The 237,636-nt window shown below is 58.0% G+C and overlaps 7 protein-coding genes across 24 annotated transcripts in view; 5 read left to right on the top strand and 2 right to left on the bottom strand.

The window, feature by feature from the left end:
• The first annotated feature begins 22,469 nt into the window (after positions 1–22,469).
• On the top strand, positions 22,470–101,023 carry MEF2D (myocyte enhancer factor 2D). Of its 10 annotated transcripts, none has more exons than XM_074809733.1 (12): positions 22,470–22,645; positions 48,452–48,521; positions 66,674–66,981; positions 72,627–72,830; positions 79,577–79,714; positions 83,277–83,487; positions 86,187–86,243; positions 89,974–90,164; positions 91,506–91,526; positions 94,819–94,948; positions 98,415–98,655; positions 100,592–101,017. In XM_074809733.1, exons 3-12 carry the CDS (start codon positions 66,928–66,930, stop codon positions 100,920–100,922), a joined length of 1,578 nt encoding a protein of 525 aa, XP_074665834.1. In that variant the 5' UTR covers positions 22,470–22,645; positions 48,452–48,521; positions 66,674–66,927; the 3' UTR covers positions 100,923–101,017. The 10 variants fall into 10 exon arrangements, with proteins under 10 accessions (XP_074665834.1, XP_074665841.1, XP_074665843.1 ...); XM_074809740.1 differs by having other exon boundaries at positions 94,822–94,948; positions 100,592–101,016; XM_074809743.1 differs by lacking the exons at positions 22,470–22,645; positions 91,506–91,526 and adding exons at positions 23,026–23,157; positions 79,859–79,993 and having other exon boundaries at positions 94,822–94,948; positions 100,592–101,023.
• A 19,268-nt stretch (positions 101,024–120,291) lies between these two features.
• Positions 120,292–150,394, top strand: LOC141916686 (uncharacterized). 5 transcript variants are annotated; one of them, XR_012621176.1, is made up of 5 exons: positions 120,292–120,306; positions 136,104–136,151; positions 141,459–141,562; positions 141,974–142,351; positions 150,018–150,394. XR_012621176.1 is itself a non-coding variant. In XM_074809428.1 (5 exons), exons 1-4 carry the CDS (start codon positions 133,362–133,364, stop codon positions 142,192–142,194), a joined length of 792 nt encoding a protein of 263 aa, XP_074665529.1. In that variant the 5' UTR covers positions 133,102–133,361; the 3' UTR covers positions 142,195–142,351; positions 150,018–150,394. The 5 variants fall into 5 exon arrangements, 1 of the variants encoding a protein (XP_074665529.1); XR_012621175.1 differs by lacking the exon at positions 120,292–120,306 and adding an exon at positions 126,156–126,501 and having other exon boundaries at positions 136,107–136,151; XR_012621174.1 differs by lacking the exon at positions 120,292–120,306 and adding an exon at positions 126,156–126,501.
• A 39,620-nt stretch (positions 150,395–190,014) lies between these two features.
• Positions 190,015–195,179, bottom strand: RHBG (Rh family B glycoprotein). Its single transcript, XM_074809423.1, has 10 exons — positions 194,999–195,179; positions 193,469–193,655; positions 192,895–193,045; positions 192,607–192,754; positions 192,149–192,315; positions 191,808–191,945; positions 191,503–191,636; positions 191,199–191,320; positions 190,752–190,825; positions 190,015–190,645 (listed from the first exon to the last, which is right to left on the bottom strand). The coding sequence occupies exons 1-10, from the start codon at positions 195,177–195,179 to the stop codon at positions 190,238–190,240; spliced, it is 1,710 nt and encodes a 569-aa protein (XP_074665524.1). The 3' UTR covers positions 190,015–190,237.
• A 2,245-nt stretch (positions 195,180–197,424) lies between these two features.
• HAPLN2 (hyaluronan and proteoglycan link protein 2) lies at positions 197,425–200,356 on the top strand. 3 transcript variants are annotated; one of them, XM_074809426.1, is made up of 7 exons: positions 197,425–197,754; positions 198,163–198,276; positions 198,517–198,867; positions 199,079–199,195; positions 199,305–199,490; positions 199,632–199,932; positions 200,252–200,356. In XM_074809426.1, the coding sequence occupies exons 2-6, from the start codon at positions 198,189–198,191 to the stop codon at positions 199,913–199,915; spliced, it is 1,026 nt and encodes a 341-aa protein (XP_074665527.1). In that variant the 5' UTR covers positions 197,425–197,754; positions 198,163–198,188; the 3' UTR covers positions 199,916–199,932; positions 200,252–200,356. The 3 variants fall into 3 exon arrangements, with proteins under 3 accessions (XP_074665527.1, XP_074665525.1, XP_074665526.1); XM_074809424.1 differs by having other exon boundaries at positions 199,632–200,356; XM_074809425.1 differs by having other exon boundaries at positions 197,425–197,784; positions 199,632–200,356.
• Positions 200,357–200,897: 541 nt separating this feature from the next.
• Positions 200,898–218,521, bottom strand: BCAN (brevican). 3 transcript variants are annotated; one of them, XR_012621171.1, is made up of 16 exons: positions 218,202–218,521; positions 212,668–212,760; positions 212,164–212,556; positions 211,546–211,720; positions 211,321–211,448; positions 210,004–210,297; positions 208,191–208,448; positions 207,276–207,407; positions 206,670–207,104; positions 204,481–204,588; positions 204,174–204,332; positions 202,918–203,000; positions 202,405–202,549; positions 201,998–202,180; positions 201,320–201,433; positions 200,898–201,226 (listed from the first exon to the last, which is right to left on the bottom strand). XR_012621171.1 is itself a non-coding variant. In XM_074809422.1 (15 exons), the coding sequence occupies exons 2-15, from the start codon at positions 212,750–212,752 to the stop codon at positions 201,408–201,410; spliced, it is 2,604 nt and encodes an 867-aa protein (XP_074665523.1). In that variant the 5' UTR covers positions 212,753–212,760; positions 218,202–218,499; the 3' UTR covers positions 200,898–201,407. The 3 variants fall into 3 exon arrangements, 2 of the variants coding, with proteins under 2 accessions (XP_074665523.1, XP_074665522.1); XM_074809422.1 differs by having other exon boundaries at positions 200,898–201,433; positions 218,202–218,499; XM_074809421.1 differs by lacking the exon at positions 208,191–208,448 and having other exon boundaries at positions 200,898–201,433; positions 218,202–218,520.
• A 4,340-nt stretch (positions 218,522–222,861) lies between these two features.
• NES (nestin) lies at positions 222,862–230,352 on the top strand. Its single transcript, XM_074809558.1, is given in 7 exon segments — positions 222,862–223,761; positions 224,681–224,805; positions 225,363–225,436; positions 226,014–228,949; positions 228,952–229,399; positions 229,402–229,487; positions 229,489–230,352. Coding segments are annotated over 7 exon segments (4,842 nt in total). The 5' UTR covers positions 222,862–222,948; the 3' UTR covers positions 229,849–230,352.
• A 6,465-nt stretch (positions 230,353–236,817) lies between these two features.
• The window catches only part of PEAR1 (platelet endothelial aggregation receptor 1), a 15,601-nt gene continuing 14,782 nt past the window's right edge, over positions 236,818–237,636 (top strand). Inside the window, 1 exon segment of the mRNA XM_074809508.1 lies at positions 236,818–236,901. The gene's annotated coding sequence lies outside the window, so the exon portion shown is untranslated.

Raw genomic sequence — 237,636 nt, 5'->3', positions numbered from 1 at the left:
CTCCTCTCCTCTAGAGCACCCCCAAGCCCCTGTCTCAGCCAGGACGGTGTCTCCGTCCCCTGTTAATTAAAGTGTGGCATAATGAACAAGTTTGGCCATGTCTGCTTTTAAAGCACTTTCTCTTCCATGAAACTCCTTCACCAGTCCCTTCCAAGTGATGGGAAAGGAGTTATAACGGTCCCAAGCCTCCTCCCAGCCCTGTCTCCCTCAGGCACAGGAGCAGCAGCTCTCAAACCTGCTCTGCAAAGGAGGTTTTGGGGGGAATCTGAATCGGAATCTCCGTCGCTGCTTCAGTAACTGCCTTAGCACCTTGAGGTGGCTCAATGGTACCCTGATATATCAGCATTTAGGGCATCTGTCTTGTTGGAAAGTGATGTTTGTGAGGTTTTTATGTATTTTTTTCTTCCCTTCTGTCATATAAAAGCTGCAAACAGCCCTCACCCCTCCACTGTGTGTGTGCTGCATCCCAGCTGTGCTGCCTTTGCTCATTAAATAAATATGTATAATAAAATACAGAATTGCTCTGGATCATTGTTCCTCCTTCAAGCGGCTCCGTGGTCCTCACCTGCCTCTCCTCTCTCTCACTGCGTGCTTTCAGGTTTGTGCCTGTTTTCTGCAGCACCCCCTCCCCAAAGCAAGGTGCCCCCTGGGCTTACGGCAAGGGGAAGGGTGGCCACGTTAGCCAGGAACCGGCTCCCTTGAAGCAGCGCTGAGTCAGACGCTGAGGCATCGACTCAGCTCTTGCACGGGGAATTTAGGCCACTTTCAGACACACTTAGTTCTTAAATAAATACTATGATTACATCTCATAAAGACTATGATTATATCTCTAAAGGAATGAATCGGGATCGAGCTGCAGCACTCTTCCAGTTTTAAAATAGGACCCGGCTGTGGTTAACCTGTTGGGTGCTGCACCCTCAGCAGGGACACGATCCCTGGGAGTTGCTGGTGCGTGGAACCTATTACCACTTTTTTTTTTTTTTTCTTCTGGTTACCATATTTTTATTTTTTTCTTCCTTGCCTTTAAAGGAAGAAGAACTGGTGCTTCTCTGGCTGTGGCTCAGCGTGGTTTGCTTGCCACCAGCCACCTCTTACAGCAGCCGCTGGCTTTGCAGAAACAGCATTTCACACCCTGAAACCATTTATTGGTGATGTTTTGGGCGTGGAGGGGGAGTCTGCAGAATGATAATAATCCTCAGCTCTTCGTTAAGCACATGCCTTGTATCAGCCTCAGCACAGGCTCGAGGGGACTCAGCGTCGCTGTGGAAAAGGTGATTTTTTTGGCTCCCAGAAAGCTGCGCGGTGGCCAGCCACCACTCGGAAATGGGGTGCTGGCTCTTGCCACCTGCCCCCGCGTTTTGAAGAGGTGGTTGGAAAGGAAAATTCAGCCCTGGAAATGCCGGAGGAGGCCTGTGGTCTGGCTCGGGCTGAGCCATTTCCCGAGGCAGCTCCACTAGATGTCATTACAAGCCGGGGGAAAGCGCCGTGGCCGGTGGGAGCCCAGGCACCGGCTGTGGGTGCCGCAGACGATGGGTGCTCCGAGCACCCTGTAGCACCGCGGCCACCGGCAGCCTCCCGCCGCGGGGTCCTGGCTGTGACCGCGCGTGGTGCAGCCCCGGCGGGAGCGATGGATGGGTCACACCGATCCCAGGGCTTGCGGTCCAAATCTGGGCTGCAGCCAGCCTGAAGCACGCAGGGAAAGGGGTCCTGGCCTCGAATGCACAGCCCTGGGCTTCTCCTCTGCCCTGGGGGCTTCCTCCTTCCTCTGGGGTGCTGGGCTCGCTGGGGGTTGCGCGGTGCTTGCCCAGGCTGGGACAGGAAAGGAGACAGGGAGGAAAGTCAGGTCCTGCCCCAACCTGTTGTTAAAACCATCCTGAAAAGTGAAGATGGGGAGAAAGGGAGAGATTTGGGGTCCCCCTGAGGCTCATATTTCCCCTAGTCCAGCTCCAGCGGGTCCCGGGCAGTGCCTTGCACCCCTGCGCTGCGCGGTGCCTGGGGCCACGTGCCGATACCCAAAAGCCAAGTTGAAGAAACTCTCTAAGACTCCCTGAGTGGTCACACGCATCGTGCCTGCAGTGAGTCCCCTCGCTGACCTCCCAGGTCTGCACCCTCGCACCTGGCCACGATCCGGCATCCCCGGCTCCACAGGGGAGCTGGCGGCTGTGCCCCGCTGCGCTGGAGGGTGCTGGTGAAGGTGTCACCTCCCCAGTTGCTGTGCAGACCCTTAGCAACACCACAGAATCCCAGAATCATCTGGGTTGGAAAAGCCCTTGAAGCTCCTCCAGCCCAACCATGAACCTCACCCTGACCGTTCCCAACTCCACCACATCCCTCAGCGCTGGCTCAACCCGACTCTTCAACCCCTCCAGGGATGGGGACTCCCCCCCTGCCCTGGGCAGCCCATTCCAACGCCCAACAACCCCTTCTGCAAAGAAATCCTTCCTAAGAGCCAGTCTGACCCTGCCCTGGCGCAGCTTGAGGCCATTCCCTCTTGGCCTGCCGCTGGGTCCTTGGCTCAAGAGACTCCTCCCCCCTCTCTGCACCCTCCTTTCAGGGAGTTGCAGAGGGCCAGGAGGTCTCCCCTCAGCCTCCTCTTCTCCACACTAAACCCCCCCAGTTCCCTCAGCCGCTCCCCATCAGACCTGTGCTCCAGACCCTGCACCAGCTCCAGACCCTTCACCCACCCTGCTTCCTCCAGCCCCGCTCCCTCTCCCTCGTTACTTATTGCCATAATTGCCTCCAGGAGCATAAACGACCTGCCAGATGGGTGGGTTTTCAAAAAAAAAGAGGAAAAAAGGGCACGAGAGAGGGTTAACAGAAGTATGCATATAAGTACATCCATGTGTATACACGTGCATGTGAGAGGGAGAGTAGAATGGTGTGGGATATGTGTTAAGTATTTCACATCTGATCAGGCTGGTGCTCAGGGCATCAGGTACAACCCCTGCAGCCCCTGGCAGTTCGTGTTTGCAGGAGTTAAGGAGATTGGAGGCAGCTGCCAAATGTAATCAGTGGGGAGAGGAGCCACCAGACCCACCCTGGGGCTGCTGCCTTGCTCCGGGCTGGGAAAGGGGCTGCTGGGTCTGGGATTTCCCAGATTTGGGGAGGGAGAGGTGGGAGAGGACGGGGGAGAGCAGGCAGGTTCATGGCTGAGAGCTCGCTGTCCTGCGAGCATCCTCTACCTACTCTAGTACACTTACAGGAACCCACAAACCCCAAAAAAGATGAAAAGTTGTTAAATTGACCTCAGAAAGCTGCTGCTGAGAGTCCTGATCCTGCCAGCTTGGGGACTGCCCGGCCCGGTGGAACGGGTGCTGGGGGTGTTTGGTGCTGGCTCGAAGGCAGCGCTCCCGGGGAGCCGCTCTCTCCCCGCGTCACGTGCCGCAGCGATACTAATCCTGTTTTGAAAGCCCGTGCCCCGCGCTGCGCCCGCTAATCCCCCTCGACTGCAGGGCTTGGGCTGTGCCGCTGCCTCGGCGAGCCCTGGGGTGTCCGAGCAACCCGGGGGGACCCCTCCGCAGGAGCCGTGTCCGCGTCCTCTGCTTCAGCCTTGAGGATGCTCATGTGCTCCCTGTCCTGTGCAAAAGGGTGCTGAGTTCTTGACCCCCCCCAAAACACGCTGTGGGATAGAGGCTGGTGTAAAAGTCAGCAGGGCTGGGCCGTACTGGGTGTATCCCAGCCCCGAGGTCAGGACATCCCAACAGCCCGGGAAAACACCGCGGCTGCCCGGGAGGAGGGATTCACCTTACTTGGCCAACCTGGCTTCGGCACATCCCGGATTACTCAGCGCTCAAAGACCTCGCCTGCAGCACCGAGGAGGTAGGTGAGCGCTGGAGCCTGCCCGTGTCCGACTTGGGGTTCAGGATGGGTTTGTGGGGCTCCTCCCCAGAAGCAGTCGCCTTCCCAGCAGCGCCGGGGGCTTTGCAAGGCGGCTCCTGCTGGGATGGCGCAGGCTTCGCGCGCTGAAGAATAATATTGTTGTTCCCTTCCGATGGTAGCAGCTTCCTCGTGGGAGAGGGGAAAAAGCACAAACCGAACTGGGGAGAAAATAAGAGGGGAATGTTTGCCGACTGTCTGCTGTGTGTTGTTGCTGTTTGTTGTGTTTCTGCCGTTGCTTTGGCAACCCTGGGAAGACATGCCAGGCTGTAGCATCGCGGGTACCAGCGCTCCGCAGCGAGGAGCCGAGGCTCAGCTTGGCAGGGCGAAGCTGCCGGCCCAGTAGCGGCCCCCAGATGGGGTGGGGGGCTTTGGGGCAGGGGGATTTATGGGGTGATGTTTGTGTCACTCCATCTGGGTGAGCCTGGACTGGGCGCTCGCTTTGCACCCCTGGGCCGTGGCATCCTGGATGAGCTGTGGGGGGATGTGGGGTAGGGGAGAACTTTGTAGAGTCGGGCTGAGGGTTGGACTCGCTGATCCCGAGGGGCTTCTCCAACCTGAATGATTCTGTGATCCTCCGAGGGCAACCTGGATCTGAGATGAGCAAAGAAACGTGGCTTAAAGGTCTGGTGGGTTGTCCTCACCCATGGGGGAAAGCAGCCAGCCCAGCTGTTCCCTGGGGTACCTCATCTGGGCTCATCCCCTTCCTTCTCGTCCAGAAGAAAGGGAGAAAATCAGCAGTTTTGTGGCGGGGCGGCTGCTGCTGTGCAGCACCGTGCGCGCTCGCAGGAGGGGCTGCGAGAGCGTCGGGTAACGCACCCGTGTCCGTCCAGGACAGGGGTCGTCCCTCTTACACCCGCGCACCAAAGCGTGGCCCCTGCAGGCAGGGTTAAACCGCTTTCCAGCTCCTGTAGCTCCGTTTGGCAGCGGGGTGGAGGTGGCCGCTGCCTGCGCGGGCAGCGAAGGATGGAGCCAGGCTCCCGAGGGGCAGGTTGGGGCTGGGGGTGACCGAGGTAGAGGAGCGTGGCCAAGGAGGGGAGAGAGGCCAAGAGCAGGCTCGGGGAGGATGACGATGCTCCCAGAGTCCCTCGCTGCCTCCCGCAGCGCCCGGAGCTGTGCGAGCGGCTGACATCCGTCAGAGCGGAGCCGTGTGTGCCCTGCGGCATCCCCAGGGCAGAGCAATCAGGGGGTGGGTGAAGACTTGGCCCTTGGGGACCAGGAACATTCTGTGCAGCCCAGAGATGCGTGTTAACTCTTCGGGGGCTGCGGCGGGAGAACTGAGCTCCTCGGGGATGTGGGCACGGTCCTCCCCGAGCCTGCAGACCCCAGGGCTTCGGGAGTTATCTCTGCAAGCCAACGGTTTGGGGGCTCTGCTGCTTTCCATCCCGCTTCGCACAAGAAGTCTCGGCCTGGAAAGGTTGCAGCCTGTCGCTGGTTAGACGTGCCAATTTAATTAAATGATTTAATTGCTGCATCTCCAAATGGCGCTTGTTTTAACTGAAAGGAGAGGCCTGATGAGGAATCCTGCCCTGAACTGGAAGCTGACTCATTCGCCTCCCAGTCCTGGGGTCAGCGCTGGATTGCAAATAAACACACCAAATTCCCACTGCTCGGTTCTGGGAACGTGCTCCCGGCCTGCGCGGAGGGCAGGGACCCGGGAAGGGGCTGGGCATCCGCCTGCCTCCCCCCGCCCAGGAGCAGGGGGGCTTTGGTGGCACCTGGAGCTGTATTGGTGGGGCAGAATAAAAACTCCGGGAGCTGTGGCAGGGGGGGAAACGCCCTGATGAGGGTCTGAAAAATCCCGAAGAGCAGAGATTCACCACCCTGTTCCTTCTTCCAAATGGAGAGAGCAAGGATCAGGCCTCAGCTCTCTTGCATCCTTGCTGTAGCTGCTGGGTGAGACCCAATTCCCATTTCCTTTGGTTCCAGCCCCGCGGAGCCCCATCCCCTCCTCGGTGTACAGTTTCCATCACAGCACCTCTGGGTGCAGCTTCAGCCCAAACCCAGGTCCCAGAAGCGAGGAAAACTGAAACAATAAAGAGGACGGAGCTGGGACTTGAAGCCACATCCGAATCCCAGGATGGGGGGCAGCTCCTTCCGCCCAAAAAACTCCCCGCGTGGGGCTGAGCCAACCGTGAGTCACCCCATGGGGCTCCCACTGAGGGCGAGGCGAGAGCGACCTTGTGCCGCTGAGCCGGCGTGGGCCGGGGGCCGTGGCCCCGCCAGCCATGGGAAGGGGAAGCTTTTGCTCAGCACGGGTGTTCCAGGGGAAAGAATGAGCTCTGGGGCTGAAACCGCCGGCCGGAGGGTACTGGAGCAACAGGCACGAGGTCAGGGAAGGTCTGGGGGTTCTGCCCCGTCTCTGAGGGGGGAGCGATTTGGGCACTGCCCGACCCGCTGGGCTGTGTGCCCCGGGGCTCAGCCACCCGCTGTGAGCCACCCCGGGACAGGACTCCCTCTCCTTCTGTGAAAGTCGGGGCGGGGGGGAAAACAAACAAATCTCCCCTTTGCTCTGTTCCTGCCACCCTGTCCTCAGCCTTGGGATCCTTCCAGGCTGGCGCTCATGAATGTTTTCCCCCCCGTCAACTTCTTTTGCTTGAATCAGCGGACGTGACTCACCGGGAGGAAAGAAAGCGTTTGGGCGAGCTGTGCTCGAGCCTGCGAAGGCGACATCGGGTCCCTTTGGGTACAAAAGGCCGATGCAGCCGAACGCCACGAGAGCAAGGAGGCAAATTGTGGGCTGCCGTTCATCTCCGTCCCATCGCTGTCCCCTCCCCACGCCCAGCCCAGTGGGTGCAGCAGAGTGGGAACTGGTTGAGCCGGTGCACCCCGTCCCGGCGGAGAGGGGAGATTCCTCTGGTGGGGGGTGACTCTTGAGGGGGGGGGGGGCTGCAAGACACGCCTGCGCCTTCATCACTGGGGTGGCCATTGCACCCCAAGGGTGCTGGGGACGTGCGTCGCCCTCCCCAGGGGACCATCGGAGGGGAGGAGCAGGCAAAAACCCACCCACGGCAGGTTTGTGCTTTGCTGCGGAGGGGGGGAGATGGAGAAAATCACTCCGTGGTGGGTTTGCTCCTCCCGGCGCTGGGTTAGGGGAGCAGCCAAGCAAGGGTGCCAAATCTTGGCTGGATTAGTTAAAGAGATCAAGCAGCCAAGGGATTAGGGAGTCAAGAGAGCCGAGCCACCTGGGGGGGGTGCAGAAAAAAACCTATGGAGGAGGATATGCCGTAGCTCGGGAGAGAGGTGTGCGAGGCCTGGGCTTTGGAGCGATTAGATAAGTGAATCGGGGCCTCGGAACGATTAGAGAAAGAAATCAGGTTTTACACCAATTAGGTAAAGTCCCCAAGTGATTAGATACAGTGGTGGCTGCAAAGAAAGGTCTCCCAGCGGTCCTTGGTACAGATAGGGCTGAGAATTGATTAAAGGAGCATCAGAGGCTGAGAGCAATTTGATAAGAAAACAAAACAGTGGATCAATTAGCCTGGGAAAGAGGACGAGGCTGGGCGATAACGAGAAAGGGGGAGCGGGGCTGGTAAAACCGACCCCTACGGCCCCTACGATGGGGCTGGTGGAGCTGCAGGGAAGGGCTGGGAGGGGAGGAAAACGGTCCCAGCTGGATCCCCCAAGGGCTGTGGGGACCTGGGGCTATTTCAGCTTGGCCTACAGATGAGTTCGTTGTTGGCTGTGGCTAGTGTGAGCCCCGTGCAACTCATCGTGGGATGTGGTGAAGCATCTCCAGCTGCTGCTCCTCTGACCAAGCAGGTCTTGCTCCTCCGACCGAGAGAAGCAGCAAGTTTCTCATTTCAGAGAATTTCTTTTTTTTTTAAGAAGCAGGTTTTGCTCAGGGCTCACACTGTCGCACACCTGAGGCAAGTTTATTCACTGGAAACACACAGTTATACCCAGGTCCTGAGTCCCATCCAGATGCTCTGGGAGCTTTCAGATACGGGTGCCAGACGAGCAAGCAATTAAGTAACTCAACGGAGCCTTGAAATAATTAGACCAAGGAACACAGCTCGGCAGATGAGTTTAGTGAAGAAATGGGAGTGTTGGAGAGACAGAGATGAGAAGGGTGATCAGGTCTCGACACAATTATCTAGAGAAAGTCTGCTCCAGACTGATTAGTGGAAGGGAAAAGAGCTTTCCAGGCAATTAGGTGAGGGAAATCAACTCTGGGCAGGAAGAAAATAGACTATGGAAGAGATTGGGATGGGAGATAGTGAGTTATCTCTGCTCCCGAGTTAGACAAGGGAGCTCGATAAGGGCTTTCTGATGCGGAGGCAGAAATGAGGATTAGGGGGGATTAGGGAGCAGAGGTGGGTGTGCAGCGGGCGGCGCTGGCAGGGAGAGCTGGGTGCTGGGCAAGGGGGAGTGGGGAGGGGGGTGGCAGGTTCTCCCTGGGATCAAACAGCAGAAACCAAGCCCGACACCTGGGGAACGGGGGGAGCGAAGTCCTGGGATCAGGGCTAACACAGTAAAATGGGGGTGGCCGTGGGTCGGCGCGGGGAAGGGAGTCGGGTGCTGGTTCCAACCCGTCACGTGGCAAAATGCTTCTTTAATCTGTGCGGCAGGATTAGCCCCTCGTGCCCCGAGATGGTAAGAGCCGGCAGGTCCTTTCTGCGTGAGCGACTCTGACTTTAGGGCAGGGGAACCAGCAGGAAGGGAGCGTGGCCAGGGGAGAGCACGGGCCCAGCACCCCCCCGGGATGTGCCCCGTGGCACCCGATGGGAGCACGCAGACGGTCGTGCAGAACGGGGTACCCCCAGCAGAAGCTTTACCCCGGGTTTTGGGGTGCTGAGCCACCGTGAGAGAGGTAACAACGGTCGGCTGCAGCCCAAGGTCGCGTCGCAGGTCAGCGGCAGCTGCAGCTCCAAAGTGCCGAATCCTTTGGGAACGGATGCATTTGCTATTTAATTAGCCTTGACTGCTGCTAGAGCAGATTTTGCTGGTCTTTTCCTCTCTGAAGCTGGCCCTGGCTTGAATTTGCAGTGAGCCAGGCTCCTTACGCTTTTTTTTTTTTTTTTCCTTGCTTGCCTTTTTTTTTTTTTTTTAAATTCTTGCACATAAAAAAGGAAAGCGGAGGGAGGGAGCACAGCATCACCCGAGGCACATGATGCTGACTCTGGTGCTGCTGGAAGGGGAAGCTGTGGTTTGGCTGCCGGGTTATATTTTGGCCTCTGGAAATGACCCTTTTGGAAAGATAAGCGCCGTCTTGCCAAGCTGGGTCAGGGGACTCACACAGCCCCCCCTGGGAGAGGCGTTGGTGGCTGGAGCGGGAGCAAGGGACTCGTGAGCAGTGACCCAGGGCGACGCTCAGCCCCCGGGTGCTGCTGCACCGCATCCTCGCAGCGACGGGGCTCAGCCCCAGCCGCTCAACTCACGCCGGGGCTGCGGGGAAAGCAGCTGCCGCCCTGTTCCCCATCACAAACCATCCGGCCTCGACGGCAACACGCTGGAAAACAAGCCCCAAGTTAACCCAAGCACCCGTAAAGGTCATGGCGGGGTTTTTTTTTTTAAATTTTAAAATGAATTTATTTCTTTTTAAACATCTTTAATTTACATTTTGTTTTCCTGCTGATTTGCACTTGTGAGGTTTGGCTGCAGCTCCCGGCGGCTGATTGCCAGTGATGGAGAGCAGAGCCAGGGCCAGTTGGGGAAGGTCTCCTGGACACTTGTCCCTCCTGGGCGTCACAGTCCTGCTTTTAACAGCAGGAGGGAGGCTCTGACATATCTCTGTCACCCTTTGGCCTCTCTGCTGAGCTCGCCGGGACGAGCCTGGTTTCTGTGGGGTGACAGCATTATCTGGGACACAAGTAGAGCCAGGCTCCGCTCCGGTCCCTGTTTCTTCGCAGGAGCTGGATATCCTCAGGAGATAGCGAGGCAAATCGTGCCCCTGGGACCCCACATCCTTCCCCTCCCATCAATGGGATGGAAACAGGGCTTTATGGTGCCCTACAACCCAGCAAAACCCCGAGAGAGGCGTGAGGATCCGTCCCTCGGGGGGCCTGAGGGTGCGTCCTCCTCCCAGTTACAAGATGCTGCTTTTGTTCAAACCCGAACGTGTTTTCCTTATTTTTTAAATTTTTTTTCTTCCCCCTTTCCAATTCCAACGCAAAAAGTACTTGGGGAAAATAGAAATATTTAGACATTTCCCTGACAGGCGGTAGAGCTGGAAGGGTTCAGCATCGTGCTCGTGCGCTCTTATGAAACCTCAGCACAAAGAGTCGGGCTCGGGGGTGCGCGTGTCCTCGGCTGCCGTGCTCCGACCCACATCGGGACCCCCAAAGGGTGGGGTGTTGGTGCTCACCCGTGATGGGTCTTTCCTCCTTCCAGCAGATGGGCACAAAGTTGCCTTCAAAAGCTACGTAAGAAAATGGGTTTGAGCTGGTTTTGGGGTGGTTTTTGCAAAATATAGATATATACGGATAAAAAACCCCTACAAATGTCATATATATAAATAAAATATATATAAAACCCATATTTCTCATATATATAAAAAATATATTTCACTTTACATTGTGCATCTGTCAGTTCTGGAAAGGGAGTTGGTGTTTGTGGTTCATACCAGCCACCCATTTTCCCACGTGCAGGGCTCGGCGGGGTGTCTGGGTGCAGAGTTTGGGCCGTTTGAACCTTGAAAGGGCCGGGGAAAAAGCCCATCTGCAGCCCCGTGACGCTGCAGGGACCTCGGGGATGTCAGTGAGGGCTGCTGGGGACAAAGCCACCCTCCTCCGTGCCGATAGCCCTGGGATGAGCCCAGACCTCCCTTCCCAGAAGGCAGAGAAATCACCAGCCCTGAAACTTGCCTTCCCCACCCCATTTTTCTCCCGCTCACACCCTCCGGTTTTGGTCTCGGGGAGATGTTAGCTGCGGAGAAGGGCTGGTCGTCTTGCCCCGAGCGGCGGGTGGCCGCCGCACCCTGCGCTGGGGAGGGGACCGGTTCCCATCCTGCACCCCGCTCCCTTCGTCCCAGCCGCTCAGGCTTCCCCCCATCGCTCTGCCTAATTCCGTGGGGCAGAGACACCCTCCCAGCAGCCCGGTGGGGTTTTGCCTTCCCTGTCCCACCGCTGTCCCCTGCGGGCTGTGTCCCCGCTGCGTGGGGTCCCCGGACACGGGTGCCACGTGTGTGGTGGCATCTGCGCAGCACCAGGTGCCTGGGGCGGCTGAGCCGCATCCTGGGGGGGGGTGAGAGGGGCTGGAGGTGCTTTTCCTTGGGACTATGAAAGAGGAATTCAAAGCCCACGTGCCTGGAGACCTTGCGAGGGCAATTTTCCTGCTCTGAATTTCAGCGAGGATTTTTGCAGAGGTGTTCAGTTGCCCCCTCCCTCCCCACCCTTTCGTAGCGCGTTGCTGGGCCGGGGGAAATAAATGCATTTAAAGAGTTTTGTGGCTGCAGAATCTCCGCTGCTCGGGATGATGCGGAGCCGCCGATCTACCCGGGTGGGGAGATGCCGGAGCAGGGCTGCGGCAGTGGGACGAGGCATCCCGGTCCCTGCCCCGGCCCCTGCCTGGTGGGAAGAGCGAGGCAGAGTGAGCTGTTCCCAAACCGCCCCGTTGCCCTCCTGTCCCTTCCAGAGGGGACCCAGAGGGGTGGTTTTGCCCCACGGCCATGTCTGCTCTGCCTCGGCCACCCTCAGCATCTGGGTGGACCCCTTGGTGGGGTGGGGGGGGGGGCAGAGACCGTGGGGGCCGGGAAGGATGGAAAGGGGAGGTGGCGTGACCGTGGGACGGGGTCTGCGAGTCGGGCACCCACCGCGGGCTGGCGGGAGCTCTGGGGCTCGCTGCCCCTTCCCGCAGCCCCCACATGCATCCCGGCTCCATCGTTAGCCTGACCCCTGATTACACTCCACAGGCTCTGCATCGCTGCCGTTACCCCGGCAACGTGTCGTCGCCACAGCAACCGTGACAACCTTATGTTCATTAATTTAAAAAGGTTCACAGTGTAACAAATGAAATAGTTATAAGCTTGTCAGGGTGTTAAGGAGCAGGAGCTGACAACTCACCCCCCCGCTGGAGCAGCCCAGCCTGGCTCCAGCCCCGGGAGCAGCTCTGCCTCCAGATGCCATCCCAGACCCTCCAGCCCAGCTTCACCACACCACCCTTAATTGCTGCAATTACTTTGGGCCACTTTTTGGAGCATCCTGGCAGTGTGGCATCGCTCGGTGACCTCCCTGGGGAGAGGCAGACCCGGTTTGTGACCAGGAGCTGGATGCAGGTGGCGGGGGGGATCTGTGGCAGAGGGGGTTTTGTGGGGTTTGGGCTCAAGGTGCTCCCTGTGTTGGGGCGTCCAACCTGCGGCGTGGCTGGTGCCGAGTACAGCTCGGCCCCTCGATGAGTGGGTTCGGTTTTGGGCCCCTCACCCCAAAAAGGCCCTTGAATGACTTGAGCGTGTCCAGAGAAGGGCAACGGAGCTGGTGCAGGGTCTGGAGCACAGGTCTGATGGGGAGCGGCTGAGGGAACTGGGGGGGTTTAGTGTGGAGAAGAGGAGGCTGAGGGGAGACCTCCTGGCCCTCTGCAACTCCCTGAAAGGAGGGTGCAGAGAGGGGGGAGGAGTCTCTTGAGCCAAGGACCCAGCGGCAGGCCAAGAGGGAATGGCCTCAAGCTGCGCCAGGGCAGGGTCAGACTGGCTCTTAGGAAGGATTTCTTTGCAGAAGGGGCTGTTGGGCGTTGGAATGGGCTGCCCAGGGCAGGGGGGGAGTCCCCATCCCTGGAGGGGTCGAAGAGTCGGGTTGACCCAGCGCTGAGGGATCTGGTGGAGTTGGGAACGGTCAGGGTGAGGTTCATGGTTGGGCTGGAGGAGCTTCAAGGGCTTTTCCAACCCAGATGAGTCTGGGATTCTGTGGGGTTACGCCGCCATCCTGCCCCAGAGGGAGCATGGGGTCTCATAGAGGATAATTATTTTCATGCAACCTTTAGTATCTGTGTTATTACAATTAATATCTTTACCTTTGCAGTCAATATGGCTGAGAGAGGGAGAATAAACAGACTAAATACATGACTATATATATATAGCTTGTTTCCTTAGAAAACATGGACAGCATCAGAGATACCCTGGACAGGCCACATCCTCAGCTGGTGGAAGATAATCCTGGCTGGCTGAGCCCAGCAGCTGGGGTAAATCAGTGTTTTCCTTGAAGTTCCAGGGCCAGGTTGCTGGCAGGTACAAGTAGGTGTTGCAAAAATGAAGATAATAAAGCCCTGGCAGTTGATGCCAGTTGAGTATCTGGCTCTTACTTCATTATGTATTATTTTGCTGAAATCTCAGCAGACTTCAAGTTGACCATAACCCTTTAATCTCAAATAAAGGCCATCCTCTGTTTGGCTTTTTGTAAGTAGAAACATGAAAGGAACCGGTTTAAAAAAAAAATCTCCTGCCATCGCGATTCCACTCGGCGAGCTGAGAATAAGGTCACTTTTCAGCAAGAGAAGTGGCTGGTTTAGTTAAAAATAAAAATGGTGAGTTCTAGGCCACATCCTTTCCTGGTGGAAGCCGGTGCTGGTTTGCACTGGTTTTTGCTAGCTGGGACCCAGCGTTTCCCAGCTCCGACAGCTCACACACATGGTCTCTTGTGCTGGCAAAGTGTCGTTCCGGGGAGCAGATTTTGCCCTCGTTTCAGCCCCTGAGGCGCTTTCCTGTCGGGCAGGAGGTGGTTATCACAGCAGGGGGGTTCCTCACCCACCAGCCCCGCTCTCCCCGTCCCCATGGCCATCCCCGCAGGCAGACGAAGCCCAGGCGGGAGCCGGTGGCGGAGGATTTGTGTGGCAAAGGGGGACGGCAGCCGCTTGCGTCCCCGCTCTCTGCCCGGCGCTTCAGGGCTGAGCAGCCTCCGCAGGCAGCAGCGGGAAGAGAAATCTGGTGAGCACCCGCGGGTGCTCGTCTCCTTGCCTTCAAGAGATCCTTCAAAATCTTTCTCAATAATTAAACAAGCAAGGCCTAAAAATAGCACCGAGATCTACTATATGTGGCAGGATAATTTAAGGGGAGAGCAGGGAACAAAATGTCCTCTGTGTCCCAACCTTCCCCCCGATGACTCGGTGGGCACCGGCTGGGCGCGGGGGTGCTGCTGGGTTGCAGGAGCAAGGGTGTGGTGGTGGGTGGTGGGGATGCTCCCCCCCCCCAAGCAGCTGGGCTTGGGGACCTTTTGGTCGCTGAAAGAGGCTCTTTGGCAGCTTTTTATGTCATGGGTGAGTTTTGGAAGGGCGTGGCAGCCTCGGCTGGGGGTCCCAGGCTGCAGTGAGGAAGGCACCCATTTGGGCACCCCATTGCAGCTCCTCCTCCACTCCAGGCACTGGCAGCAGGGACCCCAGATCTACCCCAAAATAAGCGGGTGGCATGGTCGACCACCCAGCCCGTGGCTCAGATGCTGCCGTGTATGGCAGCCCAGGAATAGCATCCCCAGACGCGGCAGCCTGAGCCTTAAATACCCTCTCTCCCAAGTCCTTGCTTATCTTCAAAGCTCTCCAGCATGAAAGCAGGTCTGCGGTGGAGCAGATAAGCCCCTCGCCTGGAAGGTGAAGGCGCTGCTCGAGCCTCTGCTCGCGGGAGAGGGCTGCAAGGGGGGCCCTGGGCTGGGGAGGGCTCAGCCCCTTGGGGTGCGGGGACTCGGGCCCATGCCACATCGTCCCTTTGAGGGGGGGCTTGTGCTTCTCTGTCCCGTGGGGAGAAGCAAAATGGGACTGGGTGCCAGCAGTCCCAGGGCACGGTGATGTGAAACGGGGCTGCAACCTCCACTCAGATTGTGATTAATTATTCCGGCTGTGAGATGACAGGGTTGCCGGGATGCTGCGCCAGGCGTGCCGCGAGCTTGCAGCGAGATCGTCTTGCGGTGTGGAGGAGCCCATGGGGAAAGGGAGCCGGGCTGGAGCCCGTGGGGGCACTGGGATGCCTGGAAAGAGGAGAAGGAGATGGGATTAGGAATGGATAGCAGCCCCAGGGGCAGGGCGAGGGAGGGAGCCAGCGTTGTTGCCTCTTGGTCCCTGTTTGGGGCACCCCAGGACCTGCCCGCTCCCCATACGGGGCTCCCGGCCCGGCCTCCCAAAACTCCCTCGCAGAGAAAGGCAAACAGCTCAGCCGCGTGTTGCATAACCGGGGAAAAAAAAGGCGTCCTCCGGAGCCGAGTGGCTGCCGGCCAACGTTTGGCATTAAAGTGGAGCAGAGGATACCGGGAGGGGAGCGCGGATTAGGCGGGGAGGAGACGGGATCAAGTGAGCAGCAGCGAGGGCAGCCTGGCCGCTGCCTTGCAGGGGGTCACGCTCCCAAAAGCCACGGCCAGGAGGGTTCAGGCTGGTTTTCGTGGTGCAAAACACGGCGTCACGCAGCCGAACCCACGGTGCAGAGCCCCCGGGGCACCTCCCAGCTGCATCGAGGCTCAGCAGTGCTGAGATGGGTCCGACCCACGGCTGGGAGGCTGCGTTGACTCACGGGTGATAAGGACCTCACCCAGGAGAGGGTTTTGTGTGTGTGTGTGTGTGTGTGTGTGTGTGCTGGGCTCACTTTGTGCAGGTTTAACAGGCTGGGCGATGGGGAAGGTGCTGGGCCCTTTCATTAGGGCCAGGCATGCGTGCAGGATTTGAGAGAGCGTCTCAAGGAGGGTTGCGGGGCGGGGAACGGAGATCGTTATGTACAGCAAAGAGGTCCTGGCTGCAGAAACCCAGATCTTTGCTTTCTCCAGGCATGGAGCTGCTCTGGATCTCGCGCTCTGATTCAGCAAGATGTTAAGGCTTGTAACTTTTGGGAGTTCCTTGAAATTGGGCTGCTCCCAATCAGCAGCTACTCCTACACACGCAGGATATGCACTTGCTCGGGGAGCCTGCGGAAGCTCTACCCTGCCGGCTGCTGCAGCCACCGCGTGCACCAGAAAAGGGAGAGCGTAGCTGCAGTCGCTTTGGGAGAAAAAGGAGAGATCTAGTTAATTTGAAATTGCAAGATGCTCCGTGGTGTTTTTCTTCCGAGGTAGACGTTTTCACAGCCTCGGTTAGCTGATAAGCTGCGTGCTGGGCTTAACCCTCCGGGGTGCTAAAAGACACCTCCCTTGCTGATAAAACCCCAGCAGCGGGAGCCGGGGGATGCTCTGCTGTGCCTGCTCTGCCCTGGGTACTGCTGCTGTCCTGGCTGGAAACCTCCAGCGCAGCCCAACAAAGTTGCTGCCAGTTGGGCTGAGCTAAGCCCAGGCTGGGTTTGCTGCCTGGAGAAGCTTTTGGATGTTCGCCATCAGGGTTTGGCCCCGGCGGTTACCCCAAGGAGCGTAAGCCGTGGTGTGCAGAGCCCACGCCGTGCCATACAGCGGAGGGGGGGAGGCAGCAGCGTGCTGGGGGTGTCAGCAAACGGTCCTGACCCGTGGCTGGGATGTTCAGTGTGAGGAGGAGAAGGGGAGGGGAGACCTCATCACTCTCTGCAGCTCCCTGAAAGGACGTTGTGGAGAGGTTGGTGCTGGTCTCTGCTCCCAGGGAATTAGTGACAGAACGAGAGGGAACGGCTTGAAACTGCAACAGGGGAGGGTCAGGCTGGACAGGAGGGAAAAATGTTTCCCAGCAAGAGTGGTCAGAGAGTGGAATAGGCTGCCCAGGGAGGGGGTGGAGTCCCCACCCCTGGGGGTGTTTAAGGGCCGTTTGGATGAGCTGTGGGGGGATGTGGGGTAGGGGAGAGCTTTGTAGAGTCGGGCTGAGGGTTGGACTCGCTGATCCCGAGGGGCTTTTCCAACCTGAATGATCCTGTGATTCTGTAAAGCTCAGCCCATGCTTTGGGACAGCAGTGGGGTCCTACCTGCCCCCAGTTTATCAAGGCTGGTGGCCCAGTGCTCTCCAGGCTGGTCCAAGCCTCCAGCCAGCCCCGGTAGCCCAGCTCAGAGTCACCCTCCCTTTTGCCTCACGGCGGGTCCGCGCTGGCCTCGGGGCCCCCCACACCAGGCTGCCCCTGCCCGGTCCCTGCGAAGGGGTGGCCCTGACTCAGTTCCTCTCTCGGCCGCAGACGGTCTGTGGGACTTTGGGCAGGACGCTGAGGGTGGCTGCCTTCTGCAACTTGCTTTTTTATTTTTTTTTTTTACATTTTTTTTTTCCCCTTCTCTGGTGGTGGCTCCTGTTTGAGGGCTCGCCGCGATGGTTCCCACTCGCCCATCTGTCTGCCTTCGAACGCAGGGCTGGCTGCTAGCGCGGCCGGCGGCACCGAGCTGGGGCTGAGGATGCTCAGAGGGGAGGAGGTTTGGGGCTGCGAGTCTGTGCCCTGGGGAAGTGCCTGGGGAGCTGAAGGGCAGCACTTCTGCACTCAGCTTTGCATCCAAATCAGGATCAGAGCCAGGAATCTCTGTCCCCCAAGAGCCTTGTGGTGCCAGCGCTGGTGGCACGCTGCCCAGGCTTCCCGGCCTTGGGTCGAGGATCAGGGCGAATCCTGTTTTAAGGCAAAAGGTTATGGGCGGGAAGGAAGCAATCATAAAGCAAACACCCCAGCGTTCTCCAACCACACATGGCTTTGGCACAATAAATAGAAGGGAAGGGACAAAAATAGCCCCCGGGGTTGCAGTGTGGACACAGAGAGGAAGTAGGGCTGTTTCGGGGCTGGGGGGTTGCTCTCCCAACCCACCCCGAAGCCCTGAGTCACGGGTGAGTTGATGTCCCGCAGGGCTGCAGCTCTAAGACAATATCCAGGAGCTGAAATTATGAGCGAGCTTCAGGGAAGGCACCTGAGCCCTCGCAAAACTCGCTGCACCCCACACCTGAGCCCTCGCAAAACTCGCTGCACCCCACACCTGAGCCCTCGCAAAACTCGCTCCGCCCCACACTTGAGCCCTCGCAAAACTCACTGCGCCCCACACCTGAGCCGTCGCAAAACTCGCTGCGCCCCACACCTGAGCCCTCGCAAAACTCACTGCGCCCCACACCTGAGCCCTCGCAAAACTCGCTGCGCCCCACACCCTTGCAGAGATCTGGCGCTTTCGCCGCGTGCAAACCCTGTTTTCAGCTCTTCGGCCCCAGCCGAGCTGCACCTTAATTTAGGCACCGGCAAAGCCCAGATGTAAAGGCACAAGGACTGGCCCAGGGCCTGGCAGCCGGGAAAAACCCCTGGGAGTCTGGCTTTGGGTTTTGGAGCCGGGTCTGTGAGCTTGCACGTCTAATGCGAGCTGCCTTCCCTGGCCGCCAGCGCTTCTGGGCCACATTTGGGGTGGGTTTGGAGAGCGGCGGGGAGGAAGGGAGGATGCAGGCACGGACCTGGAAGCAAAATGTTTTCACGCTCCCGTGCAAGCCTCGCGACGGGAGAGAAAAAGCTTCGTCTCAGCCCAACCTGCGCCGTTTCCCCCCCTGCTTCCTCCTGGGGTGACACCGGGAAACCCCTCCTGGCTGCCCCACACCCTTGGAGGGGGGGTAAAGAGGGGTTTGGGGGGGCAGCGGGGCTCCTGTGCCCCCCGCCCCACGCGGCCCCGCTGCTGGGGTGCGCAGCTGGAGCCCTCGCAGGGCTGTGCCGCTTTAAACCTGCCTCTCCCACGTGCTGTCTGGTTGTGCTGGAGACGGTGACGCAGGCAGGACGTCAATGGACGCTGTGGGAGAATTTAGACTTGGAGAGGAAGGGGGGGGGCAGGGAGGAAGGGACTGTTTGCAGGGAGCGGGGGGCCGTGGGGCTGGGGGGGGTGCACGGCTGGGGTACAGGGACCCGGCACCCAGCCTCGCAGGGTCCCCTGGGAGCATCGCCGGTGGCTTCGCTCCACGAAACGATCCCCCCACCCCAACATACCCCCCCCACCAGCAAACACTGGGGCCTCCGCCAGCTGCGAGGGCAAATAATCCGCCTCCAGCACACCCGTGCCCGGGTGGGCGGCGTGGGGGGGCCACGTGAAGGCGACGCTTCCTCCCCCCCACCCCCCCACCTTGTCACCGCAGATGTGCCACCCTTGTCCCCTCCGTGGGTGGGGTGTGCAGTGAGTGTGCCAGCCTCTGCGCTGCACCGTGCCCTGGGCGGGTGACACAGGCTGGCAGGGATCTGGGGGGGTCATTGGGGCTGCCCCGTGGCTTGGGGGCATCATTGGGGCTGTCCCTTGATTCGAGGGGGTCACTGGGGCTGTCCCTTGACTTGGGGGGTCACCGGGGCTGCCTGTTGGCTCAGGGGGTCACTGGGGCTGTCCCTTGACTCGGGAGGATCACTGGGGCTGTCCCTTGACTTGGGGGGTCACCAGGGCTGCCCCTTGGCTTGGGGGGTCACTGGGGCTGTCCCTTCAGTCAGGGGGTCACCGGGGCTGTCCCTCGCCTTGGGGCTGGAGAGATTGACCCTGTGAGTGCATCTCGCTGCACAGCTCCAGCTCCTCTCCCCGGTCGGTGTTTGCTCCCCTGTCCCCAAAATCAGGCCAGGCCACCGCCGAGGGCATCGCCACCCCCTGCCAGGGTCAGGATCCAGCCGATGTGGGGCTGGCAGGAGACCCACATCCATCCCCCCTCCTCGCTTCAAGCTCTGCAGCATCCCAAGGGCGCCGGCATTGCCGGGTGATGAGCTGGCGGCGGCTCTTCCACGCCAGCGAGTGATGAGATGAGCCACAGACTTTGCTTCCTCGCCACATCTGACTCCTATCTTTTTAAAAGCCAAACCGGTCTCCCCAAAAGCAGCGTGGGAGCTCTGCGCCCACTCGGCTCGGCGGGAGGAACGGCGGCAGAGAGAGACCAAAAGCTGCGGCGAGAGGGTAGAGATGCTGCTCCACGGTGCTCTCGGCCTCTTGGCTTTAAAACCAGCCCTCAACCGGCTCCTCTCCCACCCGCCCTGCGCTCTGTGCACGAAAGGAGCAAATGTTTTTCCCACTTTAGGTTTTTGGGTGTTTTTTTTTTTTTTTTTTAATAGCCTGAGGGTGTAGGTGGCTGCATATCTTGGAAGACCCAGGAGTCCTGCCTCCTACCCGTTGGCATAGGGCAAGGGAAAGCAATTTCCACTGTCAAGAGGCTGCGTACCAGCTGTACGAAGCCATCAGCCTGGTGTGGGAAGGGAGTTACTCAGCATTTGGTTCCCAAGAGAAAAAAAAAAAAAAAAATTACAGCTCAAACTGACTTTCCAAAATACTTTGAGGTTCATAGTAATGTTCTCGTCTTCGTCTCATAAATATCCTGGGTTGGATCCTTCCCTTGTTTCCACCCCATAGCTCAAGGAGAGGCACCGGAGCTCGGCTGCTGCACATTATTACGACTATTTTTATTTTTTATTTCTTTGGATACATGATCTCAGTTGATTGGAAAACAAACGCCAGAGAATCCTTGAGGAGAGACTGCAAACAGCTCTTGGTGAGATGACTAATCCCATCTCTATCTAAACCAACAGGGTGCTAAAAATAGCCCTATTTCTAACAATAAATATAATAAAATAACTTAACTGACAACAAACAGCCCCAAAAAGCCAAACACGCTGAAAAGTCCACTAGAAATATGTATCATGATGGGGGAAGGAGCCAGCAGGAAACTGTGTCACTGAGTCAGAGGGGTGACGACGGCGGGGGTGCCCGTGCCACCGGCGATGCTCGGGTCGGACCCGGCCTCTCCGTCGAGCGCATCGCACCTCTTGCCCTAACAGAGATATTTGTGTCTTGTACTTAGTTTGCCCCAGATTAATGTGGGGAAAGGTGCAGAGGCCACACTCGGCGGGGGGGGGCACGCACCAGACCCTGAGAAAGCCCATCACGGGGCTCCCGGCTGTGGTCCCGCCACCCTCCTGTCCCCGAGCACCCGCTGTCCCCCGAGGAGCCCCGGAGCAGGACCCTGATCCCCAGCCCCGGGCTGCGGGTCCACTCGCCCCCCGCCTTTCCCTGCGGCGTTTGCTCCCTGCCCGCGAGCCTCCGCGAGCCGCGCGCTCACCTCACACCTCGGATAATTTGCCGCCTACTTTCCACGCACCAGGAGCCTCCTCCCACACCCGGCATGTTGCAAAACGTCCCCCCCCTTGGCTGAGTCACCGGCATCGGGAACCTCTTCCTGCCCTCCCGGCCCGGGATGGGGCTCGAGGAAGAGCCGGCCATGATGAACAGCCCCAGCCAGAGCGCACACCCCAACCTCATCCTCCCACACCACCCCTTTGGGGACATAACTGGGTTTTTTGGGTTTGTGCAGCACTTTGTGCCGTGGAAGAGCCAGCGCAGGGCGACTGTGTGCCGCTGCAAGATGGGTGATGGTTAATGGTCACGGGCAGGGTTTTGGTAAAAAGCAATGGCTGGCTCTGCTCCCCCACCCCGGCAACTCCGCTGCGGCTGGTTTTGTGCTCCAGGGCCACCGGGAGCGCCCGTATTCTCAGTGCTCCAGCTGGATGCGACCCAACAGGGCTGGGACGTCACCAGTCCCCAACCCCCTCATCCTGGGACAATGGCCTCGTGCGTGACGCAGTCACCCCTCAGCATCCCTGTCTTCGGGGGCATCAGACTGTTGCCGGATTCGTGCCAGCTCCACGCTGCCTGTACGGGAAGGCGGGCTGCGCGCCTGCCGCTTGGGGGGAACCATGAAACGCCTCTGACCCCCGGCACAAACATGCTTTTGCCAGGCGCAGTCCCGCGCCAGCTTGATTTTTATTTTTCCTGCTTTCTGTGGCGCGTGGGAGCCGTGCGGCACTTCTCCGGCCAGCGCTCATCCAGTGGGAGAAACCGGCACGGCCGTGCCCCTCGGCACTGACCCTTCCAGTCACCAGCCCCAGCCCCAGCCCCGACGCCGCCGGCACCCGCCGCCCCAACGCTGCGGCCCCCGCCAAGGCGGAGAGACGGGGACGGCGCCACGTCCCCAACCCCCTAAAAATCAGCGTCTTGCCCCAATCCACAGCCCCAAACAGTCCCGGCACGGAGCGAGCGCTGCGGTGGGAGTCATTGTTCAACAGGTTGGATTTCTTGAGGGTAACCACAGAGCAATTTATCCGGGTTGATGCTACAGGAGGAGCTGGAAGAGAGGGAGCGTAATGCCCCGGCTTGGAGCTGGGCCCGGGTGCTGTGGCCCTGCAGCGCCGAGCGCAGGAAGCCCTTGGCCGTGGCCAGTCGGGGCCGTGGCGTGTGCTCGGCCGCGTGTTCCCAGCCCCGAGGATTCGGTCCTGCGGGGAAGGGCCATGGCATCGCCCCGATGTCCCGCGGGAGCCCCGCGCCTTGGAGATGCAGGAGGGGAGGGTGGCACGGGGTGGCCCATATCAGGACCCCCCCCCCCGAGGGTTCTGCGCTGGGGCTGGACACTGAACCGGGACCTTCGGCCGCCTCCGAGCGCCGGATCCAGCACCCCAACGGCAGAACCGACCCTCTCCCCGGGGCGAGGGGGGGCCAACGCGCCCCAGCGTGGCTGTGAGGGACAGAGGCCAAGCCCGACCGCGGGGTTCCGGGCTGGGATGACCCCCCTCGAACCCCACCGGCCCCACTCCCCGGAGCCCCAGCAGCTCCAGGCAAACCCCCTTCCCCCACCACCCCCCCGGGGCGGCTGCGGGCTGCACACAGGGGCTGCGGGACCCCAACACCCCCCCCCCCCCCCCCGCACCCCGCGGTGCGTGAAGCACCGACACGAGTGGGGTTGAGCTGGGGGTGGGGGGGGGGGGGCGCCGCTCTTCCCCCCCCAACTCCCCCAACCCCTGGCTCTCCCCTCGGCTCCCCCCTCGCCACCACCCCCCCGGTCCCCGGCTCTGCCCCCCCCGGCCCCGCTCCGCTTCCTCCGCGCCGCCGCGGCCATTGGCTGCCCGCGCCCTGCGCCGCGCCGCGTCCTGACGCTGGGCTGGGCCGGCCCCGGCGATGGTCGCTCCCCGCCGGCTCCGCCGCAGCCCCGGGAGGCGGCTGGGCTCCGCGCCCCGCTAAAGGTGGGTCCCCGTCCTTCTCTCGCGCTTTCCTTTCTATGTTTTAACGTTGGGTCGCTTTGATTATTTTTTTCTATTTTTTTTTTTTGGCTTTTTTCCCCTTATTTTTTTTTATATTTTTTTCTGCGATTCTGGCGTTACTTCCGAGAACGGCGGCTCCCTCTTTCCCCCCCCCCCCCTTCCCCCCCGCTCCGGGCCGCGCCGCTCGCGTTTGGGAGGGCGAAGAGCTCCGTTTGTGTGTGTTTTTGGTGCTCCCCCCCCCGCCCCCCTCCACCTCCTCTCCCTCCACGCCCCCCCCCTCGCCCCTCGGTGCCGCCCCGAGGCGGCGGGGATGGGCGGCGGAGCGCGGCCGGAGCGCGGAGCCGGCGGAGGCGGAGAGCACATCCTTCCCCCCGCCACCCCCCCCCCCCGCCGCCGCTTCAAAACAAACCGTCACCAAAATGGTGCAGAGGTGAAGGAGGGAGAGGGAGGAAGGGGAAGAAGTGTCGCCTCGGCCTGGGCGCTGCGGGGGACAGGTGAGAGGGGGCGAGATGGGGAGGGGGACACGGGCGGGGTGTGGGATGCGGGTGCAGGGTGCGAGGGAAGAGGAGGGGTCCCTCTGCCCGCTGGGTGCTGCTGATGGGGTGGGGGCAGGCGCTGTGGGGGGGTGCTCACCCCGCTCTGGGGCAGTGCCGGAGGGGTTGCACCCCCACGGGACCCCCGCCCCCGGGTGACAACCCCTGAGCCCCGCCGGAGTGGCCTTGCAGGACCGAGGGGGACGTGGGGCCCAGCAGCATTTTGGGGAGGGGGGGGGGATGCCCTCCCCGGGTGGGGCACGGGGTGATGCTAAGGGTGCTGTGGGGGAAGCTGCCGGTGGCGGGGGCCGCTGGTGAGGCTCGGGGTGCTGGTGGGGGGGGGCTGTGGTTTTTGATTGGCAAGAGCAGCTTTCGGAGAGCCGGCGGTAAATCGAGTCCTGGAGCTTCGATGACTTGGCCGGGTGCCGGCTCTGGAGCTGACAGCTGTGATTGTTTGTTCCTCGGGGCCGGTGGCAGCGGTGGGGGCCCAGCGCCGCGGCTGCCGGCCGACAGCGGCCGGAGCGAGGTGCCGTGGTGGGGGGAAAAGCCCCCGGTAACGCCGCCGCGGCCTCCCCGGGACGTCGAGCGTTTCCTCGCTGGAGGCGACGAGGGGCCGCGCGATGCGGGGGGAGGATGTGGTGGACAGGGCGTCCCGGCATCTGTAACGCCTGTTTGCCAGCGGCTTATCTCCTTCCCAACAGCTCGCCCCCTTGGCTTTATTCTTGGCTTTTATTATTTATTTTATCCCCCCCCCCCACCCCACCCCGCCTCGCGCACGAGAGCGGCACACACCCAGCGAGACACACGCGTGTGCGCACACGCACGGCTCTTCCCTCCGCGCCCCGGGAGCCCCGTGACACCCCACAGCCACGAGCTGGGGTGTCCCCCCCACCCTTCGTTCCTCATCCTCCCAGGCTATTGGGAGCCACCACGCATTTTTGACCGGTGACCCCCCCCCCCCCACCTGCAGGCAGGGGTCTGGGCAGGGAGGCAGATGCTGGTAAGTGGAGCACAGCTGGTGCGAATTCCCCCCGCGCCTCCTCCCAGGGCAGCGCTTCAGCACAACGCCTCTGCCTGCCCCCCCCCGCCCCCCCGCGCCGGGGAAGGCCTAATCCTGCCCCTCCAAAGCCTTTTCTCCTGCAGCGTGTGGCCCCACGTGGATTTTTTGTTGCTCCGCCAAGGTGGGGGCTCTTAAACCGCCGTCCCAGGACAGCCAGCCCGAAACCTTGCTGCCGGCGGGGCTGCGTGGGTGACAGGCTGTGGATTTTGGGTGTAGGTAAGGTTTATTCTGGGTGTTTTCTTTCCTTCCCTGGGCCGATTCGGTGCTGGTAGCCCCGGCGTGGGGAGCGCTGGGGCTGCCCGTGTCCCTTGGGAGCTCAAAGTGAGCTGCCTGCCCTGCCCTCAGGATTGTTGCCTGTGGGCTCCTGAAGGTCACGGACCTCTGGCCAGGCCTCGTGGCTTCTCCATTCCTCCCCCCCCACCTTGCCCTTCAGCTCCTATAGTTGTTGTGGCTTTGCCAGGCTGAGGCATCCGCACTTGTGCTGGGCTTGGAGCAGGTGGCCGGTGTCCCCGGAGCGGCGGGGGCCACCGCTCGGGTTTCGCTGGTGCTGCCAGCGCGGTGGAAAAGCCACGGCAGGGGTTTCACCGGCTCGTGTGGAAGGATCTGGTGGCTCCTGCGGCTGGTGGCTCAGCGCTCCCACTCCTGCCCCAGCTCCCTGCCCCCCCACCTCCCAGCACAAACCAGCTCGGGGGCTCCTCGTGCCGGGTGGTCACGTCCCCGCCTGTGCTTGGTCCTGCTGGGGGGCTCCAGGGACCTTGGGAAGTGCCGGCTTTGTCAGCGGGTGACCTTGGGCAAGTCCCTTTGCTTCCCCACGCTTCGGTGTTGCTCTCAGGAGGGGGGGGGGTGTTTTTCATGTGTTTATCCCCCCCCTCCTCGCTGGTGTGGGGCTTGGGAAGTGCAACCACGGAGCTGGAAAGGGCTTGTTGCTATTTTATCCTGTCCCCGAGCGGGCAGGGTGGAGGCACCGATGGTGCTGGAGTCACCCGGGGTGGATTTTTCCCAGGCTGCCAAGTGAAACAAGTGGGGTCTGATTCTCATTTAACGCCGCAGCCCTTTACTGTGACTCTGGCAACGTAAAGGAGCCTAAATATGGTCATAAACCACATCCACTTCGAGGTCTGTCCGTGCTGCCAGGGCAGCCTGACGGCGGCTTTGTGCGGAGGAGAACAAAGCCCAAAGTGTCGGATGAAAAGTCCGGGAGCGGGACCCAGCTGCCGCGGTGCCGGTGCGGGCCGGGAGCTGCCGCTGGCGGCTGCCTGGCAGGGAGGTGTCGATGCTGGTGCAGGCCCTGGCTCACGGAGGAAGGATGAAGGCGAGGGTGGGGGGTGATGCCTCCCGGCTCATCCTGAAGGACCAGGAGGGGCTCAGTTATGGGCTCTGCCACTGTGACCCTGGGCGAGTCATTTAAACTTAAAAACGCATCAGTGGTGAGGGGCAAAAATTGCTTTTCCTTCTTTTTTTGTCAAGCCAGAGCGTTCCCGGGGTCAGGTTGGCATCGCTCGGAGCGTGCTGGGAGGGTCCCGCTGCGGGACGCTGTGTGGCATCCCCCCGCCGCGATGGCTCGCGGGGCCACGGCCGTTTTCCGGTGGCTTCTTTGGGATCGGAAGCGAAAGAGGCAGAGGGCTGCGTGTCGCTGGCATGGCCCCCGCTTTGCCGGACCACTGCCGCCTCACCGGGTGCCCCCGGTAGCCCGAGATGCCGTGCAGAGCCGCGGTGGTGCCCGAGGCCTGGGAGCATCCCGTTAAATCCCGTTAATACCCGGGAGCACGCGTGGAGGTGGCCCAAGCGGGGCCGTGGCGAGCCGTGGCGGGGGCTGTCGTGGAGATGCCGTGTTGGACTTCCCCATCTGCAACCAGAGCTAAAAATATCCCCTCTGCCTCGCCCCGTAGCCGTCCCATCTGTTCGGAGGGCGAGCTCCTCGGGCCAGGGACTCTTTCTTATTTTTATAGTTATTTTGGCAGTTCCTAGAGGCTGAGCCGGCCGGAGTTCAGAGGTGACTCTATTGCAAATGACAGTCCTGCCCCTGGGAAGGTTCGGCTCTGCCGCCGCGGCGAGCAAAAACCAAGTGAGTCAGAGCAGGGGCAGGGAGGAGGAGGAGGAGGGTTGGGGAGGAAGGCGTTGAAACCCGCGGCCGTGCCGGGTGCCGTGGGGTGGGAGCTGGGTGCCCCCGGCCGCGCTCGCCCTCCCCGCGACAGCAGGACTATGGGATGCATCACCCCCTCGCCGGTAGTTACTTTCCCATCCAATGCGCCTCTCAGGCTTTTTTTTTTTTTTTTTAAATTTTTCTTTCCTTTTTTTCCTCTAATTAGAGAAGCTTTCAATAAAAAGCTGGAATTTGTTAATCATTTTGTTTGATCAGAGCTTAGGCAGTGCCGGAAGACCTCTAGGTTTTTCCCTCTGCCTTGTTTGAGCAGCAGTTTGCTTTTGCTTTCAAGATGGATCTAGCCGTCTGCCTGCCAGCAGCTCTACCTCCACAGATCTGTCGCTTTTCATCTCGCACTCCAGTTTGGTTTGCTTGTGCTTTTTCTTTAATTTTTCCTTTCGCCTCGCTCCTGGTGTCTCCCTGCTGTAGCTCCCCACCGCTTGAAAAACGGACAAGAGCTTGCATCCTTTAAAAAATTGGGAAAAAAAAAAAAAAAAAAAAGTGCCCACGTGGAGCGAGGACTTGTTAAAAACATGGGGAATCATTTCGGAGAGGTTTATTTGTGGGGGGGGGGTGTGGGGGCTGTACATTTGCTTTCTCTTAAATGGTGGATAAAAAGATGAGGGGAGTGGGGCCTCTGAGCTGCACGCGGAGAGGTTTTTGGGGAGGCTCGGCCCCGGTTCACGCCGAGGCTGGGGGGACACGGCAGCAGCTCCCCAGTTCCGCGGCCGCTCTCTCCTGAGCTATAGGTGAACCTCCTCCCCTATATAAAAGTGGGGTGGCAGGGGTGGATGAGACGAGGTGGTGTTGGGGCTCCTCTGGTCGCGGTGAGCTGCCCCAGCTGTGGTGGAGCGCTGGGATGCCGGAGCACGCCGGGGCCCATCCCCGATGGCCGCGTGCTGCCGTGACACCCCGTGAGGTTTTTAACACCCGCAGCCTGCCAAAAGCAAAGCCAGAATCAGCAGGAGAAGTGCCGGGGTAGGTGCCTTGGCGTGTGCGGTGAGGACGAGCTGGTAGGGCAGGATGATGCCCACGCTGGATGTGTCAGGCTCCGGCCGCCACCCAGGAGCCATCGCGGTGTCCCATCGCGAAGCAGCCGGACCGGACCGCGCCGCAGCCGCACGTTTCGCTCGGTGCAGAGCAGGACACGTATTATTTCACAACGTGCAATTAGCTGTTGGTTTTCCTGGAGCCGGCGCGCGGCCGTGCCCGGTGGCTGCGCGTGGAGGAGCTCAGCAGCACCCGCGTCCCCGACCCTCCTTGCTTTAATTGATCAGCGCTAATTGAAATCCAGAAGCGGGGAGCTGAGTCCTGCCGTCGGCGCTGACGTTGCCCCAACGCCCGGGTCCTGCCAGTGCGACCGTCTCAAGGTCAAAGCCGTGCCACGGTGGCTTTGGGCATGAGCCGGCGAGGGGTTGAAGCGCTCCCACCTCCTGCCTTGAGTCAGTGTTGTTTTGGGGTTGGAAAGGTGGTAATTAAATGACCTATTTCTGGGCAGGGAGGAAGAGGAGGAGGAGGAATCGTTTCTCTTTCCAGAACTTCAAACAGCTTCCAGCAAGCGTCCGGCGCAAACCCAAAACCGCTTCCAGGAGGAGGCGCCTCCAAGCGACCCCCAGCTGGGACGCTCGGGGTGCGGGTGGGGGGCCGGGTGCCGTGGGGAAGGGTGACCTCCCACTGCAGCGTTGCTGCCGCATCGGCCTTTTTTTGGAAGGAGGCAGGGCAAAACCACAGCTCCTCATTTTTTATTTTTTTTTAATTTTTCTTTTATTTTTTTTTTCCCAGCCCAAAAAAATCAGTAAAGAGATTCAGGAGGCAGCGCCCACTCGCAGGGCTGGGTCCCTGACCCGAGCCCACCGCGGGGCTGCAAAGGGGTCACCTCTTGTAGGCTCATCTGGCAGCAAAGGGATTCCTCCTCCTCCTCCTCCTGCAGCAGTGGGGGATATTTGCATCGCCTGCGAGGCCAGATCCTGCACCCCGCAGCGGGGTGCTGGGGGCTGTCAGGAGGGTGTTACCTGCCCAGGAGGATGCAGTGGAGCTTGTGGGGTGGAAGGTGTTATTGATGGATATAAGCTGTGGTTATAAATAGCCTTGGTTGAAAGTTTTCATCTTCCTTTTTAAATGAAAGTGCCTTTTGGAACAATGTGACTTTTCTCCATCCTTTTGGAAAGGACCTTTTTTTTTTTTTTTCTGATTTTGAAGATAAAACTTTTTTTTTTTTTTAAAAAAAAGAGATTTTTTCCTTTCCAATTATTGGAAGACTTCAGGGAAAAATCACTAAGCGCCACAGAAATACCCAGGAACACATCCCATGTCGTGCAGGTGGGGAAAATATGTGGGGTCAGATTTGTTTGCTTTGGTTTTCCTCAAAAAAGAAATTGAGGATGGAAAATGTTCACGGCGTCAGTTAGAGTTTTCTATCAAAGCGGTCAAAAATTTTAGGGGCTGAAAAACCGGGGTTTGCTTAAAACCTGGTGCATCAAGCTTAAAAAAAAATAAATAAATTGGATGAAGGACTTCTGTTTAGTAAAAAAACTGGCAATGTTTCTGGGTTTCTGTCTGGAATTTTTCGGTTGTAAAACCTGAAATCCTCCCCCACCCCAAGCAGTAACCTTGAGACACGGAGCCGTAGCAGGAGTTTCCACTCACAGGGAAGAAAAAAGTTTTTTAAAAAATGTGAACGAGTTATTTGGACCAACCAGACTTTTTTTTTTTTTTCACGCGTGCAGTCACCGAGACCGTCCTGTCCCACAGCCCCAGGCCGCGGTGGTCTGCACTGAGAGCATCTTCTCCTGCAAAAATTTTAGCTTTTTCTCCTAAAACAGTGTGATTAGGGGCTGCGGCGGGGATCGGGCCCCGGGTGTGGGTGCTCCTGCTCCGTGGTGGCATCCATGGGCGAGGACCTTCCGCAAAGCTCGGGCCTACGAAGAAACGAGCGGGTTTTTACCAATCTTGAGGCAGTACGGAGGCAGAGAAGGGCTGTGTGTTTGCGTAACCATAGGTGGGGTCTGAGCTGTCATGCGTTTTCTAAATATCGTGATAAATGTCCCCGTGGAGCTGGTACTGGCGTGCGAGCCAGCTTTCAGCTTTGGGAGGAACAACCCGCCTTGTCCGAGCGCAAGCGGGGCCGTCCCCGGGGTGCGGTGTCCTGCAGCACCCGCGGCATCTCCGCGTCACTTTGGGAGGGGACCCTGGTGCCACTGGGGTTGGAGTGGCTGAAAAACCTGCAGCTGGTTAAAAATTTACTCTTCGCAATTCTGCCAAAGGGGGCTTTGACTTTGGCTCTGCCGTTGGGTGCCCGTCCGGTTGAGAACTTGCTGGAAAAACCGTGGGGGGAAGCAAAGCGTTTGTGTGTGACATCGAGCGTCTCCGCCGGTGCTGGCAGCACCCGGGAGGTCGTGGCGGAGGCGAAGGGGTGCGGCCGGACACGGTTATCCTGGGGGATAAATCTCCCTGGAGATGTGTCTCTGCCCCTCTGCGACAGCAGCAAATTCATTTCGATGGAGTTGGGTGGCAGAGTTGGGTGAAGGCAGGGTTTGCTTGGGCGTGAGCTCGGGGCGGTTTTCCGTGGTATTCCGGTGAGGAGCGGCCCTTGGGATCACACGGACAGCGTGAGGGTGCCGGGCTCTCCTCCGAGTGCGTGGACCAGTGTGGGGCGCTTGGGGGCTCCCGGGAAGGGCTCAGGGCTGCGACGTTGGGGCGCAGCAGAAGCCAGGCTGCTCTCCAGCCTCTCCTCTTGGGTGACGCTTCCCTGGAGAGCTCGATGGACACCTCGCTCTGCGCCGTTTAGGAGGACTCCGTGCCCCATCTCCTGGGTTTTGAGCCCAGGGATCAATCACGGATCCATCCCCAACCTTCCCTGACTCGGCACGGCCGTCCTTCCCACGCGCCGGCAACGAGCCGCCGGGAAAACTAGCACCTCTCGACTCGCTCGTTCAAAAATATCCCCGGCCCCGCGCAGATGCCGCTGCCAAGATGGGGAGAGCAGAGCCGGCGCTACCTCTTTGCAGAAATCTGTCGCCTCGCTCGGCGGTGGGGAGGTTGGGAGCCGCGTAGCGCCGAGCCCCATCGCTTTCTAAAATAGAAGCAGAACAAATGGTTGGAGCAGGATGCTGGTGGCGAAGGCAGCCAAGCCTCTTCCCGCGGCAGCTGGTGGCTGGTATGCTGCTTCTTGCTCCCTCCATCAATCCTCTCCCCAGAGCTGGCGTTTTATTGCGGGGGGGAGAGGCGAGCATCTGTCTTTTGGGGCGGTGTTGGGCACACCGGTGCTTTTTGGGGTTCGGTGTGACCCCCCTTGGTTTTTGGTACGGTTGAGCTTTAATCAAGCCGTGGGGGTGGCGGGGAAAAAAAAGGGGGTTTGGTGGCAGCGCGGTGCCGCGGCGGGTGCGAGATAAGGAGGAGACGGGGAGTCGGGTGGTGCCGGTTCGCGAAGGGACTTTGTCCCAAAACAATGACGTAGGTGCCGGGTTGAGCCTCGGGCACGGCGCGGCGGTGGGGCGCCGACGCCGGGTCGGATGGGTGAGCACGGAGCTGCTGCTGCGGGAGGGCGGGGGGGTCCCGGTGAGGTCTGAGGTGCTCCCGGGGTCCCCAGGTGTCGTGGGAGCCGCCTTGGGGCCAACGTCTCCCTGGGGAACGGGCTCACCGCGCCCGGCGGGGCCGTGGCACCTCGCTGCACCCTGCCGAGGCTCGGGCACCTCGCCGCCCCGCTCCCCCACCGACGCTGCTCCCGAGGGGGGGACGAAGCCGCGTGTCCTCGCTGGCACCCAGGAGAGGAAACGGTGAGACCGGCTCTGGTTACAAATCAAGAGAGTTTGGAAAAAACCTGTTCGTTGCCCTCTGATCTTTGAGGTTTAAGGCCAGACGAGCCTGTGCTTTAGCAAGCTGAATTTCACGCCTGCCTTTGCGCCGGAGAGGGCTGCTCCAGCTGGATGAGATGTACGTGGGAAGGTCGGGAAGAGGCTTCCCGTAAGGGAAGATGTTCTTGCCTTGTCCTTTCCAGCGGAGAGGACCAGCCACCGCGAGCTCAGCATCCGCTCGGGTGACCTTCAGCGCCTTCTGCTTGGCGAGGGAGGAAGGCTGCTTTGCATGCCTTCTCCCCGCGATGCTACACATGTACCGAGCAAACGGGGTCTTTTTGTTATGCAAATGCAGCTTTGTTTTTAGCTTCTCAAAGATAAATACCTTTGAGGCTAAATATGGAGCTCAGGGCACTGCTAAAAGCAACCCTGATGGCTCAAGGGCTGGCAGGTTGGATGCTAAAGCTGGTGGTTTGGGGGGTTTGGCTCCCCTTTGGGGATTGAAACAAAATACTCTTGATTTATTTATTTTTTTTTTTTCCCTGAGGTTATACAAGCTTTTTCACAGCAAGGAGCCCCGGCGTGGGGTCCCGTGGCTGGTGTGCAGCACCTGCTGCCCCGCGCCTGGATTTCCCATTTTTGCAATGATGCGCTGTGATTTTTTTGGGTTTTTTTCCAAGATTTTACGGGCTTGGGAGACCCTTTTGTCCCAGCATCACGCCGCCCTCCAAGGATCCCCACTTTCAGCTGCCTTTCTGAGCTGTGTCCAGGCACCGTGGCTCCGGTGCAGGACCGATGGTGGTTTCCACGTGCCTCCCAACACCGGCCACCCGGGTTTTGCCATCGGGGTCTTTCTCCCACCTCGCAGAGAGAGAAACCGAGGGGTGCTGCACGGCTGGAGCGGTGCTGGACGCTGTGCCAGGTGCTGTGCACTGGACCAAAGCGCCTTTTTGTCACCTCCCCGCTCGCAGCCGCGCGCTGGAAGGAGGCGTGGGCGAGCGTGGCGTGGGGTGAGGCGTCCCCCGGGGCTTTCTGGCTTCCTTTGGGACCCCGTGAGCCCACTGGCAGCTCGTGGCGGGGGGTCACGGGCCGTTGGGCGGTGTGTTTGTGTACGGTCTTATTTTTGTTTGTGCGTCTTTCGGAAATTTTCCGTCACGGCGGGTGCTGGTTCAGTGCCTGGTGATGGGGCGGGAGGGGGCACAGTGGGGGATGGAGACGCGGCTAAAAGTGGTTTAGCTTCTGCTCATGCAATTTTCCTATTCCTGTGCTGCAGGAGAGCTTGAGGCTGCTGGGATTTGGGGGGGCTGAAGCCCTCAGGGCTCTGCCTCGGGTCCTGGTTCATCCCTCCTGTGGTGTCACAGGTCACCTTCCAGCCTGAAAACTCGCTGACACCAGCCCGGGGGCTCTTTGGGGCCGAACCACTGTAGTGTGATGCTAAGAGCACCCAGAGGTATCTCATGGCCTTGCAAAACCACGGAGCAGTGGTGGGTTTTTCTCCCATCGGGAGCTCAGGGACTCCCACATCCCATTGACGATGGGATGCCACCGGGACCTGACTTGGGCAGAGCAAGGTGGAAGGGAAAGGTGGTGGAAAATAAAGGTAAAAAAAGGGCTGGGTGGCTCTTTCGGAGCTGCTGCTTTGCAAAGTGGGTTGGTTTTGCCACCAACTGGGTGCTGAGCTGTGGTGGGCAGAGCTAAGGCTGCCCTGAAATAGGGTGTTCCTGCTCGGGGCTGCCCCGGCTGCTGCAAGGACTGTCTGGGAGTTTGGGACTTGTCACTTTGTCCTGGCAGGGTGACAATCTGCACCCTCTGAAACCCTGCGGGGTCTGGAGCGTCCATGCCCGGGGAAGCTGCTGCCCAAACGATGCCCAAAAGCGGGTCCCTGCTCTCTTCATCTGCGGGTCAGCCCCGCTCCTCTGGCATCTGCTAATGAAGCCAAGGTGCCACCTTGGTTGTTTCTTTATTCTTTTTTTTTTTTCCCTAAATACATTACCAGTGCAGCTCGTCCATATTTCAACCACCTTCTCCCTCCTGTTCTCACGCTGAAGCCTATAATGCTGAAATTATAGCATCACCCTCGTCGCCATGGCAACACGCAGGGATGTATTTAAAAAAAAAAAAAAAAAAAAAAAAGGACCAGAAGCCCTCCAAGGATTATGACTTCAGTGAGGGATCAGGCTGGAGGGGAATCTGGGTCACGGCTGGAGCAGGCTTTTCTTCCAGCCTGTCTTCGGTAATTCCCCTCACGGCGACCTGGGGGACGCGCCAGGGCAGGGCAGAGCCGCCGTTAGCACCCATGGGTGCTCCCCGTGGTGGGTCCGTCTGCCCCGGGAGGTGCTGGGCTCAGCGCCTCTGTGCACCCCGGGGAAGGGCATCCTCTGCGAGCTCAGTATTCCCACCCAAAATCCAGGCTTTTTAATCAAAAGTCTTTTCTGTTACAAAGCGTGCGGTGCCTGCAGGAGTGCCGGAGCCACGCTCTCTGTCCGCCCCTGGTTTGTGCATTGCAAGTTTTTTCTCTCATCCCCCAAAATAAACAGGACTCTTCTTTTCTAATTTTTTTCCTCCTCTTCTTCTTCTTCTTTTTTTTTTTTTTTCCTCCCTTTTTCCACACCCCCAGAGCCGCTGTTGCTGGTGGCAAGGAGCCCAGACTCCGTAGGAACTCAGAAATGCTGCAGATCCAAGCCCCGGCTGCCCTCTCGGTTTCGCAATCCTTTGGAGGGGGGGAGAGAGAAGGAATAAAATGGGAGGGGATTTTTTTTTTTTTTTCTTTATTAGAGATTTATAGACTTTCCCACCAGTAGGGACAAGGAGCCGGAGCCGAGCGGCCAATTTTCTACAGTAAGTTTCCAACACTGCTCCTCTCCGGCCTGTGTGAAACCCTCTGCGGCCTCACCTACGGTGGGTTGGGTTGGTTTAATTTTTGGAAAACCATCGGCGATGCTGGCGGGGGGGCGGCGGGGCGAGGGCTGCCGGCGTGGGGGGCGGCGGCGGTGCTGCTCAGCCCGCGGGCACCTCCCATGGCAGCAGTGGTGGGTCAGGTGATGCTCACGGCTGGGAAAAATCAGCTCAGGTGTGGTTTTTTGAGCTGTTAAAGCCTTTTTTCTGCCTGTTTTTCGGTCGCGTGCAAACCCTTTGGCTTGGGCTTCCCGGTGATGCCGCGACCAGCGCTGGCGGCCGCGGTCCCTCCGCTTTGCCGGGCTCGGTGCTGCCGGGGAGCCTTCGCCGCCGCCTTCGTCCCCCTCGGTCATCCGGCGTCTCGGGGTTTGTGGTCCTTTTATTTTTAGGTAATTGCAGCGTCCGGGCTCTGAAGTCGCCGGTCGGTTACGCGCAGCCGGACAAGGGAGGTTTTTGTTCGCGAGTGTATTTTAAGCAGCTGGTTTTTTACAGGCGAGAGCCGCCGGCGAGCTCCTCGTGCCGGCGTGGAGGGATGCGGCCGATGCCATGGCCAGCTCCTGTCCCCGCAGATGCCACCTTACCCGCACCCGGTGCTGTGCACGGCGCAGGGTGCAAGGGTTTGGCTCCCCGGCCCTGCTCCGCACCCTCGCGCAGGATCCGGCCCTCTGCCAGCGCTCCCGCTGCGGGGGAAAAAATCCTCCCTCCTCGAGCTGTGCCTGGATGAGATCTGAGTCCTGGCAGCTCTGGTCCCAACGTCCAGTGATTAATGGGATTAAATTGGTGCCCCTAGTGAGGTTTTTTTTATTTGGCATCTGGTTTTCTCAAGACTTTTTAAGCGGCGGGGGGGACCGAGGCCGCATCGCGCTGAGATCTGATTAGATAAGGGAGAGCTGCCTGTGAACAAAATTCCTACCGGATAATTATTTATACCTCCATGTGCGTCACTAGTAAACATCTGGATCCGCTCCAAACATCTTCATTTGATTTGTTTTGTAGTCTCTCAACAGGGATGTTTGTCAGATCCCCTCCCCACCTCCCTTTCGTCGCGTGGCTTTGGACAACTCGGCTGAAATTAAGGGTGGGCTTCGAGCCGTTGCCCCGCTGCCCGTGGGCCGAGCCCGTCCCTGCCTGCTCAGCACCAGCCTCGCTTGCCCGTTCACCCCCCCAGGCGTTACCAGTCTTGGGGCTGGTTTAGCAAATTCCCAGCTCCTGGATTCTCGTGATGGAGTGAGAGTCACGTTGTCCTTTTTTTGGGAGGAGAAAGTTTCTGGTGTTTTGCGGTTGCAGGAAAAATACGAGTGGCCAAAAAAACCCAAAAAGCAATCCCAGATGTGTTGCTTTCTATTTTAAAACATCACCGTTTGATTTGGGGGCGAACCAGACTCCTGACCTTTCGGAGCGCGTGGGGCTGGCAGTCACGCCGAGCTCTTCGAGGCCAGGGCTGACTTCTTGCTCTGTTTGTGTAGAGCCAAGAAATTAATATTAATAACTTTCCCTGAATGAGAGTTGAGTACCTGCTTCCCTGGGGCTCCTTGGAAGGCTCCGGCTCAGGCGGATAACATCAACAGTCATTATGAACGGGACTGAGAGCATCGCTCCCTGCGCCGCGTGCAGCTGGGATGCAGATGGGAAGGGACTGGTGTGGGAGGGGAGAGATGAAGGAAGCCTCTGGCTCGCTTTTAAAGTGCCTTGGGCAGGGCTTTCAGGCGCCACAAGCAATCTTTTTTTTGTGTTCCTCCATCCTTTTTGCAGCCCTGGCCCCTCTTTGCATGACTGTGGTGGAAAAAACCATCCCGAGTTGCCGGAGCTGGTGATGGATCCCGGCTCCCTCCGCGTTGGCAGGGGCTGAAATTCGGGTCTCACCTCTGCCGGGCTCTTGAAAAAAAAATAAAATAAAAAAGTTTCAGTGCTGCACCCAGCCTTAATCTCTTTAAACTGTATTTCGCTAATCCTTCATTAGGATCTCATTGTGAGCTTGTTATCCCGTTAGGGCTTAGAGCCGCGCGTGGCGGCTTCACCCGCAGAGCCGGGGCGGGAAGGGGCCGCGCTGGCCCCCCCAGTGCCACGTGCTCCGCCGGGACGTGCCCCGGGGAGGTGGCTCTGCTCTGCGGGGATGGGTGCCCGCTGCTCCGTCCCGCTCCCACCGCTTCGGGCTGCTCCAAGAGGAGCGGGTGACAGCAGGAGCGGGTGCTGGGTGCCTGCGGTCCCGGTGGCTTTGGTGTGGACCGTGGGGACGTCGCTTCTGTTTATCTTCCCCTCCATCGCTGGACGTGCCCATCCGGGGTGTCGGTGCTGGGGAGAGGGGGGTGTAATGTAAAATAGAGCTGGTTTTGGTCTGCACTGAGGTTTTCCGTGGTATTTCTGAGTGCCCCCGCTGCAGCGGACCCGCGTGCCAAGGGCGAGGTTTTAGCCAGGGTGATCCGGCGAGCTGACGGGAGGTGACCCTGAACGGCAATGCCAGGAGGAGGGCGAGCTCGGTGCGCGCTTAACCCCCTTCCCGCTGCCGCAGGAGCCTTAAAAAGGGCATCGGTTGGACCCAGCGTGCTGCGGGTGGATTCCTTCCCTTAGCGAGCGGCCGCTTTCCCGCTGGGAGCCTGGAGCTGGTGCCCTGCTGCTCCGTGCCGCCGGCTCCCCCGGCACAGCCACGCTCCCCTTCGCAGCACCCAGTTTTTGCAGCCTCCCCCCGTACACAGGGACCTTCTCGGGGCGATTGGGTGCTGGCAACACCTCTGCAGCACCCAGAGGGGGTCGGGATACCCGCGAGCCCCGTTTTTTGGAAGCTGCTTTGGAGGAGGAGAGCGGCCTCGCCGCGAGTCTAAAGCCGGAGAGGTGGAAAGTCTGTCTCGCCGGATAATTGAGCGGGGCTGAGCGCGCTTGCCTTGCAGGCTGCGATCTGCAAGGCATCAGGAGATGGTCTGCAGAGTGATTGCAAAAAGCAAAACAAAAACCGCACACCCACACATTCCCACATGCGCAGGCAAACAAGGAAGCGAGCGTGCAGGGGGATAAGCGAGCAGCCGGAGTTGAGACTCGATTTTATTTGGTGGAAAATGAAAACCACTGCGGCGAGCGAGAGGGTTCCTGGCTTCCCCCCGCCCCCCCCCCCCCCAAAAAAAAATTAGGTGGGATTTTTTTCTTCCCTGTTTTTTGTTTTGTGTAGAAATGTGGCTCTGAAGAGGAGCTTGGTGGCTAAAAAATTGCTGCCTGTTTTAGTGCTTTCCTGTCCAACTTCCTCCTCGCTGGAAGCTCTTGCAGACACATGTTAACGTGTCCTCGTCCGCTTCTACACGCCAGAGACAGTGGGGTCGGGAGAGGGGAGGTGACTGCTCTGACATTGCCCAGCAAACGAGAATGAACCAGGCTCTAAAATTGCCCGTGGCTCGCTCGACAGCTGGTGTTTAAAGTTTAATGCACATTTATTTGCCTCCAGGTTGTGGAGCATCTCTGCAGGCCGTGTGTTTTGGCAGCGGCGGGGGCGCGAGGGCACGGTGAGGGGCTCGTGGCGTCGCTTGGCGATGGGGTCTTCGCACGGAACCCTGAACGCTCAGATTCCTGCTGGAGGATTGAGTGACTTCGGTTCGTGCTGCATTTATTTCTGCAGCCGGAGCTGTGCTCGTGCCGCTGCTCAGCCTGTGCCGGAGCGGGTCCCGCTCCCCCCGTGGGGCTTCTGCACCGGAGCACGTAGGAATCGGGCAGCGGCGTGAGCCGGGGTTTTGCGGTGGCTTTTATCCTTCCAGAAAAGGGGAGCAGTGACACCCAGGAGCGCACCGGCTCGCTGGGCTTCGCTCTCCTCGCCTGGGGTGTCGTGGCCCTTTGGGGTGCTCCCGCCGTGGGGCCGTGCCGCCCCGCTCCCCGCCGCTGGGAAGGTAGAGCTTTTCCAAATGCCTCTCTCCCCTTTTCCTGTGCCTATAATTAGCCCTGGCTCCCCGCCACCATATACTGTATGATCCTGGAAAGAGGTCATGGCTTTGCTGAAATTCTTGGGAACAGAGCTGCCTTTGCAGCTGGGAAAGCAGCGCAATTTCCAAGCAGATAAGAAATAGGGCAAATGCAACTCTTTTCTTTGCTGTAATTTATGGGCTCTGGGCATGGCATCCGACGGCCTCCTCCCTGCTCCGGCTCTGCTCCTGCTTGGGGGAGTGGATGAATCCCTCTGGATCGGCGAAGAGGTTCCCACCGGCTCCTGCGGCCAGACGGTGCGGTGGGGGGGCGAGGGGAGCCCCTTCTTCTCCTGGGCTACTGGCTCTTGTTTCCCCCTCCTGCTGCATCCCGTCCAAGGGTTTGCCCAGGGCTGGAGAAGGAAACAAACCCCATTCCTGAATGTTTGTGGGTCCTTTCCACTTCTAAACCGTCTCATTTTTATGAATTTCCCACGAGCGGGGCTCCCTTTGCGGCAGGAAGAGCATCACCTCGATGATCTCAAAGGACTTTTCCAACCTAAATGATTCTGTGATTCTCTGATCTCCAGCCAGGTGAGGAATAGGACCCCGCTTTTCTCCCACAAAGCAAACAGGAGCAGGGGGGTCTGCTGGGGCTGGGGAGGGTTTTCCTGCCTCTGAACCCTCCCGTGCAAACCAATGAAAAACTCAAAGCGAAAAGAGTATTTTTAAAATAGAAAACTCCCCTCTTCATAAAAGAGAGACAGAAAAACAGCAAAATCCCCTGTTAAAAAAGTTTCCCAGAGCTCTGCTACTGTTTCTCTACCCCTGTACAGTAATTCTGAGCAAAAATCAGGATAAATACAACCAAAAGGGACAGGAACGGGGAGCAAGGGCTCACGCTGCCGTCCCGGCCGGGACTCTGCACGTGCTGGATGCCCCTGGCAGCATCCCGCTGCCGAGCCGATCTTCCCTTTCCAATGGAGAGATTAGCTAAAAAAAAATCATGAGATTAAAAAGCAAAACACTTTCCATTTGTTTTAATTGGCTCCTGGGCCAGAGAGCTTCTTCTCTTCCCTCTCTTTTAAATCTGAACGCTGTGATTTTCGCTTTAAATTACAGGACTGTGGGGCTGGGGTTTTAAGGGGAAAAAGCACCAAAGTCCACGACGCTGCTGCCAGGTCCCCGTTTGTAGCAGCAAGAGCTTTTCTGGTGATTGCAAGACTTGATAAACCCCTTTTTTTTCTTTTTTTTTTTTTTTGTTTTTGGCGTTTGCCAGCGCCAGCGTGTTCATGCTGGGGGTTGCATTTGGGATTTGGGATTTTTCCAAGGGTCATCGGGGCGGACCCGTCAGAGGGAGGTGCGGGGAGGTGACGCTTGCACCAGCCATGGAGGTTTTGTTGCTCCGCGGGGGACCGAGTCATTCGGGGAGCGGCAGGGCAGTGTCCTACGGATTCGTGCCGCTCGGTTGACTGGTTAACCAAATTACAGAGAGATCTTCTTTTTTTTTCTCTGTAGGTGCCTATAAAATCCCCCTTCTGCTTTCCCCTCGCAGCAGCGTACGTGGGGGGCGGTGTAGGAGTTGCTGACGACGGCACCGAATGTGCAAGTGTTTCTCTGCACCTCGCCGGAGAGAAATATTTTAATCTTTTTTTTTTTTTTTAAAAAAAAAAAGTGGATCTGAAGTTTGGGGAGTAGGCACCCTCCCCGTGGAGATTTGCCGAAGATGCAAGTTTTTTTGGGGCTTGAACCTGTAGATTTGGGTAACCCCAGGGCTGATTTTATTCTCTGGTTTGGGGTTTTTCCCCGCTGAGTTTTCAGAGGCTGCGGGGCAGCAGAGCTTCGCTCCGTCGGGATGTGGCTCCCACTTTTTGGGATACAACCCCGGCTTTGCAGCTGGTGAGGAGCCGCGCTCGGCCGCCAGATCAGTGCTTTGCCTTTTGGCCCAAAGAGTTCGCACGAGGGATTGGGATTTGCATGAGGGGTTTGACGTTTGCACACCGATTCGGGGACAAACCCCCCTTTTTGCTTTTTTGGGGACGAGCAGCCCGGGCTCCTGCTCAGGTCGCGGCTGCACCAGCTGGTTTTCCAGCCCCTTGCAGGGGTTTTAGCTGGAAGTGATGGTGGGTGCTGGGTGCCTGGAAGGCAGCAGCAGCCCTGGCCGTGGCCAGCTCAGCTCAGGACACACAGGAAGGTCTGTAGCACAACCCAGAATTAAATGCAAATCTCCCAGGCGTCCTGCGTGTGACCACAAAGCCGTCTCTCCTCTGCACAAGGAGGGCCTTTTTCTTTCTTGTTTGCTAGTCACCCTTATAAGCAAGTTTAAAAAAAGCTCTCAGCTTCCAGCAAGGAGCTGGGCTGGGATTTTCCGGCACGGTGGCAGTCCCCGTTCCCCGGGGTGGGGGACAGCAGCGAGGGGCACGTGGAGGTTTGCCTGGTCTCCCTTCCTAGCGAGTGCCCACCTCCTCCCTCTCCATTTTCTCCGGCAGCTCCTCTCCCCGTCCCCAGCCCACCCCGGGAAGGTCTTGTGTCACCTAATTGCAGCCGGGAGGTGACTTAGGACCTGCCACTCTTTGTCAGAGCGGGGAGATGGATGGGCTGGAGGTTTTGGGCTTGGGCGAACGTGTTTGTTTGGTTTCCATGGGGAGGGGATGGGCTGAGCCGCTGGTGGCATCCCGAGCTGCCCAGGGAGGCTGCGGCGATGCAAAACGTCCCCAGAGCCGGCGGCTGCTGACTCAGGCGACAGCAGAGCATGGCGGTGAGGGGCCTGGGCTTTGCTCTTAATTATGATGTTTTTCTCCCACCCTCCCTCCCACCGGGCTCCGGCGCACGCTGGCACGAAGCCTCGGCTCGCCGCACCTCGCCCGCTGGCCCTGGGGTTTGGACTTGCCGGCCTCGTCACCGGGGGCACCCGGCCCAGCCAGACTCCCGGGCTTGGGGAGGGGGCACGTGCTGCATCACCCTGGGTGAGCTCCCCTGGGGACCTGCCCAAGGCGGGGTCGTTCCCAAATAGCGGCGTGAGAGGAGCTTTGCCCGCGTTGGACGCACATGTGGCGACTCCTGGTGCCGTCCACGAGCCTCCCGCACGGGTCCTGCCTGCCGCGGGGCCACGGCGGTGGCCAGGCTGGCGTAGACGCGTGCCCAAGCGCGCCGATGAGCGCCCAAGCGTGCGGGTGTGGGATGGGGTTGCGGACAAGGTCCCTTCCAACATCACCCGCCTGGTCCTTGCACCCACTGCCCCTGCCAGGGCACCCCCCCAGCCCTGCTGCCCACCGGGCGCCAACACGTGTGTTGAAGAACCAAACTCGGTGTTGATTTTCCTCCAGCTTCGCTCTTGTCGTCCGCGGGCGGTTGCGTCGGTCAGCGGCGGCGAAGCGTCGGTGAGGATTTGCCGGTGTGTGTCAGCGTGTGTGCCGGCGGGATTCGCATCCCCCCCGTGCCTCGCGTGGGGTTTTACGTGGGTGCGAAGCGGCTGCAAAGCTGTGGCAGAGGATCCATCCCGGCCGTGCTACAGGAAGGAGAGTGTGGCTTGAAAGATCCGTGGTGTTTGGGGAGAGCCAACAGCAGGCAGGAGGGGTTGGTGGGGGAGTCAGAAGGGCTTAGGGGGAGTTTGGGGGGGCAAAACGGCTGATGGAGCCTCCTCTGCTTTACCTATGCCTTGGGAATGCCGGCAGGAGCTGGAGTTGCTGCTGTAAAATCTTCTGCATCCCTGGAGCAGCGCTGGGGCCTTTCAGGAGATGCCTCGGTTGGGTACTGGGGGACGCGAGGAGGGTGGGGGCACCCACAGCCCCTCTTGGCACCTCTGGGATGGGTTTGCACATGTGTTGGATCAAGCCAGATAAAATTAGTTATGGAAAACAAGCAGGGGCTGCTCTGATCAAACATGACAGTGGCTGGTTGTACCCGTGCCCGTGCCCCGACTCAGCTGCCCAGTGCCCAGCACAGCACCTGCAGAGCCGCCGCCGTCTCCATCGGGGAAGGTGCAGGTGCCTGTGGCTGGGTGTTTAGTTTAGACTGGCTCTTAGGAAGGATTTCTTTGCAGAAGGGGTTGTTGGGTGTTGGAATGGGCTGCCCAGGGCAGGGGGGGAGTCCCCATCCCTGGAGGGGTTGAAGAGTCGGGTTGAGCCAGCGCTGAGGGATCTGGTGGAGTTGGGAACGGTCAGGGTGAGGTTCATGGTGGGGCTGGAGGAGCTTCAAGGGCTCTTCCAACCCAGATGAGTCTGGGATTCTGTGGTTCTGTGGGTTATCTGGTGCCATCAGGCCCTGGGGCTGGTGCCAGCAGGTGGCAATGTGGCCCGAAGCATTTGCCTCCGTCACTGGGGCGAGGGCAAGAGCTGGGTGCCTGGGGTATGGGGCACCCACACCTTGGGATCCCTGGGCCCTTGTGGGAGCCCCCGCAATGTCCTTGGGTGTTTTGGGGTTGTTTTAGGCTTGGGGTCCTCCTGGTGCTGGTGGGTGAGCAGGACGGGACAAGGAGGAAGGCGAGGGGCTTGCTCAGGGGGTGAGCGGGTGTTTGCATTTCCAGCTCTGCTGTTTGCTTCCCCTCTCTGTGCCTCAGTTTCCCCGCTCTGGGAGGAGCAGGCGGTGCTGCGAGGCTGGGGGACCCCACCCTGTGTGGGCAGTCGTGGTCCTGCTGCCTGGCACCCGGCCGAGGCGCGGGGATGGCCTGCGGCACTGTCAGCCCCCGGACGGGCTCTCGGGGCCTGCCCAGGTGTAGGCACCTGCTCGCTGGGGGGGTATTTCTGCTCCCGCCAGATGTTGTGGGTGCAAGGTGACGGGTGGCCCAGCTGTGCAGAGAGGGCAGAAGCAGGGTGGGTGCTGCAAGCCAGAGGAGATCCCTGCACCCGTCCCCTTGTGTGTCATCCCCCCCTCCGCCCCCGTGGTCACGGGCACGGTGCGTGGCTTCGCTCCGAACCCCCTGCCAGCCCCCAGCCCTCCTGCACCTCCCGGCCGCCCCCGCCCGCCCGCGTCCATACAGCTGGAGGTTTCGGTTCTGCATCTCCCCCGCCCAAGGGGGAACTCAGCTGGCGAGAGCGAAACTCGGTGGCTCCAACGGTCACACGCGTGCACCACTCCCCCCCTCTCCCCAACACCCCCTCCGTGTCCCCCAACTCCTGGCAGCGCCGGCGGCCGCTGTCGCAACACCTGCGGCGGTGGCTGCGCCGCGCTCGGCTGCCGTGACCTTTCCCGGCACCCGTCCAGGGGCTGGATTTGGGCGGGGGACCCGTGCTGGGACCCTTTGTGGGGACAAAACCTCTGCAAGGTGACCAGGAGGAGCAGGGAAGGGAGCCCCCCACCATTCCCACCCTGCCTGGGGCTGGGGGCACCTTCACCCCATCCCTGTGCGGGTGTCGGAGGAGCACCAGTGGTGGTCGCACCTCCTGCACGGCGTGGGCGCATCCTCGGCACGGCCACCGTGTGCCATCGCTTTTGTGCCACCTCGTGCCACCAGAGGTGGGTTTTTCCCTCCTGGCTCCCACCCGCCGCCCGGTCTCAGCCCCGGCGGTGTGGCTGGGGGGCAGGATCCGGCACAGTGGGCGGTTGGGAGCCGCGGTTTCTCGCTGCGTTTAACCACCAGCCTGTCATGCCCGGCGCTCCAGTCTGGACTGGGATCTCTCCCAGTTTGTCCCTTCCCACCTCTTGGTGGCAAGCCAGAGGAAACCCAAATGTAAAAAACTCATCAGGCCTAATTAGGCCCTGGGGTTCTTCCCCACGGTGGTGCAAACTGGAGGCCAGGCCATAGTGGAGATGCTTTAGTTTTGTGGGCTGGAGAAATGCAGAAAGTCCTTTTTTTTTTTCTTTTTTCTTTTTTTTTTCCCCCAATGCTGGGGCTGATCCTTGCTGTTGCTGGGACCCCCCGAGACTGACATGTCAGAGCCGCGGGAACTGGGGCCGCCCTGCTTTGGGGTGGGGGTCCGCAAGCGCCTGGCAGAGAAGCAGCGAGCCGGCTCGGTAGCCCAGGGAGGGAAGTTCGGGTTTGGTATCCAAATGTTTGCGGCCTCGAGCCCGTTGCTAGAGGAAACATGAAAAAAGGGGAAGGAGAGATTGCGGTCGGCTGCTCTTCCCCTCCACAATCTGCGCCTCCCTCTTGGCCCCCTCGGCTCCGCTTCGGCCCGGCGGAGCCCCACCGCAGGCGATTTCTCCCCGTCCATCTCCCCTCGACTGTCCCCCCGGGGCGGTGGCCCAGTGGGGTACCCCGGGGGACCCCGGCACCCCGCGCCCAGCCCGCTGCAGCGAGGCTTGCCTTCGCCGGGGTAGCCGGCCGAGCGCGCGCCGGCGGCTTAATTGGCTGGTGATTGATCTAATAACGGGGCTGGGAGCTCGTTTGAGTGATTTAGCGCCTTCCAGCCTTCTGCGCGTGGCGAGGACGGGTTGTGCCCGAGACCCTTCCGCCGCCAGCTCAGGGGGATTCTTTATTTGAGGGTATCACACGTGTATACGATGTAGTCAGGGATATATGGGGTGGTGTATATTTGGGGGGATATATATCAGAGGGTATATATATTTGGGGTTTTTTAATATATATATGGGAACGTATATATATTTGAGGTTTTTTTATATATATGGGAATATATATATTTGGGGTTTTTTTATATATATGGGAATAGATATGTATTTGTTTTTTTTTTTAATATATATATGGGAATAGATATGTATTTGGGGTTTTTTTTATATATATATGGGAATAGATATGTATTTGGGTTTTTTTTTATATATATATGGGAATAGATATGTATTTGGGGTTTTTATATATATATGGGAATATATCTGTATTTGGGTTTTTTTAATATATATGGGAATATAGATATATTTGGGGTCTTTATATATATGGGAATAGATATGTATTTGGGGTTTTTATATATATATGGGAATATATATATATTTGGGGTTTATATATATATATGGGAATATAGACATATTTGGGGGGGTTTATATATATATAGGAATATATATATTGGGGGTTTATATATATGGGAATATGTATGTATTTGGGGTTTTTTATATATATATGGGAATATATATTTGGGGGGATTATATATATATAGGAATATATATATATTGGGGGTTTATATATATATGGGAATATATCTATATTTGGGTTTTTTTATATCTATATGGGAATATATCTATATTTGGGGGGGTTTATATATATATATGGGAATATATCTGTATTTGGGTTTTTTTATATCTATATGGGAATATATATATATTTGGGGGGGTTTATATATATATATGGGAATATATATGTATTTGGGGGTTTTTATATATATATATGGGGATATATATATATATTTGGGGGTATTAGCAAAGACTGGCAGTGGCACAGGGGCTGTCACCCATCAGCTGAGCAGATACCCAGGGTGGTCACCGGGAGCCGTATCTGCACATCCCCTGGGATCCTTCCAGGCAGGTTGGAGCAGCTCCGCCGCCCACCCGCTGCCTTTGCCTGGCAGGTTGCACCAGCCTGACTACATCAGTTCAAAAAAAACCTGGGGGGTCCCAGGGGGTTCCCCCCCCCCGCCACCCATCAGGGAGGTTGTCCTGCTGCTCTCGGGGCAGATCCCACCCCAAAGCGTTTTGGTTTGTTGCTGGGCAAAACCGGAGCTTTGGTTTTCAAACAGGAACAGTTTTATTGTCTGCTCAGCATTTCTGTTTGAAAGCTGGACACAAAGATTGTCTTCTCTTTCCCCCTTTTCCTCCCCTCCTTTGTTTCACTTAAAAAGGGGAATTCACTTGCTTTTGCTGCCTCCATCCCGCCCCTACGTGATTTTTTCTTCCCCCAGCTTATAAAATAACAGAGCATTTTGAAAACATGATACTTTTCCCCTTTTCTGGACAGCATTTCTCCCTTTAAAACAAAAAGGCTTTGAACGCAGGCGGTGCCCCGGGGACGAGACCCCGGGACCACGCAGGGTCCCTCGGGGCTGCCGGTGGCACGGCCCAGCCCTGGTCTCACCGTGCTGCCGTGGGTTGTTTCGAAACACCCCAGAATCCAGAGTTTCTGGGAGCCGTGCCAGGACTCTCGCCCGCCAGCAGCACCGGCGGGTGGGAGCTTTGCTTCTTTGCACTGGCTTGAAGTGCTGCAAAATGGGGACTGGGGGTTCACTGGGGTTTACTGGTGCTGGATGTACTGAGGGGCAGCGGCTTCGACAGCTTGGCCGGGGCATGAAGCAACCCTGGAGCTGAGGATCGGGCCCTTGGGCTCGTGTTTGTGTGCACTGTGGTCTCCGGCCTGTTTCCCCATCCCTGTCCCCAGGGCTGACCCGGAGCCGGGTGACACTGGGGTACAACCCAGCGCTGGGTTGGGATCAGACCCAAGCGTGTGGTAGCCTGAGACCCATCCTGCCCCCCCCAGGGTTTCCCACCTCACCGCGGCAAGAGGGGAGCTGATCTGCCAAAATGGCCTAGCAAAGGCGTTGCCATTAATCATCACGATATGGGGACCACGGTGGTGCGGGGAGTCGGGCGTTGTCTGACGGTCGTCGTCGTAACAGCCCGGTCAGCTCTGGGAGCCGGGGGTGTGTGGGACAACCAGCCATGGATATTTTTGCTGTCGGTGCTGGGGTCTGTGTGCGAGGTGCCTGGCATGGCTGTGCCGGCTGTCCCGTGGCGGTGGCATGTGGACTGGCACCACGGACTCGCGGCTTCGGCTTCAGGTGGGATGTGAGGGGGGACCCTGGATCCCGCGGGGATGCTCCGGGCTCATCTGCTGGCATCCCCCACCCAGGGGGGACCACTCTGTGTACAGACATAGGAGATCTTGCTCGGCCACGTGTCCCCCGCTGCATCCCAGTGGGATGATGACAAAGCTGGTCCTGAGCCCCCCGGGGCAGTTGGGGGTTCAGGAACCCGTTGAGAGATTAAACACCCCGGGGATGGCATCTGGGGCCAGGGTGGTCCCACTGACGCTAATGTCTCCATCCCTCAGAGCTGGTCTCGGTGCGGTGGGGGGGGGCTGGTTTGCAGAGAAGCAGCCCCTGACCCCAAAGCTGGCAGCTGAGATAAGGCAGAAAGCGGAAGCGCAGGTAACGCCGTCCCTCATCCCGGCTGGGAGCGTGGCACTTGCAAGGTGACGCCTCTGTGGGTGTCCTTGTCCCCGTGTGGGACCCTCTCTTTTATTAAGGGAAATAAAGGGGTGGTCCTTGGGGGGGCAACAGGTCGGTCTGGGCATTAACGGGTGCAGCCCCCCCATCCTTGTCCCCGCTGCTCTCCCATCGTGGAGGTGGTGGAGCCAGACTCGTCCGTCTGTCCTGACGCTGGAAACCCCACGGCCGGTCCATCCGCAGGACCCCAGCCCACGCGGCACGAGGTTTGGTGCTCTCGGGAGGCTCGAGAGCCACTTGTACCCCCGCTCTTTTGGGGTGTCCTCTCCACGTGGCTCCCCGGGGGCGAGGGGTTGGGGCAGCCCCGGCCGGAGCCACGCGCTCCTTGCTCCGGCTTTGTTCAGGCTGAATTTTGTAATGTCAGGAAATGAGCTGGCCGTGGGAGGGGAGGCAGCCGGGGAGAGGAAGGCTGGTTTTGTGGTTGAAGCGGAGGATGAGGACGCCGGAAAGCCGAGCACAATTCCTCGCTCTGTTGCAGGCGGCGGGGGTGAGGCTGCAGCTCGGCTTCGGGAGCAGGAGCTCGCGGCGCGTTGGGAGAGCCAGGTGCTGGCCTCTGAGCCTCAGTTTCCCTTTTATTCAGTGGGAAAAAGCACCGCTCCTCCCGCGCACGGCAGCGTGCCGTGGGGGACAGGCTCCGCGCGGCGGGGACACACCGGCTCGCCCCAGACGGTGACAGCCACCGGTAGATGAATGACCGGCACAAGGCTGGCTGAAACCGCCGCGCTTTGCCTCGTGGATCGCTTCCCATCTTCGCGTGGCGAGTAAGGTGAATTTAGCAGCCACGTTTCCTTCTGGGCCGTGGCGTTTTGGTCTCGGCGAGGGCCGCTTTGGCTGCGCTCCCCAGGAAAAAGAGTCCGAGCACGTGGGTCGGTGCTTTTCCCCGCGGGGCGCGCGCGAGGGTCTTTGCAGAGGCGGCGAAGTTCACTTGAAACCTTGGACAACCCGCTGCCGGGCTGGATCTGGTCCCTCATTAATGATAATTTTTGTGCTTTGTTTCATTCCCGAGGTCTTTGTAGTTTCTTTTCCCCCTGGTCACTTTATACCTGTCTCTCTTGCTCCTTTTTCCCACCTTTCTTTTGTGGGCCCACAGGTTCCTGTATCCCATCCCCACCTCTGGGCACCTGAATTCTCTCCATATTTCATGGCGTTGAGGCTTCTGGTTCCTTGCAGGAGCCCGGCAAGGTCCCACCTGGCTTCTGCAGCCCTTGCAGCAATGCTTGGCATCAGGACGGTGCGGGAGGGGACCCCAGGACTGCTCCGCGGGGGGGACCAGGAGCCCCTCGCTGTCCCCTCTGGCTGGCCGGGCTCGGATGGGGTGCGCGGGGAGCCCTGTCCTTGCCTCCATCCCCTCAGACTGATGGCTGCTCGCTTTTTCTTTGCAGTTTGATTGAGGAGCGGTGGCTGCAGCTCATCCTCTGGCAGGAGCAGAAGATGCTGGCATCTGCGTAGCAGGTAGGGAAGGAAATCCCAACCTTGGGGCTCTCGCTGCCTTCCCCCTTGAGGTCGCTTGCCCAGGGCTGTGCGTCCCCCCTGCTCCGGGCTGGGGGCCAGGAGGGGGCCCCCACAGAGGTCACCCCGGCTGGATGCAGTGCAGGAGCTCAGACTCCCAAATTGCTGCCGGATCTGACCCTAAAGCTCTGTTCTGGCGGCAGGAGGAGCAGTGGGGAGCACCCTGCCCGCCTGCACACCCCTCTCTTGCTGCGGGCACAGGAGGGTCCCGGTGAGCGGGACCAGGCAGCAGAGTCCCCAAAGCTGGCGCGGGACAGGGGGGTGGCACCCGCTCGGGGTCCTGCAGTCCCCCTTCCCCTTTGCTTTGCCTCCTCATGTGGCTCTGCCAGATCCCAGCTGCGGCCACGACGCTGATTTGGGGCTCTGTGGGGTTTTTTTTTCAAATCGGCGGTGTTGGCGCAAAGGAAGGTTTTACTGCACTGAGTGGATGAAACTTGTGGCCAAACCCACTATTATTTTGTCCCTTGTGTTCCCCAGAAATAAGGTGCTGTTGGGAGAGGGCCCCAGGTCCCGTTTTTCTCCCTTCTCGACCTTCTTTGCCTGTTTATTGCTGTTACAGTAAGTGTTTGCGTCTCCCTTGTCTGCAGTGAGGTTGTGGTAGAGACAACGCCACGGACCCGTTTTATGAGGTTTCGTGTAATGTATCTTCTGTACCTGATATTGAAATCAATAAAAGGAAAGATTTTAAAAATAATCTGACCCCAGCTGCTGAAAGGAGGGGACTCAGTCATCGCAGCTTAGTGAGCAGTTTTGCTGCGTTGAGATGGCTTTTTAGTGCTGGAGAGGGGGCAGGTCATTTATTTGGAGGCCTGGTGCTGGGAGATGGGGACAGCATTCGCCGTTTCCTCCGCAAGGTCAGGGCCAAGGGCTTCATCTTGCCTTCGCTTACGCTGATGGAAACCCGGAGCAGCTCCACAGGCTCGTGTCAGGGTGAAAGCGGTGGAAGGGCGCCGCTGTGTCTCGGTGATGCTCGTTTTGTGCCCGCGCTGGGCCGTGGCGTGCCGGAGGAGAGCGGGGCTGGGGAGGCTCAGCCGGCTCCGTCCTGCTGCGGCAGAGTCCCAGGTGCCGGTGTGGGACCACGGCTCCGGTCCGCTCGCGTCGGGCACAGATAAATACCAGCCCAGGGACACGCTTTTTAGTGAGGTAGATAATTAAACGGAGCGTAGGAATGATGGGGCTGGCTGCTGCAGGGTGCGCTGGGGCTCAGGGCGGGGAGCGGAGGGCAGGACCCTCCCCGGCTGCGGAGCGTCGCGGTCCCGATGCACCACGCGCGTCCCGTCGCCCCGTCCCCGACGCTGGCCGCATCTCTCTGTAATTACACGTGTTCTCCCCCAAATCGCTGCTGGCTGCTGAAGACAGGATGCTCAACGCCACCGACTCCCTACTGACCAGTTCCAACAGCTCCTTATTTTTCAGGCTCACACAAATTCTAGTTTTTTCAGGTCAGCAGTGTCGTCCCGCAAAGCCCGGTGCTGCTGCCGGTGCCGGCGCAGAATTTTGAGGAGGGGAGGGGCAGTTTAGCGATTTCTGCAGCTGCCTAATTGCTCGCTCTGAGGAGCGGGGCATTAAGTTGTGCAGCTTGGGGAGGAGGATTTTAAAAAGCACCTCTGGGGACTGCTTGGAACTCGTCCCCTTTTGCTCTGCGAGCGACAGGAGCTGAGCAATTAGAAGAGCAGTATCGACCCTGCCTCGGAAGCGTGCAACGAGCAGCACCGGGCGATTTAATCCCGACGAAGCCACGTCCTCGCGTCCTGCAACGTGCAGCATCGCTGCCCGCGATCAATAGGCATTTTGTCTTCCTGAGGCCAGCCCCATTTGAGGCACACCAGGAAAACTTCGCTCTGCCCAACCGCATCTGCTGCAGAAAACTCTTCTAGGGCCTGTGACCTTAATTGAATCGACTCTTTCATGTCCTGAAGACGGTCGTATCATCTCACTGCAGCCATGCTCAGTAAATCACGTGTCCGTTACCGCATGCACAAGCTGCAGGGTCTGTGCCAGCCTGCTTTTCTCTCGATGAGGTTTCGCAGCCCAAGGCTGATTTCCAGCTGCTTGGGAAGAGCCCTTGGGTCACCGGGTCTGCTCCTCGGCTGGCTGAGCCCTTGCTTCATGTTCTCTTGGAGGTTTAATGCTGGTGGAGACTTGGGTTTGCAGCTCCTGGGCTCCCACCGTGGTCTAAGCGTGAGCGTGTCGCCTCGCCTGGCGCTGAGCCGTTTGCGTCCAGCAGGATCCTCCCTTTTTCCGGGGAGAGCTCGTAAAAACCGGCCGGTGGGCTCGCCAAAAAGCCCACTTGGAGCCCCTTTCCGACTTTGGGAGAGGTGGGATCCTGGGTTTGGTAAAGCGATGAGTTTCCTGCCACCCGTGTGGCTGCTGAAACGCGATCGTGCTGCTGGAGGTCACCTTTTAACTCCCCGCGGAGCCGGGTGGCCTTTCGTGGTCACGGCTCTGCCCTGCGCTTTGGTTTTCTGAGCTCATCCACTATTTTGCCACCGATGGGAGGGAGAAAAAAAAAAAAAGGTCTTCAAAGCCCTTTTGCCTTGGGGAAAAGCCAACTTGGTCAGAAATGTCCGGGCAGAAACGTCGTCGAACTGTGCCGACCCAGCAGTGGGGCTGGTCCTCCCTGGGCGTCCCACTGCGCCGTGGGGTCCGTCCCCATCCTGCGGGTCCCCGGCTTTGGGGTGTCCCCGGGTTTGGGGTGGCGGAGGAAGCGAGCCCGGGGGCTGCTTTCGGCAGCTGTTCGCAAGCGAGCGGCTCTGGCCGCTCCCTTCCCCCCCGCCCGCACGCTTAACCACCTCCTCCTGCCTTCGCATCTGCCTCTGCCCTTGAGCCGCCGCCGCGCTCCCCGAACAGGGTTTTGGGGGGACCGGGGGCCGGCCTGGGCGGTGGGGACGGCCGCTCGGGGTGGCCACGGCGTGGGGACGGCGGCTCCATCCCGCGCGCTTCCTCCCGGCCGCCAGCGCGCAGCAGACGTGGAGAAGGACGCAGCCACCCTGTCTCCTGTAAGTACCTCTCACTCTTTCCACTGGAGAGTTAAAATTAGCAACTTCTTTTTTTAAAACAGGCGTCGCTTTAAACCTTGCCAGCCCAACTGGGTTTCTTTTTATTCCCCCTCCCGCCCTGGCTCCTTTTCTCTTGATTTTTTAAATTTTGTTGTTATTGTTGAACGTATGTGTGCACTTTTCTCCCTTTATTTATGTTTATTTTTTTAATCCCCCCCCCTTCCTCCTTTTCGTTCCTTCCTTTTTTAAACACGGGTGACGCTGCAGTGTCGGTGCGGAGTTTGGAGCCAAATAAACAGCCCGGCACACCCCCACCCCGATCGCCTTACAGAGCCCGGTGCTGGAGCCCAGCGCCAAATTTAGAGCCCTTATCTATTGTCAGCCTCCACGGTCGCCGCTGCTCTGCTGGGGGGGGGCTGTTTGCCCCAGACCCCCCTTTTTGCTCGTGACACAGATCTTCGATGTGAGTGTGCCTCTATTTTTTTTCCCCCTCTCCTTTGTGTTCGTGGTAAAGCACAAAAGTGCCCGTAAATCAGGACCCGTTGCTTTTTATCCTGCGTGGGTAGGGAGGGAGAGGGGGGGTCGGGGCTGCGGGGGGGGGGAGTTCCCATGTTGGGAGGATCAGCTGCATGGAGAGAGGGGGAAACTGAGGCACGGCGAGAGGTTATGGCTCACCGGCGGGGAGTGGGTGAGCTGGGATTTCCTTCTCTGAAAATAAAAACAAATCCAGGCGAGCAAGGAAGGTGCAGCAGGCGCGGGCTCAGATGCAGGATTGGTGCCTGTTCCCAGGGGGTAAAATCCAGCCCTTTGGGGAAGCTCGTACCCACGGTGCCGCGGCCGGAGCTCTGCCACGCCGGGCCGGGGCGGGTGGTTGGAGGTGGCTGTCCCAGCCCGGATCTGCGAAAGCAAACAGGAAGGCGAGCGGGGAGCAGCCCACCGTATTTACTCGGGGTGTCAGGGCGGTTATTTATTGTGGTTCCTCTGAGGTTGGTACCGGGGTTTTTTAACACCTTCCTGCTTGGTGCTGTTTCCTTTTGGCTGGTGCCTGGCGCGGGGGGAGCCGGGTACCACACACCTCCCCGCCCGAGCATCGGTGACGGCAAGAGCATCCTGCTCGGTCTCTCCCTCCTGTTCCTTCTCCTCCCTTAAATATTTCATAAATATTTCATTTGCTCTAGAGACCAGTGTGGTTGGTCCCACACGAGGGATGGATGCGGTGGGGCTGGGACCGGCTTGGCTCATCCTAGAAAAAACTTTTTCCATCTTGATTATTTTTCAAGGTTTTTTGTGCTGTTCCTCCTTTGGGGGTGAAACTGCCCAGGTCCTGCTTGGGGTTAGTAATGCTGATAATCTTAATATCCACTTCGGTGAAAATAAAGGTGCAGAACCTGTGGGAAGGAGGATGGCATCCTTCAGAAATGCTTTTAGTGTTTCTCTTCCAAGACACGCTCGTGTGTGCTGCCCTGGCTCCGATACTCATGGGCAGCTTGAACACAGCTGGGGCTGGAGGATAAACTTCACTCTTTGGGTTAAACCCAACCCTTTAACCATCGCTGGGGGTGGGTGAGGGGGGTCCTCTGCTCAGCTCGACTCGGGGGACCCTGTCACAGCAGGGTCCCTGTTTGGGGACCGAGTTTGGGGCCGCGGGGCTCATCCCCACTGCAGGATCCCAGGTTTCTGCGTTCGAATCCGAGCGGCTGCCCACGGTCCTGCCCTGGGCAGCGGCGGCAGCAACGATGGCTGCAAAGCCCTTTCCTCCTCCTCCTGCATCTCTTTCGGGCAAAGAATCAGTTTGGGCAGCTATTTATTTATATTTATTTATTTCTACGTCCCCATCCTTCAGCCAAAAATTTTGACTGAAATATTTTTATTTCTACCTGCACACTCGTGCCTTCTAAAAACCATGCTTTCTCTTCCTCCCCCTTTGCAAGTCTGCAGAAAAAATGCCTGATCTGGGTGTTTTTTGTCAATATTTTCCATTTTCCAAGAAGAATCGTGGCTGGTGTTTCTCTGTGACAGCTCCTGGGCTCTCACCTGTCCTCAGGGTCCCTCCTGGGACTGGGCTGGGACCCGCAACCCAGCTCTTGGCTTCAACCGCAGCCGCGTGCCGGTGGTGCTCTGGTGTGGGAGCTTGGAGGGTGCCAGAGCCGGGATGAGGTGATGCCCCTGGAAAGTGCCAAATTTTGGCATTTCCTGCAGTGGCTGGGCATCCCCATCGCTCTCCTGAGCATCGCGCCGAGGTGGGCAACATCTGCATTGAATGACTCAAGCGTGTCCAGAGAAGGGCAACGGAGCTGGTGCAGGGTCTGGAGCACAGGTCTGATGGGGAGCGGCTGAGGGACCTGGGGGGGTTTAGTGTGGAGAAGAGGAGGCTGAGGGGAGACCTCCTGGCCCTCTGCAACTCCCTGAAAGGAGGGTGCAGAGAGGGGGGAGGAGTCTCTTGAGCCAAGGACCCAGCGGCAGGCCAAGAGGGAATGGCCTCAAGCTGCGCCAGGGCGGGGTCAGACTGGCTCTTAGGAAGGATTTCTTTGCAGAAGGGGTTGTTGGGCGTTGGAATGGGCTGCGCAGGGCAGGGGGGGAGTCCCCATCCCTGGAGGGGTTGAAGAGTCGGGTTGAGCCAGCGCTGAGGGATCTGGTGGAGTTGGGAACGGTCAGGGTGAGGTTCGTGGTTGGGCTGGAGGAGCTTCAAGGGCTTTTCCAACCCAGATGATTCTGGGATTCCGGGATTCCGCACCCCCAAAACCAAGGGCTGGCCGAAATCACCACCCCTTTGGCACGTGGTTTTTGGTGTAGCCATGGAGAAGTGTTCAGCTGGTTGGGGACCCCCTGCCTAAATCCTCTTTGCTAAAACATGAGTTTTGGGTGGCTTAAAAAAGAACCTTTTAAAGCAGAATAATTTCCTCCGCTATTCCTGGAGGATGTGTGAGTCCACCTCTCCCTGCTTGTGGGCTCCATCACCCAGCGGGTCCGGTCGGAGCTGCCGGCGATGGCCATCGGTGCGGGCAGACTGTGGCATGTACCAGTTTGATTTTGGTGGCCCAGCCAGTGCCGGGGAGCGGGGAGGACAGGATTTCTGCGCCTGTGTCTAAGAATGTGCGTCTTGTGAGTGAGTGGCAACAGCTGAGAGCCAGCTGTCCTGCTGTATTTTGGCCGCCTGACGAGCCGGGGCTGGATCCTCACCCACCCGCCTTGCTGGCTCGTGGTTTGGGAACACGGGGTGAGGATCTGGCCCCGTCCCTCGTCAGCTTTTTGCCTACGGATGTGTGTGTGTGTGAGCTGCTCTGAGCTGGGGGAGCGGGGCCGTATCTCGTCCCCGCAGATGGCAAAGCCTTTGTGGCAGGGCAGGCATCCCCCAGTCACGCTGGGGACGCGGGACCTCGAGCTGGTTTGTGTCCTCCCCCTGCCCTGGCTTTGGCTGCAGCAGCTCTGGGTGCCCCGTGGTCCCCGGGGTGCTCCAGCAGTGCCGTGCCCAGGCTCCGGATCAGGGTCCCCCAAGCGCCGGTGCCAGCAGCTGATGCAACATCATTTGGGTGCTGGCTTGGCGCCGCCGTGTTTTCAAGGCAGTGCAGGGGAAGAGGAAGTTAAACCGGTGTTTGCTGCGTGGCGTCTCATCCCGGTTCCTCCTGCTCACTTAGGGCGAGTTTGGTTGGGGTTCAGTGGTGGCCACACCCCCGTCCGTGTCTCTGGGTGAGCTTTGGTGGCTCCTTCTCCTCTCACAGCACTTGGGCTGTAGGTCCTGGGGCCAAGGGGTGGCTCTTTCTGCTCGGTTCCTTGTGCCAGAGGCCTTAGTCTCTGCTTGAAAATTGTGGCGCTGTTATAGTCCCAAATAATTAATGCTGTTGGTGGATCTGTGTTTACTTTATTAAAAACCAGCGGTGTCTGGTGGTGAGCGTCCAGCTGTTAGATGGCAGCAGGCTCCGAGCGTGGGCTATGGAGGAAAGTCGTTTTTTAGGGTGGAGATGGGGGAGACGTGTACAGCTGGATGGGCAGGTCCACCTATGAGAAAAGCAGATGGTCAGGACGCTGATTTTTGTGGTTTTGTTTCCAGGTTGGAAGTGCCAGGGGCTGGTTGGAGCTGTGATGGTTGGGTCTGAGCATTGGGATGGAGGCAGGAGCCTGGTTTTTAGTGGTGTTGGCCAGAGATTTCCCATCCGTCTCTCCAAGGGACTCTCTGCTCCAGCGTTACCCTCCCAGTGTTCAGTATTGCCATGTCAGTGCTTCTTACCCTTCTTCTCGTGGTCACGATGAGCTGGTGACCACCATCCCCTTCCCAATGATGGGATGCTCCTGGCTTCACCAGCTCCTCCACACCCCAGGCACGTGCTGGACCGTGCAGCCCCCGGGGGAGCCCAGTGCTCCCTGCCTGGGACACGTAAATCCCGACTGGGAGTGCGGGATGGGGCAATGCAGGAGCAACATCTGCTTCTACATTGCCTTCACGTCTCTGGATGCGATGGCTGCTTTGGGCATGGATGCAGTTAGCAGTTGGTAGATGCAAATAAAAGCAGCAGCCCCATGACATTTGGCATTGCTGCTATTACTCAGCGGTGCTTGGGAGTGGAAAAAAAAAATAGAAGTGGTTTTGGGATGCTGGTTTGAAAGATCTTGGCGGCCCATGGGGTAGGGCTTTGTATCAGCACTGGTGTGGCCAGCAGGGACAGGGAAGGGATGTGACCCCTGGGCTCGGCACTGGGGAGGCCGCCCCTCGATGAGTGGGTTCAGTTTTGGGCCCCTCACTCCAAAAAGGCCATTGAATGACTCGAGCGTGTCCAGAGAAGGGCAACGGAGCTGGTGCAGGGTCTGGAGCACAGGTCTGATGGGGAGCGGCTGAGGGAACTGGGGGGGTTTAGTGTGGAGAAGAGGAGGCTGAGGGGAGACCTCCTGGCCCTCTGCAACTCCCTGAAAGGAGGGTGCAGAGAGGGGGGAGGAGTCTCTTGAGCCAAGGAGCCAGCGGCAGGCCAAGAGGGAATGGCCTCAAGCTGCGCCAGGGCAGGGTCAGACTGGCTCTTAGGAAGGATTTCTTTGCAGAAGGGGCTGTTGGGCGTTGGAATGGGCTGCCCAGGGCAGGGGGGGAGTCCCCATCCCTGGAGGGGTTGAAGAGTCGGGTTGAGCCAGCGCTGAGGGATCTGGTGGAGTTGGGAACGGTCAGGGTGAGGTTCGTGGTGGGGCTGGAGGAGCTTCAAGGGCTTTTCCAACCCAGATGACTCTGGGATTCTGGGACTCTGTGATAGGGCTGAGCCTTTGGGAATGGCACTGCCAGGGTCTTGTGCTGGCAGGGAGGATCATGCTCAAGGGCTGAGCTCCAGCTTGGTGCTATGGATCTCCGGCCTCTCGGCAGCCCTGGCTCCCAGGCTGAGCCCATGTGGTGCTTTGGGTGCTGCAGGGTCTGTAGAGCTGCTCTCGGGTGTCCCTTCCTGGGTGGGGATGGGGTGTGGGGTCCCTGGCCGTGTTGCTGGGGTGGGGATGGAGATTTCATAGAATCACAGAATCATTCAGGTTGGAAAAGCCCCTCGGGACCATCGAGTCCAACCCTCAGCCCGACTCTACAAAGCTCTCCCCTACCCCACATCCCCCCACAGCTCATCCAAACGGCCCCTAAACACCCCCAGGGATGGGGACTCCACCCCCTCCCTGGGCAGCCTATTCCACTCTCTGACCACTCTTGCTGGGAAACATCTTTTTCTAATGTCCATTTGTCCTCACTGCTCTTGGGCCAAGGGAAGGGGACCGCAGGATGCTCTGGGCTGGCAGCGGAGGATGCATCCCCAATCCCACCCCCTTGACACGGAAGGGCAGAGGAGTGAGGAGTGTTTCCCCTGGGACAGTTTCACTTTCCCCTGTGTCCTGTGGGTTCCTATCGCTCTCGAGGACAGCCCGGAGCAGCAGTTGGGTCTCATGGAGTTCCCCCGGGGTAAAACCCACCGTGGGGAGAGAGTTGTCCCCTCTGCTAGTGGGGGAAATCCTGTCCCCTTGCAGGGAGAGCCCCTAAATTCCCTGCAGGGAGGGTTTCACCCTCCTCATGCTGCTGAGTCACCCCTGGGGACCCTGTTCCCATGTCCCAGCGGTGGGATCCTGCCCCCCGTGTGGGAGCTGAAGGCAGCGGTCGTCCCCCTTTGACGTGTTGTGTTTTGGGACTTGCACCTCGTCGACGTGCTTCTGGTGACCGTAGTGGGGTGCTGCAGTGGGGACCTTGCTGGGCTGCACCCTCGGGATGGGGGGTGCCCAAGGAAATGGAGGGTGATGTTGGGGTCCGGGTGCTGCCCCTCCACAGGTTTGCATCTTGCTGTACCATTTCCCATTCGAGAGAAAAAAAAACCCTCAAAGCGAAGCATCGCTGCTGTTGGGCGCCGAGGCTTTTCCTAAGCTCAAACCCTCCCACCCCAGGGCAAAGGCAGCTCTGTGGGGAGCAGGACTGGGTGGCCCCCAAAACTGTAGCCGCATCCTCACCCTCCGTCCCCCCCTTTTCCTTCCTGTGGCCTCAGCACCGGCAAAAGTCCCCACTGTGGCTCTGGTTTGGGGTCAGGAGCTGCTTCTGCTCCCCACCGGCACGGGGACGACTTTGACAACCTCCTGATTTACGCGCGCAGGATCCGACCCCGAATTCAGCTCGCTCTCTCCTTCTCGCTCTTTTTTTTTAATGAGTCAACCTCTCATCTGTCATATTAAACCTCCTCATTACCAGGTATCTAAATTTTGCTCTGACAATAGTGACAGGGGAAGCTGCGATATCATTGCCACGGCGCGGGGCTACGGGGAGCTGGCAGGTGGTTATTTCATGCCCTGCAGGGAGCCGTGGGGGTGGGCGACGGAGCCGGATAATGGGCTCTCGCTTCCCTTCATTTAGAAAACCCTACTTAGTGCAGAGGGGAAAATTACCCCCGGTCTCCAGCTCTGGAGCTGGTGATGGATAGAGGACAGGAAGGAAGGGGAATGGCTTCACGTGGTCCGGCTGCTCCTCCTGGGGACGGAGGGTGGATGGAGATGGAGGGTGGATGGGGATGGAGGTGGCACAGGGCTGCCCTGTGCAAGTGGTTGATCCCAGCTGGGAAAGGGGGGTGCTGGGGCTTGTGGGGTCCCCACCCTGGGTGTGAACACCCTGGGAAGCTGCTGAGCCATCTGGGAGAGCGCAGCCAGGCTCGGGGTGATGGGTGATCCCCGCTGCGAGGATGCCACCGCTCAAGGTCGCCGCTCAAGGTCGCGGGGCTTTTCTGGTGGCTGCATCAGCCTTTGCACGTCGCTGTTCCCAGGGGGACTTTCAAGGTCGCTTTGGCAAGGGGCTGTCCGAGCCCTCCCGTTGAAGGCTGTGCCCTGCGGTGGCTCGTCCCTGCCCGTCCCTGCCTGCAGCACCTCCCTCCGGCAGAGAAGACCCTGGGAAACGCCACGGCGTGAGGGGCTGCAGGTCCCCGCTTGCCCCGGTCCCGTGGGCTTTTCCTCCTGCAGGCCGTGTCCTCGCCTTGGCCACGGGGTGACGACGGTTCCCTGGTTGGCTTCTGGCCAGCACTGAGTGGGCCTGCGGGCTTGCTGGTGGCCTTGCCCATGGCTCCTGCCCAGCCTCCCTTCTCCAGCCCGTTGCCCCACGTCCCCTCCAGCCTCTCCTGGCACCCACCGTCACCCAGCCTCTGCAGCACCCATCCCCAACCTGGGGGTGCTGGATGCGATGGCATCCCTGGCTAGCCGTGACAAGGGACAGAACGGTGGGATTCGAGGTGCGGGGCACCAGGGTGCCGGGTTTGGGTGCTGCCACGGTGCCTCCAGTCCTTGTGCCAGCGTCGGGGCCATCACCCTCATTTGGGGGGTGTTGTCTGGGTCCACACTGGCGCAAATGTTGGCGCAAGCCGCAGGGGAAGAGAAAATCAACCCGGGTTTAATAATTCCCCCCAAATCCTTTTTTCATCCATCCTTCCTTGCAGAGGCGAATGCCAGTTCTCCAGCATCGTTTAAGGGCTCCGCGTTTTTTTTTTTTTCCCCAGACTCTGCCGGTCTTGGCACGGCGCGTGGTTTTGTTACAGCTCAGCAGAGCTGGCTGCGCGGTTGGCATCTGCTTTTCTCCAGAGAGCGCCTGAATCTGGGTCAGGAATATATGTGTCTTTTTCAAATTCCTCGGGGGCCTGACTGCATCCAGCCTCGCTCCTGCTCTCCGGAGCCTCCCGAGGTTTGTACCTGCAGCCGGTGGGACCGATCCTTGCGCGGGCAGGAGGACCTGAGCCGCTGGTTTTGCTGCCGATCCCGGGGAAATCGGGGCGTCAGGTGTGCGGGAGGGATTGCAGCTCGTCGCTGGATTTGCACCTGCGGGGTGAGCAGGATGCGGCCCCGGGGAGGGTTTGGCCGAGCAGGGCCCTGCAGCTGCGTTTCCGAGCGGGAGGTTTGCTCTGGAGCCGTGTTTCGGCCGCCTTCCTCTCCCCTCCCCCTGCCTGCATCTGGAGGCTCGACACAGGAACCCAGATAGCATCATCCTGAAACCAGAATAGAAGCTTTGGAGGAGACTTTAGCATGTTTGTGTGGTTTTGATCTCGGTTTGTAGATAAAGAGGTGCTAAACAATGCTAAGCTGGCGAGTTGGAGTCCTTCAGGGGTGCGTGCAGTGGGGCTGGGGAAGCGCAGGCAGCTGCCCGCGGCGATGCCAAGGATGTTCCCGCGTGGGTACATCTCCCCCTCGCTGCATCCCCCGGGGTGCCAGGGCTGCTCCTGCCCCCCATCCCGCAGCAAAGCCGGCGTCGGCCCATCGGCGATCGCGGTGGCTTTGCACCATTAACCTGAATCCAGGTGCTGGATTTTAGGGAAAGGGGCTTTTCCCCCCTCTGTGGAGGAGAAGGAAGCGGGTCCTGCAGGTCCAGAAACCACCAAGAAGGAAACTAAAAGTCCTTGGTGTCAGCATGGAGGATATGTTAAAAAAACAATTAAGTCACAAAAGACAGGCCTGGCCGTCAGTGAGAAAGGAAACAGGAAGGCAAGAACTGCAGTTAAACAGTTGGGTTCAAGAGGTGACTCGAGCTAAATCCATATCCTTAAGGGCTGGAAGCGCAGCCCTGTCCGCGGGCGGGGAAGCGGCTCTGTCGGTTTGTGCCGGTGCGAGACCCGGGAGCCTCAGGCCGAGGCTTGAGACCTGGGCTGCGGTTTGCTGTTTTATTTGCAATTGCTTTTGAGGCTCTTTTGCAGCGGGTGGAGAGCCCGAGCGTTGCGCGGGTGCAGCCGGACTGCTCCCCGTGGCAGCTCAGCCTCGACTCAACCGCTTTGCTCGGTAAAAGCTGCAAATTTGCAGCGGGGAGCGTTGCAGCGGCGCGTGGGGCTGCTCTCACCACCTCCGAAGCTTCATTACCACCTCCAGAGCATCATCACTCCGTTCCTCTGCTTGGCCCCTTCCCCCCTGAGCCCCTACCCCAGCACGGGGCGGCGTAAACCACTTCCCATGGCAGGCTGAGCTCGCGGGCTGGTTTGCAGCAGCGTTTCCCCAGCACGGGCAGAGAGACGGGACAAATCCTGCACCTTGTAACCCCTGTGCACGCCGGTTGCGTGCTGAAGCTCTCTTGCAACGGCTCGCCTCGCCCGGAGATGCTCCAAGATGGGGGAAGGTGTCCACGCAGCAGGTTATTGTGATTTTTTTCTGTATGTGGCTAAACCCTGAGCCCCCCAAAATGTTGGTCCTGCTGGGCTGGGTTTGGAGAATCTGGTCCTGTCAGGTGCCCTGTTCCCCGGCGGGGAGGATCCCTCATCCCGCTGCGTTTGGACCTGTAACTCTCATCCAGCCCCTTGGCTTGATGGAGCCAAGTGAGGATAAACCCATCTTGGGGAGAATTCCCGCAAATCCTGGGAAAAAGATGGGTTTGTCCTGCAGAGAGAGCGAGCAGAGCCTGGGCAGAGCGGGCTGCTGGGTTGGGCTGTGCTCCTCTGTAGCTGGCACCTGCTTTTCTCCTTTCAATTTGAGACTTTCTGTGCCGTTATCAGCTCCTCCCGTTCACCTCCTCCATAAGATGAGCTGCGTTGGTCCTTTCAGCATCTTCACAGAAGAGCGTTTTTTTTCCTTTCCCTTTTCCTTCCTTTTTTTTCCCCCCAGCCTCCAACTGTCCTTGGAAGCTGCTTTTGCAGGTTTCCCCGCGGCCAAGGACGTCCCCATGGTGCTGGCCCTGGTTTAGGGGGATGGAGATGGGGAAAAAAGTCCCTCAAACTGTTGCCACGATGAACCCATCCAAATTTTGCTGTCGCTTATAACGTTGGCTGCAGAAAAAAAAAAACAAACGTGTATTTCTGCGCAGGCACGAGTGGCTTGGGGAGCGCGGTGCCGCACGTGAGCGCAGGGGCAGCACACGGGGAAAAGCAAGGCCGTGCAGAGCTTGAAAGGAAAATACATTTTTGGAGAGGATGCGTTTATTTGCCTTTATTTATCTTCCTAAAGCTTTTTGGATTCATCTTTTTGATCTTTCCTTTGCAGCTGCGCAGCCAACGTTTGGTTTATTTAAGCTGACATCGTGCTGCGAGCACAAGGCTTTACAAGGTGGGGTTTTAAGGAAGGACAGCTTAATATCAGCTCCGTCGAGAGGAGCGGCCGTGTCGTGGCTAACTTTAGTAAGGCAACTAAAAAGGGATGCAATAAAAGTATATTAATAATAGCAAGTGGCCGTAGAAAGTGGATGTGAGCCTCTGAGTGCCCCTACTCACGCAGAGAGAAATATGGGGCTATTTAGTAGAAATGGAAAAGTGACAAATTATGGAGCGGTGCAAAGAACCCTGCTGCTTGTGCCATGCCGAGGTGAAACCGTTTAGAAATAGGTAAAATAGATCAGAAATATATATATATAGTCGGTAAAAAAATCCAGGAATAAAAGACTTGGAAGAGATGTCAGCTCTCCTGCCTCCCCAGCTCTTGGAGCTGTGGATTCAGCACCCCCAAATTCCTTGTTTTATAAAAACATCTCCCAGCTGAGATTTCTCTTCGCTTTTTCTTTCTTCCCCCATTTGCAAAATGCTAACTCTGCTCCCTCACCCGTCTCTCCAATTTAAAGCAATTTACTTGGAGCCGGGTATGAATTACTCAGCACAGAGTTAACCAGCACCTGCTTGTAGTTAATTGGCATGTGTGTTAATTGCTGTGATAGTCATACTTGTGCGAGCGCGCGAGGGGGTGTAGGGCAGGAGGGAGGGATGTGGGCGCTAACGGGCCGCCTCCGTCCCAGCGCTTCTCGCTGAATTTCCCCTTTCCTCGCCCTCGCCGAGGTTTCCGGGTGCCGAAGAGGGACGGGAGGACTTTTTTGCTCGCTGCGAAGCCCGTGATTTGCTTTACAGCAGGTTTGTAGGTCCCCTTCGATGCCCTTGGGCCCCTGCGCTGCGGCAGTTCCTCCTCGTTGGGGTGTAGCGGCTGAGATGCTCGGTGGTTGCGTGGAGATGGTCACCATGGAGACGGGTACCACTGGGGATGGCGGCATCGTGGGAGGGGAGGCTGTGGGTGCCCGGGGTGGCCCCGAGCCCGACTGCACCCCGTGGTGTTTGAGCTGTCCCGAGCCTGGTTTAGGACAGCGTTGGGTCACGTTTCGGGCAAGCCAGTCTGCCTTACAGGGCTGCGGAGATTCTCTAGGGTCTTGTAAGGGCTGGGCTTAGCCCGTCCGCCGGTGTTCGTGCGACTCGCTGGGGTGGGGTGGCTTGGGGCTGTTGGTGCCTCATCCCAGATGGGGCGCGAAGGTCCCGAGGGCTCAGACACCACACGGGGCGGGGGCCTTCTCATCCTGCGTGCGCCACGGGCCGGTGTGAGCCTCGTTTCCTTGGAAAACCAGGCTGAGGAGAAAAAAGCTGCTGTCTCAGAAGGAAGAAAAAATGATTTAAGGACTGAGGGTTTTATTGAACACCCAAGACTCCAAATGTTAAAAGTATACGCAGGAGTTTAACTCCTTTTAAAAGTCCTGTGCTCTGGGTGCTTGGCTAGATATACGTTTAGGTGCTTAAATTTCACCTGCTCATGGAGGAGGGTCATGGGGCATCCCAGTGCCCCAGGGTGGGCAATTAGGGAGCCAGAATGATTTTCTGGTGAAGGAGAGGGAGCTCTGGAGGCGCTCGGCTCGGGGCAGGGTGCAGGGTGGGTGCTTCTGGACTGGGTCCGAGCAGGCAGCGGCAGTGCCGGCGCGGTGGGCAGGAGGGGGGGAGTCTCTCCAGGTTTCTTGCTCTTGCAGATGCTGATCAGAAACTTGAGCCTGTGGTGGGACTTTCTGAAACAGCCACCTGGGCAGGAAACGTGAAAATACCTGGGTTTAAAAATATGTTGGGAAAAAAAAAAAAATACAACCTCAAAACAAATAAACTCACCCCAAAACCCCAACTCCAACACTGGGGACATGAAGATAAAAGGGAGGAGTTTCAAATCCCCTCAGTTGGATGAGTTTGGAGGGCAGCTCCAAACAGTGCTGTGCTTTCCATCATCCCTCCTTTTCGTCCCATCCGAGGATCGCGCTTGCTGTGGGGTTTTCCTTCCTGTGCAGGGGAAGAGGGATCAGGAGCAGCTCCTTTTCTCCCCGCAATAACAAACCAAAAAAGTGCTGTTAAGTTGCCTTTTTCCCGTGGGGGACTTTATCCCGTGGCATGAGCAAACCCCGAGGCTGGGCCGATGGTCCCCATCCAGCTGGGGTGCTGAGGACCCAGGAGTCAGGATTTGAGAGCAGCAGGAGGAATGTGGTCTGGTGGTTGAAAAAAGGTGATTTGTATCAAAACACCTGGGTTTTATTTGTGGCCCAGGGAGGGGAAGGTGGTTTGAATGCCGCCGCTCCCGTGCAAGCAGCTCGGGGCAGGGATGAGCAGCGCCGGGGTTTTCTCCTCACCCCTACAAACATCCCATCCCTTTTTTCGGACGCCGCAGAGCTTTTGGCCGTGATAGCATCCTGTGAAGAAGTCCCACAACCGAATTGTGTTAAAATATATTTCCTTTCACTTGGTTTAAATTTACTGCCTGTTGTTCTCCAGTGTTTATTGTTGCTTCTGGAGAGTTCCTCTCTGGTTTGGACAGTAAATCCACTGTCATTTCAGAGGGTTTCTCTGTCCAAGAGCTGCAGCACAAGGAAAGAATTAGCATCTTGCCCTGGGTCTGGATGTGGAGCTGTTGCTACTTCACGCTGCTGCTGGAGGTTTTGAAGATGGTGAAGGTGAATATTTTTCAGCCAGTAGAAGGAAACGGCAACTCTGAAGGGAAAAGCCACAAAGCAAACTTGGCAGAAAGTTCCTCCTTTGCCAAATTTTCTCCGCACGTGCAAAATCCTCGCCTTGGCCCCTGGCCTCAGGACCGTGGACTCTCCCCTGCGGGGGCTCCCAGTGGTGGATGAAACAAAAATCTTCATTTTCCTTTTGGCTCTTCCCGTATCGCCAGCTTTTGAGGGATGCTCTTGTGGCACCCTGGTGCCTGCATCCCCTGCTCGCCGGTGCCAGCTCAAGCAGTGATGCTCTGGGACAGGCGATGCTCTGGGACCAGTTGTGTTCTGGGACTGGTGAAGCTCTGGGACCAACGATGCTCTGGGACCGATGGTGCTCTGGGACCGGCCTTTTGGGGGCTGCCCGCAGAGGGATGGGGAGTAGCAGCCAAAGGGCGTCCCCCCAGCACCAGCTCAGCATCCTCCACGACACCAGTGCTGCTCGCAGCCGGACGGTCCCTCCCATTTGCTGCTGGGAGGGGAAACACACACCAGTTTTGAGAAGTAATGATTCAAGCAGTAAATACCACTCCTGTACAGTTCGTCCTTGCAAAGAGTCTTCCTGGTGGGATTTACGAGGAAAAAAAAAGGGATTTTTGCTGCCGCTCGTCTCCAGTCCCCTCCCTGGGCTCCCCATTGCTCGTCTTCCCTGGAGGACAAATTGTGGATGTCAGGAGGGGAAAAGTCTCCCCATTCCCCTCTTGGCTGCTCGAACCAGCCCTGAAACTGCAGAACACGATGCGCAGTGAATAATTTTACCCAAAAAAAAAAAAAAAAAAGCAGAGAAAAAAGATTAAGTGACTCACACGACTCAATGAACCCCGAAAAACAAGTGTGGGAGTGAGACCGTCAGGGCTTGTTTGTTGTTGGAGCGTCGTCTGATGAGGAGGCAAAGAACGGGGCCGAGGTCCCTGGGGGGGCTTCAGCGGGGTCTGGGGGGGCTCTGTGCTCTAGGGCAGGAGAGGAGCAGGAGGAGCTCGGTCGGTGCTGGCTGCAGATGCTGCGGGTGAATTTGGGATGATGGGAGGGGAGAAAAAGCGCTTTTTTGGTGCTTTTTGTAACAGGACCGAGGGCTGGGGGCTGCCAAGTCGAGGCAGATAGGAAGCTATTTTGGGACTGGCTTTTCCCTCTGCCCAGGTCTTGGCACGGGGCACCCTCGCCTTAAATGCAATGTTATCACTGCTCTTATCCGGCCACTCGGAGAGAGAACCAGGAGAAAAACAGACCTGTGGAAAAATGAACCGGCTGGATTTCCCCCTTTATCCCCCTCGCTGCAGTGCAGAGCACGCTGGAAAAATGGGGTGAAATGGGGCTGGGGGGGGGCTGTGCCAGAAGGTGCATCCAGATAGAGCCCCCAGCATCGGGGGATGCGGGTGCCCAGTCAAACCAGTCAAACCCCGGCCTGTCTCGGCTTCCTTCGGAGTCCTTCTTCCCCTCGCCCATAAGAATTAGGTTTCTGTGCCTGATTATAGGTTTTTTTAAGTAATCAAATAAAGACATTTTAAAATTCCAAATTGAAGATTAATGCAGAAATTGGAGACGGATTTAAATTGCCCAAGCTAATCACCAGCCACTCGACTGCTTATGACTTTATTAAGAGAAAAAAAAAAAAAAAAAAAAAAGTCTGGAGTGTCACGGAGGAATAATGATTCACAGGCTCGTTGCTGCCGTCTCCTCCTCCTCGACAAGCATCGCCATGCCCGGCCCACACGTGTCCTGTGGCGCGGGCGTTTTTGGGCTCCATCCTTGGGGATTTTCGAGCCCAGGTTGGATAAATCCCTCTGCAACCCTCCTGGCCCCAAAGGGGAGCGGGAGGATGGAGCAGAGGCCTCGCTGGGGCTGGGGGGTGGGAGCCGTGCCGGCGGTGGGGAGGATGCTGGGACCCTGGATGGGATTTTGGGACAAATGGTCTCACTCTTGTCTCTCTCCTTGCACAGGTTTCTGAGCAGCCGCTGACGACTCAGCCCCGCTGGATCCGGCCGTGCAGGAGGGTACCATGAACTGAGCAAGGAACGACAAAAATTCTCTTTTTTTTTTTTTTTTTTTTTTGTTTTGGCTTTTTTTTGGTTTGTTTTTGATCCGAAAAAAAGGCCCCGCAGCGCTCTTTCATGAAAGCGTTTTAAAAAGGGGTTAATTTTTCCCCTCCCCTGAACCGAAGTCGTCCCGGGTGCGGTGAGGATTTCCGGAGAAGATGGGGAGAAAAAAGATCCAGATCCAGCGGATCACGGACGAGCGCAATCGGCAGGTCAGTGCTTTCCCTTCGCCTCTCCGCTCCCTCCTCACCCGCTTCCCTCCCGTCGGGTATTTTAAGGGTTCTGCTTCAAAACAACCCATTTTCTTCCCATTTTGGGCCAACCAGTGCTTTTTTCTCCCAGCCCATAAAATCAGCAGATGGGCGAAATTCAGTACCGGGGCCAGATTCAGGCAGATCCCCAAAACCAGGCAAACGGCCCCATTTTGCCGTGGCGGGGAGCTGCGGCTCCCACCCAGGCGTTGCTCCTCGTCTTGGAGCTCCTCGCACCATTTCCATCTAAATGCTTTTCCAGAAGAAAGTATCTTCTCCAGTTAGTTCCTTTTTTTTTTTTTTTTTTTTTGTCTTGCAGAAAATATATTTCAGTTGACGTTTTCCATGAGGTTTTTCCAATAAAAAACAGCCACAACAAGTATCCATTTTTCTGAACGCAAACAACCCAAATTACTCTTTTTTTTTTTTCAATTGAAAACTTATATGGGTCCAGGCTTTTTTTTCTTGTGCTCTGTTGAAGCCAAGCCCTAGACACGCACGAACGCGCATGTGTCTAGAAATACATGCGTGTGTCTCAAAGGGGGGAAAAAAAACCAACAGATTTTTCCCTAATTTAGGTGTTTCTTGAGCCGGACTGCCTGAGCAGCAGCGCTTTGCCAGACCAGGTTTGCTCTGTGATGGCTCCATCAATGTATTTCCCCGTAACCACAAGACTTTCAGGCGGGTCCCTTTGCTCTGTGGCTTTCCGCGGTCCTTGAGTTTGGCTCAGCAGATCCCAGCCTCTGCCTTTAGTCCAGGCGCCGTGGCCTGCCTCACCTCTTTTCTACTGCTTTTAGTCCAGAAAAAAAAGTATGTGTCTATATTCCTAATGCTTAAAAAGTGGCAAATAACAGAATTGGATGAACTGGTTTATTGCTCCACAGCAAAACAATAGAAAATTGCAGGTTTTCTTCATTAGAGTTTTATTTGGTGGCTGGGGGATGGGATGGGCATGAAATGTTTTTTGATAATGTCCCAGTTGCTCGTGGCACTGTTTATTTCCACAATTAGCAGTAAATGGGGCGTTAGGGGTTGTTAAAGAAGCTGGAGTGTGTTTTATGGGGCAGCGCTGCTGAGCGTTGCATAGGGGGGAGAGGGATTTGCAGCTATTGGAGCCCCATTAGAAGTTCAAATGAACGGAAAATATTTGGTAATGCTGGAGGTTGATGGCACAGCCTAGCCCTGTTGTATAAGCCTTCAGGAAAGGAAAGAGGCATTTCTCTGCCAAAGGCAGAAGCAAAGGCGGTGGGAGGCGTTTCTGGGGGCCGTTGAGCTGCTCCTTGGTGCAGGGCTTGGCCGAGGAGGGCTGGAGACGCAGCCCCTCGCCGAGGTCTCGCCGGCTGAGCGGAGCCCGGGTGGGATTTAGCAGCTCAGTGCGGCCGGGTGCCACGGCTTTAGCACGTCTCAGGTGTCCTTGTCCCCAAAACCCAGCTCCCGGGTCTGGGGGACGTTGGTTTTTCCCTTGACAGCAGTTGTGTCCCTGGCTGGGCCGGCTCTTCCAACCCCCAGCGCGGGAGCGTTGCGGCACGTATCGCTTTGCTTTCCCGAAAACCCAGCCCTCCTGAAGTCGGGTGTCAGCGAAGCAGCAGCTGTTTAATTGGTCATCAGCACAAGCTTTGCAATCAATTCTTTTTGCTGCTCCTTTTCTTTGGGAAACAAGGACACACCAAGAAGAGAGGACATTTCGTGACGAACGGCTGCTCCAGGCAGCGGGTTGCTGATCTGCTCCATCCACCGCAGCGGGAGCTGCTCGGGGCTGGGGCATCCATCACCTCCAGAAAGGGGGTAATAACCCTCCCGCCCTGCACTGTACGTGTGCGACGCCAGGACCTGGCCTCAGAAATGTCCCATCTTACTTCAACTCATCCCCCTTCCCTTCCTCTCCTGCCGCTGTCGCAGATCTGAGATGAGAAGCACCCACGCGCGCGTGGCCACCGTGGCTGCGGGCTGTCGGCTGAGCTGGCTTAAACCCGGGGCCTGGCAGCATCCTCAGCACATCCCTGTCTCCGCGGCAGCCCCCCCAGCCCCGAGGCTTGGTGTGGGGGGCACGGCTGGTCTCTCCTGTGCTGCACCCCGGGAGCTGAGCAGCCCGGCGCTGCTGAATTAATTACACGTGGGGTTTCACGCCGTGGCGCTGCCACTGGCAACGTAGGTCTCACAGCTCTGGCCACGGCGGGCGAGCGTGCACCCTCCTCGGCATGTGCCAGCGCCCCGATGGCTCCCGTGGCACTCGCCGTGTGCTGGGAGAGAGAGGGACAGGGAACAGGAACAGCGCGTGGAGGGGTTCACCGGCGGCCACGCGAGGAGGTGGAGGCAGAGCCGCTCTCAACGCCACGTTTCCGCTCGCTCTGCAAGTGGAGTTCGTCGATAACTAATGGCCTCAAATTGCACCAGGGAAGGTTTAGACTGGATATTAGGAAGGATTTCTTTGCAGAACGGGTAGTCAAGCGTTGGAATGGGCTGCCCAGGGAGGTGGTGGAGTCCCCATCCCTGGAGGGGTTGAAGAGTCGGGTTGACTTAGCGCCGAGGGATCTGGTGGAGTTGGGAATGGTCAGTGTTAGGTCAGTGGTTGGACTGGAGGAGCTTCAGGGTCTTTTCCAACCTAGACAATTCTGTGATTCTGTGTGATAACGGCGGTTCGGGGCTGCCGAGGCGTTGTGAACCTCAGGAGGAGTTAAGGTTGGGCAGGGGCTCTCCAATTCCTTCGCTCTTCCCGTGCACCTCGCACCCGGCCTGCAGCATCAGTGAGTCCGACCCTGCTCACGCCCCGGGTCTTGCCTCCGGTGGGTGCGTGGACCACGCGGAGGAGACCAGAATTACATCAGAAGCCAAAACCAGGAGAGGAGAGCAAGTAAGAGTCACTAATGTCATTAGAGGAATTATGGAGAGGATTTGCCATAACAGATCAGACCATCAGTCCTTCAGGACCAACCTGCTGACTCTGGCAACAGCCAGTGTGGTCTGCATCAGGGAAAGGCAAAAATCCCCCTCTAGTGTGGGGCAGTAATTCCTTCCTGACCCCTTTGGTGATCGGCTTATGCCCTGAAGCGTGAGATTTGATTACCCTCTTAGACTTAGAAGGTTAATTCTTCTAGATGAGGCTCGTGCACGGCAGCAGGGGAAGGTTTGGGGTTTCTGTCCCGGGTCATGGGGAGACGCGCAGGGCGGGGGTAGCTGGTGCTTTTTGCGACGGGGCTGGTTAAATGGCAAATCGTCGCTTTTCTCTGCAAGAAGCATGGGTGCCAAGACAGAGGGGTGCTCCTCCTCCCCATCTCTGTCTGCAGAGGGAGTATCCCCTCATCTGAGAGGGGCGATTTGGTGTTTTGGGTTCTGCTGGGCTCTGCTCAGGTTGGTGGTTGATTTTGGGCAGGTAACCCCATAGAATGCCAAAATCCCAGAATCCTCTCGGTTGGAAAAGCCCTTGAAGATCCTCCAGTCCCACCATTAACCTCACACTGACCCTTCTCCCTGCACCGTATCCCATGCTCTCCTCCGTTGCTCAAGGGCAAAACCCAACCACTCTTGTTCCTGGTCTTCATGGCCAAGAGCCGCCCTCTTGCTCACACGCCTTGGCCTCACCCCGTTGCCTCCAATCTCAGTGGCCGAACGGGCTCGTGGCACCCAGCAAGGTGCTTTTTTGCCGAGGTGTCCCCGGCACCGGCGGCTGCAGAAACAACCGCCCTCGGCTGTTCCCTCTGTCTTGGCGGAGACGCCGCGTGTTTTCCTCTCGAGGGCTCCTCGGGCTGCTTCGAGTGTGAGTCAGAGCAGCGGGGCCGTCTCGGCGGGGGACAGCGAGTCTCTGGTCGGGACGTGAGACCAGAAACGCTGCTGGCGAGGCGCTGGGGAGCCCTGGGGTGGTTTTAGTGCCTGTCCTGCCGCGGGCTGCAGCAGCAAAACCGCGGCTGGGTCCCACCTGAAGCCGTACGGTGTGGCCATGGCTGCGGTGTGACGGTCCAGGGAGCAGCCAGGTTTTGGGTGGCCAAGAGGTCCGGGATGCCACCGGGAAGGGGGAATTGCCGATGACACCAGCGCTGGCCCTCAAGTAATTTAATTTGTGTCACAGCGCGCCGGACCTGGGGTGGACACTGGCAACGTGAGCGCTGGCACCCACCACCCGGCCGCACGTGGCGGGGAGCGGCGGCGCGGGGTGCCAGCCCTGCGCTTCCCGGGGGATGAGGCGATTAGAGCCGAATCTCGTTACTGGTTAATCACCTCTGGGAGATGGTGGGGAGGGGATGGGCAGCCCCCCGCGCCGTGCACACCCAGGGCTGCCCCTGCTCTGCCCTCCCACTGCGCGGGGGGGGTGCGGCTCTGTCTCGAGGGGGTGCGGGGTGGGTGCTGCCGGCGGCGTCGCAGCGGCGATGGTGCGGACGGGGTAAAGCTCCGGGTTAAGCTCTTTGGGCCGTGACTGTAACACCGCTAACTCGAGTCGAGTGAAGGCAACAGCCTCGTTCGCTCTCCTCCCTCAGCACTGCAAATTCAAGTGTTCAGCTGCAAAATCGATGCCGTGGCGGAGGCCCTAAGTGGGGTCGAGCCCTCCTGTGCACGCGCGCGGCGAGGAAGCTGCTCTCAGCACCCAAGGGCATCTCAGCTCATCTCCAGCCCTTCCCCGGGCTGCTGCTTCACCCCCGACAACAATGCTTAAAGCAAAGCAGTCACCTCCCTGCCTTTTATTTTCCTTTTTTTATTTGCTAAGAGGGCACTGGCCAAGCATCACGCCTTTCCCGTTCAGTTGTGGGGGGGTGAGGGATGGAGACCCCCAAACCAGCTCCCTCCCCACCGGCTGGGGCTTGTTCAGAGAGCTGAACGTGGGCTGGGAAATGCAGCAGGTTTTGGAACCTGCACCCAGCTCTGTCCCTGTCCCCCCAGCAGCTCGCAAGGATCAGTCCTGCGAAAGATGCCTCGTTGGGTGACAGCTCTAGTGACAGCTCAAGGCGGGGCAGGTTGGGAGGACGAGGGACGCAGCTGCGGCGTGGTGACCCCGGGTGAGCAGGCGATGCGGAAAAATGCCCCGACAAGGTCATGGGGACAGCAAGGAGGAGGCAGGACCCAGCTGAGCACCCGGTGTGGGGGGCTCAGGGTGCATTTGGGGAGTGTGGGGAAGCAAGAGAGGGGTGTGGAGCAGCACCCCGACCTGCTTCAGGGTGGCTGAGCCCCCCAGCTCTGCGGCTCCCAGGGTCGGGCGCTCGCGGCGCTGCTGCAGCAAGCGAGGACGAGATCTCCGCTGCTTGAATATTCAACTTCAGAAAAAACCCAACAACCCGCAGCCCCCGGACAGATGGTAGCTCTGCTGGGGATTTTGCTGAAATTTATTTTCTCTTGATTTGGCAATATGTGATTTCCAACGCTGATAATCATCTTTGTGCTTGTGAAGTGTCTGCCTTTGGAGGATCCTAAAATAGGCGACAGCATGAACCAGTTGGAAGAGCGGGGTGAGAGAGGAGAGCTTGGGGTGGTTGTCCAGTTGGGGAAACTGAGGACAGAATATTCCCTCTGCCCTCCCCTTCCTTTTGCTCTTCCTCCAGGGGTCTTCCCAGTGTTCTCCGGGAGCTGTCGGGTCCGTGGCAGCGTGGACACGGCTCCTGACCTTCTCTCCTTGCTTTCAGGTGACCTTCACCAAGCGCAAGTTCGGCTTGATGAAGAAAGCCTACGAGCTGAGCGTCCTGTGCGACTGCGAGATCGCCCTGATCATCTTCAACCACTCCAACAAGCTGTTCCAATATGCCAGCACCGACATGGACAAGGTGCTGCTCAAGTACACCGAGTACAACGAGCCCCACGAGAGCCGGACCAACGCGGACATCATCGAGGTGAGGCCTTCGCCGTTGTGGTGGAGCCAGGGCCGGGTCTGGCACCGCAGCTGGATGCAGGAGGTCGATGTAGGGTGGGGATGGGAGCGAGCAGATCTCTGACCCTCAGTGCTGGCCTGATTTTGCTTCTTTTTTGGTCCAGCCTACAAAAATAATCAGTTCTGGTTTGGTAGAGTTTGAAGCTGTCTCGAGTTATGTGTTGACTTACTGCCATAAATTGAGGTGCAGGTTTGCTTTGTGGGACTTTCCCGTCGTGGTCCAGGCAAACCCCGGGATGGTTTTGGAGGCATCTCCTGGGGTGGCTGCACTGGGATGCCTTGGTGCAACTGGTGACATTGCCCCTGTTTGTTGTTCCACACGCACACGGTGGGTTTGTGGAGGGCACCAGCAGCTAAATCACAGAGTAATTCAAGTTGGGAGGGACCTTTGGGTGCTGCTGGTCCAACCCCTGCTCAAAGCACGGCCAACCTCACAGGTAGGTGAGGTTGCTCAAGGCTTCTCTGGCTGCATTTTGTGGATCTCCAAGGCTGGTGAGTCCAATCTGACCAACCCCAGCACTGCCAAGGGCACCGTGTCCACACCAGCATTGCAGGAGATGCTTGGCCACCATTTGCCGTTGGTTGACCCTACAATGGCCCTCTCCACCGCTTTGACCTCATCCCTGGTGCTGGCAGAGCGTTGCCGGGCTCTAGCACGGGGCTTTTGGCTCATGGGAGGGTGCCAGCGGCATCTCGGCCGTCGGTCGCGTCCTCTGCCCTGGGCAGCTGCCTTCACACCTGGGCACATTCCAGCAGGTGAAAGGCTTGGCTGGGTAATTACTGACATTACAGGTGGCCATAAATTAACACCCGCAGGGATTGAGCGGAACAGCACGGCCCCGCGGAGGGCCCTGGGTGGGTCGGAGGCAGCCGCTCTGGTCAGACCGCGCATGGCACGAGGCTTCGCTGCTGGAGGAATCGGCTTCTCCCACCGCTCGGGCTGTGCCGCTGCTGCCGTTGAATCCCTCCGGTGCATCTTGGGCAGCACGCTCAGGCTTTGATTTCATGGAGAAGGAAGAAAAAAAACCCAACCCACCTCCTAAATCTTGCTTCTTTTTTCTGCTTTTTTTTTTTTTTCCCTCCATGAAACGTGTCTTTTTGAAAGGTTTTCACCTCATCATCCGCCCCGTTCCCACCGATGTTCTGCTGCAGCAGACGTGGGTTGAGCCGTGGCCAAGCATCCAGCAGCACCCCCTTGCCCTTGCCAGGGTTTGGAGACTGTTCCGCCGGCGCCCGGTTGCGTACGGCCCTTCGAAATGGTTCAGAAATGTCCTTTTTGGCCTGTTTGAGCCAGGTGGTGCCCAGCCACCGTGAAAACGCCGGGGTTTTGCAGGCGTGGTTCCCTGCTGTGCTAGTCAGCACGGCCTCACCCAGCCTCTCCGGGATGCTCAGACTGCGGCGCTCGCAGCGTCGAACAGATTTGTCTTGGCCTAAAAATACTGTAAACATTTTGGGCAGCGTTCTCTGTTCCCTTATGGTCCAAGATGCAAACACTCCCAAGCCGACAAGTTACACACAGTCCTTGGCACCCAAAGAAATACTGTGTTTGCACCACATGAAAAGCTGGAGCTGCATCCAAAGCCGAGGAGAGGAACATCGGGAGCGGAAGGATATTGGTGGATGGCAAGAAAAAGAGCCCAAACGCGCCGGGTCTCGCCGGCAGAGCCGCCTCGGAGCAAAACCCGCTGGGGCTCAGGCGGGTTTTGAGGCCACTCAAGCATCCCTCCCCATCCTCCTCTTGGCTTGGAGCAGGCTTAGGGCTGCTCTAACATTTTTGCTCTTTTCTCTCCCAAATCCCTCCCCCAGGAGAGCATTCCTGCTCTGGTGCAGTTTTCCATCTCCTCCCTAACCATCTCCCCTCACCAGGTCAGGTCCCACCAGCCCGGCTTTGTCCGCACCGTGCGGTTTATCTCGTATTTCTTGGTGGCTCCCAGTTGAACTCGACTCCTCCAGGAGTATCTTTGCATCCTCAAAGCTTCCCCAGCATCAAGCATTTATAGAGCAGTGAAGGCCCAGGCTGTGAATTTGCTACCAAATCTGAATTTAGGTGGATTTTAAGGGGCTGCTGCCTGCATCTGCTTTCCCTGTCACACCGGTGGCCCCTTTCTACCAGAGGATGCAACCCTGATTCTGGCAGCGTCTCAGAAAGGATGAGGAGCAACTGGGACCTGGGTGAATCGAGGCAGAAGCCTCTTGATTTCCTTTTCCTGGTGGAGGGGGAGTGAGTGGGGGCTCCACAGGCTCGGCTCAGCCAGGGTCTCCTCTCCCGGCTGGGCTGGGGGGCTCCTGGGGCCAAAGGTGCTGGTACCACCAACTCCAGGTGGTACAAATTGGTCTGTTCAAATTATGGTTTAAAACAACAGAAAACATGAGATCCCCCTTTTTTTTTGGTGCTGGGGGGCACTGGGGGCACCCCATCACGTGCTGCATGGGGATGCCCTTGAGGGGTTTACCCCCCCGGATATTTAGCAAGGGGCAGAGCTGCTCAGGGGTGAACGCACCCAGCCCTGGTTCAAGAGGGGTTCAACACCCCAGCTGCTTTTTTGGGGACCATCCCCTGCGGGGGCAGCTCCATGTTTCGGCTGTCAGGGGCCGGCAGCAGCCGTCGGGAGTGGGATTCAGCCGCGCAACCCCTGCGGCTCACTCCGTGCCCAGCAAAGTCCTGGCCATTACAAGCTTTTAAGTCTGAGAAAATCTCTCGTAATGCAGAGAGGGGGGTTTCCTTAATCAGGCGGGGGACAGCTGAGGCCCCCAGACAGGCACGCTGGGTGCCACGTGCGCGCCCGGGCTGGGATCACGCCGGCTTTGCTCCTCGCTGTCGCTTCTTGTTTCCTCGCAGCCCGGCTGATGTGCCAGCTTCTGATAAGGGACTTGGACAAGAGCAGAGCTAGCCGGGCACGGCGATGCTCCAGAGCCAGTTGAAGTCACACAGAAATCTCTTTTCTTGGCTGAATGTCCTGGCGGGGGGGGGGGGCTGATTTTTCCCTAATTCTCCTTCCTGGGGTTGTCGTTCCCCAGGGTGTATAAAATCAGGCATTTTGCAGGATGCTGGGGAGGTGGCGTAGTGCAGAGGCAGCTGCTGGTGCCACGTCTTCATTCTCATCCTCATTCTCATCCTCACCCTCATCCTCATCCAGACTTCCCCAACGCCTGCGGTGGTTGAGTCTCCCTCCTCTAAGGGAAGTCGACCACATCCTGGTCGAGCATCGTTTCCTCTCACGTGTTCTGCATTTCCTGCTGCTCCCTCACCCTCTTTGGGTTGGAAATCTGCTCCCGTACAAGCTGGGAGCAGGAGTGTTGCCTGGAATAACGGGATCTGCAGCAGGTCCTGCCGTGGGGGGACTCCTGATAGAATGGGGGGACCTGAGGGAGACGGGTCAGCGATGAGTGATTTTTTTTTTTTTTTTACCATGTTCTCACCCTGATTTTCTCCTTTGAAAATTTTCTGCTGTGAAGGAATTGATTTTAAATCTACTTCATATGAAAAATAGTCGTGTTCCACTGGATGCGACTCAGTGACAAGGAGGTTTCATACCTCTCTGCACCTTCTGTTTTTCCCCTGGAAAAGGGAATGAGGAGGAACGAGGAGGAAAACTCTTTTCTAAAAGACCTTGCAGAGATCCTGAAAACAGCAATCTTCGGGTTTGATTCCCGCTCCAGCAGGATTGTTTTCCTTTTACATCATCTTGTCAAAAAGCAGAAAACCTGGGACACACATCCTTTTGTCCAAAAAAATGAAAAAAACCAGCAGCCAACACTGGTATGGCTGGAAATGGCATTTTGTTGTCCTCAACTTCTTTTTGAGCAGTAATTGCTGCGAGCTGTGCTCCTGTGGCTCGTGTCCCGCTGCGACTCGGGTCTCGGTCACCCACAGCTGGTGCTTCCCGTCCCACCACGCTGCACATTGTCCCTTTCCTCTGCTCCGCCACCTCCGGAGCCTGTCCCTGGCCCCTTCGTCCCCTCCCTGCCCGCAGCTCCGGCAGCCCCGTGCTGTGGCGAGGGTTATAACCCAATCTCACGTTGGAGGCAGCTGCCTGCAGCGCCCGGGAGGGGTTTTCCCCCTCCGTGAACAACCGGCTCGATGCTTCGTGGCGCTGCCGGCGGGTTCCTTATGGGAGCAGCGACGGTGGCACCGCAACCGCCCCTCACGGCTCGGGATGCTGCGAACCGAGCTCGGCAGGGAGGTGTGGATCTCAAAGATAATTAAGTTACGACTAATTTTATGAAGTTAGCGGCCGGGAAGAGGGAAGAAACCAAGGCAACGGCTGCTGTCTAAGGTGAAGCTGTATTAGACACCAAATATATTAGACCCCCAGAGGAGAAAGAGCTTGGGAAATGCAGAGAGGGGAGATGCTATGAGCTGCTTGGAGGGGGGTTGCCGGGCCTGGGTGAACAGAGCTGCACTCACCTCATTTCTTCACCTTCCTCGACAGAGCTGTTGAGGGAACAACCCCCGGGATGGTTTCGTGTGGACTTAGAAATGGCAAAAAGCCGTGGCCAGCGGCGTCTGCCCATTGCTCTTCCCTGCACTATCTTCGGGCAGTAAATACGGTGCAGAGCTGGGGGAGTTGGAAGATGCTTAAAAAAATCTCCTGGGCCACTTCATTGCTGCAAATTTTAGAAAGGAGAAGGATGTTGTTGCTTGGCTGAAACCTCTTGGAAATTCAGTTGGGAGGTTCCTGTCTTCGAGAGTGCTGGGGGATGGAGGTTGCTCGTCTGACCCTCCAACTCCTGAACCCACTGGCAGCCTCTGGCAGAGGAGAAGAGCTTCCAGGGACATGAGGGATTACTGTCACGTTTCCCAACCGGGGATGGGAGAGCAAAGGCGAGAAATCCAGTTATTGTCCCTGCAAAGAGAACCACCACGAGGTGGGCACAGCCCCCTATTAGACACCGGAGAGTCTCCCCAGCCGGCACCCTTCGCACGCACCCGAAGGAAACCCAACTTCATCCCTTCCACTGCTCATGGAACAACTTTTTCCATTTTGATTCTGAAAGAGAAGGAGGAAAAAGCTTTTTTTTTTTTTTTAAAGAAGGGCTCAACTTTCCATCTTTGGGCTGCATCGGTGAAACAAAAGGTTTCGGGAAAAAAAAAAAAAATCCACAAAAAGCATTTTCCAAAAAAAAAAAGGCAAAGCCGTTCCTTCCCCACCGGCAGCACCCGCTCCTTTTTTTGGCCCATTCTAAAAACAAGCAAGGACAGGTACAAAAATAGCAAAATAGTAGGGAAAAATCCTCAGGAACCTGCAGAAAAAGCCCTGGGAACCTCCCGTTCGTGCCAATAACTCAGATTCCCACTACCCCTGTCTATAAAGCGGCAACAGATAACATGAATTAGGGGTACGAGGAGTTATTATTAGGTAATTAGGTAATAATTATTAGGTAGCAGGAGCGATTGGTGACACCAAACGGGGCTTCAGATGCCACCGTGGTCGGAGCCGTCGCTGGCGGAGCTGGACGTGGACGTGGACTTTTCCCCTCTGCGGCTGAAATCGCAGTAACGAGCGTTCAAACGGCGACCGTGAGGGAGGTGATTTGAGTTGAAAACACTGCGAAAAGCTTCAGCTGGAGGGAAAAACGGGTTCGGTGCTTGTTGCTTGAGCGTTGCCACCGAGGAAGAGGCAGCGCCGAGCGAAACCTGCCCGCGGCGTTTCCAGCCCTTCCGGAGACGTCGCTGGTTTTTATCGGCTCCGGCAAAAATTCCCACACAAGCTCCGTGTTTCCCGGAGCTCGCAGGTAGATGAAAAAGTACGTTTTGGCCTCAAAACAGAGATATTTATTACTGTTTAGGAAGACAGAGGAGAATTGTCAAGGCTCTTTTTTTTTTTCCCCGTGCTGAATTTGGCATGAAAAGAGATCAAGACTTCCAGGAAATTCTGTAGCTTTGACTTCTAAAAAAAATAAATTGGCAAGTGATGGTTCCATAATAACGCCTAATTGCTTTTGGTATTTTGAAAATAGAATGATTAAATGTGCACGTGCAATCTGCAAATGGGTTACTGAGCACGAAAGAGGAACTTTTGGGGTTTTCACCATGCACACAGCCCGAAGGGGTGATGACCGGGCTCCTGGTAACGAGGGGGGAGATGTCGCGTGTCGTTAACTCTCTGCAGCGGCGCCCGGGACCTTCGCTGCTCCTCCTTGTCCCCGTCACCCCCCTGTGTCACCCGCCGCTGTCACCGTGCCCCGCGCCCTCTCGCGCGATGCTCTTGCGGTGGGTAAATGCCACCCACCTGTTTGTGCCAGGGGCAAGGCGCTTTTTTTGCTTATTAATTGTGATTTTTATTTTCCTATTTGTAAGGTTTTTCCCTATTTTTAGCAGGAGAGCAGATATCGTTAAGGTTTGTTTCCCCTCCTTGTCGTTGTAGTAATTGTAGGTGACGAATGTGTCTGAGCTGGTACGGGGCCAAATTCAGCTGTGGCGTAAACAGATCCTTTGAAAGCAAAGTCGTTTCTCTCCATCCATCCCCATGTTGTAATTCCTAAATTAGAGACACTCTGGCGTCGAAACCAACGGCCTGATCCTGACTCTTTAACCCCATTGAGCTCAACGACATCTTGGGGCAAAGGTGTAAATTTGTGCAAGGACAATTCCTTGTCTTTATAGTCCCGGGGGATGTTTCAGGCGGGGACCTGCCCATCTCAGGCAGCTGCCCGTGTTCCCCATCCCCTCTCCCAGATCTCAAACTCTCCTGGTTGTGTTTTCAGACGTTAAGAAAGAAAGGTTTTAACGGCTGTGACAGCCCGGAGCCCGACGGCGATGACTCGATAGACCAGAGCCCCTTGATGGAGGATAAATACCGTAAAGGCAGCGAGGATCTGGATATCCTGTTCAAGCGATACGGTGTAAGTACCTGCCCCTTGGCTGGAAAACCTTCATTATATGTTCTTTTTTGTTTTGTTTTTCTTCTGTTCGATTTCCCTCCAACCTCATCCCCTGATCCCTCCCCGACACCCCCCCATGTCCCCTCCCCACCCCAAACGTAACAGGCGCTGAACAAGAAGCACAGGGAGTGCGAGAGCCCGGAAGGGGATGAAGTGTTTGCGTTGACCCCGCAGACGGAAGAGAAATATAAAAAGATTGATGAGGAGTTTGATAAAATGATGCAGAGTTACCGGCTCGCAGTGAGTAGCTGGTGGTCTGCAGCCCCCCCTTACCCCTCCCCGGATGCCTCCAGGTGACGGGGGGGGGTTGGATTTTGCATGGCTTTGCTTCGGAGCCGTGCTGTGCCTTGGGAGCCGATGCGTGCAGCCCCCGCCGCCCCGAATGCACCCCAGGTCTGATGGGTGAGAGGCACGAGGGACCTTGAGGGTCCCTCCTGTTTCCCACCCAAAAAAGCAGGAGCAACCCTTGGGAAAACCGTTCCCATTAGCTCCAGCATTCCTGAGCCTCCTTGGCTCTGGCCGGGCAGCGCAGGAGGATGTTGCTGTTCTCCCCTGCTTTGCTGCAAATACTGGATTAGGGTCTTCTTTTTCACCCTTTTCCCCCCAAAAAAAGGTTTTTTGCCTGGGTTAAGACCCCAGCGTTCACACGAGCTGGCGGCAGATGCCGACCCCTCACTTTCCTCCAAGACTCAGCTCGGTTTGGGTTATTCCGCATTAATTCCCCCCAAATCCACCGAGCCCTCGGGGCAGCTGGTGGCCGTGGCAGAAATCCAGGGAGGTTTTAGCTTGTGATCCCGTCACCGGGGTGGCATCAGGACAGCGCTGAAAGGGATTTATGTCAGGAGATGGGAGGAGGAGGGGGACACGTTTCAAATTAGTTGTTAGTTCAAGGGAGCAGAGACTACTGATGCAGGCAAGGCTTCTTCAGAGGGATTAGCCCCGAGTCGCTGCAGCCATAATTAATGCTGCCGGGAGCAGAGAGGAGGCTCATTTTTAAGGGCTGGATGCAGTACTGCAAAAATTACACCCCCCACCCCCAAAAGAATTAATCTGCCCTTCTGGGCTTGCAAAGCCCCAAGTTAAAATTCTGGCTTTTCTTGAGAATTAGGGCTTGTGAAATCCACGGCTCTTTATTTTGCTGACTCAGCAGGTGAGCTCTGTGTCGCTCCAGGAGCCTCCGAAGGACCCCAAAAGCTGCATTTTCGGGAAGGGGTGGCTGCCCCGAGCCCGGGGAGAGCTGGGGACCTGAAGCAAAACAGGGTGCGGGCAGTGATGGCTGCTCGCAGCTCTGCTGTGCCAGCAAGCCCAGCCCTCCGGGGTGGGTTTAGCGCAGGATTAGCTCCTGTGAGGTTGCTCTGCCTCATCCTCCCGGGTTTCACTAGTGGGGGGCAGGTTTCCACCCCACCAAGGCTCGCAGGGGTGGGGGTACGGCCCTGGCTGGACGTGCCTCACACAACCCCTGCCAGTGGTGTAAAATAGGTCAAAAAACCAGCAGAGCTTTCTCCTCGGTGCAAAAACAACCTCAGAAAGCAGGGACTGCTTAGTGTCTGTGCTTTCTGCTGCGAAGGGAGGGCTCCAGGCGGGCTCCCCTCGCCCGAGGCAGCATCCAGACGTGGCGTAAAGGAACAGTCTGTGCCTTAAAGTCATTTTGGCTGGTGGCATTCAGGTGCTGGGCGCTTCGTAGTCAGGGCGTAGCATCTGGCTCCCCCACTAAACCTCCCCGTGCAGCGAGGGACTGAGCGACGCAGGTGGAGCGTGTGCAGTTGAAGAAGATGCTTTTCCTTTTTAACCAGCTGGGTTGGTTTTGTGTGTGACAAGAACTAACCAGACTCAACGGCCGGGAAAGCTTAACAACAGCCTTGGTCGCTAAAGAGAGGCCTCGGCCTGGCTTCTGCGTTTGGTGTTTGTCATCGCTTTTAATGAAAACAGAAATCCTGGGGGTTTGGCTGAAGTGTGCGTCTTCTCCCCCAGATTTTGGAGTGATGTGCAAACCACCTTCTCTAGTTGTGCCCTCCCTGGGGTGGGGGAGCCCCGGGACCGCTTAGCTGGCGGGGCTGGGGCTGCAGCGTCGGCCTGACGCTGGTCGGAAGGTGCCGTGGGATAGATCCGGAGTAAAAGCACAACTCTGCTCTCGGGTTGGTGCACCTCGACCTCCCGGCTTTATCACGGCGTCAGCTTTTCCTTTCCCTCCCCGGGAACGCGCACGGTGATTTATTACACAACGCTGCTTCGGTGCGGAGGCAGCGCCCGAGAAACCTTCCTCCTCGCGGTTCTGCAGCCGCGCAGAATAAGCTCCCGGGGTTGAGCGGAGGGAGGGCTCTGCCTTACAGCTCTGCCCGGCAGGTCTGGGAAAGGCCGAGCCGGGTCGCTTTGAGCGGCCGGTGGCCCTGGGAGCGGTGCCGTCCTCCACGGGCTGTCCCTGAAGGACGAGATGCCCTTGAGAGGCTGGTGGGGAGGGTTTCCAGCAGCGAGGCGTGGGTGAGCACCGGCCCGCTCCTTCCTCCTGTCCTCCCCTCTACCCCAAAAGAAAATCACCCATCTATGAGCAGATTTCTGGGGGGGGCCACAGGGCAGCAGCCCCCCTCCAGCCAGCTGCAGTTGGGGGTCCCTCTGCCCTCGCCGGTGCAGCCTGGGGGGGTCCCAGCTCCGGCCCTGTGACGGTCCCATCCGGCGCTGGGCTGCTCTGCCTCTCCAGCCCTGAACAAATTAAAGTGGGACTTTAGCAAAGCCCCTGCTAAAGCCTCTAAGCAGGTGCCTGCTCCTGTTAACGAAGAGCAAATCAGTGACATAAGACAGCCGGGCAGGATAATCACGGCGAGTCTGGCTCCAGCGGGGACGCTGGTAGGTGAAGCCGGTCCTCGACCTGTGGGCAAGGATTTAGCAATGCTGCTGCTTCCCCCAGGTCAGCTCCTCCTCCTCCTCCTCCCCAGCAGCTCCCGGAGGTGCCAGGATGGATCCCAGTGTCAGCCGGGGGTTGTGCGGAGCAAAACGAGCCTTTCCCAGGTGCTCGGCCACCAGCAGCAGTGCCAGCCCGAACTGGTGGCCCACTGCCAGCTCTTTGGGAGGGCTCTTCCCATCCCGCCGGATGAGGAACGGCCTCGTGAAACCCCTGCGGGCCCCTCGGCCTCTGCGGCGGGATGAAGGGCAACGCCGAGCTCGGCCGCTCTCGGTTCCGCTGGGGGCAAACCACCACGCTGCTGCCCACCACCTTCACGTTTTGGGGGGTTTCCAACCACCCAAAATCCAAATAAATCCGGCCTGAAAATGAGACCAAAGCAACTCATTGCTGTGTCCGAGTGGACACCTGACTGCTCATCCTGGGCTTCCCTGGTGGGGTCCAGGCTCCGGTGCCCCCCTCGGATGCAAGCAGCGCAGGTCAGCAGTGAAATGGGGGCTTAGGGGAGCCTGGACTGTCCCCCCGTTTTTCAGCAGTGGGGTGTTGCTGCTGCTGTGATGCAGGACCAGACCTGCTCTTGCTCCCCTGGCAGCGCCTGCTCCCCTTCACCCGCCGCTCTCTGTTCAGTCCGCAGTGCCCGCCCCGAACTTCGCCATGCCCGTGACGGTGCCGGTGACCAACCAAAACACGCTGCAGTTCAGCAACCCGGGCAGCTCGCTGGTGACCCAGTCCCTGGTGACCTCCTCGCTGACGGACCCCCGGCTCCTTTCGCCGCAGCAGCCGGCGCTGCAGAGAAACACCGTGTCCCCGGGGCTGCCGCAGAGGCCGGCCAGCGCAGGTGAGCAATGCCGTGACCCTTGGCACCCCTTACTCCTCATCCTCACTGTGAGAGCCTTGCTGGGCGTGCAGCACCGAGCACGGAGCATCCCAGGGGGGCTGAGGACATCCCTGCTGCCTCCATCCCCTGCCCGGGGGCAGGAGGTGTCCCTGGAAGGGTTGTTGCCCACGGGTGCTTGTTCCTTCTGCCAGAGGTTGATACCCCCCAGTTTGTGCCTTGGCCTCAAACTGGGGGTGACCCCCCCGCCGCCACCTTACCAAGGGCTTTTTGAGAGCCGGATCCCTGCAGGGATCTGTTTCGAGGTTGGGCAGCGCAAGGAGATGAGTCACCCGGCGCCGTTCCCAGGCTTGGGGGTGGCTGCCGGCATCCCGCTCGCCGGTGGCACTCCGGTGACATGGGACTGCTGCCTAAAAAGGGCTTTTCTGAGTCGGGCTGTGCTGGTTGCAGTTGGTCGCCGAGCGATTACTCACGCGGATCTGCTGACAGATAGGAGGGAGCAGTCATTTCCAGTGGGGACCGGTGATGGGTGGCAGAGGGCAGGTTGAGGGAGAGGAGCTTGTCACCCATGTCCCCTGCAGTGGAAAGGGGAGGGGGGGGGGCGGGGGGCACGACGACGTGTGACCACAGCCCGGCTCTCCTGCGGTGCGATCATAAATAATAATAGCGTGCAGAAAGCCCCTGCCTGCTATTTTGGTTGTCACAGATGGTCTGTAAAAATCACACGGGCTGCAAATGGCAAGAGCCGGGGACTGTGACCGCCCGGACATCTGGGTGGTGGGCACTCGCCTGCGGCCCCCGGGGCTCTGCGAGCTCAGGGGGGGCTTTGCGAAGGGGCTGGAGGGGTGCGAGAAAGGCTGGGGGGTGCCTCCAGAAGCATGTTGGGTCAGAGCGAGCAGAAAGGTGCCTGGGCTGGGATGTAGGAGTAGGATGTAGGAGCCGTGGCTTCGCTTGCTGCGCTCTCCGCACGGTCTCGGGGATGGCTCGAAGCGCTCAGAAACCAGGATGAGGCCCCCAGACCTGAGGGAGTCGGGTCTTTCTGCTGTAGGACTGGTCCCGAAGAGCAACATCTCACTCCAGGCTGGGCGGCAGAGCCCTCCTCGGGCACAGCCAGCCGTAGCTCTGGCTGCAGGGATCTCCCTTGCCCTCTCACAGGCCCCTCTGCTGAAAAAAAAAAAATAAATAAGAGGCTTCGTTGTAGTGCAGAATCGGCTGGAGGCTCGCCGTTTCCATCTCGCTCGCTCGCTGGTCGTTTGAAGGGGGATAATTTTGCGGTTGCAAGCACAGAGGTGTTCCAAGTCCGGCCATCTGCGTCTCATTCACTCGCTGCCTGGGACACGGAAGAAATCCTGTTTATAGGAGCCAGGCCCTTGCATGTTAGAAGAGCTTTTTTTTTTTTTTCCCCCTTAAATTTTTTTTTTTTTAGCAATGCACTCGAGCTGAGAGCAGAGCGCTGCGGCATTGTTTCCAAAGCAAATGTGCAGCAGAGTGTTGGGTTGGTATCTCGGCGCTGGCTGATGCCATCTGCTCGGGGACGGCGCGGGAGAAGTGCGGCTGAGGGGTTTTTTGGGGCTGGGGACGGGGTCAGCATCACTCACCCGAAGGGGTCAACCCGCTTCTGCAGTGCGAGTGGGGTCCTGCAGCGGGGCACAGCCCCCAAATCCTGGTGGGGTCCCTCCTCCGGGACTTTGCATCCCCATCCCTTGAAGGGAGGATGCTGCAGTGCCACGTCTGCCCCGTTTTGGGGGTCACCTTGGCCCTTTTTCAAGCTGTAAAATATTTTTGGGACCGCCGCCATCCCCGATCATCCTCCCACATGGGGAGCAAACGCTCTTCCCTGCACGGCAGCAGCTCAGCCCTTCAGCGCTCCTCCCGCCTTCGGGGGCTCGCTGCAAGCCCAGACCTGAGGGCTGGAGGGCTGGAAAAAAAGGGTTTCTGTCTCAGGTTTCCCCATCTGGGGTGAGGAGGGTTGGGCGGTGGTTAGAGGTGGGGTTTGGGATCGGAGGCTCCTCGTTCCCCCGCGCAGGGCTCCGGGATGACTGCGGTCGCAGCTCCGGAGCCTCCGTGCCGGCTGTTGGCCGAAATCACCGCCCGCAGCGTGGCTGGGCAGCCCCGAGCTGTGAATAGGTGGCTTTCAGAAATAACTCAATAACCAGGCAGGAAAAAAAAAAAAAAAAAAAAATCTTTTTGCAGGCGAGGCAAAACGTTCAGTTTATTGGGGATAAAAAGGCCTCTGGTACGGTTTTTCCCGGCACGGCGGGGAGCGGCGGCGCTTTCCAAGCGTTGGGACCGTGGGAGGCCGAATTGTAGCAGCGTCCTGGCAGCGTGCGGGGATGGTTTCCATTCGGTGCGAACATTACAGGGGAGATAGTGTTTCACGTCTTGCTGCTGGGGCTCTCTTCCCCAGCAGCACCGTCCCCGTGTCCCCCAAAGGGGGGCTTGGAATAAAATAGCCGCAGTGTTTTCCAAGCCGCCTCCTTTGGAGCGAGCTCCTGTGTCGCCTGGCTCCTTCCCAAAGGAAACGGATCTGCCTGGATAATGTTTCCCAACCTGATCACCAGGAATGCTGCTCATTTTGCCCGGGACTTTCTTCCCGGGAAGGCAACACCACTCATTTTCCTCTGCCTTCCTCCCTCGTGCTCCCCCTCTTCCTCCCCCCGCCGAAAGGAGGGATGCTCACCGTGTTCCCAATTGCTTTGCAGGGGCGATGCTCGGGGGAGACCTCAACAACACGAACGGAGCCTGCCCAAGCCCCGTGGGTAAGTGAGGAGCCACCTTTTGGCACAAAATAGCCCACTTTTGGCAAGTGGTGTCGGTGCCGGGACCTGCGCCCTTGGCTCTGCTCCGTGCCTCAGTTCCCCCACCCCAGGGAGGATTTTGCTGCTGAAGGGTTTGGTGTGTGGAGCTCCGGGCCAGCGCCTTCGCTGGGGGCTGCTGGTTTCAGCGGAGACCCCAGAGACTGAGACAGGAGGGGGGTGCGTGTCCTGGGGGCCAGCGTCTCCCCTGGGTTTTCGGGGGAGCTGCAAATCAAGGGGCTGAGGTGGCCGCTGAGAACCCAGCTTTGGGCAGCTCTGGGTTCAGCTCGCCGTGCCGAGTTCCTCCCTTGACCTGGGGTGAGTCACTTAACACCTGATTCCTCGTTGCGCTTGGGCCCTATAAAGGAACTTTACTGCAAGGAAAAAAGCTCATTAAGGTCCCTTTCCACTGCGAGAGCCTCAGTGCTAACAAGGCTCAGACCTTGTGGCTTAGCTCCCCGGCTATAAAACGCGCTAATAATACCTCCTTCGCCGCGCTCTGCCTCCGCTGGCTGCAGGGTGAGGTCTTTGGGGCCGGCGCTTGCGTAGGTACAACCCAAAAGCCAACGACGGCCCCCGGGTCCCGCTGGGAAGCAGCTGCTGCTACCGGCACCGCTGCCACAGGCCGGGGCAGGACGGGCTGCGGGCCAGGGCTGCGCCGGGTGATGCCATCCAGCCCCCGGCGAGGCGGAGCGGCCAAGGCAGGCTTGCACCAGAAGCCTGGCTCGCCACCCCCTCGGGGGGGGCTTTTTTGCGGTGAGGCTCCCAGCCGACAGCGCGGCGGAGGAGTGTGAAATTCAGCGTTGCCCCAATTAAAACCAAATTGGAGCCTGGGTCCCACCCGCCCCACGACGGGGCTGGTCCAGACGTGGTTCCTCCCGGGAATAACCTTTTCCCTGTGCCGGGCAGCGGCCGTGCCAGCGCCGGGGGAATTTATCCCCGGCTGCGCCTCCAGAGCCAAACCCCGCCAGGGTGGTTTGTGGGGCTGGCGTCTCCCCGGGGCCTTTCCAGCACCCGACGCGGAGCTTTGCGGCTCCTTCGAAGGCAGAGGGAAGGGGCCACGGTGCCGCGGCCCCCAGCCACCTTCGCGGCCCCTTTTCCCCCCGATGCCGCCCCCACGTCAGCTGTTGGGAGCAGCCGTGGCGGCGCGGAGCTTGGCAGGGCCCGTGAATGTCAGCATTGACGTCACCGGAGCATTCCCCGCGTTCCTGCCGCCGCTCCAGGAAACGGGCGTGAGGAGCAGGGACAGCCCGGCCGCGGCCAGCCCCGGACCCCCACCGTCCCCGGGCCCCCGCCATCCCCGGGGCTCCCCGCGCCGGCTGAGGGAGGGGAGCGTGGCTCTGGCACCGCGCTTGCGGTTTTTGGATACCTGGGACATCTCTTCCTCCTCCTCCTCCACCTCCTCCTCCTCCTCCTCCTCCTCCCTTGCAATCTCTGCAGCACCAAGCGATTACCTGCTGCCTCTGAGTCATCAGCCGCCGGGTGCCTCTGGTCGGATGCTGCGGCGGTGCCGGCTGCATCCCCGCATCCTGCCCGCGCGCCGTGGCCAGCCCCATCCTCGGTGCCCCCCGGGCGAGGGCCCTGGGGTGCTGCCAGGCTCAAATTTACACCAGGGTGGTGTAAAGGCGGCCTGGAGCGCTCCGCTTTTGGACCCCTTTTTTTGGGGTTACTCCGAAATCGTAGCGCAGCCCTTCTGCAGCTCGCGGGGGTGGCCGGATCCAGGCTGGGGGGGGGCTCCTGCGATGGCAGAGCCCACATTTCCATGCCAGGGAAGTCCCTTTAGGGGTGAGCAGCGGTGTTGGGACCCAAACCTTCTCCCCTCCAGCACCGGGGCCACCCTGACCCGCACCCCAACTGATGCACATGACGTGGTGCACCCCAAAGTGGCAGTTGCCGTGAGAACCGCACGCACATCCGTGTCGGTGCCACCTTGAAGAGTATCGAGGGGTTTAACATTTCTTTTGGCTGTTTCTCCGTCGGCTTTTGCGTGGCCATTGGCGCCGCATGTAGCAAAAAGCACCTGGGGAATTTTATGCATCTTTGTCGTTAATAAATATAAAAGGCATCGGCCTTGCAAGTGGAATGCAGGTAGTTCAGGTGCGCAGAGGTCCCCGGGATCTGAGGCGCCAGGCACGTGCCTTCTGCACGGCTGCTCACGGTGATTTGGGACTGGGAAAACACCTCGCTGGGGACAGGAAAGCTGGTCCCCTCCCTCGGGCTGGGACATGGATACGGGATGTGCAAGACGAGGCTGAGGGGAGACCTCCTGGCCCTCTGCAACTCCCTGAAAGGAGGGTGCAGAGAGGGGGGAGGAGTCTCTTGAGCCAAGGACCCAGCGGCAGGACGAGAGGGAATGGCCTCAAGCTGCGCCAGGGCAGGGTCAGACTGGCTCTTAGGAAGGATTTCTTTGCAGAAGGGGCTGTTGGGCGTTGGAATGGGCTGCCCAGGGCAGGGGGGGAGTCCCCATCCCTGGAGGGGTTGAAGAGTCGGGTTGAGCCAGCGCTGAGGGATCTGGTGGAGTTGGGAACGGTCAGGGTGAGGTTCATGGTTGGGCTGGAGGAGCTTCAAGGGCTTTTCCAACCTGGATGATTCTGGGATTCTGTGAAGACGGAGCTGCCAACCCGCAGCAGTGCGGCCACCGTGGGCATCCCTGGGGCAGCACCTCTCGTCCCCAGTGGCATCGGTGGGACTGGACCTGCGGCTGCCGGGGTGCGTGGCCGGCCCCCGTGCCCAGTTTACCCCATCACCGTTGTGTCCAGCCCTGGGGCAGCTCTGGGAGAGGCAGTGGCTGGCACTCGCCCCCGATGAGCACGCGCCTCGGCTGCGGCATCACTGCCACCAGCCGCCTGCTGAAATGCAGATGTAGCGCAATGGTAGATGTGATTAATAATGCAATCAGCGACCTATTTTTCCCGGTCTAACGTGCAATGAATATGAGGGCTGAATCCTGGTGATTGCTAAACGCCTTTCTATCTTTGGGGCCTATTCATAAAAAAAAAACAACCCTCATCAGAACAGTAATCTGATCCAATTTATTCCTTTCCTGATGTTCATCAAATCTTTTCCTTTTTAAATTTTTTTCTTCCTTTCCTTTTTTCTTTTTTTTCCCCCCTCTTTGCACATAAAATCCTTAAGTGGGGCAGCAGGAGGAGGAGGAGGAGGGAACCTCAGATCTTCAAAGGGGCAGTGGGATCAGTGAACTGAGTCCTCACTCTGCCACAGCCCCTTTTCGCTGCTCCGGTACCATAAAGAGACCTTAAAAGTGAACGTAACAGTAATTATCCCCCCTTGCTAGGGCCCCAGTACCCTGCCAGAGCAGCATAAAGAGGCCTTGCTGCAAATCAGGCCTGTAATATTTATTGGTTGTTATTGCAGTAACGATCGTGGGTCCCTGCAGGTTGCGGAGCTGCCCTGGATGCTGGGAGCTGGGGGCCGGCTGCCTGCCCTGCCTCTACCCCTGCCTGCCCCGGGGCAGGTTTGCCTGGTCTTGGTGGGGAGGATGCGCCGGCTGCCGGCATCCGAGCACCTGCCGGCACTGCCGAGCTTGCCCGGGGTTGTGGATGAGGCTGCCTGGGGTGCAGGAGGGTTTTGGGGAGCCTGGGGGTGCCGGGGAGCAGCACCCACAGAGCCCCGCCGTGCCTTCGCCCTCGCCACGCGTTCAACCTCTTCCTCTCCGCCGCCCGTTTTCCCGCAGGAAATGGCTACGTGAGTGCCAGAGCCTCTCCGGGTCTCCTTCCCGTGTCCAACGGCAGCAGCTTGGGCAAGATCATCCCGGCCAAGTCCCCGCCACCGCCCTCCCACAGCACGCAGCTCGCCACCAACAGCCGCAAGCCGGATTTACGCGTGATCACCTCGCAGAGCGGGAAGGGGCTGATGCACCATTTGGTGAGTGCCCGGCAGAGATCTGCCAGGAGACCGGGGTGGGCGCGTGTCTCCTGCCACCGGACAGGTCGCAGGGTAGAGCTTTACGCTGGAGCTGGTGCGGTGTGGGGGCACCTATTCTGTGCCGTAGCGGTGGGAGCTCAGCCGGGGCCTGGCCGGCGGGGAAACCTTCCTCAGGGCTTGGTTTTGGGACCATTTCTATTTAACATCTTTATTGATGGTCTCGATAAGGACAGAGAGTGTGTCATCAGTAAGTTTGCAGATGACCCCAAATGAAGCGGGAGTGTCGATCTGCATGAGGACAGGGAGGCTCTACAGAGAGACTTGGATAGATTGGATCGGTGGCCAACGTCAACGGGATGAGCTTCAACAAGGCCAAGTGCCAGGTCCTGCGCTTGGGCCACAACAGCCCCCTGCGTGGCTACAGGCTCGGGGAGGTGTGGCTGGAGCTGTCTGGAAGAGAAGGGTCTGGGGGTTCTCATTGACAAGCAGCTGACCATGAGCCAGCAGTGTGCTCAGGTGGCCAAGAAAGCCCACGGCATCCTGGCTTGGATTAGAAATAGTGTGGCCAGCAGAAGCAGGGAGGTGACAGTCCCCCTGTGCTCGGCACTGGTGAGGCCACACCTGGAGGGTTGTGTCCAGTTTTGGGCACCTCAATCCGAGAGAGATCTCGAGGGGCTGGAGCGAGGGCAGAGGAGGGCAACGAGGTGGGGAAGGGCCTGGAGAATAAATCCTGTGAGGAGCGATGGAAGAAGCTGGGGCTGTTCAGTGTGAGGAGGAGAAGGGGAGGGGAGACCTCATCACTCTCTGCAGCTCCCTGAAAGGACGTTGTGGAGAGGTTGGTGCTGGTCTCTGCTCCCAGGGAATTAGTGACAGAACGAGAGGGAACGGCTTGAAACTGCAACAGGGGAGGGTCAGGCTGGACAGGAGGGAAAAATGTTTCCCAGCAAGAGTGGTCAGAGAGTGGAATAGGCTGCCCAGGGAGGGGGTGGAGTCCCCACCCCTGGGTGTGTTTAAGGGCCGTTTGGATGAGCTGTGGGGGGATGTGGGGTAGGGGAGAGCTTTGTAGAGTCGGGCTGAGGGTTGGACTCGCTGATCCCGAGGGGCTTTTCCAACCTGAGTGATTCTGTGGTTCTGTGAAACCCGAGGAAGGAAGCTTGGATTCCCATTTGCACCATGCTGGATGCAAACAGCACGGCGCAAAACCCTGCACCGGGCACCGGTGTAACCCGTGTGTGCCCCGTGGTAGGCGAGGGCGAGGGCGCGGTGCCGGCGGCGCGGCGGTTGGCGGGGCTGTCGAGTTAACGGTGCCTCTCGGTTTTCTCTCTGTTCTCCCGCGGGCAGACGGAGGATCACTTGGCTCTGGTGAGTTCCCTGCTGAGTGTTGCCTCGCGGCGGGGTGGGACATGGGCCGCTTGTCCCGTCGGTCCCCGCACCCTGCCCCGGCGCAGCGGAGGCGTGGGGTGCGCGTAGGGGGGTGGACACCGGCCCCTTTACCCTCCGCTGGGGACACGGCGCCGGTGCCAATGTCACGTCCAGTCCCGCCACAGAAAATCAATCCCAAGAAAAACGCCCTCTTAGGAAAACCAGGTTCCCTATGGAAAAGAAGGAGCTGACACGAGGCTGTAAAGTGCCCGTTTCTCCACCGAGGCCAAAAATCTGCGCTGGTTTCCCTGAGGGAGGTCAGCCCGGGTCCCTTTTGGGGCCGGTGCTGCACGGAGCCAGCCTGGGCACCGCCACCGCCCGGGGACCTGCCCCGTGGGCTTCGCTGGAGCCACCACACTTTACAGCACGGGAAGACCTGGCCCACTGCCACCACATGAGAGATAGGGAGTAAATCAGGCTCTTCCCATATTAAGGATATTATTTAAAGCCTGTGTAAATCCACTGGCTGGCTAGTGCGCTCCCTAAACCTCCTTTGTGCACAGGGGCAGTTTTCTGTGTTATTTTTATGGCTTTTTTTTTTTTTTTTCCCCCCCTGCCAGCAAAGTGAACACCACCTTGTTTGTGGCAGTGATTCACCCTGTTCTGTTGCTATTCTGGTGCAGGGCAGATGGGCGACAGGTCAGCGCAGCGAGGAAAGGGCGAGAGCCGCTGTAGGATGCAGCTAACGCAGCCAGGGAAAAGCTCTCCAAAAACACAGGAGTAAGCCGATACCTCTCACAGCCTGCAAGGAGACGCTCTTGGCCAGGGGAAGGATTGGCCAGGGCTTTGGCAGACTTGAATTCTGCTGCTCTCCATGCCCCAAAACCCTTCTTGTTTAATGACCCCCCTCCCAGCAGCTCCGTGCCTCAGTTTCCCCATCTGCGGAGCGAAGACAGTCACCACCCGCCTCCCCATCTGCTCGTCACTGTTCCCGCTGCCAGAGGGCATTGCCTGTCTCCGAGCTGCAGGAGCAGCTTGCTTTAGGCAAAAATCAGCCGGGTTGGCATTAACAGTTTTAATTGTTAGTCTGAGCTAACCCGGCTGATTTTTGCCTGAAGTGAAGTACAGTCCTCGCCCAAACCGAGCTGGCAGCGGGGAGCTGGAGAGTGATGAAATCCGGGAGGGGGGGGACAGGGACCTCAGCACAGCTGGATCTGGAAGGGGAGAGCGCTGCAGATTCACCCCGCCTGGTGCAGATGCCCCCCCCTTTGCTCTCATAACCTTCTCCCCAGATTTGCTCTCTTCCATATTGCTCAACCTACACACCAGATCTTCTCTCTAAATGGCAACTCCCACCTCTTTACACACAGGCAGCGGGATGAGTCAGCTGAGACCTGCCCCGCTGCCCTTAACCCTTTGCCCAGCGTTAGGGTTTGCTCCTGGCAGCTTTAGGCTCTGGGCACCGTCTGCTCTTTTAGTGGGTTCAGAGAGGGGTCCCCCCCATTTCTCGACACGCTCCCACGTGTGAAGGGTAGAGCAGGATCCACTCACCAAGCCGCCGGCGGCGAGCGAGCGCACCCGGGAGCATGCCTGCATGGTTTTGTCACCAGTGGGAATGGCAGTTTGCAACCGGGAGCATTTTGCAAGGCGGTGTGAGTGGCGCGGGGTGTGGGGGGGGGCGGCTTGCACACCTCAGCACCTCCAACCTGCATGAATCGGGATGGAAAACCAGGGTGCAGCCACGTCTGCCATCCCCCCCCTCGCCTCGAGGTGTCACGGGGGTGGGTGCTGCCCTGTTCCCAGTTACACCCCTGCTCAGCCCGTGTCCCACCGCCCCGGCCGGACTCATCCCGGTGCCAGCGCTCTCCCGGGAAAGCCGCAGAGCCCCGGTGCAACTGGGAGATGGAGGGGATGGGGCTGCAGGTCGCATCCTGCTGGGCTGGCTCAGGGCCCGGCGCAGGCAGGGGAGGGAGGGGGCTGAATCCTGCCCACCGTGAAGGTGTTTCTCCGCAGCGTCCTTAACCCGCAGGCGGTGGGCACGGCCCAGGGCGGTTGCCAGCAGGATACGTGCCAGGAAAACCTGCTCCTACAGCCCCCAGGCTTTAGCAATTAGAGCTCTGGTAATCGCCTTCCCTGGGTGGCGGGGAGGGACCTGCGGGCCGAGCAGCATGTGGGTGCAGGGTGCTGCAAATCCAGCACGCCGGGGTGCTGTCAGCCTCCGGAGGGGGCCAGGACAGGGGGTTTTTTAGCCTCCAGCCTTAGCCCAGGAGAGTCCCGCGTGGCCGTGGACCATCGCAGGCCCTAAAAGGCTGTGGTAGCCCTCAGCACCTCGCAGCGAGCCGGGAGGAAGGCTCCTCGCCGTGTCCCTGGGGATGAATCCAGCCTCGTGCCAGGCGTGATTTAAGCTGGGCACTGCCCCAGTCTTCACAGGGTGACGTGTGCCGGGGTGCTTCAGATTAGAGTCAAGCCTCTTGAGGCTGATTTAAATCAGATCAGCAGAGACAGCCCAGATTATCTGCCTTGTAAACAGGGCTGAATCTGACCTGTGGATCCACCCACGTAACTGCCTGGAAAACCACGGGGGGAGGCTGGCGTGCAGCGGTCCAAGAGCAGAATTTTTCCACAGCGGACCTGCTAATGCCTGAGTCACCCAAACCTCATGAGGGCACCGAGCCGGCAGGTTGCTGAGCGCTGACCTTTAAATTTAAGGCTGCCAGAGTGCCTTTAAAATCCTGAGGCCAACGCTCAGCATCTTCAGCTTGCCTCAGAGGCAGGGGGCTCGTTTGCGGCCATCGGTGCTGCAGGGAGGAGGATGCGTCAGCTCTGCGCTGTGTTAGCTGATCCTGGTTTGGTTTGGTGCTTTTCTCACTCCCTGAGTAGCTCAGCAAAGCTCATGTTCATCCTCTGGAAAACAGCGACTCTTGTTTTTTTACAGCAGAAGGGATACAGGCTGAGGCACCCCACTGTGATTCCCCCTCCGTGCACGTTGCTGGTCCTTGCGGGTGAAGCCTTGGGCAGAAAGGTGACCCAAGTGACCCGCGAATGAATGTCACAAGGGTCCTAAATGTCTGTAGCTGGTGTGGTTTGCATTTGGCTTTGTTGCAGTGAGGAATGGCCAGAGGATCAGCCCTGCTTAGTCCCACACTCCCCATGATCAGCCTCGGCCGCTATAAAGGCTGGTGCATGCCACGGGGGTCAGCTACAGACTGACATTGTGGGGGGTCACAACCCCCCGAGGGCGACGGAATAAAATGCGTTTGGGTTGTAACTCCCCCTCCGTTTGCTTCCCCAGCAGAACACGCAGCGGTTAGGTGTCTCCCAAGCAACTCACTCTTTAACCACACCGGTTGTTTCTGTGGCTACTCCGAGTTTGCTGACGCAGGGGCTGCCTTTCTCCGCCATGCCCACAGCGTACAACACAGGTAAGAGCGCGCAGCCCGGGGACCAGCTCGCCGATGGGTCGTTTAAATCGAGAGGGAAATGCGCTGCTGCACGCACGTGCCTGGCTCGCCCCGAGCAGCTGCGTGGTCACTCGTGGAACTCGCTGCTGCAAGACGTGGCCGAGCCCAAGAGTTTCACAGGATTAAAAATAAGGGGAAACTCATTATTTAAATCGTGAGAACTTGCTGTCATGTGCAGAAGGGCTGTGAGGGCATGGTTCTGTCATGCTGTAGCCCATTGCGCCGCTGCTGGCAGCGTGAAGGTGCTTTTAAGTGGATGCTAATTACAGCTACACCCATCTCCAGGCTCTTGAGAGCTTCGGGTGATGTTGTAATAGGGGCTTAACGAAAAGGAGCGTCAGGCCCCCAAAAGTTGGGGAAGAATGTGAACCAGCCTGCTCCTAGGCACATCAGGTTTGGGCTGGGGGGGTTCAAACCGGCCCGAGGTGACGGTTACAGCGCGCTTGCCCTGGCGAAGGGATTGTTCATCTGCCACCTGTCAAACCTCCACGAAGACTTTAAGGACTTGCCGGTTTCCTGCGTAACTCACTTTGGCATTTGCTCAGAGAAAAGTTTGCAAAAATGTAAAAAAGCTGCTTGTCTGGAAGAACCCAGAATAGGCGTGTTGGGAACTCCCTCCCCTAATTAGTAGGTGTAGGCCAGCAGATGCCTGTTTGTGCGTGACGAGTAGGTTCCTCTCCCTGCGTGGAAATCATCGTCGGCCGTGTGGTCCACCAGCCAGTCCGTGTACAGCCAAAATCCCCAAAATAGGTTTTAATTGAGCCCTGTGCTGCTACCACTCAGGGTGGAGCGGGGGGCTGAATTTCAGCGTTCTGTATTTATTTTTCTCTTGCCGATGACCACAGGCAGGGCAGCGTTCCCGCTCGGGCGCCTTCGGTGTCTGTGGCCGGGGTGTTTGCTGGTGATACTGCGGGGGTTATCGGCACCTACATCGCTGTAGGGCACAGGTGCCCTGAGCAAACTCCAAGCCTGAGGCGTTGCCACTTGTTTTTTCCAGGGCTAACCCATTAATTGGGTGGGAATTGTCTCGCAGTGTGCCCAGGTGGCCAAGAAGGCCAATGGCATCCTGGCTTGTACCAGCACTGGCGTGGCCAGCAGGGACAGGGAAGGGATCTGAGCCCTGGGCTCGGCACTGGGGAGGCCGCCCCTCGATGAGTGGGTTCAGTTTTGGGCCCCTCACGCCAAAAAGGCCATTGAATGACTCGAGCGTGTCCAGAGAAGGGCAACGGAGCTGGTGCAGGGTCTGGAGCACAGGTCTGATGGGGAGCGGCTGAGGGACCTGGGGGGGTTTAGTGTGGAGAAGAGGAGGCTGAGGGGAGACCTCCTGGCCCTCTGCAACTCCCTGAAAGGAGGGTGCAGAGAGGGGGGATGAGTCTCTTGAACCAAGTAATAAGCAATAGGACAAGAGGGAATGGCCTCAAGCTGCGCCAGAGCAGGGTCAGACTGGCTCTTAGGAAGGATTTCTTTGCAGAAGGGGTTGTTGGGCGTTGGAATGGGCTGCCCAGGGCAGGGGGGGAGTCCCCATCCCTGGAGGGGTTGAAGAGTCGGGTTGAGCCAGCGCTGAGGGATCTGGTGGAGTTGGGAACGGTCAGGGTGAGGTTCATGGTTGGGCTGGAGGAGCTTCAGGGGCTTTTCCAACTGGGAGGATTCTGGGATTCTGTGGTTTCAGGCCAGTGAGGTTGTGCTGAGCTTGCCGCTGGCCAGCGTTGTGGCCCCTTTCCTGTGCCTGATTAAGCCAAACCTGACCGTTCGCAGCCACGGGATGGCTCCAGTTCAAGCTCTCGGCGTTGGCCGCGGAGGCGACTGTTGTTACCAGGGGGTGTCAGGAGCAAATAAACCAGAATGGCTGGTGCTTGGAGGAGGGGGGTGGGTGGGCAGGTGAAAAAACCACGCAGGGCAAAGAACCCGGTGCTGGGACTTTCAGTGGGGTGTGCCTCGAATCAGGCCGGTGGCTTTGGCAGCGGTTCAGCACCTTTGCAGCCACCTCGGCGTGTTCTGCTGCTGCAGGCAGGTTTGGCGGGGTGGGGGGGGGCGGGAAGCTGAAACCACAAGGCACCCAAAACGATAGCGAGGAAGGGATGGGACGGGGGGGCCGAGCGACCGATAAAGCACTCAGCATCGGTGGGTACGGGGATGAGATGCAGACACGGCTCTGGGGACAGAGCTGGCCAAGGGTTTGACCATCACCTGGAGGAGCAGCTGCCCCCCCACCCCAGGCTGTGTCGCTGCAGGATTTTGTAAAATTACACCCCCCGCACACACATCTTCCCCCCATCCCCGTTTTTGGGATGCTCAGCTGGGGTTTGGGGTGCTCCAAGAGTTGGGCATAGGAAGAGGGAATCTCCCTCCCTTCCCCATGCAAGTGTGTGTGGGGGGGTGTCCCGGGGTTTGGGGGGCGGGTACTGGGGCGTGAGGGGGTACTGAGGCGTAGTGGGGGGATGCTGCGGTTGGGGGGGAGTACTGGGGCTTGGGGGGGAAGTACCGGGGTTTGGGGGGGGTACCGGATTCTGGGGGGGGTACCGGATTTTGGGGGGGGTACTGGGGTTTCGGGGGGATACCGGGGTTTGGCGGGGGGCTACCAGGGTTTGGGGGGGGCTACCGGGTTTTGGGGGGGGTACCGGGTGTGTGGGGGCTACCGGGTTTGGGGGGGGTACCGAGTTTGGGGTGGGGGGGTGCTGCGCGTCCCCGGCGGCGGCCCGACAGCGCCCTCTGCTGCCGCGTGGGGCCGCCCGTGGGGCCGGGCCGTGGGGCGGGAGCACCCGCGGGGGGGTTTCAGCAGCTACTGGGGGTTCCCCCCCTACGGGGGATGCGGGGAAGGGGCTTGTCTGGGTGTTTTATACCCGGCCGGAGGGTGTCCGCGTGGGGTTTTCCACGCGGCGCGGTCCGTCCTGAGTGGAATCGGCGTGGGTGCGGGGCTGCGCGGCGGGGCTGCCTTTGCCATTGCTGCGCTTTTTTGGGGAGGGGGGGGCAGTGGGAACCAGTGGGTGTTGGATGGTGTGGAGCTGGGGGGGGTCCCGTTAGCAATTCACACCTTGACGGTAGAAGAAAACGATGTAAGGAGGAAATTTTTGACGCTGAGGGGAGTGAGACGCTGGCCCAGGCTGCCCAGAGAGGTGGTGGATGCCCCATCCCTGGCGACTTTCAAGGTCAAGTTGGCTCTGAGCAAGCTGAAGGTGTCAGTCTTCAAGGCATTGCAGGGGGGTTGGAGTAGATGAGCTTTAAAGGTCCCTCCCAGCCCAAACCAGTCTGTGACTCTGAGGGACGTGCCGGTGCCCAGCACCCCTGCGCAGCTCCCAGCAGGAGCTGGGATTCTGTGAGTTGGGGCTGGTGTGTGTCTCTCGAGCAGGTCTCCCTCTTCTTGCCGTGCTCAGGGCTCCGTCGGAGGAGGTTTGACATTGAAATGACTGAAGGGCTCTTTCCTTTCCAGATTATCAGCTGACGAGCGCTGAGTTGTCTTCGCTGCCAGCGTTCAGCTCACCTGGGGGGCTGTCCCTTGGCAACATCTCTGCCTGGCAGCAGCAGCAGCAGCAGCAGCAGCAGCAGCAGCAGCAACAGCAGCAGCAGCAGCAGCAGCAGCAACAACAGCAGCAGCAGCAACAGCAGCAGCAGCAACAGCAGCAGCAGCAGCAACAGCAGCACCTGGTTCCTGTATCACTAGGAAATTTAATGTAAGTGAAACGGGCACCAGGGGCCACTCGGTTGATGTTGGAAAAGGAAAGAGGGAAACGGGGAGTTTCCTCCAAGGTGCCAAAGCTGCAGAACCCGAGCTGTGACTCCTCGGCTGGGTTATCATCAGCCTCCCACTGCAGGGCCCCAGCAATTACAGCGGGGTTTGTGCTGTGCTGCGAGGAGGTGCCCACGGCTGCAGGAGGAGCCAGACCAGCCCGTTCCTGAAGTTTGGGGAATCTTGTCCCTGCCACTGTCGTAGGAGTGACCCTGGAGTCCCCAGATGAGATCAGGGCGGCGGTGTGCTAGGTGATGCTCTCCGAGAGCTGCTTCTTGCTGTCTGTCTGCAGCAGGATTGCTGTCTTCAACTCACGTGGGGGAGCTGAGATCCAGCAAGAGCCAGAGTTAAATGGGATGGTCGTTGCAGAATAAGGTGTCTGGAAATGGTGGTGCCACTAGTGTAGAAAGGGGGTAGCTTTTAATATTGAAAATGAATTGCTTTACCCCTGGGGAAAAAAATATATCAGCTTGCATATTGGAGCAGGTTTTCTGGTGTTTCCAGCTTTTAGTCGGGAATAAAGCATCCACACACAGAGGTTTTTCAGAGTATCTCCCCCTCTGCTCTGCTCTGCAGTGCTGGGTCCAGCTCTGGGGGCACCAACAGCAGAAGGACACGGACCTGCTCGAGCGGGGCCAGAGGAGGCCACGAAGATGCTCGGGGGGCTGGAGCACCCCCCTGTGAGGACGGGCTGAGAGAGTTGGGGGGTTCAGCTGGAGAAGAGAAGGCTCCGGGGAGACCTTAGAGCAGCCTCCCAGGACTGAAAGGGGCTACAGGAAAGGGGGGAGGGACTCTTGATCAGGGGGGAGGGATAGGACGAGGGGGAACGGGTTTAAACTGAGAGAGGGGAGATTTAGGTGAGATCTAAGGCAGAAATTCTTCCCTGGGAGGGGGGTGAGGCCCTGGCACAGGCTGCCCAGAGAAGCTGTGGCTGCCCCCTCCCTGGAAGGGTTCAAGGCCAGGTTGGACGGGGCTTTGGGCAACCTGGGCTAGTGGAAGGTGGCCCTGCCCAGGGCAGGGGGGTGGGATTGGATGGGCTGTAAGGTCCCTCCCAACCCAAACCATCCTGTGTGTGATTCTATGATTTTAGTCAAAATAAAGATTTAAGATAAGACTGTGGGACAGAGGCAGGAATTGAAGAGGGGGATTCCATGACTTTGCCCCAAAGCCAGCTCAGGACTGACTCTCATATCCCCAGCGTGAAGTGCCAGGTGGATGTGGGGGTGCCCCAGGCTTTCAAACACGGAATTCAGTGCGTTTCTCCACTGCCTGGAGCACGTTTTCCAGGCAGGGCAGGCAGCAGCTCCCCCAGTAGCTGCCTGGACCCCCTGCACCAGTGGGGCTGCAGGAAAAGCCTGGCTGCAATTTCAGGTTGTAGTAAAGAGGCTGAAGAGGTTCCTGGCTTGGAACAAAACCGCCCACCCAAGCCCTACACCGGATTTTTGCTGGGCCAGAGCTGTAGGGGAGCCCATGGGATGGGGGTGTCCCAGCCTGTCCCTCTCCTCCATGCGTTTGGGGGGATGGCGGGTGGGATCGGGGCTGGATCACGGGATGCTGCCCGCAGGGTTTAATCCTGGCTCAGCAGCGATGCGTCGTGGTGAGTGCACGGATTATGAATTCTGGAGTCCTAATAATTCCTAATTCTCATTGGGAATCCAGATGTATAATCTAATCCAGACTCATAATTCTGGATTCATTCAGCCACGGGGTGTGCGGGTTATGAATTCTGTGGATTGGAGGGTAAAAGGCCACTGAAAAGATGAATAATAAGAGACTTCCCGTTATCTCCCCCTCCATCTGTTTCTCCCCCTTCCTCCCCTCCTGCTCTCCTCCTCCTCCTCCTCTCCCAACCTCACCCCCCCGCCTTGCGGACACCCCAGACAAGGGAGTCACTTGTCCCACACCACCACTTTGACTGTCAACACCAACCCCAACATCAGCATCAAGTCGGAGCCCGTCTCGCCCAACCGGGAAAGAAACACTGCCACCCCGCTCAGCACCTTCCCCCACCAGCCCCGGCACGAGCCCACCGGCCGCTCGCCCGTCGACAGCCTCAGCAGCAACACCAGCTCCTACGAAGGCAGCAGCGAGCGGGACGATCCCGCCCGCCCCGATTTCGGCTCATCCCTGGGCCTCCTGCGACCCACCAGCGAGCCCGAGGGGGAGAGCCCCTCCGTAAAGCGCATGCGGTTGGATACCTGGGTCACATAACGGGTCCCCGCCGTGTCCCTGGGAACGCCGCCGGCTCGCAGCGGGGCCGCGGGGAAGGGGGCGGGAGGGGTGGGGTGGGGGGGGCGCGGGGGCGAAACGGGTTCTGGGGGATGGGCTGGGGTGGGGGGAAATTATCATAAACTGCCTGAGAAATAGCTTTAGGATTTTGTAGGCATTCATTCTAGCGCAGCAGGCGACGCACGCAGTACATACGGCGCTCCTCGGCCGCGGGCTCGGGAATAGCCGGGTGCGTGGGGAAGGGGGGGACGGAAATCAAATAGCTGCGTCCTCGCCGGAAAAAAAACCCAGTCCCTGGCGATGCTCGTCCCCACGGGTGGCCCAGGCGGCAGTTGGTGACCCCGGGGACGTTGGTCCCCCCCCGGGACGTCGGGTTGTATCCCTAGAGAAGAGCGCCTGCGGCAGCGGGCTCCGAGGGGAGACGGGGCACGGAGCATCCCCGAAACGCCAGCGCCTGGGCTCTCCTAGCTCCGCGTTTGGGCACGATCCAGCTCTCAGAAAGGTTGAAGGGCTTTAGCAGGCGCCAGTTTTCCTCTAAAAGGGTTTTTTTAGACCAGTTTTCCTAAACTGGCCGGGAGGGCAGGCTGGCCTCGGCCGGGGGCGGCGCGGAGAGCCCGGCTTCGATGTTCCATGTGGTGCAGATGCATCCGCAGCCTGTTTCTGCTGCCGGGATCCCGTAACGGTGTGTCGGGGGAATAAGAGGCAGATTTTTTAAATCGTGTTTGCCTGAAAAGTAGATGCACACAGCATCCTTTCTGGCGCGTAAGGGAACTCCACTATTTCTGGCCACGGTCATTTTAAAACTGCAGTTAACCTTTCCCAGAAGCAGAAGGGAAAGTCTTGCCTCTGCCTGGGCGCAGCGTGTTTGAGGAGGAAAGTGCACTATTGCTGCTTTGACAGAAAATTGCGGGTTTTACCAAACAAAATTCGTAAATGCATTTTAAAAATGCATTCCCATTCCACATGGGCCAAAGCTTTAAATTAGACAAATAGGAAGAAATGATTTTTTTTTTTATTGAAGGATGCAGCTGAAGTAATTATCCTTCGGGATTTTGCCTGAAGGTTTCAAAAGGTGAGGGTGAGCGGTGCGGAAAATCTGCCGAAGTCTCGATGAGTGATTTAGTGGAAGGAAAAAGGAAAACCCACGGAATTTCCAGTGATTTCCCAGGGACAGGCGTTAGTGCCCTGACCCCGGAATGCAGCAGCAGCTCAGGGCTTGAGGGTTTGGAGGAGAAAGGACCGTTCCTGGCTGGCGCAGGCTTTAGGGACGGGCTTTCTCCCCGCAGGCGCTCTTCTCCGGGATGCTGGTCCCCCGTCCCCATCCCAGCCTTGTCACCTTTGACCCAGCCCCGCTCCCCCCCCGGGGTCTCGGGTCGCAAACCGGCACAAAACCTGCCCGGATGCCACCGTTGCCAAACGGCTCCTTCAGCAGCCGGAGCCTGGACGGGCTCTGGGGGCTGCGGGGGAGCCGGGAGCTGCTTTGGGGGCAGCATCTCCCCAAGCCGGCGCAAAGAGGAGCAAAACGTCACGGTAGGATGGACACCCCTCCTAGAGCCCTCCGCCGAGCATCCAGCGCCCGGCTCAGCCCGCTGAAATGAGGCGTATCGCATCCAAACGTACTGGGCTGATGGCAAATCAGAAGCAAATTTGGGTTTTTTATAAGCTTTTCCCAACCAAGCATTTTTCCCCAAGTTTCTAATTGGAAAAACAATACCAAAAAAAGTTTATTATTATTATTATTACTATGAAACAAACGGGGGGCAACTTAAAGTGAGTGGTTGGAGGAGGAGAGGAAATCCTCCAAAAATTGGATGAAAATTAATAGCTGTGAGAAACGATGGCCAAAGAGGGAAAATGTGGCTGCGTCCTGCGCAGCGGCGCGCGAGCCGCTGGCTAAAACGTGCCTCGCTAAACCTCCCGGCGCGTCCCTGCTGAGCCGACGTCTCCCCTGACTTTTCCTCCTCTCCCTGGCACTGAAATCGGTTCGAGTGCGGAGACCCGGCGGGGGGGAGCGGGGTGGCCAAGGCTCAGCCTGGGGCTGAGCTGCCGGAGCCGACGATGCGCCGCGGTGCCGGCTCACGCCGAGCGTCACCCGGCTTCCAGCATCTCACCGAAACCCCGGGCGAGCGCTTGCCCTGAAATCCCGGCCTGCGGGAACAAGGCCCCGAGAGATGAGCCGGCTAAAATTTCCCCATGAAAATCTTTGAAATATCAAATCGCTGCCACAAATGTTTTTCCAAATGATGATTTTTTTTTTATTATTTTTTTTTTAATGATACATTTTTACTTCCCTCTCCTATTCCCATGCTCTGGAGGGTTTTGGGTGAGCCCCGCAGTGCTGGGGAGGGCTCCTGGCAGGTTTTGTGTGGTTAAAACCCCCCCGTCTCCCCCCTCCCCAAGCCAAACCCAGTGGGTACCGCGGTGCGCTGGGGAGATGCTCGGATCTCACCTCCAAAATGCCGGCGCGGCATCGGCGGCAGAAGCGGATCCTCCCTCCCTCCTCCTCCGTTTGTCCATCCGGGAAGCGGGAGAGACGCTGCGGACCGTGGTCCTCCTCGCCCACGCTGACCCCCGCTCCCCGTCCCGGCGACGCCCGGGCGAACCGGACACGCACCTGAGCTCTTTGCACGGCCTTGCTTTGGAAATTAGGCGGGATTAACGACGTCTCATTGGTCTCATTTTATATTTTTTGTTCTTCGCAAAAAGAAAATAAACCCAACCAAACGGTTTCTTCCCCCCGCCGGGGAGCGGCGCGGCAGGAGGTGCCGGCAGAGCGGCTTGCTCCGGAGACCCCGGCGGGGAGGAGGCGGTGAAGACCCCCCGGCACTCGACGCCGTCCGCGCCGCCGGAGCATCGGTGCAGAGCAACCCCGAGGGGAGAAAAAAAAAAAAAAAACCAAAAAACATTTTTGCTCATTAACTTCATGCCCTGACTCCCAAGTTCTACCTTGAAGCTGAGAGCCTGGAAAAAAAAACAAAACAAACAAACACAAAAAACAAAAACCAAGACATACAAACGCTCTGGGTTACGTAGAGATGCAGGTTTAGATCTACCTGGAGGGGAAAGCGCGAGCGGCTCGGCACCGCGCCGTGCCGCAGCGGATCCGCAGCAGCGCGGCGGCGGGACTTGACGATCCCCTGGGCTGGTGCCACGGGCAAGTACGGCTCGTGGGAAAAGCGGGGATGCCCCGGGTCGGAGACGGCGTTCGCTTCACCGTCGCGGTGAAACGGTTTTGGGGGTGGTTTGTCGGGGGTCTTTTATTTTGTTGGGGGCTTGGGGTTATTTTATTTTTATTTTTTTTTTGTCCGGGTCATTATTCTTTATTTCCCCCCAGACTGTAGTATCAGTAAACTCCTCCTAATTTTCAAAAGACAACACGAAGAATGACAATCTAAGAAACCAACACCCTCCTTTGTGCTTCTATAAATACGTTTCTGATCTAATTTTATTTCTCGTGCTCATCTGTACTGTTGACAGTTACAATTGTGTATAATTTTTTTTTTTTTTAATTTGGAATTTTTGCGTTGTATAGGGTTTAGTTTTAAAATATATATATATATTTTCCATTTTTTAAAAAGGGGTGTTGCAAAAAAAATTGCACGATTTAAATGACAATAGTTAAAATGCTGCAGTTTTTAGAGATGTGGAAGCAAAATGGAGCTTATTTATTCTCAAAGGCTATAAAGGTGTAAAATGCATGAAGAAAAAAAAAAAACATTTACAAAAAAAAAAAAAGACAAAAAAAGTGTAACCTGAACAAAGTGTAGCGTTAAAAATTTTAAAGGATGACAACAACAAGAAAAAAAAAAAACAAAAAAACAACAAAAAAACAGCTAATATATTGTGTTTGGGCTAGTTTGCTTTTGTTTTTAATTGTTCCTTTTTTGGAGAATGAAATACAATTGTGTATATTTTCATATAAGAAGTATGCACTGATATGTTTCAAAAATGATATATTACTTTCTAAAAGTGTGGTTACTTACCAAAGTCTGTTTCTGATCTTTACCTTCTTGAAATCTCTGTGGATCCCTCGAACACGCGCACGCCGGGGCTCGACGCCGCGGGCCGGATCCAGAGGTAAGCCGGGGTGGTTCGCACTCCGGGGCCGGCTGCCGAGCGGTGCAGACCCCCCCCACCCCGCGCTGGCATCACCCCCCCGCCCCCCCCCCCCCCCCCCCAACCCCGCTTCTCCCAACCCCGGTCCCCACGGGGCGATGGGGATGCCGGGGCGGATGGTTTTGGGGGGCGTAGGGCTGGTGTTGGTGGATGCGGCCGTGATGCCGGTGTTGGAGGGGGGGGGGGGGTGTTGGCTGTGACCCCCCCGTCCCGGGAAGGCTGGTCTTTCCCAGGGTTTGGCAGAGCTGAGGCCGGCTGGTTTTTGGGGTGTTTGTGCCGGCGGCGATGGGGACGGGGCTGGCCGTCGCGATGCCGGGGGGAGCAGCGTTGTAGGGGGGCAAACGCAGAATAAAGGGTACGGCCACGTGGCGGGGGGCGGGCGAGGTCTCTGCTGCCAGCGCAGGGTTTTGCCCTTGGCTGGTGCAGAGGAGGAGGAGGAGGAGGATGGAAGAAGGTCGCGGGGTTGGCTCGGGTGATGCTGCTGCCCGCAGGATGGGGCTGGAAGTCGCCTGCCCCACCCCGGGAGGAGATTTGGGGACCCTAAATGATGCCTCGAACCTCAAATATCAGGGTGGGCTGCCGGGGTGCGTCAGGCGGGCGCTGAGGATGAGGATGGATGGATGGCGATGGTCTCTCCCGCCCCAGGGGGGCTGCGGAGGTGATCAGCCAGCGCCGGGTCGGGTGTGAGGGGACGGGGTGACCCCACTAACGGGGCGGTTTTGGGGGATGGCGAAGAGCCCGGCTGCGTCGGAGGCTGGGATGAAGGCTGCTGGCGCTGGGGGGGTTGGTGCCGGGGGGAGTCGGTGCGAGGGGCACCCCCGGGCCCCGCGGGGGGTTGCGGTCGCGGCAGGGAGACGCTCGGGGAAGGGGTTTGTTGCCGTCGCGTGTCCGGGGCTGCTGCCGGGGTTGGGGGGTCTGAGGGCAGGCGCAGGGGTTACAACCAGAGCTGGTGGCACAGGGCCCGCGCGTGGTCCCGGCGGGGAAATCGGGGTGAGGAGAAAGAAAAATGTTTCCTTTTCTTCCCCCCTTTTTCGCTTTCCTCTTCCTCCCTTCAAACAATCTCAGCAAAGCAGGGAAAGAGCGAATTTACAAAAACCACCCCACATTTTCCTTGAAAATTCCACCCCCTGCACTTTTTTCCTCCCTTACATTGCTCAGTGGGGAAACGCCCCCCAACACTTTTGAGGGGAAACGGAAAGTTTGTCACCAGCTCTGGGGAAAACGCTGCGAACTGCGCTGCCGGCGCGCGGGGCGGGCGTCGCTTGGGGTGGGCAAGGACTTCGCCACATCTTCCTGGCCAGGCCTTGGCCGTGCCATCCCCTCCCGCCCCTCTGGCTGAGGGCGCAATTTGGGGATGTTTCGGGCATTTTGAACACCCAAAGTGGCAAAAATTCATCCCCATGAGCCTCTCCCGGGGCTGCGGGCGAGTCTGTAACCGTGGGCTTCAGCCGAAGGTTTGCTCTTGTTTCCCCTTTCCCATTTTCGCATCGTTTTACTCCGCCTTTTCTTCTTCCCCTCACTTCACTTTTTTTTTTTTCCTCCTTATTTTTATTTTCCTTTTATTTTTTTCAATGAAAAAACTCAACCAGACCCATAAACCGAGTATTATGTTTTCACTACCTCCATCACCCTTCCCTGTCCGAAGCCAGAAGCCATGCTCGGGATGTAAGAGGGCCTTTCCCCCTTTATTTTTCCCTTTTCTCTGGAAATTTTATCTGCCCTGGCTGTCCTCCCCCCTCCCTCTCTCTCTCTGATCTTTCACTTGTAGTATTTTACCTGGCTACTGTAACTGTAAATAGCAAGTTTCAATATGTTAGCAATGGTAACAGTACAGAAAACTGTTTTTTGGGTTTTTTTTTTTTTTTGTTGTATTGATATGAAATGAGATTATATTTTTGTCAGAGTATATTGTAATAATACTGACTTTGGACATGGCCGAATTGTACAGCTATTTCTTGTTTAACCCTCTTGGCTCTTCCCGTGCACCCCCCTCCCCGTCCCTCCCTGCTCCCCAATTTTCCACGTCCCAGACCCGGACCCTGCCAGGCTCCCGGCCGGGAGCAGCTGCTTGGTGATGGCTCGAGCACCAGCGATGCTTTTCCACAGAGGGTCCCCAAAACGCTGGCGTGTCACCCGTGGGTCCAGGGAGCTCAGCAACACCCAGAAATACCTTTGAGCGAGCCTCGGAAATAGGGAGGTGCCCGGTGCTCAGGGCTGCTCCGGCTCTTTGCTGCGCTCCCGGCAGGAATGTGGGACCTCGGAGGAGCAGGCGGGGTCATCCCAGCTCCCTTCTCCTCCCCAGTGAGTGGAAAACCCTTTTATTTTCCAGTTTATTCCTCTTGAGCTCCATTCTCTAAGGGCGATGCCTTTTTTGAAATATGCTTTCTTTAAGCCAGAAGAGGGTGGTGTGGCTCAGGCTGCACCGGGCACCTCATCGCATCTTCGGAGCAGACTGGGATGGTTTTTCCTGGAACTGGGGATTTTCTAACATCCCCGGCCCGATGCCACGGGGAGAGGCAGAGACGCGCAGGGAGTTGCTGGGCTGGGGTGGGCCGCTGCCCCCCCTGCGTTTTACCACAGGTTATGGGGCAACCACTGACTTCACAGTGGGGGAAAATGAGGGATTTCTTCACTTCAGCTCGGTTTGCAAAGGGGGACTTTGCTACCGGTGCCACTTGAGCCACCGAAACGTAGAGACCAAGATGTAGCTGCTCACTCTCCGGGCTGGAACACGCAGTCCGGAGCATCCTTTCCCCGGGTGGAAACACGCTGTCGTGGGACAAATGCTGGGACGTCCCCGTGGGCTCCCGACATCTCCCCTCGAGGCCGAGGGGCAAAGCAGCCCCGTCCAGCCCCATCACCCAGCTCGGACCACGAATCCCCTCCTCCTCGCGGCTCCTTCCAAGCAGTTTGCAGGCAAATAGGACGCTGAAACGGGGTGGGGACCATCGCGGCTGGGCTGCTGCTCCCCCTTGGCAGACAGGTCCCCCCCGATGGCCTCTGGGTCGGGTCTTACCCCATCCCCTTCGCTCTCCCCGGCTCCCCGTAGCTCAAGTAAAGCAGGTAGGTGTTAGCATACTCTGGGGTATCTGCAACAATCTTTGTAAAATAGAATAGACCCTTTAAATGATGCACTAAAAGAAAACAAATATATAAATAAACCCCCTCCTCAACTCCTCTGTATGATGGTTAGTTGGATCTCCTACACAGCTCAGCCCGTCTGTACCGGCACAGGCAGCTCTTCTCCTCTACCCCCCCCCAGGGTGCTGCACAGGTAGAAACAAAACAGAACGTGCACTTCCCCTGAGTAGTTTTATTTATTGTTTTGAGAAGCAATTTAAAAGGAAAAAAAAAAGATAAACTGTGTATCTATAAATATATATATATATTTTTAACCTCTTTTTTTTTTCCTGATGCTCCTCCACACGTGTGTGTGTGTGTGTGTGTGTATGTGCGCGTGTGTGTGCGAGTCAAGGGATTCTGCGCCCGCGGGTGGCAGATGGGGACAGTCGTGGGACGGTGACGCTCGTCCTGCGGACGGGACGCGGGGACCGGGGTGTCCTCTTCTCCATATCCAGCTCTTGGGGTGCGACGCAACGATAAAGCCCAGCAGCAGCGTTGGGAGGGGAGGGAGGATTTACGCCAAGCGCTTTGTAAAGTTTTAACCGGGATCTTTGACTAATTCCATCTTTCTCTTGAGTATTTGCACCCTCGGGGTCTGGCCTGGCCGAGAACCTCCTGAGTCCTGGGGACGGCGTCGCCCCCGTCCCCGTCCCCTCCCGTCCCTGCTCCCGACCTGCACCCTTGACAATCAGTGGCTCCTTCCCAGGGACTGCAGCACGTGGTTGAGACGTCTGTTTTGTTTTTTCAATATTCCTTTTTTTGTGCTGTATGGTGATGCGTTATTGTATATTCCACAATAAGAAAAAAAAAAAAAAAAGATATAAAAAAATGATGATAATAATAATAATTACCATGAAGAATTCTTATGAGTTTTGTTTGGAAACTCTTTCACTATATTTGTTGTAAAGAGGTTTACTATTAAAAAGAAAAAAAATACACGTTTCTGATAATTTTCTGTGCCTCTGGCTCTTTCTTTGCCGCCCTCCGCAGCGCCCCGTGTTGCAGGGGGGTGTCGCTCCGGGTCTGGGTTCAAGCTCCTGCCAGAAGTGCTGGTGATGAGGGGGGGGGGGTCGCTCCCTGTGTCCCCTGGTCTCTGGCTGGAGGTGACGCTGCTCTCCCAGCTCCCAGTGGGACCAGTCTGGGGCCACCACGGGGCTGCTGGAGCAGGGGGTTACCCCGCTTTCCGGCCCAGGTGTCCCCAGTCATCCCAGTCCCACGTCCACGAGGGATCCGGCCAGGCTGAGGGGAGCGGTGGGCACCGCTTGCTCGGCGCAGAGCCCCCTCCCCACCAGCAGCCCTGATGCGGGGTGATGGTCACCCTGGGGTGCCCTCGGGGGAGACGCTGGTTCCCACCACCCCGTTTCTGGTGCCCCCCTGCAAATCACGCGTCCTTGGGATGCTCAGCCGGCACAGACACCCCAAAACACCCCGTGTTACGGCTCCCACAGACCCTCGCAGCCTCCTTACGGCTCAGGCACCACATTTCCTACCGGGGGAGGGGGGGGGTGTCAGAGCATCTCCTGATCCCCCCGTGACCTTGAAATTAGAACAGGGCCTCCCCCCGCCCGGCCATGGGGTTTCTGTTGGGGTCCCAGCGAGGACACCAGGTCAGTGTGACCGCCCGAGGGCTGCCTGTGCTTTGGGGTCCCCATCGCACACCCCAACACTCCGCTGGTTGGGATCAGGGTACCCCCGGGGATGTTGGGGGGGGCTGTTGCCTGCAGGGAGAGTGACACCGCCGGGGCTCTCGCGGGGAGGGGGAACTGGTGGGAGCTGGTGCAAGCAGCAGATTGCGGTGGGGGGCAGAGCCTGCACCCCATTGCATCCCCCCACCCGCTCCAGGGGGGGTCTGGTTTTAGGGTCGGCGAGATGGGCAGGATTTGGCCCCTGTAGGGCCGCCCCCACCGCAGCCGGACCGGATTGTTGAGTCCAACTAAACCGGGCCAAGAGCTGCCTGCCAGTGAAAAAAATCACCTTTTCACCCCAAAACTAATGGGGGGGGGGGGATCCCCTTTCCACCCCAAACCCCCCCTCCGCCTGCAGCCTCCCCGGGAGGGCTCAGACCCCGCCCCAGGCAGAGCCGGCGCTTATTTCCTTTAATGCTCAAAAGGCAAATTTATTAAGTTATTCCAAATTAAATTCCTGTTTGAGGTAAGGGGGGGTGGGGGGTGCGGGGGGTGCACGGTCCCGTTTCGCCGCCAGGTGGCGGCAGAGCGCAGAGCGCCGCGGCGCTGATTGACAGCTGTCACTCACGGCGGCTGCGCATGCGCGGGTGGGTGAGTGGGTGCGTGGCTGTGGGCCAGCGTGGGGCTTTTTGGGCTCCAGCGTGGGGCTTTTTAGGCTCCAGCGTGGCTACTGCCATGTTACGCTGTCCCACGCACCGGCGTGGCCGGGGAGCTCCTGAATCTGGTGTGAATTCCCTGAAAATAAATCAAAATACAGGCACGCGCCTTTGCTGACCTCGCCGGGATCCACGGGCGACCTGCAAGATTTACCCCGCAGCTGGGGCAAGGGCCTGGACCATCCCTTGCCTGTCTTTTAGCCCCTTTGGGCTTGCGAAGCCGGATCTGGAGTTGCCAAGGGGTGCCCAGCGCTCCGGGAGATGTTGCCCCATCCCGGGAAGGTGATTGGAAAAGCGATTTCAAACTTATCCCGGCGTCTCCTTGCTGCTTTGCTACCGACGCGTTCGGTCGGGGCTGAACGCAGGCAGCTGGCCCCAAAATATCCAACAAAACATTTCTGTCGGAAAACGCCGTTTCATCAAATTCACCTTTTTTTTTTTTACAGGACGAGGCCGTGCTGCGGGAGCTGGTCCCCGCCACAACAAAGCTCTCGCTCTTCCCCGAGCCGATGGGAGCTGGGGGATGTAAATACCGAGGGTTTATCAAAAGGCACTTTCAGGAGTGGAGTGATAATCGTATTTGTATTGCGGGTCCCTTTTGTGCTGGAGGTGCTTTCTGCACAGGCGTGCGCTGGGAAGCGTCTCTGCCCTCCGGGGACGAAGGAAGAGAGAGGAAAGAAAGAGAAAATCCTTCGCCCTGAATCATTCAGCTGGCAGCCTGGGAAGGACGTGGAGTTTTTCTCCCATATTTCTAAGTTTCAGTCAAGGAGGAGGCTGGAAACTGAAGTTTGGTTCCTCCCCGTGTAGGGGGTGACCCTTGGTTAAAGCACCTTCCAGCTCCAGGTTTGCTTCCCCACGTACGATCATCACTCCCCGCAGCCAGAAACTCTTTGCGCAGGCAACGAATAGTAAAAGAATAGTAACAGAATAACGCACAAGTTTATCTGTTATTTCTTGATTATTTGTTTTTGAGGCGTGGTCTTAGCTCAGGAGAGGGAACGGGAGGTCAGGAGCGTGAGCTAACAGAGGGCGTTTAAATCCCTGTTTTGGCTGTGTTTGATGTTAGAAGGGTCTCCGGGACAGCGCCGTTCCACCAACCCCGTGCAAAGTTTGTACCCACGAAATCAGCCTCTGAACTCGTGTGTCCACGCACACACGCACCCCAAAGACTCTCCGCAAGCCCGTAGCTGCCCCTGACCGTTTATTTGACAGACCACCCCACTCAAACTTTGAAGTAGATTTAAACAACAGCAACAAAATTATATGCCCGGTATAAATCTTTAATCAGAACATGCCTTTCCCCCCTCGGAGCCTGCACTGCTGTGTACAATCAGAACGCAAATCAAAAGAAAGCGGAGTAAATTATTCATTGGGAATCTATTTCTGCTCTCCCTACATGGGAGACTCGGAGGCAGAGTTCGGGGGTGAGCGGCTGTCTCGGGGCTGTTAATATTCACTCCGATAAGTTGAGCTGCGGCCACAGCGCTGAGGAATGGGGTAAATTGTTGGTAATTTTGGCTTCTGCTTTGTGCAGCTCCTGGTTCTGCTCTCCCATCGGTGGGGCTGGGCGGGGGGGACAAGGGGCTGGGCTGACCCACAGGAGTGAGCTCCACCGGCGCGTGGTCCAGCCCCGCTGGGGTACATCACCCCCCCCACCCCCCCCCACCCCAGCCCGTGGGAAGATGCTCGCGTGACTACAGCTCCATCCGCACCAGAAAGCATCTGCGCAGATTTACACCCGGTAGGAATCGATTCCCGGAGACAACCCGGCGTGTCTCACCAGCTATTTCCATCCCTCCCTCTCCCGAGCGCATCGCACCCACCTACACACGCTATTTATAAAATAGCACTTCTAATACACAGCCGACACAAAGCCACACCTGCCTGCGAAGCGCCGCTTTGTGGGGCTCGGCTTGTGTTTTGCCGTTAACGTGACACAGAGGCGTCGGAAGGATCTAAACATTTGGGCAGAGTTGCCAAAGCTGTTGGGAGAATAGCGCAGAGCGCGCGTTTGGAGGGGGGACTACTATTATTATTATTATTATTATTATTATTATTATTATTATTATTATTATTATTGTTGTTGTTGTCATCATCATCAGTATCATTATCTGAGGAGTGCTTGGGCCTGTATATTGATAAATGTCTGACACGGCGCATTGTTCTCATCGTTAGTGGAAGCAAAAACCTTTTTGCTTGTTTTGGTTTTGGGGGGTTTTTTTGGTGTTTTTTTTTTATTTTTTTTATTTCAGAGTCACGCTCCACGGCACAAACTGTAAAAATACATTTTAAACCAGCAAAAACAGACAGGTCGAGACCTTTCTGTTAACAATCCTCCACCCCATCCTTGAAATCTAAAGTAGTGAAGGATTTTGCAGAAAATAATGGATCATTTTCCCATTTACCCATGATTCAAGGATTAATAACTAATCCCATCAAAGGACATCTGCTTAGATTGTTCCTTGTCAGTGAAAGTAAATAGAGCCTTTTAGTCTTTAGACCTAAACTCCTCTGAGGTTATTATGCCGAGGGAACCTCCTACAAGCGGTTGCTTTCTCTTTCGCTCCTGCTGTGACTAACCCTGGAGGGAGAAAGCAAACTTTGCTAGTCCCTGGACATAAAGGTTATTTGCTAGAATGGAGGAGACTTTTATGAGAGGCCGGGTAAGCTGAGACCCTCACCCTCCCCTAAGGCTTGGCTCTAGCAGGGGGCTGCAGCCCGCCGAGCCCTTTGAGTTGCATTGTCCTGCCTCTATGGGAGATTTCCCCCTTTCAGGTCGGGGGGTGCTGTGTCTTCGCTCCCCCGAAAGCTTCCCCCCTATTTACGTGGTGCTGCGGAACAGCTCTTTTGGGGTTAAACGGGTAAAGGAGAAATGGTTTGGGTCTGGGGTCAAAATCTCCAGGATTGGCAGAAAAAGTCTTGGTGGGAGGTGGGCGCGGGGAGGGATGGATGGGATCCATCGGGCACGGGGGGGTGCGGCACCCCACGGCGACCCTGGGGGAAATGGGTAGGGGGATCGAGGGTAAAGAGCTGGGAAATAATGAACTTCTGGGGAAATAATGGGCTGTCGTGGTGTGACCTGGGTTGTCATCGGTAGGGCTCCCAACGCTCCACACAAAGCTGCTTTTTGGGGGACAGAGACTTTCTGGTCAGGAGGGGCTAAACCAAAATATGAGCAAATTGCCCCAAATGAGAGGAGCCCTGCCTCTTCCTCTGCCCAGGAGCTCCTCTCTGTAAATATTAACGACCGGGCCTTCCCAGGGCAGAAAGAACTATCCCGTGGGGTCACCCGGGGAGAGCCTGGCGAAGGTCGCAGCGGAGCCGAGCTCTCCTTTTCTCTCCTTGTGCTGGGGTGGAAATAACCACCGGGCGCCCGTGCCAGGCAGTTGGAGGGATGCATGTTGTAAGCATTTCAGAACATCTAAAATTAGACCTTTTTTTTTTTTTTTTTTTTTTTTCTTTCCCCCTACCAGAACATGGCTGAGTGTCTCATCCACGAACACCAGCTGTGGATTTTTTTGCTCTCGCTTTGGAAAAAGCTTCCTCGGAGATACAGACAAAAAAGAAACGCTGCTCCACCCTCTCCCTGGCACACACAAAATACAAGAGTAATTACAAACTGGGGCCGTGGGCCCCAAACCCAGACCCTGCTCTGGGCTATTGAGGGAAATCTTTCAAAATCCGAATGGAAACCAGCCCCGTCGGCCTTTTGCCATGCGGGGAAGCCGGTCCTGCTGTGCTCGCCCTCCCAGCCCTCCGGACCCGCAGACCCGACGCCTCTGTCATCTAGACTCGGCTTCAAGCTCCGGCTAAGGGAACAATTGCAGGCAAAGCCAGTGGGAGTTCAAAAGGAGCAATACTGAATTAAACGATAGCAATTTCCCTTATTTTCTGCCGCTTAAAGGTGCACGCTGGGAATGTTTAAATATCCTTGTTATCCCCTTCAATACCTAGAGAACATTTTTTTAACGAGCAGGGCTGTAATCAGGCCGCGTTCGTGCCAGGCATCTCTTACTAACAAACGCCATTCTCCAAAAGAGCTGTCCAGATCAAAGCCCTTTGAAGCAGAAGAAAAGGCACCTGCTGGACTGAGTGCTTCGGGCAGCTGGGCGAGCCGGGGTAGGTGCCGGGGGGACACTTTACCCAATTTTACCGAGACAAAACAGAGCTCCCCTCCACTCTGGGAAGAGGGAATTTTAGTGTTTGCTTTAGGGTTGGGTTTGGTTTTTTTTTTTTTCCCCCTTTTTTTTTTTTTTTGCTACCGCTTTGGGGATGAGCTGAAAGTGAGGATAACATCACATCTCAGGCCAAGATGATCTGATATAAATGAATTTGCTTGTTTTCAGGCTCCAGCCCCTCCAAAGCTCCCAGGTTCTGCGGGTGCCTTTGAAGGCATCTAACTGCGGTTTGACCTTTTGGGTGAACTATTAAAGTCTCCACCTGATAGGAAATACTTAGTGGGGAGACGCAAGAGGAAGGCACGAGGCTTTCCAGCCCGGAGCTGGCTCAAGGGAGAAGGGTTTGGCTCCCCGGGGCTGCAGGTTGAGGATGGAGCAAAGGGTGTGGGTGCCCAGGACAGAGGCAGCGGCTGCCTGTCCAGGGCTGGCACAACCCTGCGGGCCTGGGGACGGCTCCGGAGCGTCTCCGCTACTGTCCTTCAGCGCGCAACCGCTTGCTTCAAAACGCAGCTTTTGTTGCAATTTTCTTTGTCTGGGGGGATGCTGAAGCGGTGGCACTGCGCGGCCCAGGCGGCAGCAAAAATGCCCAGAAAAGTGCAGGACACGGGGTTGGTGCTTTTTAACACTGAGACAAAGACATTTATTTTGAAATCACCCAGCTCCAGACCTCTCTCCCTCCCCCCAAATCCTTGAGCCGCTAACCTCCTCAGACACCCGTACCCCAAATTTTGATGTGACCGGGGCCGCGAGGAGAATTTCAAACAAAATCTTGTATCTGGACGTCACCCAGCACCAGCAATACACACTTTTAGAGGCAGCGGTTGTTGCATGGCCATGGTTTATAGAAAATAAGCACATGCGGTTTGTCTACAGTCACACGTGTTTGTGCACATCTCAGTGCAAATACTTAAAAAGCCAAAAATCTTCTTTGAACCATATGTGGCATTTCTTACAGAGCTCAAACATCTCCCGAACGGAGCCTCGCTGAGCTGGCAGACAAAAAATGAGGGAATTTCCCTCAAAAATCCCACCAGGGAAGATGTGGGCTGGTCCATGCCAGGGCCCGGCGAAGCCATCACGGCCTCGGAGGTGCTCGCTGGTGTCCAGCACCCATGGGTGCACCCCTTTCTCTCCCCCAAGGCTGCGAGCAGAGCATTTTGGGGTGGGTATTTCGCCCCTCTGCCTGCGTGGGGGGGCACGGAGAGCATCCCCCTGTCGGTGTCCTGCATGGGGGGGAGTCTGGAGCTCCTCGGGTGGGTGGATGGAGCCGGTGGGTGCAGCCGGGTGTCAATCGTCCTCGCACCTCGCGTGGTACCTGCACCCTGCGCGTGAGGACACGCATGGGGCTTGGCGGGGGGGGGGATAGGGCACCCATGGGTAGGGTATAGGCACACCCCAAGGGGCTCTGAGCAGTTTTGGGGGTGCTGCTGGTGAATTAGCCCCCCCCCCTCTTTTGCAGCAGACACCCCCTTCTTCGCAGCTCCCCACTGTTGTGTGGCCTCTCCCGTGTCTGATCTGGTGGGGAAGGGGCTGGGGTTTGGGGGGGGGGGGGGGGGGGGGGCAGAGCCTGAACCCCGCAGGGCTGCAGCACCTTGCAAAGATTCAGCGAAATAAAATGGGGAGGGGGGGGGGGGGGGCTGCAAACCGGCCCCAGGGTGGGGTGCCCGGGGGGGGACACACGCCTCCCCCCGCCTCGGCATGGCGCGTGTCTTGTGCTCTGCAAACCAGCCCAATTAGGGCGGAATTAGGGGTTTGGTGGGGTGGTTTTTTTTGTATTATCTCAACAAGTATTTTTTAATCCGTGCGGGGGCTGCGCGGCTGCGGCCGGGGGGCGGGGGGGGGGAGCCGCTGCCTGCGGTTCTTCCGCGGCCCCCCGCTGCGCGCAACTACCGCGGGGCTGGCGGTGGCGGCGGGGGTCCCCGCGGGTCCCCTCCCCGCCTGCCTCCCCCGGGACACCGACCGCCGAAAATCCCGGTTTTCCGAGGTGAAAATCCTCCTGGATCATCTGAGATTAACCGCACCCCCCCACCCCCCTCCGCCCCCACCACAGCCGGGAATTTGTCTTCCATCATAAGCTTGCTTAAAAAATAAGTTTAAAACGCCCGTTTTCCTTAAATAACGCCCCTTTAACTGTCCGTACGGCAAATGACTGACGCTGGAAAAAATAAATGTGAGATGAGACCGGTACAAAACTCCTTGGGCTGTGGGCAAAGGCTGGGCGCCTTCAAACGGAGCAGCCAGCGTTTCCTCAGCGATTTCGGAGGTAATTCCGAAAAAACTGGGATGAAATGATCTCTCTCTTCCCTCCAACCCCTCCTCTTCAAAGTTCAGTCTAAGAGAAAATAAAGCAGAGCTTTGCGACCCAAAAAATGAAGGTGTGGCAAGGCTGGGAGCGGATGGGCACCGAGCCTCGTCTGAAGGCAAAAGTCGCCACTTTCTTTAATTGCTACTTTGGGATAAGGAGGGGAAAAAGGGAAAAAAAAAAAAAAATCCACTTTTTTAGCCTAATCTGGTGGGCGAAGCCGCCGTCCTCACTCGCGGGTAGTCAAGTGGTGCCAGAGCCTCTCGGGTCTGGAGTGAAGATTTTTTCAGGGAAAACGCTTCATCTCGTTGGTCGCCGGTAACTGCGAATTTGCCAAAAGAGGGGGAACCGAAAAGGATTTTGGTTTGTTGGGTTTTTTTCTTATTTTTTTTTTTTTCCCCAAACGGTGTTCTCTGCATTTCGAAACTCACGGGAGATTTGTAGAAACTAGCGACTTAATTCCCCAAATACAAATAATAACCGAATCAAAATATAAAATGCGACGGAACGGAGATGCCCCGGGTAAAGGAAGGTCCCTCAGCCTGTCGCCGGGCGGGCTATTTTCTATTTTTGGCCATTCACAGTAAATAAATGAATGAAAAAAAAATAATAATAATAAATCCTGGTAGCTCGGAATTAGTGAGGGATGGGGCAGAGGAATGCAGAAAGCAGCGACCCGGACGGGGCTGGGAAAAGCGGCTCAGTTGCCGAGCTGCAAACGCAACCACTGAAAAGGGCTTTTCCCAATTAAAAAAAAAAAAAAAAAGAAAGAAAGAAAAAGAAAGAAAGAAGGAAAGAACCCCCTGCAATTACCTCTTTCCCCACGTCTCTTGCACTTGCCTGTGGCTGGCGCGGGCGAGGAGCAGGAATAACCCGGGCTGCGGGGCACGGTGCCACCTCCCCGGAGCCCTTGGGGCAGTTTTACTCACTTTGGACATTTTTATATATATTTTTATTATTCAAACCAACCCCCAAAACGTGCTTAGCGGAAGGAATCGATTCCAGCTTTCATTTCATTATCGTTATTTTGGGGTTTGGGTAGCTGGCGAAATAGAGAAAATGTTATTCATTGGGGGGGGGCGGGTGGTGAAAAATCATCCAAAGTAGGGAAGAAAATTGGAGTCCAACTTGAAATGGGCATTATTCTTCTTTAATAAGCCGTGATTAGGGTTTGTGGAAGGAGGAAAACAAAGTCATTTCCCAAATAGAATGGGGGGAAGCACAGAGCCGGGTATAACTTCGTAAAATGCCACGGTGGGAGACGCTGCCAGTGCCCCCCCCCCCCCCCCCCCCCCCGCCTCGACGGACACCGTGGGGGAAATCCGCTCCCTGTGTTGCTCCTGCGGTGACACCCCCAGTTTTGGGCAGCATTCAGTAAATGCCAGGGGCACTTTGCTCCTAATCTGTGTTTATTAAACCCCAAAAATTTAAAAAAACCCACACACACCCCCCCCCGACGATGGTTATAAAATCGCAGGTAACTCTTTATTGCAACAAGGGGACGCGCGATCGAGCGTGTGAGCCGGAAAACCACCGTTTTACAGTGGTTTTGGTTTGGTTGGGTTTTTTTTTTTTTTGAAAGAAAGAAAATGTAAAAAGTCAGTAGTTACCTTTAAAATACTCTCTGCAGCGGGGGTGCGCGGTCGGGGCCAGGACCGCGGCCGCGCACCCGGCGTTTCCCCGAATTAACGGGGAATTTCCCGGCTCCCAGCCCGCAGCCGCGGCCGGGGGCAGCGCCTCGGGTCTGGGGGGGCTCCTGGGCGAGCGGAGGAGCCCGGCTGGGCCCGTGCTGCCGGCCGTGAGTGTCTTTCGAAGGGAGGACATTTTATTTTAATTAATAATTCGGAACAGCCACGCCGGGACCCGGACGCGCGTGTCTGCGCGCCCCGAGCTCTTTGTGCACCCGCGGCCCCGCCGGCTTCTTTTAAAACCACCCAAATACCCACTAATAACCCTTTTTTTTTTTTTTTTTCTTTTTCTTTTTTTTTTTTTTTCCCCTTTCCCCTTTTTCCCGCACGCCTCTCCCCAATTTCCAACCCCAAACCCTGCTGCGGGTTTTCTCGCTCGCCGCATCTCGGCCCTCCGTGGCTGCGGAGAGAGAGAGAGAGAGAGAGAGAGAGAGAGAGAGAGAGAGAGAGAGAGAGGAGAGGTTGCCATATTTGCATATATGGTAATGAGCTCCTAATTGCCAGCCTTGCTGTGCTTTGCCGATCGATTTCGAGCAATACATAGGTTAAGGAAAGCTTGGAAATAGCGCGGCTCCCCTTCCCCCCCCCTCCTCTCCCCCTCCCGCAGCCCCCCCCCGCCGGCCCCCCCTTTGCGATGGAGCTGGCCCCGCATTTGCATCGCAACTTTTTTTAAATATAACACGTATACTTTACGTATAGGCTACGTGGAGGCTCCTCGGCCGCTCCTATATATCCTTACGCCGGGCACGGCCCCCTCTCCTCCGGCGGCGGCTCCGGGGCCACCGCGAAGACCCGCGGAGTGGCGAGGTGGGGGCGAGCCGGGCTGGGGGCAGGCAGGTGAGGGCAGGGCAGGCAGGGCAGGGGAAGGGTGGGGAGGCAGGCAGGGCTGCGAGGCGAGCTGGGGAGTGTAGGCAGGATGGGAGGGCAGCGCAGGCAGCACAGGGCAGGGAGGGCAGGCACGGCTCCAAGGCGAGCAGGGGAGTGCAGGCAGGGTGGGAGGGCAGGTAGGCAGGCAGGGCGATGCGGGCAGGGCAGCGCAGGCAGGTGAGGCAGGGCAGGCAGAGCATGGAGGGAGGGCAGGGCAGGCAGAGGAGCAGGGCGGGCAGTCAGGCAGGGAAGGCAGCGCAGGCAGGTGAGCAGGGTCGGGAGGGCAGGGCAGGCAGGGCAGTGCGGGCAGGGCAGTGCGGGCAGGGCAGTGCAGGCAGGGCAGGCAGGGCAGTGCGGGCAGGGCAGTGCAGGCAGGGCAGTGCAGGCAGGGCAGTGCGGGCAGGGCAGGCAGTGCAGGCAGGGCAGTGCAGGGCAGGCAGGGCAGTGCAGGCAGGACCCGCTGGCCTGACGGGCGCATCCCCCGCCCCGAGGTGGGGTGAAAAGCGGGGGATAACCCCGGGGGAAGAGGGGCGGCCGGGCCGGGACACCCCCCCCCCCCCCCCCACCGAATTCCTCACTCCGGGGGCCGGAGCGCGGAGCCCCCGCGGAGCCCCCGCGGAGCCCCCGCGTGCCGCGCTGGGCCGGCCCCGCAGCCGGACAAACAATGTGAGACTTGGCGGAACAAAAGCCGCGGGGCTTGGGTTGCTGAACACGTCTGAGGCCAGACGAGCCGCGCAATTTATTGGACTTGGTGAGAAAAATCATAATAAAAAAAAAAAAAATAAGGGGGGTGGGGGGGGGAAGCCGGCGGAGGGGAGCGGGGCAGGGGGGGGGAGGAACTGGAGGGCTCCGTCTCTCAAAGCGTCTTTATTAGGGGCTGGGGATGCCCCGGGAGATGGGGGGGGGGGCGCGGGGGGGTCCGGCTGCTGCCACCGGCCGTGCCCGGGGCTGGGGACGCGGGTGTCCCCCCCGCCCCCCCCCCCCCTCCCAACCCGGGGCCGGCTGCGGGCTCGGCGTTGCCCCCAAAGCCGTGGGAGCGTCCCCCTCTTCCCCCCCACCCCTTCCCCCCAGCATCCCCGCATCTCAGCTAAGAAAGTTTGGGGTTGGCCCCCCCTGACCCCCCCCGGGCTTTTCTGCCGCGTCCCCTCCCTCCACAGCGACCCCGGGGGCCGGGATTATCCTGGAAATGCCCCGATCCGCCCCCCCACCCCCTTTCCACGGTCCCGGGGGTGACCCAGACCCACTCGGGGTGGGGGGGTGCACTGATCCTCCCCCCCTCCCCGGCTCGGGGACCAAGTTTTGGGGTGCAGACGCTCCCCCCCGCGCTGTGGGTGCAAGGAGAGGCCTGGTAGGATACGGCCATTCCCGGTCGTGGTGTGTGTGTGTCCCCCCCCCTCCCCACGCGCGTCCGTGGGCTCATTGTTGCCCCCCCCCGCCAAGTGAAACTCCCACCCGTGGGCACGGAGCAGGCAGCGACGGGGTTTTGTGCTTTGCCCGAGGGGCTGCTCGTCGTGCGTGGACGTGGCGGGACCCCCGTGGGGCGTGAGGAAACCCGGGGGGGTGGGGGGGGGCTCCCCCAAATCCCCCTCCCGCAAACGGCTTCCCCGTGGGAGCGGCCGGGGGCGCTGCGAGGGGCCGCAGCGCGGAGCGTTGCGTGGGGACACGAACACGGGTGACCCTGGAAGCGGAGGGGACGGGCCACCCCCCCCCACCCCCCCCCGCACCCCGCATCCCGGCCGGGTTTTTCCCCCGCGGCCGCTCAGCGCTGGGAGGAGGATTTTAGGTGGGGGTGCGGGGGGGGGGGGACACACATGCGCAGAGTTGGGGGATCCCCGGCTCCGCACCTCGTTACTGAATAAGCGAATCCCGACGGATGGGGCTGAAATCCGCGTTACAATAGACCCAGCGCGGAGGTTACGCGCCTCGTCCTCCTCCCTCCGCGCCTGAGCGCGGCCGGGTGCGGAGCGGAGCGGCAAAGAGGGGGTTTCTCCCCCCTCGCGAACTTCTCGTGGCGTTGAATTTCTTTAATTTCTCCCCCCCCCACCATCCCCCCGCCCAAGGTCCGCGCTGCTCCGCGCAGTTCAAACCCTCCCCCGTGAATTTCTACCTTCCCGTAGCAGGCCGGGAAGGTCACGGAAAATAAGTGGATTTGGGGGTTTTGGGGGGGTTTTAGCAGGTGTTTGGGGGCAGAGATGAACCTCGGAGCTGCGGCTGGTCAAGCCCCGGCCGAAACCCACCTCCCGGCCCGGGCACCCGGTGGAAAATCCCGCACGGCTTTTTTTTTTTTTTTTTTCCTGCCAAGGAATATTTTAATTTTAATTTTTATTTTCCCTAGTTTTTTTAAAAATACGCATCCCTGTGGTCTGTCCTTAATTTCCCCCATTAGCACGGGGAAGGAGAGGATGTTGTGCTCAAACGGTGCACGGGGAAAAATAAAATAGTGCAGCGGTTTGGGGTTGGTTTTTTTTTTTTTTTTCGGTTCGTGCGTGGATTCCCGGCTCTGTAGAAAAACACTTGGTACCCGCCAGGTCAGGTCCTGCCCAGCTCAGCTCCGATTTTAGCTCTGGGCAGCCCCTCTCAAAAATTAAGTTTTTCTTTATACAATGGTGTGCGTGCAAATTTTAGGGCTGGAAATCTTAAAATCTGCCATGAATCGTGTGATCCCGCGATCGCGGCAACGGCTCCTTGTATTTATTGGCGGTTTTTTGTCTGGCTTCAGTTTGCCTAAAGCGACTTTATAGAAAAGCAGCAAAGCGTGGAGCAGGTTTTTATTTGCTAATGAAACTCAAAACACACCCGAGCACCTTCTGCAAATCGCTCGTGTCCTTTCCCTAAATCCTCCCGGATCGGGACGTGTCTAACGCGATGTTAATATATTTAAAAAAAAAAAAAAATGCACTGTCATCGGGATAATCCCAGGGAGAATATAAGTTTGAAAGCTGAATCCGTGTCTTTGCAGCGTGTCTCGGGATAAATAGCAATATTCGTCGTGTTTCTTCTTTTGGCGGGTGAAAAAAATAGTTATAATTTCCGGAGGAGCCTAAAATATAAATTTAGATTTTTTTTTTTTTTTTTAAAGTGGGATTTAATAAAAAGGACAAAAAAAAAAGAGGGGAAGGCGTGCGGCTGTCCCCAAAATCCCGTCTCAGCGAGGGTGGGGAACGGTTAAAGCCGGGCCCGACGGGCCCCCGCGGAGCCGCTCCGCGACCGGCCACGCGTGGGGGCTGTGGGCGCCCACCCGCGCTGCCGGGTCTTTAACCGCCCCCCTCCGCCTCTTCTCTTCCAGGACAGCCCCGCGGGTCCGGCTCCGGTCGCTGCTTCCCCCCCCCCTCACCCCCCCAGCCCCGGCGGTTCTGCCCACGGGGGAGCAGCCGCTCGCGTGGGGAGAGCGGCCCAGGTGGGTCACGGGGAAACGCGGAGGGAGAACTCACGGGGGTGGGGGGGTGAGGGGGTGTCCTCGGGGGTGCGAACGGCTCCGGAAAGGGGTCGGAAAGGGCCGTTTGTCCTAAAGGAGGTGCAATTCGCAGGGGGGTGGGTGCCCCCCGTGGAGCCCCCGCTGGGTGCTGCTGCTCCCCCCGCGCGAGCATCCAGCAGGATGTTCCCCAAATCCGCGTTTTTTCCCCCCAAACCAGGGCTGAAAGGGAAGGTGAGGGGTGGGGGGAAAGGCACAACACCCTCCCCACACCCCTAAAATAGCCCTTCGTGCGGCTGGGGGCTCGCAGGCAGGAGGCCACGGCGAGGGGCTGCCAGCACTAGTCCTGGTGGGGAGCGGGACCCCCCCTGGGCAGGTTTGGGGCCCCCCAGGGCTGAGATGAGGCCCCCCAGGACTCTCCCTGTCCCTCATGCCCCTTTCCTCTCTCCCAGCCAGAACTGGGCCTGACGGGAGCCAGACCAGTGACTCCCAGTGGGGGCAACTGGGAGAGAGGCCCCCGATGGGGAGGACGCGCCACGGGCGGGAGGATCGGGCTCGGGGAAGGAGGAAAAACTCACACGAACAACGTCCTGCCCCAAACCCGCAGCCCGAAACCCGGCTGTTCTTACACTAGGAAAAAAAAATCCGAGGTGAAGAGGAATTTTAAGAGAAAAGGGAAAAAAAAAAACCACCCTAAAGACCTGATCTTGTTTGAGGAAAATTCCTGTTATTAGTTTTGATGCTGTCTGTAGTCTAACAGGGAAAATAAAAGGGGAATTAATAGCGGTTGGTTCCCGTCGGGTCTGCAGAGCGCGGCCAGGCCCAGCCCCGGCCCCCAGCGCCGGTCGGACACCGGGAGATGAGGGGGGGATGCCCCTTCCCCGGGGGGGCGAGTCGGGAGGGGCTGAGCCCCCCCGGGAGGGCAGAGAGACGGGGGAGATGGGGCGGGGGCGATGGCTGGTGGCGGCGGGAATGGGTGTTGTGATGGCGATGGGTGATGAGTGTTGGTGATGATGGTGATGGTGGGGATGGGTGATGGGTGTTGGTGAGGATGGGTGTTGGCCATGGGCGATGGGTGTTGGTGAGGATGGGTGTTGGCGATGGGCGATGGGTGTTGGTGATGGGTGTTGGCGATGGGTGATGGGCGTTGACGATGGTTGTTGGCGATGGGTGATGGGCGTTGACGATGGTTGTTGGCGATGGGTGATGGGCGTTGACAATGGTTGTTGGTGATGGGTGATGGGCGTTGACGATGGTTGTTGGCGATGGGTGATGGGCGTTGACAATGGTTGTTGGTGATGGGTGATGGGCGTTGACGATGGTTGTTGGCGATGGGTGATGGGCGTTGGTGATGGGTGAAGGGTGTTGGTGTTGATGGGTGTTGGTGATGGGTGATGATGATGGTGGGAATGGGTGTTGGTGATGGTGGTGATAGTGGTGATGGTGGGAATGGGTGATGGGTGTTGGTGATGGTTGTGGTGATGGTGCTGAGGGTGATGGTGGTGACAAGGGTGGTGGTGATGGTGCTGAGGATGGTGATGGTGATTGCGGTGGTGATGGTGAGGGTGATGGTGGTGATGGGTGTGGGGGGGGTCATGATGGTGATGGTCGTAATGACGGTGACGGTGGCGATGGGTGCGGGGGGGTGATGGTGGGGAGGATGATGGTGGCGACGGGGGGGTGCCGGGGGGTGGCGGTGCGCGTGTGCGCGCGGCTGCCGGCCCCTCCCCCGCCCATTGATGAAGTGATGGGCGCTGCAGAGGGGTGGGAGCGGGGCGCGGTGACGTCAGGCGGGGCCGAGCCAATGGGGGGCGGCGGCGAGGGCCGGGAGTGTGAAAGCATGAATGAAAAGTGCCGCGCGCCGCTCCCACGGCGCAGAGGCTGCGGGCAGCGGCGGGCAGCGGCGGGCAGCAGGTAGGAGCCGTGCCGTGCCGTGCCGTGCCGTGCCGTGCCGTGCCGTGCCGTGCCGTGGCACCGGGAGGGTCCCCCCCCCTCCCCGCCCAGGCTCCGCGCTGCCTGCGCGGTTCTCCGCTCCGCGGGGGGCGTTGGGAGGTTGCGGGGGGGGTGGGGTGGGGGGGGTGGCGGAGCGGGGCTCGGAGCCTCCCCGCAGCGTCGAGGTGTCACCCCGGAGGATGCGGGTCCCTTGGAGGGGGGGAGGGGGGGGGATTAGGGGCTCCCGGAGGAAGGAGAGGGATGCGGGATCCTCCCCTGAAGAATGGGGGGATGCGGGTTGCCCTGAAGGGAGGAGGGATGGAGGTTCCCCCCACAGAGGAAGGAAGGGTGGAGGGACGCAGGTCACCCCGAGGAAGAAGAGGGATGCGGGGGTCGTCCCCCAGCCTCCCCGCTGCCGGAGGAAGGAAGGATGGAGGGATGCGGAGCCCCCGAAGGAGGGATGGAGGGATGCGGGTCCCCCGCGAAAGAAGAAAGGACGGAGGGATGCGGGGAAAGGAAAGCGAGGGGTGCGGGGAAAGGAAGGCGAGGGGTGCGGGTCCCCACCGGAGGAAAGCTGCGCCCCCCCCTCCCTCCCTCCAAGAAAAGAAGCGATGCGGGTCCCTGCCCGAGGTGCGCGGTCCCTGCGCAGGGCCGGGGGTCCTGAGCTGCGAGCAGGAGTCGCTCCCTTCTTCCTTTCCTCCCTTCCTCCCTTTCATCATTTCCTCTGTGTTTTCTGTGTTTATTCATCGCTTCTGTTCCCCCAGATCTTGGCTGAATCCAAAGCATCACAAGTTATTATTTTTTTTAACCGGCAGGTTTTTTCGCAGTCATTTTGTTTAGAGAGCGTTAAATGCATTTATGGGTGGGGAAATGTCCTTTTGGTCTTTTATGCATATTTTAAGTTGCGGGCGCAAATTATATTTGCTTTGATTATTACCAGTTTGAATGCATTAATTTGATAGTTATTAAAAATAATGCGGGCTTAATTCTCAGCACCTGCAGAATATCATTTGGTTTGCAAATGAAACAAATTTAAACGCGGCAGAAAATAGGCTGCTCCTGGGTGGTTCTCCTGTAATTCTGCTCAAAATGGTATTTTCGAGGGGCCTGATCCTGCCTGTCCCGCTGGTGCTCGGCAGAGCTTTGCCCTGGGCTCGCTGGGTTGCGGGAACAGGGCCACGGATGTGGCTGGGGGCTGATATCATGGATCTCGCTGCTAATATTTGCATCTTTTTTTATTCGTTTTCCCTCCCTCGTTCCTTCCTTAAAAGCCATGTGCCCCCGGCCCCCCCGGAGAAGAAGAGGTTGGCTTTTTCCTGCTAATGCTGTAGACTTCAGGGGTTGGTTGTTATCTTTGGTTATCTAGCTGTATGAGTGGTGTCAATTCTTCATAAAGCTAGATAACCGAAAGTAAAAATAACCCCATTACACGCCTGAGGAGGATGTGGAGAAGAAAGGAAATTCATCAAAAGGAAGAGGAGGAAAAGAAAAAATGAACTGGAAAAAAAAAAAAAAAAAAAAAGAAGAGAAAGGAAATGAGAGGCGGAAAAAAAAAACTGGGGGAAAAAAGACAACTTTTTGAGACTGGAATTAAAACCCGAGGTAGGATTTTTTTTTTTTTTTTTTAAAGAACCTATTTGCCTCCTATGATTTTAAGAAAGAGTTTACTGATTCTGTGCATGTGAAGAAAACGTCTGTCTTGAGAAAGACGAGGATGTTGCCGCTCTCTCCTCGGCTGTTAACTGTAATTGAATTAACAAAGTAAAACTTCCAATCAGATTATGAATTAGTTAAATCCAGGACACAGACTACAGATCAAGGATGAACTTTCATTGCGTAACCAGTCGTAGAGCATCAGAGAATCCATAAATCAATACAGATTACTGTGTTGGATTATCTGTTTAATAAAGCAGCAACAGAGCAATGTTTATTAATGGTTGTTTTGCAAATATGAGCGCTGGATTCTTTATCTTTTTTTTTTTTTTTTTTTTTCCCCCTCTTCCCCCCCCCCCCCCCCCCCCTTCCCTATCTGTTATATGTTTAATTTTCTTCCCTGACAGATATAACTTGATATCAGGATTAGAAAGAAGGATATGGTGATTTGGAAAATGGTTTCTTGCAGTTTTCTTTGTTTTTCTTCCCTAGTACCTCTATCCAAATGCTTTCTTTCTTCTTTTAACCCTTTGTCTATGAACATTTCTTTGAATGGACTCAAGATTCCAAAACTGGGGATTTACCAAAAAAAAAAAAAAAATCTAACTTGTGTATGAAACCGCGTGAGACTAATTGGGGAATTTGATTTTGTATAATTTATCCTCACTGCAAATCCATGCTGGTCCTTACCCCTTTCACTGGATTATATGTCAACCTCTTCCTTATGGAAACTGAGATTTTTTAAATTTTTTTTTTTTTACCTGCTCTACTGTAGAAAGGAATTTTGGGTCAAAGAGGTGAACTGGGTGCTTCCCACTCGCTTTTAATGGTCAGACTGGTTGCCTTAGATGCCACCTGCAAAATACAGCAACCTATTGGGAAAGGTGTCTTGATGTTGCTTAGAAGAACACAAAGATCTTGTGATGGATTAAGATTATATATTATCTCGGAATGGGGGGGGGGGGGGGGGGCGGAAATTCATAATAATAAAGAACAAATACGGGTGACAGCACCTGAATTTTGGAAAGGAGCAATTGTAGGATTGCAACTTTATGAAAACCCTCTTGTGAGCTGTAGAAAAAGAGCTGACTTTTGACCTGTGCTGGACCCGCTCGTTTCGCTCTTGTGCTCATCGGGATTTTTGGGGGGGGGGTGTGGAAAAAAAAAAAAAAAAAAAAAAGCCAGAAGAAACTGTCCCTGGTACCTTGTCTGGGGAAAGGCTGTAGCTCTGGGTGTAATGTGGGAGATTTATCCTGCTCATATGATTACTTTAAATTAATAAACAAGATATTCCCCCCCCCCCCGCCCCTCACCCATGGCCCTATAATTCAGAATAATTTAGTGCATGTGTTAACTCCCTGTAGTGATCTGCTTGGGGAAAGCTTCAGGAAAACCTTTCTGTCTTCCCTTCGAGGTTCATCTAGGTGCTGCTATTGTTCCTGGCGCTGTTCCTGCAGCCCACGCCGGCGGTGGCAGGGGCGTAGGGAAGTTTTTACACGCTCTTATTTTATTCCCTGTGCTCTGTTGCCTTTGCTGCTGCTGCTCCCTTGGGTGAGAGCAAAGTGACCCTCTCCCGGCCTGGTGGCTCGTCCCCAGCCGGAGGGGGACATCGCAGAGGACAAGGCAACGGAGAACCGGCTCCAGAGAGCGTCCGAGCCTTGGTCCTTGGAAGGGGACAGCCTCCTCCATGGATGCTCGTGCCCCGAGTGTCTTTAGGATGAAGTTGGACGCCCGTGGCTTTGGGGGCAGCGGGATGTCACCACACGGAGCTTTCTCCTTCCTCCCTCCCGGGCAGACTGAGCCGGGAGGAGAACGGTTGCTGGTCGAGCTGGTGGCCACCAGGCTCGCGGTCTGGGACGTGTCTGCGGGCAAACACCGGCGTTGAGCGGTGGCCCGTAAGTCCTCGTGCGAAGGGGCGCGGTGGCTCGCCCGTGGCCGAGGGACTTTTATTCCTGGGTGAGCACTGGTGAGCTGCCATGTGCCATCCACCATTGGCCGGTGTCTTCGTTCAAGGGGGAGAAAAAAAAAGAAAAAAAAAAAGCATCTTTTGGCCAATCCGGGGCTGGGAGCGATGCTGTGTGATCATCTTTTGGTGTTCCTAGGTGGCCAATCGTGGTCCGTGCGGGGCCAAGGCGGCAGCGCCATAGGCCGATGTTTGATGGTGTCACTTGCTGGGGTATAACAAAGGCACGAGCAGGAATGGGGGGATGCGAACTGGGGCGAGGGCGAAACTCGGCGGGGAATTTAGCAACGTAGGGAGCCCGTGTGTGCTGGGCCGCGTCCCGGGGCAGGAGGTGCCCGTCTGGTCAGTGACGGATTTAAAGCCCACCGTGCCTGACTTGGCTCTCTGGAGCTCGTGCGCCTCATTCCCTGCTGCAAAAAATGCCTTTTGAAATGGTTGTGAGCCCCCCCACTTCTGCTCGGGGACGTGGAGAAGCTTTAGCTCCGTGGTGTCACCAGGTCTTCACCCATCCCTTTGTGCTCCCAGCTTGGCAGGGCGAATGGGAACCAGTTGCACCCCACTCGGCGGGAGCAGACCATCGGGTGGGTCCCGAGGGGGGTCCTGGCGCCGCGAGCTTTGCCGTAGCCCCCCCCTCCGGGGTCCAGGGGTGCTGTCGGAGCAGGGTCGCTCTCCGGGAGGGTGGAGATTTCTTTTTATTCGGGATTTGCGATGCGGTGGGTGACCGTCCCCAGCGGCGGGACTGGCTGCGTAGCTGAGAGCTTGGCCCTCTCGAAGGCCTTTGGGAACATGAACTGGAATAGTCTTGCAAACAGTTGATTTTATTTTTTTTTTTCCCCTTTTCTCCTCGATTTGCTGCTGGAGTAGACTAGCAATAAGAAAGCCCAGTGTGTTGGCATGACGTTGATCCAAATTGCAGCTTACATGTGGCCGTTTAAGCTTGCTTGGACACTATGATTTGACTGGTTAACACTCAGCACTGTCTACTCTGTTCTCCCTTATGGCTACATAACTGCTGGAGACGTTAATAGGAGATATGCTCCATGTTCTGGATTGAGAGATTAGCTCTCCACATTCTTTTTCATGCTTAGAAGCAGTGTGTTTGGAGGAAAAAAAAAAAGCAAACGAAATACTAATTTTTCTATGGTTCGGTGAGTCATTGAGAAGAACTAGTTTATACAAATAATTGAAAATTATTAATTTCAGTCAATATATCACTTTCATCTAGGAAAAAGCTTGCAGCTGAGTTGCCTTTAGCTCCTGTCTTTAACGCTTATGCCAGGGATGCAGAAATGCAGCAGCTCAGTGTTGTTGTGGAGTCCAAAGCCCCTTCGCACCACTCGCATCGTACGAGCGATGCGCCGCGGCCGGCGCAGGCTGGCAAACGTGCAGAAATACTTGTGTTGGTCAATGCTGCCCGTGGATATTAACTTTTTCTTTGCGAGACATAGAACATTTACAATTTTTATAAATGATATGAGCAAATTCTCAGCCCCAGACTGTGAAAAATAGTTTAATTTTTTTTTTTTTTTTAATAGCAGGATTTTTTTGTGTTTGAGGAAAGCAGGCATTTCCAGACTGGAGGAATTTTCTGCTGGCCTTTTACAATTTTAAACTGAAAACAAAAGGAGGCCCTGATGGCTCAGGCCCTTCAAGGTCTCCAAGGAGGATGAATTGCCCCTTTTCCTCTTGGTCCCGTGGGCCCCGCGCGCTCCCGCACGCTCCCGCGCGCTGTGGGTTGGGCAGGTGTGGAATGGCACCGCAGTGCAACCACAAAGAAATCCTGTAGCTATGAGATATATACGTGTACATATCTATATATTTTTGAAATATATAGATATATTTCCTTCCTCCAAGCGATCACAGCCGGATTTGCCTGGGAGACGGGATGGTTTTAGAGGTGTTCTCGAGGCAGGCGGCGGCGGCTCGCTCCCAGCATCGGTCCCAGCATCGCCACTGCTTTTGGGGTGTCGGGTCCCTGCGACGCCTGGTCCAGGACACCTTGTCAGGCTGGGCTTGGGGGTGATCTCTGTGCCAAGAGAAAGCGTGAGGCTTCCTGCCATCGGTACCAACAGGGGTCAAAAATGCTTATTGAAGCCTCCAGCCGCTGGACCGGGGCTGAGAGGGGAGCTCGTCTTTGTGCCGAGAACAGAGTCTTTCCTCTTCAAACAATCAGGGCTTCAAAACCCCTGAGCGTTTTCAAGGGAACGATTTTTATGTCGGGATTATGATAAACCGGCTGAGTGGGCGCGCTAAGCCGCCATAGGAATCAGATCAGGCCCTGCTTTAATTTCAGCAAGTGGCGGGTGTGTGGGAACGGAGGCTGGGGCGATGCTCTGCATTAACCGTCTGAGCTCTGGGCCCCAGGGCCCCCCATTTCGGTGCACGGAGCAGAGGAGGGGTGCAGGCAGCTGCCTCTTCCTGCCCACCCCGCTCCTGTCCCCGCCGTGGCTTTGCAGATGTGGGGCCGGCCGCCGATACACGGCACTTTGCAAAGTGGTTTGTAACGCCCTGTGATGGCTTTGGGGTGTCCAGTGCCGGTCTCTGTATGCCAGGAGCTAAAGGGAGAGGGGATTTCTCAAATCCTCCTCCCCTGACTCCCCACCCCAGGGTGCAAATGTGGTGCTGGGTGTCCAGCAAATGGGACCGGACGGCTCTCCTGCACCCAGCCTGGGGAAGGCGGGTGGCAGTGCCCTGGAGGGGGGACAGCTGGAAGGAAAATGATGAGCTCTGTGGTCTTCAGGCTGCTCGGAGGAGACGGCCCGCCGGCGGGCAGGTCGCTCAGATGCAACCGGGGTGATTGGATGTGAAAGCGGAGCCGCGGCTCTCACCGCCCGCGCTGGCAGCTTCACCTCTCCCCGTCACCCGCCGCCGCTGCGGGAGGTTTCCCTGGCCTGGGTTTGTGTGACAGTGTTGCCAGTGTGGTGGTGGTGGGGCCCTAAAAATAGTCCTGGGGCTGCATTCTGGCTTGTGCTGTGGGATTTTCGGGGACAGAGATAGGAAGGGACGTGTGCGTGTGAGTCCTGACACCTCCCTGCTCGCTGCCTTTCTCCCAGCACTGTGAAATGCAGGGAGAAAGGGTGACAGCCGATGGGCTTTGGAGCAGGCAGGATCTGGCCACCTGCAAATCTGTGGTGGCCATGGTTATTTTTGCAGAAAAAAAAAAGCTGGAAAGTCTTGGTTCAGGAGCCCTGTGCCAGCCGGGGCGAAGGACCCCCTCAAATCAGGGGCTGGGGGGGTGTTCTTATGTACTGAGGTCTGTGAGGTGAACGGGGACGTCTTGGATCAGTGCTCCTGGCTGAATCCCTCTCTGGTTATCAGTGGATCACAGTCTCGTGCTGCTGTATAACTCCAGGGTTTATCCTGCTACAGCTGAGACCAGACTTGGACCTGGCATCTGTAACTGTAAAGCTAAGCTGTGTAATCCTCACCCAGCAATGATGGCCGTGGCCTGAGCTTCAGCTTTGACAGCCCAGGCTAGGTGTAAAAATCATTTTAATTCCACTTTCAGGGTTTTTAGTATTGCCAGAGCAGGGACAAAGGGGGTAGAGCCATGATGCTGGTGCAGGAGGAGGAAGGATCCACACCGGGTGGATCTGCTGGGTTTAACCGCTTGGTCTTGTGCGATGAATTTTTTCAGACAGGTGAAGGGCACGAGATGGAGCTTGCTCTGGGACAGGGAGAAAATGCAGGCTCTCAGAGGGGAAAAAAAAAAGGCTGATTAATAAGTGTTGGGAATGCAAGAGACTGGGTATTCATCGGGGTGGTGGGATGACTTGGCCCTGAGCCCTGCGTGTGGCTCTGGGGCGATGTTGGCTCATCCTGTGGCCTTGTGCTGCTCAGGTCAACGCAGTTAAACCAGGTTTAATTTGACCTTCAGCAGGTTTCTGCCTGCTGGAAGCTCAAAACTCATCCCTTTAGGGGGAAAAAAAAAAAAAATGCTTCTGGATCAGTGTGTGAGCTATGGGGAGGGGAAAGGGGGTCCCCCAGATCCTCATCACGCTTTGGGGGGAACTGGGTGCTCTTCGGAAGGGAGGAAGAGATCTCCCTGAGGAGCCTGCTTTGTTTCATCTGTTCCTCCCCCTCTGGCTTTTAGTAAATACCTACTATTTTAGATAAGAGTGAAATATTCAGCTTTTATGATATTTCATAGGAGCGGATCGTTTTAGGGATGCCTGGGCTGAACCGGGCAGGAATGCATCTGGGCCAAATAACCTTTCTCTGGCATCAGCAGGCACCAGCTGCTTGGGAGGAAAGTGCTTGAAACCCTACAATTATAGGATAATGTATTCCGAGAGAGTTTCTCGGCTTTCTGTCCCTGAGCTGGAGAGTTTATATCCCCTCCCTGATCCTTGTAAAACGTCTCTAAACTTGGACGTTCTTGCCATCCGCTCCTCGACGGTGCTGGGAGCGGGGGCATCCCGCAGCGGCGATCTGCAGGGGCTCAGGGCTGAGCAGGAGGAAAAAAAAAAAAAAACCCTACATTTTCTAGCATTTGCTTCGAATTTGCCTCTGTGCCCCCTGTTTTGGGAGAGGAATCGTGTCTTTGAAAAGAGCTGGAAGTGCACCGGCCTCCGCAGCCGCATGTGGAGTCAGTGGAAAAGCCGCGGGGAATTAGGAATATAACTTGGATTGTCCAAGGGAATTAGGCACGTAATTCACTCAGGAACTTTGATTAATCCTGCAAGGCGCTGATGGTGTCCAGAGGATTTTTCTATGTGCTCGGGCTCGGCCGGGAGCTGCAGGGTTTGACCCCTCTGGCCATGGGGAGGTTTGAGGGCTCAGGAGGCTTCGCTGGGCTGGCCAGGTACCACAGAGGACAGTGGCCCCGGGGCCACCAACCCGCCTCATGATTTTACAGACAAACTCCATTCTCTGGAGAATTTTCTCCCTTCCTCCCCTTTGTTTTGGCTTTGAACAACAAAACCCACCACGCCCCTCTGCCTTTTTTTTTTTTTTTTTCTTTTTTAATGAAAAAAAAGTTCTGCTTAATCTTAAACCCACCCATCTCCAGGAGCATCAGCAGGGCTGGGTGGGTTTCTGGAGGGGGAGCTTTGCCACAGAGCTGGGCACCTTCTTGTCACTCTTTGCTGGAGATAACCACTTATTTTTGGAGAAGCAGGGAGCAAGAGGAGCCCTGCCTGTGCTGCCTGGCCCCGCTGCCCGTCTCGGCCGAGGCTTTTGCCAGCACCAGGACAAGCCGGCGGCGAGGCCGGGGCGAAGCCAAGCTGCCTCCCTCCTCCGGTGTAAGGGATGGCCACGGAGCAGGTTGCCATGGAGAACAGGGATTATTCTGCGCGTGTGTGTAGCGGGGCGGGGGGGGGGGAGGAATATCGTAATTTTTTTTTTTTAAACATTTGCCATGGAGCGCGATGTCGGCAGCCGCCGTGCTCACCCGACCTTGGAAGCTGCAACCTCCAAACCTCATCCCCATCCCCTCCTCCCCTACTTCTGCAGCCCCAGCTCCTGCACCAGCTCCTCCATCGGACTCTTATCTCCAATAATCCCCCCGTAAGAGGGCTTTCTGCTTGTTATGACACCCAGTGAAAGCGTGGGAGAAAGATCCTTTCTTCGCCCTTGTCCTCCACAGCCAGCCACTAGCCTGAATGGGAGGCTTTTTTGTGTCTCTGTGTGCCTGACTAATTGAGCTGAAGGACTTGCGTCTGGAAGGGCTTGAAAGGGACTTTTGTTGCCGCTGCAGAGTTTGTGGAAGGCGAATGAGCCCTGCTTTCTTAGGGGACGCGGGTCCTGGGCAAATTTGACTCTCGAGTGCTCACGCCTCCTGGTTCTTTGGGAAAATTAGAAAAAAGGGTGGTGGGCTTGGTTTTGGGGTTGTGGGGTTTTTTATTATTTTTTGGAGGGCTATCGGCAGCCCCAGGCGCTGGAAAATTGAGTCTGGCAAAAAAAAAAATCTGGCCCTGGGAAGATTGGTGAGCTGGCTTTAAAAACCAGCATGGTGAGATGAGTTAAAACCGGTTAAAAATAGTAGCAGGAGCCTCTGCCTCCTAAAATAACAGTATCAAGAGCCTTTGCCTCCTGCTTTTTTTAAGACCCAGTAATCAAAACTCAAATCCCCTCTGTGATCCCAGGGAAAATTTTTTCGTGGCCTAGGGGCCCCCGTCCCGTTGCAACCCAAGAGGTGATGAGCGTCGACTATCACGAGGCGGTTTGAGTCGCTGCTGCAAAATTCCTCTTTTCTTCTTGCCCTTGACAGGAATGGTGAAAAATCAGGATTCTCCCTGGAAGTGCTTTAAGGAGCGTTTGGTGCGGGGTCGTCCCTGGGTGACTCCTGGGAAGGGTGCCCGTGGGAGCACGCAGGACGGAAGCATTCTGCTACCTAGAATAGCCCCAAAGCCCAGATCTTTCTTAAAAACCCACAAAGATCCTTCTTGGTAGGAAAACCAAGAGGTTTGCCACAGAACTTCGGGATTTTAAAGGCTCTTCTCCGCTGGGAAGGTTGGTTTGAGGCACCTGGCTGGAGTCTCCGGGGACTTTCAGCCCCGGCGCTGGCTCCCGCTGCCCCAAGTCCCATCTCGAGGACTCGGTGTTTCCACCAGTCTCTGTCCGGGATATTTTCTCTTCCTGCCTTTGCGAATTTTTCATGATCTGATGCCGGATTCATTCAAAGACCAGCAGCACCTTCTCCCAGCCTGTGTCCTCCCCTCAGCGGGGCTTAAGAAAAGCCCTGTGCAAAATCCAGCACTGAGCATCCCGTCTGGAAATCACCCCCCTCTGGCAAGGAAGGAACATGGGGCTTTTGGGGGAAAAACAGGGCTTTTTGGCAGAAAACCGGGCACGTGGCAAAGGCCGGGCAGTGTCGCTCATGGCTTTTGAAATGGCTGGTGGTGGAAATGGGGAAGAAAGCGGCTGCGTGGGGGACGCCGGTCGCTGTGCTCCCCTCGCACGCTTCTCTTGGGACGTGCAGGCCCTGGGCCTCGTTGAGAAGCCACTTGAAATTATTGTCAAGAAATAGGTTTCCTTTGCCTTTTTTCCTTTTTTTTTCCCCCCCCTTATTTTTTTCTTCTTTCCAGCCATATTCCAGAGCCCTCTGCACAAGGAATCGCTGTCAAAGCTGCCAGGCTCCGTTCCACCCCCTGTGTGGATAAACACTCCCAGCGTGTGTTATTTGGCAGTCGGTTTCTAATGCAAAGTGATTAAAACATTTTGAAAGTTGAATTTTTGATGGGGTGGAGATGTGGAGGCTGCAAATGGTCCACGGCACCTCTTTTCCCTCGTGGGCCCAAAGGCTGCAGCGTGGTGCCTTCGGGCTGCAAAAATGTCGGAGCTTTCCAGGGCCAAAGAGGTGCATCAAGGATGGGGGAAAAAATGGAGGAAATAGGTTTGAAACAGATGTGAATGGTGAAATTTGATAGAGGAGGGAGGTGGAGGAAAGGAGAGGAGAATGAATAGAAGCTCTTTTTGGGGAAAAAAAAAAAAAAAAATAAAAATCACTTTGGAAAATGGTGCGTAACCCCTTTTCATGTGACTCCGTGAGGGAGGTTTTAAGAACTCAAGCGATTTCTGCGCTGCTCCTTGCCGGCACCGTGCTAAAAACCCAAACTTGATTTTTTTTTTTTTTTTTTTTTTCCAGCAGCCTGAAGCCCATCGGCCGCAGCTCCAGGGATGCCTTTGACACCAGGTATTTGCTAAGTGAATCCTAACTAGTTCCCATCCCGGGTAAATGACAATTTACATGCTATTTGTGTGCTCGTAAGGAAGCATTAGAGAAGTTTGCTTTCTCAGCACCGCGATATGATAATGATGTTGCATATTAGTCATTAGCAATAAGTAGCTGTCGGCGGGAGCCTCGCCGGCTCGGCGCACCCACCAGCCCTTTTTTCTGCACAGGATTTGGTTTTCTCAGCCTCCATGTATTTTCTTTGTTAAAATAAAAAAAATTTCCAATAATTATTTAAAAAAAAAAAAAAAATCACCCAATTCCAGTTTTGGAATTATGTGTGAACCTGGGAATTGGGGCTTGGAGTCCAAAGCGGATGGAGGGAGCGGAGGAAGGCTCGGCGGTGGCGAGCTGCCTGCGTGCTGGAGCCCAGAAGACAAATAAAGAAACCCAAATTGCTGTCAGTTTTTGTTTTTATTTTATTTTTTTTTAATTATTTAATTTATTTATTTATTTCCCCCTTCATCTTTTTTTAGCAGGAAAGGGGCTGACTCACTTTTTTTTTTTTTTTTTTTTTTCCCCAGTTTGCCAAGTGCTGAATATTTTACACTCTGCAGAGGCCTTACCAGGCTGGGACCAGATTAATGAAATAAAAGGGTTTATTTTTTAATAACTGCCCAGTATTTCTGCGTTCATACATTTCAGAGCACACCAGACTGCCTGTAAAACAATAATTTTTACAGCGTCTCTAACCAAACCCCTAAAATTTGGGAAATTCTTGCCCTAGCACAGATTATTGCTCCTGCCCCCAACAGCTTCCAGCTTAAATAATAAGATTTTTTTGAGCAGATGAGAAAAAAAAAAAAAAAAAAAGAAATGTGGCTATTGGAAGGAGCTATAGAAAATAACAGAAAAATTAGGAGGTTTTAGCGCAGATGAGGCGTAATTCTTAGGCAAACGACAGCAATAATATTAAAATGCATTATTATTGCTAATCAATAACAGCGTGGCTATAAAATATTTAGAATTATGCAGTGCAGCTATTTCTCCACTTTACAGCTCGTGGTAATATTCATAATTCCTGCAATCCCTACGTTTGGTGAGTGCGAGGTTACGCACCCGGGATTTCTCTGTTCCAGTTCCTGGCACCGGGACCTTTGTGGTTTTGGGGCTGGAATGCGGAGAATTGGGATTTTTTCCAGAGGTTTTGGAGGAGCGGGGTGGTGGTCCCAGGAGTGGCGCTCGGAGCATCCCGGGGTGGGACACGGGGATGCGGATCGAGGCCTTGGTGTCACCGCTGCCACCCCTCTGCTCCTCCCTCCCTCCCTCCCCGGAGGATACCGGCCTCATCCAGCACTGGGGGAAACTGTGTAATTTTTTATTTTTTTTTTTCCTCAATGCAAAAGCTGAAAAAAAGGAAGCTTGGGATTTTGGTGCGTTTCGTGACATTTTTTTTCCAGCGGATGAAGAGATGGTGGCTCTGTGCCCGTCCCGGCCAGTGGGTTGGATGTAAAGAGCCGAACCCTCGTGGCTGCCATAACCCTTTGCCGATGCATCGCGGGGAGGGTTCCACCTTCTGCCGAGAGCGGCCTGCTTTTCCTTTCCTTTTCTTTATTTTTTTTTTAATTTCTTTTTTAAATTACTATTTTTATCTTTTTTCCTTTTTATTTCTCTTTTTCTTCTTTTTTCCCTTTTATTTTTTTGCTTTCCTTTTTTTTCCCGTTTTCCTTTTTAATTTTCTTTTTTGTTTTTTTGTTTTCCTTTTTAATTTTGTTTTTGTTTTCCTTTTTTTTTTTTTTTTCCCAATTCTGCATTTAAGCCTGCTTTGTCTCCTGCCCGTGCGTTTAACGAAGGGGCAGCCGCTCCCACGCCAGTGGGGTTTTTTTTTGTTGTTGTTGTTGGGATTTTTTTTTTCTGGTGCTTTGTTCCACCCGATGCCCTCCCTGGGGACCACAGGGCGCCCGCCGAGGGGTGCGGGTCGGGGTGCCCAGGGATGGATGGGGAAACACAAAGCCCTGAGGAAGACACGGGGCTCTTGTTATCCTGGTCGTGCACGAAAGAGTTAACCCATTAGAAATTCCGAGCCCTTCTTCCGATAGTTAAACCTGATTTGCATGCATTTGCATAATGAATGTCATTTGCATTCTTGGAGGTTGGCTACTTCTGTGGGAAAAGTCAAAGCGGGATTGCGGGGAGGGCGAAGGGGGGTCGGCGAAGAAAGAAGGGAAGATTTTTCCCCGCACCCCACGCGCATCCCTGCCCCTCGCCATCCTTGCCCAAATGCTCTTTTTTTTTCCCTTCTTTCCCCCCATTTTTCCCCCCCTCGATGCCTTCCTGCCTCTCCCTTCCGCAGGATGCACAAAAGCCAACGGCGGATAGGCCGTGTCGAGGCGAAGCGCATCCTTTCCCTCTCCCCCCCTTCCCCTCCTTTAATTTCTCCCTCTAATTCCATCTTGGCTCCCGTTCCCGGCGCCCTCACGCGCGGGGGGCCGCGGCCCCTCTCCCTCCCCTCCCCGCGGGTGCATGCGTGCTGAAACGGTAGCAGAAAGGGGAAAAAAAAAGGTGGGAGCCACCATTTTAGGCAGCCGACGTGTAAAATGGCCGATTCTCTTTCCCCCCGGTCCTCGCCACGCGGTCGGCTGCATCCCCGCAGCATCCCGGGGACGGGGATGGGGACGGGGACGGACCCTGCCCGCAGCACCCCGGGTACCGCGGCCTCGCCGTGGGGCCTTCGGCTCTGTGGGGTGCTCGTCCCAGCCTCAGCCGTGGGGATTTTCCTCTTCCCGCTGGCGATGGTCTTGGCACGGGGCGTCGTGGCCACGAAACCCCCCCCCCGGCCACGCGCAAAACACCAGCCCACACCCCAAAATCAACCTCCTTTTGTTTCATCTTCAGTTTTTCGCAGCGGGGACGGCGCCAAAAACGAGCGTACAGTCTTTTTTAGCAGATTTTTTTTTTTTTTAATTATCGTTTAAAATGACCTCCACGCCACATGGGGATATTGTGGGTTGAGGCTCGGCTGCAGAAATTTTTCCTAGTTGCGATAGATGACATTTAATTCTTTGTGTACTGCAATAGTATTAGGGAAACAGCTGTTTAATTTATTTTTTTCCTCCTTTTTTGGACTAGAAAAATTCAACAGACTCATTTTTCTGTTGCTGAGAACATTTTGTGGCTGTTTAAGAGGGGGGAAAAAAAAAAAAATCAATGTGAAGCACGAGCGAGTTCATCCCGTCCTTGTGCATGATGGGCAGAGGCGTGAGAGGCTTCACCTGGTCCAGATGATTTGTGGGTACGAAGTTCTTGCGCTAAGGTTAATATGAGAGAGGGGGGAAAAAAAAAAAAAAATCACTTTATACAACATACAACCTGGTGGGGTGTGAACCGATTCATTTTATTACAGCACTTGAAATATTTTGGGGTGTTTTTGTCTGAAGATCCTGTTGTGAGAATCTTGTGGTTGCACGAGGCCACGTTTGTTGTTCTTTTTAATTTCTCCCCATCCCTCTGTTGCCATGAGACCTAGAAACTTAAAAGCCTAAATACGCCGAGTGAGTTTAACCCTGGTGCGACGGGAATTTTGAAAGCAGATTAAAAATAACCAGAAATTTATCCTTAGAAGGAAAATAAATCACTTTTTTTTTTTTTTTTTTTTTTTTTTCCTGGTGGGCTGATGCCGAAGCCCCAAACACGCCTGGCTGGGGTCATCCCCGTGGGGAAGCGCGACTGGCTCGGCTCAATCCTGGTCCCTGGTGGGGTCTGTAAGGGGAAGGGACCGGGGAAGTGAGGACTGACCCCGTCATATCCCTTTTGGTGGCCTTGGCCGCTGTCCCCGGGGATGGTGACGCTTCGGGAGCTCGCAGGGTCCCCCCAGCCGGGCGGTGGAGGGGGGCAGCCCCACGCTCCCCTCCGCCTGCCCAACTGCTTATTCAGGAATGGGAAATACTTTCCTAAAGCTTGCAAAAATGCACTAAGGCTCTTAGCAATTTGGCTAAGCTGCATCTACTTAGTTGATTTCTCACTGCTTTTATTTATAACCTTTGGTCCGTGCTGGAGGATTTTTAATTTTTTTCCCTTTTTTTCTCATTCCTACCCTCGGATGGGGCACATTAATGGGTTGGAAGTGGGGTTAGAAGAAGAGGACGGGTCTGGGCATCCCTGTTCTGCTCCCACCAGTGCCACTCATTTGCTCTCCATCACTTAATTTCCACAGAATCATGTTGTGTCTCTGATTTCTGTAGCGTTATCAATGATTTATGGGGCTAATGGGCAGGAGAAAAGGCTCTTTCTCTGGCCCAAGCACCTTCCTCTATTAAACAAGACAAGTAAATTCTATACCGGGTGTTTAGATCGGTGTGTAGCCAGTGAATAGCCGTGGATGAAAGCAGAGTTTATACAGATGAAAAATGTATAAAGTGACTATTAATATAATATTAAAATAAGAAATAATTCTGTAAGGATGCTCCAAAGCAAGACGGAGCAGCGGCTGGCAGCACGAGCGGCGCGGCTGCTGGGTTTTGTTATTTTTAGGCAGGGACGCTGCCGGTGCCGGAGCTCTCCCGCTTGGTCCCTACGGCAGCACCAAGGGGAAAGCCCGGCAGAGCGCCGGGGTCAAGGTCACGGGGATGCAGCGCGTGGCGTTTCTCTGCATTTCAGCCAAGCGTCTTCCCTCGACGCGGCTCCCACTGGTGATGGGTCCCTCCCGGCTCGGCCGCGGCGACGCGCTCAGGGCAGCCTGGCTTTCTCGGCGTCTGGATAAATCCCCCCCCCCTCCCTGGTTTCAGGGTGCTGCTGGGTTTGGTTTTGGTTTTTAGGTGCTTTGGCAGAGCAGCCACTGCCCTGGGCAAGGGGGGAGCCCTGGAGAACACAGCTCCCCAGAAGGCAAATGGGGAAAAAAAAAAAAAAAAGTGGTTTTTTTGACTTAGATTTATAGCTTTTGGTCCTGCCTTGTAATTCTTGAAAGCTTGGCGTTGGCTGGGTTGCCGCCGCGACCACAGCAGGACACTGGCTGGCACCCTGCTCGGCGGGGACAAGGAACGGTGACAGTGCAAGAGCTTTCCCCTATTTCAAATCCCCCTGGAGCACATTCCGGCTCCTCTCGCTCCCCGCAGAGCTGGAGACCTGCTGGGGCATCTCCACAGGGCTCGGTTTTGGAAACCAGCTCAGTTACGAGGATGCTGACTTCTTCCAGCTGACTTCTCTCTTCTTCCTTCCCCTTTTCTGCCAGAAACGTGGCTGTAATCTCCCTGTTCTGGTGTAATCCAGCCAGGGGAGGACGGGGCTGACATTTAATGTGTTCCCATCCTCTTTTCTTTCTCTCCCTGCCAGGGAGGAGCGTTCACCCACATTCACCCTACGTGATGCTCTGCTCATTTTCTGGCCGGCAAATCGCGGGTCTCTGGCCCTGGTGAAAGTTCGCGGGGAATTTCCTGGTAAGTGGATTTATTTAATTTTTTTTTTTTAAAGGTTTTCCATAAGCTCTTAAACTGGGCAGTCTCTAACATCGGCACGCTGCCCGGGTGGGTTGAGTGTCCCTATAGCAAATGCTCAGGGTCTGGTGCAAGACCACAGCGACCACATTATGGGGAAAAAGCGGGGCCAAAAGCTCCGTGGTTGCCAGCACCTTCCTCATCATCCACTCGGCCCAAAGTCTCGAACAACTGTGGATTTTGTTCTGTATTTAATTTCTCTTATCGCAGGTTTGTTAACCTCAAACCCCATGAGAAGTGTCTTTCCCACCCTCAGGAACAAAGGGCTCCTTTTGGGGTTCTTCGGGGTTTTCTTGTCTCTTAAATGGAAAAAGGGTAATAAAGGTGTTTCTGTTGCTTTTGTTTTTAACTCAGATCAGCTCACTATAACGTGGACCCAGGAGTGGGGGCTATATAAAAAAAAAAACACCTCCAAAAGCCGTGAGAGCCTGGTTGTGAAGGAGCTGCCAGCAGGACCTGTCTTGTGGGACCCTCAGCAGAAGCCGCTCACCATGGCTGATCCTGCACGCACCATCCTCCTCCTCCTCTTCCTCCTCCTGCCAGCAGACCCTGGCCTGGAGCACAACGTAGATTGAGATTTGCACCAGCATCCACCCAGGCTGCTCGGGGCTGCCGGCCAGCACAGGGCTTCGGCGCGGGGACACCAGCACCGGTTTGGGGACGGATGGGGTGGAGAGGACACCGGGACGTCCCCGTCCCGCCGCTGCGCATCGCCCCGGGGGCAGCTCGCTGGTGAGACTGGGGTGGGATGTGGGTACCGCTGCGGCAGGGCGCGGGGATGCTGCATCCATCAAGGGATGGGGACGGCAGGTAGAGCCCGCGCCGGTGGGCAGCTGGCCTGAGGCGGAGGTGATGGGCAGGGGGAGAGGGGCTGGGAAGGGACAGTGCGTTTATTAACAAGGCGCAGCTGAAGCGGGTCCTTTGCCAGTGGTCAAGTCTGAATCACAAACTCCGCATTGTTTCCGAGTGGGTTCAGCACATTTCCCTTCTCCCCCTCCCTTCCCCTTTCCTCTTCTCTCGCCCTCGCACAAAGATGTCATTGTGCCGGGGACTTGGTGATGGCAGCGTTGTTATTTGGTCAAAAAAAAAAAAAAAAAAAAAAAAAGAAAAGAAAGAAGTGGGGAGGGGGGGGACCCAACAAGGTGAAGAGGTTTAAATCAGCTTAGCCCAAATGCCAATTAAAAACCAAAGAGGATTAGGCTTGTGATCAGCAGAATAGACAGTCATTGTACCCGGACGAGGGGGTTTCCCCCCCCAGGCCCGACGCAATCCTGCCGCAGGTCTCGCTGCCGACCGTCACCGCTCTCCTCTCGCGGTGGGACAGAGCGGTGCAAGGGCTGCCCTTGACCCCTGGAGCCAGGCTGCCTGGGGCACGGGACAGCAAAAACCCCATGGGTTTCCGGTGCAAAGACCTTTTTCTTGAATTTTTAAAGAGTGAGCAAGGACTCTTGCCTTGGCTTGGGATCAGCTGAGCAAGGAGAGGTCTTGTTCTCTCTGCCAAGGGGAAGATCTTCCCTAAACAGGCTCCTGGTCTGAGGGTGTCCCTCGGCCGTGAGCTGGTGGGGGGCCCCTGGAGTGAGGTCCTGGCCATGTGTCAGGGCAGACGCTGTCCCCACCTCGCTCGACCTCGATGCGCAGCCCCGCTCCAGCACGCCCAGGCTGGCTCAGAGCTCTCACCGGCTGCAGGACCAGGCTGTGGGGGCCACCAGTCAGACCCCTGCTCCTGAAGCAGCCAGCACATCACCTTTTGTCCCGGGGTGGCAGCGGAGCAATGCCAGGAGCATCGCAGGGGCTGTCCCCCGGCCAGTGGAGATCCAGAGGAGACTTTGTGCTTCTCTGCACCATGGCCTGGAGGTGACATCTCGGTGCTTTCTGTCTGGTTTAGTCCTCCTGTGCCATCCACTAGCTCGCCGCTCGCATGGTTTGAGGTCTAATGTAGCCAGAAACCGCGGTCCTTGTAGCCTCCTCACCTGCGGGAGAGGAACCTGGGGTGGGTGAGGTGGGGCTGGGTGCTTGCTTGGACATCTGCCCATGCTCAGGCTCCCAGTGGTCACCCCGCTCTCCCAGTACACCGGTAAATGGGGAAAACCCCAGGAACAGAGAGCTGCTCTGTACTGACGTGGCTGCTGTTAACGGGGATCAGGGTCTTAGGTAGAAAGTGTAATTATACGCTAACTTTAAGGCTTTTTTGGAAAGGAAAGGTCCCACGCGTAGGAGGGAGCCAGGTCAAGCAGGGAGACATTTAAGGGACATCAGCAACAAACCGTGGTGGAGCTTCAACACCTTTGTGTCTGGGTCCGGGTGGGTTCAGCCTGAGCCCCCTTCTCTTTTAGCCTGATGCTGTGTGGTGGTTGTGGGTGCGAAGGGACCCCCTGCACGTCTGTCCCGCCTCTTCTGGGGGTCTCTGTGGGGTGAACCCTCTCTGCTCAGTGGATCCTGCTGTCCTGCTTTGCACGGGAACGCAGGGACGGCAGCGATGGAGCCTGGTCCGGCCCCAGCCATCGCCGGGCAAAACCTTGTGGGACAAGCTGAGCTGGGACGTTGCCGCCATCTGCTCTAGATGCAAAATGTTCCCAGCCTTGAGCCACAGAGAGGAAAAAGGAGCAAAAGGGCCTTTTCTCTGAAGAACAGAAGAAGGAGGAAATGTCCCACCTCCAGCCCAGGAGCCGTTTCTCCCCAATCCTGAGCACCATCAGCGTTGCTGAGGGACACGGTCACGGTACGACGGACAACTCCAGTGCCCAGGTGCTGGATGCTCAGGCAGCATTTTGGGGCAGAAAACAGGGATTCTGTGACACGAAGGAGATGCACTTTAGAGGACAGGGAAAGGGTGAAGGGGCTGGGAGGTGCAATGCCACCACCTCTCCCTTGTGCCACCACCGTCCCCATGCCCCGGGATGCCCACCAGCACCCAGCAAGCACTCGGGCTGTGGGAGCAGGGAAGAGGGCAGGATCCGTCCCCTTTTTGTCGCCGCCGTGTAATTTATGATATGAGAGAGGGCCATTGTCTGGACCCATCCTGTATTTTTCCGAGGGCTTTGCCTCTCTTCCCAGACCCCCGCTGTGTTCCTGCTACTGTACCGTTGCTATGGGACGTGCTCCCCGCGCCGCGGCTATGCGGGGCAGTGCCGGGGAGGGCTGCCCACCACGGCCGGACCCATCTGGAGCTCCGAGCCCCGCTGCCGGCAGCCCAGCCGCTCGGCGGCCCCGCTGACGTGCCGAGGGCCTGGGAATGGGGCTTTCGGCCCCTCCAAGTTCACGGCCACCGGAGGCATTCAGCTGCCGGAGTGGGGGGGCAGTGGGATCTGGGGCGTTTGGCTCCATTCTCCCTTCCCTTTCAGTGCCGGCAGTGTCCTCGGCGCATACAGATCCCCCGTCCCTTTCTCCTCCTGACAAGTGCGCACATAAATAAATTACCCCACCGGGCGAGTGTGGAACAATCTGTCCCCTAAATTCTATTCATCGCCAGACAGGACCCATTATTCCCCCGATTAAAGCCGCTGGAGTAGCTTGCAAGGGTTACAGTTACTCTGTCAAACTGTAAATAAGACACTAAAAATAAAGGGCGCTGGCGGGAGAAGGGGGAAAGGGAAGCCAGACTAATGCCTGCTGCTAGGGAAACCGAATGAATCCCTAATGACGCCTGTGTACAAACTGCAAATAATGAAGGAAAAGTGACAAACAGACCTCGGCCGGGCTGCGGCGAGGCCCTCGCTCAGCGGCGGCGGTGGGGACCTGCTCGCCCCTTCCTCTGGAGAGAGTCAATGGGGAGCAAGACCCCCTTCTCGCACCCCTCCAAGCAGAGCATCTAAGCCCTTGTGCTTAACTTATGGAAAGGTTTAGGTCTTGTGGATGTGTTTATTTTCCAGGCACAGAAGTCACCTCTGCTCGAGCCTGCATCCCTTTTTGAGGTTGTATGGGGAAACCATCCATCACCTGTGGCCTCAGGGCAGCGAGCAAAGAAACAGCCCCCAAAAGTTTAGTTTGTGCTCTGTTGTTAGGAGCAGTGCATGGGGCTCTGACGTAGGACAGGGCTAGAACCAGGCTGGAGTTTAAGTCTGTCTGCCCAGAGCCTGTCCTGCAGCAGCAGTAGGTCATTGGAGACCTGGAGCTCAGACCCGGGTCTGCTCCTCGCTGCTGCCTGTGCCCATGATAGATTGCAGGGAGGAACATCTCTGGGCCTGGAGAGCCTCTTTGGATAAAATCCAATTCCTTTCTTGCTGCTCTTCTGCCAGACAGCAAAGATGGGGATATTCACCTTGCAGCGGATCCTTCTTTTCCTCCTTCAATACCTTAAAGCTGAAGAGGCAAGGCAAAAAATTATCTGTGATAGGCTCATCTTGGGTTTTTCTCAGTTCCAGAGGGGCTGAGCTGTGTGAGTTTTATTTCAGGTCCAGCTCGAACTATTCCCATCACCTGCAAGGGGCTAAATGCTGGAATGCTCCCTGTGTTGCTCAGGGAAATATTATTTTGATTCATGTTATGCAAGCGTACAAAAGATTCAGCAAAGAGAGCTCCGAGCTGGCCCTCTCCGGGCGGATGCTCGCTCTCAAAAGGAGAACCCCAAGCAGAGAAGGTCTCGGGGGGGCCATGCAGTATTGGGGACACAGCAGATGTGTCACTGGGCTGGAAACTGAGCTCTCATCCCCCGGGTCTGTGCGGATACCACACTGCACATCCATCCTCCTGCACAGCCCAGCAGTGCTGGGGCGTTTCTGGGACCTTTAATCTGCAAAAAACCAACGAGGAAGGGCACACCCAAGAGCAGGGGAGCAATGAGGTGCCAAGCTCTGCTCTGCGGCGTGGATGCTGCTGAGCGTGGCCCTCGCCCCTTCTCCCACCCACAGCAAAATCGTGAGGGTCCTTGTGCGGGCAGCGGGGTTTTTAGAGATGTGCTCCAGCTTGGTGCTTTCACAAAACTCAGACATCTTAAAAGGGATTTTTCAGGCCGGCTGAACCAGCGTGGAGCCCAGTTGCGTTTCCCAGTCAGGTCAAACCTGGGCTTAGCAGATTTCTTCCCTTTCCGTCTTAGGAAAAAAATACCCTTTTCACCCCCAGTTCCTGGCTGTGAAGCCTCATGACTCCACAGCAGCATTCCTGGGACGTTCCCGACGCGGGGTGGTATGTGCAGAATTTCAAACAGCGGCACATAGCTCCACATCTCCCTGCGCTCCCCCAGCTGCACTCAGTTATTTGGGAGAAGCTCCAGGTCGGAGCAGTACGATTTATTATTACTACTAGTAGTAGTGATGTCTGGGTATCACCCGTAGACCCAGGTGGGTGTGTGTAGGTGGTGATGAAGGAAGAGGTGTGCTCCTGTCTCCCCCCCCTCCAAAATTTACCAGTTTAGTTGGAAAAAGAGAGCAATTTGGAAAAAGTCTTGTAACCAGCCGGGGTTGAGCAAGTCAAACCCAAACCTGGGTTGTCCTGGTGCTCCTCCGTCACAGAAATAGGCAGCTCGTCATGAAACCTGCTCCCTGGAGGTTGCCTTTAGAAGAGTGATGGGCTTAGAGAGCCCAATCTCATCCTGGGAGAGGGTTTTGCTCCCGTGGGCTTCACTCCCTTGCTGGGAATGGCTTTGCTTGAGGACCTGGGTCCTGGGAGCAGCTTCAGTTCCAGGATGCGCTCAGGAGTATTCATGTCCCCTTGAGACAGCATCGAGAACGGCAAAACTTAATAAAAATTAACTTACTTGCCTTTCCCTGCCTGAATCTCTCGGGTCATGTTTTTCAAGGTTTCTCTCAACCTGTAAAAATATGATTATTGCTATTTTTTAAAAAGAAAGCTATGATTCCCCTCCACGTTAATCAGCTGGCTCCAGGAACTGGAGATTTAACGTGGTGTTTTATGAGACTGGCAGTTGTTGGCCCTTGAGCAAAGCACGTCCTGACCAGGTTTGCCCTACAGCCGCCTAGAGAGATGAGGAAAATCAGACAGTCCTTGATATTAAATATCTTTATATCAGTTCTGAGTAGTTCCCGTGCCTACCTGTCACTCTTTCTTTTCCTCAAAATGCCTGAATGTGTTTTTTTTGTCTATCTATGGATGTACTCTAGATGTGCCCATAAAGCACGGGCTGGCAGCTCACTCTTCTCTTACTTGGGCATTCAAAAATTTCTCAGCAAGGCCCAAAGGGCTGCTTAAGGGCTTGTGGAGGCCGTGTTTCAGTAACACCACTGCCAGTCCCCTTCCCTTTCCAAGGATCAGGACGAGGCAAATACCTTCACTTTGGTTTAGCTCTAAATACCTGATTCGGAAGGTGTTTGCTGGCTCGGCGCGCACACAATGCACACACGCTTGCAATAATAGCCAGGTAGCTTGCATGGCTAAATCACTGGATTTTTTTTATTTATTTTTTTTCATTATAACCTCCTTTTAAAGCACGTTTAAATGCTTCCCCGCAGGCTCATGCGAGGGCTGTTAAGGGCTTCATTTGAATAAATAAGTGCATAGGTACAGGAGGAACATCACCATAACCCCCTGGAACCCCCAGCGCCAGCGATGGCATCAGAGAACTGGCAAGTGGGAGAAGGGGCTCGATGTTATATATTCCATAAAGTAGAGTAATTAAGTATTACTAGTTTTGATGACTTCAAACAGAGTGACTCCAGGAAATAAGCCCCTTCTTTATAATTAGTGGGATTTCCTCTGCATCAAACGGAGAGATTGATTCTTTAATCTGCTCACATGCTTTTGATTTGGTCTTTCAGCTGCTTGTACCAACTGCTTCTACTCCCTGCTCTTGCCGATAAAACCTTGCAAAGGAGATTTTAGGAAGGCATGACCTGAGTTGAGGTCTAGGATTTTCTTTGTGTGTGGCTGTTTTGTGTATTCTTACTTTGCCAGAGATGATGATCACGATGATAGCAATAATAAAAAATAACAGACACCGATTTTTTAACATCCACATATGTTTAGGTCAAATAACTGGGGGGGGGGGATTGTCGTTATTGCTTTCTCTTCCCAGCACGCTCGTTAGCTCTGTGCATGTTCTTTAAGACCCGCAAAGATCATTTTGGCTACCTGTCCGCAATAATCCTGAGCTGTCCCAAGTGGAGCTTACTGCAAAACGCTGCTCTTGTAAGAGAGCACAAACCTAACGCGGGGGTCTGGCCGGGCTTTCGGCATTTTGAGGACTCAGTTAAAATAAGGACGTGATTTCTGAAGGACTTGGGATGCGCGGAGGAAAGAGGCCCCTTTTCTAGAGTATTTCAAGTGTTTGGTGCTGATTTAGGACTAAACTCAGGAACTTTGGAAGCTCTGTCTGAAATAAAACACCCCAAACGTTGCTGCTTTCCAAATGAAGAGTTCAGGAGGGAGCAGGAACTTGCCCCCCTGCAAGTGCAAGAAGCCGATGGTGAGGAATCAGCTTCTCCCTGGGTGTCTCTGTGGGGCCGGTGGCACCGTGTCAGTCGTAGGGGAAATGCAGTCTGGGGTCCGTGCCGGTTCCAGGCACAGACTGAACCTGTCCTGTGCTACCCCCACCTCCAAAACAGCCCAGATCTTGAATCATCCCAGGGAACAGCCCCTGGGTTGAATTTCTTTCTGGTGCGTGAGGTTCTTCTGGGACCGCTGAGGAGGGAAAAAAGGGGGAAATTTGGGATTATGTTGTTTTCCATCCACCTTTTGGTCTTGTTGGAAACGTGCGACATGAGCAAGAGAGAGGCTCAGGGTGTTGCACCTCGACTGAATCCCTTTGGGTGAAACCCAGAGGACGATGGCTCTGCAGGGGGGCGTTGCGGTAGCTGTAGGGCAGGAACTGGCATCCCAACCACAACCCCTCCGTCTTGGGGCCGGCATCGCTCTCGGCGCGTGTCTCACACACAAATTGGGTGGGGAGGGCAAGCGCGGGGCTGTCCCCACCGCGATTTGGTGGTCACAAGCCTGCAGGGAGGAGCTGTGGGAAGGGGGTCGTACCTGAGCTCACCTGGAGCCAGGATCAGGCCCGGGGCGTGGGGAGATAACTGCCAAGGAGCTGGTTTAGTATGCCCCTCGCCAGCCTCCCCTCGTCTGGAGCGGTGTCGAACACAGATCGTATAATTAGAGACCCGGTGAATACGTAACTGTACAATTATGCAAATAGTGATCAAAATCACTGTTTTCAGCAGAAATGCCTGAAGATCAAGACAGAAGCTTCATGCAACCTTAATTTAATCTGGTCCTGCAGGAGTGGGGAGGTCTGATGGATGACCCAACCTCGTGCCTGCCTGTGTTTAGCGAGGCTGGGGTGGGAGGCGGGGGAGAGGAGCGCCCGAGCATGCTAAGCGAGGGCTCCGCGCGGCCGGCGAGAGGGAAAAATGTCACCGGGATCATGTTCACATGTTGGCAAACCAGGAAAAAAATAACAGAAATGGAAGTGCTGATGTTTACAGTGATTTTCTTTTTCTTTTGATTTCAGGTGAATAACACAAGGCTGGAAGGAAAAAAAAAAAAAAAAAGAAGAAAAGAAAGAAAAAAGTCTCCAAACCCAGGAAATCTGTGTTAATTGCTTATGAATGTCTCTGTCTAAAAAATTATCGAATTGATGTTGTCGTGCTTTTTTTTGACAGCCTGTCTGTTACATTTTTTTAAAATATTCATGCACCGAAATCTAATTACTAGGCAAATTTAATGATAATGAAATGAAGGCACTTTAGCAGAAAGCACAGGGCCTTGTTAATGTTTTCTCAGCCTCTGTCTTGTTCATATTTTTAAAATATTTTTTTTTTACAACTGCCTTTCTTGCATATAAAAAAATAAAAGGATTGCTGAAAATAAAACTTGAATTGCTGAAAATGTTTGTGGTGGCTCTGTTTATAATGAGGGGGAATTTGCAAGGTGATTAAAGGTGTTTTGCAAAAATCAAATGAGCCTAACCTAATCAGATAAGGCAGATGAAATATTATTATTAGAGAGGTAACATTAAGAGCGTGCCTGGAGGCTTTAACGAAGATGAAGACCCTGGTGCACTGGCTGAGGTGTGTGTGCAGAGGCGACAACACCCTTGCCATCCTCTGGACCTCTCCAGCCCCTCTTTCCAGGGCATAGTCTTGTCTGCGCCCTCCCTAAACCAGGCCTGGCTGGACGGAGCGTGCACGTGATGGATGGAGTGTGGTTGTGGTTCATGGAGATTGCACGTGATGGTTGGAGCACGCATGTGTGATGGTTGGGGCACAAATGTGATGGCTGGGGCACACACGTGATGGTTGGGGCAAACACATGATGGTTGGGGCACACACATGATGGTTGGGGCACACACACGATGCTCGGAGCACACACATGATGGTTGGAGCTTGCACGTGATGGCTGGGTCACACGCATGACGGAGCACACACATGATGGTTGGAGCTTGCACATGATGGTTGGGTCACACACATGACGGTTGGAGCACACACATGATGGTTGGAGCTTGCACATGATGGTTGGGTCACACACATGATGGTTGGGTCACAAACATGGCGGTTGGAGCACACACATGATGGTTGGAGCTTGCACATGATGGTTGGAGCACGCACATGATCGTTGGAGCTTGCACATGATGGTTGGGTCACACACATGACAGTTGGAGCACACACGTGATGGTTAGAGCTTGCACACGATGGCTGGGTCACACACATGATGGTTGGGTCACACACATGACGGTTGGAGCACGCACATGATGGTTGGAGCTTGCACATGATGGTTGGGTCACACACATGACAGTTGGGTCACACACATGATGGTTAGAGCTTGCACATGATGGTTGGGTCACACACATGACGGTTGGAGCACACACATGATGGTTGGAGCTTGCACATGATGGTTGGGTCACACACATGACGGTTGGAGCACACACATGATGGTTAGAGCTTGCACATGATGGTTGGGTCACACACATGATGGTTGGGTCACACACATGACGGTTGGAGCACACACATGATGGTTGGAGCTTGCACATGATGGTTGGGTCACACACATGACGGTTGGAGCACACACATGATGGTTGGAGCACGCACATGATGGTTGGGTCACACACATGATGGTTGGGTCACACACATGACAGTTGGAGCACACACGTGATGGTTAGAGCTTGCACACGATGGCTGGGTCACACACATGACGGTTGGAGCACACACATGATGGTTAGAGCTTGCACATGATGGCTGGGTCACACACATGATGGTTGGGTCACACACATGGCGGTTGGAGCACACACATGATGGTTGGAGCTTGCACATGATGGTTGGGTCACACACATGACGGTTGGAGCACGCACATGATGGTTAGAGCTTGCACATGATGGTTGGGTCACACACATGACAGTTGGGTCACACACATGATGGTTAGAGCTTGCACATGATGGTTGGGTCACACACATGACGGTTGGAGCACACACATGATGGTTAGAGCTTGCACATGATGGCTGGGTCACACACATGATGGTTGGGTCACACACATGACGGTTGGAGCATGCACATGATGGTTAGAGCTTGCACATGATGGTTGGGTCACACACATGATGGCTGGGTCACACACATGATGGTTGGAGCACGCACATGATCGTTGGAGCTTGCACATGATGGTTGGGTCACACACATGACAGTTGGAGCACACACGTGATGGTTAGAGCTTGCACACGATGGCTGGGTCACACACATGATGGTTGGGTCACACACATGATGGTTGGGTCACACACATGACGGTTGGAGCACACACATGATGGTTAGAGCTTGCACATGATGGTTGGGTCACACACATGATGGTTGGGTCACACACATGATGGCTGGGTCACACACATGATGGTTGGAGCTTGCACATGATGGTTGGAGCTTGCACATGATGGTTGGGTCACACACATGACAGTTGGGTCACACACATGATGGTTAGAGCTTGCACATGATGGTTGGGTCACACACATGACGGTTGGAGCACACACATGATGGTTGGAGCTTGCACATGATGGTTGGGTCACACACATGACAGTTGGAGCACACACATGATGGTTAGAGCTTGCACATGATGGTTGGGTCACACACATGACGGTTGGAGCACACAAATGATGGTTGGAGCTTGCACATGATGGTTGGGTCACACACATGACGGTTGGAGCACACACATGATGGTTGGAGCTTGCACATGATGGTTGGGTCACACACATGACGGTTGGAGCACACACATGATGGTTGGAGCTTGCACATGATGGTTGGGTCACACACATGATGGTTGGGTCACACACATGACGGTTGGAGCACACACATGATGGTTGGAGCACACACATGATGGTTGGAGCACACACATGACGGTTGGAGCACACATATGATGGTTGGAGTACACACATGACGGTTGGAGCACACACATGATGGTTGGAGCTTGCACATGATGGTTGGGTCACACACATGACAGTTGGAGCACACACATGATGGTTGGAGCACACACATGACGGTTGGAGCACACATATGATGGTTGGAGCACACACATGACGGTTGGAGCACACACATGATGGTTGGGTCACACACATGATGGTTGGGTCACACACATGACGGTTGGAGCACACACGTGATGGTCAGACCATGCACCAGGCTCCCCCACCCCGGCTCCACCTGCTCTAGGTCCCTCCTGCACCCCAGCTGGGTGGGCATCAAGCAGAGCTCTGGAGCTGGGTGGTGGACACAAGCTGTGGTCCCACCCCTGAGCTTGAGGAGACGACACCTGAGCGTCGTGAGCAGGCAGGGCAGGGCAGGGCAGGGCAGGGCAGGGGCCAGCCCAGGCTCCTGGGGCTGGTGCTCTATTTAAAGGAGGGTATGGAAGGGCTCTGGTTTCCCTCTACCTCAACCTCAGCCTCTGCCCTCGCCGCAGGCCGTGGTGTGTCTCTGTGCCAGCGCTGGTCCTCCTGCGCCTCAGCTCTCAGGTTGGCCTCTGTTATTTTTATGTGCTTAAGGGTCTGGCTGTTTTCTTGTTGAGGATGATGTTAAGGGTTTTGCTGAGGGTGCTGGGGGGACCCTGCTCATCTTTGTAGGGTCTGTTCTTCTGGAAGACCTTCATGAAATTGCTTTGGCAGTGGCTGGAGAGCCCTAGTGAGGGTGGTGTAGGTGGGAAGGGCAGCGCTGCCGGTCTTGCTGCCTGAAAGTGGCTGGAGAATGGGACCCCCCATGTGGGGTGACTGGAGGCCAAGCCGACACGATGGGTCTCGTGCCCCCCAGGTATCCCCAGCCGAGCTCAAAGTGTGATTTGAGCGATCCTTGTTCCCGTGCACCTTGTAGGAATGAAGTGAGATGGGAATTGGGGAATTTGCAGACCTGGCTGTGAAGGTGGGTAGGCAGAACTGGCTTTTTCTCCCCAGAAATGCTGCTCTTTGCATGCTGGGAGGGCACTAGCGACAGCCCAGTGGGTTTGCACAGCTATGGCAGGTCCTGAGGGAGGACCGCTGAAGGCCAGGGCATGTTTTGAACCTCTTTTGACTTGAACCCCATGCTCCCTCGGTTGAAGTCAAGGGTCCCTGCTTGGCCCTCCTTGCCCTGCAGACCAGCTTTCTTGGCTGCAGCAAACCTCTCAGAAGCAGCTCCTGGCCCACGTTGATCCCCCTAATCCTTCCTGCACCATTCCTTGGTGGTGATCAGCAGCTGAAAGTCTTCCTGAGGCCTTCTGGGTTTAACTGGGGCGGGGATCCATCTTCCCCAGAGGTGACGGGAAGACCGTTGACCCCCTTCACACCTCCGGTTTCCCCCCCTCCTGCAGCAAAGGCTTGAACACTTGTAGGGCTGAGTGGAGGATGGGGGCAGCTCCCTGCCTGCTCCTAAATCTGCTGCCACACAGATTTGGGGTCTGGGTTTCCAGGCTTGCAGGGAGACACGTTCCCTCTGCACTCAAGGGCTTTGCAAAAGGTCCATCTCCCTCCTCTCCATCGTGCCAGAGGAGCCCAGCCCCATCGTCAGAGCGGTGCTGGCAAAATGCTGCGGCAGGAGGGGCTCGTGGAAATCGGAAGGGGGTGCAGACTGTTGTGGGGGTCTCGAGCTTCAGGACCCCCCAAGTGCATTTAGTAAAGGCTTTTGCATCCCTTTTCTGTGCCTCTCGCCTCCTAAAGAGCTTCATGGGGTTGCCCCCTGCCCTTCAGCTCCTCTCTTGGGGTTTCCGCGGGGGAGCAGAGCAGTCCCTGGGTTCGCTACATGCGGGGAGCAGTTTGACGCTCAGCTCTGTGCTGAAAAAAAACCCTTTTCCGAGCGGACTCGGGAGTGTTCACAAACTTGCACATTTGCACACATCTATGTTTGTTTTACAGAGCTCTTTGAGCTGCATTTATCCTGCCAAAATGACAGTTTTCTATTAGAGAGCTGCAGCCCGGCATGATGATTATAATTGTCACTAATTTCTTTCTTTTGCAATCAGGTTTGTACCTTGACACACTGGCATAAAATGAGGCAGATTCCCCCCCTTCAGGACAAGGCTGGCTCTCAAAATATTTGTAAAGCCCTGATTTCTTCAGGGGAAGCTGGTGCAGCTTTACGGTATCTCTCCAGAGGTGCCCGGTTTGGGTTTATGGTGAGGAAGGGGCAATATCAGCCGTATCAGCACCGTGCAGACCATGAGCTGGGGACTGGGAATGTTTCACGCAAATGCCTTCTGAAGGGGCAGGAGCCCTTCAGAGCAGACAAATCCCAAACCCACCCTAGAGAAGGCTGGATGTGGGGGATGAAAGGCTCTGTCCTGTCTTTGGTTTGGGCTGGAGAGTCCCAGGACTGGGCAGGGCTCTGCACCGAGGTCCTCCCGCACCGAGACACCTTCCCTGTGCACCCAGGGCAGAGCCTCGCGCTGGTGTCCTTGGCGAGGGTAACCGCCTGCGCTGCTGGTTGGGCTTTTTCTACTGAAAACCTGTGAAATCAGTGTAAATGGGAGGTAGTGGGCAGGAAGGCAACCGGTGGGAGGAGTGAAAAGAGGCTGTGGGGTTTGTGAAGGTTCAGAGCCGGGGGTGAGAAGTGCTTCTGTATTGCTCCTGCATTTCTTCTGGGGTCATGAGAGGAGAATTTGGCCCTCTTATTTATTTATTTTTTAGCTTAAGCCTCTGAAGAGTGCTGCAGAGATTCCCAGGGGGTATCGGTTGGCAGAAGGCCCATGATACCCTCAAAAATATCCCCCCAAACAGAAATAACTCGCTAAAACAAAGCGGTGGATTGTTCAGCCAACTAAAATTACCAGCATGTCAAATAAAATATGTACAGCATTAAAATAAAATTTGCATTGCAATAATGCTTTATTAAGCACATTAGGAGATTAAAAGAATCAACCCATTTGTTCCCATTCATGTTGCGTCAGGATTTGCATTTCTTTTTTTCCCCACCTCCAACTAGCCCCTCTCCCCTTGCTTGTTTGGCGAGTGATTTTCTCAAGGAACCTTGCAAAGATCTCCCCCGAAAGAAGGTGTGTGTGTGTGTGTGTGTGTATGCCGAGGGTTTTTTTTTTTTTAAATCAAAGCACTTGACTCGGTTGTGTGTTTGTCTGCATGAGTGTGCAGCAGAGGAGGGGTGGAACGGAGAAGAAAAGATTTGTCTGCTCCCATTTCAGCTAAAATGGTTAATTAAGACAATAGAGGCTATATAACAATTGGGGCCGGGGCCGTGAATGGTTGTCTAGACTCTATAGTTCAGCTGCAACTTCTCCGTCGGAATTTTAACTTGGCCGGGCTCGTTTCCCCTCCCCTCTTTCCCCGCCTCTCAGCTCATGTCCATAAGTTCCCTTTTCTCTTTTGTTTGTTTTTTTTTGTCCTTAATCAATCTTTTGAGAGATCGGGGCCGGATTGACAGCTCTGCCTGTCTGAGGTCTTGTGTTTGCCACGGCGTTGCCTTCCCAGCGCCCGAAGGGGAGGCGTTATTGTTAGCGGGAGCCGCTCTGCTCCCGGACGGGCCTGATCCTGGCGCAGGGAGAGGGGCTGAGACTGTGTCTTGGGACTCAGTGAAGATGGCATGAATGAGAGAGAATTATTTTTTCAAGGCTGGAAGCCTTGGAAAGGGCTGGGGAGGAAGCAGGGGCTGGTGTTCAGTGTTTTGGGGTCCTGGCATGGAGGGTGCAGCCAGGGTTATTTGAGTCGCATTGCTCTGGCTCTTGCAATCCGGCTTGCTCTGAGCCGGGGCTAATCCTGCTCTGGGGATCTCTGTGGGGCAGGTGGATGAGGCTGGACAGTGTGAAGCCAAGTGCTGCCAGATGGTTCTGTTGGGCGAGGTGTCTGTCCCCTGCCAGCGCAGCCGCCTTGTTGCCGCACATCTTGAGTGGGAATCGGGTTTGTGGATGTTGCAAAGAGCTGCTCTGGCCCTGGTAACAACAGCCTCCCCCAGTCAGGCTCATAGCTCCTCCTTGGGCTGTTAAACCAGCCCTGAGATACCTCCAGGCTTTGAGGAGAAGCAACACGAGCAGGGAGAGGTGGGGAGAGAACGCAAGTGGCACCCGGATTTTCCCCTTCCAACACTTTTAACATGCCCTTTGGGAATTGCTTCAAAAATATCCTCAAAGCACCTAAGAAAGGGCATCCCAGGGCTTCAGTTTGCAGCACGGCGATCTGGTAAAACACTTGGGCTCTGTAAACCTGAGATCAACCTAAAATCTTGCTCCCCAGAGAAGAAAATGGCTGTTACTGGAGCAGCTTCCCCAAACGCGCAGGGATGCTCCCCATAACCGAGGTACGGGCACTGCCCTCAGGGTCTCACAGCTCAGGGGGTCCCCCAGCCGTGCCACATCGGGACTTTTGCCACATATGGGGCTTCAAACCTCTCTTTCTCTTCCATGGGGAGAGCCTCCCGTCGGGCTGGAGAAGCCTGGCTGGTGTCTAGGTGGCTTTAAAGGCAGTCTGAAGTGGCTGCACTATTATAATGGCATGCACAGCGGGAGGGAACCTCTCTGGAGGAGGACGCGGGGATGCAGCCACACGCTTGAAATATGGGCGAGATTATTCCAACTGCATACATGCAAATGAGGCCCGTCTGTAGACAGGAGAGACAAAAGGTCATTAGCTTCCCATGTAGAGCCCTTCGTGCAGGGCCTAATTTACTGTCTTCCTAACCCTTTTCTACAGATCTTGCATTTTTAGACTTAAAATGGTGATATTTTGGCAGTTTTGATAGATGTTGAACAACTCGGGGTTTATTAGATATTGTGGGACGCGTAGTGAGCGGGAGGGATGTGCACGAGTTCAGCTTCTCCTCAAAAGCAGATGTTTGAGACTCATTACGTACTGCAGGTTGGCTTGTAAATTGAAACGTACTTCAGGGCCTCCTGAAATACAAAATCCCCCAGGTTTTCCCCCAAAAGCCTGCCCAAAGGCTTCCTATCAGCTCCTGCAAACTTTTTTGATCCCCCTGATGATGCTTGATTCCTTAGGTGAAGCTGGGGGGGGTGCTGGATTCCGTGGCCATCCCTGCTGAGCTGGATGAGGTCGCTGGACCCGAGCGTGCTCGGAGCATCCTCGGGGTGAGGGGCAGCCCTGTTGTCCCCACAGCACCTTTGGGCGAGTGGCACTGGCTGCCTGTTGTCACAGAAACTCGTGGCTGAGCTTCCCATGGATCCAGAAGCATCCGTGTGCTCAGAAAATCCTGCCCTGGGCTGGGGAGAGGTTTCTGCCTTCACTGCTCTTTCCCTGTGCAATTTGGGAAGAGTCAGATGTTTTGGAGGCTCCTGCAGCCCTTTGTGAACCCCTTTGGGGGCTGAAGGGACCTGGGTTGGATCCAGCCCAGTCTGCTCAAATGGCGTTTGCAGCGGGGTCTGGCACAGGGAGCTTTCCTGGTGACGCTTTGGGTGCTGCTGCCTGAGTTTTGGGCACTGAAGTAAGGGGGGAGACTGGCAATATTTCCCTGGGGGTCCTTCAACTTTTAATTTTGGCTGCTCTGCTCACCATCAAGGGCCTGGAGGGAGCTGGGAAGGGGTTGGGGTCACCCCCAAGCACCGAGGTGGGGTTCAGTGCCACCGCCTCTTTGCACGCAGGGCAGGATGGGGGGTGACATGGTCTGGTTTGGCTGGCGGAGGGGTGAGGGTGCTTTGGTTGCGGGGGGAGGGGATCCCTGCGGCCATCCCTGGGTGCGGGACTGAGGGTGCCATCCCCGCGGCCAGGGCTGCGAGCCAGCGCAGCTCCCGCCAGCCCTGCCTCCCCCAGCCCGGGATTGAGAGTTTATTCACGCACTAATCAAAGTGACATGATGGTCGTGGCAGACTAAAGCCATTCACTCCCCGAGCTGGCGAGGTCGGGAGGTCGCCCAAGTTCGCAAGAATGGGGCTTTTGTGATGCAGATCGGCAGAGAGCGGCCAGACGAGCATGGCAGGGTCCCCCCACCACCGTGACGTCGAGTGGGACCGATGCGCCGACATGGGCCTGAGCGGGGGGCTCCTCCACTCCCTGGGACAGCTGGGGACATGCTGGGGGACACTGGTGGCTGCCCTGTGCTGGTTCATGGGGTGGGTTTGGAGGCTCCAGGTGTGGGTGCTCCTGCAGCACGAGGAGGAGGTTAACAAACCTTTTGGGCTGCGTGCATCCCTGCAGCAAGGCTGTAGGGTGCTGCGGGGCTGTGGGACGCTCGGGCCTGGTGTCACCTCAGAACTCCCTCTGCCTCCATGTGGGGCTGGAAAGGGGAATGGGTTTTGGGTCACTTTTCCCATTGTCAGCTTTGTTCGGGCTATGCCTGCAGTCCTGGCCCTGCTGCTGGGATCTGGGGAGCTGTGTAGGACCCCAACCCCCCCCAGAGACCCCCAGGGTGTCTGTGGGGATCAACCGAGCTGTTGGGGGTGAGCAAACCCTGCGCTGCGCTCCTGAGGACCTGACCCAAGACCTGCTGCATGTGGCAGGGGAAGGGAAAATGCTGCTGCGCAGGAGGGATGGGGAACGAAGGGCTCATTCCTGAGCTGAGAAATTGCCTTTCTTCACTTTGTGGAACGATACGTCCCCTCCATCCATGCTCTCTCTGCTCAGGCAAAGTTAGACTCTGCCTAGTGCACTGCCTCTGCATGGCCATTTGGTAGCTTTACCGATGCAATGACAATTTTACACCTCTAAAGCTTAGCAAACCCCCAACCCAATTTTTATAATTGGCTCTTGACCAAAATGAGAGTTTCTTTGAGGGTGTTTCGAACAAAGCACGCTGATGGCAGGGGCACCCCGAGCCACAAAAGGGCTCGGCTTTGATCCTTTCTGCTTTTATTGTCAGTGGAGGTAAAATAAATGGTTTAAAAATTAAATTGGTGAGAGGTTTTTGAAAATTTAAGAAATACTTTCACGGCAGATTTGAGATAGCGGCTGCGTTCAGCCACCTCTGCAGGCGCTGATGTGAGCAATAAGGAGTAAGTTCAGTTTAGGTTTGAGGACTGTTCTGCAGAGGGAACTGGCTAAAAATAACGGCCAATAAATTTGGGCAAAACTGATTCCTTTTTGCTGAAATGAGAAGCTTCAGGAGGAGATGTCCAACAAAATTAAATCTTCTGAGGGGTGAAAAAAAAAACTGCAGGAGAATTTGTCACAAACCATGAGCAAATTCTGCAAGAAACAGGGAGGTTTCCCCTTTCTGGAAGTGAAAACACAGGTTATAACCCCAAAGCGCTGGGGGTTTTAGACTAACACAGCTGGACTTTCGACTCGTCGGTGTAAATCTGGGGTGTCCTGGGGCTGTTTGGGTCTTTGCTGTGGTGGGACGAGGGCTCGGCTGTGCAAAGGGGGCTGGAGGGGGATCACGGGTGCTGCTGCGAGACCTCCACCGGCCGCCCTGATAGAGAGATACGGCCCGTGGCAGGGCATGAAATCTGCTTGAATAGGTGACTCCCAGCTCGCGCCGTCCGATGCGCCTGAAATGACTAAATTACCTCTTTGCTGCCCCCGAGGTCCCTCCTGGGCTGGCGAGTGTGTGGGCGAAGCTGCTCTGCTGAGCGTGGGGAGGTTTGGGGACCAGGTCCTTGCTTGGGTGAGGGGATGAGCTTGCTCCTCAGTTGGGGAAAAATGGGCTTATACGGCTTCGAATCGTGCCTTACCTAGCATTTGTTCTGTATTTGAGATGTATTCCGCAGCATTTTTGCTGCTGTTCAAGCTGGAAACTTCCTATTCAACCTGGTTCTGGAAGGAAAGGGATGTGTGTGACCAAATACGCCTCTGCCTGCTTCTCCCAGCCTCCCGAAAAACCCTGTTGGGACCCGCTGGCTGCAACTCCAGATTTAGCCCGTGGCTGTCTGCAGTGCTGGGGAGGAACGGGTGGGGAAGAGCAGGGAGGGATTTACCCCCACAGTTTTCTCATATCTGTTTTTTTTTTTTTTTTAATTCTAAGGAGACTTTTGGTGCTTTCTTGGTGGTGTCTGGGGAGATGGAGAGAGGGGAGGCCAGAAGGTGAGGGCTGGTGGGACGCAGCGATCCTTCCCAGGGCCGGGCCGTGCTTGGGGAGGGCGGGGGGATGCAACTGCAAGTACAAAATGAACCGGAGAACGACCATCTCCCTTGGACAGAGAAAGCGAAGGCAGAGGCACAAAGGGGTGGGCTTTCTTCTTTTTTTTTTTTTTTTTTCTGGGGGAATACAATGTGATGAATTCAGCGCGAGGGCCAGCGCCACCCTTTAATATACTTTCAGCTAAACAGGGGTTTCTATGGCAGCCGGGAGAACCAGGCGAGCCCTGAAAAGATGTTTGTGCAGAGCTTTGCCAATGGCATTTGTGGCGAGGGGCACCGGTGCCAGACGGGTAAACGCTGCGCAGCCACTCATCACGCGCTGACAGCCTCCCGGTCCCCCACCACCACCCCAACGTTTCTGGGGTTTTAATGCCCTCAGACAAAAGGGGCGGCAGCGTTAGCCCGGGATGTGGCTGGCATCGGCCCGGCATCGTTGCCCACGCCATTGTGGCGGCTCAAAATCTGCCGGGGAAGCAGCCGCGTGCCAGGGGGAGCAGGAGGCAGCGCTACCCCCAGGCAGGTGCTGGAGGGTGGGATGGAGAGGAGGAGAAGGGGGTTGACTCTGCCAGGACTTGGCCATCCCTCCAGCTCTATCTTATTTTATTTCCTGGGGTTGGAAGCGTTTTCCAGAAGCAGCCCGAAAGGATTGGTGTGGATTTTTTCCTTCCAGTCGCTCTGCTTGTCCTGGGTACCGGTTTGCCTGGTACCAACCACATGCGGCGTGGTCAGTTTAGAGGAGCAAGAGCCTCCCTCGTCCCCATCGCTTTCTCCTAGAAGGAGCTTTGCTGTGAGAAGGTGGTGACGGTGGCACTCTGTGCCCTAGTTCTGCCCTCGGGGATGCAGCGGTGTGAGCCGTGACCGGCTGCAGGGCTCCAGATCACCCATCTTAGCGCAGTTTTGAAGTAGATCTCCAACATTTTATGGCATCCTCCTGCAAGGGAGCGGGCTGGGAGCAGCCCCTGCTTGGACACTGCCTCTCTAGCAGCTCATCCACGAGCTCTTTGCTGCTGCATTTCCTCTAAAGGATTTTTTTTTTTTTTGCATAGAAAGGCTTTAAATTTGCTTTTTTCCAGAGCAAAGCTGCCTATTCTGGCAGCATCAGCTCCCTGGACCGAAGGTCTGGAGCCTGTGCTCCCTGATGTAGCCAGGGACAGAGGTGTTGCTGTTGGGGTAAACCCTGGGCTGGTTTCGGTGGGGTAAATCAGGACTGCTCCCACTGAAATGGCTGCAGGGGAGGCGGTTCGGTGCAGCCTCAGCGCGCTTCATCTGGTGCCGCTCCCTGCGATGTTGCATCGGCTACAACAAGTAGTTCCAGATGGTCCCTTCCCCCATCCCGCGGGACCTTCTCGTGCTTGTCCTCTCCAACAGCTCCCTCTCCCCCACCAAAAAAAGTGTTCTCCAACTTGCTCCTTTCCCATGGGCATTTCCATTCCTAATCTTTTGTTGTTGTTGAGAAAACATTTCGAATGAGATTTTTTTCCTGAGCGGGGTTCCTATAGATTCAAGACTGATCTCATTAAGACAGCCGGAAGGGGAACTGGATGTTTTAAATTCATTGGCAATACTTGAGGTTTTTCTTCCCTTCTCCTTCCCCCTTTCTTCCACTTCTGAGGAAGAACAAGAGCTGGAACTTCAATGTTTCTCTGAGTGAAATTGCAAAGTAAATTACTTTAGACTCTATAATGTGAAATATTAAAATGAAAAGTGATTTTTTTTTTTATAAAACAAGCTCAGTGTTCCTTCTTGAAAAGCCCAGAGCAAAATGTGTTGATGTCGTTTCAGTGCTTCTCCCCTCCCAATTTCTCTTTCAAAACAAACTCTTTGTAGAAATGGACTGCGTTTATGCGTGACATCTTGCTTTTGATGAATTGTCATTTTTCCATCAGAAAAATGTCCGGCCAGCTCCACCCACTAAACCATGTGTTGGTGATATCCCCAACTGCTTCAGTTTGTGCACAACTAGAGAAGAGCTCTTCAGCCCCCCGTGAAGGATTGCTTCCACCCCTGCTCCAGGCGAGAGTCAAATCCCCCAGCTGACACCAGTAAAAGCCAAGATAACACTGGGGCAGCTCCTGGGTGCTGAGGTTTGCCCAGATTTGGGGTGCTTGGGTGCAAACCCAGATATTTTCACCCCTGAACTCCTGGCTGTGCCTTGACACATCTCTTCTCCATCTGACTGGGGCAGCCTGGGACGCTCAGCTCGCCCCAGGGATGCGGGATATGGTGTTTCCTCCCCACCTCTAGCGAGGTTTGGGGGAAAGTTGAGCAGCTCCAGGCTCAGGAAAGATGATTCCTGAAGGTTTTTGTGCTACTGCTCATTCTCCGAAGGGTCAATGTGGTTTCCTGGGTCGCCCAGAAGAGTCACTCTCTGGTGTCCGCACTGCAGCCTGTGAGAGCTCCCCGGGGGTGAGCAACGCCTGCAGGGTTTGGGGTAAAAGGGCTGGGATGAGGGAGGCTGCACCCGTTGTCTGCCTGTTCTGGCAGCTCTGAGCACCCAAGGTGTGCAGAGGAGGCTCATTTGCCTGTTCCAGCAAGAGATGGCCTCGTGTGACGTGTCCTCCTCCCCCCCCCCCCCAGAAAAACCCAACCCAAAACTGGGCACGGAGGAGGGAAAAGCTGCAAATAAATCCCAGCGGCACCCCCAGAAATCAAACAACAGCTCTCAGAAGGAAGGCCCTGCACTCTTCAACTATTCTTGCCAAATGCTTGACTCAGCGCAGAGAGAGGGTTATTTTTTAAAAGCATAACTGTTTGGTTTTTCCTCAGGAAAATCAGGTGGGGAACAGATGGGGCTGTGCAACAGCCCTGCCTTTCCCCTGACCTGATATTTGAGCCTTTTGCCTGATGACATTTATGAAAAGAAAGGGGAGAAGAGCAGCAGCGGTGGCTTTGTGCCACCGAGGAGGAGGGTGACGGGTGCTTGCCCTGCGCTAGACATCAGCAAATTTCCTCACCCCGTGTGCACCCGCAGAGCCGAACCCGCTGCCACACGGGTTAGATTATGGGCAGGAAGCTGAGCCTGATGCTGGGCCCCCCGTGAGCCCCTCGAGCACTTTGGGGACTGGGAAGGTGACAGTCAGGAGCACTTTGGGGACAGGGAAGGTGATGGAGGAGCCGGGAGCATCAGGCAGGGCTGAAAGCGGCTCCGGGAGCCTCTACCGGTGCCGGCCCTGGAACTGCACCGCAGCCCCGCGTCCCCGGCACCGCACCGAGAGAGGAGTCACGGAAAATGCGAGAAAAAACAAATGTCAGCCCTGCGTGGCGCTGAGCCAGGCTGGCGGGGACGAGCAGCTCCAGCTCGGGTGCGGTGACATGGGGCAGGGTGGGCAGCGATGCTCTTGGTGGAGCAATGGGCCGGGGGCCAGATCCTGCCCTCGCGGGGCCTGCTCAGCACTAACCATCCCCTGGGTTGCAACAAGGCGCTGCAAGAGAATTAGGAAGGTTAAAATTGTAACTCTTTTAATGGTTAAAAGCTTGGTTTAAATGGTTTAAAGCAGGAATTGCTTTGGGGTTGCAGGGTGTGGGTGGGAAATGGGGCATCCCCTGGGTGGGGGGTGCAGGACATTGCCTGGGTAGGGGCTGGGGGCTGCAAATCTTGTCCCTCCTTGTCCCCGCACTCCACCAGCTGCTTTTGCAAAAACAGCAAAACCATTCCAAGCTGCTCCTGCCTTCTCATCCCTGGCCAGGGCCGAGAGCAGGGTTTGGAGGGTGGGAAGTGCCACGAGGCCCTGAAGCAGCTGAAGGACCCTGTGACTGTCAATAAGGACTCAAATACTTTTAAATATATTTATTTGTCAGCTTCTGGCCACAGCAGTGAGGAGGGAGGACTGTGCTCAGCAGAGACCAGCAAAGCTGCGGGAGGGCTGGTTTGTGTTTCTTGTTGGAGTTGCTGAAATCCCTCACTTTGAGCAGGTCGGAAGATCCCTGCCTTCACCTGTGAAAATTTTGGTTAAAAAAAAAAAATAGTGCCATAGAGGAGAGGGAGGATGTCTGTTATTTGTTTTTAATAAAACATGGGATTTCTTTTAAAGTTTTATCAGCAAAAATCAATCGATTCTTGTATTTAAACTGGAAAAAGCACTCTTTCAGTAGAACAGATTCTTTTCGTCATGAATTATCCCTGTAGTCATAGTTAACATTTGTCAAAAATATTGCAAAAACATCACCAAAACTATATGCTAAAAATATTTTGACCAGATCTGAATTTGGCCAATTGCTATGCAATTCCCTATGCTCTATAGGTAGGATAATTTAAAAAATAATAATTTTTAGATAGGCTGAAATATTAATAAATCATCAAGTTAAGCGTCGCAGAGTTCAGCTGGTCTCGAGGCTTAAAATTGTGGCAGAGAGCAGCGATGCCTTGTCGTGACAACCCTGATGCCCGTGTCTGCAGCGTGCGCTGCTGTTGTCTGCCATGGCTATAATATCAAATGGACCCCTCATAAATACACTATTGCAGCGTAAATGAGGAAAAACATTTATTAAGGCAAAAATTACCCATCTCCCCTAAATGAAAACAAATCCCTTTTCAACTGTGCTGGCATTTTTAAAAGGGAATATTTGTCAGAGCGGCTCGGTGTTGTATTAATGTTGGGGGGGAAATGTGGCGGTTCAGCTGTGAAGAGACTGTTTATTTTCCATTTATTTTCTGGACGTTAATGGCAATAAAACACAGGGCACCCCCACTGACGGGCTGGGAGACAAAGGGCTGTTGTGTGGCAGCAGGTATGGCAGGTTGGGATGAGGAAATGGCTGTGAACCATCCTGGGCATCGCTCTGCAAACGGGCTGGGCTCAAGCCCGGGGGATTTTGGGTTTGCAGGGCATTTCCCAATGTTTTCTGGATGTTGCAGCCTGTTCTCGCAGCAAGGAGGTGGTGGAAACGGGTCCCTGTGCAAATCCCAAACAGGCCGGGAGGGTGGTGGCGCAGGTGAATTGGGTTTGGGAAGGGGCTGGTGTGTAGGAGAGACCCCACAGACCCTCCTCCTGTTCAGGGTGAGTGGGGGGAGATAAAACCCGATTCCTGTGAAGCCCCGGCTGGGTACATCCTTCGATAAAATCATAAATAACACCCCACGGCCTCCACGCCCGTCTTGCTCAGATCAGCTTAGACGAGAGACTTACACGTATAAATAGATTTGGATTCCTCTTTTTTTAGTCTTTTTGTATGTGCGGCTGTCGCGCATCCTGCGCCTGCTTCTTTCCTCCCTGAAACCTGTTCTGGGCGAGTGCTTTGTTAATTGGAACAATCTTATTTAAAGGAAGATGAATTAAAAAAAAAAAAAATAATCAGCAGCCAGCTGCCCCCATCGACCCCCCCAATAAATGTCATTGCTTCGGCGCTGCCTGGCAGCTGCTGCCCTCTTTTCTCGGTGGTGTGTGCCAGGGTGTGAGCTTTCTGTTGGCACTGGGAAATACTGATGGGTTTTAAGGGGAAGAAAATGGTTTAACTGGGGTTTCGGGGTGGTGGCTGCACCCATTTCCCCTCCATTGGGCTTTTGGGGTTTTCCTGGAGTGGGTGTTGTATGGATGGGACCTGGGGGGGACCTGGCTGCAGGGGTGCGAGTCCTCGAGGGTGCAGGGAGGGTCCCTCCGGTGCTGGTCCCCAGAGCCAGGGCACTGGCCTGGCTGCGGGGCCGGTTTGGCTCAGGGTTTGGCACAGCACCCTCAGGGACCCTGGGGGTGACCCCCTGCCCCTGCCTGGTGGGGGCAGAGCCAAGGGAGGATGGATGTGGATGGACCCTGGGTTTTGGGGGGGGGTCACTGTACAACCCTCCATCCCACCCCATGACCCCGCTCGTGCCCTTTGCTCAGCTGAGCGCAGGGACCTTCGCGCGAATTTGCACCCGCGTGGCAGCACCGAGGGGGCTCGGTGAGCCAGATTTGGGGCGGATCATCAGGGGGAGGGTAAAGAAAGAGGGCTCCTCCGAGCCGAACGCACATGCGCGTCGTCTTTCCCAAGGATTTGGGGTCATCGCTGTTGTGCGTGTCCCCCTCTCCTCGGCCCTGGGCAGCCAATGGCTATTACCCTGCCTGTTTGCAGAAGTTTAATAGGATTAGTGATCTTAGAAGCCCTTGTGTGCTAAATCCCATAACTACTGCTGGAACTGGAGCGCTAAGGGGGGAAGAAAACCCATGTAGAGAATGCTAAACTGATCCCTATGAAATATCAGGTTAAACACCACCCCGGTCGGAGCTGTGTTTGGTGTAAATTATCACAGGTTTGGCTTTATCCATTACCCAGGTTTTGGTGCTGCCTCACGCCAGCGACAGAATCGCAGCCCTCCCTACGCTGATGCCGGAGCGAGAGAGAGGGTGGGCACAAGGATCCCGTCTGCCTCGTCGCTTAACTGTGCGTGCACCAAAAAGTGCAGGTTTTGTCCCTGTTCCTTGCAGCGGTGCAAAGGAAGGATCAGGCCTTGGCTGGTCCTGCAGTGGAAAGCAATGCCTTAGACAAAGGTTGAATAAAAGTTATCAGGATTAGAAAGAAATGAAAAGCTGTGACAATGTTATCAGAAATTGTTTATATATAATTAAAGGATATGTACGTGTGACTTTATCATCTTCCAAATGATAATATTTTTTTATTTTCTTTCTAATGGGGGGTTAGGAAGGAATGGAGTATGGCATACGTAAAACGAGCGGCAGCGGAGAAATAGTCCTGTCTGCTTTCTAAGAGAACAATAACACGTTGTTGGGCTCTTATTGTGGTTTCAAAGGTAATAAATATTGTCCTGGAATTTTCCTCGTCGAGCGTGGCGGGGCTGAAATACAGCGTCTCGGGTGGCTTTGCGCGGAGCCCGGCTGCGTGGTCCTGCCGCCGTACCTGCACGGGGACAATCGTTATTTACCACGAGGTTGAAATGTTTTCCTTAGGATGCAGCAGTTTTCCTTGGGATGCAGCATTTTATAGAGTGGGGGGGAAAAGAGTTCAGGTAGAGTCAGGGAGCGTGCACTCCCAAGTCTGGTTTGGGTGTTTGGGGTTTTTTTTTTGCATTTTAGGTTGTTTTTTTTTTTTAGCGGAAAATGTGGGACCTGCTTTGAGGGGAAGCACATGACCCCTGCCTCCCCAACCTGGCTGAGCTCAGCTCAGAGCGATGTTTGCCTTTGAAAGCCACTTTTGGGTTTTATTAAGTCAAAAAAAAGTTTCAACCTCCTGAAGAAAATATTAAAATACACATCTAAATTGCTAGAAATTTGAGATGTCCTTTCTGGTGCTCCCCTAAATGACACTTACGGATTTTTTTAGTTCCAGGGCAACCTTCTTATTCTGAAAACAAATATTAAGTGTAATTTATGTGGAGTCTAAGACTTTTCTGCTGTGAAATTGCTGGGACAGTGGTCTCCCCATCCCAGTGCTGGGAAGCCCCTGGCATTGCAGGACCTGGAATATCTCATTTATTCAAGGGTTTTTTTTTTTATTTTCCACCCCTAAAAATCTGGGTATTGGTGACAATAGAAGCTGGTTTAAGATTGCAGCAGGGAGAGAGCAAGGATTGGGGACAAAAACCTCTCGCAGGGCTTGCCAGGGCTCCTGGATGGCCGGGTCACGGCCGCTGGCAGTGCCAGGGGCTGCTCGGTGGCAGCAGTGTCCCCGTCGCAGCGTGCCGGGGAAGCACGAGGGGTGCAAGGAGCCAGCTCCTGTGCGAGGGCACCTCTTACACCTCTGGGAGTGGAGCTTTCCGGGGACAAATCTCTTTTTGCTACTTGCAAAAGAGTGAAAACAGGAGGGTCCTGGTTCATGCCTGTGACTCCTGGGGAAGCAGCAGTAATAATAAGCAGCAATTAATATATTGATGAAGGTATTTTTCTATGCTGGAACACCTTGATTTTTGGTTAAAACTTTGAGTTGCAGATGAAAAGTTGTCCACGCTTGGCAAACGGCAAGAGTCTGGGGCAAATATGAAATATCAGAGCGTGCGTGAGCACGTTTGTACACACCCATGAGGCAACACAATTGCATTCGCTTCAGTGACGGTTTTATGTTGTGGAAGAATAAGGTTTCATCAAATTTAAAAATTATTTATCTGATATATAATGTGCTAATCTGTGCCCTGTGTACAATGAACGTAATCAAATAGTGGCTGAAGATGGCAGCAGGGAAAAGGGACAGATCTAAAGGGTTTTTTTTTAAAAAAAAATAAAAATCTAGTTGCAGTGCTTTCTAAGAGAATTGTGCTGTAAATTAAAAAAATAAAATATTTAATCTCTATGGCTATAAATATAGGAGCTATGTTTAGGTATGCAAAAAAAAATCATTAAAATCAATGAAATTAATATTAGAGGATCAAGTGGAAAGCTTAAACTACATAAATCACTCCTTATTCTCCAGGATTTCCAGTACTTCAGTGCGGCTGTAGCTTGACAAACGGATGGTGCATTCAAAAGATGACTGCACTTTATTGAATTTTATTTTATTTTTTTAAACTCCAAGTGTTTTCTGGGGGGCTGCAGTTTGGCCACAGCCTCTGTGGGTGACGGAGGGACACAGCGCGGAGAGGACGGAGCGCTCGCTCCTGCGGGACCCCTCTGCATCGCGGAGGCTTCGCTGGCAGCAGAGTCCGCGCTGGGCTCGCGCAGGTTTTAGGGCACTTTTTAAGCTGCTGTTGCTCCTGCACTGTGGTCTCTTTTGGGATCTTTTTCTGCCGAGCTATGTCCTCAGCTAAAAACAGTGGGTTTGTATTTTTATTTAAAAAAAAAAAAATTACTCGTTTTTTGTCTCCCAGCCATTCAAACCTCGCTTTTGTTCCAGGGTGTGTTTTCTTGCTGTTTTGTTTTGTTTTGTTTTTTTTTTTTCCCCCCATCACTTCTCTCCCCACAAATGATGGGGAGGCAGACTGGAGGGGGGGGAGCCCAGCTCAGGGCTGGGAACGGGGGACCCATGGGGCGAGGGGGCCCCGACGGGACCCTCCACGCAGGGATTTCTCTGCTCTTTGCAAAGAGGTGCCCCAGACAAGCCCCTTCCCCGGTAAAGCACAATGCAAACCAAACAAAAACCCCCCATGCTCGCTTTGGATATTTGCAATTTATTTACGATTAGCCCCAAATTTAACAAAGATGACAGATTGAAGGGGGGAAAGCAATTCAATTAATTTGTAATCTTACATTTCATTAGAAAATGCAAGAATAATGATCGCATCCAGCAGGCAGGGGGAAAAAAAAAAAAATCATAAATGGAGATTTCCCCCTCCCAAATCAGATTATAAAATAAGCTTTTTTTAATTAAATTAGTTGATGCGCAGTTGATCAGAGTAACCCCAGATTATGAGCGAAGTAAACATAACTAACAAACAAATAGAAGTAACAAAGGGCACGAAGTTAACTCCTCTCCCCTTTTTTTGCGGTGCAGCCCCCGGGGCTGCCGGGGGGGGTCCCGAAGGGGGGGCAGAGCCGGGGATGGGGGTGCGGGGGGCAGCCGGCTCGCAACAGGCGACCCGGGGCAAATAATTCGTTTGCAAACCAGCGTTTTGCCGGCAGCTAAAAGATCCGTGTTGAACTCGCAGGCGCTGAGTTTTTTTAACCCGGGTTAAAGCCCAAAACCTTCAGAAAAAGCTCATTTGGAAAGCGGGGGGGGGAGCGCTGAAATTCCTCCCCCGGGCTAAAAGTGCAGAGCCCGGATCTCACCGGCTCGTCCCGCTGTTCCTCGTTTTAAAATATTCACTCATATTTCTTTTTTCTCTCTCTCTCTTTTTTTTTTTTTTTCCCCCCCACGGAGAAATGCTCCGTGTTTCGTCCCGGGTGGGTTTTGCTCCCCCACACCCACCCACATCCCCCCCCCCCCCCCCCCCCCCCGCCGTGAGGGCTGGGCAGGAGCGAGTGCTGCTGCCCACGGGTGGGGGCGTGGGAAAGTCCCAAATACCCCCGAATTCCCCCCATTCCTTCCCCGCCAAACTTCAGCTTCGTTTTCTGCCATTTCTCCTAGCATCCTTCCACGCCAGCAAATCGGCAAAAAACTCTTTAAATTTGACTCAGTTGAGCTTTCTTTCCTCTAAAAATCGTTGAAGTCGAATTAGCTCCTTAAAACCCAGGAAGGGAAGTTTGGGGTAATATCGTGTGTTTCTGGGTCTGGTCTCAGCTCTGTGCGGGAGGAAGTGTGAAATCTCGCCTGCCACACGTTTCAGACAAAGCCGTCTTGTTACCCGGGATTTGTCGGGTCAAGCAGGATCCCGTTTTAAGCCAGTTACTAAATGTAATTCTCCCACTTTGCCTCTCAATTTAGCAAACGAAAAAATACTTTTCTGCTGGGGGCATAAACCGTAGTGATCGTTTGCCCCCAGAAGTTAAAAAAAGGGATTTTAGCTGTGTTATTATTGCTGCTGCTAGAATTGTTTGTTCATTTATATAATGAACAATACTCGAGAAACGTTTGAACGCGCTTAAAATGTCAGCATTTTATTAGAAATTATTCTGATAAAATATTGTCTTTTAAAATACAATTTTATCTCCATTTTAAAAAAATAAATTTTCACAAGTCTTTTACAGGGTCTTGAGCTGGAGGGAACCAATTTACCTCCATTGTGTAGCATCATCCAAAGGGTATTTCCTATTATCCGTAGGAATTTAGATTGATTCTTTATCATGAACTAAATATTTTCTTAGTGCTCCCTTTTTTCTCTTGCAAAAAAAAAAAAATCAAATATTAAAAATCCCAAAGGAAAATGTATCAAAATTAAGAGTGTGTGTTTCCAGACTTATTCAATGCATACACAGAAATATGAAATCCCAGGTGTGTGGCTGAACAAGAGTTTTTAAACTTGGGTCCTGCTCAAAACTAGTTTTTGATTGAAAAACAGTCCTGGAGACCATCAGGTGCAAAAGCTGAAGTGGTTACAAAGCTGGTCGAAATTTTCAGGATATGATTTATGCAAAAGAATAACAAGTGTGGTGAGTTCTCACTTTTTAAAGCTAAATGGTGTCTTTTCACCCTCCCTGCTCCGAGGCATTCAGAGCCAGTGTGGTTTGTGCAGCAAAGCAATTGCTGCTCCAGGACTTCCCTGTCGCATTGGAGCTGTTTAAATCACAAGACACTTTTGTTTCTCGTTAAGACAAGGGGGGAGAAAAAAAAAAAAAACCCCAACCAAAACAAATGGTTTTGAGAAAGCGTCTTAAAAAAATGCAACTATTCGTGGGGATTCAGCTGGGTCCTTGCTCCAGCTGGAATTAGTTGCCTAGAACAAGAAAAATATGTGTTTTTTAGCACACCCCAGCACCGCGGACGGCCTTCCAAAGGGACGGGTGACTTTAGAAGGGATGGGTGCCGGTGCCCGCTCCCCTGGGCAGGGCAAGGTGATGGTCTCAGAGGCTGCAGCCCCTTCCAGGGTGAAGCTCAGCTGCCCTCTGCTCTACAGGCATTTTAACCAAATTTCAGGCCACTCCGCTGGTGTTTCACAGCTTGTTGGGTTTCACCCTTGTGAAGGGTTATAAAAGCTTCAGCAGGTTTTGGGCAAAGGATGGCGTCTTCCAGTTGTCTCTGGATACGTGTTTCACCTGGCACAAAGGGTCCCCGTGTCAACTGCGGCCATGGGACGGCAGCAAAACTGTTATTGCCCCCGCTGAGGATGAAGATGCTCGTTAAAAATCTCTCCAGCTAGGTGCAAACGCCCCTGCCTTGCACAAAAACAAGGCTGAAGGATCGTTAATGTGTTTATTTTAAAAAAAAAAAAAAAAATGTGGAAGGCAGAGGTGTCCTTAAAAGCTACCCCGCTCCCCGCTGCCTCCCTCAATTCCCCCATCCTTGCGCGTGGTTACCGGCGACCAGCATTGTGCACCGCTCTCCAGTCCCGCTTGGCCTTTTGTCAGCCCCCTTTTCTGTGTCAATCAGATGGCTTTTGTCAGGTCCCAGACATGTTGTGTCCACACGCACACAAATATCCCCGCGCAGAGCGTGGGGAACGCGGTGCACATTCAGATCATGCGCAGCACCCTCCCGTGCACGAACGCACACACACGGGGTGCACACGCATGCTAAGCAGCCACCGTGTTCTCCCCGGGGTGGTTGGAATTGGGGTTTGGGGGTGGCTGGAGCGGGAAGCAGTGAGGGTGCCCATTCTCCAGGCGATGCGGCGGGTGTCTGTGTGTCCTCAGGGGCTGTCTGTCCCGCTGGATGGAGCTGGGGGACTGCTGGCACTTCTCTCCTTCTCTTTGAGTTTTTCCCCCCTGTCGCTTTTCTCCATCCGTTGCTTTGAGCTGTTTTTCCTCAGTTTTTCCCCATGTTTCTCAAGCATGGGGGTGACATTTGATTGAGTCCTCAGGTTGTTCCTAGAAAATATATATTTTACAGTGCTGGTTTTGTGAGTTCTTGTGTAATTAGTGATGTCAGGTGACAGAGAAACCTTAACTTAGGTTCAGGGTGGGGGGACACCCTGAACACCCATCCCATGTCTCTTCCCCTCCCCAGACTCCTGCGCTTCTCCCCATCCTCAACTGCCCGAGCCCCCAGTCTTGTGGTTGCTGTTGGGACTCCGGCTTGCGGCAGATCAGAGGGCAACTTTGGGCTAAAACCCTTCCCTCTGGGGACTCTGACAGCCTCTGCAGCACAGGGCAGGGCTGGGGACCCACACAGAGGGGTGGTAGCTCCAGTCTTCGACTGCTGAGATGGGGCAGTTTTCCAGCACGGTCCCTGCTAACTCCCCAGCTGAGAGGAAGCTTTTGCCCTGTCCCCATGATGCTGCCATAACCCCAGGCCGGACTAGGCCTGGTATGGCCGTGACCCCCAGACTGGGCCTGGCCAGGCCGCTCGGTCTCCTAGCAACCACTCAGGCCTCGATGGCGCCCGTAGGCCTTGGTAGCACCTCAGGCCCTGATGGCTCGACAGGCCTGGCAGGGGGACTGAGGGATGGAGAGGAGGCGGGAGGACAACACGGCTACGGGCTCTATGTGTGGAAGAGCCTGCAGCAGCAGCCGCCCTCCCCGGGCATCAACAAAATGGCGGCAGGGGCTCCCAAATGGCGGCGCCCGTCCTGCGGGGCCCGGCGGGGAAGGCGCCGGCGCGGTGCCAGGGCTGCTCCGGAGGGCACAATGACTGGCACATAACGGCCCCTCACCGCGGCCGCCCCTCCGCCGCGGCGGTGCCAGCTGTAGCCCCCCTCCCTCCGCCTTGGCACGGGCAGGCGGCCCCGCCATGGCCGCCTCTGAGGAGGATTAAGGCCGCAGTTGTGTCTCCCTCTTTCTTTCCCCCTCAGTGGCTGAGAACAGGAAACGTGAACCTATCTGAGACTAATTGACTTGCAAATTAATCGTTTGTCCCTGTGCCTGATAATTAGTGCTAACGATTTTTACACCCCCCCCCCCCCTTTTGCTCTCTCCTCCTCCTCTTTATTTTAAAGGGGGCTGTTTTCCCTTTCTTTTTCTTCCCCCTCTCCCTTTTTTTTATCCACCCCCGCCCCAGTTCTTCCCTAAGCCTCCCCAGCTGGCCCCCACCGTGGGGTGGGGATGGCACCGGGTTTGGGGGAGAAGGGGCCTGGCAGGGCAGCCGCCCCGCTCCGGCAGCCACAGCTGCTTGTTTGCTTCCCACGACTCGGTGCCAGCCTCCACGTCTGCCCGTGAAGGACAATAAACGGGGCTGGGAGAAAGGGGTCAGGAATTTGGGGGGCTGCAGAGGGGCTGGGAGACAGGGAAGCGGGGCTGGCTAGGGCCGTGGCATCGCTTCGGAGGTAGCTGCAGCCAAAGCTGTGTTTCCAAACTTCCCAAATACCCAGAAAGTGAGTTTAAAAAAAAAATAAATGAAAAGCCCGTTCAAAAGGAAGCAAAGGTTGGGGGTTGTTTTCTCCAGCCTTCCCTCTTCCTCTGGCTTTATTCCAGGGATACATCTCATTTTTACAAGTCGGAAGAGGTGTTTCTGCTGAAGGAGGGCAGCTCAACGCGGGTATTTGAGGCTGGTGATTTAAATCACTAGCGCTGGCTGTTGTGGCTTTGTCTGAAAGCCTCACCTGAAACCAGGGTGCTGCAGGGGACAGACTATGCTGCCGCTGGAGCATGAGCGGGAGATATGGGGGAAAAAGTGGGGTTTTGTGGTCATTTTTGTGGTCCGGGGCCTCTGGGCGCAGCCCGACGGGGCTGGTTTGTGCCTGAGCCTAAGAGCAGCTTAGGGCTGACACGAGAGGGTGTGCTCAGTTTGTTGGCGATATGTCAACAGGAAAATACAGTTTTGTTGAAATCAACACATTTTACAGGAATATTTCCCTGTCAGCAGCAGAACAACCCCACTGATAGTTATTCCAATGCTTTTATTGAGCGCTGGTAACATAAACCACCGTAAAGTACCTTTACTTTTGTTGTTTCATTTCAGTAAACTTTTGCTGTGTATTGTATCTCTGGTGAGACTGTACTATGTAAGTAACTGAAAATTCTGCACGTAATTGTCGTGTTTTGATGCAATTCAAACCAAAACGCTTTGAAGCTCCTACACTGGAATTATTGAGAAATTCCACGTGGCAAGTACATTTTTTTTTTTTTCTTCCCTGTTTGTTAGGAGGAAAAGATGTCATTTGGGGGAGATGCACTGGGGTGGAGGGGGGACCTTTTTGGGGTGCTGAGCTCCCCTTTTCCCCCTGGCTGGCTGGGGTTTGCATCCTTACAGTGCCAGGTGGGGTGGGAGGTGAAACAGCCCCTCCATGCCCATGCTCAGGACCCCGACGAGCCCTCGGCCCACGGCAGAGCCAGGGTTTGTCCCCACTCCCCATTCCTGAGCCAGGCTGTGGGTGGAAGCCCCATGTCCAGCCGTCCCACCGCTCTCCTCCAGCCACGAGGCACTTCTTCCTCTGGTGCCCAACCGTTGATAATTAAAAGGATCCTTTTCTTTGCAGCTCTCCTCCCCAAATGCTCCTGGTGTCTGACACAATTTGTCAGCCGTACCTCTGCTGTAATCCTATTTTTTCCCCGCTCCCTGCCCTGCTTTGTGTCTGGGGCTCTCTTTGCCTCTCGTTTTGCAGTTCCCGCTGCTCAGGCGTTGCTGGTCCCCCTTCCCTCGGAGCTGGGAGTCTATAAACCCTGACGATGCTCTTAGACTCCACACTCCTGAACTCGGTCTGTTTGGTTTGACCAGAGTTAATTGCACACAAACTCCGGCCCGTCGGCACACAGGGGCTCTTTGTTCCTGCAAGAATCACTTGCCCTTCGGGGTCGCTGCGGCCGCGACCTGCCATCCCTGAGGGTCGCCCCGCCGCCATGCACTGTCAATGTGATCCCTGCACCGTGGCAGAGGGTGGGATGGTGCAGGTTGCTGCGGGGAGAAAGCTGAAATGGGGGAGCGGGATGGGGTGGGAGGAGGCATTGGTGGAGCCTTTTGGGTCAGGCTCATTGAAGTAATGTGATGATTAGCAATGATCAGCTGAGCTTTATGGCTGGGGAGGGGGAGAGAGGGTGAAAGAGATGTTAGGGGTGGATTAACCCCCGTCAGACCTGTACAAGAGGTTTCCCAGATTAAGTACAAGTTCAGTGGTCTGTAAACGTTCCCCTTTCGCCAGGGTGCTTCGCCAGAGCAACTCTGGAGTTAATGAAAGCTCTGCAGCTTGTGTCCAGGGACCAGACTTTCACAGCATCTCAATTCCTGCTTGTGCTCGTGGTCCCACATCCTTTCAAAGGGAGGTTGAGCTTAACTCCCCTGAGTTAACACCCCTGTGTCTTTAGAGACCTGAGCCCCCAAGTGCCAGATTAACCTGGTTACTTGGTTCCTGTTAGCTTTACCAAGCTGCTGAGAAGCGTCCAGAGAACTTTTATTGAGCTTGTTGTCCCTCCAACAGGCTTTGGGTGATGGTCCCACCTGTACAGCGCTGGCACTGTGTGGAGAGACTGCACCGGGCGCTGCTGTGATGTGCCCGGCACCCCACAGCAGCAGAGGCCCTGGGGTGCTGGGGGGAATCTGATGCTGCTCAGAGCCAAGCGAATCAGTCAGGGACAAGTCACTTTGCTCTCCTGCCAGCTCAGCTTTGTGGAGGGGAAGGGGTGTCTGTGATGGTGGTGCTGGCAGGTACCTGTGCAAGGAGCTGGTCCTGGTGCAGGGCTGGAGGCAGCGTTGAGGGCTCGGTGGCCTCTGGGCAGGACTGAGACCTCCATGAAGACCCTTCCTGACCTGTTCCCCCACCCAGCCATGTCCTTCTCTGCTGCTGCTGGGGAAGGCGATCCCTTTCCTCTTCAGCATCCTTCAGGCTCCATCTGAGTGAGACCAAGAGATGAGTTACAACACGTTTCAGAGGGCGAAGGGGCTGATAGCTGGCAGCAGCAGTGAGAACAATGCTCTTCAAAGCTCTCAGGGTGGTGGAGGGCCCTGGGTGCTCAGCAGTGTTGGAGGGGACATTCCCTCTGACCATCCATCCCATCCTCGGCTCCAGCTCACGGCTTGGGCAGGTGGGAACCATCCTGGAGATGGCTGGCGCTGTGCAGACCCCTCTGTGCTGAGCGGGGCGGGCTGGTGAGACGCTGCCTCGAGGCGGTTTCCCAATCCTGCGCACCTGGTACTCTGTCAATGCAGCCACTTGGCTAAATGTGGGTCATTGTAGGAGGGTGCAGCCACTCGAGCAAACAAGCCTCAATTGCCCACTGATTGGGGTGGCTGAGAGCACCATCACTGAAATTTCTGAGGGGGGAGGCATTAATAATCCCCATTCTGTCTCTGCAGCCCTTGCCCCCTTGTTATTTCCCTCTTTGTGTCTTAATTTGGCCCATTATTATTATTTTATAAAAGGGCCTTTTCTCCACCCCCTCCCTCTTGAAGACACTCCTTAGACCGATGGGAAAATGGCAAGGAATAATTATGAAAAACATCAGTGGAGAGAGGGCCATCTGAGAGGGATTAAAGGATTACAATTAAAACTCATTTTAGGGAGGTGATGTGACATTAGCGTTTTCATTCTTCCCCCCCTACCCCCCTTCCCCAAACACCCTCCAGGCTATCTGGGTCTAAGTTGATTAAATGACAAACTCCAGCTCAGAGGGAAACAACAACAAATTAAAAATAGAGTAAAATGAAAAACAACAACCCAAAAATGATTTACAAAATTAAGTGAAAATGAGGTCACTGAGAATTACTGAAAGTCTAGCAGCAGCTGGAAATGGGGTGGACAGAGCACCTGCTGCTAATAGCAGGTTGCTGATGGTGGGAGCATCTCCCCTCTGCCTGGTTTAGCAGGCAGGTGAAGATGTCTGAGGCTTCTCCTCCAGGATATGACTTGAGTTTTAGTTGGGCTGCGGAAACGGCTGCTTTTGGCTGATCACGTTGAAGCGTTGGTGCTCACCACGGCATTCGTCAGCCCTGTGCTCAGTGTGAGGTTAACGGTTGGACCAAGATGATCTTCAGGGTCTTTTCTAACCTAGATGATTCTATGAGGCACCGCAGGGTTTTGCTTTGGGAGCCCAGGGCAGACCCTGTACTTGCGATGCTCTTCCTCCAACAGCCCAAAGCAGATTTGCAGCAGGAGAGCAGAACCTGCGAGTTGTACCCGTGCAGAAGCGGTGCTGGAGCTGCAGAGCCGCGCTAGCCGTCGGTTCTGCCTCGGCGCGTCCTTTTCTGGCATGGCTCTGTGGCCCATTTTCTCTGCTTATTCCTGCTCAGACTTACACTTTTCAGCTCCTACTAGTGGCTGGAGCCAGCCAGACCCTGCCCTGCCGCTCGCACGGGCTTCATGCTGGCTGCGGCACGATTCCCAGGGCTGGAGGTGTGCTCTGACTCTCCCCGAATAAAGCAAAGCAGAGGGTGATTCCCGTAGCACAGAGACCTTCCCCCTCTCCTCCTCATCCATCAGGACATGCAAAGGTTGCTGCCCCTTCCTCTGGCGCGGAGAATCTTGACGGGGCTCCAGAGGGTGCTGCTTATCATGTTGGTAAAACTCAGCGCCGTCATAAATCAGGGGTGGTGGGAAAGGCAGCGTGCACAGAGCGAGCTGCCGTGGGGAGCTGATGTTTCCAAATGGAAGCGCACACCAAGCTGGGACTTTTTGGGAAGGAAAACAAATTCTAGGATGATTGCTGGCCATTTCAGCTAATGGTTATGAAGCCTGGGATGGGGGATTTCCCTTTATGAAACAAAGATGTCTGTAAATCAAATGGTTCTGATGATGTGGACACCCAAACCCACGCCGAGAGCCTCGATGGAAGGCGGGATGACGGGAAGGTGTGGAGGCAGAGCTGTGCGGCTCAGACTCTGCGATTCACGGTGCTTCGGAAGTTTGGGCTGCCGGTAGCTGATCTATAGGGCCCCCAACAACAACGGTGGGACTGATTCCACGTCCTGCCCTAAAAGCACGGATCTTACTGCATAAACTAAACCACAAAAGCCCGCAGACGCACGGCCTGGGAATGCTTTTTCCCCCGGGTGTGCGTTTCGGCGGCGCGCACAGCTTTGGGCGTGCAGGTCGGGAGCAGAAGGGAGCTTCTCTCTTCTGCATCCTCCTGTTTCTCTGGCCAAAGGGGTCGGGCTGCAAACCCAGCCTCTCCCCTTTCGCCTCCATCCCGCAGCCTGGCATAGCCGGGCATCTCATCACGTGGCCGCGCACGTGGGTGCGAGCGCTCGTCATGTGAGATGCCATATAGTGTCTCATATTGGGAGGCAGGGAGAGCTGCAAAAAGCTTAACGGAAGGGAAACTCCCCCTCCTCCCCCCCCACCCCACCCCCCCAGATCCCAGCCTATTTTCTTTCCTCTCCTTTTGTTTCTGATTTCCGGAACTATGCGGCAAAGCAAAGCGTGGGGAGAAGAAAGAGGCTGAAGAGAGCTGGCATCTGGCAGGGAAAAGAACAAAATAGCAGAGCAGGGCTTTGCTAGGCAGGAGCAGTGAAGGCGGATGGTTTGCAGGGCCCGATGCCTCGTCGGCAGCGACCGCCCAGGACCTGGGCAACCCCCAGGAAAATTCAGGGTCTCAACATGGGGTGGGTATAAACTGGCACAGAGCTGCGGCGGAGGAGTCAGCCCAGCAGCTTGAATTTTACCCTGTTCGCGGGCATCTTCCTGGCTGCCCCTGTTCGCAGTATCTGTCCCTTGGTCTCCCTCCTGCCGTAAACATCATCCACCCCAGCATCCCCAGGCACGCCCGTCCCAGCAGTGAATTCCCCAAGGACACGCGCTGCACCTCCAGCACAGCACCGAGAGGCTGCTGTGCAATAATATAGCCCCGTCCCGTGCTCTGTTTGCAAAAGAGAAGAGGTCGAGGCGGAGGCGATTCTCCCGCGGCCGCTTTCTCCGAGGCTGAAATGATCAGAGCAGCGCACTTCTTTCTGCGATGTCCCTTTTACAGTCGGGGCTGGGAGATGCCTGAATATATTTTATTTCTGTTTTTCTCTCTGTCCCGGCCGGTACAGAAAGAGGTCTTTGCATACAGACCCAATGAAGATAATGTTAATTAGGTAAATTAATTAGGACCAAGATGCAGTGTTTTCCCCCTGAGGAGGAAATACAGTAAACTCCATTTTTGTGAGCTGTTTATTCAGCCAGGGGGGTCGAAGGAGAATAGCGGTGTCAAAGAAGCTGCCATTTTCAAGGTCCTTGTGTCCCTTCTGCGCCGCCCTAGAAAGGGAACAAAACTCTGTTGACAGCAAAATCTCAGCAGGAGCCCCTGGGCTGAGGGGCACGGGGAAGCGAAGTGGAAAGGGTGCCAGGTTTCCGAGCGCCTGGAGGGAACAGGCTTTGGTCTCCAGAGTTTCAATGGGCCGGGGAAAGCAAATCAGCCCTTTCAAGGCCAATCATGCTGTTCTCGAAGGCACACACGGGAGACAATGCGCCGTTGGCAGCGGGGCAGGGGGAAAGGGACTGGGTGGCCATGGCCAGGGCGAGCGGAGGAGGGCTACCCGGGGCCGCAAGCCGGCGGCCACTCTCCCGCTCCATCCATCCCACCTCCTCGGAGCCCTGGGAGAGGTGCTGGGACCTCCTTAGCCCGATGCATCAGGAATATGGGGGAGATGGGGCACCCGTGGGAGTTCCTCTTTGTATTTTGTGTTGTCCTTTGGGCTCGTCCCTCTCCGCCAGCGTGGTCGCAGCTTGCATGGTGAAGGAGTGCCAACGTACCATGCTTGCTCGCTCACCCTCTTCCCGCTCCAGCCTTTGGTTTCACAATTTTTAATTCATTCCACTCTGAAAGCCTGTGACCAGGAGAGCCTGATCCCAGCCCACACGCTTGGTCCAGTGTCTTTTTTTTTTTTTTTGAGTGGGTCAATACCCTCCCTGAGACGTGCTGTGGGACGGACGGCTTCGCGCCTGCTGGCGGTGATCGGTAGGTTGAGGTATTTTCACGCCGGGTGCTGCTGTATCTCCTCGAGAGGAGCAGGGCTGATTTCACCGGCTCTTCCGCAGCCTCTCCCAGCCCAGCGCTCTGCCCACAGCACCATCTCCCGTCGGCATCGCTCCGGCTCGCGGGGGCAGTGCATCCTGGGAATTTCCTTCCACGGTGCCAGAATACCTTCACCCCAAGCCTGATCGTGCAGACGATCTTCCATCGTCATATTTAACCCCCCCTCCCCGTCACTGACCAAAGCCAGGATGAAAGCGGCGGGTTTTTTTCCCTCTTTCTTTCTTTTTTTAATGGCGTTTCATTAGCCTCCAAATCAGACAGGCTAAACAATGGTGTTCTGTCAGCGATGGGCTTTCGTGCTGATTTCATCTCCTCTCTCATCCGTATGCAAACCAGCCTCCAGCAGGCTTTGGTCATGCCATGGAAACCGAGGTGCAGGCCCGGAATGGGGGTTCTCGGAGTGAGAAATCTCCTGTTCGCTTTTTCCCATTTGCATAATGCAACTTTTCTTCCCCCAGACACTGAGGCGCTTTGTTTATAGAGAGCCGAGAGAAAGGGGGATGCCGGGGACAGAGGAGGACCGCGGGGAGGGGGGAAGCGCCCGGTGGGAGTGGGGAAGAGGAGGGCAGCTCTCGCAAAAGAAGAACACGCAGAGAAAAGCGCGGGGCGACTGGAAGGGAATATATATGAGGATGGGGACTGGGAAATGGGGCTGGGCCAGTTCCCCGTGATCCTGGGACCCGCGCGCTCCTTTGGCCTCTCCGTGCCAGCCGAAGGGTGTCGGGGGGACTTGGCGTGGCTGAGGATCCAGCTGGGAGCCTGGATCTGCACTGAATTAAAGCCGGTTGTCATGATAATGCCCCCCAGAGGAAGCAGGAGCCTTTTCAAGCCCTGCGTGAAATACCTCAAAGGGTTTTGTGCAAGAAGCCCTTAAGAACCTCAACTGGTGGAAACCAAAGGTTGTTTGGAGGAACAGTGACCCGCGGGGTACACGGGGAGGTGGCTAAGTGACAGCCAGCAGAGCGTAAGGACCTGGTTGTCCTGGGCGGTGGGGAGAGAAACTGGGGGCGGGGGGGGAAGGATGAAATCACCCTGGATTTATTCGCAAGGGTGTGTGGGGCTGAGAGGGAAGAAGGTTAAGAAACACAAAATTGCAGTCCATGTCGCTCCCGTGAAACGTGGCAAACTCCAAGGTCGTGCAGGGAGGCAGGAGGATGAGGGGATCGGACAGTCCAGTCCTCACCAGCACCCCCAGTTTATTGGAGTTGCTGGAGGCAGGTCACCTCCCACCTTGTACCTCTCCTTCTGCAAACTGGTTCTGTTTTGCAAACCAGTTTGGGCTGGAGGGGGTAAGGGGGTGCTCTTACACCTCTGATGGCTGCACCTCCTGAAAACGAACCCTGGTTATGGCTGGCTCCCTCCTAGTCATCAGGGTGTCTGATTTATGAATTGGGTGGGTGCACATTTAATAGTCATAATAACAATAATAGCAATGAAAAGTATTAATCAGTGACGGATGACAGACATGAAACCTGCAGTTAAAAGTATTTTAGGATATGTAAAAATCCCTGTTAATGATTTGCAAATGAGGTACAGACAGTAAAGCAGGCAGCAATGGGGATATTTTTGGGTTTTGTCTCAAAGTGGGGCCGCTCCGTTTTTAAGGTGATTTAGTGCAAGTTGGATGTACAGACACCCGCTGCCGAGTGAAAGTCTCCTTTTGGTGCCGTAAAAATGGGATTGACGCTCCAAAGCGTGGGACGATTCACCAGACCCGGCAAAGTCCTGCAGGATGGGCTGCAAGGTCAAGGTCAGCGAAAGCCGGGGCAGGAGCCTCGGTGGTGCACGGGCTCCTGCTTGCACGTGGAAATTACACGAGTTCAGACTGGAATCGGTTCAAGCCCCACTTGTGCTGTTTGCGCTTTGGGGTTCTGGTTGCACGTGGGACCAGACGTTACTCCATCCCGTTTAAAGAGCAGCTGGGATTCATCTTGGATGATCTACGGAATGTAAAATATTAAATATCTACCTGTGGGCAGGAAAACTCTGCAGTCTAATCTTGGCATCTGATGGATACAGTATTCTGGGACAGGGGGAAGAGGGAAGGGAAAGACATTAGTGCTTCGGAGGATTATGCTGTAGCTCCGCAGAGCCCCTTTAGGCAGCCGGTAATACCCACCTTGCCATCCATCTCAGGTGCAGCGGTACCGTCGTGCGGCGCAGCGCCGCATCGCTGACGTACCGCGTGGAGCGGCTGGGATGCTGCTAACGCGCCCTAAAAGGGATGGGGATTTTGAGGTGGCTGATTTGGGGCTTTTTCTCTTTGTTTTCAGTCTGGTTTAGGCAGAAAATTAGATTTCTGTGATCACATTTCTGTCATTTCTCACCTCTCTCCCAGGAACTTCTGAAATGGGATGACTTCAGCCCCGTTTGGCTCAATGTCAGTTTTTGATCCCCAGTCTGTGGGAACTGCTTTGGGGCTTTCGTTATATTTGTTTTTCAGAAGCTCATTTCTACTCTTGCCTCCAAAAAGCAGTTTTTACTTAAAGGCAAAAGAGCGGTGAAGGGCTGTGACCCTTCCCTTTGGACAAGGAGAGGGGGGGTTTGCCAGGGTGCAAATGCCTCTGCCCGGGGCTAACGAGCTCTGTGGTTACGGAAACATTGGAGCATCTCAGTCTAAGGAGGCTTCAGCTCAAAAGGGCTTTTCTGAAGGAGCTTCACGCATCCACAGGCAGTGCCTGCCTGCTCCTGCCCGCATTGAGCCAGGGCTGCTTGTGGAGTCGGGCAGTTGCCTGTCCAAAGCCCATCATGGCAGCCTTTGGGCAGTGACGTGGGAGGAGAGGAAGGAACAGGCTGCGATTAAAACTCTTGATTTTGGGTGTAAAGCTGCAGGTGGCCTGTGCCAGGACGGGAAGGGGCATCCTGCCCGTGGCGGGCAGCGGGTCAATCACTGCCGGAGCAGGGAGAGGGCTTTCCAGCATCTCTTCCATGCTCACCCTCCCACCCTCCAGCCTGCTGGTCATGCCAATTTGTCACCAAGCTGGGATTTCAATTAAACCCCAAAAGGAGGGGTCAGGGGTTATGCAAACACGGTGGTAAAGGCCACTCGCCTGGAGGGCTTTCCCGGGGCCGCTGATGCCGGCCCCTCGCTTTACACAGTCCCAATTGACCCGGGCTGAGGGCCGGCATTGTTCCCCACGCTCCATTCAAGAGGCAGTTTGTCAATAAAATTGACCTCTCAGCTCCTGGGGATGCTGCCACCTCCTCTTCCTCCCTTTCCCGACAGTTCGGCTGGAGCAGAGCGAATGGTCCCTCTGTGATCTTCGCACTCCTGGATGTGCCAAGGGCAAGAGCAGGGCCAGGAGCAGAAAGGCCACGTGCTGCAGGGCACAGCGACGATCCTGGCAGCTGCTTCTCCCTGTGTTGTTTTATTTTATTTTATTTTATTCTATTCATCTCTGCCCTTCGGTCTTTTGCATCTGAGGGCGGTTTCTAGTAGGACCACTCAGAAACATCATCGCAAGTGCCAAGTTCATTCACACAGAATCCCAGAATCCTCTCGGTTGGAAAAGCCCTTGAAGCTCCTCCAGCCCCACCATGAACCTCACCCTGACCATTCCCAACTCCACCAGATCCCTCAGCGCTGGCTCAACCCGACTCTTCAACCCCTCCAGGGATGGGGACTCCCCCCCTGCCCTGGGCAGCCCATTCCAACGCCCAACAACCCCTTCTGCAAAGAAATCCTTCCTAAGAGCCAGTCTGACCCTGCCCTGGCGCAGCTTGAGGCCATTCCCTCTTGGCCTGCCGCTGGGTCCTTGGCTCAAGAGACTCCTCCCCCCTCTCTGCACCCTCCTTTCAGGGAGTTGCAGAGGGCCAGGAGGTCTCCCCTCAGCCTCCTCTTCCCCACACTAAACCCCCCCAGTTCCCTCAGCCGCTCCCCATCAGACCTGTGCTCCAGACCCTGCACCAGCTCCGTTGCCCTTCTCTGGACACGCTCGAGTCATTCAATGGCCTTTTTGGAGTGAGGGGCCCAAAACTGAACCCACTCATCGAGGGGCGGCCTCCCCAGTGCCGAGCCCAGGGGTCACATCCCTTCCCTGTCCCTGCTGGCCACACCAGTGCTGGTACAAGCCAGGATGCCATTGGCCTTCTTGGCCCCCTGGGCACACTGCTGGCTCATTACCAATCCCCCCCAGGTCCCTCTCTGACTGGCAGCTCTCCAGCCACTCCTCCCCAGGCCTGTAGCGCTGCTGGGGGTTGTTGTGGCTGAACCCAGATTCATCCTCTCCAGATCTCCTTCTCCTTTCATGACCATTAGCGGTCACTCCCGTGAGCATCCCGTGGTGGTTTACTGCTCATCACCACGCGGGTAGGGTTGATGCAGGGACCTGGAGGTCTTCTCCAGCAGGACCGAGCCCCACTGTCTCTCCCCGTTACACAATTGACACCGAAGCCCCACTCAGGGCAGCATCTCTCCCTACCAAACCACGTGCCCACTGGCACATTCACCCACTCCGGACACGATCCCATTTTTGGGAGAGGTGTGAGGTTTCCTGGCAGGTTTGGGTGGTGGGACTGCATCGGCTGCTGCTCCTGCACGCTAATTGTGCCGGGCAGCATCACAAACAAGCTGTGCTTGAACCTGCAAGCCTGAGGAGGCCGTTTCAGCTGCAAGATAAATGGATATCTCGGAGCAAGTGGCAATTAGCGTGGGTAAAGAGCCCCTTAGTGACTGTCCCTTACATAACACCTTTGTTCCAGGCCCTTCACTTCATATTCAGTTTGTAAATAAACTTGACTCCCAGTTTTACTGGGGCCTTTATTCCCTCTTTATTTTATTTTATTATTCTTTTAACCCGGCGAAGAACGAGCCGATTGTTCGCCCGCGGGGAGACGCGGCGCTTTGAGGCGCTGCCCGGCCTGGCGTTGCCCGCTCGCCCCGAAACGGGCACTGGCAGCAGCGAACAACAAAGCCACCCACGCGGCCGCCATGCCAGCGATTTTAATTGCTTTGCCCCCACTGACGGTGCCTGGAGGCTCATTACGCTGCTGGCGATGAATGAGGACCTGAAAATGGAGCTTCGTAATTGCAGTGGGTCGAAGGCGGTGGGGGCTTTCGTTGGGGGGTGGATTGACGGAGAGGCTGAGCTCTGCCCTCCAAGTTTGGGCTTGTGGAGGGAGTCTGGGGGTCTCTGGATCAGCCCCAACGCAGGGACCTGTCTCTAATTCACGCCATGTCCTTGTCACCACATAACCCGCCGCTGCCGGGAGGCTTTGTCTGCACCCATGGGCGGCCTCTGCCAGACTGGCGCTGAGAGGATGCTGCGAGGCACAGCGGGGGGTGCCTTGGTGGATTTGGGGTGCCCGGTGCCAGGCTTTGGGCACGCCGTGGGGAGCAGGGCTCGATGGCTCTTCCGCCTTTAACCTGTCCGCTCAAGCTGTGGTTTGCTTTCACCAGCTCCTTTCCCAAAGCGCAGGGGCTGCTTGGGGAGGTTTAATACCACGAGCAGTGGCTTTTCCTCCACCGCCTGGGCTCTCCCCTTGCCGTGGCACAGCGCTGCTGGTCTTTCTAACGGCCCCGTGCCGGTACCGGCAATGCTGTGCCGCGATGGGAAGCCGTCGGGCACTGCTCTTTGTTTGGCGCGGGGATGGTCGGGCCCCTGCTCCTCTCCTGAGCCTTCCCTCTCCCATATGGTGCCCATTATTAGACGTGTGCACCAGCCTCGTCTGACAAGGAGCTTTACAGGTGTCGCTCGGATAACGATTCACACTCTAACGAAGGTGGGAAAGATGATTAGCTGGCTTTCTATCAAACCGCACACGGCATCAGCTGTTCCTGGGGGTGGGGAGGTGGTGGGGGCTGTGGATGTGTAAGGACACGTACGCCGGGAGCTCAGGGAGCCCGGGCTTTGTCCTGCCTCTAATTCCAATGGACTCTCAGGCACCTCTTTGTGTGCCTTAGTTTCCCCAGCTGTAACAGAGAGATGTTGTTATTGCTTTCCCTTGTAAAACACCCTTTGAGCAGCTGATTGAGCTCCTGCATTAGCAAGAGGTGATTTAGGCAGGTCTCTTGGCAGCTGGGCTGCCGCGGGAGAGGGCAAGGGAGCTGTTAGAGTCGGGGCTCTCGGGGGACAAGGCGGGGGAGGAGGTGGAAACATGAATTAAATGAACCCCCTGGAAGCGGGGATGCGGTGTGGTGCGTCTGGAGCGTGGCCCGCGGGCTGCGAGAGCCCCGTGGTGTGGGGAAGGGCTCTCTGGTGCCAGTGTGGCACGGGCAGGGCTTGCTCCATGCAGATGTGTCCGTGCCCTCCCTTGCCTGCATCATGCTGGCGGGGGGGCTTGGGCTTTTCCTGCTGATGTATTTTAAATAAAGGCTTGTTTAAGGTCCCAGCATCCCTGAGCCCAACACACGCACACTGTGCACCCCAACCCCTGCGAGCCGGCAGAATTTCTTCTCCAGCTCTTTCCGCATCTTAAATATTGTTAGAGAGAAGGGCAAAAGAGAAAATGAGGATAAAATGAGTTTTTCTCAGCTGTCCTTTGCTCCCGTGCAGGGAAAGCGGTGCCGTCTCGCAGTACATCTCCCCGCGTCAGGCTGCGATCTGAGGGTGAGCCCTGCTTTGAAAAGTGACGGCGCAGAGAACTCCCCGCAGGGCTGAGGGAAACTGAGGCACAAGAGGTGTCTGGCACCCAAACCACCCTCGAAGCAGAAGAGGTGTGAAGGCGGGGTGCTCGCCCAAGCTCCTCATGCCTTGCTGGGGTGCGATCATCACCCAGCCACCGCCGCGACCCGCCTGTCCTGGGACGGGCCCCCGGAGCAGCGGGCAGAGCCGGCGCTGCCTCTCCCCGAGCTAGCGGGGCCGGCAGGATTATCTGCTTAGCTGCACCATCTGTTCGCCAAACTGCCATCATTATGTTCAACTTGGGAAGAAAACGGCCCCTACAGAGAAGCAATTTGTTCGCTGACTAAACCTTTCAGGCTCTCGCCGTCCGAACCTACCCTCGCCGCTGCACGGGCGAGCTCTCCGCTCGCGTCCGGCTCGCTTAAACAATCTGCGGGGAGAGTGGTGGCGCGCAAGCTGGTCGTGCTGGTAAATGGGAGCGGGGAGGGCGCAGGGCTCCCCTAATCCGATTACAAAACATAACAGCCTTTCAGAGGGGCCGGGGGGGCCGGGCGAGGGGAGGAGGAGGGAGGTCCATTTCTCACCCGACCCCTACGTCTGGGGGTCTCGCAATGATCTCACTGGAGGGGCTTTTCTTCCCGTCGCAGTGGGTTGCTTTTGAAACGTGCTGCGAGGAGATCAAAAAGGGGAAAGGGGCTGCCTGGGAAAGAGGAGGAGAGGGCTGGGAAGGGGGCGAGGTGGGAGGGGATGGAGCAGGGCTGGGGGTGAGCCCTGCACCCCAGGCTGGGGGTGATGAGTGGATCTTGGCACCCCCCTCGCTGGGGCACCAGCCCTCGTGCCGCTTCTCCCTCTTGCATCCCTCCTGTGCGACGTGGCACCGGGGAGTGGTGTGTGTCACGGGGACATGGGCACGTGGGACGTGTCCTCCCCTACACCCTGCGCGGGGAGTGGGGTTGGGGTCTCTGCATGGAGTGGGGACAGCAGAAATCCTCCCCAGAGCCTGCGGTGGCAGCAGGAAGGGAGCCCCGTGGCCCACTTCCCTGTGTTTTGCCGTGGAATTTTGGTGGCACAGAAGCATTTAGCAAATGTGTTGATGTCACCAGGTTTTCTGTAATGAACAACTGAAACTGGAAAGTTAAAGTGATGGTTTGACTTATATCAAAGCGAGAAGTTTTGAATTTCTGCTGTGGAGCAGTGCTTCAGACTCCACATTTTCTCTAATTTGATTTAATTCCTTTTAGAAGGGATAAAGAGCCCTGTTTAAAAGTGACGTTTTGTGGTCAGCCTACAACCAAATGATTATTTTTTTTTTTGCATCTTTCATGCAATCATACAAAAAAAAATAATCTGTGTTTCAACAGGAGCAGGTATTAAAACAAGATGGTCCCAAATGTGGCCACTTTGGGTGGCAAACCGCTCGCCCCAAACCTCGCCGTGCTGGCCCTGACCCCCCTGTCCCCTCTGCGTGACATGGCGCTGTGGCCCCCTCCCTGGGGGACTGCGCTGGCAGCTGGGGACACTGCGCCCGCGGGAACCCCACATGGCGAGCGCCGGAGTCTGGCACCGGAGGTGTGAAAGCATCTGGCAGCCGCCCCTGGGCTCGTGGGAGGTGGGTCCCCCCCAGGCCTCATCCCACCAGGGACCCCCGGCACGGCCACCATGGCCCCTCCGGGAGCCCTTTGGGGCTGTGCCCCCACTCCGGGTGCTGTAGGATCCCCCCCTTGGTGCTCCAACCTGCTCCCGGGAAGGAGTTTTGGGGGTTGCTGCCCACACGTGGGGCAGACAAAGGAGAAGGGGGGGGGGACCTGGGGGCTGCAATGACCAGGGGAGCATCCCTCTCCCAACGGGGCTGAGTGCTGGGGGGCACTTACCTGTTTCGAGGAGGGGGCTTTTTCTTGGCCCCAGTCCCCAGTGCAAGGCAATGAGTGATAAGGGGAAGGTGAGGGGGACACCTCTGTGCTGGGGACCCCAGTGTCACCCTGGCCCTACCCCTGGGTGCTGGCACACTCTGGTGGCCAAGGCTCTGGGGTGGTATCTGTCTCAGGGCGGGGGGGACACAACACGGATGAAACCCACCCCATGGACATCAACTGTTGGGGTGAAGGGGGGTCCTGGGGGCTTCACTTCCCTCCTGGAAAGAAACCTGAAGGGAGCTCAGCCAGGAGAGCTGGGCAGGCGCTGTGGGAATTCACCAGCAAATCCTGAAGCTACAAAAGATCAACGTGTTTTAATTGTGTGCAAAAGTGCCTGTAGAAAGTCTCTGCTGCTCTCTGTGGAGCCTGGTACGCCCCGTCCCTGACACAGCCCCCCTTGTTGCCTTCCTCTCTTTGGAGAGCAGTAGATGGGGAAACTGAGGCACAGAGCAGAGAGGGGAAGTGGCTGAGCCAAGTCTGGACACCCTGAGGTGTCCCTGGAGCAAGCCAGGTCACTCCCACAGCGAGCACCCGTATCGCTGCAGCACCTCCTCACCCTGCAAAGGCCCGGGAGCACCCAACTGCCCCCAAAACCTTTGGGCCCAGGAGCTGGCTCCCACATGGGGCCAAGCCTGGCTGTCACCTGAGCAGGGTGCTGGGAGATTCAGGCTGCCAGAAGCTGCCTGGCACTGGTGATGCTGGCGGAGGGTTGAGGTGCAGGACCTCACCCGGGGGGGGGTCGGGATATCAGACCAAGGTGCTGGTGGCCGGCTCCTTTCCGCTCGCCCTGCGGTTACATCCATCCTCGGCCACCTGCGCCAACGCAGAGACACGGAGAGGGGCAGAAATGGGCCCTGCTCGGGGCAAATCAGGACTGGATGGGGGGGCCTGGGGGGTTCGGTGAAGCTGTGTCCCACCCGCTGCAGGAGGAGGGAGGGTATCGGCAGCCGGGGAAGCATCCAACCCCCGCTGCTGCCTGAGCCCCCTAAACCCTTTTTATTTTTACCAGCAAACCCCCAGCTTTACCTCCCAGAGGACGGTGTTTTCCAGGTCCCGCGTGTCCGGGGGAGACCTCAGCCCCTTCATTTTCAGGACGGCTCCTGAGGATGCCGAAAACCGGGCGAGGGCGTCTGAGAGCGGGGCGGCCGGCCCAGCCCGGCTCCTCTCGCCGGGCTTCCCCTGACATCTAGCGGCAGCTAGCCGGTGGGCTACCGGAGCTCCGGCCCCGGGGGGCAGCCCCGACCCCCGCCCCGGGGGCTGCTCCAGCCCCGGGGGCAGCCCCCACCCCAACCGCGGCCCTGGGGGCAGCCCCGACCCGGGCGCCGGGGGGGGTTTGTGCAGCGCCGAGCACCGCTGGACTCTGCCCGCCGCGGCTGATGGCGAGGGTCCGCTTTGGGCTTGCTCCTGGTTTTTCCCCCCAAATCCATCAATTCTCCTGCTCCTTGTTACCCTTCCACCGGCGGCAAAACTCACCTGTGAGGCAGCCCCCGAGCGCGGCGAGCAGCAGGGTGACGGGCAGGGCGCTGAGCTGGCAGAGCGCCTGGTCCGGGGCTGTCCGGCTGCCCTGGGCCACCAGCGGGAACACGAGCTCCAGCCTAGGGACGGGTTTTTGGGGAGCTTGTTCCCCCGGGCAGGGAAATGGGGAGCTCCGCTCATGGCTCTGGGTGATGTGCTATAAGGGGGTGCTGGAACAAGGGTGCATCCCCGATTTCAGGGGTTGTGGTGGCCCCGGTTTGGCGCATGGCGCACTGGTACCCCTGATTCTGGCCCGTCTCACCTGCCACCGTAAGCATCTGCGGTGGCCAGTGCCGCCAGCAGCGTCCCCAGCAAGGAGCCCAGGATCCCCGGCAGCCCGTGGACGTTCTGAACCCCACAAGAGTCTTGGATTTTCAGCCTGGAGTGTAGGACGGGCTGGGGAGAGCGTTAAGGAAGAGCCGGGGTTCAGACAGGGGATCTTTGCCCGGGGAAGCCGTGCCGCGGCTCGGTGTTGGCAGGTTTGGGAGCTGCGGGTTGGCAATGTGGCCTCCCCCAAAGCGGGGTGGTCCCCTGAGCGGTGTCCTCAGCTGTCCCGAGGTGACTCACTGTGAGAAATCTGAAGCCAAGTGGGGGGATCAGGCCGCCCAGAAATCCCGCGATGAGGGCGCCAAAGGGGGTGACCAGCATCTCCCCGGCCATACCCATCACAGCCACGCTGGCCAAGGTGGCATCCTGGAGCTGAACCTGATGGAGCAGGACATGGTCAGGGAAATTGGCTCCGTGGAGGACATCAACATGGGGCTGGGGGGATTTGGGCTTCCTCAGGGATCAAACTGGGTCTTAACAAACTTAAAAAAGCCTAATGGGGTGTATTCATGCTCATCGTTGCTGTAGGAGGGGACGTGGGCAGTGCATGAGACTTGGGTTTGTCCCAGGAGAGGACCTACCATCCGCAGCGTGCCCTCCGCGTGGAGGACAGGCCAGAGGACAAAGGTGGCCAAGGTGCTCGCCGCCAGCGAGAAGTAGGTGTTGAGCACTGCCCAGGGCTCGGCGGTGTCGCGGGCGGTGGTGGCTGAGGTGAAGCTGGGCCAGAAGATCCACAGGAAGATGGTTCCTGCCGGAAAGGGGAACAGGCGGGTTTTGATGTTGGGGGTTGATCCCTCACGGGAAAGAAACTTCTTGCTAGTGCCAAGAGACGTAAGTGGCCACACCAGTGGTTCAGGTTGGACATGAGGAAAAGCTTTTTCCTGGAGAGGGTGGTGCAGCCCCAGGACAGGTCCCCAGGGAGGTGGATGGTTTGTAGGACTCTGCTGATCAAAGCCTCAGCCACACTGTCCTAGTGTCAGCGATGGTCCTTCCACCACCACGTCTATGACTCCAGTGTTGTAGGATTCAAGCTCCTTACCAACCACAGCAAAGAAATCTGGCTGGTGCCCCGTGTCCTGCTGCTCCTTCCTCTTCTCCATATGAGGCTTGTGCAAGATCCGTGAAACCATCAAGCCAAAATAAGCGCCAAAGGTGTGGACAGTCAAGGAGCCCCCGCTGTCCCTTACCTGGGGAGTGCAGAAAACCACTGTGCAGGAAGAGGGGATACGGGATTTGTCTCTACAGACAAGGCAGGTCTTGACACGTGCAGCCTAAACCCACGGTCACCCCCTTTCTGGTGGGCCCTCCCCCCCAATCCGTGACTCACCCCCATGAGACTGAGCAGGATGTATTCGTTGAGGGTGAAGAGGGTGACTCCCAGCAGGGTCAGCAGCAGCATCTGGACGGGGTTTACCCTGCCCACAACGGCGCCGGTGGCGATCAGAATGGCTGCGGCACAGAAGTCGGCGCTGACCATGCTGGGAAGGAGAGGGAAGGTGTGGGGCTGGACCCGGCGCTGCCGGGGGGGCGAGCGTGGGAGCTGGGGAGCGCAGGGCTTGGGGGGGGGACAAGAGCTGAGCCTACAGCCCAGCCCCTGCATCCCAGCGCTCCTGCAAGCTGAGCAGGGCAGCCCGAGCCTTGAGGTGTTGGTGACGAGGGGACGGCAGGGCTTGAGGCAGGCGGGGGCCAGCGTGCCCCCCTAAATGCCTGGCTGTAATGTTGGCGGTACTTACATGGCCCTGCCTAGTGTGGAACTCAAATAACCCAGAAGCCTGCTCCTACTTGTCCTCACAATCCTCCTCCAAAGCAGAGCTGTGAGTTTTACAGAGGAGGGAGCCAGTGTGCCAGGGCTGGACCTGGGACGACGGCAGCCAGGCAGCAGCAGCTCCCTCCTGCCTTACCTCTGAGCTCCCACGTAAATTTTGCCATTCAGGAAGAAGTATAAAAACCCCTGGATCAGTACGGCCCACTGGATGGCGAAGGCCACGACGAGGATGCTGATGGCCACGCTGCCCGGCCCATAGCGGCCGAGGAAGGCCACCAAAAGCCCGAAGCCAAGGAGAGATTGGAGATGGACATCCCGGAAACCTGGCAGAGGAGAGGCAGAAGGACGGCTCTGGAGGTGTCGAGAGCAGGCAGCCACCCTCCTGCCTGAGGGTCCCCCCGAGGGGCTCAGACACCCCCTGCTCTAACAGGTTTCAGGGAGCTGAAGGTTTTAGCGATATAAATCAGCCTTTCTCCCACCTCCGTGTCTCTGGAACCGTGGTGGGTCTGGCCTTGGAGATCTCCAGCGGAAAGCAGGAGCAGTTGGTGCTTGTGCTTGTGACAGGTGAAGCCGTCCCTGCCTGACGTGGCCCCCACCACCCTTCGCAGTGACTCTCGGCCCCCCCATTCGCAACTGCCCTGTGCCGATACCTCGGTAGGTGCATGAGGTTCACCCCGCAGCCCAGAAACCTCTTGGGGTGGCCAAGAGCCGTCCGCACCCATTACACCAGCGCGAAGGTGGGTCTGAGACATCAGCCACCCCCCAGGACCCCTCTGCTTCCCCTGAAAACATCCCGTCCCGCTTCACGGGACAAGAGGACCAGAAGGGTGGACAAAATGGGACCAGTTTGGTACCAATTGGTGGCAAACCAGAGGAGAGGGGACCTGATTCTTGCTTGAGCTAAATGCCCTTTGCACCCCTGGGCTGTGCCGAGAGTGCTGCCTGTCCTTCCCCTGAGTCACTGCCTGCGCTGGGTGGGGTTACGTGGGCAGGTGAAACCGGGAGAACCTGCCTGCTGCCTGCTCAGCTCCCCTTCCTTGGCCACAGCGCTCCGGAGGCTCCTTTCCAATCGCCCTTGTCTCAGAAAAGCCGGGGTCAGTCCCTCATCCCCCAGCCCAGGCTGAGTTTCACAGCGATGCCTGACACGCAGGAGGATGCTCCCGGTGGGGCAGCCCCTCAGCCCCACGTCGGACGCTCTGGCAGCACCGAGGGAGCCGAATCCACCGTGAAAAGGGCTCGGAGTGAATCCCTTGGCGCTGCAGCGGGTCAGTGGGAAGTTTTGCAGACCCCAATGTGCCAGGAGCGGCTGCCGTGCTCCCCCCCGAGGATGGGAGGCCAATCCCAGCACCAAGTGATCCCCTCTGCGCTCCAGCTGCCAAAATCCATGTTCTAGACCCAAATATCCCTGTTTAGGGCCTGGCTTTGTCCAAGCACATGGGAAATCCTTGCAGCGTGTCTGCTTTCCACCCTCCAGCCCCTCCTCGGTGGGGTGCACCGGTACCCCAACCCCGCAGCTTGATCTTTTACTCTGGAGTCCAATCTGGAGCAGGACGGTGTGACAGGTCTGCCTGGACCGAGCACGGTGACATCCCATGCCACCCCCTCGGCAGTACCTGGGGACCAGGTAGAGCCGCTCCCTGCACCCACCCGGGGTTCGGGTACTCACGGGGATGCTGAAAACCTGAGTCCTGGTTTCTCCAGCTGCAGTTCAGCTGCTGGGAGCAGAGGCCGAGGCTGCTCTCTGGGCTGTACCGGACAAAGACAGCAAAGAGGAGGATGGTGAGGATTTGGAGGAGGAAGCACAGCCCGGAGAGCCGCAGCCTCGAGGCAGCTGTGTGCTCAGGCATGTCGTGGGGCGGTTGGGGCAGGCAAAAACCCCCTGAAACCGGGAAGACACGAGGAGAGACACGCTGGGGCTGCAAACTCCGCCTGCCAGGGCGGCTGCCAGGTCCTGCCCTCGCCTTGGTCCTTCCCACGGGCCGGGAGCGGGACGGTGCTGCCAACACGGAAACCCCGGCCTTGTCGCCCCGGCTCTTGGTTTTGTCACATCAGGTGGCTCAGGCCACTGTGCCGGGGAAGCACGCGGGGCTTTTAGTGTCAGCGTCTGTCTCGGCTGGGCGCGAGAGGGTCAGGATGGGATTTGGGGTGGCGGGAGACTGGGGGACGCACGAGGTTTCAGCTTTTCTGGAGGTTCAGCACGGGAGAAATGTGATGGTTTGGGGGATCGGGTGGGATTTGGGGTGCTGGGAGAGCTGGGGGACATCCGAGGTTTCAGCTTTTCTGGAGTTTCAGCACAGGAGAAACGTGATGGTTTGGGGATCGAGTCAGACAGAGGAGATGGGGGGGGGGGGGTGCAGCAAGCACTGACCCGCTGCGGAGGTGCTGGGCTGCAGCAAGTTCAGCAAAACTGGGTTTAAACTCCCTGGTCAGTAGGAAAAATGCTGGTTTGGAGAGGGGGGGTGGTGGTGAAGAGGTTACCTGAGGGGCTGCATGGGGAGGAGAAGCTGAGGCTTGAAAAACAAGGGTGAGGAGCTGTTGGCAACCCGCGCCAGGAGAGGTGGGGGGGAGCTGGAACACGGGGGTTTCCTTTGCTTTTCTTTGGCTGCTCCAGCTTCTGCAGAGGTGTTTGTAATGCACCAAGAGTGGGTACAAATTCCAAAAAGGGAGAGGAAGAGAAAAGGACCCGAGAAGTGAAACAGCGTGTGTTTGGGAAGTGACTCGGGTAACTCCCTTCCACAGCGCCGGGCCAAGGCATGAGCTCAGAGCGGCAGCATCGGGCCGGGGTCATGCCCTGACGCCAACAGGCTGGGGAAGGGGAATGAGTCACTTTTGGAGGCCCCAGCGAGTGTTGTGCTTCAGGCTGTGGTTTTGTGAGAGCCGAGGGGCGTAGCTATTGCCCTCACTTGGGAAAAATGCAACAAATGACTCAGCTCCTTCATGGTACCACGGAACTGGGAAACAGCATCCTCCAGCCAAGAAGCCCTGAGCCGCTGCCCAGGGCTGGGTGCTGCTGGTGGGGTGGGGGGGTGGAATCAGGATCTTCTTTTGCAGCCGTGGGCATGGGAAGTGTGATGGGGGGAGCTCACGGGTGCTCTCTGAACAGCCACGGACCCGCAGAATAACCGTGGCGGGGTGCGGGAGAGGAGCATGCAGTGCTGCTGTGGTTTAGCCTTTCCCTGCATGGGGGGAGCAAAGCTCTGGCCACCTTTTGCTCATTACAGTGAGCCAAAGCGCTGACCAGTTAGAGCTGGGAGAGCCTCGGAGGCTTCCAGTCCAGCCTGGTGCCATCAAACTGAGGGCAGGTTATTGCGTTAACCCCTCCGTATAAGCAACCAGATTGGAACAGGGGCCAGGAGCCGCGGGGAGTGGGCTGGGGGCGAGGGGCCAGGGAGCCAGCGCACGCCCTGGTGCCACTTACCCCCCCCCTGCCCCGGGGAGGTTTGTTTTCGGTGCCGTGCATGCCACGGCGAAGCCAGGATCACTGTGTCCTTTGGTGCCGGGGACAGACGCTGCTTGTCTTGTGTTTCCTTTGCGAAGAGCTTCCTCCACCCTTGGAGATGGACCCTGGGGGAGGGAGAAGATAAGAGAGCCCAGAACACAGCCCCATTGTGCGGCCGTGCTTTGCTCCCGGCCGCGTCCCGGCCCCGAGATGACCACGGGGAAGCCTCTCCGATGCCTTTTTGCAGGGCAGGATAAATCCAGGGGGATGCAAGAGCAGCAGGGGACCCCCCTTGCACAACCCTCAGGAGCCCCAAAGGATGGGAGCGGCATCCCCCCATCAAACACTTGATGGGGGGGACGTAAAATTAAGCATTGCCCTGATGTCTGTGGGAGCAGCGAGCACCGTCCCAGCGCTGGGGGCCGATGCCGAGGGGAGGTTTTGCCGGCCCAAGGGGCTGCTGGAGCCCTGGGCTGGCATTTTCCCTGAATTCCCCGACGCTGTGGCCTGCAAATAAAGGGGTGTTTGTTAGCCGGGCGCACTGTGTTTTGCCGAGCAGAACAATAAAGAGAAAGACGCTCACAATGGGAAATTGTGCTTCCTCCTCCCCGTGCGTTCCTCGGGGAGGTGTTGGGGGGGAAAAAAAAAAAGAGAAGAAAGCGGGAAGAGACGGCGACAGGGCAGGGAGCGAGGACACGGCTGGCGCTCGCCGCTCCCGCGCACCATGGGAGCGGGCACGAAGGGACCGCGGGGACGCGGGGCTGCGGGGACACTGCCCGCCCCGGGACGGTGACAGGGCAGGGGCTGGCCAGGAGGACCCGCTCGCCGCCACCCTGCGTCCCCGTGTCCCCTCTTCCCGGCAGCACCGTAACACAGGTCTGACGTTTCCAGAGCCCTCGGCCTCGCGATGGGGCGGCTGTGACGGAGACAGGACGCGGCGGGCGCCGGGGCAGGACGCGCGTGGGAGGCGTTGGATGGGAACGGTGGGTCCCCCAAGGACACGGCTGGGGACGGTAAGAGGTCTGGGGTGCCAGCGAGGAGGGTTGGCATGTTCTTTTGGCTCCGTGTCCTGAGAGGGGATCCTGACCGACGGCACCTACTGCTTCGTGGGGAAGTAGGAACACTGGGAGGAGAGGTGGGCTGAGCAGAGGGGACGGCAGGGGGACGCGGGCCCTTGTCACCCGGGCGGAGAGCTTGAGGCAGGGTATGGGGGGGGTCTCCTGGTGATTTCCTGTCCCTTTGCACAGTAAACATCGGTGAGCCCCCAACAGCACAGGGCCACCCAGCAGCCCCATGGCATCCCCAGCAGCAAGCACCACGTCCTCCGGTCCCCACCAAAGCCGGGGTGCATCCCCCTGCACATCCCTGACACCCATGCTTCCCCCCCCCAGGCACCGTCCTGCCCCCAGCTCTGAGGATGCACCAGCTTCTCCTGCTCGGCTCTTTGTGGCTCTTGGCGGCATCCCCGGCGTCGAGCATCTTGCAGCGGCCGACAGGGAGCCCGGGTAGGGAGCAGGGCCCAGGGGGGGAGGCAGGAGATGATGCTGGGGCGGGGGGGTCCAGTCAGGGCAGGGGCTGAGCTGTACCTCCCAGGGGTTGCAGGAGAGGGGGGAAGGGAGCCAGGATGGGTGATGGAAACCAGGCTGGAGATGCCCAGGAGGGTTGAGGGGTGTTGAAGGATGGTGGGGCTGCAGCAATGCTCCGTGGTGAGCCGGCGCTGAGGCTGCCAGGGGGGTTTGCCGCAGCCCCCCCCCGCCTGCAGTACCTGCTGGAACCCCTCCATGCCACGGTGCACACGCAGCGGGGTGCCACGGCCACCCTGCCCTGTGTCCTGCGGGCCCTGCCCCGCAACTACCGGGTGAAGTGGAGCAAAGTGGAGCCAGCCAACTACCGGGAGAGCATCATCATCATCACCAACGGGCTGTACCACAAGAACTACGGGCCGCTGAGCCCACGGGTGCGCCTGCGGCACAGCCACCGCTACGACGCCTCGCTCACCATCACCGATGTGGCTCTGGAGGACGAGGGACGCTACCGCTGTCAGCTCGTCAACGGGCTGGAGGACGAGAGTGTCTCACTCGTGCTGCACCTCGAAGGTGGGGCTGGGCTCCTTCCCGGGGATGTGGGGGAGAGCAGAGAGGGGTCCTGGACTGGACTGGAGGTCCACAGCTGGGTGCTTCTATCCCTCATGTCCCCTGTTGCAACACCCCATGCCCCAGCTTTATCTTCATCTCTGGGGATGATAAGCCAAAGCCTCCTTGGGGAGACCATCTCCTTCACGCTCCGTCCCTGTCCCTGTCCCCCCAGGCGTTGTCTTCCCCTACCAGCCCAGCAACGGGCGCTACAAATTCAACTACCACGAAGCCAAGCGAGCCTGCGAGCAGCAGGACTCCCGCCTCGCCACCTACCAGCAGCTCTACAAAGGTGAAATGTCCGAAAATGAACCCCTTATCTGCCCCAAAACGCACCTCGCTGGGCAGGGGGAGCAGGGAGGAGGGAAGTGCCGGTGCTGAGCCATGTCTTGCCCCCACAGCTTGGACGGAGGGTCTGGACTGGTGCAACGCCGGCTGGATCCTCGACGGGACTGTCCACTACCCCATCATCAACTCGCGGGAGCCGTGCGGTGGCCGCCTCCTCCTCCCGGGCGTTCGGACCTACGGGGCCAGGGACAAGCAGAAGGACCGATTCGACGCTTTCTGCTTCACCTCTTCTCTTCAAGGTAGTGCCAGGCTCCCCTGTCCCTCTCAGGGTGCCACCGCCGAACCCCAATACCCACCCAGCTTTACGTCAGGGCTGCCATTGTCCCCAAGGAGGCCACTCGTGGTGGCTGCTCACCCGCCACGTCCCTATTCATCCCCAGGCCGGGTCTACTTCATCCGGGGCCACTTGAACTTCAAGGAGGCCGGGCAAGCGTGTCACAACCACGGGGCTGCCATCGCCAAAGTGGGGCAGCTCTACTCCGCCTGGAAGTTTTCCCAGCTGGATCGTTGTGACGGGGGGTGGCTGGCGGACGGCAGCGTGCGGTACCCCATCACCACCCCCCGCGAGCGCTGCGGGGGGCTGCCAGACCCCGGCGTCCGCAGTTTTGGTTTTCCCAGCAAGGAACTACGGACCTATGGCACCTACTGCTTCGTGGGGAAGTAGGAACGCTGGGAAGAGAGGTGGGCTGAGCGGAGGGGACGGCAGGGGGGCGCCAGCCCTTGTCACCCGGGTGGAGAGCTTGAGGCAGGGTATGGGGGGGGTCTCCTGCTGATTTCGTGTGGTTTGTGCATCCTCTGACGAAGCGATAGAGCTGGGTTTGGGTGTTCGAGGCATCCTCTGACAGAGCTTTGGGGCTTGTTGGCTGTTCAGGCCTTGCTGGAGAAGCCAGACCCATTGCTGGGCCAGGAAGGGGCTCTAATCCAGCCCCCCCAGTAGGCAGCACAGGCTCCCCCTTCCCCAACCCCAGCGCATCCCTCGCCCCATCCTCTCTCCCCGCAGCCACGAGGACTCTGCCTGGTGCAGACGAGCTGGAGGGCCGGGCATTAACGAGCGTGACTAATGGAGTTTCGCCTTCTCAATTAATAAAGCGACAGTAAAGCTGCACGGCAAAGTCACGCTCTCGCTTGGCCTCTGCCCCCCCGGGACCGTTTGGCCTCTCGACGAGGGGAATTTGACAAGGACTTCCCGTCTCACGCAGCACGGGGCCCCCCCGGCTGCCCTGTCCCGGGGAGTTATCGGTGTTCCTGGCACCACACACCGGGGGTTTCTGAATTTTGTTGTTCGACACAGCCAGGGTGAGCTATAAAAAGCACCAGAGCTGGCACGGCACAGGGGGAAAAACAGCGTGGGGAGATGCCAGCGTCCCCTGGCACCGGCGATCCCCCCCCACCTCCCGCGTGTTTGCCGGGAGCCGCATCCCAGCCCGAGCCCTGCGTGGTCCTCAAGGCCGGGGACACTTTGGGCTGGGCCTCCCTGTTTCGGTGGTCCCTGGGGACGTCGCTGTGTCCAGGCTGTGCCAGGGGCTCCCCAGTTCTACGATGCCGGTGGGTGCTGCCACACTCCCCGTTTTGGGGCTGCACAGCTCTTGCCTTTCCCACCCCCACGCCGGGGCTGCCCCCAATGACCAGGCCACCGCTCCGCACCGTCCGTTTACTGGTTTTAATACCCACAGAAGCACAGAGAGAGGGTTTGCTTGACACGAACCCACTCCAAGCCTTGCGGCAAGCGGCTTCTACCTTTCCTGGGAAGTGCAGAAGCCCCCCCCCTGCACCCCGGGACAGCTGCAGCACAGCTTGGATGTCCCCGTGTCACGGTGTCACAGGATGAGGACCCTTGGGCTGGAGGTGGGAGCCAGAGGTGATGCTGGCACCTCAATGCCACCACCCGCCCGCGGTCCCTGCCTTGATTTCAACTCTTGTCGTGACTCCGGGAACAAAACTCCTCTTGTGCTACATTTCGGGTCGGTGTTGGTTCCTTTCGAGGGGATCTTTAGTTATTAGGGTTTCTTTGTACAGATATAAAACAAACAAGGAGGCAGACACCCAAAAGTGAGGTTTTGTGCCACACCAGGGTCCACGCTGGCATCCCAGTGCCGTCCCCATCTGCGCCAGCTCCAGGGCCCGGGGAGATGGTGGCTTCTGCCATGGGGACTCGCTCAGTCGTCAGGGAGCTGAGCCAGGCCTGGAGGGGGGACACAAAAACCCTCAGGTGAAGGGAAAGCCCCAAAGACAGATGCTTGGGGGGGAGTAAATGACTCGAGCGTGTCCAGAGAAGGACAACGGAGCTGGTGCAGGGTCTGGAGCACAGGTCTGATGGGGAGCGGCTGAGGGAACTGGGGGGGTTTAGTGTGGAGAAGAGGAGGCTGAGGGGAGACCTCCTGGCCCTCTGCAACTCCCTGAAAGGAGGGTGCAGAGAGGGGGGAGGAGTCTCTTGAGCCAAGGACCCAGCGGCAGGCCAAGAGGGAATGGCCTCAAGCTGCGCCAGGGCAGGGTCAGACTGGCTCTTAGGAAGGATTTCTTTGCAGAAGGGGCTGTTGGGCGTTGGAATGGGCTGCCCAGGGCAGGGGGGGAGTCCCCATCCCTGGAGGGGTTGAAGAGTCGGGTTGAGCCAGCGCTGAGGGATCTGGTGGAGTTGGGAACGGTCAGGGGGAGGTTCATGGTTGGGCTGGAGGAGCTTCAAGGGCTTTTCCAACTGAGAGGATTCTGGGATTCTGAGTGGGGGAGCTGGGGGGAGCCCTGTGCTCACCGGGGCGGCAGGCCAGCTGGGGGGGCTCCCACGTCCCATCCTCCCGGCACCGGATGACGGGCGAGCGGCGCTGGGCGAAGCCACGGCGGCACCGGTACCGCACGATGGAGCCGATCTCGTAGCGCTGCTTTGGTTTGCCGAAGGCGTGGGCATTGCTGATGGCGGGGGGTGGCCCGCACTGCACTGCAGGGAGGGGGGCAAGAGGTCGTGGCAACCAGCCACGGAGGGGCACCCCCAAACCGGAGCAAACAGCCCAATAAACCCTGAACAAACCCAGGGTCCCACCCGCAGGATCTGTTTCCCCACTGCGGGGATGGTGGGCAACCCCCACTTTGGGGTGATGAAGGGGTGCAGTCCCAGCCCCCCAGCCTGGGGCAGGGGTGCAAGATGGGGGGGGCACAGCTTACCCAGCCCCATTTTGCAGGTGTAGGAGAGGTGGTAGTTGCAGGGCACGTCGCTCCACTGGCCCCCGTTGTGCCACACGATGACCACGCAGTTCTCCCCGGAGAGGAAGTAGCTGTCGGGCTGCCCGGGGTGCCAGTTCTCGTAGAGCTGGGGGGACAGCGGGATGGGGGGGTGGGGAGAGGGGGGGGGGCACACCAGCACGCACCTATCTGCAGCCTCCCAGCTGTGACACCCCCGTCGGGAAGGAGGTCGCATCACCGTGCCCCTTGGCATGGCCTTGGGGACCCCAAATCCTGGGCTCTGGCTCACCCACAGCACCCTGAGGATGCTCAGCATGGCCGAGGCAAACGGCTCTTGGCGGGGGGGGGGCACTTCAAAGCCTGGTCCCAGGGTCGGACCCATCCCGCGGGCACGTTCCCAAGCGATGGAGAAGGATGTCGAGGTGCCTGACGGGGGGGGGGGGGATTCATCTTCCGGGGAGGGGGGGGGACACAAGGGCGAGCACCCCAACTTACCAAGGGGCTCCCATCGGACCACTGGAAATCCCCCTCGATGGTCCGGTCGTTCAAGCCGATCCACTGGTACTCCCTGTACTGGTCTGGGGGGGGGAAGGGAGGGTGTTGGGGGGGTCGGTGGGAGTGGGCCAGGTCCCCCAACACCCCCTGTCAGAATGGGGGGGTCAAAGGAGCTGGAGGCTGAATTGGGGGAGATTTGGGGGGTCTGGGGGTGAGTGCGGAGAGGTGGGGGTGTGCTCAGCCCTGCAGCGGGGCGGGGGGGGGGGTGCTGCGAAGTTTGGGGACAAAGGGAGGCCCGGAGGGGACAGAGCGGGACCCCCCCCCGCCCTGCACCCCCGGAGGAGGGAGGACGGGTCTGGCCGGGAGAGGGCGGCAGAGCCCCGCGTGCCCCGTCCCTGCCTGTCCCTGCCTGTCCCTGCCTGTCCCTACTTGCCCCTGCCTGTCCCTACCTGGCCCTGCTAGTCCCTGCTTGTCCCAACCGGTCCCTGCCTGTCCCTGCCTGTCCCTGCAGGTCCCTTACCTGTCCCTGCCTGTCCCGACTAGTCCCTGCCTGGCCCTGCCTGGCCCGACTAGTCCCTGCCTGGCCCTGCCTGTCGCTGCATCTCCCTGCCAGGTCTCTCCCTGTCCCTTCCTCCTTCACCCTCACGTCCCTCCAGGCCTCTTCGCTCTCCACCCTGTCCCCGCCGCTGTCGTCCCCTGCTCTGCCTCCCCCCACCTCCCCCCTCTTCCTCCATGTCTGCTTTCAGGCAGGTTATTGCCTTCACATTTACTTGCACATGTCCAACCTCTGCCGGTCTGTCCACCCATCAGGCATCTGTCTGTCTTCTCCTGTGTCTATCCATGTATCTGTCTGTCTGTCCCCATGTCTATCCGTGTGTCTGTCTGTCCCCATGTCTATCCGTGTGTCCATCCACCCACCAGCCCAGCGATCCCGCTGTCTGTCGCGCTTCCCCTGCCTCTCACTAGCCAAGAGGCCGGTGAGCCGCTAACCACACTCTGGTCAATCCATCATATCAGCTATTTCCTTTACTCTTTATTTTCCCTTTACTCTTTATTTTCCTTTTACTCTTTATTTTCTTTGACTTCCCTAGACTGTGGCCGCCTCTCCCGCAGCACAGTGGGGTAGGGCTCTGCCTTGGCTCTTGGCCACGTTTTGGCTTAAACTTTAAAACCTGAAGCCCAGCGCTGAGGGATGCTGAGGGTCCCGTGGGCAGAGGTCGGGGGGATGCAGCGGGGTCCGGGGTGGTGCCACGTACCGTTGATGAAGTCCTGCTCTTCGGGGGTCAGGATGGTGGCCAGGTGCCCCCCGTAATGCCTGCACTGGGTCTCCGCATCCTCCCAGCTCCTCCGGGTGGAGAAGTGCTTGTAGCAGGCGCCCTGGAAGCTGTCCCAGCCCGGGCTGCACGTCTCCAGCGCTGGGCCACGGCGGGGAGCAAGCGGGGAGAGAGGAGAGGGTCAGGGTGATGGAGCCCAGCTCACCAGCAAGCAAAAAAAACCCCCCCAGAAACCTGATTTCCCCACATTTACATCTCCTGAGCCTCTGGCAGGACCTGGGGGACTCACGTCTTTCGCAGCTGCTGCCTCCGTAGCCGGGCAGGCACAGGCAGGCGAGGTGGGCGCCGTCCTCTGTGCAGGTCCCTCCGTTCAGGCAGGGGTTGGGGACGCAGCCACCTGCAAGGCACACGCAGCCTTCCTCACCACGGGCGCTCGGAGCCGGGGAGGACCTCGTTAGTGCCCAGCACCGTTAAAGCCTCATCTCCACAGTCAGCAGGATGCCTGAGCTGGCCACTGTGGCCACCGAGTTGGGGGTAGGAGATGGACTCGTGGGCACGGTGATGTGCCCGGAGCCACCCCGTCTGCCCACGCTGCCCTCGGCTCATGGGAAGGTGCCGGTTCAGCCGCCCTGGCCAAGAGCTGGCTGGGCTTGGGGCTTTGGCCTCCCCCCAGGGCCTGGGGACGTGAGCTGGCCACTCTCACCCTCCACATCAGCGGGCTCGCTGCCGTGCCAGCCCCTGGCCCGCTCCCGCTGCCCGGGGATGGCTCCCGCTTTCCCCTGGAGCGACGGAGAGAATGTGCTTTGGGATGGGACACACGAAGGATAAAGCTCCGGCACGTCCAGGCTCCGCGTCCCCAACCTGGCGGCAAGGTGAACCTCATGCCTGTCCCCGCGTTGTCACCTTCAGCCTGGCCGGGGCTGATAACTCAGCCGGCGCCGTCCCCGACCCGCACATCCCCACCAGCCCGTTACGGTCATTAAGACTCCCAGAGCACATCGTGTGCTCCCAGGCCCGGCTCAAGAGCGTGATTAAGGGCTGTCGCCAGCGCCGGCGGAGCAGAGACTGAAAGTCCTTGACACCCTCCAGCCTAACGATGCCCGTTTAATGGGCCTTGGCTCGGTGGAGCCGTGCTGAGGACACTGCTGCCGCCCTCACCCCTCCCCAGACACCGTCACCTCCCCGCAAGGTGCCGGCGGCTCGCTCGGGCCACCCGGCTGGTCCCCAGCAGAGCGAGGCAAAGAGCGGGATGAGCTATTTAGGGCCCTAACCCCACGCGTCCGGCTCTTCCTGAGCATTTCTCCTTGACAGGGCAAAGGCCCTGCGAGCTCTGGCCGCCCGCCACGGAGCATCCTCCGTGCCACGGGACCTGCCAGACCCGGGGGGCTGGGCCCCCACATCATCCCCCCCCGCTCCCACTGCAGCCACCCTTGTGGGGAGCCAGGAGGGCAGACGGGGCTGTCGGCAGCAGCGTCGGACCTGGGAGCATCCCAGCGCGGGGACCGGAGGGGGGGTGACACCCGCCCGCCGCAGTTCATGCACCCACCGCTCGCTCATCTCAACCCCCACGTGGGGGGAGCGGGGATGGAGGGGGGGGCTGTACCCCCATGACTCAGCCATCAAGGGCTGCACGAAGTGGGGTGCTCTTGGTGAGGGTCTGCACCCCATGACCCATCGGTGCCCCCCACGGCTCTGGGGGTAAGAAGCCTCCCCCCCGCCCCGCTCACGCTTCCAGCCGTTGTCCCTCCGCGCCAGGGTGAGCCAGCCGTGGGGTGGGGGGGTCACACGGGGGGTGCAAAGCAGCCATACCCTCACACCTCGCACGGGTCCCATCCACCCCACTCCCCGGGGGGCTCACGGGGCGGGGGGCCGGGGGATTAGTTCGTCAGTGGGAGAGGCGCGGGCGGTGAGCGAGGCAGCAGGCGCAAGGACGAAGGGAAGAGCAAGCCGAGATGCTTGTTCTAGAAAGCTTTTAATTCCCTTTATTAGTATCACTGTTAGTCAGAGTAGGGTTTGGGGCCTTCTTTTGATTTTTTTTTTTTTTTTCATGGAAACAGTCATTAAAACACTTCACAGAAGTAGAAGAGATTTAAGTGCATGCAGAGCTCGGACCAATTTGTTTGACAAATATGTGCTTCTCCAGACCTGTAACCTTCCCTTACCCAGCTGAGGAGGAGAGAGAGAGAGAGAGAGAGAGGAGACAGACGGACAGACGGACAGAGGGAAGCGCAGCGTGAAGGAAAGGTGTTGGCTTTCTCTAGTGCCAGAGAGCAACCAGGAGGGCTGCCCCCAGGGCGAGGGTGGCACGGCGGGGACCCCTGGCCGGGTGGGCACCCGCCCCGACGCTGGCCCGCTCGGTGGGGAGGGCGGGCAGGGGGGCAGTGGTGCTGGGGGCCGAGTCCCCTAATGGGGTCCCCGTGGGGGTCACCCCGGAGCTGCCAGTACGGGGAGAGGTGAGGTCATCCCTGCGGGTCCCACCTGGTTCTCCGGGAACAGCTGCAAGGAAACCCTCCACGGTTGCAACGGAGGGAGCGGGTTGCTCTTCCTCCTCCTCCTCCTCTTCCTCCTCTTCTGAAGATGCGGCAGGCATCCCGCGGTCAGTGCCCGGGGGTCGTGGCACAGCCTCCTCGCCTCCCGTAGCCAGCACCTCAGTGTGCCACGGTGTGACCGCCGTCACCTCCACGGCAGGGACGGTGCTCCCGTCCCCCAGGGTCGTGGGTGAGGGGAGCCACAGGGCCCCCGACTGCTCCTCTCCCTCCTCCTGTGGCTGCGAGGGTGCGGGGGGCAGCGGGGACACCCCGGGGCTTTCGACCACGTCTCCCGAAAGCTCAGCGTCTTCAGCCGTGGGGACGGGGGTGCTCACCCCACCGGCCTCGTGGCCACCTCGGGGGGTCCCACCAGGCTCTTGGCTCTCTGTCGAGGCGGCAGAAGTGGCACTGGTCGGCGATGGCACCCAGGCACCAGGTGCCCCAGGGCTGGCGGCGTGGGCCGGCCGCCCCACAGCATCCCGCGGGCGGTCGGGGCGGTGCGTGGGGCCGGCGGGGCTGGGCGGCCACAAAAACCCCTCGGGAGGCTCCATGTCACCTGCTGCGGACCCCGGCAGGGACGGGGCACCGGTGGGTCCCTCCACGGGCTGGCTGGGGGCTCGCCCTCTGCCTGGGCTCTCTGCCGACGTGCTGCCAGGGTCCCTGCCCGCTGTTGCTCCCTGGACTTCCTCTGCAAAGGGCAAGGCAGAAAGACAGTCAGACCCTGCGCCGGGGAACCTGCCGGACCGCGGGGCCGCAGGCACCGGCATCGCCCGCCAGCACCGTGGATCCTGCCCACGGTGGGCAGAGCTGGGTGGGCGACGCCGGCGCAACGATGCGCAGGGAGATGGAAACGGCCCCCGAGCCTGCGTGTGACGTTGTCCCCTCTGAAACGACGTGGCAGACCAAGCTCTGGCTCAGCCACTGCCAAGCCCAGCCCCAGCACAGGCTTCCCCATGGCAGGGGCCACGCTCAGCCCCTCACCGCTGCGTCTGGCCTCCTCTCCCTCCAGCCACCAGCGCCCTTCTCTGGTTCTTTGCGCTGCTAAACCACGGCCCGACACCGACCCTGCACGCCGGACCCCAGCCAAGGGAGGGACAGACAGATGTCCCCACGCCAGGGATTTGTGCACAGCCCTACACCAAGACACCGGTGCCCCGGCCATGGGTGCTGCCTCTGCAGAAGGGATGGGGACAGCTGGGGCCACCCTTGCACCCACGGGTGCTTCCGAGCTCTCCTTGCAATCCCGGTGTCTCCGTCCCTGCGGCTCCTCTCTGTGCCCCAGCCCTGGCCACCGACCTACCCGTGTGGGACAGCCCGTGCCCGGCTGCTGTGTGCTGCCCAACTGTCCCTGTCACCCCAGACTCCTCCATGGGGGACAAGGGGCTCCCCAGTTTTGCACCACAGCTAAGCGGGACACCTGCCTCGGGGACGGCCGGGGCCATGGGGAAAGGGGAGGCAGAGGTTGGGTGACCTGAGGACATGGAGGTATCTAGCAGGGGGTGCCGGGCCCCTGGCCCCAGTGCGTCTTCGGGGGATGGGCTCGGCTTTTCCAGCTCAGCGTCCTTAAAGAAAGGGATGGCGTAAATCGCCCCTCGCGACTCAATCTCCACTTGCGCTTTGGGCAGCTGCAGCTCCTCCAGCTTTTCTGCCACTGTAACAATCTCCTGGAGGCCCTCGGGCTCTCTGGCTCGGTATTTTCCTGCAGCCTCAGGAAAAGAGTTTGTCCCTTCTGTGGGCAGAAAGAAAGTGGGATATTACTGCCCCGTCCTGGCCGGGTGGCAGGCAGAGATGCCCTCGCCCCGACGCGGGGCTGGAGCCCTGGGGACAGCCTGGCACCCCGGCAGGGACCCAGCTCTCCTCGACCTCCCTTTCCCCTCTACAGGGTCAGTGCGGGGCAGGATCGGGCCCTTCCCAGGCGCTGCCGGAGCTCGTGGCTTCGACAGGCGTCCAGGCAGCGCTGGATTTCACACTGCTCCTCCCTGCCCTTCCCGACAGCGGCTCTCCCTGCTTTTCCTCCTCCCCCTCCAGCAAACCCTAAACCTTGATGCACCCCCACCCTGAGGGAGGGGGGTCCTTCTCCACGCCCCCATCCCCACCCCGGCGAGCGCAGACATGCGTGGGGTGTTAGTGGGTTACAGGGGTCGCGGCTTCATGGGACGGGTCCATCCTGCCTAACCCATGGGGTTCCCTGCCAGGAGATGTGGAAACTGAGGCATGGAGACACACGGCATCCAGTTGATTTGGGGGAGAGTGTCCCCGTCCCGGAGCCCCCGTGGGCCCGAGGGGATGCACAGAGATGTGGCACCAGGAAGGAGGAATGGAGGGGTGTCTCTTCCTCCCTCCCTGCCTGTTATCCCTGCCAGCCTCCGTCCCTGCCCGTCCCCTCACAGAATCACAGAATCACTCAGGTTGGAAAAGCCCCTCGGGATCAGCGAGTCCAACCCTCAGCCCGACTCTACAAAGTTCTCCCCTACCCCACATCCCCCCACAGCTCATCCAAACGGCCCTTAAACACACCCAGGGGTGGGGACTCCACCCCCTCCCTGGGCAGCCTATTCCACTCTCTGACCACTCTTTCTGGGAAAATTTTTTCCCTCCTGTCCAGTCTGAACCCTCCCGATTCATCACCCACGTCCGCCACCCCCGGCAGCACAGGCAGCCCCACGCCGCTGCCCGCAGGTCTCAGTTCCCATCCACCGCTGGGAGATTTTGCCCCAAACCAGCCTCACAGGCTGCGCCCCGTGGCCCATCGGGATGGTGAACCAGCCCGGAGCCGTGGCCACGCAGCTCACACAAACCGACGGTGCCACGCAGGACATCCCTGTTCTGTTGTGATATAGCGGCGTGCAGCACTGAGGATGCGCAGGGCAGCCCTACACTGTCGCGATATATCAGCGTGCACCATCAGGACCATGCAGAGCATCCCTCCTCTACCATGATCAGGCAGTATCAGGACTGTGCAGGTTACCCTCCCCTATCGTGATAGATTGTCATGCAACACGGAAACCATGCAGGGCATCCCTATCCTACCACGGTAGGATCGAGACGGTCCAAAACACCCCTGCTCTATCACGGTATCACAGCGCGCAGCACGGAGAGCACGCGGGGATCCCGATGCGATCCCGAGCCTGTGGGACATCCCGACTCTTGGCACAAGGGTGGGCTGGAGCCAGCACCCAGCACCCACCGAGCACCCGCACCCCTGCCCGGAGGCTTCCCGAAACCTCACGCTGGTCCCTGCGTGGGAGCATCTGCGGGGTGAGGGGGGGGGTGCCCCTCTTTACCTCGAAAGCAGTACGCATCGTATCTGCTCTGGGCATCGGGGAATCCCGTCTGGTTGCGGAAGAGGAAGATGGTTTTGACGCCCGGTAAGGCCCCGCCGCAGCGTTCCCGGGGGGTGACGATGGGGTAGCGGACGCTGCCGTCGGCCAGCCAACCGGGGCTGCAGGCGTCCAGCCCCGCGCTCCACGCTGCGTAGAGCTGCCCTGTGCTCGCCAGCTCCGCGCCCAGCGCCCGGCAACGCGCCGCCGCCTCCTCCAGCGTGAATTTGTCTGGGGTCGTCTCCAAAAAGATCTCCCCTGCGAAGAGAGGAAGGAGACGGGCGTCAGAGCTGGGGAGGGGGACATGGGCTCCAGGAGCCTCCGAGCCTCCTCCGCTCTCTGCACCACCCCAGGAGCTGGCTTGGAGATGGGAACCTCCAGCGTGGGCCTCTCGAGGAGGAGTACTGGGGGCTGGAGAGCCCTGCCTGCCTCCCTGCCTGCCTCCCTGCCTGCCTCCCTGCCTGTCTCCCTGCCTGCATCCACTCTCCCTGCCCCGGCACACGACAAAGCTCTCATGCCACGCAGGCTACCTGCCCTCGCAAACAGAGCTGAGGCTTTAAACATCCATGAAAGGGACTGAAGAGGAGCAAATCCGCACCCAGCCCAGTGCAATCCACGTACGGGACATTCCTAAGGGGACCTGCCAAGCCCCACATGGGGCTTCCCGCTGAGACGGGCTGGAAACCGCTGCCCTAAGGCGTGCCAGCCCCCACGACGGCGCCGCTCTCCCCGTCCCAGCTCATCGCTCCCTGCATGCCAGCGACCTGCGCCACATCCCTGGCATCACCCCCAGCAGCCGCAGCCACCAGTGGGGAGCCCCATCGGGGCCCGGAGGAGGGACCAGCCACCCCCACGCCCACCTGGTGGGGTGGGATGTGCCCACGCTGTGGGGACACGCAGCACCCCAGCGCATGCAAAGCACGGCGTGAACTTGCACGATCCCCAAAACACCGCGTAACACTGTCCCCACGGCGTGTTGCCAACCTAGGGCACCCCTGGGCAACCTCCAGCCCTGAGGCCAGCAACGGGCACTGGCCGCGGTGAGGGAGAGAGCCCTGCGCCCCGCAAAACCAAACCAGAAACGCCTCGGGAAGCAGCACAGTCAGTCCCTGCGCTTGCGTGCATCAAAGCGCCCAAAGCTTTGCAGAGCTCAGAGGTTTTGGAGCCAGCACCTGTGGTTCAGGGCAACTTTTTGGGGGGTCTATGATGGGTTATGGGGGCGAGTTAGCGCGGTCGCAAAAGCAGGGGAGGGCAGGATGGGACTGGTGGCACCACAGGCACCTGGGAGGTCCTCGGCGTAGCAATACACGTCGTACATGTCCTCCGGGTCCACCACCCCGTAGTTCCTCACCCCGGGGAAGCCATTCATGTCTCCGTAACAGGCCTCGCGGGGCGTGTGGATGGGGTACCTGGGGCAGGAAAGCACAGGGGAGGGCTGGCGACTCGCCGAGGGGCGAAGGGGGAGGTGATGGGCGGCGATGCCCGGGCGGTGGTGGCGGTACCCACCTGACGGTCTGGTCGGCGATCCAGCCGGCATCGCACTGCTCATAGCCGCCGAGGTAGGCAGCGTAGAGCTGCTCGGGGGTGGCAATGTGGGCGCCGATCCTGGCACAAGCTGCCCGTGCCTCGGCGAAGGTGTAGGCGTAGCGCATGGAGCCCTCCCGGTAGTGAAAAACCACCCCTGTCAAGGGGGGGACACATGGGCGTGGGCAAGGGACTTGACGGCAGCCCCCTACCCCTACAGGTATTTTGGCTCTTAGGAAGGATTTCTTTGCAGAAGGGGCTGTTGGGCGTTGGAATGGGCTGCCCAGGGCAGGGGGGGAGTCCCCATCCCTGGAGGGGTTGAAGAGTCGGGTTGAGCCAGCGCTGAGGGATCTGGTGGAGTTGGGAACGGTCAGGGTGAGGTTCATGGTTGGGCTGGAGGAGCTTCAAGGGCTTTTCCAACCGAGAGGATTCTGGGTGATTCTGGGTGCATCTGCGCCCAGGTGCCCATTTGCAGCAGCCCCCACCCACACCCGGGTGCAGGAGGGGTTTACTGAGCCAGGAGATGACACCTGGCAGGGTGGACCTCTGCCCCCTGTCGCCCCCCTGCCCCAAATCCCACCGCTCCCCACCTTGAGGTACCTTTGACTTTGACATCGAGGATGTCGTGGCCGTCCTCAATGCCGTGCTGCACGTCGCAGCGGTAGATCCCCGAGTCGTTGGGCCGCAGCTCGGTGAGCAGCAGGGAGGCGTTGGTGTAGCGCTGGTGGAAGATGGGCAGGGAGGCGCGGAGGCGATAGTCCTCGCTCACCTTCACCCTGTCCCCCCGGGCTACCAAGATCTCCACTTCCTTGCCCTCAGAGATGAAGGTCCACTTGACCCGGGGGGTTCCCAGGACCGCCTGGCGCCCGGCCGTGCCGGCGGTGGGCTGAGGGCCGAGGTAGGTGATGAGGCAGGGGATGGTGATGTCGCCCGCCAGCACGGCCTCGAGGGCTGGGTGCCGTGGGATGGAGACCTGCAGAGCCTTGACGTCCTCTGGGCGGGAGAAAAGAGAAACCGTGAGCAGGACCGGCATGGGGTGCCCCCCACCCAAACCCCCACCACTGGGCACCCAAGGTGCAGATGCGGCCGATGATGCTGAGTTACCTGCACCATCTCCAGGGCCAAACACCTCCGGGACCACCGTGGGGGCAAACACCCAGAGCAGCAGCAACAGGAGGGTTGAGGCCATATTCTGCCCTGCAAGGGTGGGGAGAAAAAACCACCAGCTGTGCTTCAAATCCAAAGAAGTAGCAAAAATATCCCCTCCCTACACAAGGGGGAGAGGTGGGGGAGAGACCCCAGCCCGCGTGTGTGGTGTTGGGGCACAGAGAGGCCGAGGGGTCACCTGGACCCTCGAACGGTGGAGTGGGAAGATAAGGAAACGTGTCCTGGTTATCAGGAGGAAGGAGACAGCACGAGCAACTGGGACCATTGCCTGGGAGCCACTGGGTCCCATCCAGCCCCACCAGCCTTCCCAGGGCGCTGGGTCTCCTGGGGACAGCAAAGCCCAGCCTGGTGCTGATGGCGTGGAAAGTCTGAGCCTAAATGCTGGCCCCGATGCCAGAGCCGGGGCCGCGTGTGGGCCGGCGCCGCCGTGCAAAACCTCAGAAGGGTGTTGGGTTTTTTTTTTAATAGCTGGTGTTGAGGAGGAACGAGGCAAACGAGCACCGGCCGGGGAGGCGAGTGTGCAAGCAGCCGGGCGTGCACGTGGGTGCTTGTGCTTCTGCACGCGTGCCGTGGGGTTGCGCACATGCGTGTGCGTGCGCTCGTGCACGTGTGCGCCGGGGTTGGGGGTTGTGCGGAGGGGGTTGAGGTCAGTGAGCTGCCGAGGAGAGGGGGGGGGGGGACACGGCCGAGGGCACACAAAGCGCGGGGCGGAGGGGGAGGGAAGGAGCAGGAGGGTTTCTCTTTGCCATTCAGCTCACGCCGGAGGTTCCCCGCGCGCAGGCTGGGAAAACCGGGGCCGACCAAAGCAGCCATTATGTCCCAGGCCTCTCTCAAGGCCGCCTGGCACAAAGGGCTCTCCCCAGCGGGCTGGGGGCCGGCGCTGAAAGGAGAGCCCAGTGGCTAGCACTGCCGTCGCCAGCCCCTGCCCCCCCCCACCAGGCTGCTGGGGGGGGTCCGGTTGCCCACAGCCTCTTGCAGCCATCCGGAGAGGAGGCTGATGCTGAGGGTGTGGGAAGATGCCCCTGATGCCCCCTCACCCCTCCGTGGAGGCTCAGCAGGGGGCTGGGGGGCTCCTCAGCCCCCCCCATATCAGGGATGCACCATGTGGTTCCCCGGGACGGGAGCACAGTGACCTCGAGGCTCGGAGCAGCTTTTGAATGGCTGAGCTCGCGGTGCTGCATTGATTTCGGCAGCCACAAAAGCGGATTTGGCACCTCCGCGGTGATCTCAGGGCCAGCTCGCTGGCTGCCAGGGCCAGCCCGACGGGAGGTTGTCCTCGTCACCTGCATCCCTCTGCAAACAGTGCTCCCCGAGTTTACCTGGGGGACCAATGCCCCAGGGAGAGGGTGTGAAAACAGCCCCTGGTACCACGTACCATGGACATACAACCCCTGGCACCGCACACCATGCATGTACAGCCTGTAGCACCATGTACCATGAACATACAGCCCCTGGCACCACGTAACATGGGTGTACAGCCCCTGGCACCACGCACCATGGACGTACAGCCCCTGGCACCACGTACCATGTGAGACCAATGTACCAGGGAAAGGGTATGAATATGGCCCCGGGCACCACGCACCATGGATGTACAGTCTGTAGCACCATGTACCATGGACGTACAGCCCCTGGCACCACGCAACATGGATGTACAGCCCCTGGCACCACAAACCACGGACGTACAGTCCCTGGCACCACAGACCATGGATGCACAGCCCCTGGCACCACAGACTATGGATGCACAGCCCCTGGCACCACACACCATGGACGTACAGCCCCTGGCACCACACACCATGGATGCACAGCCCCTGGCACCACGCACCATGGACGTACAGCCCCTGGCACCACACACCGTGGACGTACAGCCCCTGGCACCATGAACCATGGACGTACAGCCCCTGGCACCACACACCATGGATGCACAGCCCCTGGCACCACAGACCATGGACGTACAGCCCCTGGCACCACACACCATGGACGTACAGCCCCTGGCACCACAGACCATGGATGTACAGCCCCTGGCACCACGCACCGTGGACGTACAGCCCCTGGCACCACAGACCATGGACGTTCAGCCCCTGGCACCACGCACCGTGGCCATCAACCATCATGTGCAGACCATGACCCACCCCCTTCCCAGCAGGAGCTGGGCACGAGCAGCCAAAGCCCGATCGCCCAGGACCCGGCCAGTGGTGCCAGAGCCAAGCTGGGAGCTTTCTCTGCTCCGACCAGATCATTTGAATTCAGCCCCACGGCTCTGGAGCAAGGGACAAAACCCTCCTGCTCGGCGGCCGTGGCTGGGCTCCAGCGCGGGGGCTGGCTGCCGTCCCCCCCGGGCGGCCAAGCAAGGAAAGCTTTTGTCACGGGCACCTTTTTCTTCCCGTTCCCAAGGCACCGCGGTGGCGTGAGCGACGGCCAGCAGCAGCCACGAAGCCCCGGGGAGGAAATTCAAGTGATAAAACTGCAAGAATGGGGCGAGCTGGGGTGACCGGGTGTCTGCTCCCCTCCCGTGCCCATCTCCATCTGGGACCAGGGTGCCAGCACCAGGAGCAGGATGCAGAGAGAGTTAAACCGAGTTTCACCCTGCCCATGGGCGATGCCTCGAGGTCCTGGAGTCCCGTGATGGGAAGAAACTCTCAGACACGATGTTTGGGGTTTGGGGTTGGATTTTTGGGGCTTTTTTTGTTTCCGATTTGCCACAAACGGAAAATTTTTCAGCCCACACGTCGGGAGGGCAAAGCTGGGAGCTGGATTAAGGCAGCCAAAAAGCTCAGGGAGGGGGGAATGGCAATGGCTTGTGGGACACGATCATCTCCAAAACCTCGGAGCTCAGGTCCTGCCGGGACAGACTGAGACACAGGCACGCACACACACGGCGGGGCCGGCTAACCTCCATTTCCGTGGGAAACCAGGTGGAAAATGGAGCTGAAGTCTATTTTGGGACGGGAGTGATATTTCTTTCTCCCCTGAGCTCAGCCCCGCTTTCAAAAGCGGCTCCTCGAACAGGGGCCGGCGCGATTTGGGGCTGCAGCACCCGGTCCAGGGTGAAGGGCAGGAGATGCTGCGAGGGGACGACCGAGGGCCGGAGATCTCTGGATCTCTGGAGAGGGGTTTTCTCCTCCGTGGCCCCCTTGTCCCCTCCACGTGACGTTTACTCATCCCGGCTCACAAGGTGCCCTGCCAGCCCGCAGCGAGCTGGGGGGAGGGCAGGCAGCAGCGTGGTGGCTTTCCAGGGATGCTCAGCTGCAGAATGAGTCAGCAGCCACGGGCAGAGTTTGGCCCCGCTCCAGGCACAAGCGGGCAGCCCCGTCCCCACCCGACAAAGGGCTTCGGACACCCCGTTGTCACCCCAGCCAGCCGGACGCACCCACCTCCCCGTCCACGCACGCACCCATCCCGGCACGCACGTGGCTGCCTCCGTGTCGGGGTCCCCCCTCCTCTTGCTGCAAACTGGTCATGAGTCCTGGATCCATCCCGCACCCGTGGATGCGAATGGGGTGCAGCTGTGCTTGGAGGGGTCCCCAGAGCAGGGCAGTGCCCCGCAGGGGACATGTCAGGTCCCCTGGGAGGGGGCTGAGGTTGGGGAGGGGGTCACATTCTGCACAGGGGATGCAGCGGGAAGCGCCCGGCAACCTCTTGGCAGCAGCTGCTGGCAAAGCTTAAAAGGCCGGAAGAAGGTGGGGAGAATGGGGGGGGGGGGGGTCCCTCCAGAACCACTCAGCCCCCCCATCCCAGCAGGGAGAAAGGGGCTCCTTGTTACAGGGCCTGGGGCACAGGGATGTGCCCCCCCCCACCCCGCAGCAGAGGTTCCAGGGGAGCCCGGGGGGGGTCTCTGGGGAGATACAGTCCCACATGGAAGGTTGGAGGGGGGAGAAGACCCTGTAGGACCCCCCCAGGGACACGCGGGCACACGCACACCCGGGTGAGCGAAGCTTTGCACACCCAGCCCTGCCTTTCCCAGCTGCGCGGCTCCAGTGGGGAAACTGAGGCACGAGGAGAAACTGTAGGGTGGGGGGACGGGGGGGGGTCCCAGATTTCAGCACAGTTGCTCAGGTAGGACCCGCAAATCTGGGGCTCCCCGGACTCTCTGCACGCTCACCCGCGGCCTCGCAGCTCCCAGCACAAGATCACCCGGTCTCCCAGTTTTCCCAGTCTAAACCAGTTTGCTGAAAAGCAGCCCTAAAGCATCTCAATCATCATCCAGCAGTTGGAAAAGGCTCCGGGCTGGGGCAGAGGGAGTTTTTCCCACCCCTTCAGCAGCCGAAAGGAAGAGCAACAGGTTCTGGGTTGGATTGAGACGGGAGAAGTCGGTGTGATGGGCGAGGAGGAGGCTTCGGCCAAAAGCGGTCCCAAGGGTGGGGGGGATGCTCAAGGGCAGCCCCTTCACCCCGGGCATGAAACGCTCTGGCTGTGGGAGGGGAAGGGGTTTGCAGCAAATACCCCAGTCCCGGGCACCCCACGGGGGACCTGGGGTTCACGCTGGGGCTGCTCGGTGGGGAAAAGCCATGAAAATCCCACAAAATGTTTCTATTTTCCCCCAGCCCCTGCTGTCCCCAACACTGAGACACCGGCTGAGCCAGGGGATGGAGCTGGGGGAGGACGGGGAGATCCAGAGGTGCCCTGCAGCCACCCCAGACCCTGGGACCTGTCCCAGACCCTCCGGGATGAGGCAGCTTTGCCCCCCAAATCCTCCCCATGGAGCAGTGACGTGGCCGGGCAGGAGAGGGGGTGCCAGACCCCTGGGTCGCCCAGCTCCGTGCCTCAGTTTCCCTTTCCAGTGGTACCCTGACTGCAGCATCCTCGGGACAAGGACCCATCTGGAGGCTCTGCAGGACAGACGGGGCTCCCCTGTGACAGAACACGCATGCTGGACCCCCGGCCCCTCCGGCAGCTCTCCCAAACCCATGGGAACAGCTGCTAAAACAGCCCCAAAAATCCCCCTGATCCCCAACACCTTCGAGCCCGGCTGCAGCCGGGCAGCGGGACGGGCTGGGCTCCAGGCTGTGGGGGCCGGGCAACACCAAAGTCCTTTTTCCAAGAACCCCCCCGCTTCAGCCCTTCAACCCCCCGCTCTGCCTCCAGCGCTGCAGAGCCAGCGCCGGTACAAGCTGATCTATTAAAAAAAAAAAAAAAAAAGAACTTGCAGAGCGATGCTGTCCTCCCGGGGGGGTCGGTGACAAGGACAAACCTCCCCAAAGCGGGACCGTGGGGTCCGCCAGCTTTGAGCATCCTCCGCTGTAGGGCAGGAGGATGCCCTGTGCCCCCCGCGCCTGCATCCCATGGGGAAAAAACCACCGGGAAAGCTCTCGGCATCCCCACGCCGGCTCAGGTCTCCTCTTACTTTCCGCTGGCGCGGAGGTGAAATGAGATATTGAAATTAATAGCGCAGTACGGCAGCTGCCCGCCAGACCACGCATCCATCGCCCCGTGCTTGACCGTCGGCCGAGCCCGACGCTTTCCCCGCATCCCACCTTGCTCGGGGCGCGGCGGCAGCCCCGGGGGGGCCCTTCTTGGCGGTGGGGACAACGGCAGCACCGAGGGGGGGGTCTCCCCTTCCCCACGGCCCCGCTGCGGGGCTGAGCTGCGGGTTCTCCGGGGCAGCGCAGGCAGCGGTCGGCAGCAGGTTGGCAGGACGGCTGGGAACGAGCTCCACCAGGCATAAGTGCAGGCACCGAGAAAAGAGGAGTCTTGTGTGTGTGTCCGTGTCCTCGTCTCTCTTTTTTTTTTTTTTTTCCTTCCCCTTTCCCTCCTCCTTTTATATTTATTCCTTCCCCTAATTAAGAAGAAAAAAAAAAAAAATTATTACCGTGTTGGCAGGCGCTTCGTCCCTCCCCTTCCCTCCCTCCTGGCAGCTGGCAAACCCAGCACGAGATGCCGAGCGTGGGGAGAGGAGGATGCTCAGCCCGGGACACGTTATTTAACCCAATGCAGCAGAAGTGGAGGAGCAGCCAGCGCTGGCTCCCCCAGACCTGGCCGGAGAAGGGGGTCCCCCTGCCACAGCCCCCCACCACAACACGGGAATGTCCTTTGGCTGGTTATTTCTAATATTTGGCAGCTTCTGCTGGCCAAGGAGGGGGCCACGGGCAGGGGTCCCGGTAGCCAGCAGAGGCTTTGTCATGCAAAACCCCCTTTGCCGGCGGTGGGTCCCCACGTGGGTGGAGGCACCGTCTGGGGGCTGGAGGGACCCAGGGGCTTCACCAGCCTCAAAAGAACGGGGGGAGCAACCAGACCTGACCCCCCCACACGGCACTTGCAGCTGAGCTTCGGCCCGCGGAGAGCACGTGCCGTGCCTCAGTTTACCCACCTGCATCCGCGTCACTGGGACCCAGGATAATTAACGCATCGTTAGGTTTGGGGGCTTGCACATTGCTCCTGGAGGGACGTGTTGGGGTCCAGGGTGCAGCTGGGGACCCTCATTTGCAGCGCTGACCCCCTCGGGAGAAGGGCAACACCCATGAGCCGGCGTTGGGGCTTTTTATAACCGGATCTCACTCAAACTTTCTCTGGCGTGGAGCATCCTCTGCCCCGGGGGGGCCGGCACGGAGCCTGCCGGATAATTGCTCGGGTGAGTTTGCAGAAAGCCGCAGCTCCTGAGCAGAATTAATCATTCGTCACCCTGGGAAATAATTACGGGCGGCGGAGACGGTCTGGTTCGCGGCGCAGTCCGGCGGGCGATGCGCGCCGCAACGCTCTGCCCTCGAGGCAGCCGCATCGCGGTGCGGGATGGGATGGACGCCGGGACGGACGCCGGGACAGACAGGGGTGAAAGCCATGGGCTGCCCCAACCTCTGCCCCCCACCCCCATACCCGACTCATGAGGTCACATCCTGCACCCGGCACTTTTGCGGCAAAAAGCTCAGGGCTGGGGGAAACGCAAAGTGTCTGCTCAGCAGGGAGCGTGCCCCGGTCTAATTGGGAACAAATGTTCCCAGCCTGGCTGGGGTTTCCTCGCCGGCTCAGAGCAAATCTTCCAGGGTTGCTGCTCTGCCTGTCCCTTCCCCAGGCAGCTCCTGGTCCCTCCTGGCTGGTGGCATCGGTGGGACAAAGCCCTTGGGACATCCAGCTCCGGGAAGGGGCAGGGGAGGAGGGAGAGGAGCAAGGCGGCAGCAGGGCACAACCCTTATTAGACATCAGAGAATCTCCATCCCTGCCTGCAGCCCCAGAGGTGTCCGGGACCTCCCAGAACTTCCCATTGCCCCAGGCCCAGCCCCAGCAGCCAAGGCCATGGGAAGGAGTCGGGCCCCTCAGGGACCCCTCCGGCCCCAGGACGTCCCCAGCTGCATCCAGGCTGGAAGGGCCCCAATGCCCAGCTGTGCTTCCTCCTCCTCCTCCTCTTCCTCCTCCTCCTCCTCCTTCCCCCTCCAGCTCTACTCAAAGTCACATAACAGCGCCTGCCACACACCCCGTGCCAAGCTCACCAGCACCCTGCCGGGCCCCCACCCTGCCCGGGGGCTGCGGCACCCTCAAACCTGCTGCCCCCACAAACCTGTGCTGCTGCTGAACGGCCACCCCCAGGCACCCCGTGGGGACAGGGGGGGCACCGAGGTCCCCATCCCAGGGGATCCTGACCCCGAGCATCCCCCAGGGACACAAATGTCCCCATCCCAGGGCATTCTGACCCCGAGCATCCCCTAATGACATGGATGTGTCCCTCCCAGGGTGGATCCTGACCCCAAGTATCCCCCAGGGACACAAATGTCCCTGTCCCAGGGGATTCTGACCCCGAGCATCCCCCAGGAACATGGACATCCCCCTCCTGAGAGGCTCCTGACCCTGAGCATCCCCCAGGGACATGGATGTCCCCACCTTGGGTGGATCCTGACCCTGAGCATCCCCCCAGGGACACAAATGTCCCCATCCCAGGGCATTCTGACCCCAAGCATCCCACAAGGACATGGATGTCCCCACCCTGGGTAGCTCCTGACCCTGAGCATCCCCCAAGGACACCCCAAGTGACTCCTAACCCCGAGCACCCCACAGAAGGAAGGGCTACACAGCCATCCCCACCCTGGGGCGCCCCCCCCAGCTCTGCCCCCAGGTAGGGAAGCGCTGGGACCCCTCTACAACCCTGGGGATCCCAGGGGTGCAGGATTTGGGCTGGTCCACAGAGCCCCGGTGCTGGCTGATGGGGCACAATGGGGAAAGCCAAGGCAAAGGCATGAGGGGGAAGAGGGGAGCGAGGCCAGAGAGGAAGGAAACGCTCCCTCTCTGGCACTTCCCGGTGTAGCCGCGGGCACCGACGGCCGCCTTGCGGCAGACACCAATATTGGGGGCCAGTCACCCTGGGGCACCTGGCCACCCCACGGGCAACCAACGGGAGCTGGTGGAAAAGCCCAGCAGCCCAGCTTGGGAGCAGCTGTATGATGAAAACAAGGAGGAGGAGGAGGATGAAGGCTCACGGCAAGGCTCCATCGCCCTGCTGTCTGGAGCTCGGGGCACCCAGAGGTGAATGACCCCGGCTCCGTGCTCCCGGTGCTGCTTCACGGCTTTTCAATCCCGGCTGCGAGAGGCAAACCAGAGCAGGGCTGGGGAGCCAGCCAGGATGTCTGGCCGGAGATGAGCTGGGAAGCCGATACCTTCAGGGACCCCCAAGCTGGGGCATCTCCCCCTCCCCACCAACCAGGCAGCGAGACAGTGTCACGTCCCGCTCAGATGAGGGAGACAAGCGACTCAGATACGCAAATCCCCAACGGAGTGGCAGCACCCAGGGGAAAACCCACTCCCTGCCGTGCGACGGGGAGCCGGGACCCCTTATTATTGCTGCTCCCAGACTGGGGGGACGTGGGGGACCCCGCTGGCTCCTGGAAGGAGCTCAGGGATGGCTCGGGGTGGCTCTGGGTGGCCTTTGCCAGCAGAGGGGACTGTTGCTTGTCTCTCCGGAGGAGCTCGCCTGGAGCCTGCCCCGTGGGACAGCTCGGGAGGGGACATTTACTCTTCTTCTCCTTGCCCTGATGAGGACAGAGCAGGGACCCTCCCGTGGGAAAACCACCGTCTCTCAGGGAGAGGGAGGACGGGGAGAGAAAGCTGGCAACAAGTCTCTCCCCAAATTATGTTTTCCTGCCTCTTTTGTTCACAGAAACCTCCAGAGTTTGAGTTTTTAAACCTCCTCCCCTCGCCAGCCCGCTGCCCTTCCCCCAGATAAATCAGCTGGGAGGAAAAAAAAAAAAGAAAAAAAAAAAAAAAGAAAATAATAATCCCCAAACGCTTCCCGCGAAGCAATTCATAACCCCACCGTGACGGCGCGGCCGCGCGGGTGAAAGCTGTGAACGAAACCAAATGTTGAGGCGGCGCTTGCCAAGTTTCGGAGGCTGCCGGCGAAACCGGCGGCCAGGCGCAGCCGCCAGTCCCCGTTGGGCTCCCGGGTCCGCTCAGCACCTCCCGCCGCGCACATCTGGAAAGAAAGAAGATTGCAGCTAGACACAGCTGGATGCAGCACCCCACGGAAAGAGGGGTTGGCTGGGATGTGTCCCCCCCCGCTGTCCCCCCGAGGTTTTCCCAGTGCAAAGAGGTGCCAGATCCAAGGCACCAGCTCAGCTGTGGCTTGAGCTGAGCCCAAAACTGCCCCTGCCACCAAGAGGCACTGGTGTCCCCGGTGCAGGCGTCCCCCCCCCCACCCCGGGCTGTGACACCCTCGACAGGCCCCGTCTGGGCTCTCTTGGCCCCAGGTTTTGGAGTGGCACGGGGCCAGGGAGCGACCGCAGAGGGATGCCCGCAGCCAAGCCCTCGAGGACGGGCAACTGCCAGCCCACCCTTGGACATCTCCCAGCCTCATGCCGAGCCCCCATGGCAGCTTCCAGCACCCCGGCATTGGCACTCAGGCTTTGGGGGGTGGATTCTCCCAGCCGAGCCACACCGGAGGGGGAGATCCAACCCTTCAAGTCACTCTCCCAAAGCGCAAAGAAACACCTCACCCTTCCCCAGGGCTGGGAAATCCTGGCGGTGTTTGCTGGAGGGGGGCTCAGCCCTCCCCGCAGCCGGTGTCGAGCCCACGTGGGCTGAAGCCTGCACGGCTGCGGAAGAGTTAAGCCCCACTGCTCGCCCGGGTCTCAGGGGCCTCCCACTCGCCCGGCGTGGAGTATGAATAGCTGCACTCCCCTCCGCTCCCAGCCACTCGCTTCCCTCCCTGCCTTCCCTCTCCTCCAGAGCCCCGGCATCTTCCTCCCCAGCATCCTCCAGCAGCGCCGGCGCCACAACCCCCGGCATCCTCCGGCAGCGCCGATGCTGAGCACGGAAAGTTTCGCAGGGGCGAGAGCCCTGGGCGAGGAGTCGCTGCAGATGTGGGACCTCAACAAGCGGCTGGAAGCGTACCTGGCCCGCGTGAAGTTCCTGGAGGAGGAGAATGAGGTGCTGCGAGCTGAAATCCAGAGTGCCAAGGGCAGCCCCGCCGGGGACTCGTGGCGGGCAAAGTACGAGGAGGAGCTGCGAGCCCTGAGGGATGCGCTGGATCATGCCTTCAGGGAGAAGTGCACGGCCGAGCTGGCCAGGGACAACCTCTACGAGGAGGTCCAGCAGGTGAAAAGCAGGTGCCAGAAGGAGCAAGCAGCCCGAGAAGAAGCCAAGAAGCAGCTGAACTTGAGCAGGAAGGAGCTGGAGGAGGAGAGGAGAGCACAGATCTGGCTGAAGGAGAGAGCCGTGCAGCTGGAGAAGGAGGTAGAAGCCTTGCTGGAGGTGCACGAGGAGGAAAAAGCGGGGCTGGACCAGGAGATCGCGAGCTTCTCGCAGAGCCTGGAGAGCTTCCGCTGCGCACCGGTGGCTTTCCAGCCGGTGGAGGTGGAGGACTACTCCAAGAGGCTGTCGGAGATCTGGAAAGGGGCAGTGGAGACCTACAAGACGGAGGTGTCGCAGCTGGAGGGGTCCCTCTGCCAGGCCAAGGAGAACCTCTGGAAGGCGGTGGAGGACAATCAGCAGAGCCAACTGCAGCTGCAGCACCTGGAGAAGGACCTGGCGGGGCTCAAAGTGCGGAAGGAGATGCTGGAGGAGAGCCTGGCCCGGCAGTGGCAGGAGCAGCGCGGGGAGGCGGAGAAGTTCCAGGTGGGTGAAGGTGGTGGGGAGGTCTCTTGGGGAGGGGGAGAGTGGGGTGCTGGGGGTGCTCAGGGCACCCACCCCCTGCAAAGGGACGGGGGAGAGGGACAGGAGGAGGCGAGATGGATGGAGCGAAGCCCAGGGCAGGGATGGCCGGTGGCCCTGGGTGAGCTGCAGATGGAGAGGAAGCTGGGGAGGGCGGGAGGAAGAGCAGAGCAACTCAGGGACATCCTTGTCCCCGTCACAACAGGGACCTGGGGCCACCCTGCTGCGGGGGAGCAGCACCCAGACACCGGGTCCTCCCCCACCACCCTGCCCGGGGCCGCTGCCCCATGTCCTGCTGGGCCGGGGGGAAGGGCAGCCCCTGCCCGCTGCCCCCCCAGCGCTGGGTGCAGGCAGCGGGGTGCAGGCAGCAGGAGGGGGGGGGGCAGGGGGGAGGATAAACTCCAACCAACTTCGCTGCAGCTGCAACCCAACAGCTGCAAAAGTAATTCAGCGGAGGGAGGTGGCGGGGCGGGGGGGGGACGGGGCTGGACATGCCGGGGACGGCGCAGACACCGCCCGGGGAAGGGTCCCTCTTTGTTCCAGGTCTGGGGACCGGCCATGGGCACCGCGGAGCAGAGGGTGCCGCGGCTTTGGCCACTCGCCCCAAAGATGCTTCCTCCCCTCGTCCGGCAGCCCTGAACCCTCCGGCATTGCCCCCCCTCTCCAGCAGCCGCCTCCCCCTCGCTTTCCAGCCCCACTCCCCTCCTCGCCCCCTTGTCCCCATCCTCAGCCCCTCCGTGCTAAAATCGAGTCCCCGGGACCCCTCTCCCCGCATCACTCCAAGGGGCGTTGGGTGGACACGAGAGCCACCGGGGCTGGCAGGGACAGGCAGGGCTCAGGCAGGGCTCAGGCACCCCTGAACCCCCCCCGGTGCTGCCCGCAGCTGGCGATGGAGGCCCTGGAGCAGGAGAAGCAGAGCCTGCGGGTGCAGATCGCCCAGGTGCTGGAGGACAGGCAGCAGCTCATGCACCTCAAGATGTCCCTCAGCCTGGAAGTGGCGACCTACAGGTGAGGTCCCTGATGGGGGACGGGGCTGGGGGGGGGGGGAGCAGCCTCTTCCCCCCAACACACCACCCTGGGGATGAATCCTGCACCGCAGGGAGCACAGGAAGGGTCTCGGGTACAAGGGGGGGGTCTTGGGCGCAAGGGGGGTGTTGCGTAGGGGTAGCCCCGTGTCCCTCTTCCAGCCCTTCCAGATGGCCCCAGACAAAGGCGGCTGCCAGGGGACTGGGGGGGACAATTAGCATGAGAATAGGGGCTGTCCCCGGCTGAGCCGAGGGGCCTCCCCGGCAGAGCATGATGTCACCCTGCGCGGACACTAATCCTGGGGACGGGGGGATGGGAGGGGAGACAGGAGCAAAGGGGGGGCAGCTCCAGTCCCCCCCCGGTCCCTCCGCTGAGCTGGGACCATCCTTAGCCCTTTGTGCCTCAGTTTACCTGAAAAGCAGCCGCCGTAGCCCAAGGGGGGTGTGCTGGAGCTCACCGAGCACAGGCACCCCCCCACCCTGTAGCACCCACCCTGTGGCACCCACCCCGTAGCACCCACCCCACTCCTCTCCTTGCAGGACACTGCTGGAAGCAGAGAGCACCCGCTTACAAATGCCAGCCGGGGAATACAAGCTGGCCAACGGTTTACGAGGTAAGGGACCCCCGGGAGCAGCCCTGGCATCGCCGCCGCGGCACCCGGGGGGGTTCGGGGGATGAGGCTGAATATAGACACGAGCATTTTCCTGGCAGCGGTTCCTCGGCGCGATAGGAAGGTGCGAACGGCAGCCGGGGGGGGCTCCTGGCACGGGGTTTGCAGCCGCCGCGGTGCAGATAACGGCTTATCTGCTTCTTCGCCTCTTTTTTTAATTCCTCCCCAGCACAGGGAGGGCAGGAACGGATCCGTGTGCCCCGTGGGACCGCGGACTGTTGTAAAAAGCTGAGCGTTACTTTTTTCCTCCTAAAATATACCAAGGAAAGCTTGTCACCTGCACACTCCCCCCCGCAGCGGGGCCGGACTGCGGCTGCAGCCGGACAGAGCATCACCCCTGCACGATGCCGAATCCACGGGGAGCTTCGGCATCGGCTGCACTCGAGGGAGGAATTTCCCACTTTCTGTTTAAAAATAGGAGAGGGGGCAGCGAGAGGCACCCAGGCGGCAGAGGAGGGATGGGGGAGTTGCACGAGCGGCTTTTCAGCCCGCTCACCGCGCTCCCCCTCGCTCTTTGCAGATCTCAAGCTGGAGGTGAGCAGCAGCAGCAAGCTGGCACCGGCGAGCACCGAGGCCAGGCGGCTGCTGCCCCGGGACCACCGCACCAGCCCCTCCATCTTCCCCAGGGTGGAGGGGTGGGGGCAGCCAACAAAAGCCCAAAGCGATGCCCTGACACCCAAAAACCAGAGCTCCAGCACCAGGGAGCTCCAGAAAATCAGCTCAGTCCTCCACGCCACGGCAGTGCAGGCTGTCGGCATGGCCAGGGAGACGGGTGCCCCCAGTTGCCCAACGCTGAGCCCCCCACAGCCCGGAAAAGCTGCCCCTCCTCTCTCCCCAGAGCCCCCCAGCCCTGTGCCGCCGGCACCAGGGAGCCCTGGGGGAGAGGGTCCTGCCTGGCCAGGGGGAGCCAGGGGGGAGATGAGCCAAGGGAAGGAGCATCCTCCACCCGGAGCCGCAGCGGAGACCCACGATGACGGTGTGGAGCCCCCCGGAACGGCGCCCGCCCGCGGCCTGCAGTACCCAGCCCAGCTGGTCAGCGAGGCTCTGGAGGATGCTCTCAAGGAAATGAAAGACGATGCTCAGCCCAAAGAAGAGCCCACGCTCAGCGCCGCGTGGGCCCCCCGGGACGCCTGTGCCCCCAGCCCCCTTCCCCCCATAGAGGTTTGCGGAGGAGCTGTTGCAGAGGGGGTCGGGGAAGGGCAAGACCTCTCCAAAGGTGCTGGGGATGGCGAAGTCCCCGAAGAGGAGGAGAGCGCTGAGGAAGCTGAGCTCCAGGCGCTGGGTGCGGAGAGCAGCGCCCTGCGGGACGGAGCTGCATCCCCACCAGCATCGCACCCCTGCGGCACGGCTGCTTCCCCGAGCGCCGCGGTGAGACGGGAAGAGATGGGAGCGTGGCAGGAGGAGATGCCCGCTGTGCTGAGCCCACGGGAATCAGAAGGGGTGGACCAGGAAGAGGACATCAGTGGCCCTGGCCAGACGGGGACTAGCTGGGAAGAGCCAGAGCAAGGGGAGGATGAGGTGGAGGCCCCAAGCACGGAGGCATCCCACCCCTCGGAGGATGAGGAGGAGGGGGAACCCCACAGCCCCTGCGAGGAGGGCAGTGATTTCCAGGGTGAAGGAATGGAGGTGCGAGAAGGGGAGTCCCCGCAAAGGGAGGTCGCAGCTGCTCATGCTGTCCTCGTGGGAAGCCACCCGGTTTTGCCCACGGAAAGTCACTTGGAAGAGGACCTTGTTGATGGAGAGCAGGAAGAGTTTGAGCATCGGGAAATGCCTGTGTGTGAGATGGATCTGGCTGCAGAGGAGGAAAGGGAGCAGGAGACGTGCCCAGGGGAGGAGACGTGTCCAGAGCAGGAGCCCTCAAGCATCCATGAGGCCATCCCAGCAGAAGAGGCTTCTGAAGAAGATGCCGTTGGAGAGGAGGACCCAGGCAGAGCAAAAGATGGTGAGGGAGAAAAGGGAGAGGCCGGTGGGGAGGTGCTGGGAGCAGAAGACCCCGGGGCAGGAGAGGCTGCGGGACCTGAAACCCCGGGGCAGGAGAGCGGAGCCCCGGAGGAGCCTGGGGACCTGCAGGAAAATGGCTTTGTGGAGGAGGAGCTGGAGCAGGAGGAGCTGGAGCCAGAGCTGGGAGAGGAGCCCTGGGGCAGGGGGGATGATGGCAACGGGCAAAAGTCCCATCCGGAGGGCTGGGAGGTGACAACGGAGGGTGCAGAGGGGAGTCTGGGGACGGAAGAGCCGTCTTGGGCAGATGATGCCCTGACAAGCGCAGGAGGGCTGGAAAACGAGGAGAGAGATGGCACATCACCAGCAGAGCTGGATGAAACCCAGGAGGATGATGAAGAAGATGCTGAGAGCCAGGGGATGAGCCAGCAGCAGCCACCGCCAGACGCTGAGCCGGCCCTGGAGCTGGCAAGGGATGAGCAGGACGGCACCGCGGGGCAGCCTGCCCCGGCACCCGCAGATGTCCCCAGGCAGGGGGACAGCCAGGAGCTGGCCGAGGCTCTGGAGGAGCCGTGGGAGGTGCAGGATGAGGATGCTGATGATGAGCTCGGCTCAGAGCCGGGACAGGCGGAGAGCAGCAGCTCCAGCCCCGCGGCACTCGAGCAGGCACCAGGTGATGGTGCGGAGAGAAGCGAGGAAGAGGAGGAGGAGGAGGAGGATGCCGGGCGATCAGGAGAGCTGGAGCTGGCACCGGGGGTGGGCAGGAGGGTGGAGCTGGAGGACACGCTCCCGGACAGCACGCCCTTGCACCTCTATGAAGGGGAGATGCTGGCTGTGGTTGCACCGAGCCAAAACCTTTCGGAGACTGAGGAGACCACAGAGACAGCCCCTGCATCCGAAATAGCTCCAGAGGATGAAGGATGGTTGGAAGGGAGGGACAAGCCACCAACTCCCACCGTGCCAGAGAGCCGCGAAGAGGAAGCAGGGATGGAAGGAGCCCCTGTGGCAGAGGGTGTCGAGGAGGAGGAAGGTTATTTCATGGTCTCTGCTCCCAACCAAGAGGTGTCCAGCTCAGAGGAAGCTGAAATCTCCGAGGATTTTGAAGAAATTAAAGTTGAAGCAATCGAAGCCAGCAAAGATGATCTGGAAGCTCCTGGAGAACCATCTCCAGTGCCAGAGGACGAAGGGCACTTTGAGGCGTTTGTTGGTGAAGCAGATGAAGACGTGAAGATGCCCATGGAAGAACCTGAGATGCCAAAGGATGAGGATGAGGATGATGCTGGGGGTTTTACTGCTGAGCTGGAGGAAGGTCTGGCTGCACCCGAGGCAGATCCCGGCTCCCCCGGGGCCGTGGGGCTGTTCGCAGGAGGTGCTGATGAGCCAGCCCCGGGTGCCACCAGCTCACGTGAGGCACCAGGGCACTCAGAGGGTTTGGCCACCGAACCGGTCGAGGAGCTCGATGACACGGTAGAGCCGGAGAGTGACACCGGCACAGCCGAAACGCTCCCAGGCTCCAACCTGGGCTGGTGGGGCAGGAGGAGGAGGAGGAGGAAGAGGAGGAGGATGAGCCTGGCACGGCTCACCACGACGCAGCCGAGCCCATCCCTCCGGCCGGGATCCAGACCCGGGTGATGCCGGTTTCTCCGCTGCCTGACCGAGCGGAGCAGACAGCGGATGAGCAGCCGTTTGTGGAGGAGGAAGCACCAGACGGTGACATCCCTCCCCCGGCTGGGGACGAGGAGCCCCCCAAGGCCGAGCCTCCGACGCCGGGCTCTGCGCCGGAGCAGGGAGGTTTTCCAGAGCTGATTGAAGAAGGCCCAGGCGCTGCTGATCTCTCTGCCGAGGTGCCGGTGGACGTCATGAAAGACTCGGATATTTTGGAAATAGTCGAGCAAGCCCTGGAGTTCAACCAGGAGCTGGTGATGGGGGTGAGGGCGGCCGAGGGTGGGCAACGGGATCCTGGCAGGACCAGCTCCCCCACGATACCGGGGAAGACTCCTCGCCCGCCTCGTCCAGCGAGGAGGAGCCGACGGTGCAGGAGGCACCGGCCGACGCGGGCACCGGGGACGGAGGGTCCGGTTCGGGCTGAGAACGGGCTGCACCGGGAGGCCAGCCTGGAGGACCTGGCCGAATTCACCGAGGAGGTGCCGAACGGCATCGCCGACGTGCCGCCGGCACAGGAGATCCCCGCGGAGACCTCAGACCCCAGCGCGGTGCCGCCGCCGCAGCCCCCCGCTCCCCGAGACGCCGACGCCGCCAAGCTGGCCGACGCCAGCCCGCGTGGCAAACACGGCGGGGCCGACGCCAGCCCCGTACCATCCGCTTTGGGCGACGACGTCTTGTGCCTCGCGCCCGACCAGCCGCCGGCGTGTCGGCTGAGAGCCGAGCAGGAGCCCTGGTCCTCGGGGGACGAGTGACGGTGGTGGAGGGGGGACCCCTCCAGTAGCCCCCTCCCTGCCAAAACCCAGCACCCTCACTTCACCCACCCACCACCTAACGCTTCTCCGTTTCCTGACGATTTTTAACAAGTTCGTGTGGATTTTTTGCACCCCTTTTCAGAGTGAAGAACCACCAAGCTCAGTTCCCCCCCCAGCCCCCCCCCCCAATTCGCATGCTTGCTCCAGGACCCCAGCCTCATTTTGTGCCCCTCTGGGTGGGTTGCCGTGGCTGTATTTAATTTAAACCCCATGTTTCCCCCTTCCCTGTGACCTCCCCCCTTCAACCCCCCCAGCGCATCTGCCCCAGGAAGCCCAGCTGGAGGCTGGGGACCCCCACACGCTGCACCCCGGGACCCAGCGCCTCAGGGCAAGGGCACCCCGGGGTCCCCAGCCCCGACCCGCCAACGCTCGCGGGGCCGACCCACGCCGGATGTATTCGCTGCCTTGACGTTAATTTAATAAAGCCTCGTCCTCCCACTCGGACCCGCTGCTCTTCTCATTCCCACGGCCTGGGGGGCTCAGGGGGGATGTGAGGGGAGGGGGCAGCAGCTCTGGGGCAAGGCTGGGGGGGCAGGGGAGGGTCTGGCTTGGGGGGGTTGCACTTCCAGGAGAGCCATCGCTCAGCACGGGTTGGGGACGGGGTCCCCAGGGCGCTGCTCCCCCATCCCCAGAGCCCCGTGGGTGCCACTCAGGGCTCGCTGCTGGCCAGGCACTTTCCTGACCCCCGCCTGGGCTGGCTAGCAGGACAGGACAGGTTGCCAGCCCCCCCCCATCCCCGTGCCAGCGCCTTCAGCGATGAGCCAGCAAAACCAGCCACTATTCCTGCCCGGATCGGGCAGGGTGCCCAGCGCCCGGAGCTGCCGGGGACCCCCAGCACTGTGGCAGGGACCCCGTCACCCCGGCAGACACGGCTTTGCCCCTTCTCCCAAAGGGTGTTGGGCTTCGGGGTGGGGTGGGAGGGCTGCCAGGAGCCCTGGGGGGGCTCAATCACCCCGTTGTGTGGCCGGGCGTGGGGACGACGAGGGAAGAGCCGCATAAATCAGCCTCCGGCCAGAGAATGGGCTCCTTTATGCCGGGTAAAGGGCTGAGTCACCCCGGGCAAGGGGACAAGGGGACCCGGGTGGCCACGGCATCCCTGGGGACCGACAGCCTCGCACCCACGGGTGCGCTCAGCCTCGCTCCTTGGGTGCTGGGGGACGGGCCGCCCGCCTGGCTGGCCCCGCCGCTCGCCCACACGCCGGATTTAGCCCGGCCTGTCCCCCCCCACCCCGTGCCAGCGCCCGGGGATGCTCGGAGCCAGGGACCGATAAGGACCCGACGTTTATCTGCCTTCCTCTCTGCGAAGCCCCCAGCCCCTCCCCTGCCTGAAGGCGACGGTTTCCTTTTAAGGCCAAACTCCAGCGGATCCAAACACCGTAATAAAAAAAAAATAACCCCTCCGATTAGTTTAATCAGGCGCCGAGCCTGCGTTCAATCAGCCCTTGGCCCGAACGCACCCCTCCAGCGAGGCCTGGGCAGCATCAGCCCGTCGGCGGCCGATGGCAGCTCCAGTAATGCCCCCCCCCCCAGCCCCCCCAGTGTCCCCCCAAAAGTGGGGCTGCCCAGGCGAGGAGGGACAGTGGCAGGATGCTGCGGAGGAGATGGCAGCCGGGCGAGGAGCTTCTCAAGGCGGGGGGTGACATTCCTCCCGAAATTAATCCACATTCCAGCCGGTGCTGACAAAGCTACGAGGGGGACAGATGGCGGGGGGGGGGGGGGTGGGGAGCAGGGGGAGGGCGAGCCCCTTCCTCGCCCTGAGGAGGAGGAGGATGGGATGAGGCTGCAGAGGGCTGGGGGTCACCCGGCGGGGTGGGGAGGGCTGGGGGGTGCAGGGGCTGCAGCCTGGAGAGCAAAACCCCGGTGATGCTCGTCTGCAGGCGCGAGAAATGCACCAGTGAGGGGGCGTGGAGGGGACCGAGAGTGTCCCCAACAGGACCAAGCGTTGTCCCTGATGGGACCAAGCATGTCCCTGACAGGACCAAGCGTGTCCCCAAGGGGACCAAGCGTGTCCTGATGGGACCAAGCGTGTCCCCAACAGGACCAAACGTGTCCCCAAGGGGACCAAGCGTGTCCCTGATGGGACCGAGCGTGTCCCCAACAGGACCAAACGTGTCCCCAAGGGGACCAAGCGTGTCCCTGATGGGACCGAGCGTGTCCCCAACAGGACCAAACGTGTCCCCAAGGGGACCAAGCGTGTCCCTGATGGACCAAGCGTGTCCCCAACAGGACCAAACGTGTCCCCAAGGGGACCAAGCGTGTCCCTGATGGGACCAAGCGTGTCCCCAACAGGACCAAACGTGTCCCCAGTGGGACTGAGAGTGTCCCTGATGGGACCGAGCGTGTCCCCATTGGGACTGAGTGTGCCCAGGTCCCCCCATGTCTGACCCCGGTGTGGAGCCGCAGCTCAGACACCCCACCAGGCACCCCCCCACCAGACCAAAAGCCACCGGCCCCAACCGGAGGCTGCCAGACCCCGTCCCCCCCCCGCTCCAGCCGAGCACACACAATCTGATTTTGGGGACCACGCTGCTTTTGGGGACCGGAAAGAGAAGCAGAGGTGCCAACCCCACACCCCAAAGCTGCTCGCGGGCTCGGCTGGAAGCACCGTGCTGGTGCACACGCGTGTGCAAAAGGGCGGGAGGGGTGCAGGGGGCTGCGGTCACGGGGGGGAGCTGCCAGGCTGGTGCTTTAAGAGCCCCCCAGAGCCCCCCGCAGCCTGGCCCCCCGCCAGCCAGGGAAGGGTTTTGTTCCTTTAAGGCTGGGCGAGAGGGGGATTTCAATGGAGCCCACACAAAAACTCCCTGTGGGGTGAGAGCCCGCGCCGGGACGGGGAGGGGGGACGAGGCGGGATGACCTCAGCGATGACTTCATTCTGCTCACAGCTCCCAAAAATCATGGGAACCTTATAAGGAAAGGACTAAAAATACAGCCGGAGGGGCACGGGCAGCCCCCGCTCCCCCTCCCCAAAATGAGCCCTTGGGGATGGTAAATGCGGGCGAGCAGGAGCCACGCTGGGGCCACCAGCACCCCGAGGGGGGATACACGGCGGGGACAATCGATGGGAACCTAAAACCCCCCACGGGAGAGGGGGGCCGGTCCCCCACGCGAGCCCAGGGCAGGGATGTGGGTGATGGGTGCCCCCCGCAGCGAGGCATTGCCACCCCCAGTCCCTTCCTGCGACACCCCCAGGGACATGCCGGGGAGCAGGGCGGGGGGGGGGACAGGGACTCAGCCACCCCCTCACCCGCCCTTCACCCGGGTCAGACACCCCCGGGAATAGCTCCTGCCAGCTATAATAAGCTCTGCCCCCCCGGTTTCGGGGGCTCGCCCAGCTGCCGGGTCATGACCCCCCCGGCAGCGCCGTGCCCCAGCGCCGCGACAGCTGCTGCCAAATCGGGGCGGCACGGATGCCTGCGGCCGAGCCCCGCCGGGAATGTGCGCCTGGGGCCGTCCGTCAGCATCAGGGAGGAAAAACGGGGTCCCTGGGGCGATGCACCCCCATTCCTGGGGCGATCCCCGCCCCCTCAGTCCCACACTCCCAGCCCGCTGCAGAGCTGACCCCCAGCCCCACGGCGTTACCTCCCCAAAACGGTTGGGGGAAACCAGGGGAGAAACGTGGCACCCACCTACCCCCCCCCCAGCGCCAAGCAGCACCCCAAGAGCCCCTTCCACCTCCCCAGCCCCAGCAGCATCGCGGATGGCCCCAGCCCCCGTAACACGGCGCAGGATGCGGCCCACGGTCACGGAGAGGGGACATGGGGTGGGAACGGTGCGGGAAAAGGGCCGTGGCGTGGGAACCAGCTCGACTTGTACCAGCACCAGCGTGGCCAGCAGGGACAGGGGAGGGATGTGACCCCTGGGCTCGGCACTGGGGAGGCCGCCCCTCGATGAGTGGGTTCAGTTTTGGGCCCCTCACTCCAAAAAGGCCATTGAATGACTCGAGCGTGTCCAGAGAAGGGCAACGGAGCTGGTGCAGGGTCTGGAGCACAGGTCTGATGGGGAGCGGCTGAGGGAACTGGGGGGTTTAGTGTGGAGAAGAGGAGGCTGAGGGGAGACCTCCTGGCCCTCTGCAACTCCCTGAAAGGAGGGTGCAGAGAGGGGGGAGGAGTCTCTTGAGCCAAGGACCCAGCGGCAGGCCAAGAGGGAATGGCCTCAAGCTGCGCCAGGGCAGGGTCAGACTGGCTCTTAGGAAGGATTTCTTTGCAGAAGGGGTTGTTGGGCGTTGGAATGGGCTGCCCAGGGCAGGGGGGAGTCCCCATCCCTGGAGGGGTTGAAGAGTCGGGTTGAGCAGCGCTGAGGGATCTGGTGGAGTTGGGAACGGTCAGGGTGAGGTTCATGGTTGGGCTGGAGGAGCTTCAAGGGCTTTTCCAACCCAGATGACTCTGGGATGCTGATTCTGTGACCGGCTCCCGACACGTGCCTCAGTTTCCCTTCTCACCCAGCCACAAGTGGAAAGGGGCTGAGGCAACGATGGGGGAGGTTGGAAGCCCACCCCAGGGCACCCCACCAGGCCGGGGCACCCAGCTGCACCCACCCCACGTGAGCCGTGGGGCATCTGGGACGGGGAACAGCGGGCGCAGGAGGTGACTCAGCCCCGGACGCAGCCACCGGAGGAAACGCCGACAAAGCAGCTCCTTCCTCACGGCACAGCCGGTCCCCGGCACACAGGTGGCACCGGGACAAACAGGGTTGTGTGTGTCCCCCCCCCCACCCTACCCTGGGGTTTCGGGGGTCAGATCTGACCCTCGGGGCTAAACCTGCCACGGACAAACAGGGCTGAGCCCCCGTGGGTCCAGAGGTGCCCACTGGAGGTTTGGGGCACGGTGCCAGGCAAGGGACAGGATGTGACCGTGGCCAGCCCTGAGTCACCGCCAGCAGCTGATGCTGGATCCGGCCTCGGGAAGGGGCAGGAAGGTCCCTCAGCTCCAGCGCTCCTTGCCCCAAAAATCATCCGCAGCATGGCCAGGGACCCCCTGCCCAGTTTGGGGACCCCCCTGCCCAATTTGGGGACAGCATGCCCAGTTTGGGGACCCCCCTGTCCAATTTAGGGACAGCATGCCCAGTTTGGGGAACCCCTGCCCAGTTTGGGGACCCTGTGCCCAGTTTAGGGACAGCATGCCCAGTTTGGGGATCCTGTGCCCAGTTTGGGGACCCCGTGCCCAGTTTGGGGACAGCATGCCCAGTTTGGGGAACCCCTGCCCAGTTTGGGGACCCCGTGCCCAGTTTGGGGACAGTATGGCCAGTTTGGGGACAGCACGCCCAGTTTGGGGACCCTGTGTCAAGTTTGGGGACCCCATGCCAGTTTGGGGAACCCCTGTCCAATTTGGGGACAGCATGCCCAGTTTGGGGATCCTGTGCCCAGTTTGGGAACCCCCTGCCCAGTTTGGGGACAGTATGGCCAGTTTGGGGACCCCCTGCCCAGTTTGGGGACCCTGTGCCCAGTTTGGGGACAGCATACCCAGTTAGGGAACCCCCTGCCCAGTTTGGGGACCCCCTGCCCAGTTTGGGGACCCCTTGCCCAGTTTGGCAACAGTATGGCCAGTTTGGGGACCCGTGCCCAGTTTGGGGACAGTATGGCCAGTTTGGGGACAGTATGGCCACTTTGAGGACCCCCTGCCCAGTTTGGGGACCCCATGTCGGACCCCACTCCCAGCCCCTCACCGTCCGGCAGCAGCTTCTCGCTGGAATTCGGACCAAATTCCCCCCCCCCCCCCCGGGCAGGTGGGATGGGGGTCGCTGAAACCCCAGCGGGGCGACAACTGCCCGGCGGGGTTGGGTTTCGGGGATGGGGGGGGAGGAGATTTATCGCCTCCAGGCTCGTGGGACCCCCCCGGCACTGCCTGGGGGTGCTGCTGCCACCCCCCAGCACGGCGCTGGGGGGGGTCAGGGCAGCCCCACGGGACCCGGAGAGGGACTCGCCTGCTTGCCCAAACATGGCCAGTGATTTTGGAGGCCGACACTGGAGCTGGCCACTGAGGGGGGGGCACCCTGCGTGTCCCAAACCCCACCACGACCCCACAGCACCACCCCAGCGCCTTCCTCTTTCTCCTCCTCCTCCTCCTCCTCTCAGGGGTTTATTCCTTTCTGATCATGCCCCCCACCCCCGACACCCCTGGCCAGACCCTGGGGACCAGCCCAGCTCCCCAGAGCAGGATTGAGCCCAAAGCCACCGAGGGAGGACATCGCTGCCCGGCCCGGGGGGGCACGGCCCGGGGGGAGGGGGGTGATAACCAGTGGTGCCCCCCCTCAAGCCCCCCAAAACCAGCCAAGCCCAGGAAGGCAACACCCCACAGCACGGTGGTCCGTGATGGCTCCTGGCAGCCCCCAGCACCCACAAACACGGGGACATGCCCCCCCCAAACCGCTCCCTGCTGTTGACAGCTGCCCCCCCCCCCCAAAAAAAGTCTATTTGGGGAGGGGGGGACAACCAGGCGCCTCCCCAGAAAGGCTCCCTGCTAGGGGCACTGCCAGGCAGGCCCAGCACGCCCCCAAAAGCCTCTCCGGTTGGGGGGCACCGCAGGAGAGGGCAGGACCCCCCAAATCCCCCCCCCCCCGCCCAGGGCCCGTTGGTGCCGCTGGATCGGGCCCCGCGGGCGGGATCGGGCCCCTCCCGCCCCACAGCGCCCCCTGCAGGGCGGCCGCGGCGCTCGGCCCGCCCACTCTTTTCTCTGATTGGCCACCCGGCTCGAACCAATGAGAGAGGAGGTGTCGGCCGGGAGGCGGACCCGACAGATATCGCAGCCAATCGGAAGCCGCTGAGGCGCTCCTCCCCTCCGAACCGGCCCGGAAGAGTCGGCAACCAATGAGAGAAGGGGATAGGAGGAGGGGGCGTGGTGATAGGCGGGCTGCTGAGGGAGTCGCTGCCAATGGGCGCGGCGCGAGGGGCGGAGGGGGCGGGCCCCGCGGGGCCGCTCTCAGCCAATGGGGAGCGCGGGGGGCGTGTCCCCGGCTTCCAGAGAGTTCGGAGACGGCAGCGGAGCGGCGGCGGCGGCGGTGAGTGGGGGCGGCACCCCCCGGACCCCCCGGCCCCCCCCGGCCCCCCCCCGGGCCTGACCCCGCGCTCGGTGTCAGGGACCGGCCCGGGCCTGGCGGGGAGGGGACACGGGGAGCGGGGCCGGGGCCTGTCAGCAGAGGGGACGCGGGCCCCGCCTGCCCTGACACGGCCCGGGGGGGGGGGACCCGGCGCCCCCCGTGAGGCCTCTTTGGGGCGGCCGGTGCTGTGGGGGTCCTGCCCCACGGGGATCGGCTTTGGGGGGTGTGTGTGTGTGTGTGTGTGTGTGTCCCCGCGCGTGTGTGTCCCCGCGCTGTCCCGTCCTGGGGACCGGGATGTCACATCACCCCGACACCCCCCCCCCCTCGCCTCCACTGCCCCGGCCCAGCGAGGTGGGGTATCCCCCCGCGGAGGGGGGCGGGGGGGGCTCGGGGGTGCCCGGGCGGGAGGTGACACCAGCCCCAAAGTCCCCGGGTTGGATCTGGGGAGGCTGGTCCCGCGGGACGGATCCACGCCTGGCCCCGGGGGGGGGCCGCCAGCCCCGGCGTGAGGCGGGGGGGGGGGGGTGTGACACCCATGCGATGGCGTTTCTCAGGAGGAGCCGCTTATTTACCTCCTGCCGGAGGAGCCCGGAGCGGGGCAGGGTGCGGGAGGGCGGGCGCTTTCCCCCCCGCGTCCCCCTTTTCCCCGTGTCGCAAGATAAACACGTCCACGCCCCGCGTGGGGCTTATCGGCTC

This window comes from Strix aluco, chromosome 30 (assembly GCF_031877795.1).
Source record: "Strix aluco isolate bStrAlu1 chromosome 30, bStrAlu1.hap1, whole genome shotgun sequence".
Classification (NCBI taxonomy): domain Eukaryota; kingdom Metazoa; phylum Chordata; class Aves; order Strigiformes; family Strigidae; genus Strix; species Strix aluco.
This window is presented reverse-complemented; position numbering and strand designations above follow the sequence as displayed.

What these genes read in the sequence shown, in the direction of transcription:
- MEF2D (XM_074809743.1), top strand. Translation starts at nt 66,928, where the DNA reads ATGGGGAGAAAAAAGATCCAGATCCAGCGGATCACGGACGAGCGCAAT. An exon ending in CGGACGAGCGCAATCGGCAG is followed by an intron (nt 66,982 to 72,626) that starts GTCAGTGCTTTC and finishes CCTTGCTTTCAG; the next exon opens with GTGACCTTCACCAAGCGCAA. An exon ending in CCAACGCGGACATCATCGAG is followed by an intron (nt 72,831 to 79,576) that starts GTGAGGCCTTCG and finishes TTGTGTTTTCAG; the next exon opens with ACGTTAAGAAAGAAAGGTTT.
- LOC141916686 (XM_074809428.1), top strand. Translation starts at nt 133,362, where the DNA reads ATGATTTTACAGACAAACTCCATTCTCTGGAGAATTTTCTCCCTTCCT. An exon ending in AAGGGATGGCCACGGAGCAG is followed by an intron (nt 133,781 to 136,103) that starts GTTGCCATGGAG and finishes TTTTTTTTCCAG; the next exon opens with CAGCCTGAAGCCCATCGGCC. An exon ending in AGGGATGCCTTTGACACCAG is followed by an intron (nt 136,152 to 141,458) that starts GTATTTGCTAAG and finishes TCTCCCTGCCAG; the next exon opens with GGAGGAGCGTTCACCCACAT.
- RHBG (XM_074809423.1), bottom strand. Translation starts at nt 195,179, where the DNA reads ATGCCTGAGCACACAGCTGCCTCGAGGCTGCGGCTCTCCGGGCTGTGC. An exon ending in GCAGATGCTTACGGTGGCAG is followed by an intron (nt 191,321 to 191,502) that starts GTGAGACGGGCC and finishes ACCCGTCCCTAG; the next exon opens with GCTGGAGCTCGTGTTCCCGC. An exon ending in AAAACACCGTCCTCTGGGAG is followed by an intron (nt 190,646 to 190,751) that starts GTAAAGCTGGGG and finishes CTCCTCCTGCAG; the next exon opens with CGGGTGGGACACAGCTTCAC.
- HAPLN2 (XM_074809426.1), top strand. Translation starts at nt 198,189, where the DNA reads ATGCACCAGCTTCTCCTGCTCGGCTCTTTGTGGCTCTTGGCGGCATCC. An exon ending in CTACCAGCAGCTCTACAAAG is followed by an intron (nt 199,196 to 199,304) that starts GTGAAATGTCCG and finishes TTGCCCCCACAG; the next exon opens with CTTGGACGGAGGGTCTGGAC. An exon ending in CTTCACCTCTTCTCTTCAAG is followed by an intron (nt 199,491 to 199,631) that starts GTAGTGCCAGGC and finishes ATTCATCCCCAG; the next exon opens with GCCGGGTCTACTTCATCCGG.
- BCAN (XM_074809422.1), bottom strand. Translation starts at nt 212,752, where the DNA reads ATGGCCTCAACCCTCCTGTTGCTGCTGCTCTGGGTGTTTGCCCCCACG. An exon ending in ATCGCCGACCAGACCGTCAG is followed by an intron (nt 211,449 to 211,545) that starts GTGGGTACCGCC and finishes TTCCTGCCCCAG; the next exon opens with GTACCCCATCCACACGCCCC. An exon ending in CCTGCCGGGGTCCGCAGCAG is followed by an intron (nt 207,105 to 207,275) that starts GTGACATGGAGC and finishes CCGCCTCGACAG; the next exon opens with AGAGCCAAGAGCCTGGTGGG.